General features: G+C 40.2%; 2 protein-coding genes across 3 annotated transcripts; one reads left to right on the top strand and one right to left on the bottom strand.

The window, feature by feature from the left end:
- Window positions 1-5,530: 5,530 nt before the first annotated feature.
- On the bottom strand, window positions 5,531-125,119 carry COL4A4 (collagen type IV alpha 4 chain). 2 transcript variants are annotated; one of them, XM_076005995.1, is made up of 48 exons: window positions 124,520-124,686; window positions 111,480-111,650; window positions 108,921-108,963; window positions 104,844-104,921; window positions 82,809-82,943; window positions 81,974-82,018; window positions 81,118-81,234; window positions 77,800-77,868; window positions 77,269-77,304; window positions 75,924-75,986; window positions 75,602-75,637; window positions 75,350-75,391; window positions 72,889-72,969; window positions 72,038-72,091; window positions 71,706-71,765; window positions 70,783-70,827; window positions 70,420-70,473; window positions 69,225-69,294; window positions 67,843-67,947; window positions 63,363-63,527; window positions 62,549-62,638; window positions 61,479-61,642; window positions 58,614-58,686; window positions 57,896-58,002; window positions 55,627-55,810; window positions 51,599-51,667; window positions 49,451-49,558; window positions 48,727-48,945; window positions 46,761-46,922; window positions 45,163-45,333; window positions 44,433-44,576; window positions 42,460-42,567; window positions 41,434-41,615; window positions 40,021-40,084; window positions 37,411-37,485; window positions 33,659-33,766; window positions 32,974-33,081; window positions 27,629-27,700; window positions 26,302-26,430; window positions 26,096-26,209; window positions 25,414-25,569; window positions 23,194-23,301; window positions 22,020-22,028; window positions 19,203-19,328; window positions 14,358-14,474; window positions 11,669-11,857; window positions 9,820-10,106; window positions 5,531-9,418 (listed from the first exon to the last, which is right to left on the bottom strand). In XM_076005995.1, the coding sequence occupies exons 2-48, from the start codon at window positions 111,533-111,535 to the stop codon at window positions 9,155-9,157; spliced, it is 5,061 nt and encodes a 1,686-aa protein (XP_075862110.1). In that variant the 5' UTR covers window positions 111,536-111,650; window positions 124,520-124,686; the 3' UTR covers window positions 5,531-9,154. The 2 variants fall into 2 exon arrangements, with proteins under 2 accessions (XP_075862110.1, XP_075862109.1); XM_076005994.1 differs by lacking the exons at window positions 5,531-9,418; window positions 9,820-10,106; window positions 11,669-11,857; ... (1 more) ...; window positions 19,203-19,328; window positions 124,520-124,686 and adding an exon at window positions 124,907-125,119 and having other exon boundaries at window positions 19,351-23,301.
- Window positions 125,120-191,004: 65,885 nt separating this feature from the next.
- Window positions 191,005-255,588, top strand: COL4A3 (collagen type IV alpha 3 chain). Its single transcript, XM_012749406.2, has 48 exons — window positions 191,005-191,183; window positions 191,835-191,897; window positions 192,562-192,615; window positions 193,650-193,676; window positions 194,237-194,314; window positions 195,972-196,034; window positions 196,162-196,197; window positions 197,483-197,524; window positions 197,744-197,821; window positions 199,510-199,572; window positions 200,204-200,263; window positions 201,449-201,493; window positions 201,730-201,783; window positions 202,999-203,040; window positions 205,421-205,505; window positions 206,748-206,783; window positions 209,126-209,290; window positions 210,603-210,695; window positions 211,192-211,287; window positions 214,178-214,248; window positions 215,055-215,237; window positions 217,132-217,309; window positions 219,500-219,592; window positions 220,260-220,364; window positions 222,059-222,156; window positions 222,732-222,882; window positions 223,239-223,352; window positions 224,409-224,576; window positions 225,807-225,896; window positions 226,240-226,374; window positions 230,000-230,098; window positions 230,768-230,857; window positions 231,201-231,340; window positions 233,285-233,411; window positions 234,536-234,616; window positions 234,983-235,081; window positions 235,292-235,339; window positions 237,606-237,791; window positions 238,343-238,473; window positions 245,583-245,655; window positions 248,207-248,278; window positions 248,368-248,493; window positions 249,200-249,298; window positions 252,197-252,409; window positions 253,049-253,226; window positions 253,354-253,468; window positions 254,253-254,425; window positions 255,416-255,588. Exons 7-48 carry the CDS (start codon window positions 196,177-196,179, stop codon window positions 255,498-255,500), a joined length of 4,401 nt encoding a protein of 1,466 aa, XP_012604860.2. The 5' UTR covers window positions 191,005-191,183; window positions 191,835-191,897; window positions 192,562-192,615; window positions 193,650-193,676; window positions 194,237-194,314; window positions 195,972-196,034; window positions 196,162-196,176; the 3' UTR covers window positions 255,501-255,588.
- Window positions 255,589-260,646: the final 5,058 nt, after the last annotated feature.

The following is a 260,646-nucleotide window of genomic DNA, read 5'->3' on the forward strand; positions in this document are numbered from 1 at the left end:
AGTGTTTGGGAAGGATGTGGCTAATGAACGCACACACAGTACACCAATGGTTTGAGAAGTTTTGTTCTGGTGATTTTAATCTTGGAAAATGAGCCATGTGGGCGACCTACAACCAAAGTGGATAATGATGAGCTGAAAACTAGTGGAAGTGAATCCATCTCAACCTACCTGTGAATTAGCAGCAAGGTTTGGTGTTACTATTCCAACAATATTGGATCATTTGAAAGAAATCATCAAGTAAGCAAGCTGGATAGATGGGTTCTTCATGAATTAAACAAGCGTCAGAAGAGAAATCATCTCGAAGCTAGCCTTTCTTTGCTGTCACAACACAAAGATGAACCATTTCTACACTGTATCGTGATGACAAATGGATTCTTTTTGACAATCGCAGGTGTTCAGCACGATGGCTGAATAAAGATGAAGTGCCAAAACACAGTCCAAAACTGAATATTTACCAAAAAGAAAAAGCTACTGGTGTGTGTTTATTGGCCCAGTGCTGTTATTCTCCACTATAGCTTCATAAAACCTCCTCAATCCATTACAGTGGTGTCTATTGCAATCACTTGGACGAAATGATGAATATGCTTGGATTAAGCAGCTGAGATTGGTCAATAGAGACAGGCCAGTCCTCTTGCAAGACAACACTCAACCACATATCACACACAAATAACACTACTCAGACTACAGACGCTGGACCTGGAAACTCTATCATCCACCATATTCACCAGACTTTGCACCTGACTACCACTTCTTCCAGGTTTTGGGCCACTTTTTGCAAGGAAGAATATTCAATTCTCAACAAGGTGTTGCAAACAGCTGTCAAGATTTCATCACCACACACTCTCCGGGCTTCTTTGCTGCTGGCATAAACAAGCTACCATTAAGATGGCAAAACTTTGTCCACAGTTTAGGCACATACTTTGGTTAATTGCACTGCTTCTTGTTTAAGATATAATAAACTACGCTTCTGATTCGAAATCATACATTTCATATTTAATGACCTAATGTGTGGCTTAAAGAGATTCTATCTGGGGCACACAAGCAAAACCTAAGAAAAAACACTTCTGCTGTGTGGCTCTCTGGATGCAAAGTGTAGGTCCTTCTCTAAGCATTGAAAAGTAAGCGCTGCTCTCCTGCTTCCAGGGAGGGTTTCTGCCAGGAGGCTGTGAATGATTGTTTCTTTCTCACTTTAGTTCCCCCTTAAATACCTTGTTTAGTGAGTGCCTGGAGGGACATGCTAAAAAGAAATATCAAACTGAAAAAATGTATGTAAAATAGAGTCTTTGTATTCATTTGAGATCCCTATAAGTTACTGTCTCATTTTGAGTTTGAGATGCTGTTTCTTTATAAGATCCTCTCCCTCAACAGTTTAAGTCTGTCTCGCATGTACTTGGTAGCAGACAATTATTAATGCAATCAAACAAGGTCTTCAGAATCTCATTACAGAGTAGCACCAAGGCCAGCCTCCCTGCTCTTCCAAGTGTGCACCCAGGCCCCAGCAGCACCTGAGAGCTTGCTACAAATTCAGACGTCTCCCCAGACCAGATGATGAGAATCTGCCTATTAACACCTATAGGCATAGTCTCAAAATCTCATGCCCAAGTGCTTCGCACTGTGTTAACAGGTTTTTGTATTGGGTGGTGCACCTAGAAAGGAAATCCCATCACACTAACAGCAGAGTTCTCAGCAGAAACCATCAAATCACAAGAGATTAGGGTCCTAGTTTCAGACTTCTTAAAAAACTGTCAACCCTGAATTTCGCATCCAGCTAGAATAAGCATCATAAATGGCAGAGGAATAAAGTCTTTCCCAGATAAACAATCACTGAGGGAAATCATCATCACTAGATAGAGCAGCCCTACAAGAAATGCCCAAGGGAATTCTAAATATGGAAATGAAAGTTTGATATTCCCTGTCATAAAAACACATGAAAGTATAAAACTCACAAGTATCACAAAACAGTTACACAAATGAGACTACAAAGCAACTAGATAACAATTAACATTATGATGGGAACAAAATCTCACATATTAACATTAACCCTGAATGTAAATGGATTTGATGCTCCACTTAAAAAATACTGATTGATGGAATGGCTAAAAAAAAAAATATGAGCCAACAACTATGTGCTGCTTAAAAGAAACCCACATTACTAGTAAAGACACTTAGAGACTGAAAGTAAAAGAGGTGGAAAAAGATATTCCATGCAAATGGAAACCAAAAGTGATCAGGAATTACTAATATCAGATAAAAGAGACTTTAAATCAACAGTAAAAAAAGACCATGAAAATCATTGTATAATGATAGAGGGATCAACTCAAAGAAGATATATGAATCTTAAATATATATGCACCCAACACTGGAGCACACAGATTCATAAAACAAATATTACTAGACCTAAGATGAGATAAACAACAATACAATAATAGTAGGGGACTCCAGCACCCCATTGACAACAACTGGATAGATCATCAAGATGGGAAATCAACAAAGAAACACTGAACTTAGTTTGAACTCTACACCAAATGGACCTAACACACATTTGCAGGACATTCTACCCAACAGCCTCAATATATATTCTTCTCATCATCACAGGGAGCATTCTCCAAGATAGACCATATGTTAGCCCCCAAAATAAGTCTTGATACATTTTAAAAAATCAAAATCATCAAGGATCTTCTTAGATCACAGTGGAGTAAAACTAGAAATCAGTTCCAATAGGAACTCTTGAAACTATACAAATACATGGAAATCAAACAACATGCTTCTGAATGCTCTTTGGGTCAACAATGAAATTAAGATGGAAATTTTTAAATTTTGAAATAAAAATGAGGACCAATGACAAAACATACCAAAAGTCTTTGAGATATAGTAACAGCAATGCTAAGGGGAAGTTTATAGCATTAAACATCAAAAAAAGAAACCCACAAATTAACAACATAACATTGTACCTCAAGGAATTGCCATGAACTGGTTGATACTGCTAGAAACTAGCTGAAACAGGTTGAAACTGATTTAAACCAGCTGAAAATAGTCTCAACTGGCTCAATCTGGCCACTATCAGCTGAAACCAGCTAAAACTGGTAGAAACTTAAAACTGATTAAAATCAGCTCAGACTGGCTGATATTGATCAATACCATCTAAAACTGGTCGAAAGCAGTTGAAACTGGCCAAAACCAGCTGAATTCTTCCTAAACCATTTGAAGCCAGCCAGAACCAATCACAGCTGTTTGCAACCAATTGAAGCCAGTCTTACCTGGTCAAAACCAGTCAAATCCAGTCATGGCTGGCCCAAACCAAGAGAAGCTAGTGTACATCAGGTGCAGCTGTATCAAAATCAGTCATGGCTGGCCAATACCAGTCTAAAAAAATTGTGGCTGGTTGTGGTCAGTTAAAACCAATCTAAACCAGTTGTAGCCAGTTTTGGTCACAACTGGTGGAAATTGTTCTAAAGCTGTCACAGCCAGTGGAAACCAGTCTAAACCAGTCATAGCTGGTCACAGCCAGTCATGGTTAGTCGAGGCTGGTCACTGCCAGTCCGGATCACCACAAACAAAACAGAAGGATGCACATCCTCATAGAATCTATAATCTCTTGTAAGCTTTCCAAAACACCGACAATACCATATGTTGGCAAGGATATAAAGCAACATTGCTGATGGGAATGCAAAATGGTACAGCCCATGGGGAAGGCAGTATGGTAGTTTCTTACAAAACTAAAAACACTTTTACCATACACAATCCACAATCACACTCCTTGGTATTTAATCCAATGAATGTAAAACTTATGTCCACACAAAAACCTACACACAAATATTTATAGCAGCTTTATTCATAATTGCTAAAATTTGAAAGCAACCAAGATGTCCTTGAGTAGGTAGATAGACACACCATGGTGCATTCAAACAATGAATTATTATTCATCTATAAAAAGAAATGAGCTATCAAGCCACAAAAAGACATTAAAGAGGGACTTTAAATGTACATTGCTGAGTGAAAGAATACAATCTGAAAAGGCTACATACTGTACAATTCCAACTACTTAACATTCTGGAAAAGGTAAAATTATGGAGACAGTAAAAAAATCAATGGGTTGCCAGGGGGTGGGGGCAGGGGTGGGGGCTGGGGTGGGAAGGAGGGATGAGTAGGTGGAGAAATGGGATTTTTAAGAGAATGAAACTACTCTATGATACTGTAATGGTGGATACATGTTATTATACATTTGTCAAAACCCATTGAATGTATAACAAAAAGTGGACCCTAGTTTTTACTTTAGTTAATAAACTTTAATAATTTTAAAAAGTCTTTAACTTTACAACCATACGTTAAAGAAAGGGATGCAATTTACTGGACATATTTCACATTTTTCCCATGAGTCATTAAATATTTAAGCACCATAAAATTCAAGCATTTTGCATGGATGTGGCAGCCAGCCTTGGTGGTTTAAAATGCATTATGCAGAGTTTCTAGCAGATAATAACAGTGACAGTGGCAAAGTACTGATTTTTAAATGTCAATTGTTTGTTCCCTGCAGGACTTAACGGATAATGTTACCGCAGGAAATTGTGATAATTTTTGTGGTACAGTAACTCTGAGAATTGAAATAAAACAGCATTCCAGAGACATTAAGAATTGGCCACACATAAATAATTCTAATCAGTAATTTATATACCCTGTGAGAATCATAATATAATTCTACTGTGTAAAACACCCAAGAAATATTTTTCATATTAAATAGTTTATTTTAAATAGATGTAACCATAATAAATGTACGATGACTCCTATGTTGTGGACAGATAATCTAACTTAATTTTCAATGCAAGAGTAGATGCTGTGTCCCATTTTATAAATGAGGGAAATGAAGCTCAGGGAGTTGGCAAAACTCACCCAAGGTAACACAGCTGGAGAGTGATAGAACCGGATTCAAACCTGCATTCAACCAACTCTCCAGTTATCAAATTATTTTAATGAGCTGCTAGAAACACAAATCTAATGTGATTTCCTGGAACACATAAAATGGTTTGCTGTATTATAATCTACATGAGGCTCAAAATAAAATCTTTTTTTTTTTTTTTTTTTTTTTTGAGACAAGATCTTACTCTGTTGCCCAGGCTGGAGTGCAGTAGTACTATCATAGCTCACTGCAGCCTTGAACTCCTGGGCTCAAGTGATCCTCCCACCTCTGCCTCCCAAGTAGCTGGAACTAGAAGCACACCCACCACCAAGCCTGGGTAATTTTTAAAAATTTTTTGTAGAGACAGGGTCTCGCTACATTATCCAGGCTGGTCAAAAATAAAATCTTTGATCAAATCCACTTATAGTGGACCATTCCATGTACTATTTTTCTAAGCACCAATAACATGTATACAAACTTTGTAGAGGTGATTTTTGTCCTAAGAAGCTCTTAAACCATGAGGAGATACAGATTACAGAATTACTTAAGTCATGTCACATTGCACCAAAGGATCTTATCAGTCAAATCTCTCGAATCTCATCATTTCTGAAGTTTCAGTTTATAGAAAAGAATCTATTATTTTTTTGGATGCGGGAGTGACAAACCAATTGAAAGTTTACCAATGCCCCTCCCCAGAGTAATTGTAGGTGTGCAGATATGTTAAACATTCAAATATTCTGATGTAAGAAATGGGTTATACTTTTTCCCATCTCACTAATGAGGACCTTACATGCAGAGCTGAACACCAAATGCCTCACGATGGTTACGGAATTGTCATTGAAAAAAAGAATTAAGTGTCCATGATGAGCTCAGCTTTGTAGTAGTCCTTGGGCATACAAAAGAAATGAGGAAATCATGGTCCCTGCCCTCAAGGGGCTTGCATTTTAGCAATGGAATGAAGGAACTGTGCTGAGACATTAGAGAAGCAATGGGGAACAGGGAGAGCGAGGAAAGACCCCTTCATTGAGGCAGGAGCAGCAGAAGGGAGTCCTGGTCTCCCTGGGGGAATTCACCCCCCAACTCAGTCTTAAAAGATAAGTAGGCATCTGCCAAGTAAAGGGACCTGAAGGAGGACACAGCTGGTAGAAAGAGCAGGGGCAAAGTCACAGAGGGACTGGGCGTGTTTGCGGAACTGTCCACAGTTCATCACGACAAGAGATACTCCCAGTGGTAAGCAGTTCCCGCTGAACCTTTCACCCCATGTGGAGTCACTGGGACTTCGCAGGCTGTGGAGTCATTGAAGGATTTTAATCCGAAGGATAACAAAATGAAGTCTGGGTGGATGTTAGGTGATGACTGGGACTGGAGGTGATGACTGGAGGCATCCGTGGGGACATGCCTACGGCAAGAGTACAGGTGGAAGACAAAGGCTGTATCGAGCAGGGGCACGAAACTAGAGAGGAAGGAGCAACCCACAGAAAGGGGGGTCTCAAGTTTCAATCTAGGGGGTGTGAGAGCAGAAGGAAAGGGCGGCTCGCAGCATGGAGGCCTGCCTGGATGAATGGGCTCCACTAACTGAGAATACAAACCCAGAAGGAGGCATCCCACTCCTCCGGCATGGGCCACAGAGCAATTCCCATTAGAGCAAGCTAGGTACGTTCCGGCCACCAAGGTCAGCGGAGATCCTTGGAAGGAGGAACTGATAAGGATCACCACCAGTAGCAGGTTGGGACAATAACTTCAAAACTTTGTTCATCACCTTCCCAGAGAAAAAGATATTTTCTGTTATTTTGAGACAGGGTCTGTCTCTGTTGCCCAGGCTAGAGTGCAGCCATGTCATCATAGCTCAATGCAGCCTCAAACTCCTGGCCTCAAGGGATCCATCCTCCCGCCTCAGCCTCCCAAAGTGCTAGGATTAGAGGTGTGAGCCACTGCACCCAGCCAAGAAAGGACATTTAAAGTGCATTTAAAGCACCAGGTGAAGAAAATAATGGCTTGAGATAATATGTTCCTCTATTCTAATAAGTTATTTTTTCTAATGTTTTGCCCTTTTGACCACTTAAAATACTTCTTCAAAATCAGAAGGTAGTGTTTGTGCTGCATTTAGAGAGAGCTCGTGTGATACCAGCACTTTCAACAGTCTGTTACTCAGTATCCCAGCTTCACTGTGGAGAAAAGTATCTACTTATAACTTACTAAAATAATATTCTAATACCAAAGTTAGAGTAACTTAAAACAATTCAGCAAGCAAGATACGTTTCTGATGTTCCATTTACCACCCTTATTGCTTCCCAGAAAATGTTCTCAGATGAGCAACATGAACCTTTCGGAGGCTTGACTTTTGGTGATAGACAAAACTCTTGGAAGCAAAACTAAAATTACAAATAAGGTTGAAATTGGCTTAAATTTCAGGTCCTCAAAAATATTTAACATGCCATAGCATGGTTTAGAAAATATCAAATGAACTAGGAAGTATTCTGCTACATCAAGAGAATATTTCATCTTAAAATGTACATTTTTCTTTTTACCAGAAAATACTCTTTTAAGATAAATTTCCATCCCGGGGGCAGCCCATAGCAAAATTCATTTGAAATGTGTTCTGCTCATTACTAATCAAAGTTTGGCAAGGAAAACATTTCTGATAAACACAATTTTAATTGAGCGTTTCTTCTCAATTATTGTTAAGTGCACTGAAACCAAACACTAATGTGAGTGTCACTCTCATGAGAAATTTCTTTAGTTTTCTCTAAAATGCTTTCTTCTTTGTAGATGAGGAAGGCAAGTTTCCTGAAAATCTTTTCCAACAAACCTTCTGATTTTTAGGATTAGACCTCTGAACCCAGCAAAATAGAAAAAGGATCGTTTGCTATTCAGAGAACGTATTCATTATAAATTGACATAGCTTTTAAACTTTTATAGAAAATACTAATGCCAGATGTCAAGCTGCTGCCTTGGTACAATACTGGTAGAAAAAAAACATGAGAATGTTTTTAAAATTGTCAAAATGGCATGCTCCCGATAAAACCAACCACAGGAGCATAAAATTCAAATTGTAGATTGTCTTTGTTGCGTTTAAAGATGGTGCCATGTCCTCCTGGTGGGCTGACCCTGACTTAAATCTTCTTACCTAAGTTTAATTAAGTTGCCCTTAATTTTCTCCCAAGTGCATAATGATAGCTCTGTCGTTCCCCCCGTGCGAGCTGCCATTATGTGCGTGGAGGAAAAGGGTCCATTGTGAGCCTCGAGGAAGCTCTGTGGGTTCTCCCCGGGAGGGGGGCGGGCGCTTTGCACAAACCATGCGCCCGCCTGAGTAAGCCCCATGTCGAGTCGCCCCATTAGCGCCAGGCACCGAGGACAGGCCGGACCCCGACTGGGGAAAAGCAGCCTGTGTGGAAGTTCGTTGGTGATGGGGAGTCGATTTTTGTGAATCACTACCTTCATATTCATTAACAGCTTTTAGGCTCTTAATCCCTTATTGAATATATTTTTTTCCGTAATTGCTACTTTTCAAAAGGGTTGCCAAAGTAGGCACTTCTATTCTCTGAAACACGCAGAAGGGAACATAATGTTTTATATTCATCTGCGATGTGTTTATGCTAATGTCGCATCTCCAGAATGCAGGGACCCTGGGCCTGTCTGCCACAATGATTCGTCCTGCTTTGAAATGAACCGTTAACACTAGCAGTGCGGATTTTTTTTTTTTTTTCGAATCTCTTTGTGTCATGGTTTGGCAATTATTTAAAGTGCATGGAAAAACAGATTACAGATGAAATCATGTTGAAATGTTGAAAATCTCCACTTTCTAGTTTCACTTGTTGGCCTATTTCTTTTTTTCCTGTGAAATCCATCCAGAAGCCCACTGTATTATGGAGTAATTGACTTCAATTGTTTGAGGTTCTGTGAACCAACAAATGAAGTTTTCAGTAATGTCATTTGTAATCTGGCCTTTATCATCTGCTTGTCTTCCTGTGAATTAGCATATTTGTAAATAAGGCCGGCTCTTCCATCATCCTCAATAAAATACTCAATAAAACAAGCGTATCTGGGTTCTGTCTGGGTTGGTAGGTCCAAATAGATCCATATGCGTTGCGTTTGCTTAATCTGTAAGGAACAGAGGACTGTGGGAATGCCCACGATGAACCCAAGGAACAGCTGCAAGGGAATCCAAAATGAGCACCGTTACATCTCTTAGCACGGCCTAGGAGGTCCTAGCTCCCTAGGGAGTTTCTCTTGGCCAGAGGCTGGCAAATTTCAAATTCTCTAGGTATCCTTCACGCAGACCTGGCACCTGCTGGTTTTCTGGCGCTGGGCCTGGCTTTCTTTTAAGGTGTCTGGTGACGGGGCAGAAGAAAACTGCAGGTCTGGTCTCACCGCGGTCAGCCAGAAGCTATACTCGTTTGCAAAAAAGTGGCAAGTTCCCTGCCGGCCTTGGCACTCAAGGAATGGTGCTGCTCTGAAATCTTCCAGGCAGCTTCCAGGTGACATGAGGGCCTGGCCTCCTCCTTGGTCCCCAGCTCCTGTGTGCTACCCAGACAACAAGAGAGAATTAGGGCTCAGACACACGGCAGATGACCCCAGACCCAATCTGAGGCACGCCCAGGCTTGGGCATGACTTTGACATTTTTCTTTCAATCATTCCATAAAGAACAGAATACAGTCTGCTGGGAAGGAGTAGTAGTAAGCAGGTTGGGTGTGCACACAAAACAGAGCTAATTTCACCGATGGCTGTAGCAAATCTACCAAAGCGATAAAGAAAAGATAACGGCCCTGCGTCCCAACAGGCTACAGTTTGCTGCAGCCTTCATGACCTAACGTCCTACGGCTGTTTGCAGAGTGTGCGGACTCCTGTCCAGCCCAGACAGGAAGGGCAGGAGAAGGTGTTGGGAGGCGGCGGGTGCGCCAGGGTTCGAGGGCAGGGGCCTCACCATCAGGAACGAGTACCCGATCCAGAGGCTCCTCCAGGTCTGCGGACAGGGGGGAATGGACTGGTCCTGGCTGTGCACTGCCACCGCCTGGGCGGGGGCCTCGCACACGGCGCAGCGGCTGACATGCGGGCGGATCTCCTCCTCTGAGAGTGGCCTCGCGGGGAGCGGCGCGGCGCTGGCCAGCCAGTAGGACCTGTCGTTTCTCCGGGCGTAGTGGCACACTTGGTGGATGTTGCAGTAGGCAAAGGGCAGGGTGCTAAACACGGGAAGGCAAGAACCTGCCAGACCTTGGGAGGGAAGAAAAGGCCACCAGTGTCTAAGCAGCCTGTGCAGGTTGCCCTTCCTCCGCCTGGCCCTGGCAGAACCAGACTCACATCCTGGAGGCCCTTGCCAAAGCCAACGTCTGTGGTGGTGAAGCCATTTCTGCCACCTCCCTGGTACCGCAGGTGCCAGCCCTCATCTGCTCATCCACTCATCCCTCATGCTTGAGCCAAGCAATGGGCCGGGCGCTGGAGGTGAGCACTGAGCACGTCTCTCATGGGCCCATCGGGGAGATGGATGAGTGAGCAAGCAACGCAAATACAGGACAAGCGCAGAACGGGAGGTGCAGGATACAGGGACCTCCAGGAAGGATAAGAAGAGTAAGTGATAAGTTAGGACTTGAAATATGAAGAGGATTTTGCCAGGTTTGGAGAGGGCAGTGGTGGTGACCCTTCGAAGGAGAAGAAACAGCAGGAGAGAGGGCCGGAGATAACAGGGCATGCAGCTCAAAGAGCTCAGACAAGTTCAGTGGGGGGCACGGTGGAGGGGAGGGTGTCTGTGTGTCTGTCTGTCTCAGGGGCATCCAGAGATAAATCAGGTCAGAGGATGTGGGCATTGTCAATCTTGTGAAGGAGTTTGGACTTTACCCCAAGGGTTCTGCAGAGCTTTAAGATACATGCTCTGGCTGGACGAGGGCCAGAGAAGCAAGACTGGTGGTCAGAGACTAGGCAGGAAAGAGACTGATAGAAGGAGGAGGAGAGAAGGAAACAGATCTAAGATAAAGAGAATTGCTTCTTCCTTTCTCCTGTGCTCAAAGAAACCAGGACCCTGCGGTGGGAAAGACCATGGCTGAAGCCAGGAGGAATGCAGATATGTACCAGCTGCCACCCCAGGCCTGCACCCTCTGCCCACCCTTACTAACAGCTGGGGTCACGGCCCAGCAGCGACAAGACTCCCCTCCCCATCAGCTGTGGCTGCTGGCATGTTCCCCCTGCAGCCACCACCCTAACCGCCATTGTCTCAGAAACACAGTGTTTGCCGGCACCCAGGCATGTGAGCCTTTGATTTAAAATCGGCCCCTGCATCTTGCAAATCCGCTGCTGAAAACTGACAAGGAGCACCCAAGGGATAACCCTCGAGATAAAGTTCTGAAATTTAAAAACAAATTGGAGGAGGGTGGGGACTTGGTGCCCGCAAGTGCCATGACATACAACCGTCAGGGCTCTGCGGACGCACCCTTCCACACAAACACGGGACCGACCACATCCTGATTAGATCGTTTACATTCGGAAGTAAGAAGGGCATTTTAGAACACAGTTACATTTAACTCGATGAGGAAGAATCAGTTTTCAGAAACTACTACTAAGTAGCCAGATGGTGATCGCTGTAGCCAGAATGAGTTTCTCTGGCACCTCATGGGATCATGTTAAATGATCAAGTTGCAAATTAGCATGGTGGTTTTTTAAAAAGAAAAAATAATTCCGTAGAAGATTAGTGATCATTTAAGATGTTAACGAATCAGTAAAATGAATGCCAAAGTATTGGCCTTTCCAGCGGTGACACGGGTGACCATGCGGCCTATCCTTACCAAGGTCTTGATTGTGAGCTCTCTCCTGGCCTTCCAGGTACAGCAGACTGTAGCCCGTCCAGAGCCGGGGCATGCCCGGGGGGCAGGCGGGCTCTCGGTCCGTCTGACTGTGGAGAACCAGGAGGAAGCCACTGACGTATCCAGGGCCGAACCCTTTGGGCCCAGGGTCCCCGATGGGCCCGGGAGGGCCTGGAGGAATAAAGGAAAAAAGTGAAGGCAGTTTAGGGGCTCAGCTTAACAAGCATTTCCAAGCACCTGTTCCGGAGCTGTGCTAATCCCTGAGGGAACAGAGGGGAGCATGGCACAGCCCTCTCCCCAGGAATGTGCCCCCCACAACTGCAGTAAACGCCAACGCAGCTCATTCAGCAAGCATTTGTTCCTGGTAACTTCTAGGTGCTTGGGCTACACTAGCATACAACATAAACATGAATCCCTGCCCACCTAGAGCCTGCATTCTGCTTGAGGAAGACAAATGACAATAGGCATAATGAAAAGGTAAATTATGAGATAAGTCAGGAAGAACAGAACTAGAACAGTGGAATGACACACCCCGAATGTGGCCTCCCTGCTGGCTCAGGCTGGACTGCTGAGCAGATGACACTCCCCGCCTGTCTTCCTTACACCTCCCAGGCCCCTCTCATGGTTCAGCATGTTGTCAGCCCTCTTGGGTTCCACATGTACGACTTTATATCTCTTCTTTTGTAAGGAAGGGAGGAGGCAGGAAGACCTTATCCTAAGGTTCTTACTGGCAGGTGGAAGATGAACAGTCCTACATAGCAGGTCAGCCTCCTTTGGCACCTCTTTGGGGCTGACCTACTGAAGAAGGCCCAGGGCAATTTCTAATTGCCAAGAGCAAAAGGTGAAGTTAGATTTTGTTTATTGATTTATTTTTGAGACAGAGTCTCCTCTGTTGCCCCAGCTAGAGTGCAGTGGCATCATCGTAGCTCACTGCAACCTCAAACTCCTGGCCTCAAGTGATCCTTCTGCCTCAGCCTCCCAAGTGACTGGGACTACAGGTGCACACCACCATACCTAGCTAATTTTTCTATTTTTTTTGTAGAGACGGGGTCTTGCTCTTGCTCAGGCTGGTCTCAAACTCCTGACCTCAAGTGATCCTTCTGCCTCGGCCTCCCAGAGTGCTAGGATTACAGGTACAAGCCACCGCGCCCGGCCTGAAGTATGAGTTTAACATATTGACTGCCACACTAGAAAAAAATTTTGTTTCCTCGGGGCCTAGGTATTTTATTACAAAAATAGAATATAAACTTTGAAAACAAAACAATTTTTTCTCATTTAAGGAAAAATTTGTTATTTTTCATTTATTAAATACAATTCACATGGCAGTTAATGTGTTAAAACCAAAAGGCGTTTGGTTTTTTTCTCAACTTCTTTCTGCAAGCCTGACAGGCTCTCCCCATCTACAGCTTTAACCAGAGGTTACAAAGCGGCAGCTTGTGGACCGAGTCGGGTCTGCTCATGTGTTTTGTTTGACCTGTAAAGATTTTACAAGTTAAAGTTTTGAAGTAGAACAAAGCAGAGTGCAGGGGACATTGGCCCACATACCTGCAAGCAACAGTTGCCTGGAGCTGAGCTGCAGCTTTTAGACAAAGCTCCATTTTGAGGGAGACACTCTCAGTAGTAATGTGCCCAGCGGCCGCCAGGCCTTCTCTCTCATTTCCACTCCACTAACCTGGTCCGGGGTTTACGCCCCTTGCCAGACACTCTCAGAGATGGGACTGTGTCCTGGAGTCCTTGAGTCCTGGTGCCTACCATGCTACCTGGAGCTTTCCATTTCAAGTTTCTATTCTGAAGGGTCATACCTCCTCTTGCCCAATGCCTGTGCCCCAATTTTTTTCTTAAGAAAGTGCCACAAGCTGGGCACGGTGGCCACGCCTGTAATCCTAGCACTCTGGGAGGCCGAGTCAGGGGGATCGCTCAAGGTCAGGAGTTCGAAACCAGCCTGAGCAAGAGCGAGACCCCGTCTCTACCAAAAATAGAAAGAAGTTAATTGGACATCTAAAAATATATACAAAAAATTAGCCGGGCATGGTGGTGCATGAATGTAGTCCCAGATACTCGGGAGGCTGAAGCAGGAAGATCGCTTGAGCCCAGGAGTTTGAGGTTGCTGTGAGCCAGGCTGACGCCACGGCACTCTAACTCAGGCAAAGTAAGACTCTGTCTCAAAAAAAGAAAAGAAAAGAAAAGAAAGTGCCCTGCATTCTATATGATGCATTGCCGGCTGGATACGATGAAGTGAACTCAGAGAACCAAGGGCCACGTGACTCAGCTGATTGGAGAGCCTGAGAACACACCCACAGTCCTCATGGTCTTGGGCACAGCCTCTCAAGGGTGATCACACAGCAAGCCAGGCTGGCAGACCCTTCGTGACCTCGAAAACGGAACAGCTGAAAGGGCCGAGCCTTATGTGATGATGTCCAGCAGTTTGGGAAAATCTGGACTAGGACACGGGGCCGTGACTAGGTTTTACGATGGATCAGCATCAGTTAGAGCATGGGAGATGCATCCCGCTCTGTTCGCATTGCTTCTGTCTCCCTGATTTACCTGGGGAATTGGTATCTAAGGCACATGCTTTTAATAGAACCCAGTTTCGAAGCTTCTTGAGAGGTCAGAGATTTTGTGTACCGTTCTCGAATCTACAGTGTCAAAGAGGAGAAACCGAAACTCTTACCTGGTGGTCCAGGGAAGCCAGCTTCTCCCGTGTCACCTTTGCGTCCCGGTGGCCCAGGAGACCCAGGGACTCCATCCTCGCCCCTCCTGCCGTCCAGCCCGGGCTGTCCTTTGCACCCTGCACAAAAGTTCACGATGGTGTTGATGAAAACAGCCAGGGCGCCTGCCAGCACTCGCTGCCTGTGCCGTGCGCCGTGTGCCAGCCCCGGGCCTCCTGCCCATCTCGCTACGTCGCATCAGTTCGTTTGGTCTTCCCGGCCATGGGAAATTGGGATTATACTATCTATCTCCACTTTGCAGGTGGGGTAACTGAGGCTCTGAGAGGTCAAATAATTTGCTTAATTAAAGTCAACGAGCCAGTAAAGGGCTGGGCCGGGATTTGAAGCCAAACAGGGAGATGTTGAAATAGAGGTTTTCACATTTTCTTTATATTCTTGTACATTGGACATCTTTTTAAAACATTGAACATGTGTAGCTTTTATAATGAACTATCCTTAATAGTGATTTTTAAGAAAGCCTGGATGGACAAGTGAATGAACTATAATAGGTTTCAGTTGGGGGTCAAGTTTAATCTGGAGCAAGATAAAAACAGCAATTTTTAAAAATAGCTTTTTATTGAGCGTTTACCATGTGCGATGTTACCACGCTGATCCCGCTGCATGGATTATCCAATTCGGTCCTGGGGGGCCGAGTGCAGTGGCTGTGGAGTCGTCACTCACCAGCCCCTGCCCTTGGCGAGCTACACAGCTCTGTGTGCTCCTTGGAGGATATTGGCTGGCAACGTGGCAGCAGTCACACTAAGCCTTGAGGAGTTCCTTAAGTGTTGGTTACTTTTTGGTCAAGATGTCAGTTCATTACCAACAGTCTCCCTTTGGTCAGGGTAGCACACATGGTCATTGTCTTTGGGGGAGGTTTTGCCATCAGCCCAAATTACCTGAATTCCTTGCCCTCTCCAAGTTTCCAGTCTGCTTGCTATTCTTTCTCTTTCTCTCTCTCTTTCCCTCTCTCTCTTTCTTTCTCTTTCTTTTCTTTTCTTTCTTCTTTTCTTTTCTTTTCTTTTCTTTCTTTCTCCTCCTCCTCTTCTTCTTCTTCTTCTTCTTCTTCTTCTTCTTCTTCTTCTTCTTCTTCTTCTCCTTCTCCTTCTCCTTCTCCTTCTCCTTCTCCTTCTCCTTCTCCCTCTCCCTCTCCCTCTCCCTCTCCCTCTCCCTCTCCCTCTCCCTCTCTCTCTCTGCCACAAATTGGCCTGTTATGGGCTGATTTGTGTGCCCCCAAATTCACATGTTGAAGTCCCAATTCCAGCATCTCAGAATGTGACTATATTTGGAGATGGAGCCTTTAACGAGGTGATTAAGCTAAAAGGAGCCATTTGGTTGGGGCCTAATTCAATCTGAGTGGTGTGTCCTTATAAAAAGAGGAAACTTGGACACACAAAGGGACACCAGGGGTGCGTGTCCCTGACATGGCACGGAGGGGAGACATGCAAGGACACGGGAAGAAGGTGGCCATCTGCAAGCCAAGGAGAGGGGCCTTGATCTTGGACTTCTACATCCAGACTGTGAAAAAATAAATTTCTGTCATTTAAACCAGCCAGTCTGTGATACTTTGTTGTAACAGCCTGAGCAAACTGACACAGCCTGGAACCAGCTGTCACGTAAAAGGGGCTTGTTAGTGGCTTTTCTCATGCCTCTTGCCTTTCCCTCCCGGACTGTGCCTCAGTGACAAAGCAGAGGCCACCAGTTGACCAAGGGAATTCACAGAGCCACCCCACGCACCCACCCCATTTAAGGTTCCAGCCATCAAATGAATGTGTTCACAAAAGCCACTGACCAAACCCTGTCCGCTTAATGCACCAGCCCTGCATGAGAAGGATGCATGGAGGTTTAAGGAGGTTTGATTTGCTTTTGGCAAACCAGAAGAAATCAAAGACTTCTCACGCAGTTTCCTTGTCTTCACCGTTTCTCGGGGGGCCCTCCCTGCAACCCCCAGCCAGGCCCGGACTTGGCTCACACTTAGCACAGCAGCTAACTCGCCCACAGCGCTCCTGGACTCGAAACTTCCCCCTCTGACCGGCCTGAACGACATCAAGAGGAAACGCATGCCTACACGTCACAAGGACACGATTACTGCATGTAAGAGCAGAAGCCCCTAGAAGTCTGCCTCAGTAGGGCTGGGGCGGGCCGAGAATCTGCATTTCCATCACATCCCAGGTGCTACGACTGCTGCTGCTGGCCCCAGGAACCACACTTTGAGAATCACTGTTCTAGATGATTAAATTTTAAAACCGACAATGAGCCCGGAGGTCTATTTCAAAACTCCTACATTTCTGCCCATTCTTGACATCAGAATTCTACTCAGGGAATTGAAGGAAACAGCAAGAATAATCATAGCAAACACATGCACTGAAAATTCTGTGTCGGGCGGTGTTCTAAGAGCTTTCTACGTTAGTCCACGTTATTCTCACAATTGGCCTGTTTCACAGATGAGGAAACTGAGTCACAGAGAGGTTATGTGGTAGAGCCAGAGTTAGACACGTGGAGTCTAGTTCCAGAACTTCTGTTCTCAACCATTACGCTGTTTCTTCACGACGAAGAGGGATGCTTATGAGATATTCATTATGTAGAAGGATATTCATTACCAGTTGGGTATCAGAGTGGAGAGGTGGCCACAGCTTACATCAGCTTGGTTCCTCCAGGTGTAACCCCTGGACCAGCAGCCGCAGCCCCAGGGAACCTGTTAGAAATGAAGACTCTGCCCCATCTCCATCCCTAACAAATCAGAAAGTCTGAGGGTGGGGCCGGCAGTCTGCGTTTTAACAAGCTCTCGGGGGATTCGGTGCTCCATGAAGCTTGAGAACCAAGGCCTTGTAAGTTCCTGTGACTCGCCCTCCCTACATCCGGGCTAATTCCCCTGTCACAAATCTCTACATCACACTTGGTTAACACTCAACATATCTGTACCGATTTGGGCCAAGCCTTCATTTTCTGCTAGCCTGTGGCTCCAAAGGGCAGGACCTTGTTGGATTAATTTATTTCTAGCACAGCAACTGGCACCAAATCAATCAATAATTCATAAATGTGGTGGTTAAATAAACTGTGGCACAATCATATACAGCAATATTCCACAGCTACTACAGGTAACATTGTAGGAAATGTGTAATGGCACGGAAGTAACAGCACGTGGAGAAGAGCAGTTTGCAAAAGACCATGCAGATAGGGCTCTGCTCCAACGCCAGGGCTTGCGGGGTTCTTAGCGGCCCCGCAGTCCTCCACACCGCAATCTGCCTCTCCCTGCCCCATTCTCTCGGTGCCCTTCACTTGCAACTCTTCTAAAACATACATTGTAATCTACCATTATTTTAAGTTGCTTGTGTTCCACTGGCTATTTCTGCCATGGGATTGTGAGACCCTGGAGAGGAAAAGCCCATCTTACTCATCCTTGTGTCACCCACAACACCTAGTACCACACTTTGCAAAGAGCAGAGGGCATCTGGAAGTATTCACTAAATTGAATTTGCAAAACCCCATGATAGCTCGCATCTCCTAATTGAAAGTTATTTGTTTAAAAGTTGGGGGCACCCAACACTTGATATTGCAAATACATACATAGCAAGGCAGCTTGCCTTTAAAATGAGGTTGACAGACCAGTTATGCAGACTAACAGAACTGTATCTGTGCAGTGAGTGCTAACGAAAGGGAAGTTAAGTAACTACCAACCCAATTCCCAGTGCCCATGGGCCGTTAAAGGAAGTTGCCACAACCAGCACCCAATTAACTTTGTGCACAAACACAGATGCAGTGCAGCAAATACAAACAACAAAAAAACCCACATTCATTTCAGGAAGGCTCCAGAACTTTGGCCACCACTCAAGAACTACCCAAACTCCACTTGAGAGGAACATCTCCAGGGTGCTTAGATTCTTGGTTTTGGAGAACCATGGGAAAAACAAGTGGGACAAAATTCGGTTCTGCTTCCAATTCCTTTGGCTCTGAACCAAAAAGAGCCCAACTCCCAGCATGTCAGTGGGGGAAATGGGAGAGAGAATGTCTTGTGCCTTCTCTTCAAATAATTTGCACACAGGTTTTCTAGACTCACAGGCACTGCCAACTGGTCTGAAGAGACCAGTGACTTCTAGATGCCCAGCCCCACCCTCCCTAATGTCCTTGTAAATAAGCCAGTGCAGTGGGGACATATGGAAATAAAACAAACCATCTGGAGAACACTTTTTAACCCTTTGTACTCGGATGTCGAGTGTGGATAATGTCGAGTGGATAATGAGGAAAAAGCAAGCAAGTGCAAAGGGTTAGAAGAAGGGTGTGGCTCCAATACTTAAATAAGGTTCCTGCCGACCTGACAATGACTGAACAACACTCATGATTAAGTGAACAATGTGGTCACTGCCAAAATTTAGAGCAGCCCTCCTCCTTTGCTCTAGCCCTCCTCTAAGTGATAGACCTCCTTCTCCCTTCTCATGGCTCTGTTTCTGCTCTGCCAAGCCCAAATCCAATTGTTTTTAATTCAAAATCAACTCAACAGCTATTAATGACTGTTAATGGTGCCTATACTACGTTGTGCTAAGAGGTTTCAAAACCCCATGTCCAAAAGTCGGCCAAGTATAAAAGATTGAAGTAGGAGTTCAACATACACATAGAAGAGATGTGTGGTTCCAATTAGTACATGATTTTTGTACTTTGCATCAAGGCAAAAATGATGTATTAAGGGGATAGACATTTTCATTGCTTCTTCCTCACTAGTTGTTTAGGCTCCATACAAGAAGCAACAGCATAAGGCATGTGGAATTTCATTTCAGTAATATATGATGCAAAAATGAACAGAGTAAGGCTCATACCTGCTCCTGGGGGGCCTCTCATTCCGGGGAGCCCCATGCCTCCTTCTGGTCCTCTTGGTCCTGGCACCCCAGGAAGCCCTGGGATTCGGGGGCAGGCGTCTATATCTGCAGGTGGCCCAGGTTCTCCTGAAATTGGAATCACCATTTGCTTGATGGATTCACATGCTTATGAGCAAGCTCCTTCTCATTCTCTGGCTAAAGATGGATTTCTGACACTACACTGAAATGCTAGCAAGAGATTCAACAATCCAGTGTAAGTTCCATGAAGGCGAGAACTTATCCTGTTCACTGCAGAGTACGTAAAACACTTCCAGAAAGGATCTGTTGAACAAATGAATGACTGACTGAACACATGAGTGAGTGAAATATCAGAGGAAGCATGAAATAATGAAGCTTGAATGAGGCAGCAATCATTTGATGACCTTCACAGGTTTTCCAATCTTTGGACCATTTTATCCTGGGGAGCCAGCCACAGGTGGCATTGCAAGAGGGACCTGTGGGTTCCTAAAGCTCAGCTCACTGTGTCCCTGCCTCACTACATTGCAGCCAGGTGGGTTGCCCTCATGTCAATTACTCAAATAGAATTTCAGGATGCCTAGAAGTGCTGAAGCAGTGACTTTCAACCTGGCATGAACGTTGGACTTATCCAGGGGAGTTGTGAAAAAATGCTGATGCTTGGGTCCCACTTCTAGAAATACGGGTTTAGCTGATGACAGGATATGCCTGCACAGTGCCCTCAATGTTGGCTGCACAATAAACCCAGCTGGGGAGCTTTTTAAAAGTACTAACACTGGGACTCCATCTAGACTTATCAAATAGGAATTTCTGGGGATGGGACCCAGGCATCAGTATTTCTTTTAAACTCCCCAGGTGGTTCCAGCATCCAGCAGGGCTGAGAAGCACTGCTCAAACGCTGTATTTCTGATTTCAGCACATCAGAATCATCTGCCTAGTCTGTATGAAACCAGAGTTTCTGGGGCAGGAGGACTGAGGTGGGGCCCAATATGTACATTTCTAGCATGTTCCCAGGTGAGGTCAATGGTGTTGCTCTAGGAATCTCACTTTGAGAATCACTGTGCTAAAGCTTTGACATTTTTTTTCTTTTGGGTTGCATTCACTATTTTTAAGACCCTTTTTATAAAGCTTCATTCAACCACACACACACAAAGAAATCCCACAAGGGATAATAAATAATAACAATGAGCAACAAGGATAACAGCTCACACTTACTGAACGCTGTATCATGTATCAGGCCCAGTGCTAAGTGTTTCACTATTAAATCCTCCCTACAAGACTGTGTATGTGCTACGGTGATGACAATATTGCAGATAAGAAAACTCAGGCTCAGGTAAGTAAGTGGCATATCTTTGGTGACACAGCTAACACATGGCAAAGTCCAGATTAAAATCCAGGGTATTCCGGCTCCAGGCCCAGGCTCTTAAAACACCAAATTGTACTGCCTCAAGAACTCCTAATATCTAGGTGGGGAATTCCATGAAATAAAAACATGCTTTAAAACATACCATTTGATTAGTTATGATTTTCTTCGAAGATACACAAATGTGTAAAATAATTTTAGAACAGCAATGACAAAGGAGCAAGAAAATCCTAGAAAAATGTGGCCCTAATAACAAAGTTTTAGGCTACATCATGCTAATGTCCCTGTGCACAGTGGACTTGAACTCTATAAGCTGTTTGGAATTTAACCCTTTGTAAACTATGGTATGAAACCACAAGCAGCAACACAGGACCAGATTTATTTTTACAGTAGGTACAGTTTAATGAAAAATGTGGCTTTTCCACTATGGTGACTTGAGAGAGATGCATGGAACATTTCCTATCTTGCCTGAATAATCTGGGCCTTTCCCAGTAGCGGTGGTGGGGGTGGGGGTGGAAATGGGGACATTTGGCTGGTACTTTATATTTAGAATTTTGATGTTATCCTCAAATGCATTTATCCACGCAATCACAGAGAGATGGCATTGAAATGAACACATTAAATATATAACTTCAATTTTTAAATGCAAATATTTAAAATAGCAGGATTTTAAAAATATTTTGCTTTTGCTTTTCTTTACTTTCTAATAAACCAGAAGCTGAAAGAAAAGAGAAAGGCTAAGGCCTCTCCTGCCTTTCAAGGGTGCTAAAAATATATGGGGGTCTATATTCAGGGAAATTTTCATTAGGGCTAATAACAAATGCCTGGAAAGAAAAATGCAAGTGTTCACAATTTTCTTTTTTTCCTCTTGAGAAATGTTTCTTATTTTCTTTGAAAATGCCAGGCACAAAATAATATGTTGCTTTTGCATTTCAGGGCATGAAATGAACATTTTCTTTTTAACACACAAAGAAATGTGCTCCTTGCAAATGGACTTAACAGAGTGACAGGAGAGGCTTAGCACGGCCCCTTCCTGAGTGTTGAGGGCCCATCTTTTAATGTTGTTGATGCTATTGATTTTAGGGATGTTCTATGTGTTTATATTATAGAATTTATAAAAGGAACTTACGTTGATATGTACTACAGCATTTGACAGAGGAAGCCCTCACACTTCACGCCCAAATTGAAATTATATAGGCTGAGTATCTACATCGCCTTGACAATCTATAATAAGGCTCAGAGTGTCAGGGACACTCTAATAGGAGGTTACTATATCTGTAACAAGGAAGCAAAGGCATTAAAACCTAATATAATTACAGAACTCCACGTATAAAAATGTAACAAAGTTTAACTCACGCATAGAGATAGCAGAAAAGACAAGGACAGAAATGACTGGACACAGATTTAGGGGAAATGACCAATTTTACAGCCGCGCTTACCTCTGGAACCTGGGGAGATCCAAAGACAAAAACATGAGGCAGCATGATGATTTTCACAGGGTGGAAAGAGATTTTCAATTCGTGAATTAGGACAAAAATGGAATAGATTGTTTGAGAACATAAACAATAATTTGGGAAAGCATCAATGACAAACAGAATGACAGCATCTTATTTACATGAAAAACCCACAACACCCATCTGGGGGATGGTCATGATGGAGACTCAGACTTTTGGGGGGAGGGGGGGAAATGGGCATTTATTGAAACCTTAAAATCTGTACCCCCATAATATGCCAAAATAAAAAAAAATAAAAAAAAAAATAAAAAAAAAATAAAAAAACCCACAACACTATGACTGACAGTGATGATTTAGTCATGGAGTTTTCATCTCTAGAAAAACTTGGAATGAAACTCTTTGGGGCATTATGAAATTCTAGTTGATTTCTTATGGCAAGTATGCGCTAATTTAATGTATACAGGAATTCCATCCAGTTAAAGGCTTCTGGAAATTCCATACTAATTTGGCAAGTTTTATAGGTTATGCACAAAAAGGAAATATAAAATGAATCAAAATATAACCCTTTTTCCTGTTGTTCTATGATACATAATAAACCAGTGCTACTTATTTATCCTTTGGACTAGAGTGCTAATTTACAATTGCAAAATATTCCGAACTGACACCACACTACCATAATACTGATGATTCAGGATATTGAAAGATATTACTTCTGCCAATCTCAAATGCACATGTCCGTTTGCCCTTCCTCTCTCCAACACTTCCTTGGCTTATTTTGACCCTATGATTAAAAAGTGTTTTCTATAGAGTTAAATTGAATAGCCTTTTACCTTCATAGGAACTAATGTACTTTACAGAAAAAGTTAAATAGAACATCTAGGAAAATCAATGGAAATTCAGACATAGGCATATAAAATGCACCGCTAATTTGCAAACTGACTCATTTTGATACTGAATATTAGTTTACCAAACATAAGAGTGTGTGGTGCAGCCTGAAAGAAATATACTCTTTATATCAGAAAGGGCTTAAGTCATGAGAATGTGCTAGTAATTTCAGAATATTAACTTGTTTCTGAAAGATGACCATCATAAGTAAATGTTTAAACAAAATTCTGTGTGTAGGGTGCTTAGTGGAGATAAAAATGCATTTGCAGCTTACCTGGAGGACCCATGGGACCTTTACAGCCTGGAAGTCCAGGTAGACCCTTCTCTCCAGGTGACCCAGGAAGTCCATGTGGCCCCTGTGGCCCCGGGAATCCCATAGGTCCTGAAAGAAACATAACATGAGGCCACTGGAATGGAGCACTATAGAGACAATGATAGTTTGATTGACTGAATTCAGAGATTCACTCCAACAAAATGCAGAACAAAGCTGGCCTGAGGATCAAGAGTGGCCTCACTTTCTTCTGCAAGGCTAAGAAGGGCCGTGTCTGCCTGAAGAAAACACAATGACACAGTCCAAAGGACTAAGGAAAATGGTTCCATGATCAAAGCAAAACTAAATTAGAATGAAAAGCCCCATAATCCTGAACTGTCTCTGAGACAGTCTAAGGACTGGAACCAAAGGGAAAATAAGGAAATAATCTTCACTATCTGGGAACAACGTGCCTCCCCAGCCTGAGTTCATCCCACGCTCTTCCTCACTCTCCTAGTTTCAGGCACACCAACGGTTCAGTTCCTTGGACAAGTTCTTCCTTCCTTTCTTTCCATCCATTAAGTTCTCATTCTTTAGCATTCAGACCAAGTCTCACCCCTGCAGGGAAGCCCTCCCTGGAATCCCACCAAAGTCCGGTTGCTTTTTGATAAGTCTTCATTTCAAACACTTAGCTTGGTTTATATTGATGTGTGAATGTCTGTCCTCCTCTGTGAAATGCTAGGCTCAGTAAGAGCAGGGACCCTTTAAATTTGTTCACCTCTACATTCCTGTAGGTGCCTAGTAAATGTGAAAGCAATAAAATATTTCGCTTACCTATATAAGTTATGAAAGGTAAACCAAAGAAACTCCTTTACCCTTTTTCCAGTAAAGCACTATTTGGCCCTTATATTCTCTGGAATGGGAGTTAAGAAGCATGATTAGTGGTTCAACCAGTATCTCTAACTCCCTGTATATCCATGGGTAGATCATTGTTATTTACTTGGCATGCTATTTCTCCAGTGCTGAAGTTTATGTCCAGGTGGAGATTTATTCTCTAGAGTAACAACTAGGGAGGAAGAGTATCCGCCAGACCCTTCCTCCTTCCTCTTGGTGACTAGAGTGCTAGCATATCCGTCCAATTTTGAGGTTCAATAATTGGAAGCCCGCCTACCTGCAGATATAAGATATATTCTCTAAAACGGATTTCATTGCTAATAAAGGTGAAGAGCGTCACTCCATACTATTGTACAGGTTGCATCCTGCCCAATTCCAGAGATGCCATTTGCACTGTAGTCATGGCAGCCTCATAGCGATTTTGATCTCCCCCATTCCCTAATCTGTGGCCTTATTTCTCTTTTGGTGCAGAAGCCAGGCAGGGTGCTAGTTATTTGGCTCCTTGTGCAAATGTCAAAAGTTGTTTCTCTGATATCCAACTTCCTTATTTATGAAGTAAGGGAGTTAAAATGGACAATCATTATTGGCCTCTGCTCAACAAAAAAGGTTTTTGAATCTATTAATAATTCTCTGAAATTCTAGTGACCAAAAACTGACATCCCCAAATATTAGCAGTTGGATAAAAATTAATTTAAGTGAGTATTTTAGCCTTAAATAGTGGGGACCCTTGCATGAATATCAAAAAGCAAAGTCAGCAGTCTAAAACTGAGCTATTATCGAGGCTACTAACCACAGGGCTATTTAGCACTTGAAATATGGCCAGTTCAAACTGAATCATGTTGCAAGTATAGAACACATGCTGCATTTCCAAGGCCAGAGGAGGAGTGGCTTATTTGGGAAGGGAACCAGGTTTGCACAATCAGCCCAATTATCTCATTGATAATTTTACACTGATTGTATGTTAAAATAATAATATTTGAATATATTATGTTAAATGAAATAAAGTATGAAAGTGAACTTCACTTGTTTCTTTTTACATTTTAAAATGTAACTACTACATTTTTAAATTGCACATGCAGGTTGCATGATGTTTCTATCGTTCAGTTCTGGTCTGGAAGATTATCGAGAGTATTACTCAGAATGAAAGATGAACTTGTGTTTCTTCCTTTTATTTGTCCAACTTTTACGCCAACTTCAGAGCTCTCTGGGAAAGTCAGGACATTTGGGAAATCTAGTCACTGTTTGCATAGAAAATAGGAATTCCATCACGATGGTGCGACACCCCAGACACCCCAGGGGAAAATAACAAAAGTCTTTACGTGCTACCGGAGGGACAACTTGCATTCATACCTTTCTGGCCATCTTTTCCATCACATCCTGGAAAGCCTTTGCACCCTGGAGGGCCTGGCGGGCCGGGGGGACCTGGTAGCCCTGGTAGACCGTGGTCACCTGGCTCCCCTCTCAGAATGTCAATGCTCCCTGGGGGGCCGGGGGGCCCAGGTGCTCCTGACCACAAAGATGAGGCAAAAATATTCTTTTAGTCAAAGACAAATGTGCTTAAGAGCTTCTTAAGAAAAGCAATTTAATGATTCACAAGCAATGGATGGGGGAGTTAGAATAAGAGAGTCAGTAGTATCAGAAGTAAAACACAGCGGGGTCACAGGAAGCCCACGTTGAGAAATAGTGTAGATAATAAGTTAGCAACTATTAGACAAAATGAGCCTAAGCAAAACCTTCTGTCCCTTCAGAGCCATTCCTTTTGAAAGTATCATTTCATGGTTTTTGTTTGCATTACCACCTCACTGCTTTGTAAGATGGAAGTGATGCCCAGTTGAGTTTGGAGTGCAGAGAGTGGTGGGCCCCCAGGACCATATCAGGACCAGAACTTGGGTCCTCCTCACTTATCCATCTGCCAAATTGATGGGGCTGCTTAGGTGCTTCTACTCTGCCACTTTCCGATCCTACGTCCCCATGGAGCTGGCAGCACCTAGCAAAAGGAGTATGGCTATCACTGGCCGTGATGGTCTCCTACCTCTTGGGCCATCAGGGCCAGGAGGTCCCCAATCTCCAGGTGGACCTGGCTCAGGAACGACACCCTCAGGAGCTCTTCCTGTGGCACCTGCAGGGCCAGGTGGTCCTGGTCTCCCTGCAAATAAACATGCTCAGATGCCAGCCTCATTACATTCGGAAGGTTTTGATTTAGTTATTAAAAGAGAGGCAAAGCATGCTGCTTCTTACCTGGGGGGCCTGGGAGACCTTTTTCTCCAAAAGGGCCTGGAGGAGAGATTCCCGGGCTCCCAGGGTCTCCTGTCTCTCCTTTTAGCCCAGGTATTCCCATTGGACCAGGCGGGCCCATATCACACAAACCTTAATGGGGAAAAGAGCATTAATACTGTATCTCCTCCTTGCTTGTCCCTGTTATGGTGTCTGGAAAGGAACCACTTCCCAATAGTGGCAGAGAAGTGGCCAGTTCTGCAGAGACCGACCACTGGCTGCAATGGTGATCCAAATGGCCACATGCCAGTCCTGGGTCACCACTTCTCTCTTTCAACTCTCACACTGGTTAACCGTGGGTTTGATTTCTTTTATGATTATTTCCCAGATTAAAAAAAAAACAAAAAAAAAACCGCACAACAGCTTAGAGACAATCCCAACCCTCTGAGTTCTACAATGGATAGAGCAAAATCAAATGGCATACAACAATAAATAATTATAAATAAACTTCTTTGAAATTTGAGGTGGAAACTAGCATAATTAGAGCTATTGTGTAATTTCACACTGAAAAGGGAGAACATCAATGGTTTCTTGGAAGGGGCAAACATTTAATTGGACTATCTGGAAGAGCCACTAAATGAATCCTAAGCGACCGAAATTACTATGAAGAAATTTTTCCAAACTATAAAGATTTGGCCTCTCTCTGATAATAGATTCAAACCTCATATAGCACAGTTAACCTGTTCCCTGTGGCCACTCAAATCTGCATGTTGAGTTCCAGCTACTTCGATTATAAGCAATTTTTCTGAGAAAGTAACACAACAAGTGTGCATTATGTTAATGGAAGTAGCTAAAATGCAGTTATTGAAGATTAAACTAATTGCAATGTCAAAAATAACAGCAAATTGTTCAGGTAATTTGTTTTAGCAGTGGCTGTAAATGGGTGCTAACAGTACTAATTAGATTCATGGGGTTGTAGATGGCATTACTACACTTAAAACAATACAGGAATTTAAAAACCCCAACCATTTATTTGTTATTACAACATTTTGAAATCTAACTCCATTAATGCAATTATTCAGAATATTTTTAGCAGAGAGAGAGTCCCAAGTAATGCCAACAAAAGGCACTTTGAACCAACTATTCCTTCTTAAATAGGGTTTTCTCAAATGTCCTTTTTATATGTCATTGTCAGCACTAAAAATAGTTCCAACTCTGTGTCTCTAACCTAAGGCAGATTTTTAGTTTCACCCCTAAATGTCGTGAAGTGAGCAAACACCAGGGGAGGGTACTGCTTTATGGCACTGTCCAACGAGTGAAGCTCGGTCTGTCGCGAATGGTTTCATCTTACCTGAAGCACCTTTGGATCCTTTCTGACCCTTCAAACCGTGCAAGCCGTCCAGGCCGGGCAACCCAGAGGGACCTGAAATACACCACAGGCCTGTGACCCACAGGGAAGTCCAGCCGCTGGTACTCGCTCCGGCCACAACCCGTGGGCGCTACGGGCAGAGGGTGGCGGATGGGAAGGCGGGCGGATCCCGCCATCTGGACGGCATTATTGGAGGGGGAGGAATCCAGGCCCATGATCATTTAACACATTCATCTGATGGAGGTTTTCTGCCAAGACAGCTTAACACATACGTTTCTTTGCTTTTAAAGTACTGCTGTTGGTTTATGACAATATGGTGATCAGATAGGGTCTAGAATTACTGAATCGTGGCACAGTGACCTTGGATTTTATGGGAATAAAATCATCCCAGATGAGGAAAGAGACTGGATGGGAGCGAACCCAAGCCTCCGACCTCCCAGGCTTGGGGTCTTTGCCGCCCAGGGTCTCCAGGCTCTAATTTCCAGGATCTAGTCACAGAAATGCAGCGAGACAACAGGATTCCTGGTGCCCGAGGTGAGCTGAGCACCTGCCCTACCTAATCTTATCATGAGCACTGCCTCGGGAGCAACCGTGGCTGGAGCTCTTCTTTACAACTTTTTTCCAGAACCATTCTGATACCTTTTTACAGAAACTAAATTTATTTGGTTGTGATCACTGAAAATCTGGTCTCTGTCACTCAGCTAGGTTCCTGCCCACAGGTCTTGCCCGGTGACTGATGTGGGGATGAAGCTGCTCCTTAGCCCCGACCCAGCCTGGTAACCTTCCTGTCTCACTGGTGGATCTTCCACCAGTAGCTGTCCTTTCTCCTCCAAGGCTGAGAGCCTCATAGTGCACAGCCAGCCAGTCACTCAGTTTAGAGTCATACCTCTCAAATTGGGGATAACAATATGACTAAACACACAGAAAATGCCCCTCACCTACCCCCGAGACACCTGCACAGGGCTGTCCTGATCATTATGCCTGTCCCACACTGTACGACCATCATGTCTTTGGGTGACTGTCTCCTCCATGCGAGAATAAATCAGAATTCAAGCCTAGGTCCTATTAGTCTTTCTATCCCCACACTTTGCATAGCAGGTGTTCAACAAACGTTTGTTGAATGAATAAATGAGAAAATGTGAAGCGAGGGAGGTGAGGGAAAAAGCAATGAAAAGGAGTAGACTACAATTTCTACTCGTATGCCACATCTTTTTTTGGTAGATTCATAGAACAAATATGATTTAGAGGAATTAGAGGTATCCATTTACATATACAAAATTTAAGTGCTAATTATTATCTATTCATTAAAGCAAGTCCTCTGTGGACTTCTTATTAGAGGCTGTTACCGTAAGTTGATTCCATTCTGTTTATCATCAGCACTTGCAACAGACAGTTGTTATGTTCTTTGTACGATCAAAACTTTAGATTGGTTCAAATGAGCCGTATTCTCTTGCACCAGAAAAAAATGGGAAGGCATCTTTATTTTCCCTAAATCTTTTATTTCCTAACCACTTTTAACAGTTCTGGCTTAGTTTACTTTCCAATCCTCTTTCCTACTTTATGAGCCAACGTTTCAAGTTTGCACCAAAAGAACACACAGACCTTCTTCATCTGCCAAATCTGGATATTTATTGCAATCTATGTGAAATGATAATAAATTTTTTGAGGAACCACTCACTACTTCCATGTGTTTTGATCTCCAGCTTTAGTCCCCAAGATTGATGGCTTGGGGGACTTGGCTGGGGCGGAATGTCCCAGCTTCTGCCAACTCTCCACTGTCACATCAACACATCCAGATCCCGGGTTGTCACGGTCCCAGCCTCTCCCCATTGTTGAACTGGCCGACCCTTATCTGACCCAATGTTATCTTTCTAAATTGAATGCAGCTACATCTGAGCAGGGTTTTAAGGGTAATTTTTTCTTTTTACTGAAAGCTTTTTATCAGTCCCATCTCTAAATCAGAAAGTTGCTCATGCATAAAATATATACAGTGCAGATGAGAGGCAATTAGGCTAACAAAGCACATTTCTGGGTAATGAGGAATTTTTATTCACCTCTCTGGTCGTCCTCCTGCTTAACAACCATCATTTAAGGCTGCGTCGTGTCGCACTCTCGAGCCGGGATGCTCTCCCTCTGTCAGCGAATCTAATCTCCAGCCCAGCCATGACTGTGGCCGTCTTCTCCATCAGCCAGTGGCTCTCCGAGACTGGATTCCCACTCTCAGGCTGCATTTCGTTCTAAAGCCTGACAACACTAATCTACATCCCAGGCGCCTTTATACAGCTTTATACTTTTAACAGGATGACCAACACATCCCTGTTTGCCTGGGACTTTCCTGGTTTACCATCGAAAAGTTCCACATCCTGAGATGCCTGCTCAGGCAGGCCTGGGTGAAACAGGACAGCTGGTCATCGTCACTTTAAAGCTGATGGAGGAGAGAGAACTTTGTGACTATATGTAGCGGTTGAAAAACCTTGAAAGCGCTTGTCAGAAAAGATTCTGAAATAAGATTTAAATTTTTTAAAAAAATTCAGCAAATACATGAGTGCCTACTGAGAGCGTAAGATACGGTTTCCTAATGCACAGGGCATCAGTCCCCTAAATGCACCTCGTGACAGGTGCTGACAAGACAATGGGACATCCTGACTTGGCAGAACAGACAGGCAATGATACGGCGTGGTAAGTGCTGTGGGGGCAGGGTAGCAGGGGAACAATTTAGTTGTAAAAAGGGGAAAGAATGCATCTATGATTGTCATAGCTCTAAGGTGCATGGCATTTCTTTCCTGATAAGTCATCTCAAGGTCCTATTTTCTTACGAAATGTCTTAGGTGCCACCCGCCAAAATGTTCAATCCACGCTCTTAACAATTGCTGTCATGCTACAGATTAATTTCCATTAGGTTTCCATTATTCCGATCATATATTAATGCCCAACCACAACTTGGGTGTTTTCCTTTAAGAGGACATATGTACTTAAAAATTTAAATCTAGGAATCAAGCCATTTTTAGCATATGTTTAAGTTAAAGTTGAAATCTAATTGAACACAAGGCAGGACTCAAGATCCATATGGCTTGTTCTAGCAGAGCAAACAACTTTGAGTTCAGCAGCTGGTTTGTTCAAACAAGATAATCAGTCCCCCAGACTTATTTAGAACATACTTCAAATATTTAGTTTCTCAGTTCAAAGTGTTTCTGCTGGAGTGTGGTTCATTTTTATATCAGCATGATAAACTGCAACAATGGATTTATACTGTAGACACTTTAATTTTTAGGAATGTATTTAGTTGTTTTGTTTTTTTAAAGACTGGCTGTTCACTGGGCTGTCTGCAGTGAAACAGTGTCACTCTATGGCGAGGAAGCACAATTGCAACATCTGTCTGTAAGTGGTATGAAAATGTGGGTTGATACATTTATTTCTTCACCTTCTCTTTTTAACACACTCACTACTTCATAGCACAGAATTATTATGCAATTGGAGATTAATTTTTGAGTGGTTTTGTTACGGATCAAATTCATTAGCTAGTAGCTTGTTAATATCATGTCATAATGATATTATGTGATAAATGCAAACTGATTCAAGAGAAAGAAGAACCAATAAGAGCAAGAGCCTAGTCATTTTGTATACTGTTATGGCATCGACACCCTTGAAAATCCTTGCTGTTTTACTAAACAGGGAGGGTAGGAAGAAGTGGAAATGCAGTAGGAGTGATTAATAATGGCAGAGGTTTTCTTTGCTTCTTTACCAATTTTGTCTCCCAGAGACAAAAAAAGTATCAAAAGAATACCCCATGAGGGCTACAGAGATCGTCAGAGACAGGAAATGGCCACAATAATGAGAGAAACTTTTGATCATTTTGCTTGAAACTCTAAATTTATCATGAATCACTAGACTTCATATTACTTAAAATGTCAGTGAAAATGGAGAACAATACAAAGCTATCTCGTGTTGTGTTGGGAATTTTTCTTATCAAGTTTTCCGGCTGCATGGAAATACATGAGTGTACCAGCTCTTCAAAATAAATGGCTTCCCCCTCTGCCGAATTGCACCAAGTGATACACATCATACTACAACTTGATGAAAAACTGGAATTATTTCAAAGCTATTTGATGAGTGAAGAAGAGAAAGTGTGGGAAAATAGCACTTGGATTTTCAAAACAATAAAATGATTAATCCCAGAAGAAGGGGTTTCCAACTCTTCTGAGATGAGGTGCTTTTCATTTTACCAAAATTTAGTATATGCATGAGTCAATGAGCAAAGGCAGGCAGAAGGAGAATGGAGAAAAGAAGAGACAGAGAGAGCCTGGTTATAGGACTCTACCAAGTAAGGCTTGAACCATCAACTGTTGGTTGAGGTGAAGACCTCAACCTCTTAGCTACTAGCTCAGTTGTTCATGTTCTATTTGTCTATTCATTCACTTATTAATTTATTCATACCACCATCCAATACACTTTTTATGTATCTGCTGTGTGCTGAGGATATTTAAAAATTCCTTGCTTTTTAAAAAATCATATCCCAATACTTGGTGAGAAAGACCTCTAAACAAACGAATGTGATACAATATAGGTGCTATGCTAGAGGTATACACAGAGTACCCATGGAAAAAGTACTCTTTCTAAAGTGGAAGAAAAGGACTGAAGAGGGATAAATACCATAAATGAATAGGAGGGCATGAGGATGTGTTAATAATAAGTATTATATTATATTATATTATATTATATTATTATTATATCCAGACTTACAAACAATCCAATGTTACCTTTAAAGGCCAAGAAAGTCAACCAGAAAAACATTGTTCTTTATCTAGCAAAGATAATGAATGCTAATTACTATTATCTGTAGTATCTTATTCCTTTATCTTTCTTCCACTTATACCATTGTAAATATGTATTCATTTCCATATATATTTTTAATGTCTGTCTCTCCTATTAGATTGTGAGCTCCATGAGGGCAAGAATCATGTCTAGTTTCTTCAAACCTGTGCACCCTACTCCTACCACAGAATCTAGAACATAAAGGAAGCTTAACCATCTGTGAAGGGAATAAATGAATGGGCCTGAACATCACAGAAAGCACTGGATAAATGCCCTCAGAAAGGAGATGATAACACCACCATTCTGAATACTTCCCAGTGGAAGGCGGGTCAGGAGGTTAGAAGGGCACCCCCTGAGACCTGGGTGAGGAAGGGTAGGAAGAGGCCAGTGGCACCCCTGAGACAGCCATCGTGGCGTACCCAAGAGCAGTGCCACTCGCAGGTGCAAGACAGGCACCATGAATTTGCCCTTGTTGGGCTGGATCTGCTGATGGGGTGAGCTTCCTTTAGACTTACCTTTTGTTCCTGGAGGACCTGGCATCCCTGGGTCTCCCTGGAGGCCTCTTGGCCCAGGGTCCCCCATTTCTCCTGGATGTCCCTTCAGCCCAGGCATCCCCTGATCACCTGAGGATGACAGGGAGGTTTTTGAAGACACCCAGATGTTAAATGAGTTACATTCACTGGAAAAGACTCAGTATACTGTTCTCAATATATGAGTAACTGAGAACATTGCTTTATTACTTTTCCTTTCCACACCTCTTAACTCTAGGGAGAAAAACACACTTAAGGAGGAGAAGATACACTTCTGAATGAAGTTACCCATCATAATTTAAAACTTTCTCTTTTTTTCTAAATCAGCAGGAAAAGGATCCATTCAATCCTGTGCTGTAAGTATTGTATCTGTTTTACATCTAAACGAGAACAAAAATCCCAGCGTCCTGAATGGCAGGTGAAATGGAAAAGGCTACCCATGCAAGGCACTTTACGGGTGCTGTCTTAGTTTATTCCCAGTCACTCGTGACACCCAGTGAGACAGGACTAGCTTTACAGGTGAGGGGCAGGTAAGTTTAAGCAACCTGTCCAAAGTCACAGGAAAATGGCAGAGCCATATCTGAACCTAGATCTAAGTAAAGACTGGCTCTTTCTGATCCACCGAGAGAGAGGAGTGCTCAGGAAGTTTCCAGACTTCCTTTCAAGGTACCTGGACACCCCGGTGGTCCAGAGGAGCCAGGCAGTCCTGGCCTTCCGGGTGGTCCTCTGGGCCCTTGAACACCGGGCAGGCCCTGCTCTCCAGGGGCTCCAACGTGTCCTAAAGAAGGAAGGTCAAACATCTGAGTAGCTGCAGATTGCGCTTCCAGATGGAGAATCTGCAAAATCTCCAAATTCAGCCCTCACTATTCTCCATCCTTACTCTCTTATATTCAAATCGTTTCCATTGAAAAGGGAGAGAGCATTAAGGAACAATTAAATACAAAATGCCCATAATCCCACCACCTTAACACAATCTACCCTATGCACACACAGGCAAATAATACCCACGATTTTATATTCTGAGTGTTAAAATTAGTATTGTATCATAAGTAATTTTCCAAGTTTGTCATAGTTTTCCTATCATTTTTAGTTTACTGAGTCAATCTAAAATAAATTAATTCATCTAACTTTCTTCTACTATTGGCCCTTCAAATTATTTCTAACTCTTTGCTGTCATGCATCATGATCTTTACACATCTTTAATCAATTTTTTCTCCTATTAAATTATTTCATTAGGGAAAAATCCTAGGAATAGAATTTCTAGGTAAATAGTATACTTTGATTCTTTAATGCATTTTTAAATGTGAAGTATTTTAAAGTAAATCAGTCATCATGGAATTCCATTCCTAAATACTTCAGGAGGTAATTCTGAAAAATAACATTTTTCTGTGTTGCTGAAATAACATTATGACAGCCAAGAAAATGAATAGCAATCAGCCAATGTTCCTTCCATACTTGAATTCCCCTAAATGTCCCCTTAATGTCCTTTGCAGTTGGTTTGTCCACACTAGTTTCCATTCTAGAATCGCCTACTGCATCTAACGGATATGTTCCTTAAATTTTTAAAAATCTAAAACAGTCCCTTTCTCATGACAATGACTTGCTGAAGAGAACAGTTCGGATCTTCTCTCATCTTCTAGAACAGACCATTCAACATTTGGTTCTTGATACAGGTTGCAAATGGTTTGCAGTAAGTATGGCACCAACTCATAGCACCATATATGTAAGCCACCCATGGCTCCACTGCAAGAACAGACCAAGTTCTCCCTGAGGACTTCTTAGTTTGTTGGCTTGTTTTCTTACTAATTCAGTGAAGATAAATGATATTTCAAACCCTTTAAATTACATTTCTTTTACTACTAGAGAAGATTATTCCCTCATGTATTTACTTACAATTTATTTATTTATTTACAATTTATTCACATGAATTACGTACATGTATGTTATAGGATAAACCAATAGTCTGAAAATCACTGGTTGAATCTGCAAAAAGAATACATGGCTCTGGATTTGCAAAGCCATGGTAGGGACCTATAATCATTTATTATCGTACACAGGAAACCAGCCTATCTCTGCTATACCTCTTCCCCAATGGAATTTAACATCTATCAGCCTCACTAAGTATTATTTTATTTATTTATACTGAAAACCTTCCTGCAGTAAAGGTGAGACAGCATTATTCTCATCTCCAAATGGAAACATGGAAGCATTAAAAAATAAATAAATAAATAAATAAACCTGTCTCCCAAATGTGGGATTGTGTTAAGAACAGGACTTCTGAGTCAATCTGTCCTGCATTTTCCCTCTGAACTGACGGCAGAGTGGGCGGGACTAAGCCCAGCACAACTGTCTGTAATCCTAAAACAAGTTGCAGATCGGTGCCCTCCTGTGAGGCTCATTCTCATCCAATGCAGCTTTCTCCAGTCAATGAAAATACACATTTAAGTAAACTCTGTGCTGGTGAATAACATATAACATAATTTAAAAATGTCTATGCTGAAACCATGGCATATGGGAGAGGGAACAATTTCGATGGTGATAACCACAGGAAACCAGACAAATTAGGCAAATTTTCTGAAAAAGTCAGCTTGAGTGTAAAATAACTCAGGTTTATGATTTCTAACTTAAAATACTAGGCGACATCAAAGGCTCTCTCTTTGTACTCCTTTGAGCTTATGAAATCTTAGTATCTTTAGGGTCTACATAAAAGTGCCAATGAGTATAGAAAAATGTCTTCATGTTCTGCTGCTGCTGCTGATGACTGTACTTTACATTTGTATAGTAATTTTCAGTTTACAAATTCCTTTCAAGGTACCTCATTTGATCCTCAGAATAACCCTATAATATGCATAGGGCCAGTTTACGGGTGAGGAATCTGAGGTCAGAGGAGATACTCAACTTGCCAAGATCCCAAGCACAGTGACAACAGAGGTTGACTTTGAGCCACTGTGTTTTCCTTTCTGAGAATCCTCACTTTGGTATTTGGTATGAACTCCCATAAGGCTGACCTCAAAACTATTTTTCCCATCAAATGTACTCTTCAGTTATACATTCAGTTAAAATATTATACTATCTAAATATATTTGTCCATGTCAGAGGTAAAAGGCCCATAGGAAAGTGGTGGGAAAGGAAGTTTTTGCCACTGTACTAGCTTGTTGTTCTGTTAGACTTCCATTTTGGCAATCTTATGGTATAAAAACAAAGAAAATAAAATTTTCCTAATAGTTCCGCTCAGATATTCTTTCTGTTATATGAAATGAAACCTGGCTACTGCCAGAGGGAATTTTAAGGTAATATACAAAATCACTAATATGAGGTATTTTAATTTACAAGAGAGCCATCTAAATACAAACCTGGTTTCTAACCTGACACTATCAGCTGAATGCACTTGGGCATATCTAGTCATCTGTGCATGGACACTTGTTCTATCCATGCGATGGATGTCTCCCTGTGTCTGCATCTAGTACACTTGTCTGAGCAGAGGCTCTAGATAAATTTCTAGGAGTGGAATTCCCAAGTCAAAGGATATGCATATTTTAAACATTGATGCATGTTTCCCTGGGGTCCAGAAAGGGAGTACCAATTTATACTTCCAACATTCTTTGAAAGATAAACACATATCAGTGCAACCCAGCGCAGCAAAGAGTCCTTAGACTGTTTTCCCCTCTAGGGTCCTGTTCTGTAGGCTTCAACTCAGTGATTTCCCTTTTCCCAGGAAGCACAGAGCACCAGTGCCTCTCTTCTGCAGTAGATCACCTAATGTAGCCAGTGGTGGCCTCAACTGTTGGCAAGAACTCAATGGCACAGCACAATCCATTCTGAAGGATCCTACATTAACTGCTCTTGATAAACAAAATATTGTTGTTTTGAACAACTTAGCTTTCTTGTTGGTGATGAGGTATTATGTTTGCTTGGTTTGGTTTTTAGTAAATTAGAGTAAATTCAGTGAAAGCTCAACAATGGCATGCCTCACTTACATTCACATGTGCTTTTCTCAGTAGAAAGAAAGGGCTGGAATGACAGCTTGTGGCTGTATTCAGTGTGAGTGGTTATTGCTAATGCACCATTTTAAATTATAGACACTGCAGAATAGTCCAAATTTTAATTGCTTGCTATATTCCTTTTTGACTTTGTCTAAATCTGGGCATGCCTCAGGGAGTTTATTGTTGTGTCAACATCATCAGTTACATGAGCCATGATGGAAAAAATTGAGACTCTCTAGTGTATAATCCTAGTGTTCTTCTAGGCCAGGGATGCTATGACAGTGTTTATACATAATCCTTTGATATATATCTTAATGTGCAAAGGGGGGAGAAAATACTGAAAAAACCATTGCCAGCTAGAATGATAAAAGCAATTGCTCTATTCTTCAAACTAAATTATCCCTTTTTTTTCTTTAATAAGAAAAAGATGCAGCTATACCTTGACATCCAGGGCCACCTGGCTCACCCTTTGGACCAGGTGGACCAAATTGACTGGCAGGGTCACCTTTGTTTCCTGTAAGTGATAAAATGCATGTAACATTATTTAAGAAAATTTAATTTGGTATCATACGAGTTACTTAATAACTTTCATAATATCTGTCTTTATAGTCTTTCTTCAAACACTTCAGGAGAGTATTTTTTTAATCTTCTTTTTCCTAAACAAAGACAAATAGAAATATAGATGCAAGAAGTGATTTAAACATAATATGCATACCTATAACACACAATTTTATAGTTCATAACAATCATAGGAAATATAAATCCTGATAAGTTTGAGTCTTTAAGTCCCCCCCAAATTTTCAAATTTAGGTTTCTGTTTAGGAAATTCCTTGGCACTGAGTGACTACATCCTTATCGTATGTATTAGAAACAAAAAGCAGAAATTGTCACTGTTTGAGTTGCTGCAGTCACATTTCAAGCTCTCTTATAAGGAAGCTCAACTGGGTGTCCTTATAAAAATAAAATCACAAAGGCATACTTCATTGATCACTTGACAAGTGATACATTTGAGAGCCACTGTAGGCAGTGACTCCCACAAAGCTGTTGGACACTGCTGCATAATGCTTGAGACACGAGGACCCACGGTATAGTTGGGAGCCAGTTTCAAGTGAAAGACTCAAAGCGGAGTGGGAGGGGAGGACAAGACAGCTGATGGGGTTACAAGAGAATAGGAAAGGTGCATTAGGCCTGTCTTACAGCACCTGCCCACTAACACCTGCTTCTAAGGGGGTCCCACCTGCACCTTATAGAGGCACCTCTCCCACCTGATCCTACTCATAATCATGGTTAACTGATTGAGGGGTTGGAATCTGGTCCATTCCAGGACAGCCAGTCTTCCCTTGAGAAGTTGGAATAAAAAGTGAGAATCTGAGGTCCTTGGCTATTGGGGCAGAAATCAAAAGGATTATCATGAGTTGCCATGATGAAGAACATGTTGGAGTGCAACCCAACATCCAGAAATATTCAGAGAAGATAATGATTAGAGAGTGATGAAGCCAGTTGGTAGACAGGCAAGTGGAAAAGACCATGGGAGAAAGCAAGAAGCCATGGCTTGCCTAAGGGCTAGGTCGTTATGGTCTGGCAGAGCTGTCTCCTATCTGTGGGCTTCACAAGACATCTTTGACTCCAGGTACCTTGAGGTGCCTTTCAACTCCTTGAAAACATGGCCCAAGTACAAGTATGAAGGAAATGAGAAGAGGTGGTTTGTACTGTGAAAGAAAGGTAAACAGACTATAATAAATGTATAAGTAAGCGGAAGAGTGATTTCTGAACCTTGAAGCTATAAAATATCCAAATCAAATATTAAAACTTCTCTATTTGCAACCATTTCTGAAGAAGAAATCTAGATTCTTTCTGAATAAATGAGCATGCACAGTTCATGTTTCTTACAGCAATTATCATATTATTTATAGAATGTCTTTCAAAGTGGTGAGAGGATTTCAGGTGGTTCATTGATTAGTATCCTATATATTAAAGTTATTTATTTTAATTTATGTTAAAATAAAGTATAACTGCACATTAAACCTGTGAATTAACAGTAAGCAGAGTTAAGGCTAAGGTTTAAAAGGCAAATCATTTTAAATTAGATTTAAAGAAAAATATTAACCCAAGGGTATACCAAGATAGTAAAAATATTAAAAGTTTTATGCAAACATTGCAATTTAATATATTCTGATTTTTGTTTGCTTATTTGCCTGGATAAAGGGTTAATGAAACTTTTCTTTCTCTGAGGACTTTTTTGACCTCTGGTTAACTTTCTATTTCTATTTCCCTGAAAACTTGATAAGGGTATATCAGTTGTATTATAAGGCAACAACATTGTTTTTGGTACAAGACAGTCTGCAGCCTATTTTATAAATAAAGTGTTATTGGAATACAGCCACACTGGTTTGTTTATATTGCCTATGGTTGCTTTCATGTTACAACAACACAATTGAATAGTTGTGGCTGAGATGATATAGCCCACAAAGATGAAAATTTTTATGATCTGGCCCTTTGGAAAAAAAAATATTTTGCTGACTTTGGCTTATGGTAAAAATAAGGCAATTGCAAATGATATCTGGCTTTGGAATTCTTAACAGTAGGTGGGAAATCATGGCTCTGGCCTCCATGTCCCATGATTCTTGTAACTGGGGCTCTAAAAGCTGTACCTATGGAGTCCTTAGAAGTGCTACAGGCTCCTGTGGGACAGGGAGTTTATAAGCCAAGGTGGACACCACCCACCAATGTGGTTCAAGTCTCCTTGCACCAGAGCTGTTACTTGAGGGGCTGTGGTCACTCCATGGACAGCTGCTAGGACTTCTACAGAGAACGAAGACCTGATGAACCAGCAGGCATGCTGTTTTCTATCTTAAATCCCTGAATCTGAGTGACATATGTGGACCAAATGGCTTTTGAATGTTTGACTGTCTGGTAGAGTCTAAGAAGAGCCCCTTGGATGTCCAGTTTCTTTGCACTTTGCTTATCATGCAAAAGATGTGTGCTCACAATGTTACAAACACCCAGGACTATAAATTTGACAGATGGCTGCTATATTTCCAAACCATACCTTTAGGTCCTTTTGCTCCATCAATTCCTGAAAATCCAGGGGGGCCTGGAGAACCTGGATCACCCTGACAATTTAATGAAACAGAAGATGACTTTAATCTGATTTCAAGTACAAATGGCACATGCATGACACCATCCAGTTATAACTTTCTATAACCAAATTTGTTTTTAGAATTTGCAGTGGTAATGAAAATTGAATTACATTTCAAGCATCCTACTACACATGTCTAGTTTTTAAAAGTTGATAAAACCCCAGCATTAGAGCTATCAGTAGCAACAGGTAGCACCCCATTCTCCATATTTGGCTTCAAAACAGTAATTGCATTACATTACTTGAATTTAAAATCTTGAATGAACAAGTTGATACTAAATAAAATATTATTAGAAGTCACATCGTACTAAAGACTTTAGAAATCCATTTTATTCCAAAAGATGGATAGTATATTATCCATAAATATTATATATTTTCCAGAAGTATAATGTAGGCTACTACATTGGTTGTATTAATTATACCTCCTGGCTTCTGAAGGGGTATTTTACTCATGATTGTGAAGAGCAAATATATTTAAAGCAAAATCTGTGATATTTGTGGATGGACCTGGAGAACATTATGTTAAATGAAACAAACCAAGCACAGAAAGACAAATCTCACATGTTCTCCCTCATATGTGGGAGCTAAATATTAAAAACAATTGATCTCATGGAGACAGAGAATAGAATGATGGTTATCAGAGGTTGGGAAAGGTAATAGGTGGGATAAAGTGGAGATGGTTAATGGTTATAAAAATATAATTAGATAGCTAGAATGAACAAATTTGATAGCACAACAAAGTGACTATAATCAACAATTAAGTTAGGGTATACTTTAAAATAACTAAAAGAATGAAACTGGAATGTTCCTAACACAAAGAAATGATAAATGCCTGAGGTGATGGATACCCCAATTACACTGATTTGATTGAATTGTGTTGTATGCCTGCATCAAAACGTCACATGTATCCTATAAAGATATACAACTATTATGTACCCATAATAATTTTTTTAAACATATGTGATATCTGAAATTGGATAGGAAGGATTAGAAAACAGAATTTGAGTGATTTTTCAGGATTACTTTTCATGCCAGTAAAGCAGCCCACACAAAGCAAGTCTGTACCCGGTTGTTTGAGGCAGGCTGGGGTATGTGGATTAGGATGTAGTCATCCGTGTTAAGGGAACCGGGCACGAGCACTACTCAGACACTTAAGTCACAGCACGGCCTTCTAGAAGACTCCCTTCTTCCCTTGTGCCACCCCTTGCATTTTAACAGTCGGTGAAAGGGCGATGCTATACATACAAATTACGACACCTCGTGGACATCGTAAGAGCAGAAAGGTTTTATTATTTCTTCCCTCCCAAAGCAGTAGCCCCTTACCTGGTCACCTGGAAATCCCGGAAAACCAATGATCCCTCTTCTCCCAGGTGAGCCTGGGGGACCTGGGGGGCCGGGAGGCCCTGGCTGCCCGTGTCTGCCAGGTTCCCCCCTGTGGAATCCAGGTGGTCCAGGCCTTCCCAGCTCTCCTCTTCTTCCTGGCATCCCGGGACTTCCTTTATCACCTGATGAGGTTGGACGTGTTACTAAGCACACTTTGCTGAAATCTCCAGCTAGGCGATAGGCAGGCCGAGGAAATTGGTCCTACTTTTTTAGGAGATGAAATCAAAGGTACTGGCAATCCCGATCCCTGCTCTCAGCTGCTTCACAGCCGTCTCTGGCTTCAGCGACCTCACTGTGAAGGGAGCTGCCCACGAATACATTCGGAACTCCCAGTGGTCAGAGGGAGCAAATGGGAGCACTTGCTTCAACACATTCATTTTACAAATGAGGGAAACTTGCCCAGAGAAGTTAAAACATTTGTCCCCTAACAACTAATTAAGGGGAGAGCTGAGATAAGAACCCAGGCCGCCTGCAGATTGAGTCTGAACTTGGGGGAGAACATAAGTGTAGTGGTCAAAGTCCTTGCTACGCAATGTTGCCGTGGACCAGTGGCATGGCACGGGGGCACTTGTGGCTGCCCGGACCTGCTGCTTCACAAGACCCCGAGTGGATTCGCACCCACATTGAAGGTGGAGAGGCAGTGGTCAAAATGACCAGGACACTTACACTTACTGTGCTATTCACTTTAACTACCAAAAACAGATGCTTTAAACCTGGAGCCAGTATTTTATGTACAGCTCAGGTTGATCCTAGTTTGGAATATCCAAATCTATACATACATATAAACTTTGGCTAAGTTTTAGCATAGAAAAGCAAAATAATAATAATAATAATAATGTACCACAAGGTTTATCAATGGTTCATTTACATCTAAAAATGACCTTTCCTAATCTCGGAGTGTTGGAAAAATCACCTAATACATTCATGTGCTTGAATGATCTGAAAAGATATATCATAAATGCTTACCTCTTTCTCCTGGGAGCCCATCATCTCCAGGAGGTCCAGTTTCCCCAGGGTTCCCCTTTTTGGAAATGATGGCCATCTCTCCTTCATCTCCGGGAGGTCCTCTTGATCCTTTAGATATTAATTATGTGAGAACAAAACAAACGGCAGCTCCACACGTGGAATTCATCTGTTCTCACACTTCACTTCCAGTTTACAGATCCCCATTTGACCTCCTAAGCTGTGTTCGTGTTTATAGATCGCACAATGTCAAGATCATCGACTGATTTCCTAAAGGAAGGACCATGCCTTTTACATTCCTGTCCCCACCTGTCCAGCCACAAAGTCTGGGGTTCCGTGACTGCTTGGTGAATGTTTGCTACATTCAACCAAGCTGGGCAGAGTCTTCAGTGAGCTAAGATGGGTTTGAAAAGTTCCAGTCTATAAAAATGTCTTCTTCTCCTGTAAAACTTCAATTGCCCATCTCACATTTCCAGTTCCATACCTTCCCCTTCCTAACCACCCTCTTCTTCCTTTCCTTACACTTATCTCAACGTGGTTCCCCACACAGAGACTTCCAAAAGGTAGGAAGGGTGACTCTTTCTGCCAGATTTCATACACACTGTCCGGCTGTAGCAGTGTGTTGCAGTGGGCTCATTCCAGCTTGGCGAGAGCCAATTACTAACAATGCAAGAATTTTGTGAGCCAGTTACTAACCTTAAATTAGCCATGGTGGGGGTATTTATGCCATGGTAGGAGTATTTACACTACAGCAATCAGCAAACCTTACAAACCAGGGGTTTTTTTTCTTTTTTAGATTTTAAAGAACTGGTTTACTAGCACATCACTGGCATTAATCCAATGTTTAATTTTTAGTGGAATAATTGTCTAGTAGCATAATAATAGCAAACATCACTTATCTAAGCTAGCAAAGAGCGATTCTTTTATGCTTTGATTCTACATAAATAATTTACAAGCTAGTAAAACAAAAAATAATAGTAGAATCAATCAACTAAGAAGAAAAGGTAATTTGAATTAAATATGAGGCTATTTGCCCAAAAGGCTTTATGGGCAAAATCCTTGTTTGTAGAAATTGTCTAGCATTTCTTCTCAACACTGGAAATGAAATGTTACCTTCATCCACAGCAGCCTCAGGGCTAAGGGCTAAAAATGAGCATTTAGCAGGGATGGCCACGGAACATCTAAAGCAGTGGTCTTGAAACTCCTATTTTTTATGGTAATAAAAAGTCTTCCTTTAAATGAAGCTTGGGGGAAACTCAACTCACGGCCCAGATGGAAGTCGATTCCTTGTAGTTCAGAGGTTGGAAACTACAGCCCACAGGCCAGATCCCTCCTGCTGCCAGTTTTTGTGCAGCTCATGAGATATGAGCGGTTTTTACACTTTTAAATGGTTGGAGGGAAACTCAAAATCAGATAATATTTGGTTACATGAAAATTATATGGAATTCAAATCTTAGTATTCATAAATAAAATTTTGTTGAAATTTTTAATTGTATGTTTATTTATGAGTTGTCTATGGCTGCTTTCATGCTTCAAAAGCCAAGTTGACTAATTGTGACAGAGACCAGATGGCCTGCCAAACCTGAAACAGTTATTATCAGGCTTTTTACAGAAAAAGTTAACCAGCCCCTGTTCTAATTGAAACAGAGTTTGGGGGACAGAAGCTCTGCCTGTACCCCGTTCCTGACAGTAGAGAAAAGTTCTCTGAAACCCTAAAGCTATGAGTCAATGCATCAAGTACTGCTTGTTAATTTTTTTTCAATTAATAAAACAATTCATTTCCCATAGTTATATATAATAATATTGAGAGGTAAGGAAAATTAACTTTTTAAAAAATTCTAAACCAAACATCATATAACTAAAAGGAAAAGGAATCCATGCTGCAGAGTAGTCCCATTTCACTTCTGGGAGATATTTATAGGTTCCGACCAAATACTGAAAACCAACGCGTGTTGGATCGCTGCGCTGTTACTTACCTTTGGCACCCCTCAGTCCCTGGTCTCCCGGGAGGCCAGGACAGCCCTTCTCTCCGAGTTCTCCCTTTCTGCCAGCTTGTCCCTCCGCACCAGGCTTTCCTCTCTCTCCTGGAAAACCCTGGAAACCAGGCAGCCCCTGGTGTCCTGGTGAAATGGGAACATGAATTTTTAGGAAAACATTTTAAGGGCTAGTGTGGTTTTTGTATCTGCGATGGCCCTTGTAATTCATTAAAAGAGGGAAACTGCCGCCTAACTCTGAGTTTGTATTGAAAGTAAACAACAACTGTCAACCTCACTGCATTTAGTAGCTGTGCTCTGCTGCCCAGCCCTCAGTTTCCTACCCTACAGACCTGAAGTGAGGCATTGATGTGTCTGGGTTCTGATCCCAAATGATTTAAGAGGACAAGAGTGGGGCTGGGGGGGGGGTGGCACCCAAAGTGAAATGGGTTACCCCAGACTCAAGGACTTTATCGGTGCTACCTGGTCCTTTGGGCTGGAGTGTTTATGGGTTCTGAGGACCTAACACCCTCAACTCCCTTTTCCTACTAATCTACACCAAAACATTCCGCCACCGGAAACAGCAATATAGAGGAAGAGAAGAAGAGAGATGTTGTTAAGGGAAGGACAAAGTCAGACAACAGTAATCTCTGTTAGTATGGTCATGGCAACAAGCTTCACTTGGATTCCAAGTTTATAAAATGGGAGGAAATAATGGAAAAGCACTACCTACCCTTCGGGCCCGGAAGACCAGGGAGTCCGTCATCCCCAAAGGGGCCTGGGATTCCTGGGGGTCCCGGAAGTCCACCTGCACCTCTCAGTCCTGGGAGTCCGGGGAGACCCTTCATTCCAGCTGGTCCTGGGGGTCCCATGTCTCCTGGCTGTCCTTTCCAACCCGGGGCACCTGAGACAAACCACAGTGACAATGGTGCGTGGAAGCTCAACACCAGCTTCACACACAGGCAGGAAAAGAGCACTCACGGTAGCTTCAGTGATGTGTGCAACAAAATAAAACAGCATTTGCCAGCTAAAATAACAGTAGCAACTTTCCATCAGCCTAAGAATACATTTTTCTGGATGCTATAAAAAGAAGGGCAGATCAGTTGAATAAATATTTCTCAGTAGGGATGAATGAAGATTCTGAAGATTTTTTTTTTCTGTGTTCTTGAGTTGTTTTTCAAGAATTATGGAGAACTTTTAAGTGGAAAATAGGGATGAATATATTTGTTTTTACTCTTGCTGGGGGAGGGATGGAGGGACTAATAGAAGAAAACTTTCCAGGTGCTTCCTGAAGCTCTGGCCCAGTGAACTTCAGTCAGGCCATCACGTGTAATAAGAGAATTGTAGTAACTAGAGCAACATTATCTGGTATCATTGGTGTTGAAAATATGGCTGTAGGGGCAAGTTTTGCCCCAAACTTGCTCTAATTTTTCAAGTGGGCGTATTCCTACATTTGAATAAAAGAAATAAAATTTAAACAACAGAGTCAACTATCTGAATAGTGGAATGAAGATCATACTGGAAATAGACCCTACAGTCTGAAGTATCCCCTTGAAATTCATATATTGCAACTTAATCGCCAATGTGGTAGTATTAAGAGGTGGGGCCTTTTATAAGAGAGATTATGAATAAGATGAATGACCTTATAAAAGAAGGATGAAAGAGCTGTTTGCCCCTTCTGCCACGTGAGAACAGAAGGTGCCATTTATAAGGAACAAGTCCTCACCAGACACCAAATCTGCTCCCATCTTGATCTTGGACTTCCCAGCCTCCTAACTGTGTGAAAAAAAAAATTTCTGTTGCTTATGAATTACCCAGTGTAAGGTATCTTGTTATAGCAGCCCAAATAGACTAAGACAGCCCCCTCAGCACCTGTGTCGGGAGACATGCCTTCATGGGCCTCTCATGATCCTATGTCTTGCTGAGTATGCCAAGAATGCAAAGTCCTGATGCTCTTTACCTGGGCAATTTCTCAAAGTTGTGTTGGTAGCAAGCAAACTTGACAGATGATATAGAATTTCCCCCAACACAAAAAAGCAGGCTTTCTCGCAGGCTAAAGTGGTAGCTCCCAGGCTCAGGGATCCTCTCGGATGATGCAACCCACTGTGTGTGTGGTGTCCAGCTAGCTCCACTTACATGGCCCCACCAGACTTGGGTGACATGAGGAAATGATGCAAACCAGCATGAAACTCATGAGTAATAAATTTCTTTTTCTCTGACCTAGGACTCTTGCTTCTTCCAACATCCATAAAAGAGCAAGAGGTGAGCTTATTGATTTGTAAGTAGGGTAGACCCCAGGGCTTTTATGGTTAGATACCTGCTGACACTTACCTGGACTACCTTGAGCCCCAGGGTGTCCTGGTTGCCCTGGTGTCCCTGGAGCGCCTCTTTCACAGGCATGGCCGGGTGGACCTGGGATACCTGGAAACCCAGGACTCCCCTCTCTGCCTGTGGGGCCTTTGAGACCTGGGAATCCAGGAACACCAGCTGCTCCTGAAATGATACAATGCATCCATGACATTCATGGCATGAAACTATACAGATGGCCTACAACAAATTGTTCATGCATCTCAATACTAGAAGTTAACATTTTGATCCTGAATAGTGCTCATATGGGTTAAGTCTCTGAATGGATTTTCTTGTCATAGATGTAGTGAGCACCAAATGAGTGGAAAAGCCACACATTGCTAAGTGAGTTACTGGCTAAGGATATATGGACTACAGAGAAGTTGCCTATGCAAATAAGAAACCACTTGGCTCTTCCTGATTTTAATTAACCTCTAACTTTGCAGCAGGCTTTATGCCAAATTTCTACAATACTTACAAGCCAGTTCACACTGTATGAATTTGCATTTTATAAGAGATTTTATCACTTGCACTCTCAAATTTCTATTTATTGGAGAGACAGTGTCATCATCTTCAGAAAGAAAAACAAATCAGCCATAATTTCACACCCTAACCCAAAAGTTGATTTTATTTTCCTATGTTTTCTTTGTATTTTGGTCCATATGTTTACATTTAAAAAATAGCAATCACAGCGCACATTTAGATGTTGGGTTACTTCAGATTGCAAATTAATCCACAAATGTTTTCCATTTTGCTGTAGTCTTTACAAATATGATGTTAATTGCTAATAGTTGAATAAGTATTCTTTTGAGTGTGTGTGTGTGTGTGTGTGTGTGTGTGTGTGTTATTTAACTCTCTTTGCTGTTTCCAATTATTACCTCTACTGTGGATAATACTACAAGAGTATTTTCATATCTGTAACCTTCTTTGGTTAAACACTTCCCTTAGATACATTTTTCACAAGTGAGATAGTGGGTTTACTAGGTCAAAATTATTTTTAATGACTCACATAATGTATTATCTTGTTGCTTTCCAACTAATTGTTTCTTTGTACATGAATATTTTGACCTAAAAACTACCATGCAATCTCCTTGAGAGCAAAGATATGGCTAATTCCCCTCCTTCCCTCCATGTCCCCTGCAACTAATGTACTCCAGCCAATACCTAATAAACACTAGTTTGCCCACCATTAACAAAGAGCCAGGACAATGTTTGCAAACATCGGTCTGTGGTCACATCTTGATTACCATCACCCAGGGGCTCATTGACATTCATAATGCTGGCCCCACCGCAGATGTAAAGAATCACAATTCCTGAGACTAGGGTCCCAAAGACTATCATTTTAATGATACCCTTCCCACAGCCCCAGGGTTATTTTTAAGTACATTAAAATCTGAAAAACTCCACTGTGCTCCCAAAGAACCCTTAGTGATTTCAGGAAAGGGCACGAATCAGTGTCGGTGCCCAGCCATCTTCCCATCTTGAGTTGCTGCTACCCTGCCTGCGACCCCAGATGGAATGAAAATCTCTCTACCCTGTCACCTGTCCAAAGACAGCTTGCCCACCAGGGCTCAGCTTGTGCCCAGCTCTCCCATCGAGCCTCCCCGGACCCCAGCCCACACTGCCCTAACCGCCGAGCTGCACTGCTCTCCCTCCTAAAATCTGACCTCTCCATTTTCAACCTGGCTGGCGACAGCAGTGAACAGGTCATATGGTCCCTGCTCTTGGCGTTTTGTGGCACTAACACAAAAGCAGACAGACCAATAAATGCGAAGGCAACACGGGGGATTCAGATTATTTGAAATGTAACAAGGGTCCCTATATGAGGGAAATTTCACTTGGGTGAAATTTCTATATTCTATACACCTAAAACAAGATAGTGTAAACATTCAGTGTTTAGTGACCTGTTCTAAAACTGAGCTGGCTTTATGGACCAAAAGAGCCTCCATACCTTCAGCCCCTGGGCATCCTAGATCACCTTTGGATCCTTTTGTCCCTGGCACTCCTGGAAGACCCCTCCTTCCAGGGGGTCCTGGGTGACCGAATGCAGGGTCTCCTGGGATTCCTTTCTGGCCATTCATTCCAGGTGACCCGGGAGGGCCTGGGGGCCCCCTAGGGGAGGACCCCTTTTCACCTCCAAACCCTGGATCTCCTATGTCACCATGAAAACCTATTTAACAACAAAAAATGTTTTTAATTATTATATGTACAAGTATAGAAGCAATGTATTTGACTACTACTTTGATAAAAACACATTTCCAAAAAATACAGGGGTACTTACTAAAATTAAGAGCAGCTTAATAGGTAATGTTTTTTATCTACCTTTTGTAGAGAGATAAATTGTAACTTTCTGTTTCCTATAAGCCAATAATGTTCCCCTAATTGTTTTCATTCTCTGGCAAACATTCTAGCTGGACTGATCAGTTTCAACAACACAATAGACAAATAACAGCGTATAATTCATGCTTCAAGCTGGAAGGAACCCTGGCATCTTATAAAATTATCATAATCTAAAAGTTATCACAATATAGCTAAAGGTCTAATGTATCAGGAAAAACCATTTCCCCATTAGGTAGAGATCCTTAGGCCATTGCCTTACTAAAGTCATCATTTTTAGAAATATTCAAAAGTTTTTACCAGACACTCCCAAAACAGGAAAAACACACTTCATTTACCAGGTGGACCCGTTATCTCTGACATTCCTGGTTTGCCACGACACCCTTTGTGCCCATCCGAACCCCTCGGCCCAGGAGCACCCCAGGGTCCTGGAAATCCCTTTGGACCTAAACGATAGCAACAACAAAACACAGACTCAATAAAACACACATCAAATAACAAAATGAGATTTTTTTAAAAAAAATCTATTTAAGTCCTTTTAGGATATTTCTACTTTATGGAAGTAGAGATGTTGCCTATCCTGGCTTACAAAATCGTTTCATGAGTCATATGCTCTAAAGTTTTATACAGTGTGGTTTTGTTAAGCAACCATACTGTAAAGGATTGTTCCTGACAGCCTTTGGAACTTACACCACCATTCAGATGACTTTTTTGGTATCTTCCCATGCTAGGTCTCAAACACAAATATGCAAGCATAGTCCATCCTTATGGGAGGACAGTGGTAGTGGCCAGTGTCTACTCTGATGAGAAGGCAACAGATTAAAGACCAAAATCTATTTCCCTGTTTCTTACTGAATTTGCTTTTAAATGAAGTATTGGCAAAAAAACACCTGCAAAAGGAATTGGGATTTTTAAACCTTCTGTGATTTCCTATTAGGTGCTATCTCAGCTAAAATATATAAATCAGGGACTTTGAATAAGATACAACTGCCAACTTAAAGTTTGAGTATTCACCTCTCTCAAGGTTACAGCTACTGAAAATAATCAATTTTTTTTTTAAATTCATCTATGACCAGGTCCCAGTAAAAGTGAAAATGAACATTCAGTTAGTCAACCAGCAATTCTTCACTCTGCTGATACAGAATTATGCTTCCACACTCTTGCCATTGTCTTGCGCTGCAATGAATGTCCACCCCTGCCCTTTGACCTGGTCATGTGATTTGCCTTGGCCAATGGGATACTGATGACCATGATGCAATCAGAGTATGAAAGAGCCTGAGAGCTGAACCTGCCCTCTTGCATCTCTGCAATCCCACGAGAAGAACCCTGCAATGAGATGCATGCTACAGCCCTGACCTAACGTGCAGCCAGGGACCAAGCCAATAAGTGGAAAACATATTAGATCAGCTTAAACCCAACCAACCTGCAGACTCATGTGAGGGAAAATAAATATTTGCTGTTGTAGCCCACTGACTGCTTGAGGTTGTTTACCCAACATTATTGCTATGAAATTTAATGGTTAGAGAAGATAATGGAGAGCAGTTTGTCATTCAACCTTTAAATATTTTTTTTGTAGCTATGTGAGACAAGAAAGGTCACCTTTAATAGCCATCCCAGTGCTTAATGAGTCAATTTAAGTGAACTCTGAAGAAATAAAAAAATAATTAGGCAAAAATTCCTTATATAGATTTTGACTTTAATTCATCTAAAAACAAGTGATTGATTCAAATGAAGCTGTTGCATGGAAGTATGGGCATTTTGGGGGAATATTTCTGGTTATAAGTTGGTTATCTTGCAAGGTAGAATGGAATAAAACTTACGATAATTAAGTAAATGATCATTTTTCACTCTCAGGGCACAGGAAAAGAAAGAACACATAATTTTAAAACTTTTAAGGAGCATGCTGGACATAGTGGCCCATGCCTGTAATCCTAACACCATGGGAGGCCGAGGCAAGGATCACTTGAGATCAGGAGTTCAAGAATAGCCTGAACAAGATCGAGATCCTGTCTCCACCAAAATTAAAAAATTAGCCGGGTGAGGTGGAGCACACCTGTAGTCCCAGCTACTCGGCAGCTAAGGCAGGAGGATTGCTTGAGCCCTGGAGTTTGAGGTTGCTATGAACTAGGATAATGCCACTGCATTTTAGGTGGGGTGACACAGTGAGACTCTGTCTCAAACAAAACAAAAAGAATTTCAAGAAGCAAACATTTTAATTGATATTGGATCATATCAAGGTAAATCTTGTTACACAAAGATTGTAAAAGCATATCTGGAGTGTACTCAAACCAGTAGACTAGAGGCCCAATTCTGAATTGCTACAGAGGCTATTTTCCCCTAATCCCATAGTCCCTCAAAACATTGTAATAACTTTGAAAATACCCTAACTATTAATAGTTGTCGGAGGATTTGCTATTGGTTTATCTGTCTTGCCAGTTCTTTTACCCTGGGAAGTATAGAAGACGGTAACTTTTCATTGGTAATACCTGGAGGTCCATCAAAACCTGGTGGGCCTGGCCTTCCGGGATAGGTTACATTACAAGAAATTATGTCACCTGCAATGGAAAAAAAAAAATAAGAGGCATTCACATAACTGATAGCCCAGTGCAATGTGTGACTCAATAACAACTTGCTCAAGATATTTTTCCATATAGTATATGCAGAATTCAAAGGATAAGAAGACTCCCAAGTATCATTAGATCACTTAAACTGCTTTTATGCTGAATTTCTAGATTTGTCTTTAAATCTTACTTTCAACTGTCAGAGGAGTTATAAACATAAGAAAAATATATTTTTATTTATTTATTTATTTATTTCATCATATTATGGAGGTACAAATATTGTTAGGGTTACAAATATTGCCCCTGCCCCCCCTTTCTCCCCCCGATGTGTCCAATCCCCCGGTGGTGTGCATATAAGAAAAATATTGATTCCAAAAAGTATCAGTTCCAATAACCTAGAAAAAAACAATGTATCTGCAGGCCCATAGAGATCTATTACATGCATATCGAACATAGTAGAATCAGAAGCTTTGATAAATCATAAAATAGCAACAAGTGGCCAGTACTGAGTTCAGAAGATTTGGCTCCTGGTTTGGACATGGGGGAATTATGCAAATGAAGAGACGGGGCCAAATATTAATAGCAGCTACCATTTCTTGAGGGCCTGCCCTGGGTCAGGTGCTTTAAATCTACTGTCTCTTATTGTTCTAATGACTCAGTAATGTATTTATTGTCATTCCTCATTTTAATGGGTGAGGAAAATAAGACTCCCAAGTTTGTGCCTCTGAGTTGCCATCCTCTTTTAAAATTGAATGTTCCTCTTTTATAAATAGAAATAATATCTCATAATATATATAACTTTATATGCTCTCAAATCAAAGACGTATGAGATAAATAAAAATTGATGTTAGATTTTGTTGGGTTCTAAACCATGAAGTTATACCTTATCAAATACCAAGGTATTTGCTTTTTTGTGTTGTCAAAACAAGAACCAAAGATATTATTTTATTCTAGAACTTCACAATTAATAATGTAGCCCAAGGTATATGTACATATCATAAAAGAAAAAACTTAAAACTGTTTTTGCCACATTCATAAAAATTTTCATCTATAATCCCAAAAGTCATTTATTGTTCAAAATGCATATCTGTCAAATATATTTACAATACCTTCTTTTTTCTCTCTAGAATGATTACAAATGGTTTTTTTATGGACAATGACATTTTAAATGGAACACTAGGATTTTTAAATTAAAATACAATTCATTACCTCCAAAGATCATAAAAAATCAATATGTGCTTTAAATACATATATATTATGTATACATGTATTTAATTTTAATACAGTAAGATTGTATAAGTGCATGCTGAGAAACGAATGAGATGCAATTTTGATATGCCAAACAAATAAAGCAACAAAGATATCTTAGCATTTTAAGGATTGTTTAAAAATATTGATTGTGCTGTAATGTCGCGCCCGCCTCGCCAGCAAGGAAGACGCGGCAACTGGAGTTCTTCTGACAGTGCTTTAATGGGGTTCCCTTTAGACTTACATGATGCGGAAGACCCTGAGCACAAGCTCTCACACACTTATATACTCTAAGGAAGGAGGGAAGTGATGGGGATAGGTTAAAAGCGCGCGAGGGTTATTACTGATAGGCCAAGCTAAGATCCTTCATATACATACTTATAGAACGGGCCAGGACTTACTCTGCGCATGCGCTGAACTTGTTTACTACAGGCGGGCCACCGGAAATCGGCGCCATCTTGTAATGGCGTTGTCACCGCGCCCCACATCTCCCCCTGTTTTATTAATTTAAGGAGAGCTGAGCAACCGTTCAGCACCGTCCTTCGACCGTGCGATCAAGGTTGCAGAGCCTCACTTTCACCAGCAACCACCTTACCTCGTGCAATGAGCAAAACTCGGAGGTGTGCGAAGGCTGGCTGTGGGATAGGAGACATGCCTTATCTGGTGCAATGGGAGAAATCCCTCAGAGTGCAAAGGCCATGTCTGCCAAAATACCTGGGGGTAGGAGCGCGTGCAACCCAAAACTAGGCTAACCCTTAAGCATGGTCAACCACACCTGTGTAGGCTGTCCCAGTTCAAGTGCAGCAAATGCCTGTGCCAATACCACATGGTCCCTCTGTCTCTGGGCCTGCAGCCTACAGATGGCCCACAGCCCGCTGCCAGCCGCAGCAAGCAGCAAGATGGCCGTGGCTGCAAGACCGAAACAGAGTCATAGAGCTAGGAGCTTTAACAGAAACAGGAATGTATCTAGGCAAGCGGGTAACAATGGCAGAGGGGTGAGACGTGGCATTCTAACACAATGTATAATTGCACGTATTAGAGGAACAGTTCACATGTGTACCAGAGGGTTTTTCCGTGGATACCACCCAGATAAACGGGGGCCAAACACAGACAGGTGTAGGGGCAAAGGTCGAGTTTCGCCCTCCCGCAATCACCCTCACAGAACCTTCAAAAGAGTCGCTAAGATTCCATGCGAAACTAGCATTCCCTGCCATACCCCCAGCCACCAATGGACAGGGGGGCCAAGTCCGTGCAGCTTCCGTTAACCCCACACAAAACACAAAGTCCCCTTCAAGGAGAAGGATAAGCAGGGGAAAACTGATGCGTCATGTGTCACAGGCAACGGCAGGGGAAGCACTGACAGGATCCCCCAGCGTGGCTCCGCTGCCATCCTCGCGATCATCCATACTGTCGTCAGGAGGAGTAGCCACTGGGTCCCCATGCTGCTCTGGAGGCTGCTGCACCGTTCTAGTCAGCCGCGTGGGCACCCAGATGGGATTGTCCTGGTCCAGTAGTCAAGCAGGCCCTTGTTGTATTACTCCAGTCATCAGGGGTCATAGCTAAGTTACCAAGCCTCTCAAACGAGCTCCCGCTGACTTGCTTTGGTCTGGCTCCTCCCTATCATTACTCTGAGTATCCTCAGCTGAACAACATCTACCGCTTCATTTATTCCTACCACATTACTTGTATCGCTAATCACATCTTTTTGAATTTTGTCATCTTTTCCCAATTTCTCTTGGCTGTCTTCCTTTTTAAGTCCAACTTCACTATCAACTGCCTAAATATCTGCCTCATTTTCTCCAGTCTCTTGAGAAACTAAATCTATTGTTTGAATAGCAGTATCTTTAATTTCTTCAGATTTTACATTTCTTTCTCTCCCTTTTCTTCTTTCTCTCCCTTTTCTTCTTTGCTCTGACTCTCGCTCCGGCGCTCTGGCTCTGGCTCTGGCTCTGGCTCTGGCTCTGGCTCTGGCTCTGGCTCTGGCTCTGGCTCTCACGCCTACCTTGGTCAGCAAAGGTCCGAATTCGATTCCGTCCCACGCGTCAGTTCTGAACTCTCCTTTATCGAGGTCGTCTCCGCTGGTGCCTCAAAGTTCGGTTCCCGGGTTTCGGCACCACTTGGTGCCTCAAAGTTGTTTCCCGGGTTTCGGCACCACTTGGTGCCTCAAAGTTGTTTCGGTTCCCGGGTTTCGGTTCGGTTCCCGGGTTTCGGCACCACTTGTCGCGCCCGCCTCGCCAGCAAGGAAGACGCGGCAACTGGAGTTCTTCTGACAGTGCTTTAATGGGGTTCCCTTTAGACTTACATGATGCGGAAGACCCTGAGCACAAGCTCTCACACACTTATATACTCTAAGGAAGGAGGGAAGTGATGGGGATAGGTTAAAAGCGCGCGAGGGTTATTACTGATAGGCCAAGCTAAGATCCTTCATATACATACTTATAGAACAGGCCAGGACTTACTCTGCGCATGCGCTGAACTTGTTTACTACAGGCGGGCCACCGGAAATCGGCGCCATCTTGTAATGGTGTTGTCACCGCGCCCCACACTGTAAGGCTTTTGTTTTATAAGCTTGGAGGTTTCAACAGCACCTACGTGGAATTTTATTTAGCTGCTGTACCATACCTGTAACAACTCTCCCCAGAAGAGACTCACTTTAGCTTCCATGATTCTACTTGACATTCTGCTACAAAAACATTCAAAATTACCTTTCTGACCCTTCAAGCCGTCAGGGCCCCTCACACCTGGGCGGCCTGGAGCTCCTGGTTGACCCCTCTCTCCTGGTGGCCCAGGAAATCCCAGTCCTGGGGGCCCCACAGGTCCTGCTTTCCCTGGGGGGCCTGGAGGTCCAGGAGGTCCTTTACTGCCTGGAGCTGCTTCTTCACGGTCCCCCTGGGAATGTTTATGTCATGAGTCCATTATCAATGTTTGAAAGTCTATGAATTCAAAACAGTCATTGTAGGTTACAGATATATGCAAAAAGTCCACAATTCCAGGAGACAGGTACTCAGTGGGAAATGTAATTTAAAATAATTAACTTAGATTATCTCTTTATATTTTACATACATATTTTACATCTTTATAAACATATATTTGATATGGGTATATGTGTTAGGCCTCAAATACAGAAAGTGTGTGTGTTATGCCTTAAATACAGAATAAGAAATTTTATGTACAACTATTCTGTAGTATAAAATATAGAAATAAGTAAATCTAGGGAGGTGGTGGGCTTATAAATTTTGAGTAAGTTCTTATGTATTTGGAATTATTTTCCTGCATTTTTATGAGAAGGTACAGGGATGGACTCTTACCACCGTCCACATCTGTGGGTAAATGGCTAACAAATCCTTCCCCCTCCTGCATAAGAATTTGACCTTAACTGTCTAATTCATTCCTCTAGAAACTTGATAAAAATTAGATCATCAACTACATTGCTAGGCACCATTGCTTATGGTAAAGTTGATCCCTAGATGCAAAATTTGCATTTGGTGTGGAAGGACTTTGAAGGCCTGTGGGAAGCGCTCATGAGAGCTTCCCTGAGTGGTGGCTCCTATAACTGGCAGGTCCCTTGGAGGGTCCCCAAAAGCTGTGCTGTGGAGATGACAGCTCCTGTGGGGAATGAGGCTTTCAAGTCAGGGCTGGTCCCACCTCTGCTATATGTGAGTCTAGTCTTCTTGGACCCTGGCTGAATGAACGAACAGCTGCAAGGACCCTCGTATGCAAGGAGCACCCGATACTGCCCTGCTGGCAAGTGGAGGGTCCTGTCTGCTGTCCTTCTGAGTGGCCTGGTCCCAAATGTGGTCTATGACAGTCTCATGGATCTGGACTGTTTCAGTGAATCTCAGAAGACCTCAAGTGGGTGCTATAGAAATTCCCCAATTTGATTTATAGCGCACGTTGGTTTTTCACAGTTAGATGAGTACATTAGGATAATTATCACTCCGTGCCATTGGTTTCTAAATAGTGAAAGAATTAGTTAAGCAAAGATTACCATGCCTAAAGCAGAGACCATTCTCATACTTAACACCAGCAGAAAGAACGGAAAGCTATAAACACCATCTAACCCAATTTCCAAACCTCTCTCTTTTATTCACTTGGATTCTGTCTGAAGGGTGTTCGCATACAATCAGGACATGGTCCCTCCCGATCACAACCCTCTCAATGACTCCCCATTGCCTGTGGCAGGCAGCACAGGGTGGTGGGAATAGCGTGCACTTTGGAATAAGACAGAATCCCACTTAGCCTTCTTGATAGATGGGTAACCTTCATTTCCTTATTGTAAAATTGGAAAGATAAGATGACGACTGTTATGAGTAAAAAAGAAAACATCCAGCCCAGTTTCTGTGACCTTGTAAGCATTCAAAAATACCTCAAAAGCCCAAGATATTTTAAGTTCCTAAGCACTGGGCCGTGTCAACTCTTTTCTTATGACCTTCATTTCCTACACATGGTGTCCACCCAAAACATGTTTGATATATGCAGAAACATCATCTATTGGTAGGATTTTCCATCAGCTAATATGCCGATTTGGTGGATTTGCACTAGTTCATCCTGTCTTGCTACTTCTCCTCATGTGCACCAGGAAACAGAACTGAAGCTAATTATCAGGGCCTAATCAGGAGCTAATTATCTATCTTTACCTTACAGAGTCAATCAAATAGACCGAAAACCAGTGAGGGCTTTGTAAGATACAAGGGTCCCAGAAGAAAATTAACACCGGAGAGTGATACAAAGGCTCAGGACAGAAAGTCTTGCTGTGACTCAGCTGCCAATGAGGATGTCAGACCACCTCTGATTATGCCATCCATACCTTTTTGAACAATTATCTTCTGGTGGCAGGGGGCCAAAGGTGATTCTAATTTACAGCATGTTGGCATTTACTGAGTTGCACGTTGGTAAATGAAGAAGGGGGAAAGAGATGCTTGTGTGATCATATAGGAAAGTGAAATTCTGTCGCAGGAGAAGAATTACACATACCGGAGGCCCTGGGTCCCCCTTTTCTCCAGCATGTCCATCCCGACCATGCCGTCCCGGCTGCCCTGGAAATCCTGGGGGCCCATCAGGACCTCTTTCTCCTTTGTGCCCTGGGAATAGAGACCAAAAGATATTCAAGCTGTTATCAGCAGACGGTGAAGTAGAAGGAGACAGAGGACAAAAGACCAAGACAATGTCCTTGACTCTGGGCTGGCAGACTTTTCTCTGAGTATAGATCAGTTGCCCAAAGTCACACAAACCATGCCAAAGCCAGAGGGGAGAATGACAATTGCCAAACCCATTGAGCCTCTTTATTGGGGAAATGCTCCTTTGCCCATTCCAACAAGGAAGCAGTGTGGGGAGGCGCCAATCACAGACTCTCCCTCCGCCTGTGTGATGTTGAACACGGCACTCTAACACCTGACCATAGTCAATGGCAGAATGGTCCATGGTTGGGCAATGCCCTAAACTCATCGCTTCAAATCCGAGTTCACGTCAATGAAGATTTAAATATGTGACTAAAGGAATATTTCAGATAAGAAACAAGGGATTTCCTCAACAGTCATACGACTCTATATAGGGTGGAGAGTATTTTTTTAATCAGTCTCAACAATCCTAAATTATAAAGAATTGATCTGTGGCCACAGGGGAAATTAGTGCAAGAGGATGGTCCATATATCGCTCATAAACTGCAGGGGGCTAAGTGATTGGTTACGCTGACCTTTAACTCTGGGTACAACTGTGTCACCCTTTGCTCCTTTGTTGCCAGGTGATCCCGAGGCACCAGGTTTTCCCTTGTTGAAAAATAAGAGCAAAAAATTAGATTAATTGTGAGGGGTCGAAAGTTATTCACATTTGTGTATATCTAATCTCTCTCTTCTTCCCTCCTAAATCTCTTATTAAAGATTCTGGCTTAGCATTCTTGGTCTTTTCCCCTTCCCTGCCTTTTAAGGTGGTCCTACCTTACGAAATCATGAAAAAGCTGGTGAAATCTGAATAAGGTCTGTGCCTGAGTTAACAGAAATGTCCCAATGTCAGTCTCCTGGTTTTGATAATGTCCCATGGTCATGTAAGTTATCACTGGTGCAAGCTGGGTGGGTAGAAGGGAACTCTGTATTATCGTGCAACCTTTTGTAAGTCTTCAACCATCTCAAATAAAAATTTGTAATTAAAATTTTTTTCTTTTATCCTGGGCTCTGTAATGTAGAATTCAGAAGAAAGAGGAGAGTGGGTCAACTCTTCAGCCATGAGAGCTGAAGTAGAGGTTTAGGGCTAAGTCTGTGATGCAAAAAGCATGGAAGGCTGGGTGCAGTGGCTCACATTTATAATCCCAGCACTTTAGGAAGCCAAGGTGGGAGGGTCACTTGAGGCCAGGAGTTTAAGACCAACCTGGGCAGTATAGCGAGACCTCATCCCTACCAAAAAAAAAAATTAGCTGGGCAGGATGGTGCCCACCTGTAGTCCCAGCTGCTTGGGGAGCTGAGGCAGGAGGATGGATTGAGCCCTGGAGTTTGAGATTACAGTGAGCTGTGATGGTGTACACTATACTCCAGCCTGGATGAGACAGTGAAACCCTATCTCAGAAAAACAGTAATAATAAAAATAAAAATAGAATAGCTTGAAAATAATGTGATGTTAAGGAAAGTTGATGAGCAAGAGAATGGAACATAAGGGCCTTTGCTGTAGTCAATGTATTTCCTTTGCATAGCAAGTAAACAACGAATTTTGGCTAATGGGTGTATCATCTTTCTGCCTCAACATTGCTCTGAGACTGGACTATTTGACTCATGCTTTCTAAGTGTTACTTATTATTGAATATCAAACAAAGTCAAAAATATAAAAATTTGTCAGGACATAGGGTGGCCAAGCATCACATCAAATACCATGACAGACACACCATGCACACCCTGAGGTTACTTATCTGGTGGCATCAGTAATCAAAGGCACAGACAAGAAACTGGAAGGAGGCAAAAATGACTGGGCAGCCCATTTGCTTTTTCACACAAATGCTGCTTCCTTGTCTCACTTTCTTATAACCTAACAATGTGTCCAAACAAGCTGAACTGTTTTTGTCACTGGTCTCTAACTGACGAGCCGTGAGCTATGAAGGGGAGGAGAGGACCAGTAGGGATAAGTGCAATGGCAGTGCCGGGCAGCAACAGCGAAGCCAAAAATGTATGCAATAGGCATAAAAACTCAAATGCACAAAAGGGTTGGGAGCCATTTAGTGTAAAGAAAATATAGCTAGCTCCTCACACAGCTCAACATTCCTGAAACCATCGCTCTGGTACAGCGATGTCGCTCATGGTCACTCTGTTTGTGACCATGTGAGACATCTAGAAGGTGGGTGGAACAAATTTCTTAGTAGAAATCAATAAATTAGACAGAAGAACTTTGGAAATTATAAAGTGCTTACACGGGTTGAGTGTTGTTTTAATTCTCATTTTCACTCTATATGCTAAGTCTTAAGTGACAATGGGACCCGGCCAAGGAGCATGGCACACAGTATCCCATCTAAGAGATGGATGAAGAAAATGTCCTTCTGATGGGTAAACTGTCAGGACAGAAACTGTTCACACAGCATTTGAACCAAGTTCTCTCCAGAAGGAGAATACCGTCATGTGCTTAATGAACAGGACCCTGGTCCCCTGGAAGAATGAACCCACCCTGGGAGTCTGAGCAGTTTCTTACGCAGCACACTGCAGACTTGGAATGTACTCTGAATTGCTCTAATGCTCTGTAGATGTGGAATTTAAAGTATTAGAATAAGACCACAGGCTTATTCCAGCTGGTATGAAAAAAAAATTATCAGTGCTGTCACTGGGTTTCGTTAGAGAAACACTTATTGAAAACATTATGGAACGTTTCTGGAAACCGCACCTTACTTGGCATTACTCTGAGTATTAAGGACACAGCAGTTCGCAAGACCATTTTGCCTTCGCAGTACTTAGGCTCTGGTGAGATAAATGTTTAACCTAAGAGATTCCTGGGGCAGAAGATCTCAGCAGCTTTGGGATCGAGAGCAACTTCTCACAGTCCTAAAACCTGAGATCAGCAAACACTTGTGTTGATATAACCACAAAATCCCAGCAGCAGCAACAGTCCCTCTCTGCCAGGAATGTCCCAATTGTCTTATGCAAGGTCTAGCGCAGGGGCTTCAACCACAGGTGCCCACAGGGGCGTGCCTGTCCTGACCCAGGGAAGTTGGTGGGTGGGCGAGGTGGGGGCAGGACCCCCCAGGCCTCCCCTGACAGGCACAGCCACAACAGCAGTGGGAATGCAAATAACCTTGCATTCACGAACTTCCAGTTTCTCAAAGGGAGCCACAGACCTCATATGAAGAATACAAGAACATCCTGAGGACACAACAAATACTCCAGCAGGTCAGATATAGCCCGTGACAGTTTGTGACCTTTATAAATAAATAGTAGAGAAAAAATGTAGAGGGCTTTTAGCCATGAATATGATGTTTATGGGCTCAAGACATAAACCACTGATCACACTATAAATTAGAGGCACACTGATTGTTGGAATGTGAATGTGTGTCTTTTAACTGGAAAAACTATGACTGTTAAGAGTTACTCACTGATAGCCCCGGAGAGCCTTCAGCACCAGGAGGGCCTGGGTCACCTTTTTCTCCAAGCCGGCCAGGGAGCCCCAAGTCCCCTTTACTCCCTGGCCTTCCGGGAAGTCCTGGAGAGCCAGGGTGGCCCACGGGACCAGGCTTGCAGGCACAGGCTCCTTTGTTTCCTAGACAGAAGATAAAAGGCAGATTTGTCATATTTCCCAGATAAAATCCCCAATAAGGGCTTGATTATACAAGAACAATAGCACGAATAAAGAGCAAAAAGAGTCTGATGTGGACAATCGTTGAGCAGACGGCGAATGCTAACATGCAGTGTGGGGGCTGGGGCCCTGCACGGGGCACCGCAGGCCACGTGGGGTGCGTGGGTCATTTCTAAACACATGGAGGGTTTCATTCCCTAATGCACTCATCCTGACAAATTCCAGGGGAATAGCTGATATCCGATTCTACTGAAGAAACTTTAAATATAAGAACATTTTTACTTTTAAAAGTTTTAATGTCTCTTGTTTGGTTCCTGCCGAGGAAACTAAAAAACTAATCGGTTAGAGCATAAACCTGGAACAGTGTTGATCGCATTGCATATTACAATTGATAATTCACCACATTTTCTAATCGTCAGGGCTCTTAGTTGTAAAAAGGCAGTCAGACTCCTCATCTGCGCGGACGCTCTCATACCCACCCCGATTGGGTTGTGCAGAAAGGCTTCGAACAATTTAGAGGGGAGAAACAGAGTGATAGGCATTTGATAAGTCTGGGCCCCACAGAAATAAAGTATCAATCCTGTCCTATCTTTGTCACACTCAAGGAATCAAGAGGACCTTGTGCGCTGAGTCACCACTTTGAGGCAAATTTCATGGCAGCTAAGTGTTTTCTTTATATTCTAAGACACAGGATTTGCCTTTTCGGTGACTTTAATCACATCACAACACATAATGAAATGAGTGCTCATAGAGGGTGATTAAGGTGAGTAAGAAATCTGGATGAAATGCCACATTGTACGTCTCAGAAACGCCCCCCAACCCTCCTGATGTGGTTTTCTTCTGGAAATTCCACCTTGGATGCGTACTTGCCTTTTTCTCCTTTGGAGCCTCTTCTTCCTGGAGGACCCACTTTGCCTTTCATTCCCTCAGGTCCCGGTTGCCCAGCGCTACAGTACATCACTGTACAATGGGACAGGGAGGGAGGAGAGAATCACGTAATTTTTGTGACTGTCTTGTATAGAACATGCGTCTCTTGCAATCACTTAACTGCTGGTTATTAGTAAGTTCAGTGTAAACACTGAATAGTTATGTAAACCAAAATCATGGCAAATGTTGTGTTGTAGGTTGTGGGAGTGGAAAACGTGCACGTGTGTGGGTAGGGTGGTGGTGAGCCCAACTCGTCTTCTGTAATGGAAAGTGAAAAGATAGTGCACAAACTGAAAAATAAGAAACAACAATGCAAGGACATCGAATGGTAGTATAGAGGCAAAGAACAAAAGAGCCAACAAAATGAGTTGAAATAATTGCCCCTGGAAAGGAATGATTAGGAAAAGGGTTTGCCTGGGAATTCAGTTCTTCATAACAGGCCCCATAGAACAGTTTGACTTATAAACCAGGTCCATATATAACTCTGATAAAAATTAAAACTACATTTAAAAAATTAAAAATTGCATTAATTTACAAAATTCTGTCATTTACACTTAAACTCCCAAATGATCACACATACTTTCATTAATGTGACAGTCCAACCTTTGTTTATTTATTATAAGAGTTTTCATATTATTAGCTCCTTATGAAATACTACATAACTGTTTAAGTATTTAGAAAGTTACGCTTTCTGAATGACACTGCAAATATCAAATGCAGCATAAATGCTTGCGAATGTGAATGAGAAGTTCTTTACCATCTGATCCTGGGAGTCCCGGCAGCCCTGGTGTTCCAGGCGGGCCAGGTGGTCCCGGCTCCCCTGGTTTTCCTGGAGCAGAATCGGGTCTCCCAGGAATCCCGGCGGCCCCTGGAGCCCCTGGATGACCAGGAATCCCCTGTGGCCCAGGGGGCCCTATCATGCCTGCAAGAGAAATCAGGAATAAAAACCACATGTACTCTCAAAATAAACGTTTCTGTAGAAAAAGTCAAAATCAGTACATTCTTCCTTCAGGTCATGGAATTTTTTTTAAAGGAAAAATGGATGGAGTTGGAGTATGTTATGCTAAGTGAAATAAGCCAGACACAGAAAGAGAAACACTGTATGATCTCACTCATATGCGGGATCCAAAATAGTCAAACTCATAGAAGCAAATGGTAGAATTGTGGTTGGCGGGGCTGGAGGACCAGGGCAATGGGCTGATGTTGGTCAAATGGTACAAAGTCTCAGTTACGCAAGATGAACAAGTTCCAGAGATCTGATGTACAGCATGAGGGTGATAGTTAACAATACTGTATTGTATATTTGAAACTTGCTAAGAGGATAGATCTAAAATTAAACCTTTGGTGAGAATTCAACAAGTGAAAAAAAAAATAATAAAAAAAAGAAAAAAATAAAATAAAATAAAATTAAACCTTTCACCACACATATACATACACATGCAAATGATAACTATGCAGATGAGAGATAATTAGCTGGAATATGGTGATCGTTTCACAATGTCACTTATATCAGAATATCGAGTTGTATACCTTAAAGATAAACAATTTTAACATGTCAATGATATCTTAATAAAGTTACCTTTTAAAAAAAAATCTGCTCTAGATGGTAGTGCTCAGAAGAAGTAGAAAGAAATATGAAAAGCTTTCTTTCCCACAAAGCATATTACTGGCTAGAAAGCAGAAGTTATATCATCATAATAAAATGCATTAAAAGAAAAAAAATGTAGCTCAAAAATAATCGAACATCCCAGCCATTAAAATATCTTGCCTCTTTTGAAACAAGCACACACATGGAAACAAATGGGTTTGGGGAATCAGGTTTTTTTTTTTACCTTTTCCCTGTTCTTTAGGGTTATTGGGAAAGAAATTTTTTTCATTTAATTAAAATCATTATTTTTTTAATCTTTCCACTTTCACCTTGAAAACTTGGTAAAAATAAACTGAATAAACATATTTACACACTTAATGGATAAAAATATAGACTCACATAAATTATCTATACAGGACATAAGATGATTTCATAGCAACCCAAGTTAGTGGGGAAGGATACAGGTGCCAGGTTTGAGCCTGGCCTCTCCCTCCATAGCAGGGGACCTTAAGTAGGTTATTTAACTTATTGAATTCTCTGTAGATACCTCAGAGGCCTACTATGAGAATTAAATAAAATAATCCAAGTAAGGAGCTTAGTGTGATATCCAGCAACAGCACATGCTCCGTGAATGTTCAGATGTTCAGCATGTTCAGGTGAGGTCAAAATGAGTGATGCAACAGCTGGTAAATACCGCTTCCCCTGACATCCTACTCCCCTTGCTGGTGTCTTTGGCTTGAAGACAGCTAGAAGCCTTCCCATGAGAGTGACCACTTCTCAAAGCTGCTTCCTCCTAAGTATGCCTGGTTCCCAGACCCTCTCTGTGGAAGATTGTATTTTTTCAAAGATGGCTGCCAGGTAATGTGTTCCCTCCCTTTGAACGTGGCCATTAGAAATGAGACATTTGAGACTGGAGCCCTCACCTATGTGAGCAATCTCACTACTCTGAAGCCACCGTGTTGTAAGGAAGCCTAAATTAAGTACAGAGCCCTCGCAGGGAGGCTCTAAGACTCTACGAAAACTCTTAGAGATGCCCAGCCAGGCCTCCTCTTCCAGTTCCAGGCCCTGTGTGGCTACCACTTTAATAAAATCCCTGCACCACAGCTGCTCAATCTAGCCCCTCCTGAACTCCTGAACTGCAGCAAAAGTGAGGGGCAACACACTGATTGCTGTTGTTTCAAACCACTGGGTTTTAGGAAATTGGTTTGGCAAGAGATAACTGAAAGCCTATTAGTAATCAGTAATGTATCATGCTCATTAAATTAATGGCTGTCATTATTGTGTCCATATGTGCTGGGGCTTCACATATATTTACAGACATTATCTTTACTCCTCAGCCCTGCAAAGTTTATACCTTATGGATAAGGCACAGAAAGTTTAGGCCAAAGACTGGTAATAATAATGATAATGGCTAACACATTGAGCTTTTATTATATGCAGGCTGTGGTCTAAGGACTGTACACATACAACTTTTTTCAACCCTAACAAGACTTCATTTTATCGATGAGAAAACTGAGGCAGAGAGAGGTTAAATAAATGCTCACACAGCCTGCAAGCAGCAGAAACTGAAGTGTTTCTGGTTCATAATGTGAACTCCTAAGTGTTTCACTAACCTACACTATACTATGTGGCCTCCACCAAGTGACAGGGTAAGATTCAATTACAAGTGCCTGACTCTGAAACCCTGCTTATCCCATGGTAAATAGTATAGATAATTACCAAATAAAACATGTATAATAAGGATTATATACACTAGTATACTTAGAACAAAAGGAAAATGTGCCCCTGTGGATTTGGCTGTCACCTTGTCTTCATGCCATTCCTAAGACCTGACTTGGATTTTCTACAATTGGTCGTTGCATGGACTTGGCTGCTGCCTTGTCCCACTGCCAGGGAGAACGCTTCCCCATGTTCCAACAAGGAGAATGCGTTGCAATGGATGGCATATTGCAGTACTGACCACCCAATAGTAGAGCATGAAATCAAGGGAGCAAGTTGTGGCCAGCATTTAAATTTTTTTTTTTCCAAAAGAAATGAATGGAATAGAAAATAAGCACATCATATACCAAAAAAGTATTATTTTGTGGAATTGGTATCTCAATAATCTGTATCTGTGGATGCATATATATGTTTGTGTAATGTAATATAAATGTAATACAAAATAAAATGCTTTTCTTACTGCAGCTCATTGTCAAGATTTAAAAGCCACTGGGTCAATTCACTTTTAAAAAACGTGTGGAACTAAAAAGTAAAAAAAAAAAAAAGAAAGCTTGTGGAACCAAGAGGCTTCCTGGGTTTGAATCTACTAGAGAAACTTGTTACTCACTTTCACTTGGTTTTGATTTTAACCTGCTGGAGATACTCTTTTATCATAAATAAGCCCAAAAGGAAACATCTAAGACCAGAACTCAGTGCTTTCTGACCAACAGAATACTCCATATGATTTCTATAATATTGGGTCAGCGAAGCTAAGGTTTTACTATCTCAAGATTAAATTAATTAAACAAAGCTTTACTACCTTTATGGTCATCAGATTCTGAAGTGGAAAATAGATTCCTGGAAGATTACACATGAATTTTGTAGTTAACAGTTGAATATCTCAGGAAACTTCTCATTCCTTCTCAATAAATATGACAAGAGACACAGACTGGATAAAATTATATTTATTCCAGACTTTTCTCCTCACAGGTTTAATCAGTTCTCCTGGATTCACTGATGGCAAATATCCTCCACAATTTTCATTCCTAATCTTGCTAGGAATATCACCCAGCACAGCACTTGAAGTGGTGCAAAGTCCTTATGCCAAGAGGACTCTTTCCCAGTTTTTTTTAAATAAAATCTCACTGTGACCTATAGTTTTCCTGTTTTTGTTTTTATTTTGTGTGTGTGAGGGGTAGAGTCTTTTTTTTTTTTTTTTTTTTTTTTTTGTAAGTCAGGCTGAATCAAAGTTTTTTTTAAATCATAATTTTCATTTCCACACTTCATGTAGGAAATTTAAATTCAAGCCTAAAGATGAGGGAGATGAGATAAATTTTACAAGTAAATTATCAACAGGAAGAGCTCTCCAGGAGGGTGGAAAAACATGGGGAAACACTCTAATCCCAGTGGCGGTTTCCAAACCCTATCTTCATGTAATAATTTTGTGGAAGGCCTGTTACACATACATATTCCTAACAACACTCCTGCAATATTGATTGAATATTTCTGAGGTGCAGCTGAGAAATCTGCATTCCTTCCAAATAAGTGATTGATTGCTTTGAGTTCAGTGGTTCATAACCCTGGCTCTGTATTAGAAATATAGTACCATGTTGCAGTTGGGAAAGAAAGATGAAAGAAGAGGAGAGGGGAGGGGAGGGGAGGGGAGGGGAGGGGAGGAAGAAAGAAAAAAAGAAAAGAAAGAGATAAAAGAGAGGAAGGGAGGGAGGGAGGGAAGAAAAAGGAAAAGAAAGATTTTAAATACAGGAGAGTTTTCACAATAGCAGATGCCTGGGCCCATCAGCCACAGGCTCCAGCATTCTTGGTCTGGGTGAGCACAGGCATCAGCATTTTTTTAAGAACACTCCTAAGGTGATTTCAGTAACACCTACAGTTGAGAACGGCTGGAAGATGCTGCAGGAAATCCAGCACATAAAAGCCATCGCATCCCTACCTGCACAGGCTTCCCCTGGTCTGCCCGAGGGACCTGGGGGGCCAGGTGGTCCAACATCCCCCATTTCTCCATAGGGGCCAGGGAACCCGGGGTCCCCTGGGGGACCTGCCAAAGATAACGACACATGTGAATAAACAAATGTATACACACATTTTAAAATTCAGACACAAGTACTTTTTTTTCAGCATATTACGGGGATACAAATGTTTATCAGGCATCCTCAAACTCTGGCCCGCGAGCCACATGCAGGTGTTTTTGCCCATTTGCTTTTTATTTCAAAATAAGATATGTGCAGTGTGCATAGGAATTTGTTCATAGTTTTTTTTTTGTTTTTTTTTTTTGAGAAAGAGTCTCACTCAGTTGCCCAGGCTAGAGTGCCGTGGTGTCAGCCTAGCTCGCAGCAACCTCAATATCCTGGGCTCAAGCAATCCTACTGCCTCGGCCTCCTGAGTAGCTGGGACTACAGGCATGCGCCACCATGCCTGGCTAATTTTTTTTTCTATATATTTTTAGTTGGCCAATTCATTTCGTTCTATTTTTTTGTAGAGACGGGGTCTCGCTCTTGCTCAGGCTGGTTTCGAACTCCTAACCTTGAGCGATCCTGCCTTGGCCTCCCAGAGTGCTAGGATTACAGGTGTGAGCCACCGCGCCCGGCCTGATCATAGTTTTTTTTAAACTATCGTCAGGCCTTCCAACGGTCTGAGGGACAGTGAACTGGCCCCCTGTTTAAACAGTTTGAGGACCCCTGGTTTAGGTGATGTATGTTGCCTTGCCCCCCCCCCCGTCAGAGCTTCAAGCATGTCCAACTCCCAGATGGTGCACATCGCACTCATTATGTGTGTATATACCTATCTCCTCCTCCCCCCAGATATTGCACCTCCTGTATTTTCCTGGATAGAGCTGGAATTACTCTCTGTGAGTAATTCCACACACAATTACTTTCTGTGAGGCTCGGGAAAGTGTAATCAGGAAACTCTTCAGCGGTTTCCCACCACATTTAAAATGGTGTTTCTTAGATTTGAACCCTTTCGGCTGCCTCTCCTCTGCAGTGTAGCACTTTGCTCCACTTGAATTGGGACACTCTTTTCTTTGTGGCAGTATCTTGGTAGGTGTTAGTCAAGTAGTTTTATGTATTTTATAACAATAAAAAAAAACTACTTTCTGAAAAGCCCAGCATACAGTTTACGTACCGAAAGAAAATTTGATGTCTTGTGCTGATAGTGATGAACTAAGATTAGTCTCTATCTACACGTGTCCAGTAAGTTCGTGAATTTAGCCTGCCTGGTGTGTGAGCTATGGAAACACTGGACTATTCTCTTCTGTGTGGGCCACTCAAATCCCATTTCCACACAAGTCATGGAGAAACGGAAGGGAACACAAACCTTTGCGTGGAAAAGGAGGAGTTACCAAAACACCGGGGGGTCCTGGGTGCCCGCGGTCTCCTGGGTCCCCCTGAAATCAGGCATTCATTCACTTTTTGAAGAAATATTAATATTTTATCCATGTTTTCTGACATTAAACATAGTAGAAGGACCATGTTCACATTTATATAAGAAGCAAAGATTACAGGCTGACCAGAGACAAGAATAGTTTATGGAATTCTAGGGGGAATGAAGATGCATCCAATTGCCTAACCACAAGTAGCAGAAATCAACAGCCAACTCCAACAAAATTACCCAATGCACATAAATTAGATAACTCTGAAGTCATCAAGTTTCTTAGATACACTACAAGCACTAATGTCTAACTTGGCACTCTACAACAAACAGCTTATTCACCTAGCAAGGTCTGAATTTACATTTTATTTTAGCAGCAAATATTGTCCCCTTTAGTTGTGTCCCCTTAATGCTACCATGGTTTGTCCTGAGCAATTGCCAGGTGTGAGGTCACAGAGGTTACAAAGGAAAGAAAAAAAGTGCAGTGGTGTTGAAAGTAGACAGCTCTTGAAGACCCCCTCTGTTTTTAATCTCAATACTATGTGAGCCCAGGGAATTTCTGAAACTTTCATTATTATTCACCTTCAAAAGTATTGTTTCTCAAATGTAAAACATAATTATGCTTAATAGGATATTGATATGATAATATAATCATGCATAATAATCACAACATGCATTAAAATAATATACAGTCAGTCTTTCGAGGATTCTACATTTGTAGATTCAACAAACTGCAGGTATAAAATATTATTAAAAAATAAAAAATAAAAATACAACAATAAAAATAATATGAATTTGAAAACGACACATTGTGACAACTATTTACATAGCATTTCACATTGTATCAGATATTATAAGTACATAGAGCTGATGTAAAGTATAGGGTAGAATGTATGTAAGTTATTTGCAAAAACTATTTCATTTTATATAAGAGACATGAGCATCTGCAGAATCTGGTATACTGGGGTTTCTGAAACCAATCTCTGTGGACACTGAGGGACAACTGTATACAAAGTTGACTCTGTCTCTTTTGAAAAATTACTTCTTCGATGATTGTTTGAAATACTTTAAAAAGTAAATTAAATAACTTCAGGTATATAAAACTTTATTAGGATATACTCAAATAGGCTCATAATTTTACCTTTGGCCCGAGAAATCCAAATAGCCCAGGATCCCCCACCAGTCCTGGTTCTCCCTACAAACAAGCACAAACATGCCTTTAAAAAAAAAAATGTGATTGGGTGACAAACTACCTCATTTTCATTTAGCTTGAACAACACATGTTCACGGAGACTCTGTGCAAAGTCCTAGCACTGTTGTTGGGTTGCATTAGATAGTTTTGTGCTTCAGGTTTTGCAATTGCTGCTAAATCCTGCAATCCATAAAATGGATATGTCTGCCTTTCCAATTATTGTGTCTGCACGCAATAGTACTTCTGAATGATTCAAATATTGCATTTACTAATGAAAATGTATTTATTACCTCTATAATGGTGTACATTTACCTTTAATCCTGGAAAACCTGGAGATCCATAGGAACCAGGGTCACCCTGATAAATTCACAAAAATCAGCACAAGCAGAATTAAATCAAAATGCATAAACCAGCTCAACACATCATTTTTCACCTTATCGGATTGTTCCACGGATATTTAGTTTTGTTTGCAAAGGTGGCTGAATAAATAGGAAATAAATATAAAATAGATTCCATTTCTTTACATTTGCTACTTGAAGTGATCTTTATTCTTATTCAAAAAGTTCATGTCATTGCCAGTGTTTTAATGAAGAACGTATTTTTGTTGTTGCTGCTCTTCCAAATTTAATTTACTTAACTTAATGCTTTTACTGGGCCAACTATCTTTGAAATCAAGACAATATAATTTGTCTAGAAATTAATAGTTGTTCTGTGCATCAACAGCAATGAAAATGACCATGGAAGACAACATTGCTCCAATGTACTAAATCTAGAGCCAAATAAGCTCAATGCGTATGCCAGCTGGGGTCTGGCCTCCATGGAGACTCTATAAATGGGCAGCCCATCAGTGACATGTGTGGTGATGTTTGCACTTGACACTGTGTTTTTTTCCTAGTTACTGTCCCTAGATCAACATATTATTTTATCAAATAGGATTAAATTAACTATTCCAAGACACTGTCATGCTGACATTGACCTGGATAAGGAGATGCCACAGTCCTGTTACTTGTTCCCAATTCTTCTATCCTCTGCTTGCCTGTTTTATCTAAATGGTGTCAACAGAAGGGATGCTCTTGGACATTCATCTATTACACAACTCTTGTCCAAAATATCTTAATCTTAAAAGTAAAGATATTCTCCACTTCTGAGCTCTCAAAAATACTGATCTAGTCTTCTAAAACTGTGAAAGAGAAAAGCCTCCAAATTCACTGAAGTTAATGACAAAGGATCCTTACCCGAGGCCCTGGGAATCCAGGAATACCTTTCTCTCCTTTTGCTCCAATACCAGGTTCTCCCTTTAAGAGATGACAACAATCACAGGTGTTCAAGCAACCATATTTCAGCAAGAGGGAAAGCAAAAACAAAATGAGAAAGAAAGATTTTTGCCAGCAGCTTAAAGAAAGCAACTACTTTAGAATAGTGGCCTCATCAGATTATGACAAGAGTGAAAAACTACTGTAATATATAGTAGAATTTAAGGAAATGATAAAGACCACGTGAAATAACATTTTAAAATCAGATAGCACATCACACAAATCAAGAAAAAAGAGGTACTTAAATAAACTACCTTGGGTCCTGGTGGTCCTGGCAATCCAATCACTCCAGGACTTCCTTTTATACCCTAAAAATCACAATGAATATAATCTGATTTATTCTTATTATTTAATATATTGGATTCTGTCTCTTTCAGAAATCATCTATTTTGATAATCTGTTTTACTTGTTTTTAAATAAAGGATTACTCTTCAAGTGTCCTGATTAGCAACTAAGGGCTAAGCACACATATACACCTGACACTATCTGGCCAGCTCTCTGCATGAGAGGTGCAGGGGCACAGGTGTGCACCACCATGGAGCCAGGGCAGCAGGTGCACATTGGGAATGCAGCCATTGAAACACGTGGCTCATTTTGAGCAAGGTAGAGAAATTTAACCTGGTAATTAAAAAGTGACAACAGAATCTGCATGTGACATCAGTAATAGCACTGGAGGCTGACAGAGGGATTAATACTTGCCAAGAGTCCATTAAGTGCCCAGCTCAATGCATTTGTTAGCTTTTCGGTGACCAAAACATCAAACCCATCTATAACATCTAAAGGACAACCAGGCTTCCAGTGGGCTTTTCAGTCCACACAGCAAAACCTTACCGGGGCACTATAGTATGGACGACATGTCACAGTTTAGCAGCCTGAGCTAGGTCTGCCACTCAGCAGCCGGGTAAACTTGAGAACACTGGTAGCTTTCCAAGCCTCATTTTTCAACTCTGTACAATGGGGCTAATCACAGGACTGACTGTTAAGGTAGGTTTCAGACTAGTGCAGAGATGCGTATAAAGACCTTAGCACTTCGCTGCCATAGGTGCATGTTCAGAAAATGTTTTCTACTGCTACTTTACCAAGATAACATGGATTTGGATATTACCTTTTCTCCTTTATAGAGAGAAAAATCAGGTGGCTCTATCAACAGGGTGGGTCCAGGAGAACCTTGCTGGCCAATTTCGCCCTTTTAAAAAAAGAAAGGTAATAGGAATTTCATATTAATTTATGTTTTGAATATTTTTACCCATGTATTGTGGTGCAATGCTTCCCATCCTGTGTGTCATGGATTTAAAATATAAGTCACGGCAAGTACATCATGTAATTTGAAATATTTATAGTTTTTCTTATTAAAATGTAACACATACTTAGTGTTGAAAATAAATTTAAAAACTAAAAATGATCCTTAATCCTATCATCCAGAGATAATTTGTATTAAAGCTTTGGTATAGTTCTTTGTGATATGTGTGTTCATATGTGTACATGTATGTATACATATGTATGTATATGTGCATATATGTGAATAAATGGTTTGTTAAATGTATTTGAAAATATACTATAATGAGAATACTATATGATAAATGTATAAACAATTAAAAATCCATATCATATCTTATTAAAATTTTAAATTTTAAAATAATTTTATATTTTTTAACCATATTTTATGAGTATCTTCCTATTATACTATTAATAAAAATGCTTTAAAATCTTGATTTTTAATGCTGATATAATAATCTATCATAAGAATGTGCTATGATTTACTCTACTCTGGTTAGATTTGGATTATTTCTATTTACTGTCAAAAAGATTTAGGTTATTTCTAATGTATTTTTAATAATATTTTAAAACTGTATATAAAATAATTAGTCAAAAGTTTTTATGTATGTCATTATAGATGTTATTCTTCTGGAGAAAAGAATGTTCCTTGAATGGATCTTGTCATAATATAACCATAAATTATTACCCTTAATTAGAAGGTAATTTTTTATACTTTTCTGAATATTACTATTATTCTACACTTAAAATTATCTTTCCTCTTTGTCATAGTTAAGAACAGGCTGCAGGGCAGGCCACCTGTGTTTGCAAACCAGGCCCTCATTGGCTCTTTCACTTTGGGCAAATTCCTTAAAATTTCTCTAGGCCTTGGTTTCCTTAACTTCTCTAAACTTCACTTTTCTTCTTTGTGAAAAGGAGATTATAATATTCTCTACCTCAAGACATGGATTTTATTGAATAGATAATGCACATAAAATGCTTCCTACATTGAGCAGAACAAAGTAAATTCTCAAATATGCAATTATTAAAACCACCAATGTTTTTAATAGATGGGGTTTTTGGAAAAAGAATACTATTTCAAGTTTAAATGAAAAAATAAAATCAAGAATTCAATTTCTACCTAGACCTGGGAAACTGCAGAATAGTTAGGAGGTTAGGAACATTGTATGGTTTTTTTCTTGATGTATCCCAGTACTTGACACAGTGTTGGTGTAGTAGCTGTTCTAAAAATATCTGTTGCATGAATAAACCATTGAACAAGCACATAAACAACACACGAGTAAATGCATAACATGTATTGTTTAAATAACCACTCTTATTCTTGCAGTTGAGATAAACCTGAACAAAACCCATAAAGGGTGACAAGCAGGAGGCTTCTTCAAAATATTGGTCATATTACTATTTTTAAATATTATAAAAGATATTCAGTGTAGTCAAAAGTACAAGGAAGGAAAACTATGAAGAATTAAATGTAAAAAGTCCATAATTATATCACTTAGGAATGATTAGTAACAACTATTTGGGGCAATGTTTCTTCAAGAGGGTAGGCAAACAAATTCTGAAACATTTGACAGTTCTCCATCAAAATTTCAAAACTATGTTTTAATTCACCAGACAATCTAAAAGAATTAACATAAACACATTTCGGATCATTTGGATGGCCACTGCATAGCCAAATACTTCCAAGTTATTGAGTAGGTGCTCAATATCTATTTGTTCACAGTTGTTGAAAGAGCCATTCGCCTACTGTTGGACATTGAGATTGTTTCCATGTGAGCTTCCACCTTAAATCATTTTTCTAGAGCTTATCCTCACTAAGTGTAATGCTTTAGAAGAGAAGACTTGTGGGTGTTTTGTGGGGGATGGGAGATCATGCGTTGCTAAATGCTCTTGGTTCCTGCTATTTATATTTGCCTTTGTGTTCATATTTATGGGTGGAGTTTACAATTCTCGTGAAATTTGTGAAATGAAGCCAAACAAATCAGCAATTTAACAAAACTGTTACTCTGAACGTAATACATTCTCAAAAAATGTTCGATCTCTATTTACTGGAATGAAATGTGTTACAAAAATTAACTTGGGTTTACTTTTAAATTTTGTCAAAACTGCCATTTTACAGTCAAGGGTAATAGTGCCATAACAATTCAGGAAAGAAAAGTTCTAGCTGTAAAATCGGACAGTGACTATTAATAGGTAATGAACCCAAGTTCAATAACCGGCAGAACAGCCTCCACCACTGGGCGGTGCACACACTTTACCACCTGCTCCTCCAGGCAAGAGGGGATTCTTACCGGGTCGCCCATCTGCCCTTTTACTCCCATACCAGGATTACCCTGAGAAAGAAAAGAAAAGAAATCTAATTGCTTTTGAATTTTAAGAAAAGTAATAAAAGCAATTAAGACTTCTGACTATGAAATTAATCGAAGTTTACCTAATACTTTGGGAAGTCTGATAAGAAGAAAGACACAATACCAACAAACGTCAGTGGGCAGTTATATCACTGTGCAGGGCTCTATTTATGAATCTTACTCATAGCTACCTACCTTCAAACCTGGACTCCCAGGATGGCCCGGAGGTCCCTAAATCAATGGCAAGAAAAAACATAAATCAATCATCAGTCTCAAAAATCAGAATGTTCCTTCTTTGGTTGCCCCCAAGTTCCTATTTAGGAAACCATTAATTTTAAACCATGCATGATAGACTTTCTATCACAGATGACCTGTTGCCATGCATGAGATGATGCCAGTGGCTTATCTCTAGGGACCTTTGCTTCATGGAGTCCCCTGACAAAGGTGGGTGGGTTTTTTCTGGTTCAACATCAACTCTGGGTTTTTAAAGGAACCACATCAACAGTGCTGTACTTACCGCTAACCCTGGCTCTCCGGGATATCCCACAGGGCCCGCCGGTCCTCTTGTACCCCAAGATCCCTAAACATGAAAAAAAATCAGTGCATCCATTACCAAAAGTCATAATCATCTTTTACAGGAAGAGTTGCATGTAATCCCAGATGGATAAAAACTTCTAAAGGCATCAAAGTCTCTGACACATCTACCCTGTTGGAGCATTTTTGACAGCAGCCCTTAAAATGGCATAGAGCTAGAGGCAATGGCACTCTGGCAGGTGAGACAAGTTCCTAGAAATCAATCTGCCTGTTTACAAATAAATCTTATTATAGCAAAAGTATAAAGAAAACTCGTTCCTAGCTACTGCTAAATTTCATATGTTATAATTTTGATATACATCAGGATGCTTTAAAAATATTAATACTAATTAACATTAAGCTATTCGCGTATTTATACTCTTTAATGTATTTTTGAAAGGTGGTCTACGAGATCAATGTGAATAGAAATGTTGTCCTCACTTCGGGATCAAGATGAGTCAGCCACAGACGATTTTCTGCAACAGGTAAGTTGTGGCAAACACACACAAATTGGCAAGAAAAGCTGGCAGCCAGCCAGGCAATCCTGGAAGTGTGCAGAGAGGCCTCCGAGCTCCCCCTGACTCTGCCCACATCAAATGATCTGTGAGTGTGTAATGAAATTGCTTTCTTTAGGGGGATAAACTGGTATTTATTTTAACAGTGACATTGAGGTATCACTTTTTTTTACATGGAATTAAGCTTCAGTAATAGTAAGGAAACCAACCCCGGGAAAATAATTCTGTCACTAGCCAGAAGTGACAAAGCAAAATTATAGGTTAGCGATTAGGTGCAAAATTCCTTTCAATTTTAATCTTGTAAACATTGATAAATTGGAAAGACTAATGTAATCACTGATTTACAAATTTTAGGGAAATAAATATGGAAAGAAGCAAATCATTAACTATAACGCACAAGTACCGATTTGGCAGCCAGAGAGGCAATGCAAAATCATCCCACTTGGCAAATACTATATATGTAGCTGCTAAACAGATGACTTTCCTGAATATTAAGTGGCTGTATGCATACACATGAGTAATGCTGAAATCTCATTAGAAGACTGAAGAGGAAGGTAAAAGGAAGCTTGCTGAGCTTCAAGGACAGCTTTCTGGGCATGAGCTGTAGCATCTTGAAATTCTTAGTAATTTTTGAAAAAGGAACATGCAGTCATTTGCGCTGGGTGAGCCCCACAAATTATGTAGCTGGTCCTGCTGGGACTAACTAAAATCTGCTGTGGCTAGTAGCCTATTTGAAGAGGAAACAGAAGCGCACAACCTGCTCAGGAGACTTACCGGTAAGCCAGGTGGTCCCGGGTCCCCTCTGTCTCCCTGCAATAAATAAGATGCATGGCTTTATAAGGACAATGTTCCTGAAACACAGATTATGTAAAAATAAAAATACACACCAGAATTATTTGGACTTGTCTAACCATGCAGTTTGTTCCATTTTGGGGGTTGAGAAGACACTTGAAGAAAGGGTATATGGAGGTGACTTTCTTTCACTATTCTCATGCTCTGAATTCCCTTTCTACTCAACATAGAAAGATTGCTAGGGTCATGACAACATAGAATCAAGGTGAGATTTTATCTTTCAGTTGAAATTGGTCAAAATTCTCAATCCAGTGGTCCCAATTCCTCACAGTTTACCTGTCTCTGGTCTCGTTGCCATACCTTGCCTTGAGCCCCTTTTGACCACCTTATAGTGTACAAAAAGGGAATTCAGGTGGGAATTCCCTGACACCTGCCTCTGTGTGTTTCCTGCATGGATTTACCTATTTGGAAAAAATAATAATTTTTTAAACCTATCATGATCATATTGCTTACCTGAATACCTTTAATGGCACCTAAAATGAACACTGAATTTCCTTTTTCTCCTTTTTCTCCAGGAAGGCCCTAAAAATAAAATGTTTACTTCAGAGGAAAATAATATATGACAATTTCAATATTCACTGTTCTATATGAAATATTACTCACCAGTAAAATTACCATTATAGTCATACTTAACTAACAGAAGTTTCTTTACCTTCGTCACTATTATTATCCTCCTAAGGTTCTTATATATATTTACTCAATATTCAGTTAAGATCTGGTAAGGAATCTCCTAAGACAGAGTATGTACTAATATATAGTTATTTACTAATTATTCAGCAGTAAACTTGCATTTTCCATCATCATATAAAGCACATGCATTGTTCTTAGAAATAATCAATTTTTCAATTATTAATTTATGCCCTAGAAATAGTAAAATAATAATTTTTATCCATTTCAATACTTATATTCAAAATAGAGCCTATGTATCCTTTGTAACAATACTAACTTCTAAAAACTATAACATGTTCCTTTTGGAAGGTTATTGTATACAGCTGCTAGTTTGCTTAGGGTATTTTTAAAAAATGAATGAAATACTTCAATATATTCTCCTTTCCCCCCATTTTCCTACTTAACATCTTAATATCCTACTTAATATTTTAATATATCTTAACTTGGTTACCACATAAAAATTCTATCATCTTCCTATATCAAGCTCCTATGAAAGACATGCAAATTTCAAAGTTAATCCCTCTTAACGGAGTGCCTGACCTCACTTCTAATGGGAGATACTTAATGATTTTATGGTAAGTTACATCAACAGTTTACTTGAGAAATCAGATTTGCCTATGCAGACAGTCCCGGCTTTGCACAGATCCAATCTGCATAAATTTCAGTACCACAGTTGATTTCAACAACACCAGTGCTCCAACAACATGGTTGAAATTTCAGTTACCGTTATATATTAACTGAGTAACTGCATAACGTGCAACCTTCACTGCTAGCTCTTCAGTCCACAAATCACTACCTAAATAACAGATGTGAATCGTGATCACTGACTGATCACATCTCTTCCGTAGAAGCCTGTTGTCATTGGTTCCTGCGTATTTATTATTCAGAGCACATGCAAACATGCACACACGCACAGCAGAGCTTGTGGTCCTGTTGTTTCCTTATTTCTCAGTGATAAACCCAAATGGCATCTTACAAAAACGAAATGTTGAAAGAGGAAATTGGCCAACAAAACCAAAAATGAAGCAAAGAAATGAAAAAAATGGCAATGCTGGAAGTGAAATTCAAATAGAACATAAATGGAGTTGTAGAGGAAACAGCTGAACATGGGAATACCGACACTGCTGTCATTTGAAAGACGGCAAATATGCAGCCAGAGGAAATTAGAAAAGATGAACACATCAACATAAAACAGCTAACCAGCTGTGATCAAAAGGATGACAATGTCCTGGAGGAAGTGACACGGGAAAAAACTTCACGTTCAAGGAACCCTTAGAGATATTTCACAACACTGGAAATGGTTCCAGGCTTAGAAAGGAGCATGACACTTCACCAAGGCATAGAACACATGTTCACTTAGTCTCATAAGTCATACAATGATAAAGGAAACACTACTGAAACTACTCTTGATAAGTTTTTACAAAGAAATACAACACTTGAGCTCTCAGTATTTCAAATTTCAGTGTACTAAATAAATAGTTTGTTTTCATTACCCTATATGTTTATAACTGACAGTTAGGAAGTGTTCAATGTTTTAACAAAACATTTTAAAGGTCACAGAACAATAGTAATTTTTCTCAATGGTTGATAAGGTTGCTTTGTGTGGTTTCAGCTTACATGGTCATTCTTACATCCTCACATTACTGCGCAAAGTGAGGACTGCCTGTGTATCAAGTGAGTCAAGGGGCAGTAAGTTCCTTTGCAAAAAGACCATTATGACAAGCTTCAGTATCGTGGTCTGTCAGTATGGCATGCTGTGTTAAAACTAATATTAAGAATGCTTGCTCTCTTGAATGTTCATGAATCCAATTTGATGAGCTTAGAAAATGTATATTTGCCAGGCTGCACTTGAGCCTTCAAATGGCCAAGTTGAAGAGCAAAAGGTGGTTGAGAAACTTAACAATGAAAGATGGTGGTTGTTCTTCCTTGGTACCACAATAAAGAGGCGAGTATGGAAATTCTTTCTGAGTTCTGTATTCAGATCAGTTCCTTTAGGACCTGGAGCAAAAGGAAGACTTGTAAGAGACAGCGGGGTGCCTATGGTCATGATGCTAAGAAAGCCTTTTAGAAGGAAACTTAAGAAGTGATATTCAATCAGAGAAGGGGAAATACTAGATAATAGTCATAGAAAAACAATTTTGACAGGCCAAATTATCTCTGATCTTTATTTAAGTGAGAAAAGGAAAAAGAAAAAAGGAGGAAAGGAATATAAGGTGAGTAGTTCTTGCTTAAGTCGTGTTTAAATGAAAGTCCAAAGTTCTGAAGGGAAAAAAAGCCAAGAGCAGCAAAGTTTTCCTCAAGTGCTAGATATTTTCAACTGTTTCTGGACATCAATTCCAAATCTTTTCTAATTTATTTTCTTGAACTACAGGAGCTAGAAAAATAAAAACTACATTACCCAGCCTCCTTTGTAGCTGGGTTTAAATTAGGTTCCACGTACAATGTGGAAGGAAGAAGTGTTGAAGAGATTCTTTTCCTAGTCTGTTGCTGCCAAGCAGGAAAATTTAAGTGTCTGTTCACTATTGTCTAGCCATGGGGGTGAGAGGCAGTGGTTACAGTGCAAGAACAGCTGCCTGACTCTGCATCTCAGCTAAGAGTGAGCCCTTGAAATCAGTAGTCCCATGGTGGCCCCTAAGTTCCACTCCTTCAATTGTTATGATAAGTGCCAAACCCCCTATATCAAAATCCTTTCTGTTTGAAATACCTAGACGGGTTTGTGTTTCTGCAGTGAACTCTAAGTGATAAACAACATAAGTTCTGCTAACTGGTCTCTCAAGTCCTTTATCCCTACTATCCATTCTCTGTACAGCAGCCAGAGATGCCTTAATGAAACATCAATCAGATCATGTTGCTTCTTTCCTTAAAACCCTCCAATGCCTTCACATAACATGGAAGAGAATATCTAGCCTCTTTCCACAGTCTACTAGATCCCACATGTTCTAGGTCCTGTCCGCCTTTCTGTCTTCACCCCCCAGATACCCCTACTTGTTCACAATGCTCCAGGCACACTTGTACTAATTCTGTTTCTTGAACACACCCAGCCTGTTCCCGTGGGGCCTTTTCACTTAAGATTCCTGTCAGGTTGAGCTGTGGGTGTCTTACTGGGAGGCCTCCTGGGCCAGGAGCTCCTCTTCCTCCCGGAAACCCTGGGTCACCTCTTGAGCCATTGTAGCCATCCATGCCAGGCTTGCCTCTGGGTCCAGGAGGCCCTGGGTGCCCCTGCAGAAAACAAAATTGTAAGTGAAGCATTTTTGTAAAAATATCATAACATGAAGATTGTGTAAGATGAATATCCAAATTATGGCAATTATAACTCACAAAGTAAATTGTTTAATTTTGTTAAACTTCATTCTCCACCCAAAAGTGCTACATACCATAGTAAAAATAAAAATTACATTTTTAAAACATATCCAAATTTAAATTAATTTAGTTTGGAATATTCTGGGAGATTTGGGAGGAAACCTTTCTTTAAATCCTTAGAAAGACTCTAATGTATGGTAAAGTCCCCAAATTACTTCTTCCTTCTTCCATTCGATTTTCATATTAGAAATGAGAATATTAAGCTCACTTCCAATGATAGGACTCACCAGCAAATAAAAACTTTCCTATGAGGAATCATGTGTTTCCAAAATATTATACTTTACATAACAAGTATATCTGGATCATATTTTGGAAATTTTTCTCAAACCTGTTTGAAAACCATGCCCTTCAAGTAAAGTGTTTTGCTCTAGGAGTTATTGTACAAAATTGAAATACCAGCACCTTTCTGTGCAGTAAAATGAGAAAACAAAAAAGAGTTTGCCATAAATATGTATATTGCATTATAGTCAGTATATATTATATATAAGCCTATATATAATATCTATTAATACATATATGTTAAAATGTGATTTTAAGGGTTTTGATGAGCACTTCTCATCCCTGTTTTAAAAAATGGAGAAAATTTAGGGATACTTACAGGTATGCCATCCAAACCTGGAAATCCAGGAACACCAGTTGGACCCTAAAATTCCAGAAAATAAAACACACACATAAAAATTACTAAATTATTTCCTCAACTAGCTGATTTACTTGAAAAATTAGGAATTAATGACTCATATTTAAACACCCTTAACAGTCATTGTCACCTATTTTTACATCGATGAGTTTAAAAGCCAACAGTGAGGAATCAACTTTTTGTACTTTTTTTTTATACTTTGGAAGGTAATTTAGCAGTACTGATTGAAATAAAACATACAACATGCTGTAAGCCAGAAATTCAACTTCTCAGAATCTATCCTAGAGTAACAAACTCTTAAATGTAAACACAGGCAATTTATAGTATTTTTTTTTTTTTGCACACCTGCACTACATAAAGTTGGGGTAGAATCTCAAATTTTTATCAATAGGGAATAAACTATACTTTTATCCATACTATGGCATAGTATGGCTATATAATATTTTGAAAGGAATAAGTTCAATCTATATAAACTGATAAGGAACGAATTCTAAGACATATTGTTGAGTGAAAAAAAAAAGATTCAGCGTGATACATATAATATAGTCTCATACAGGTTTTTTTTAAAAGCCACATAACAATATGATTCCTCACTGGGTACAACATGTATTAATATTTAAGTGCATAGGAAAGGTCTAAAAGGTCTTGCTCCTCTGGAAAGGGGCTAGGAATGAGCATGGATTGTTGCAGAGGAGTTCAGATTTAATTTATTATAAGGTACAAGTATGTTCTACTTGTGATTATAAAACCCCAGAGCAGCAGTGCTGGTGAGTGGTTAATGTGAATCTCCACTTACCTTATCTCCTTGGTCCCCTGCTGCTCCAGGAGGGCCACTGTCCCCTCTCATTCCTTTCTCTCCTGGAATCCCGATGGGTCCTGGGGGTCCCAGGGGCCCAATTGGACCCTGTGGCCCTGGGGGTCCTGGCTGACCCTGAGAAGGAACATTAAAAAGAAGGGGAGCATGCCAGATGATTGCAGTCACTTAAATTAAAAAAAAAAAAAGAAGGGGAGCAATTCTCAACCAGTGTCTTTAACACAAATATACAGTTACTCGGGCCTCCAGAAGACTGGAAAATTGGATTTGAGCAAACTTTAATAATAGAAACACAAATGATTGATTTAATACAAAAATAAGAAACCGTGACACTGCCCTTTTCAATCTGAATTTAAGCCATGTGATATATTTTAATTACTGCATGTGCATACATATATACATATATATAGTATGTGTATAGTGTGTGTATGTACACAGAAACACATATATAAACTGATTATAGTTATCTTACTATTTTTCATTCTGTCAGTGACATTTGTAGATCTTGGGCTATTTAGTGAAGCAAGGAACTAAGAAAAATGAAAGTCTTATTATCGTTATGTTAGTGAAACAAGTTAGAGTGGGGAAACTGCCAGATCTTTTATTTACTCCAAACAGCTAATGATTTGTCTGCCTTTTAGGGGAAACATTTCCTTTTTGGCTGCTTTTATCAAATTCCTTGGTCATAATTTGGCATCAGGCTCCCCATGTCACATGATATCTCTGCAGTCTGACTTCCTATGAATGAAAAAGTCACCTCCTGTTTTGGTGAAGGAAGCTTCATGAGCTCAGTGCTTCCCCCGGAACCCAAAGTGGAACATTTTTGGCACCAAAGCATTTTCAGTCTGCTCCCATCCTGCCTTGGTCTCCATCGCATTTGGACGAACTGGCCCACTGAATTAACGTCCAGCCATTGCCTGGTACCAACGGCTACAAATCTCACAGCTCGTTCTACTCTGAAGTGAGGGAATCGAGGTCTGAGGAGTGCCCCGCCTGGGCTCCCCAACAGTGCTCTCTTCTCTGTCCCAGGCTCCTTCCTCTCTGTCTCTCTCTTTCTGTCTCTCTCCCTTCTCGCCCCATTCCCACCCCCCCGGAATCCCTACACACACACAATTCCTTCCAGGACTGCCATTTCAAACGCCGTGGCTTCTAACACCCCCACATGTATGTCTCGGCTCAGACTTCTCTAACTTCCAGATCATGTGCAGCTGCCTCCTTGACATCTGTTTGGATTCAGTGGTACCTCCAGAAGGAGAAGACGATTATTCCAAAATGAGCTTGGTTTTCCCCCCAAATCAATCTGATGCTCCAAAGACCTTCCTCATCCACCCGGTTCCTCAAGCACAAATCCTGGGAGTCAGCCTAGATATTCTTCTTTCTGTTATATTTAAATTTAATCCATGATCAACTCTTATTATTTCTACTTCTGAAGTAGATCTAACACTTGCCCACGTCTCTGTCTCCCCCGTCACTGTCCTGGCCCAGGTGAGCACGTGGGACCACATCACTGTCCTGGCCCAGGTGAGCATGGTGGGACCATGTCACTGTCCTGGCACAGGTGAGCACGGTGGGACCGCGTCACTGTCCTGGCCCAGGTGAGCACATGGGACCACATCACTGTCCTGGCACAGGTGAGCATGGTGGGACCGCGTCACTGTCCTGGCACAGGTGAGCACGGTGGGACCCCGTCACTGTCCTGGCACAGGTGAGCACGTGGGACCACATCACTGTCCTGGAGCAGGCGAGCACGGTGGGACTGTGTCACTGTCCTGGCCCAGGTGAGCGTGGGGGGGGGGGCGCGGGACTATCAGCCCCAGCTTCCTGAGGGCCTCCTAGCTTCCCTTCACTATCCCAGCTTTCTCCACAGAGCCACCAGAGTGGTGTTAAAACAAATCAGATCACAGCATTTTCCTGCTTTCTAAAACCCTTCCTTGTCTTCCCACTGCGTTTAGAGTAGACTGCAGGACACTCCTTTCCCGGCCGCAGATCCCTTCACCCAGCTGCTCACGTTCACCACCTCCCAGCCACGCGGCTCCTCCCATCTCAGACGTTAGCACGCACTTTCCCTCCGGGCTGCTGTCCCCCTCGACCTCAGGCGACTTGGATCTCAGCTCAGGTGCCCTCTCCCCACAGGCCTCTGCTCCACACCCAGGGTGCCGCTGGCCTTGGCCAGGCCAGACACCAGGAGGGGAGAGGGTGTGTCCCTGAGCTTTGGCGTCTGGGGCAGGAGCCCCATAACAACAGCGTAAGAATGTTCACCACACTATTACTTGTAATAGCAGGAAGAACTGGAAATCCTGTGAAAATCCACCGACCTGAGCCTGAGTGAGAAAATTATGGTTCCTCCATCCAGCGAAACACCACACTGCACGCCTGAGTCTGGGTGCCCCAGAAGCAACCCATGGGACAACGGGGCAATGCAGAGTTCATTTGAGAAGCAAAGGGGGAACAGGTAAGGGATGGAGGGTGAGACTCTGGGAGGGGAAGGTGGCTAAGAAAGGTGCAGCGCCAAGTCAGTTACTCCCACCTGGAGCTTCACGTGGGGGGACGAGAGAGTCAGCGTGGAGCACCCATCTCCGCCCCCCATGGGCTGCGGACCCCGTGGTGGGCAGGGAGCGCCTGCTGCCATGTGTGCTTCTAGGGCTTTCCCAAAAGGCCTCAGACAAAGAGATGCAGATGCTGGCAGCCGAGGTCCCCAGAATAGAAGCACTGAAGCAACAGGTGTGAGGGGAACGGGTAGGGCACCAACAGCACGTGCACGCAGCCACTGGAGGGCGCAAATCTATCTGTCTGGGCTGATAAAGCACCCTCGTGATGCTTGTAAGGAAGAAACAGAGTGACTGAGTGCCCAGGCTCCGAGGTCAGCTCCATACTGACTCGCTGTGTGACTTTGGGCAGTTTCTTAACCTCTCTGTTGCTCAGCATCGTCATCTGTCAATGGCTTATAGGCATAAAAAGAATAATGCATGTAAAGGGGGTTATCACAGTACTTGGCACAATAAATGCTATTGTTATTGTGTACTATTATAAATGGATGATTGTTAAATGCAAAAAATAAGCCATAGAATAGTATGTCATATGATCACACCTGTAGGGAAACAAAAAGACAGACATTTTCTCTAAACATATGTTTTTGTTTTTGTTTTTGTTTTGAGACACATACTCATTCTGTTGCCTGGGGTAGAGTGCCATGGCGTCAGCCTAGCTCACAGCAACCTCAAACTCCTGGGCTCAAGCAATCCTCCTGCCTCAGCCTCCTGAGTAGCTGGGACTACAGGCATGCACCACCATGCCCTACTAATTTTTTTTCTATATATTTTTAGTTGGCCAATTAATTTCTTTCTATTTTTAGTAGAGACATGGCGTCACTCTTGCTCAGGCTGGTCTCGAACTCCTGACCTTGAGCAATCCTCCTGCGTTGGCCTCCCAGAATGCTAGGATTACAGGCATGACCCACCGAGCCCAGCCTAAACATATGTTTATAAATGAACATTTCTAGAAGAATATACATACAGGAAACGGCATGTCTCAGAAATGAAAATGCAAGCCAGTGCTATTCATTTTCTACTTTGTGTATGTATTACCATCAGCAAATGTGACCTTTATAATAAAGAATAATTACCATTTCTTTTTCACCATTAGGTCATTGACTCCACAAACATTACTGACAACCTTTAATATATGCCTAAATTTCACAAATCAAAACTGTAATTTATATATATTTTTCCTTTTCTTTGTGCTTTATCATCATCATCAAATAGTTACTATTTATTAGGTATCCATAAAAATACTAAAAGCTTAGATTTTTAAAGGAAACAAATACAGAAAAGACAACAATAAAATATAAAGTATAATTATACTGGCAAACCATTTAGGGGCATCATGAGAGCATAAAACTTAACAATATATATTGCACAAATTCTAAACTATAACCTAAAAGCAAAACTAAATAATGACTTCAGATAACCTTTAACAAAACAGAATGTAAATTAATCATATTTCTAAGTAAGATTAATTAACATAAGTTTAAAAGCTCCCATTTTTTTCTAAATACAAGGTTCAGGAAATAACTGCTTCTTTATTAAGTTTAGAAATTATCTTCATTTTGATTGTAACTTATATATAAACTCCCTAAATTATCTTTTGTGAATCCAGTACTTTACAACAACATATTATTTAGATACATAACAAAATGCATGCTTGACTATAAAAGGGTAACTGAGAAAGACACAACCAATTAATTGGCTATAAATCTCTTTAATGTGTTTCATCTTAGACGTGCAATACCGAACCCAGTGAGCTAATGGAAGTTTGCAGAGAAAAAAAAAAGGGAGTGGAAATGTTTAACACAATGGTAAGAATAATAAAACTCCATTTAGTATAGAAATGTGTCCTGATTTGAGAAAGTGCCATATAAAATATTTCCCCCAAAAAGTAAAGCAGAAGATGGTTATTTGCATTGTTGAAGAACGCTGATCCCTCTGCTTTGTCCCATCTCCTCCCTCCCCAACATCCCGCCCCCACACCACCCCCACGCCACCCCACCAGCCACACGGACTTCCTTGTGCCTGATTTGTGAATAAGCTCTGTTCTTTCCCAGCTTTTGTACATGCTATCCTGTCCCAGAAGTGCACCCCTCCCTCGCCTTGGCTGACTCATCTCTCAGTGCTCCTATGGAGAGACCCCCTGCTCCCCTGCCCCTGCCCTGGAGAATGAGATGTCTCTCCAAGAGGCTTCTAGAGTCATCCATCTCACCTGTTACCAGCAAACTTTCTTTATCTGTGTGTGCCCCCCAACCCCACACCCACCAGACCATGTGCTCCTGGAGAGTACTGTCCAGGTGCCCAAGGTCATGTTGGTAAAGAAGGGCAGAGAACAACAAATGCTTAACAAAATAGTAAGATCAGCCCTGCCCCTACTCCAAGTGAATAGAGTCAGCCCTTCATATCCCTGGGTTCTACATTTGGAGATTCAACCAACCCAGATTGAAAATATTAAAAATAAATAAAGAATAACAATACAACAGTGAAAAACTACAAATAAAAATACAGTATAACAATTATATACATAGCATTTACATTGCACTGGGTATCATAAATAACCTAGAGATGATTTAAAGTATTCAGGAGGATGTGTGTAGGTTATACGCAACTGCTATGCTTATCTTATAACCACAGATTTTCGTATCCACAGGTGTCCTGGAACCAATCCCCCATGGATACCAAGGGACTAGTGCAAATGTTTTCTTACGTTTCTGAACGGCCATCCCCAGAACACTGGTTTACAGTAGTTATGCAAAACGGCAATGATCACACACCAAAGTCTGCAGAGCACAACTCCACACTGTGAGCAATGACCCTGAATGCAGCCATGTTGGTGTCTTTCTGTTGTTGAGATATAACATAGGTGTCGTTATGCCTTCATTTTAACCATTTTAAACAGCAAATGGAAAAACTAACATAAAACACTAAATGTCTCCTTTTTTATAGCCATAAAGGCTTTGTGATTTTATATTCAATGCTGTTTTTTATATTAATAGGTATTTTGTTATAGGATACATTTTTAAAGGAAATACATTAAACCTTGGATAACACTAGAAAACCTGTCAAAAAGCTGAGAATTTCCCAAATACCCATCTTTGAAATAGTCATTTGTTAGTTTACCCAATTTGAGTGAATAATTTATCCACAGCAATGTAGAGAATATTTCTGTTTTCGTTAAATTGTTTCATATAAAAGAAAGGGTCAGATTGGGGGAAAAAATGGTGGATTAGTGGTGACCTCCTGGCTCTCTGCTCCCAGAGAAGGAGGTGAGGGACTCAGAGGGCTACACACAAGTGGATTGCTGGTGAAACAACATGGGACATGGAGCAAAGAGAAAAAAAAGGTGAACGGGAGATACAATGGCAAAGACTGGAGAGTGCGAGATGCACAACAGGGAATAGAGTGTGGGGCGGCCACGCCCGCCCGGTCAGCCATCGCAGCGTGACCTGAGCACCCACAGGAGGATGCTGGGCTCCTCCACTGACCCCCCACCCACTGAGACAGGGATGCACCTGAAGTCGGTACAAAGTCATGGCAACAGATGACAGGCTCTGTGGAGAGGAGACAAGAGCAGGAAACATTCTGAACTCCCCAGCGCTCTATACTGGAACCGCACTGGGCAGGGAAGGGACTGGTCTGAGTGGTTACTTCCCACAACCATGGGAGGGAGTTCAGAGACAGATATCTCACCTCTGGTGCTCAGCGGGCCCAGAACAAAGGAGATCAATGCTGAAAAGGGGGCTCTGCCCCTGGAAACCACTGATGGTTCGGCTGTCTCAAGGCAAGACAGAAACAGCAGGACCCCATGCTAGGCAGACATGAGACTACAGGCTGTGATGCAGAGGGGACATCTGGCGGCCTGCTGATTCAGCCCCTCAAACCGGCATTGGCCAACTCCTGAGCGGTCACCCCAGCATTAGCTCTCCAGGGGCGGGTGGCCGCCATTTGGGGGGTCTACAGCCCGGAGACACTGCAGTGCACTGTGGTTTCCCAGCACCCCTCCCCCAATGGGGGGACTTTCATGCTGGACACGGCGGGCTCCGCTCTTGTAGGAGGGGAGAAGCAAGAAAAGCCGCTCTCTCTGTGTGACTGGCATGCCAGGCTTACATATTAGGGGCTCCCCCTAGTGGCAGATCAAGCAACCATAGAGGCACACACAACCAAGCTTGCAGGCACCAGCTACAATCTTACCCCCACCTTAAAGAACAGGGTCCAAGTAAACCTCAGGAATGGCAAGACCCTTCCCAAAGCTCAGGGCATTTGTGTACACCATCCGGGGGAACACAGCCTAAAACAGAGCCATCAGATTATCTTGATATCTGGCTCCTCCACACAAACTACAATCAACAGCACAGAGGGTAACCCAGCAGCTTAATACAGTGCCCTCCACTTCGAGCTATTAGAGGGCAGTGGAGTCAAACACACAAGTGCGATCTACCACCTGGGAGTTTAAGCTCGGGGACCAAACTCACTAATCTCCATTAGCAAGAGGCAAAGACAACAGGTTACATAGGAAACCCAATTTGCTAAAATACCTCTAAGGCAATAAAGGACCAGAGCACTTCTCCCCAGCACTGCCAAGGAATGATCCTTGGGGACTTGGAGATAGGGCCATAAATCAGTCCTAGCATCCCCAGTTCTCAACCAAGTAGTCTGATGAGAAAGAAACAGTGAAAGAACACAGGAAACATGAAAGATCAGAGAGAAAAATCACTCTCAAAAGAAATCATTAGATCCTCAACAATGGATGACAATTTAAACAAAATGATTAAAATGACAGAGGAAGCCTTCCAAATATGGATCGTAAGAAAACTCAATGGAATTGAAGAGAAAATAGAAACCCAACACAAAGAAACCACAAGGACAATACAGTAAATGAATGAAAAATTCTCTAAATAAATTGAAATTTTATAAAAGAACCAAACAGAAATATGGAAATGAAAGAGATATTCAAGGAACTACAAAACATAGTGGAAAGCCATAAGAATAGGATGAATCATACATAGGAAAAATCTCAGAGTTTGAAGATAATACATATGTGCTAAACAAATCAGATGAAGAAAAAGAACACAGAAGCAAGAGATAAGAACAAAACATACAAGAATTATGGGATTATGTAAAGAAACCAAATATAAGAAGTACAGGTATCTTGGAGAGAAAAGATGCTTTCAGACTCAAGGTTCAGAGTTAGAAAACAAACTTCCAGCCAAATGGAAACCAAAAGAAAGTGGGGGTAGTAATTCTTATATCAGATAACATAAACTTTAAAATAGTAAAAGTAAATAAAGGCAAAGATGGTCACTACATAATGGTAAAAGGAAAATCCAACACAAAGACTTAATAATTCTTAATATTTATGCACCCATCAAAGGAGTACCCACATACATAAAGCAAACCCTGTTTGACCTAAATAGCATGATAAACAGTAATGCCATAGTAGCTGGGGATTTCTACACCCCACTGACTGAACTAGACAGATCCTCCAAGCACAAAATAAGCAAAGAAACAATGGACTTAAACAGAACTCTAGAACAAATAGGTCTAACAGGCATCTATAGAACATTTCACCCAAAGAAAGCCAAATATACATTCTTCTCATCAGCTTATGGAACTTTCTCTAAAATCAATCATATCCTAGGCCACAAATCAGATCTCAACAAATTAAAAAAAAAATAGAAATTATTCTATGTATCTTCTCATACCACGGTGTAAATTAGAGATCAGTTCCAACAAAAACACTCACCACTTCACAAAGTCATGGAAATTAAACAATCGATTGCTGAGTGACTGTTGGACCAGGGAGGAGATCCAGACAGAAATCAAAAGAGTCTTTGAACTAAATGATAACAGGGACAAAAGTTATCAAAATCTGTAGGATATAGCAAAAACATTCCTGAGAGGAAAACTAATAGCATTAAATGCTCACATCCAAAAGACAGAAAGCTAACAAATCAACAAACTAATAAACCATCTCAAAGAACTGGAAAAGGAAGAGCATATTAATTCTAAACCTACCAGAAGAAAAGAGATCAGAGCAAAACTAAATGAAATTAAGAACAAAAGAACTATACAGGAGATTAATAAAACCAAAAGTTGGTTTTTCGAAAAGATAAATCAAATTGACAGCCCTCTTGCTAGATTGACAAGAACTAGAAAGGAAAGGACTCTAATAAACTCAATTGGAAAGGAAAAAGGAGAGGTCATTATAGACATCACAAAAATACAAAACATTATCTTTGAATACTATAAAAATCTATATGTCCCCAAACTACAAACACAGAGGAAATGAACAAATGCTTAGAAACACACAACCTTCCTAAGGTCAATCAGGAAGAAATAGAATTACTGAACAGACCAATATCAAGCACAGAAATTGAAGCAGCAATTAAAAATATTCTGACAAAAACAGATGTAGACCTGGACCAGATGTGTTCACACCTGAATTTTACCAAACTTACAAAGAAGAATTCATACCTATACTGCAGAAATTGTTCCACAACATTGAGAAGGATGGTGTCCTCCCCAACTCATTCAACAAAGCCAATATTACCTTGACACCAAAGCTAGGAAAGGACACAACAAAAAAGAAAACTACAGACCAATATCCCTCATGAATATAGATTCAAAAATCCTCAATAAAATCTCAGTAAACCGAATCAAACAGCATATCAAAAAAATAATACATGATGACCAGGTGGACTTTATCCCAGAGATTCAAGTTTGGTTCAACATACGCAAATCTATAAATGCAATTCACCACATAGATAAAAGCAAGAACAAAGATCATTTGATTCTCTCAATAGACACAGAAAAATCATTTGACAAAATCCAGCACACTTCTATGATAAAAATTCTTAACAAAATAGGTATAGATGGGCATACATTAAAATTATTAAAGCCATATATGATAAACCCACACCCAATATCATACTGAATGAGGAAAATTGAAAGCATTCCCGCTTAGAACTTGGAACCAGACAAGGTTACCTACTATTCCACTTCTATTCAACATAGAGCTGGAAGTCCTTGCCAGAGCAATCAGATGAGAGGGGAGCTAAGGGTATCCCCCCAAATGAGGGCAGAAGAGGTCAAACTTTCCCTCTATGCTGACAATATGATGTTATATCTAGAAAATCCCAAAGATTCAACCAAGAGACTCCTGGAATTGATAAATGAATTTATGAATGTCACAAATCAGTGACATTCATATACACTAATAATAGTCAAGCCAAAAATCAAATCAAAGACTCAATACCTTTCATAATAAGCATCAAAAATTAAATATTTAGGAATATATTTAATGAAGGAGGTGAGAGACAAAAATAGCAAAGGGACAAAAATAACAAAAACAGCATGGTATTGGCACAAGAACAGAGATGTAGACCTTTGCCACAGGCCTGAGAACCCAGATATAAAACCATCCTCATATTGTCATCTAATCTTGGACAAAGCAGACAAAAATATACATTGAGGAAAAGAATCTCTATTCAATAAATGGTGCTGGGAAAATTGGATAACCACATGCAGAAGACTGAAATTGGATCCCCAACTTTCACCTCTCATAAAACTCATGATGGATAACGGACTTAAACCTAAGGTGTGAAACCTTAAGAATTCTGGAAGAAAATGTTGGAAAAACTCTTACAGACATCGACCTCAGCAAATAATTTATGAAGAAGACCCCCAAAGCAATCACTGCAGCAACAAAAATAAATAAATGGGGCCTGATTAAATTAAAAAGCTTCTGCACAGCCAAGAGAACTATCATTAGAGTGAACAGACAACCTACAGAATGGGAAAAAAATATCTGCATTCTTCACATCCGATAAAGGGCTGATAACAAGAATCTATATAGAACTTAAGAAAATTAACAAGAAAAAAATCAAATAACCCCATCATTAAATGGGCAAAGGATTTGAACAGAAAATTTTCAAAAAAAGACAGAATAATGGCCAGGAAATATATAAAACAGTGCTCAACATCTCTAATCATTAGGGAAATACAAATCAAAACCACAATGAGATATTACCTAACTCCAATGAGAATGGCTTTTAGCAAAAAGCCCCCAAACGACAAATGCTGGTAAGGATGTGGAAAGATTGGAACACTCTTACACTGCTGGAGGGACTGCAAATTAGTATAACCCCTGTTGAATGTAATTTGGAGATATCTCAAAGAGCTAAAAATAGAAATACTATTTGATCCAGCAATTCCACTACTAGGCATCTACTCAAAGGAAAAAAAAAACATTCTATAATAAAGATATCTGCACTCAAATGTGTATAGCAGCGCAATTCACAATTGCAAAGATGTGGGAACAACTCAAGTGGCCATCAGTACATCAGTGGATTAATAAAATGTGGTATATGTATACCATGGAATACTCCTCAACTACAAAAAACTACAGTGAACCAGCACCTCTTACATTATGCTGGATAGAGCTTGAGCCCATCCTTCAAAGTGAGGTATCACAAGAATGGAGCTTACAAGTAAATATTCAGGCTTACTTTTCTATAGGGCTACAACAGAATTAACTTTGGGATGAACAGACATAAACAGCAGCCCTATAAAAGACATTTTCATAACTAGAAAATTATTAAATAATCACAGGAATTTTACATCATTTTAAAAAGATCTTTAAAGAAATAGCTCATCCACTCCTAAGCCTGTGCTCTCCACTCATGTATAATAACATGATATTAAATATGGCAGATTCAGTTTAGCAAAAAGAAAAACTGTCCAATGAAATGACTCACTTTCACATGCAGTATCCCTGATTTTTTTTTTTTTTTTTGGCTACTTTATGCACAGAATTGCCTCTATGGCTTATGGCTTTCAGTTTTTGAGACGGTGAAGTCAAAAAACAGATCCACTGAATCCAGAAACGACAATCAGCTTGACAGCTGAGGACACTCTGGCACGCCATGTGAAGCCACTAGATCATCTCTTTCTTTCTACTCAAAGGCCAAATTGACACGTGTCATCAGACCTGTTATTTGTGCCTCCCTACTGCTGCAGCGGGCTCCCAGGCCAGCTGTACAAATAAAGGATGAAGGAGATCAGAGTGGACACAGAATTGCACGCCTCCCTACCCTCTGAGGCCAGGGCATTCCTTTAGGATTTTGTCCCTTGTTGACTGTCTAAGTCAGGAGCATCTCTTGAGCAGGGCTAAGATCAAATTACTTTTACTTCACAACAACTTAGTAGAAGAGACCAGAACATAAGAGGATATGTACAGAAGATTTTAAAACCAAAATCTTCAAATCAGCCTTTTTGGCTACAACTGATCCGCTTGCACCTGGAGACCAAACCCTGTGAGGAATGACAAAAATCTAAGAAATCCTCCATCATTTTAGCAGTATGAAGACTGGGAGAAATAACTACAAACAGACAACTACAAATTCATGTACAGCCACACTTTTTATGCAACTACTTTATGCTCTTTCCCAGCTAGAAGCTGAACCAGTGTCAAAAATATACACATAAATGAATAAATGATGACTAAATGAACAAGAAAGATACGTTTGTTATACTAATGATACAGAATGTTCCATATCACCCTTGCACTCTAAGACCATGACACTACCCATCAAAATTGTTCCAGGAAAGGGAAAGAATTTACGTGTTAGGCTTGACTAGGTACAGACCTTGCACTTCTTAATGCAAGCAGAAGCACTGAGAAATGTGGATTATTATCCCCATATAGATGGGGACAAAAGCTTACTCAGGAGGTATAACTTATTCAAACTCAGACACCTAGTAAGCTCAAATTCACACCCAGACTGGTCAATCTCTCTCCAAAACCTCTCCTCTTCCCACCCCAGCCTGGCACGATGGAGGGCCCTCTGACCAGACCACAGTCACCACGCTTCTGGAGTGACATCTCAATTTCTTCAAGCTTCATCTTATTTTTACACTTTAAAAAAAATGTATCTGCACGTATTCTATGTTCTTTTATGAAGTTTCTTCAGAAATCATGATTGGTAAATTAATCAAAGACCTTTATTTTTATAGTTCTCAAATCTAATTTTCTAGTCCCATCCCATATCTTCAACTGTTTTCTAGAAACTTTCTCGGCTCTTCTTCCCCTGTTCATTCACACGCATCATGTCAAAGCTGAGCTCATCCCTCCCACCTCCTCCTTCCCTGTCTCTGCGGATGGTGACTGTTCTTTCCATCAACAAGGCTCGCCACCCAGCCATCAGCTTTTCCTCATTCTCCAAGCCCTTCCCACGACGAAGTCTGTCACATCTTGCTGTGAACCAAAGCTCACGTGCCTGTCTTACTGTCATCCCACTGCTGGACGCCTGGGTCTTGGTCTTGCCGCCTCTTGCATGGGTTACCCCAGCACCAGCCTCCCTTGCTTCCCTAACCCCGATCTGCTCTCCCCTCCCCCACACCACTGTCTACTAATTGTCCTCAGTCTCCCTATCCTTGCATCCTTGCATTCATCAAAACCTCCAGTGGGCACAACCTCCCTTCCATCACCCCAGCCAACCTTACCTGTGCAGTTTCCACTCCCACACCCTCGGCTCCACTCACACGTTACCCTGAGGCGAGAATAGCCCTTTTTCACCTGCAGCTCAAATGCTACCATCCTCCCACCAAAAATAGGATAATAATCACAGTAACAATAATAACTGCTACCAGGCCCGGGGCACTTAGTCTGTCCTAGGCATGACATAGTGCTGTACTTTCTTCTCATGCAATGCTGGCCACCCTATAAAGCGGAAAGTCATCCCTGAATCTACTTACTCATCCCCCAAAGAGGAAGGTGAGGCTCAGAGTGTGGCTCTGACTTCAAATTGCTGCTTCCCCTTTTTATCCCCATCCTGATCAATCTTATGCTCTTCCAGACCCTCATATGTACCCTAATATAATTAACACCTGAAGACTCTCACCCCCTATTTCCCACTATTGTCATGTGTATGCTACTTTACTTAATATCTGCTTGGGATGATGTCTTCAGGTAAGCATTTTGAGGCCAGGGATCCGTGTACACTTTTATTTCTGCCCCAGCACCTTGGCCACTGTCTTGTACAGTATAAATTCTAAACACATACCCACGGATTGCTTAATAGATTAAAACTTCTGTAGTTAATGAAAGAGCATTCTTTTTACTGCATCCATCCTTTGTCTGTTTCCCTTGTTGTTCTTATTCCATTGTTACTATTATTATTCTCTTATTACTTTTTAATTCTTCCCTCCTCTTTAATGCTCAATTGTAATTCAACCAGTAAGACACCAGGTGTCAGTATAACATCACTTAAGCCCCTAAACAGGCCTCCACGTGCAGTGCTAGTTCTTTTGACAATGCCTCCAGGGTCCTCCCATCACAGGAAAAGGTCTGTTGGGTACCAGGAAGAGTCATAAACGTACATAATGAAAAGGTGTTACTCAAATAGTAGACAGTCCAAGGCGACTGGACTGCAGAGTCCAGCAGCAGAGTATTTTCTTATCCCTATTAATAATGAGATAGGGATGAACTGATGATTCTAGCCTGGAGTAACACTAACTGGGGGTGTTTAGCTGTGTTAGGAGGCAGCATCGTGCAGGGGAAAGAAGCCAGCACTGAGACCCAGAACACATGGCTTTGAGGCTGAACAGTAAGGTCACCCTTGGGCCAGGTCACCGAAGAATGGTTTTCCCACTTTAAAACATGGCAGTTACTCAGTTAATACCAGTTTGCTGGAGAATATATCTGGTGCTTGTTTTTCCATTCTTGGGATACTTAACTGAGTAGCACCTAAGTGGACACATAGGTGCTACAGTAATAGGGTATTGGGCAGGTGGGAGGGGGGAGGGGGGCGGGTATATACATACATAATGAGTGAGATGTGCACCATCTGGGGGATGGTCATGATGGAGACTCAGACTTTTGGGGGGAGGGGGGGAAATGGGCATTTATTGAAACCTTAAAATCTGTACCCCCATAATATGCCAAAATAAAAAAAAAATTAAAAAAAAAATAAATAAAATAAAACATGGCAGTTGTATCATCCAACACCTGCACTGCTGTAGGAACTGAGTAAGGCAGTGCGAGGGCTCCAGCTAAGCCCTTTGTTGAGCTATAAAGCAGCTGACTCCTTTTCCTTCTTCCTGCTCTGTTCTCGTGGCCTCCCTGCCCCTCGGCCTTCCCTGGCCTCCTCTTCCTCCTGGTTGTAGACCCCTCTGGATCCCCCCAGGGTTTTCTGGCCTCCTCTCACTTTCTCTTGGGCAAACTCTTTGGAACCTGTGGCTATTGCCTTAGATGGCGAAAGACGTGATAAAGGACCTTGAGTGGAGGTGGTTTGGTCATCCTGGGCTACCCAGGCAGGCCCTAAACACCATCACACGTATGCTTGCAAGGAGCACGCAGGGGGAGAACTCTCACAGACACGGAGAGGAAGGCGACGTGAACGGGGCGAAGACTGGAGTGAGCAGGCCGGAGCCAAGGAAGCCACACAGCGCCGACAGCCACCAGAGGCTAGAGGAGGAGGGGACAGAGTCTCCCCAGAGCCTACGGAGGGACCCCTGCAGTGCCAATGCCTTGCTTTTTGGACTTCAGGCTTCTAGAACTTGTAAGAGAATACATTTCTGTTGTATTAGGCCACCAAGTACATAAAATTTGTTCCGATAGCCACAGGAACTGATACGATGCTCTTCCTGCAGGCTGTGGCCTGGTGACCTCTATTTCCGCTGGGCCCAAGCTCACGTGTTAACCCACAGCCCCCTGTCTCTCTGCAGCCCCCCATATGCTCCTGCAAAACCAAGTTAGGGCACCAAATTATCCGCACAGGGAGGGTGCAAGGGTCTTTGCTCTGATGCATACCAAGCCTGGCCCTCACTGGGCAGGGAGAAGTAATTGCTGGAGAGGATCTTGTTTGTCTGTCTTGCTGGGCCCTGAGCTCCAGGCTTTGGGGGGACTTTCTTCTTTACCACTGAGGCCTCATGGCCCAGCACGTGGCAAGTGCTCAGCTTTTATTTGCTGAATAAATAGAACTGTCATTGCTGAATTATCATCATTCATTGCAGTTAAGATTGTATGATAGAGAAGTGAAAAAAACAAGCCATCTTGGAGACATCGTTGTCTCCATGTGGATTTCTTGGCAAGTTATTTAAAATGATGTTTGAAAGGAGAAGCTTGCTTTCTTTCCTAAAACCTTTATGATTCCACACCTTAGCTAATTTAGTCAGATGCTACCCTTGCACCAGAAGAGGTGTTCTTATATTCAGTGCTGTACATTTTCCTATACAGACTATTTCCCCCTAAAATGTGCCCTGCTCTTGGGTGCACCTGCATCGCTAGCCCGTATTTCTTGCCAATAACAAGGCTGCCTCAGCATCGGCAGTGACCCTGCTCCTCCCGAGGTCAGTGTGGCCCCGTATTTGCTGAGCTCTGCACCGGGCCAGGCTGGCCCGGGTTCACACTGGGTCGCGCAGCTCGGCAGTTGTTGCTATGGAACTGAACTCCACGGAGGATACCACAGGCCCGGCTGCAAATCACTGACAACTGAATGAGGTGACAGACCAGGGAAGGTACTCTAAAACCTGCCCTCAGGCCCAAACAGCAACTAGGATTCCAAAAGGAGGTTCTGTTATATTAGCTCTATACCTACACTTACCCTGTTTGGAAAATAAATAATACATTCTACGGTATAGTAGGCAAATGTAAGCTTGCTCTCTCCCCTTTCTCACACACAAATGCTAGATTTAAAGACAGAGGATTGTCAGCATACTGAAAGCAAGGTCAGCTGGAGTTATTCTCTGAAACAGGTATCAGTGACTGCTGCTGCTTCTCCCACTATGATTACTAATAGGCTAAATAATAGAAAATGATAGGCAGGGATCCTTCCTCTATCTCCCCAGGCCTTCTGAACCCTTTTTGAAAATACTTCCTTAAGCACCTATATAGGATATCCTGCAGCTGAAGATTCGTCCTTTAACTTTTGCAAGTTTTCCATTCTTCAAAAATCAAGGTTACTACTCATGACAAGGGGGAACGCTTTAACAAGCTGAGCCAGAGTTGTAAACTAGAAGCTGGTAGCTAAATTCCACTAGGAAACTGGTTTAATTGTTAAGCACTAATAATTTTCGGATTTAGGTTTCAGAAAAAGTATGAATTCTGATGCTTTTGCATGACAAATACCTCGTCCAGCTCCCTGCAGCCCCCTGTGCGATGGCCTCATCCTGGGCCAAAAACTCAGGTTTCCTGCTGTCTCCTAAAGGCTTCTGATCTGCCCCTCAGACAGGGACTTCATTTATCAGGGAATTCTCCATCAGCCACGCAACAAGCCAGAGAGTTCTTGGAGAAGAAAGATGTGGCAGGAAAAACAAAAAGGCTGAAACCGAAAGCTCAAGGGTTGGGGACAGACCAACTTTGCCAATTTTCAGTTGTCACTGGAACTTGTTTACATCAAAATAGAACACAATCAACTTACGTGAACTTTGGGCCACACAAATTATTGCTCTGAACCATTTATCCAGCTACAGTGAGAAAGTGTCCTAAAACACAGCTGTGTGAGTGATAAAGAGATTGAGTTCTAGAACTCTGAGTGCAAATAATTTAATGAAATGAAAACCTGAATAATTAAAATTTCCCAAGTAAATTCCATTTTTATCATTGAATGCAGGGACGAGTGAAGGAGATTGCAGGAAAAATACTTCAAATTTTTTTAGTGATTTGAAATTCCCAAAAGGAAGAGTGACTCCCTAATGTTTGATTTTGGTTTTCCACCCAAAAACTATAAGATAATTCTTGAATTTTAAGCCATTTGACCTCCTTGTTTATAAAACCACCACATCACAAGGTTTTGTTGATTTCACCATTGCTGAACTCCCTTAAATGAAAAACAATATGGGTCTATTTTATTCTGGGAAAAAACTATAGAAGGTGTCTTTATTATTATCCTAGTTAGTAAAACTTATAAAAGGCCCTCATCCTAGTTTGTAAGGACATGTCATTTTCCCTGCAAGGAGAAAACCATTAAATACATAGGAGCTTCCTCCCCTGAAACTGACAAAGAATAATATCAAATCCTGCCCAATGCCACCTCATTCATACCCTTAGAGAGGGACTAAGAGGTTCAGGGAAATGTTAGGGCCTAGGCACAAGACATTTTGGAAACCAATTGAATAGATATATGTGAACATCCCGTTTCAGAGAACCACAGGATACCAGAGCTGAGAGGCACAGACCAGCCCCTGTAGCACAAATCCTTGTTTCACAGGTGAGGGCCCTGAACCCCCAAAAGGTCAAAGGGTTAGTCCTGTCTCCTACCCTCAGCAGAGCTCTTTCCAAGTCACCATTGTGGCTTTAAGACACCTGAACTTAGCAACAGTCTTATTTGTTGCTGCTGCTCAAAGTGTTTATTTCTGACCCTACCTGAAATTCACAAGGGAATGTGAACTATGTGAGATTACTCCATTTCATAGCAGGCTTAAATGCTAGTGTGGGGGGAGAGAGACCTTTTCTTGGGTACAGCAGGCACCCCTACGGGTCCCCTGCATGCTGGCCTGGCCACCAGCTCAGGCTCCCAAATTCTGTCCAGGCTGGAGCTTGAATTTTAATTTATTGATTTATGTGTACTAACCGCCTATTATGTGCTATCTACTGTGATAATCTCAAAGAAGTACAAACAAAAATAAAAGGATGCCCTAGTTCCCAGAGGGGAGAGAGAAAGGTAGGCAAATTCCATTTCTAGGTTGTCCACTATGGGTCAGGCGTCAGGATTAACTTCTTACTCATGTTCTCGAGACACCCTTTGAGGAGTGTGTGCTTGCAATCACTCGCGCCCAACCAGAGCTACAGGACAGGGCAGGAGAGTGCAATGGAAGAGAGCCCGGGGACAGCCTGTAAGGGTTCCCACGAGGGAAACCTCAGCACTGGCTGGGCGAGCAGGAAGCTCTGTAGGTGCATCTCCACCGAGCTCCTTTGGGAAGGGAAGGAGATACAGAGGCTGAGTGGAAGTGGGATAGCATTCAGAGAGAGCAGAAGAATGAGAATACTCAGACTATGTTGCAGAGGGAAGGAGCAGCCCACCTGCTGTAGCAGGAGAGGTCAAAGGGACAGTAACAAGGATAACAGATAAAAACACAAGCAGAGACCTGTGGGCCTCCAAACAGTACATTGATGAGGCTGGACTTTATTCTCCATGGTACAGAGCCAGCCTTGCCTGTCCACAATTGCTTTTAGACATAGCAGTTTTGGTGTAGGGTCTTGATCAAATTACCCACTTGGGCATTAACCCAAAGGAAAGAAATAATTTCCTTCTTAGGAATGCCCAGCTATGCTATGAATGGGCTGCACAGCCTCAGGGAGCTTCCTCAAGCCTCTGGAATTCGATGTGTTCTTATGTTTATATTCCACTTGGAGCTGCCACTGCAGCGTGGAAGGTTGGCTGGCTGCTGAGGACTTGAGAGTGTCGTCCTCTCAAACCACCTCCCAACTATGCACAGGCCACGCTCCCAAATTCTTAGCTGGAAAATGTGCTCGGTCTCGCAGCCTCTCCATGGGGGAAGCCATCCATCTCTGGAAGGGCAGAGGTTCCCTGGTGTTGCACACACAGCTCTCTCTGACCACCCAGAAACGGACACACACACAGCGGAGCCCAGCCCAGCCCTGGAGCCTTCATCTCGTGCAGAGACTGCTTCAACACGCAAAGGCTTGTGCCTGCTTAGCAGCCCAAGGAAATAGAAGAGAAGGGCCAATGGGGTAAATATGAGGAAACTGAGGCTTGGTCAGATTGAAGTGCCTACCCGAGTTCACAAAGCGATGCTAAAACCCAGCTGTTGGAACCTTAGTGTAATGGTCTTTCCGTGATGGTGGAGCAAATGAGGCTGCTGAAGCCAGACACTGGGGTGTGGTTCTTGGCTCTTCTACATCCTGGCAAGATGTTTAGAGCTCTTGGGAATTCAGGATTGCTGTGCTGGCAGATGGAAATAATAATAATACCTTCCTCGTAGAGCTGTTGTGGGATTAAACCAGGGCTTCTTGGCCCTGGCACAGTTGGTGTTTGGGGGTGGATAATTCTTTGGTGTGCGGGCTGTCCTGTGCATTGTAAGACGTAGAACAGCACCCTTGGCCTCTGTCCACTAGAAACCAGTAGCACCCTCTGAACCCAGCTGTGAAAGCGAAAAATAATCTCTGGATATTGCCAGGTGTCTCCCGGGGAAGAGGCAAAATTATCCCACCTGGAAACCACTGCATTAGAGGGACTGAGGTTTGTAAAGGCCCACAGCAGGGGTCCTCAAACTACAGCCTGCGGACCACATGTGGCCTGCCAAGGACATTTATTCGCATGGTCTTTTTGCCACCGCTGCCTGTCCTGCTTAGCAGCCGACTCGTCCTGGCCCCACAGTGCGCATGTGTGGAATGTGCGCCGCACTCTCCAAAGGCTCTCCAATTGTCTGAGGGACAGTGAACTGGCCCCCTCTTTAAAAAGTTTGAGGACCCCTGACCCACAGCACTGCTGTTAAACAACTCTCAGCCTCATTTAAATTGGAAGACCAACCAAGCTGGCCTTATCAAAGCAACTGGTCCTTTTAGTTTTGTGGTCTCCCATTCTCTTCCCACTAGAGAGCTGATCAAATGTGTTCCTCTTGGGCCTCAAGCTCAAAGGTCTTAAAGTTTAGATACACTGAGTTGCTTTTCTTTTTTTCTTTCTGCATTTGTATAGTCTTGGTATGTTTATATTAATAACCTCACAAGAAGGCCAGGATTTTTTTTCTAAATAATTTGTACATTTACATGGAAAAGCTAAAGCACTTCTTAGATCACTAGGTTTTACTGTCCTAACTTTGTTTCCTTACAGCTTCACTTTTACATTATGTTGTGAAGGTGGATTGAAAAAAGCTCAAGAGAAATTCTGATGACCGAAATGTTTGATGTATTGAAGAAGAAACAAAGCAGTTTAAGCATTAAGGGGTTTGTACTCTGTACTCAGTAAGGTAGCCTCTTACAGTAAAACAGCTCTACAAAGGAACCCCACACATATCACACACCTCCTGTGTGAGGATAAATCAATACAGTGGGGAAAATACATGATCCCTTCTTTCAGGAAGGCAATGTTTTGCATCCTCCTAGACTGCTCTTTACTGACCTGTGCTTTTCGAATGTCAGGCACAACCCTGTAGGATTGATGTGGACACTGTTATGGATTAAACATTTGTGCCCCCCCCCACCAAAGCTGATATGTTGAATTCCTAACCGATTGATTTGGACACTGTTATGGATTAAACATTTGTGCCCCCCCCCCAAAGCTGATATGTTGAATTCCTAACCTCCAGTGTCATAGTATTAGGAACTGGGGTCTTTGGGAGGTAATTATGTCATCAGAGTAGAGGTCTCAGGAATGGGGTTAGTGCCCCTAAAAATGGGACCCCGGAGAGTTCTTTCTCTCTACCATGAAAGAATACAATGAGGAGACAGCCACTTGCAAGCCAGGAAAAGGGCCCTCATCAAACACTAAATCTACTGGCACCTTGACCTTGGACTTCCTAGCCTCCAGAAATGTGTGAGAAATAAATTTCTGTTGTTTAAGCCACCCAGTCTATGATATTGTGTTATAGCAGCCTGAATGGATTAAGAGACATTTCAAAAGAATCATTGATCTGACTCAAAAATTGGCCAGACCTTCTAAAGCACACTCTTTTTTTTACAAAATTGTGGGAGTCATTTTAATTAAAGAATTGTTTGATCTAATACTTCATCATAAACGAATTGACGGGCTGCCAACTGCTTCTGTCAGAACATAGGGAAGATGTTAATAAATGTTCAAGAGACCTGATAGACGGTAACCAAGAGAGTTCTTGTGCTTTGCAGAATAGAGAATGTAGCATAGTTCTCAAGAGCTCTGTTCTGGGCAGACTTGAGCAAGACACTAACCTGCTCTATGCTTTGGTCTCCTGAGCTAAAAAAAAAAAGGTGATATGATAAGATAATTGTTGTGAGAAGTCAATGAGCTAAACCATTTTGAGTGCATAGAACAGTGCCTGGCACATAATAAGCATGCAATAAATATAGCTATTTCCTCAATTAGAACACTATTCCACATGTTTCAATAGGTACCATCCAAAAAAAAAAAAGTCCTGTGGTCAAATTCTGGAAAGACGAAACAAAGTTGTTTCCTCTGCCCCCCCCCCCCCTTACGGCAGTACTTCTCAGAGCCATTAAGGTGCTGATATATCAAGATGGTGACCCAGTATGCACCACTTGACATCAGGATCCTTTCTTCAGACAGCAATTTATAAGACTAGAGTCACGTATAAAACATTGCCATGAATCACTGCTCCCAAGACTGTCTTCTAAGCCTGACACACAGTCAACTATAATTGGGAATGCTTACAAGAATGTGAAAAACGTTGATTGTAAAAAAAATATATAAACATTACCAATGACCAAAACGTGCTAAAGGTCTGGGACTGCTTAATGTCAAATATTCACAATGGCTCAAAATTGAGGTGTGCTGCCCACGTGGGTGTTTACATCACTTACCCGAGACCCCTTCTGCGGAAAGCACTGGCAAGCAGAGCAATCTCTTCCTTCGCAAGGACCAATGTATTTCTTTCCACTCTGGAAAGTAAAACATCTTATTTAGTATATCAGTCACATCACTCACTTGGGTACATAATATACACGTTATGACAAGCACTCTTGGTCTATCTAACTCATGAGAATTCCAAGCATACAGTTACCTTTGAATTCATGAGAAGAACAGACTAATATTGACATGTAAAAAGGTGAAGAATTGACGCTGGGTCTTAATAAAAAGGAGGGTTGATTATATGAGCAAGAGACTTCCCAAACTGTGGACACTGGAGGGAAAAAAAAGCCTCCTTCTAAAGCCATTTTGCTTTAACTAGAATCTTCTATGATTTCTCTCTCCTGGTAAGACTTAATTTACTAAGTTGTGAACAATCTTACACTGTAAACTGTGTAGTTAGGCAAGCCGTGAGTATACAGTGAGTCTATTTTCAGTGAAAAGCTTGGCTTTGCTTTTTCAGCACCCCTTTGCTTTCCCTCCAAGATCAGCAAGGATATGTCTCCCTCATCAAATTGTCCTTCCTAGGAAAATTCTCTACTTACAGCCATGGCCCTCAGATTGGTCTTTCTATAACTTGCAGAGACTCCAAGATGGTTCCTCTAATGTGTTTCTCAACCAGAAAGCTCCTGAACTTGCATCATTTGGGCCCTTTCCCCACTTTTAGCTAACTTTTCTTCAACACTTTCTTTGAAGAGTCACCACCACCCTGAGACACACACACACACACACACACACACACACACACACACGTGTGCACACACACACATACACGTGTGTACATACACACACACACAAGTACCCTTAGGGAAGAATTGGCACTTGGTTCTCGTGAATCCGCATCACCTACACCCAGAGTCATCAGCCACTTCAGTGTAAAAGTACAGTCAGTCCCCAAGTAAGTACATCCATAAGTGGATCCCTCAATGACACACAGAGCCCTTGAGTCACCAGCATCAGTGCAACGTGATGAGCAATGAGTGCCCATTCACAGGTGGGGCTGCAGGCTGGGAAGGAGGGCTAGTTGAGGCCCCCACGTGGTGGTAAAAGCAGCTCTTGGTGGTAGGCCCTGAGAACATGGGTAGGAAGATCAAGAAGGCATCAGAAATAAACTTTGCCTGGTTCATGGTCTTGCCTAGTCCAGCCCTCACTGCACCACATATATATTAATCACACATTTTTATAAGTAATAGACATTTTCAAACTTAAGGCTGTGAACTTAAGCCTTTATTCCAATGTATAATGGGAAAACATAGAACAACTGAAACGCTATAGTTTATAGAACTTTATAGTTCTCATATATGCAAGACATATATATGTATACATATATACATATGTACCTGTGTGCATAGGTATGTGTGAATGAATATGAATATATGAATATACACATATAGATACATATATATGGCAAGGAGTCTACCCAGCACACATTTTTTTCTTTTCAATCACACAATTTAGACTTCTTTTTTGAAGAAAACTATGTTCAGACACAACCCAAAAGAAATAGTCTTTAAGCACTAATTTAAAAAAGACATCTTTATAAACAAAATTCTCATGAGTTATTAAAAGTATATAAGAATTTGAAGCTTGACAAGAGCCAAGCAATTAGATAATTTAAGATAAAAAAATGTATTTGGAGTTTCAGAAATACATGGCTCTTGAGTTCTGAGTAACATTGTTATCTACAAATGCAGAAATATTAAGTTCAAAACCCTGATAAGGTTAAAAAAAATTAAATTACATGGGGCCAGGTCAGGACAGCATGAAAGCACTTGAAGTAACCAGCCTGAATACTTGGGTTCATTTAGGGTTGGGCTTCATTACTATGTGTTCACTGAAATATCAAAGCAACCAGAGAGAAAAAGAAGGTCGGTTGATTAGATGGCTTGATAACAAGGGCAAGTTGGTTTTCTTTTTCTTTTTTTCTTTTTTTTTCTTTTTTTTTTTTTTTGGTGCTTATTTTTGCTAAGCATCCATGAGACGTTTGCAGCAAAATTACATTTCAGGGAAGAATCCGTTTAAAACAGATTAGCAGATTCTAGTAAAGAAACAGGAATAGTCACATATAAAGCTTTGAGTTAGGCCACTAAAAGAAAAAAGCAAGAGGTGATTTTAGCCTCTAAAAAGTTCTTCCACATTAACATTCCCCAATGAATTTATAGAGGAAGAGTCTGCACCTCAAAGATAGATTATATACACCCATTAAAAAAAGATAAAGACAATTTCTCAGATAACTACACATTCAAAGTATGAACCACATCCACAGGGCATACACTTAACACTCTCAAAAACTCATGTTACCCTTCTTCAAAGAGGAGAAAGGAAAAGTCACTACCTGCTTATCTCAAATATTTTTAAACAAATATTTGTCACATAGAAAATTCTAGAGAAGTAGTCCTAAATTTCTAGAAGATTAATAATCTGTACTACATTTGTGCCTCTATTTTCTTTTTTGAAAAACAAATAATACAGACATGTGCTTTTGAAAAGACATGTGCTTTTCAAAAATTTTAAATAGCACAAAAGAGTATAACAGAAGAAATTTTCTCTGCCAATCCTGGCCCTAAGTTCCCTCCCATATAGAGCCTTTTTCTCAAGGTTGTATTTGGTCATTAACATGCATAATTCACACAATGATCATACACATACACACACGGGAAGCAGGCACATGAGCACATGTGCACCAATGTGTACACACACACAGTTTTGGTGATTTTGAACTTGTTTTATTTTTACCCAAATGGCTTATTACTCTGTAATTTGCTGTTTCACATAATTTTAAGTCTTCAAAATCCTTCTGAAGTCATGCATGTCGCTATCCCTCAGATGGAGAACCATAACCTGTTTAGCCAGTCCCTATTGATGGCTCCCTTCTTTCGCTACCGAATGCTACCCTGCAACTAATATTCTTGTGCATATTTATCTTTGTACATAAGTCAAAATAAATATGTAAGATAAATTTCAAAAACACACATTCCTGTATCAATAAGTGTGTATTACACCAACTTGTATTGCTATCTTTAAAACTCAACTATAGCCATTCTCTTTGAAATCTCTAGAATCTCTACATACTCCTACCACAATCTGGTAGGAGGGTCCAGAATAGAACCACCTTTGGTTCAGGACTTACATTTACTCATACAGAACATAAGAAACAAAAGAAGTAAAATTTAAGACTCTGCAGACTTTTACAATAGAAAAAAAGAATAATGCCAAAATAAACTTAGAAAAATCAGGTAGGAGAAGTAGAGAAAATATACACATGTATATGTCACAGTGTGTTTCCACTCATTATTTCAGGTGATGGTCTCAAATGCATATGAACCATTGGGCAAGTCTTACCCCTACTTAGCAGAGGAGATAACTAAGTCTTGGATAGGTTAAGGGCTGTATCATCAGCAGAACCAAGGACCAAGGGCTCCTCATTCCTTGATTTAGGTATTTTCTGCTCCCAACTGGTTAACAAAACAAAAAAGAAGAAGGTAACATCCTAATTTGATTTGCTTAGAAAAGCCCTGTGATAACTTGAATTACTGAAACTGAAGCTAGAGAGTTCTGACAGATAGAGATGTATTCAATAGAGTGATTTAAACTAGTTCAATTATCTCAAGAGCAATCTGAGTTGCAGGTAGTCCATAACGAGGTTTCCCAGAAACACCTGAGGTTGGATTTAATAACTTTGATTCTTTCGAGGAACCAGAAGGAAGGGAGCTTATTACAGAATGTTCTAGGCTTATCTTTCTTCAGTACCAGAATGTTCAAATTTAATCTTATACCTCTTGATTTCATCTTGAAATAACTCAGCTGCCTCCTGCCTGTCTCCAAATACATTTTTAAGAAAGCATTAAATTCAGTAAGTAGTATTGGCTATAAAATATAAAAGATACCTCAGAGTTTCTTTAGTCCAACCCTACATTCTATAAATGAGAAAACTAAGTCCCAGAGAGTGACTTGTTTGGAATTATAACAGAAACCATGCATTCAATAAAGTGAATTTTCAACATGCAATCAGAGCTAATGAATGTACTTACCCCATAAACATGTTGTACAGAAAAAAGAATAAGTATAAGTGACCTACAGAAAAACAAAAATGCAGATTAATTGGAACTGTTCCTTTTCATGTGAAACCAATTAAAAAGAAAAAGAGCAGAAAGCATCTTTATTTCTAACAGGCTGCTGCTACCAGGTGATTTGTCATCAGTGACAAGTAAATGTTTCCCTCTCTTTTCATCATCATCTTTCCTCTTTTTAATTAGCTAAGAAATAGGTACTGAACCCCACTAGTGTGGTCCTCACTGTGCTGGAAACCATGGGGACACTTTGAAGGTGAGATGTGGATGGATACACAAGTGAAGGGAGATGAATCTTGGAATGAAAACTAAAGGGGACAGGGAAGGAGGCAGCTTTGCTCAGGGACACTGCCGAGACCAGTGCCTCCCAGATGCCATTCAGCAGAACCAACTAGAAGGAGGGAGGATGGAAGGAAACCTAACTGGACTGGGAGGATAGCTTGGAGGGGAAGGGACATAACATGGAACAGTTAGAGAAAAGTCAGGTAGTCCAGGGCCTTATAAGTGAGGCAGACATCTGACTGTGGTAACTTCATTATTACAAATATATTTTAACAGAGGAGAGATGCAATAAAAAAAAAAAAAAGAAGACCACTAAACATTTGCACACGTTTTCTAGGGTTTATATTTGTCAAAGAGTGTCCACATTCAACATCTTGCTGTGGTTGGAGCTTCAGGCCACATCATCCCCAAGGACAGTGGGAGAACCGGGGCTCAGTCCTGGGCTGTGATTTCTCTGCCGCCCTTGTCCCTGGTTCTGTGTAGAGCCTTCTCCTCTCTGAAACCTCACATCCTAACCGAGCCTTCATTCTCCACCCTCCAGTCCTTTCTCTTGTGCCGAGAGGCTGGTAAGCACTATAGAAATGTACAGAGCTATGTACCTCATTCCTGACTAGGAACGAGGGAATCGGGGGTGAGTTTGCCCATACTTATTGGCTCCCACACAAAAGTCCCTTCTCCCCAGACATTTTCATGATAATCCCAGTACTAGCCAGTCCACTGGCATTTCAGTGCAGTAGTTAGGTAAATTATGAGAAAAATAGGAAGGAGGTGTTAAACACTGGGAATAAATTGTTTTAAATCAAGTTGAACTTGTATTTACAACTACTGCTTGTTAAATGAGTTCTCAACACTTTGGACATTTGTAAATAGGATATGTTGCATTTTATGGCAGCTGTGGCCTCCATATATAGAACAGCACTAAAACTGTGGGCACAGTATGTTTTTTCCACCTTTTACAGAAGAGCAAAGTGACTCAGAATGTTGGCTAATGTGCTCCAAAGGGTGCAGGCCGAGTGGCCCCAAGGAGACTGGCTCAGGTCAGGTCTGAATCCCTGTCACCATCTCTCCTCCCTAGACTAGGCTATTCTTCCTACTGTACATACTAAAAAATAAGATCATTCCTTTTTTTCCTCTAAAAAATCATCTGCAATGAAGATTCTTTTGCAGTTTCCTTTACATACACTCTAAATAAGTAAGCCCGGATTGTATTTCTGAGATAAACTCTCTCCTTCCTACCGCCCTCTCTTCCTTCACTGCCTATATATACATGTTCATCGCCTTCAAAACTTTTCATATTTTTCACTATTTAACATTTCCCCGTCTTAACTCCCAACATCTTTTTTAGTCTCATTTGACAATCTCATACTGGTTTCCTATTGCTGCCGGAATGCATTACCACTAACTTGGTGGCTTAAGTAGCAACACATATTTATGACCACATAGTTGTGGAGGTCAGAAGTCTGATATGGGTCTCCCTGGTGAGAATCTAGGTGTTGGAAGGGCCGTATTCCTTCTGGAGGCTCCAGGGGAGAACCTGATTCCTTGTCTTCTCCACATTCTAGAGGCTGCCCATGTGCCTTTGCTCCGGGGTCCCTTCCAGCCTCAAAGCCAGCAATGGCCAGTTGCACCTCTCTTGCTGCAGCCCTCTGGCCCTGGCATCTATAGTCACATCTCCTCCTCTGACTCTGATCTCCTGCCTCTCTCTTTCACTTCTGAGGACGCTTATAATTATACTGCCCCCCCCAGATAATCCAGGGTTATCCCCCCACTCTCAAAGTCCACTGATTAGCAATCTCTATTCCATTTGTAAGTTTCATTCTCCCTTGCGCTGTAACATAACATACTCAAGGCTCCAGAGATTAAGACATGGACATCTTTGGGGATTGTTAACCTGTACTCGTGCAGTGCCTTGTCCTAACTCTACTAGTTATAGGGACCCTGAAGCTCTGGGCACATAAGGCCTTTGCTATTCAAACTTAGCAAGTAAGAGAAAAAGAATCTGGGGCCTTTAGTTGTATAGTTTCCCATTTTATGATTATGTGGGTGCATTTTAGGGAGAGTAGTGAGGGTTGGTGTTTAATAACACAAATGGATCACAAAATGGGAGGCATAATCCATAGCTTTCTGTAAGGATTTGCCTTTTTGACATATGAAACATTCAGATAATTTATACCTATTGGGCCAACATGGAGGAGAAACTATTAAATAAAAGCAGCTGATCATGCTGAGGATACTCACCAGAGATCGCTGGCCAAGGGCTGGGTCCATCTGAAGGAACACCTCATCAGTACCATGTAAGCAGATGACTTCACAGGCAAGGCTTGGTACTTAGAAACAATTCTGCCAGGCTTCTCTTCTCTTCCAGAAGATTCTTGTTGACAAGTGAGGTTTGGTGTCCTGGGTTAAAGTCTGTTCATGTCACACATAAATATATCTCTTAAAACACAGTATGCATTATAATGTTGAAATCATTACTTTCATTACTCATAGGAATGGGAATATTTTCTAAAGGAGAACTTCAATGGTTTTTGGACATAATCTTTCTTTAGTGATGGTTAAGCTGAATATATATCAATTTTTATCCTTAGAAATAAAAAATTCTCCATTCTTTATATATCATGAATATATTTTTTTGAGAAATGGAAAGATTTTATATACATATAAGCTGTAATATATATAACTTGTATGAAATAATTACTTCATTTTACTAAGTGAAATTTTCTTCTATTTAATTAGTTACTTTTTCCCCTTGAATAACCACATTAAACCTCCCTCAAGTGCTTTTTTTTTATTTTATGAAACTGGGAAAGGAAAATTCTAGTATAAAGTATATATTTTGCACATCAAATATTGTTATGTAAAATGTTACAACTGCTGTTGAAATATTTTAGCAGTTCCTCAAAAAGTGAACACAGAGTTACTGTATGATCCAACAATTCCACTTCTACATATGTGCCCAAAACTATTGAAAACACATGTTCACACATAAATTTGTACATGAATATTAATGGAAGCATTATTCATAACATCCAGAAAGTGGAAACAACCCAAATGTCCATAACAGATAAGCACAATGCTGTATATCCACATAATTGAATATTACTCAGGCATAAAAAGTAACGAAGTACTAATACTGCTACAACATGGATAAATCTTGAAAACATTATGCCAAGTGAAAACAGACATCTGTTTTATGATTCCAATGTATATGAAATGTCCAGAGTAGGCAAATTAATAGAGACAGAAAATAGATTAGTGGTTGCCAGGGATTGAGAGAGGAAAGAATTAGGAGGTACAGAGTTTCTTTTGGGGATGATGGAAATGTTCTGGAATTAAATGGTGATTATGATTTCACAACATTATAAATATACTAAAAAAACCACTGAATTATAAACTTTAAAAGAGTTAAAATCATGAAATTTATGTGAATTTTATCTCCATTAAAAAAAGAGAAAAAAATATTTTTAAACCTGACTCAATTCTTTATCCTGATCAAAGAGATCTTTGGCTCAAATAATTGAAATGGATCATTTAAAAAACTCTGGCTTCTTTTAAAGACCTGTCCCCCTGGAGAGAAGGAAACCATGAGTGTTGTATACTACATGCTATTTTTATGTTTCTGTATTAAATCTGGGTAAATTAATTTAATGCTGTATTTAGGGGAGACTAGTTTTCCAAGTAAGTGGTAGAACAACATTCCATGATATAGTTTCAAAAGGAAGGAGAACCAGAATCATTTTGAATATCCAGATCTTTATTCCTATCCCTAAATACTTAATTTTATATATTTTTAAGTTACATTCTGGAAGCAAGTCTCAATAAAAGGAATTATTGCTTTGGAAGGAAAACACAAATTGGCTTGAATCATTCAAATTGTATTTGATATTATAAGCAAATAGGAAACACAGTCAAAAATGAAAGAAAATCAGAGATACTTGCATTTTAATTCCAAAATAGATATATGATAACATTAATCTCCACATATATCATAATAAAGGTTGCACAGAGGAGGATTTTTTTCCAACAGAATGCTGCTGTGGTCACTTTCCAGATGAAGAATGCCTGATTAGGGTCCTAACACCTGGGAGTTTCTCAATACATTTTCATAGGATGGATGGATGGGTGGACGGACAGACAGACAGATAGGTGGATGGATAGACCAATCTGCAGAAACCTAACTGGTGTCCCATTAGCCAAAGACAGTAAAGGACACTGTAATGCTGAGAGCAGTCAATGCATTCTCATGACCATGTACTTGGTTACCATATAAATTCTGTGACAATAGGAATTTTGCCTTCTTTTATTCACAGATATATCCCCAGAGCCATCATGGTGCCTGGAATATAAGTGCTCAATATCTACTTGTTGGGTGAGTGGACTTCTAGAAGGTACTTTGGGGCCTTCTGAATGTAAATCTCGAGTATATTTAATAAGAGATGTAAAGGGAGGGTATCTTTGAATATACATGAAGGAGTGGAGGAAGGAAGAATGAGAGAGATGGAGAGGGGAATCACAATGGCCTTGGAGGAAGAGGAGAGAAACTAACAGTCACTACATATAGGACCTGCTATAGAGAGGGCCCACATCAAGTCACTTAATTCTCACCATGATTTAGTAAGGAAAGTATTAACTTTCATTTCTCAGGAAAATCAAAGTGGATCAGTTTAAGTAATTTGTGCAAAGTCACAGAACTAAAAAGTGGCAGAACCAGGGTTTGTTGACTCCAGTATATATTCCTTCTCCTTAGTGACACTCCAGCTTGGCAGCCTGCAGACTTCTCTGCTCTTAAACTCCTGTAAGAATTTTGAAACTATGTACCTCCCCTCTCTTTTATTTTTACATTAACATGTAAAAACTTCCCTCTTTTCTTTAAAGAATTACAAAGAATATAAAATCAAAACTGCTACAGCATTATTTTAGATGTATCCAATGGATCATAATACCACAGCAATCTAATTTTCACCATAAACAGCTTAAAATATATGCACACAAGCTCTTTAACAGGAATTTTATATCGCTTATTTTTCTTCATGCATTTATATTTTCATTCTATTCCCCTACATACATCCTAATGCAATATATTTTTATACTTGAATGATCATATGTTGATCATTCTATTATACTTCTCTGAAACAAAAATATGTATGTAAATTAAATATTTTTTATTTCCTATGATCGTAAGTCTCTAGGGCTTTAATTTTTTTCTCCTGGATCAGCTTTCATTATAATTATTAGAAATATCTAATTCATTAAAAAAATTCAAATCTTAATAAATAATCATTAAACATTAAAAGCAAAATTGTATTGGAAATGTAGTTGTAGGTGTATGAATTTCTCAATAAGTTTATTTAGCCCAAGATGAATAATCCTTCCTACTGAAATGAGACAGGTTCATCAACAGTCCTATTTCCAGTTTTATTTCCAAAGATGTAGGTTCGAATAAAACCTATTCAACATAAACAAGAAGTTGTGAATGGAAACAATTTGTTACACAAATGTTACTCAATTCTTCCCACTTCTCTTGAGTAGTATACTGCTCTGGTCTGAATGTTTGTGAACCCCTAAAATTCATAAGTTGAAACCCAACCTCCAATGTACTGGCATGCAAGGTATGGCATCTGGGAGGTGACTGGGTAATGAGGATTGAGGCCTCTGGAAGAGGGTTAGTGTCCTTACGGAAAAGGCCTGTGGGCGCTTATTTGCCTTTCCTTCTACTATATGACGATGCAGCAAAAAGGCACCATCCATGAAACAGAGAATGAGCCCTCACCAGACACCAGATCTGCTGGTGCTTTGCTCTTGGACTTCCCACCCTCCAGAGCCATGATAGATACATTTGTGTTGTTTATAAATCACCCAGTCTAAAGTATTTTGTTACAGCAGCCCAAATGAACTAAGGCATATACTAAGAGCAATATAGTAACTTATCATCAAGAATTATTTTGAACGATCTACCAGCTGATAAGTCTTCCTTCAATTGTGATAAAAGCAGAAAGTTGAAAACTCCCTGAGCCAGGGGATGTGGCGCTGGTAGGTGGAGCATGTCCTGTTCTCAATGCCAGCATTTGCACTGCCTTTGTCTGGCCCCCCAGACAGCACTCACACTTTGGGACAAAGCAGGGTGACAACATGTGGGATGGACAGGAGTGGGGAGAATGCTTTTCTTTTGAAAAGTAGGAGAAGGACAATTGTGAAAGAGGAGGTGAGAACCTTGACTAAAGACCCATGTTCAGATAGAGCAATTCTGTGAAAGAATATGCCTGGCAGCAGAGAACCTGGAAATTGATTGCTTTAATTAATTTTCCAAGTTGATCATATACGTCTTGAGAATCTTTTTGTCTCCCAATGGTCCACGTGCCTCAGTGTGAAGACTTCTGTCTTGAATGAGCTGTCAAAGGTTAAAAACTGCTTTGTTCACTGTTTTACCAGAAGCAGGCCTCAGATGACCATGTGCTTTATCCCATGCGTCCATCTAGCCTGCAAACAAGCCACGAAAGAGTTGCAGAGACTTTTATAACTTGTTCTCCTGCCTAAGATGCAACTGCTAGGACACAGTTGAGCAGAGCCCCCAACTCACTGTCAGCCCCACATGTTAACAGCAGTGTATACGGTGCTCTGTAGCTCATGAAATGCAGTCACAAGTATTATCCACAACCATCTATGAGGGTTTTCTTTGTTGCAACCACCTGTGTTAAGAACACAGAACCTTTTGTTTTAACTGATCTTCTGAATGCACCAAACAAAAATACCCCAACACTCAGAACAGCATCTCATTAACCTATCTTCTCAAAAATTAGTGGCTGTCATCATGTGGGAATAGATGGAGCAGTGTGTTTTTGTTGAAGTCTATCATTATTACAAAAACAAAACACACCAAAGCGCTATGCCACTAAAACATATGCACAGAACAACAGCTTTAGATTAACTACATGAGAGGCTTCTGCAGAGGTTCTGTGCCTTTCAAAGGGCATGCTTTATTTTGCCAACTGTTAATCTCAAGAAGGAAGAGATCTCTGTGGCTGCATCAGAGTGCTGCCTTCTTCCCAGCTGGCTAGGGGCAGGACCAGGTTTTCTATCACTTGATCCTGTTTCCCCAGGTACACAGGTAAAGCCACTGACCCAAGACAGCCCAACCCAGAGCTTGGCCAAGTGGCAGAAAATTCTGACTCTGGCCTGGAGATGGTACAAAGAAAGATTCTGGGTCAATCCTCCAGGAGAGGTGAAATTAGGAAACTGAGAGAAGAGGGAGAAAGGGAAGAAGAAAGAAGTATGTATCAAGAGATGCCCTGAGGTAGAGTTCAGAATTAGAAAGCTACCGTAGGCCAAGGTGAAGTGCAAGCCTGAAATCAGAGGAAACAGATGCTCTGAGTAAGCATTAAAAAAGCTGTTATCAAGAGAGGAAAGTGCAGAAAGAGAAAGACAGATGATTTCAGGAAAGAATAATAGATTACCTTATTCCTGAGAGCTGCCCCATGACTGCTGCAGTCTTATAGTCAATCCCTTTACTTGAGCAAACTGCCTTGTGCAGCCCCATTGGACAGAAGGCTCCACCCCTCACAGCTGCTTCCAAGGCTGCGCCACCCCTAGAAGGAGCTCCTTTCCCCCTCCACGAGGGAACCTGAGCATAAGCACCCTGGGTCTCTGACCTCCACCTTGTTCACTGACCCTAGGAAGGTCCACGGGCTCTTCCCCAGCAGCCTATACATGTTGGTACTTCCTAGCATGTGTGTTCAGCAAGTTATCATTCTGTTATCTTCCTCTAACTCCCTGGGGCTATTTTTTCTTCACTTTCTTTATGAGAATTCCTGGACTCCGATTCCCCCCCCCCCCCCCCCCCCCGGGATCCCTTATGAGTCTCTGCTCGATGTTTTCCAAATATGCTAGGTTTGGGAACAAGATCTGAGATCTTCCTAATCTTTATCTCTACCATGGGGAATTTGTTTTCTCTGCAATCCAATCTTGAAAATAAATACACCCTGTTGGGGTTCTCCTCAATTGAAGGGGGGCAGTGGCCAAGATCGGGGACCAGATAAACACGAGACTGGGTACTGGGCGCTTCCAATCTCAGAAAAGGTATCAGAAGTGTAATGTCTTTTGTCCCCAAGTAACTTTAAATCTCTGAGTTATGTTTAATAATAGTTTTTTGTTCCTTCAGTAAAATAATATCCTATGAACGCAATGACTACATGTACTTTCCTTTTGATCTTCTGACACTGAGCTATCTGAAGACTGTCTTTCCAAAGATAAATTGTTTCGATTGTCTGAGCACCTGTTTGTATATACATTTCTCTTTCAAACATAGAGTTCTTAAACCTTCAGTTTTTGCAGAGAAATAAACAAAGGACCTCAGAGGTCCCAGAAAATGTTTTCAAAAAGGAGTGGCATGCCTTATTCACCTTGGCCTACCTGGTCACCTCCTTTCAAGGCCTACACTTGACCTGTTAAGAGTTAATCTCACCATTTCCCAGCATACAAGCTGGTTACTTGGTTGGCTCTTCCTAAAATCCCATTTCTTTGGGTTAATTCTACCTTCAGAGTTTCTGAGAGTTCAGGTTGATTTGAGCTCTGTAGCAAAAACACTCAATCACATCCCACATCATGAGGTTTCTAAAGTGGGTCATGAGCCTGTGTGGTCCAGGGACCACTGGAACGTGGCTGGAGCTTCATGTTCTCTGAGAAACAACAAGGAAAACTTGACACCTACTCAAGCAAATTCTTGAGAACTACTCTGAGTTCCAACTTGACCGGACGGCTGCTGGACTACGGCCAAACCCACCCTCACCTCTTATTCCCTCCAGATTCAGTGAATTGTTGGAAAGGGCTGCAGAGTCCTTAGTTGACACTGGAGTTAAGTTGGCTAATCTGGGGTCAATTGGACCCTATCTCAGCTAACCCATCAGTCTGGCAATATAGGCTTTTTAAAATCATTTTTTTTTCCTGAGGTCTCTTCCCAACATCAACAGAGAATTTAACAGCAACCACGATAATGTCACCACTTGGGAACCACACGAAGGTGGCACTTGTTCCAAAAATACACAACTGATTTTCAAAACCAGAGGAGCCTTTTACCTCCAAGTTAAGAATGACATTCTCAATTCAGAATGTTCTCAAGTCTCTTGCCAAAAACACTAATTCCCTGAGTTTCTCTTGGTTTATGATTTTCCTCCCTGGGTAGGGCTGGAGACTCCATATGAATTCTCTGGGCCTTTCAGACCTCCCACACCTGGCCTTGGGGTGGGCTCCGGCAGTAACATGCAATAATTCCAACGGGCAGGGCCCCCCCTCAACTACCATATGAGTCTGGCATTTGCTTTGGATGACTTCTCTCCTCGGTTGTCACTTCCCCGCCCTCTGCCATTAAAAACCATGTGCTTTCCTCCCTGTGCTCTCATGGTTAACAGATGAAAGTTGGGCTTTGAAGTTAGAAAGGCTTGTCTTTAGATCTTGATTACTCCAATCGTGTAGTTGATTAATTATGTAATTAAAAATTACACCTAGCCATGGAATCCCGATAAAGTTTGTAATCCCTCTGAGCTCTCAGTATGTACAATTAATACCTGAGAAGTGTAAATGAGTCTCACTTAGACCCTAGGGCAGACTGGCATGTGGGAGCAGCTCCATAAACGTTTCTTTCCTTCCATTCTAATTTGTGATAGAGACAAAAAGAGCTTACGATATATCAGGAAAGGGCAATAAAAGTGAAAACTGAGGCACACTTACGCAGACCCCAGGAACGGGGCAAGACTTGATACAGAAAAAAGGAAGGAAGATCTGGCGAAATGGAAAAGAAGGAGCAAGCTATGATAGTACCTTATAAAGTACCTTTTCAACATGAGGAAAGAGAAATTATTGCAAGGGATGAATCTTTAGTGTGGAAGAAGAAGGTATACAGAAGGACAATTCACTGAGTTAACATAAGTCCACTCTAAGAGGACACGAGGAAAAGGTTGTCATTTGGGTTTTATCAACCAGTAAGCTGGTGGCAGTGTGGTGGCTGCTGTTTCTGTTTTTGCTGCTACTTCTCTCTCTCCTTCTTCTTCTTCTTCTTCCTCCTCCTCCTCCTCATTTCTACCTCTTCCTCCACTTCCTTGCTTTGCCCCTCCACCTCTCATCTTCCTCTCCTTTTTCTTCCTTCTCCTTCTCTTCTTCTCCATCATCATCAGTGTCATCATCCCCACCATAAGGAATGACACTGCCGGCATTTATAAGGGCTACTGATGTGCTCAACACTACGCTAAGGGCTTTACACAGATCTTCGATCTTCACCGTAGCCCTGTGAGGTAAGTTATGGGATTATCCTTCCTTCACAAATGAGGTACACAGTCAGTAAGCAACATTTTCAAGATTCAAACTCCAAAGCCTTCCTTATTAACCATGACACTACAGAGCTTCATAATTCGTAAAAATTCATGGGTGAATTTCAAGGAATTCATTTCTGAGAAGAACAACTTTAGCCTCCAATACAGGAGGAGCACAGAGTCGATTACAAATGCAAATAGTGCGTGGAATGGTTCTGCCTCTTTGGAACCCAAAAACAGATTCAAGATATCCTTCAAACCCAGATTTCAGAGCTATCCCATCCCATAGTGTACTATGGACCATGAAAACACATGTAGTGTAGACTCTAGACATAGGTAAGTAACTGAGCAAAGCCAAGGGGATGCTCTGTGCCTTACATGAGGGTCCCATGTGGACAGCGAGGCCAAAACAATTTGTAGTTGAACCTTTCACAAAAACATAAAAAGTTCCATGAAACTTCAGATATTTTAGACTTTAAAAGAAATCCATATTAAGTTTTTACAATAAAGCAGCAAGTGTGGGGGAATAAAATAAAGATTATAAAAATAATATATTATATAATTAATATATATCATATATAAATATATAATATTAATATATTATATTATATAATATAATAATATATTATATTATAAAAATAATAGATTCTAGTCTATACATGAAAATTATAAGAAAAAGATCTGTAAATTCAAATCATTAAAATTATAATAATGTTTAAAATTTGAAGTATTTCTCTGCTGACTAGCTTGACATTAACCAAAAAGTTTGTTTCTGGTATCATCTTCATATACCTTTAATGCAACATAAACATCTATAATTATTATTAAGAAATATGTATTGACCTCTCATTTTGTGCCAACTCTCATGCCAGGCACTGTGAACACACAAAAAAATTGGATTTACCTGAAGTAATTTAATATTAATTTTAAGTAGATTGGGAAAAGTTAAAGATGCATTGTATAATCCCTAATCACTAAAAAACAATGGAAAAAATATAACTAGAAAGTCAGTAGAAAGATTAAAATGGAATAATAAAATAATTAATACAAAAGAAGGCTGGAAAGAAGGAAAAGAACAAAAAACAGATGAGATAGCTAAAAAGTAAGTGACAAAATGGCAGATCTAAATGTAGTTTTCCATAGGAAAAGGCAAAAAGTATCAGATTGGAGTAAAAGACAAACAAACAAACAAAAAGAGCAAAAGCCAGCTATTTGCTGTCTACAAGATACACGTTTTAAATAAGAAGACATAAATGGAATGAATGTAGAAGGCTGGAAAATGATATACCACTCAGTCAGCATAAGAAAGCTATAACGGTTGTATTAACAGCACATAAAATAGACCTCAAGATGGGTAGCGACCTTGCTAATGACTTAAAAATTAATATAGCAGGAAACTATACCCATAAATATATTTGCTTAACATCGGAACTTCAAAATATATGAAACAAAAACTGCAAAACCAAAGAAAAAAACAGACAAATTCTGAAACATAATTGGGAGCTAACACTCCTCTCTTGGTTATTGATAGAACAAACCACAATATCAGACAAGACACAGAATATCTGAACACTATGGACCATATTGATCTAGTTAATACATATATAGAACACTATACCCAACAACTATAGAGTATATATTCTTTTCAAGTGGACATGGACTATTCACCGAGACAGACCATATGCAAGAGTATAAAACAAGTTTCAACAGATCTCAAAAGACTGAAATGCTCTACAGAATTAAATTAGAACTCAGTGATAAGCCATCTAGGAAAGTCCCAAATATTTAGAAATTAAACAACACATTTCCAAATAACTCACAGGTCAAAGAAGAAATTCGAAACTAGTTTGAGCTGAATGATTATGAAAACATAACATATCAAAATTTATGGGATGTAATTTACCTAGTACAGAAAAGAAACTTATAGGTACAAATGTTCACATTAGAAAAGAAAAAAATCTAAAATCAATGATCTGAGCTTCTATATTAGAAAACTAGGAAAAGAAGAACAAATTAAGGAAATAATAAGGAAGGAAGGAAAGGAAAGAAAATAGGAAGGAAATAATAAAAGGAAGGAAATAATAAAAGTTAAAAAGAAAATCAACACAGGAGAAAGCATTCAAACATTAGAGAAAAATCAATGAAACCCAAAGGTGGTTGTTTGGTTCTTTATAAAATTGATAAACCTGACAAATTGGGAATGTCAGAAATGACAAAGGGAATTAAAAAGATATCTATAGTACTTGTCAAAGGTAATAACCACTGATTTTGTTCAAAACTCCTGGATGGTATCAAAGTCAAAAATAGAGATCTTTGTGTCCTTTGAAGGTACAAAAAGAGGCATCCTCCTTTTCTTTTGCTTTTTCACATTTAAAGAAACGACTGTGAAAAAAATCAACTCTCTTGACCTCAAGACAGTTTTCTAAAAATCAATTATTCTGATCAATTAATACCACCTGGTGAGCATACCAAACATTGTACTAAAGAAGAGGGTGGGGGCTGTGGTGGGTAGATGGGAAATGGGTGGTTAAATCTGACTTTTAGATAAGCCACTTCTCAAAAATCTCAGGTGTGCCTGAATCACCTAGAGATCTTGGTGAATGTAGGCTCTGATTCAGAGGGCCCAGAGTGGGGCCTGAGTTTTGCATTTCTAACAAGGTCCCCAGGAGCCAAAGCTGCTGGTCCCAGGGATGCCTAGGCAAGGTTCTAGAAGCCTTGGAAGTGTATTAACCTCAAGGGAAGTGTATTAACCGAAAGTGTATTAACCTCAAGGAAGTGTATTAACCTCATGGGCTGGGCTTGCCTCTTGCCCCATTAGTACAGAGCGCAGAAGAGCATCTCTACCTTGTGCCACCATTTCTTATCAGCGCAACCTATTTTCCCTTGTACAATAAAAGAATCAAATTCCAATATGTGATTGTTATATAAAGACCCTAAACAAAAGTTTTTTGATGAATTATTAGATTCCTGCAACTCCCTAAAGGAGAGGTGGGTACCATGATTATTCCTATTTTACAAAAGGGAAGACTCTGGCCAAGAGAGGTTAGGTCACACACAAGTAAGCATGGAAATAATTAAAAAATCCAGAGTCTACTCTGAAGACCAAGTTCTCAACTGTTGCTTCCTCCTTACTGTCTTTATATCACAAGGTTCTTTCCTGCTTTGTCACTGCATCAGAAATGTCTTGCAGTTGACTGCTTTCTTCTATTCCCAAGTTGATAAAGCCAAGTCTGGTCTTCTCATTAAAATGACTTGGTTTCAGGAAAAGGCAACTAAAATTCAAATTAAGAAATCACCTGAAATTCAGCAAATAGAAGGAGTATTTAACATTAGCATTGATATTTTTTTTGTTTTTACTTTTTTTAAAGGAAGTAATTTCAGTTCATGAAAGATTATCATGTGCCTCTCAGCACTCTTGGACACTGTCACTTCATCAACAGAACACCTGCTATTTTATCCTGCAAGGATGGCAGGAGGCTCTACAAGAACCTTTCCGACCAATGGGGAGAAGCTACTACACACCACACCGCAACATCTGTGATCTGAGCACAAATTCCAGTGCCCTTAAGTCTAATAAAGAGTTTAAAGTATGTCCTTTTTATCATTCTACTAGGAGGAGACCCTAATTCGACGCAGCTAACCAACACGTACATGAAAACAGTGGCTCTCAAACTTGATTGCACTGGGGAATCCTCAGGGAACTCTAAAACACACGGATGCCTGACTCCCACTGCTACAGAGTTTGATATAATTGGCTTGGGATGGTCTTGATAGCAGATTTTTTAGATCCTACTAAGGAGATTCTAATGCACAGCCACAGCTGAAAAGCACTGGCATAAAAGGTCGAACAATGACTGTAAAATTCACTCTACAGCCAAAAAAAAAAAAGGGCGAGAAGGTATGTCTTCATTCACTGTTAGGGTTTCGCCTACCTACTTAGCCACAAAGGTCTAAGACACCAGTAGACTCCCCATTCTAACTGCAAGCAGTGGTTCCCCATAATCGGTGAGCAACTGCATAGTTTACATTTGGTGTTTAATAAATAACCAATTATCCCAGATATCAACAACATTGCTCCAAAGCAAGGGTTCTTAACGTGGCGATGGAATTCAATGATCTGTGAACTTGGATTAGATGAGGGAAAAAAAATCACACCTTTACATTTACGAATATTTCACAAAAGTTCCTCATGTCCTTCAGTTATGAGTTGGAGGCAACAGGTCACAGTTCTCGAGAGTTTGCACCCACTGATATTTTCATGTCACATTTTAATTTGGGCAATTATCTTTAAATCCCAACTGCAGTCACCACTACTCTGATATCACAGTTATTTAATAGACCTGCTGTTAGATTTATAATAAATAATATATATATATTCATGCAATAATGATGACGCACATATGTCACTATATCATGACTTAGTACGTTGATAACTGTATTCCGGTAAAACTGATTCTGATTTAATTGTATTTTACACATTCAGCAATATGACTCTGAGAAGGGGTCTAAATGCTTCACCTAGCCGAAGTAGTCCCTGGCACAAGAAAAGACAAGAGCCCGCTGGAAGACGGCCACCAAGGCCACCCACAGCAGGAAGAGCACTCTCCCTAGGGAGACACCCTGCCCGGAGTGGGTCTTGTTTTCCCCTGCATTTCCGCAGATAAGATTTAGCCTGAAAATCCAGTTCAACTCAGCGGAGAGAGGGCTTGCTTTCTCCTCAGCTGCCTCCTGCCCTTGGCATTTTCCAGTGCCCAGGCTGCCAGGCCGGTAACTCGAGCCTCCAAATTAATCAAAACACAGCGCCCAGTTCAAACCCAGGCGCACAAACTCTGGAGCCAGACGAGCTCTCCTCTCGTGACCCCCGGGCCACAGCTCTGGGCCCGGCCGCCACCCCTAGAACACCACACCTCCTCCACCGCCCTCTCCCAGGCAGGTGTCCGGGCCCTGGCGCAGCGGTGGCCCAGCCTGCGGGCGCCTTACCTCGGCGGGTCACCTCAGCGCCCGGAGCTGCCGCCTTGTCCGCCCGCGGGACGCGCCCCTCTCGGCTCCGCCTAGCCCAGACCCGCCCGGGACCCGCCGCCTCTTCTCCGCGCTCTCACGGCCAAACCCGCGACTGCAGGTCGGAGGCGGGGAGGCGAAGGGAAGAGCCCGAGAGGCGCGGCCGCGGGCGCAGGGAGCCAGCCGGGCCTCGCGAATGCAGACGCCCCGCGCGCCTCCCGCTTAATCTGGGCAGGGCCGCTGGCCACTCCCTCCACCCTGCGCGGCCACCTCCCCACAGCCACCCCCAAAGCCCCCACCTCCGACTTGCACCCCCCTACCCGGCCTGGGTCCCAGGACCTCGGGAGCTTCGCCTTCTTAGCCGCTTACCCTGGATCCGCGCCCACCTGCCCCACAGGAGCCCAGCCCTTTCTCGCCTCCTGGGCACGCTGCCCGGGTCGAAGGGACACTGCCTGGTAAGTCGGGAGGGAGGGGGGTACGAGGGCGGGACCTGAGCCACGTCTTCCCTCCCTTGGAGCCACAACCAAAAGCCTGGGTGGGGAGGGACGGGCCGCGCAGCTGAGCCCTTCAAAACCCGCCCTGGCCGGCTGGCGAGGCGAGCTCCACCGCCGGAGCTCCCCAACCCGCGCTGCGCAGGGGCCGCGGTGGCCCGAGAGCCTGCGGGTCCCCGGACGCGCTGGGGCTGCGAGCGGGCGCCCACCATGCGCCCCGGCGCGGCGCGCGGGCCGCCGGCGCTCCTGCTGCCGCTCCTGCTGGTGCTCCTGGCGGCGGCGCCCGCGGCCAGCAAGGTGAGTGCCCGCCGCGCGACCCCGCCCGCACTCGGGCCCCCACCCCGACCCCGGCCCGAACCACCAGCGCGCCGCCCCCGAGCCGCTGCCTGGCCGGTGGCGCGGCCGAGGGCTCCGCGCAGGTCCGGCACTGGCAGCCAGCGGGATGCCGGGGAACAGGTGGAACGCGCGGGCTGGGGGAACAGGCGAGAGGGGGCGTTATCAAGTTCCCTAGGAGTCAGGGATGGGGGGAGAGGCCTTCAAAGGCCAGTAAATAAATACAGAGACACACAGATAATCGCCAGGGGTGATAGGTGAGAACGCCGGATGTGGGGATGCGCGGTGTCACGTCGGGGACTCAGAGCCGCGGCTGGGGCTGGCTGAGAGCAGGGACTCTGAGGCTTCCCAGTTAGGACCTCGCGCTCAGCCCTCGCCTCTCCGGGGCTCAGTTTCCTCCGTGCCAAAACTGGTCCTCCGGTGTTCCATTGCTCTTGTTGGGAAAAGCAAATGCTATCGCTGAAAAATGAGGAGCACCTTAGAAATAGAACTCAGGTTAGGAGAAATGAAGCAATCTGTCACTTCGTTTTGATTTTGACTTGGAATTTTAGTGATCCTGGGTTCATTGGAATCCACTCTGTATTTCTTATGCTTTGCCGTTAAAGATGAGTGTCCCGGAAACTACTGTGCCTCCTAGAGTTGACTGACTTGATTTCAACTTGTGGAAGTGAAGTGTAACTTTTCAGATGCTTTGCGTTATTTTTAAACTTAAAAAAACTAAGTTGGGTGATAACGTGGGGTAGTACGTCTCATTTCCAAGGATGAGCAGATGTTTTACAAATTTTATGACTGAGACTTTGGTTGGAAATTAATAGTCACAGAAATATTTACGTGTTACATGAAAAGAGTTTTAGAACCTATGGGCACATATAATTCAGGTTTTTTCTATTTTATTTAAACTTTAAATGAAGACATAATAGACATTGTAGATGGAACTAAAGCCCTCATTGACTATCCCCAAACCTCTCACCACTTCCTTGTCTTCAAAGAGGTATCCCTTCTCACCACTTTCATGTTTTTCCAGATATTTTCCATGCATTTACATACACATTTATGTACCACAAACTTATAGGTCTTTCTGGTTTTTAACATAATTGATACCATGTTCTGTATCCTTTTGCAACCTACAGATCTGTCCATGTCAGTATTTCAGACCTACCTCTTTTTCTTTTTGCTCTCTTACATAGTTTTTCACAATATACTAAAGTTAATTGAACCTATCAATTTACATTTAGATTATTTTGCGTTTCACATTCTGAAGAATTTTTGTAATTTGTGTAATTGCTTTATGTAGCTTGTTCTAACAAAAATGCACTTACAAGCCCAGGTAGCTAAATACTTCTGGGCATGAATAAAACTCATGCAAATCAGTGTAAATTATCTATTAGTTTTAACCAGGAACAAATAAATCCATAAAAGCAACAATCCTAAAGGGAGTATATATTGTGGGAAGGCCTGAGAAAGAGTTCCAGAGCAGGCTTTGCACATTTGCTGGACTCAGAAGAAGAATGAGATTGGGAAGAGGTGGGGGAACTGTACCTGTGTAATGTTCAGCCTAAAAACATGATGCTCGGTGACTGTGCAACCTCCAATTATACCATTTTCAATTCTAGTCTTACACACCCTTATTATTTTTACATATAAATGTTTCTGCTTTGACTTTGGCCAAATCTTGGTGACTTCTTGCTGATACTACAACTAACCCACTTGTATTGTTTTTCTCATCACTTGAAATAAGTCTTTGTTTAAAGCTTTAAAGATTATCATTTTCATCGTACCTGCTGGATTAGACAGAAAACATGCCATTAAAATTATGAAATGTGCCTTCTTCTTATAGAGAAGAAGGATCACATGTTAACTGATGATCGGGTGACTTGTGCCACCATGGCTCCCTTCCCAGAGAAACTCTGATGTTGGGCAAGGCATTTGACCACTCTGAGTCTCAGTTTTCTCATCTGTAAAATGACAAAGTTGAAACCCCTATGAGACCAGCAGGTGAAGTGATGAGTGAGGCAATGCGGTAGGGACAATGTTCACACCCAGCCAGTTGTTGGCATTCTAGAATTCAGGCCCAATCACGCCAGAATCACTTCAGGAGAGACTTTGGGAATCCAGTTTTCATTAGAAACTTCTCAAATTCTAAATATTAGCCACCAAGTCAAGACTTTACAAAAGACATAGTCTGGACCAAACAATTACAAATGAGAGCTAAATTTAACCTCCGAGCCATTATATTTACCATCTTTGTGCTATACTAGTTAAGGGCACATTTTGCTCTACATTTCTCCAGTTTTACTTTAGCATTTCTCAAAACAGGGAGATAGCAAGGGTGCTGACCCTACATGCCAACTTTAGACAGGGTGGAACTGTCCGCCCACACGGTTTGTACAGGAAGCACCCAGAGTGAAATACCTCTGCTGCTTCCAGCAGTGCTCCAGTTCCAAGCAGGCTCAGGCTGTTGAGCAAATCCCCTGGGCCCAGTGCAACCACTTGGGCCTGGGAGACACTCTTGCTTCAGGCACTAGATCTGGGCCAGGAGGTGTAGAATGCCCTCTCTTTGATTTCTGGATAAGGTGAGGTTCACGAATTAAGATATCATGGTTTATCCTTCCTCTTTTTGCCTTAAAATTCCAGGCAGGGCAGAGATCTGAGAAGCAAATAGCAACAGCTGAGAAACAGCTGCATTTAGAGAAGGGTGATTTCTCACCTGATTTCATTTTTAAGTTTAAAAAAAATTCAGTGGAATTAGAAAACATTTCAAACAAACAAAAAATAATTAAGACACTAATGTATTTATCCAAGATTAAGCAAATGTTGATAAGCTTTGACTTGTTTACTCTCATATTTCTTCCTTTGGGAAAAAAATATATGAATAGAAGAAGTTATACACGCATTCTTTACTCCTTATTCCATCCCAAGAAGTTTACATATATCATCAAGTTACATATATCATTCTCCTACATAGTTTTATATTTATCTTCTGGGTGTGTGTAGCTTTCATAAAAAATAAATATTATTGTTTTGTGGTTTTTCAAGTGTAATAAATAGTTTCACATTATATATATTTCCTCTACATAGTTTTATATTTATCTTTTGGCTATGTGTAGCTTTCATACAAAATAAATATTATTGTTTTGTGGTTTTTCAAGTGTAATAGTTTCACATCATATATATATTGAATATATATATTGAAAAAATATATATATATATTGAATATATATATATTGAACCTCACCTTTTATCACTCAATATTGTTTTTAGATTTTATCCATTTTGGTACACAGAGATGTGATTTATTTGCAGTAACAGTTTCTGCATAATATTCAGTTATATAAATAAAGCATGTTTTTTCCCTCCCCCTAAACAGAATAAGCTTGTCTTCACATTTTTGTTTTACAAAGTTGCAATGCATATCTTTGTATATGTGTCATTGTGACAATTAGAATTAGAATTCCTAGGTATAATCATAGAGAAAATATATTTTAAATTTATATATGAATTGTCAAACTGATCTCCAAAAGGATTGCACCATCAGTGTACCGGAGTACCTGTTTCCCCATTTCTTTGGCAAAACTTGGCCTATTTAGATATTAATGGGTGTGAAGTGAGATCTATTTTGACTAATGAGTATGTAAACCTTTTCGTATTTTAATTGGTCATTTATATTTCCCTCAGTGTGAATTGCATGTAAAATTTTCTACCTATTTATCTATTGTGAACTTTGCCCTTTTGTTGCAAATTAATTAGAAGTTATTTATATATTTGGATACCAAGCTTTTGTCATTTAAATGTATAGCAAATCTTTCATTCCAATTTTTGGTTTATATTTTCATTTAGTTACTGGTACCTTAACTATAATATTTTTTTCACCATAATCTCAAACATCTAGGGGTTTTTTTGATATTTTATCTTTTGCAGTTTGTCAAAGAAATCCTTTCTTTTCCTGGTATTATAAAAATGTTCTCCTACTTACACAAAAGTTTTACAATTTAAATCTTTTACATTTAGATATCTTAATCCTGGAATTGTTTTCTATCTATGGGTTCTGATTTTATCTTTTTCAATATAGATGACAGTTTCCCAACATGATTTATTGAATAGTACATCCTTTCTTTCAATGTTTTGCAGTGTTTTATCTGCAAACATGTATAACAAGCACTCATTCATAGCAGGTCTATTTGTAAGCTTTCTATTCCATTAATCCAATTTTTTTTTTGTCTCTACACCAATACCACACTGTTTTTGATCACTGTATTTATATTAAAACTATGTCTGATAGGACAAGTACCAGATAGAACAGTTATCTCTATTGTTATTATTCTTTGAAACTGTCACTAGTATTCTTTCCTTTTTGCTCCTCTGGCTGAATTTTTAGCATCTGTTGGTCACAAGTTCATTAAAAAAATTCCTGTGGGTTGGTGATTGGTATTGCATTGAACATATATGTTAGCTGCTTATTTTTGGTGCATAAACACATGAATGGTGAATAGAAATACTACCGATCTTTACTTTTTGATCTTGGGTCAAGCAATCTTATTGAATTTTCTTATTATTTCTAAAAGATTGTAGATACTCTTAGATATTCTATGTAGCCAGTCATATTGTCAGCAAATAATTTTTCTTTCTTTCTAATCTTACATCTTTTATTTCCCTGTATTACTGTGCTGACCAGCACTTCTACTGCAAATAAAAGCCGTAATAACACATAAATCTATCTCATTATTGAAGTTAAAGGGAATACTTCTGACATTTTGTTAAGTACGATTTTTTTCTGTAGAGTTTTAATAGATTCTTCTTATCAGGTCAAGGAGTTTCTTTCTCTTCCTGATATTGTTGTTTTTGCTCTATTTAATGAGTAGATATTAATGTTATCCTTTATTTTTTTCTGCATCTGTTTTAAGAAAATCATATATTCTTTAGTCAGTCAATGTAGTAAATGAATGTATTTTTAAAATATTTACCATCTTTGTATTGCTGTAGGATAAATCCTATTTAGTCATAATGTCTCTTCTTAAAACATGTTCTTTTGTTAACTATAGCACAAATATGGAAAAGAGCATTAACAAATGGAGGGGTTAATGACTTATTAACTGAATACCCATGTGAATACCATTCAGGTCAAGGGACAGAGCATTGCCAGCATCCATAAGGTCACCCTTGCATCAGCCTCAGACACCATCCTCTTCCTCTTCCCTGAAAGAAACTAGAATCTAACTTCTAGTAATCACTTCCTTACTTTTCTTTATACTCTTATGATCTAAATGTTTATTCCAAGTGCTTTATTTTGGTTTTTCCTGTTCTGAGCTTTATATGGGTCAAGTCACACATTTAGAGATAATGTATGTAAACTTCCTAGTGCCATGCTCAGGGTGTAAGTGTTGCTAACATGGGAGATGGGCACCTGTGGGAGTCCACCTAAGACGTATATACAATGGCCATAGGTTTGCCAACACCTATAAATAGGAAATTTGAGATCTTAAATAACTGATGTGTATGATGGAGAAAAATCCACATGTGCAGTATTTTGTAGAATAAATTTGCTGGCATCTGTCTTAGACAGCTTGGGTTGCTATAACAAAATACCATAGATTGAGTAGCTTACATGGGCATTTATTTCTTACAGTTCTGGAGGCTGAGAAGTCCAAGATCAGGGTGCCAACAGGGTCAGGTGCTAGCAAGGGCCAGCAGACTTGCAGACTGACAACTTCTTGTAGTCGCCTCACATGGTAGAAAGAGAGAGCTAACTTTTGGTTTCTGCTTATAAGGGAACTAGAGCCATCATGAAGAGCTCACCCTCATACTCATCTAAGGTGCCATCTCTAATTACCTCCAAAGGCCCACCTCCAAATACCATCACATTAGAGGTTAGGGCTTCAATATAAAAGTTTGGGGGCACATAAATGCTTAGTTCATAACATTCTTCCCCTTGTCTCAAGGTTGATCACAAACAGAAAGAAGACCTTGAAGCCCTTTGACCAAAAAAAATGAATTAGAGCAAAGTTACCAATTGAAGCAGGCCAAGAAACTTGGAGGGTAAACCTAACTTTCTGTGACAATCAGTTTATAGCTTTAATTATAATATAGTTTCTATAATAAAAATCTTTAGTGTTATACATCAATAGGAATGAGGAACTATTAATAAAAACCTCTTGGTATAACAGAAAACTCTTTGCTTTTCTTAGCAAAAAAAAAAATTAGAAGCTTCATGTTACATTGACCAAGTATAAATCTGGTAAGAAAGCATCTTATTAACCAGGCATGGTGGCACATGCCTGTAGTCCCAGCTACTCGGGAGGCTGAGGCAGGAGGATCACTTGCGCCCAGGAGATTGAGGTTGCTGTGAGCTAGGCTGATGCCATGGCACTCACTCTAGCCTGGGCAACAAAGTGAGACTATGTCTAAAAAAAAAAAAAAGAAGAAAGCATCTTACTCCTGGTTCCATGTTGGCCTCCCAATATGTTGCCTTTGGCTCTTGTCTTCTCAAAGCACCCTTGTCAATCTTGCCATGTGTCCGGGAGCTCCTAATGGAACTCCTAAGGCCACTTGTGTCAGGTCCATTTTCTAGCCAAGACTGAAATATATCATACTGGTTCTGTAATATTCTTCTTCACACATTTTTAAAACTTTAGATAAATCAATATCTGTGTCCATACCATACAATAGAAATATAACATGAGCAGTAACTCCAAACCTCATATGTTGTTTTAAATTTTTTAGTAGCCATATTTAAAAATTAGATGAAATTCATTTTAATGTCTTATTTATATGAATACATCCCTAATATTGTTTCAACATATAATCACTATTAAAAATATTAATGAGATATTTTACAATCTTTCTTTCATATTACTTCTGCAAGACCTAGTGTGTGTTTTGTACTTCTGGAGCACCTCAGTTTGGACAAGCCACGTATTCACGTGTCCATAGCCACATGTGGCCATTGTCCTGGACAGCACAGGTCTATATAAACGGCATCCAAACGAGAAAGGTTGATACAGCCCATGAGGTCATATTTGTGCATGGAACAACAATTACTTTCCATTAGGAATAAAATCTTGTCAAGATGACAACCTTTAATTCAAGACAATAAATAGATAGGTTGTGCCTAAATATCTGTGCAACGTTTTCTTCAGAAAACCAAGACAGTTGGCCTTGGCTGCAGTGTTTAAAACTACCCAAATTTTCTTTGTAATTTGACCCTGTATTGATCCTATTATCAGAATATGGGTAATTTATGCACATGAAGAATTGAAGACACATCACAAAAACAGCAAACAATTGGGAAAAGGAATGGGAGCAAGGAAAAATATATTGAAAATCAGTTCACCACACTTCACCTTTCATCTTAAACTGTGAACCAAATAATCACTAGAATCCAGCCAGGTAACAGGTTTAGTATTACCTTGGCCAAGTCATTTCCAAAAAGGTCTCTATTTTTCTTACCTGAAAATGATGACAATATATCTATACCAGATAAAGTGCTTGATAGAGTGCCTGGTACAGAGTAAATATCCAACTTCTATATTCTAGCTTTATTATATTATTATCATTATTAAAATCCAGAAGCTAGGACACAAGACATAGGCCCTGGGCTAGGTGCTGGGGGTTCATTGGTAAATGAAACAAGCCAAATCCGCAGCTGTGTTGGCATTGGGAAACAAAAAACAACCCAGTAAACAGACAAATGTGTAGGAGAGGACAGGGTGTGGCTCTGGAGAAGGAGATGTTCTAACAGCAGGTGAGGTGTTCGGGAAGCCTCTCTCAAAATAGGCACGTAGTCTAAGGCTGGACATGGAGATAGCCTTGGAGAGCATGAGGGATGTGGTCCAGGCCAGGGCCTCTCAAAGGTGGGGAGAGGCCAGACACTTCCCATTTTATCACTCCTGGGTTGTCAAGGAATAAAACCAGTCCCTGTCGATTGATTCAGGGCAATGAATCTGGGAATCATTTATATAAACACAGAAGGGGACACACAGCCCATTTCTAATGCTCTATACATAAAATATCAGACCATCGAAAATATTTCCACATATTATGGTTGGTATTGTGTGTGTATGGGGTGTGTGTAAATTTGCACACACATTTATTTAAAGACTATTATATATTCTCAACACTTGGATATTAGTTATTATAGTGAGATGGTTTAAAAAATATGTAATCTCAGAGCTATTTGAAATATGGCCATAAAAATATTTTATTTTTCTGGTAGTAGTTTTGGGGTAAGTTAGGAATTTTCCATTTTTAATCTTTAAAATCCATGTTTGTTAATTAGATTGTCTCTCCAAATTGGTTTCTTAGAGAAGTGATCTCCATGTTTAAAAATGAGTTTGAGTGTATTTAGAAACATTAGAAGATGTGTCATTATGTAGACAAAACAGTCAGGTCACTGGATTTTTTTCCCACCAGGATATTTTTGTTGTTACATGAACTTCTCAAGGAAAAAGTTCCACAAGTGGGAAATTGAGAATTCTCCCTTCATATCAAATGACAAAGTATATCTGCACAGACCTAAGGCAACAAGGCAAGATATTTATTTTCTTTGCTTAACCAGAATGATAGGAGAGTTTTATTCTGTTTGCTTATTTATGTATGATAGTGGAAAAGCTGATGAGTTTGCATGCTCTCTTTTAAAAATATTTGTATGTGTTGCACAAAATTTTGAAAATGTTTAAAAGTACAAAAAAATATAAAAATTTAACTATAATCCGATTACCCAAAGATGATTACTGTTAACATTTTGATCTATTCCCTTCCAGACTTTTTTTTTTTCACTCTGCTTTTTTCACTTAACAATAGACTGATGAAAATGTTTGTGTGATTCATTATTCTAAATATAATTTTTAAATGTCTATAGAGGACTTTTTTTCAGGTTGGTACCATAACTTAATTAATGGCCTTCTGTTGAATATTTTGGTCATTTCCAATTATGTATTTAGAGATACAGTAGTCCCCACCTTTTCTGCCGTTTTGCTCTCTGAGGTTTCAGTTATCTGCAGTCAATGGGTCTGAAAATATTCCATGGAAAATTCCGGAAATAAACCATTCATAAGTTTTTAATTGCATGCTGTTCTGGGTAGCGTGATGAATCTCGTGCCATTCTGCTCCATCCTGCCAGGGATGTGAACCCTCCCTTTGTTCAGTGGATCCACATTCTCTATGGTCCCCACCCATGAGTCACTTAGTAGCTATCTGGGTTATCAGACTAAATAGTGTGCTATCACAGTGCTTGTGTTCAAATAGCCCTTATTTTACTTAATAATGGTCCTAAGGTGCAAGAGTTGTAACATTGGCAATTTGGATGTGCCAAAGAGAAGCCATCGTGTACTTCTTTTAAGTGAAAAGGTGAAAGTTCTTAACTTAATAAGGAAAGAAAAAAAATCATATGCTGAGGTTGCTAAGATCTACGGTAAGAACAAATCTTCTGCCCGTGAAATTGTGAAGAAGGGAAAAGAAATTCATGCATAGTATATACAGTGTTCAGTACTATCCAAGGTTTCAGACGTTCACTGGGAGTCCTGGAACATATCCCTCTTGAATAAGGAGGGACTACTGTAACACTAAAATAGAATTCTTTGAAGATAAATGTTTACTAACATCACATGTTTAACGATTATCTATGCAGAAGACTTCTTACTAAATGTCTGACTTTGTGCATTTCTGAGGGTTAGCTCACAAAGTAACATCATTCCCGACATGCAGAGGAGAGTCTGATCCAAAAGTATGCATCAGGTTAGTAGAGGAAGTGGGCTTATAATTGGGAGTTATTTAGGAATATTTGGTAGGGCTCTTTCCAACCCAAAACTTCTCGGGTAATTGAAAAGGACTTTCAGATGCCTCTATATTTATCACTTCAGTAACATCTGAGATAAGATCGATGTTTAAAATGCTTTGGTTATTCAAAGATGAATGAGTTCTAACACTCTTAATCCTTTTGCAATCAAAAGCACCAATTAATTACTTTTGTGTACTGAAGTATTATTTGTCTCTGCAATGTGGAAATAGTTTAACCTATCTCCATGTTGCTTCCCCTATCAACTCCTTGAGGACAATTGTCACGTCTCATCCTTCTTTGTGCTTCCAACTCTCAGCAGCACATTTGGTATTGCTGGTCCTCAGTGAATGTTTGTACAGTTAGACCAACATTTTACTAAACATTAAAACTAAAAAAAAGCAATAAAGAATCAGTAGATTCTTTAATCCTTTGGCCTAAGAAGAAAGCATCATTTTTGGATAAAATATTGACTGCTTTGCTCATTAATTCAACACATACTTTTCCACGTCTTACCAGGTGATGGTACAATGGTACAGTCTGGAAACGAAGGGAGTTAAAACCAGTCTGGTCCCTTCTGTCCTCATGGAGTATGCAGCCAAGTGCGGGGCTGAGATAAGTACACAGACAATAACAATAACTCTATACATGTTATAACAGGGTAAATATGGAAGCAAACTTTGAGTGGAGTTGAGAAGGAGGAATAAAGATTGGTAAATCTACAGAACAGTGATCTTGCAGGCATTATATTAAGCAAAAGTGTAAGTGCAGTAGAGCCAGACAGTAGTAAAATTTCAGTGGCTTAAAAACATAGTTTATCTTCAAAGTAAAAGTGCTTAAAAATGTTGGCAAGGAGTTCAGAAAGCAACAAGCAGGGTTCCTGGGCAGTGCTTTTACCTTCTTCTAGCTCATGCCCCAGTTCCAGCCCTTGCCTGTGATTAGTTAGCTGTGCTTCAGGGGTTACACACGTGGCCTGGATTCCCATTTTGCCATCTTAGGCAAAAGCAGATTTGCAATGCCTTCCAAAAAGCGATAAAAACCGAGAACAATGCGATATCTGAAATCTCATGAGATAAGGTTCGTACTGACTGAAAGCCAGACTGTGTGTCCCGCAGGTGCCAGCTCTCTCTAATTGCTGCAGAAAAGGCAGAAGACCAAGAGGTGGGTTTACTGAGTACTGTCTGTGCCTGGGTCTGTGCCCACGGAACTGTTCCGAGTTCCTACTCACTGTGACCCGCTCAGCCCTTTCAGAGATGGAACATTCAGAGCCCATGTGACCTGAATGAGCAGCATCCCCAGACCCGACGAGGGCAGTCATGCAGGCAGGGACATCTGAGGCACCCTGTGATCCAAGAGGGGCACTGTCCAGCCGCAGTAAGAGCCCTTCATCGTGGGCCAGAAGAAGGACACTGTTGTGACAGTTTGGGGCAAGTCACTAAAACCACAAGGCCACTCCAATTCAAATTCATGTCCTCAGTTACGAAATGTGGCAGATAAAATCTTTCCCTCCTATCTCCTGAAATAATACAATTGCACATTTTGCACACAGCCGAGCATTCCACAAATGCCAAGTATTACTGAGACAGGAATGAGTTTCAATATCAGAAAAGCAATAGTCTCCAAATATGTTTCTTATACTCATTTAATTCTCCTTTTATTTTGTGACCTAGTATCAACTTCCTGGAATGTATTAAGGAGTTTCTTGTTTTCAAAAATATTATTCAGTGCATTCTTTACTGCTGGTATTTTCTAATAACATTATTTGAAACATCAGCAGAAATGACATCCTCCCTTAGCACTGTCCCCATTAAAAAATGAACAGTTTATTTACCTTTCCCTGTCCCTTGTAAGGACTGATGCTAAAGCTCAGCCAATGATTTCATCACTTTTATGGTGACTTTACCAAATATCTTAACTAAAATACTGTTAATTATAGAGATAATCCTGGGTAACATTTAATATTAATGGTTTCTTCCTTTCTTATTTTTAAAATATAGGGTTCTTTGACATACAGTTAGAAGAGAACCCACTTTGGTATAGTCTCCTTCAAATTCCATTAATGTGCAATTGGCCACAACAGTGTCGACAGTGTGAATTCATTTAGTACACGTTTACTGAGCACCTTCAGTGCAATGCTCTGTGCTGAGGAAACTCTTGACATGGGCTGAATCCTTGTGAAGTTTCAAAATGAAGCCCCTGGAATTAATTACCAGATTGGCCATAACTGTTTTTTATACATTGACCATTTTTTTCTAACAATCACGTAACACATGCTATTTGTGAATATTTGAGATATATAGATAAATGTAAAAACAAAGAAAATTAAAATTTCTCCTAATATAGGAACCTACAGGTAACCAGTGTTAATGTTTTGGTATGTTTGTATAAAAATGAGATCATATTACATATTTTGTATTTTTTATCCTGTGTTTTGGGACATTATTTTGTTAGTATGTCTTCACATCATTAAATATCCCTTAAAAATGAATGCTAACTACTCCATATTATATACTATAATCTAATTTTTTCATATTTTTAACAATTCTGTCATGATATTTTTGCCTAGATATCTGATTTTTTGTGATAGACTTGTATGTTAATAGTAAGATTATTAATTAGAGCAATGGCTACAAATTTTTCTTTTTTTATTCTACAAGTTCTACTTGTCAAATAATAGACACATCTGTAATACTGATAAGCAAAAAGAAAATGAAATCACCCCATATTCTATCTTATAAAATTAATATTTTTATATAAATTTTATCTTCTTTTCTTATTTAATCCAAAATATGGTTTGCTATGAGGTGAAGATCTAAGTTTTAAAATATTCTCCCAAATATCCAATTTCCCCAACATTACTTCTTAGAATAATAAACCCATCCCCCATTGACTTGTCTCAGCTCTGCCCAAAAATGAACCAAAGGAATATTTTAGATGGAGCCAGGATTTTCTTAGAACATAGATCTGATGATGAGGTACAGAGTTAATGGCCACAAATAAAATATGGAGTTTACCAGTTATTTGCCTTGTTATGGGCCCTGAGTCAGCCAAGTGTTGGGTAGTTTAAAGACGCTGGCTTCAGTCAGCCCACCATTTCTCAGCGCTCCTCCCCTGCTGGTGACTGCTATGAAGCTGGAATGATGTAGGTTCAGACACCTGGCATTTGCCATCACCATAGGACATGTGAATTGGTTCAAGACCATCCCAATCATTGGAAGAGAATTTTCAATCAATACATCAAAGCAATTTTCTCTTTTCCTATAGCGTGCCAGTCATCCTGGTCTCCTCCTGATTCTCTCACTCATTTTTAATGACCTCCCAGCATGAGACATTTGCATATAGAATCTAATAGATTCTAGACTTTTTTCTAGGTGTTTGGTTTTTTTTAAGGATGATCTGGCTTATTCTATCTAAATTAAAACTAAACTGACTTCCTTATATGAAGTTGAGCAGTAACTTGGTAAACATTACAGTGCATTATTATCTCAGAAGCAAATATAGTGCAGAAAAAAAAAAAAAAACAGATTTGAAATAAACACCCTAAGATCCAAGATTTTATACTGGAGAAAATGTTGGAAATTTTGACCTGCCTCTGTTGACACAAAATATCAGTCAGATGCCTCTTGAACTATTACACATACAATTCAAGAACTTTTTATTTAAGCAAATTAGCATTTGCAATGTGTTTAACATTTTCTGGTATAAAACCAGAAGAGTAATACCAATTACTCTAACAATACAATTACTCTAACGTCAACCACCTGACATACTGTAAATGATTTACTTGGGAGTCTGTTTTGATGATGTTCACCTTCACAAACCAGCAGAGAAGCTTCCCTAAAGCCTGGCTTGTTTTCACACGTGAGACTGCTGTGCTTTTTCAGTGGACAAATCACTGAATTGGTCTAAGTAGAGTGGGCTCTGTGTTGGTAGTATAAGCTCTTTTTGGCTTCTGATTTTCCTGTTCATTCAATATGAAGAAGGACGGTACTTTTCGTTTCTAAAGTTGGAATGGTGGGTCCTAACTCTTTCAGCAAACTGAAGATGATCATGTTCATGACAGCCACCGTAGCAAACAGGGCCCTCCAAGACATGATGGTCCCCATATTCTCGCGCCCGGGCCTCCTGGAGGAGTGCTGGTGTGCACAGCTGTGTGTTAGAATAGACTGAAAGGATGGTTAATTCCAATCATATTTTCCACCCTGAGCTTTAAATCCATCATTTCTCATCATTTTTAACATGAGGACCCTTTATTCATGCAAAACTTTTTCACAGACCCAAACTCGTCTTAGATGATACTTAGAAAGTTCATTATTACGTGACCCACTCCACCAAGAACCAGATGCATGGCCTTGGCTAAATTGTTGAGCTCGTTTTTGTTTTGTTTTTTAAATCAGTAAAATGGGGATAATAATATGAACCTAAAGGATTGCTGTGATGATTAAAGGTGATAATGCCCATGAATGCTTAGCGCTGTGCCCGGCATGTCTTAGGAGCTCAGTAAGTGCTCACGGTGGTAGGCAGTGTATTTGGCAGTTTGTGATCAAATCATTTTCCGGTTTTTACCTTCTAGAGCCCAAGAGTCAACAAAAGTCTTTCAGTTTACTGCATAATCTTTCATTACCACAAGCAATAACAATAAGTGATTTCTATGTCAGCATATTGAGAAAATAGTTGAACTACTCATTTTTAAAAAGGAGATTCTGATTATATCACAGGGTATTTGTTTTAATTTTAAAATTTTGATTTACCAATAGGGATAAATGTGAATAAAATTAGAATTGTTCCTAATGACATTGTATTCACTGACCTTAGATTTATGAAAAATTTGACTTTGAAACAAATATGAAGTAATTTTTAAGTGAATAGCTTCTTAAGGATTGTACATTTCCACAGGGAGTAGAGTGGTTCTATTTACTTGCTTGTTTTGCCATTTTTGAAAAATTTGGAACTATATGGGTAAATATCTTGAATTGTTCCACTTAAAAAATAAGCATTTGGGGCAAAAGAACTTAGGATAACAGTGACCAGCATAAGAACAAGGTGAATCTGGAAAATTTTTCAGAAAATGGTGGAATTGTACAGGAATGTACAACAGGAATTGTACAACAATGTGACAATGACATGTTAATAGGAACATTAATGTAGTCTTGAAAAATGCTAAGAGAATAGGTTTTCACGTGTTTTCACCTCAAAAATGACAACTTTGTGAGGTGATGCACACAAATGAGCTTGATTTAGCCATTCCACATGTATATATATTTCAAAACAGCATATTGTTCATCATAAATATATGTAATTTTATCTTTCAATTTAAAGAAAGAGAAAAAAAGAAAAAAAAATGGTGCCCAGGAATATCTAAAATTCTTAAGGAGCAGTGCAGAGTTTGAGCAAACCAGGAAGCAGAGGGCAGGCCGAGGCAGTGGGCGGAAACAAAGGAAACACAAATCACAGGGCTCACTGGACTTGTATTTGACTTAAGACTTCAGGTCAAACCAGGAATTGGGAAGCACGCAGGCAGAAGGTCGACTCGGACTTGGTGGTTATCAGGCTTGGCCAGAAGGACCACAAGCTAGGATGAGACAGTACATCCAAGGCCAATAGGCAGGCAGATGGAAACCAAGGACACCAGAGACCAGTATGCTGTGGACAGCTGCTATTTTTTCCCTGACAATTACTCTTTCCTACTTCTGGTGGTAGCACATCGATTTTACTTTAGGGAACTATACTCCCCTCCTTGCTTGTCAGTCCCTTAGTCAACAGATTGGGCACAGGACCTAAGCCAAGCCAGGCAAGTGTCTTCTTCCAGGGATTTGAATCTTCAACTGAAAGCACAGGGAGCTTATTCATCCTGACAGCAGTGCCCTGCAGAAAACTTTCTGTTAGTTCTCATACCTTAATTCTCACAACAGCCCTGGGGCTGGTCTTTTCTGAGGCTTGTTTATTTAACTTTTCTTCAATTTCTGTGTGCTGCCACATGTCATTCCAACAAATTCCTTTTGTATCATTGTGTTAGCCTAGACCATTTCTGTTGCTCGCCACCTAAAAGCCCTGGCAAGGTATCAGAAATCCAGACAATAGTCTGGCCAGCAGAATTGGTGGGTCAGCAACCCGCTACCCCAGCCAAGAAGCCGCTTATGCTAACAAGTGAGGAGAGAAGTACCCTCAGCACCAACAAATTCAGACTAGCAAGTGCACATGGCTGAACCCTTGTGAGGAAGCTCAGTGATGGACTGGGAAATGTGAGAACTAACTTACTAATCATTGCTTATCACCAAATGGTGAGGCACTTTCAGCTTTGTGTACATATGCGTGTCAGCCCTGGTAAAATCAAGATCGACTCAATCAACCTAGAAAAGAAATAGTAATGAGTGAAATAGCAATTCCTTCCAAGGTGACCTTGAGTGCCAGCTTGGTATTAGCCTCCGCCTTGCTCTTCGATGCTTTTCGTGAAGTTATGATCCTTACTTTTTGTACTAAGAAGGACCCAGTTAATATTTTTGCTACACAACTATATTTTTGTGCTTATTTGCAAATCTGTTTGCATTAATATATCCTTTTACTTTATTGAGCTTGCCTTTCCTTTTCCACCAGCAATAATTTATTTAGCTGCTTTAAATAACTTCAAATGAGAAATAGTGATACATCAAATTAATAAGACACAACAACAAAATTCAAACATACACCCAGAACCAGAGAAACCAAATAAAGCATTTTAAGTATCTAAAAAGACCAGTCTTTTTCTTTTTTTTTTATTAGGCATATTTGGAAAAATTCTCTCTAAACTTGTATACACATTCTTGACCCCTGCTTGGCATAGCTGCCTCATTCAACTTTTGACATTAGGCTGAATTTTTATTTTTATAAAGTAAATTCACTCAACCAATTTGAAAAAAATAAAAAGCTTCTGGCTCAGGGCAAGGTTTAGCGGCTTGTTGATCAAATGAAGGGTGGGTGGTTTGAGGTGCTTTGACTCTGGGCTGTTTCTAGGTGTGGTGCTAACAGCCAGTGTGCCAAAGTCAGATAAAGTCTCCACAGGGACGTGGTGACTTCAAGCCATGCAAGAAAAAGAATGATCTTATAAGTTTTTCTTGCTCTTGAGTATGATGCAAACCATTCCTTACGACTGGAAAAGCAATGCCAAATGTAGGCTTAAGGTAGTGTGTTCCTCTTCAAATATAAAGGCAGTACGTATTTCATTTAGATTGTTATACAGTGTGCCCATTTCCCCCCACTCCCTTCACCATGTAGCTACTCAAATCTTTTATAAAGATTCAGCCCTGTTGAGAACAGAGAATGAGGCCCTACCCCATGAGTAATTGTGATCCCTACAGAAGATAGCGAATATTCCCTGTCAATAAACAGAGAGGAAGTAAAAAGAGAACTGAATTTCAGAAGAAAATCCTTAAGACCAGTGATTCTCAAACGTCAGTGTATATGATTGATAGTCCTTTAGGGAGCTTATTTGAAAATGCAGGTTTTCCAGGAAAAGTCACCAGGGATTCTGTTTCAGAAAGTCTATGGTGTGGCCTGGAAATCTGCACTTGTAACATCCCAGTTGAATCTGGTACAAATGATCCTTGGAACTTTCTTGTAGAAACGCTGTCTCAAACTGAAGGAGGAGATGTAACACCTGCCCTTCTCTGGGCATCGACCTCTAGGGCCTGGAATTCCAGACCTGTGGGCCACTGGAAGAGTTTCCAGATATTAAAGGAGTCAGCAACACCTACAGGGAATCTGCTCAGAGATGGGCCGGGAGAACTTGGCAGAATAGAAGCGGACTGTAGTTGTTAACCAGAATGGCTGGTTATATGCTAGTTACTCCTTCTATTTCTAAAGGTTTTTTTCCCCCTGTTGGTGGGAGGGAGGAGTGGAGAACAGAAAGCTATTTGATTTAGTGTGATTTTTACTCTATGTTCAAGCTTCTTTCGTAGGCTCTATCGTAGCACTGTTGTGAGAATTGAATGAGGTAAGGCACGTTCCATAATGAGAGGTCAAAGAGACCAAGACAACAAGTCGAACAATGCCATCTCTTTTGATGGTGAGATTGGTGATGAGTACCCAACAATGATGGTCGTGATGACACCACTGTCTTGGCTGTCCTAGCGGGAATGGGGGGAGAATGAGATGCCACCCCCACTCACAAGGCTAGTGTGAATGGTGGCATCAGTGCCTCTGTGGTCCTGCAGCCAGGCTAGTGCAGCTGGCAGCTAATAGTGAGACCCCCCCAAAGGAGAGTTTGAATTTGGTTGACCCAAAATCAGAGTTACAAAGTTCAGCCAGTCCTCCTCACAATGACGTTCTTCCTCTATGCCAACCTAGAAGGACCCTGCGTTTGTTATTATGAAGGGAGTAAGTAGGCTCCATGGTCTGTAGATCTTAGTAGGATTGGCATACCATGGGGGAAAGGGTAGACCATCCATTTTTGAGGGGTATTCTATCAGATGAAATGTTCTTGCTTTCGGACACAGCTAAGAATGCAAAAGGTTCTTGTTATAGTTCTTCTGGGCTGCTATATCAAAATACCACAGACTAGGTAGCTTAGAAAACAGCAGAAATTTATTTCTCACAGTTCTGGAAGCTGGGAATTACAATATCAAGGCAATGGCAGATTCAGTGTCTGGTGAGGGCCTGCTTCCTGGTTCATGGATGATACCGTCTCACTGTGTCCTCAAATGGTAGGAGGGCCAAAGATGCTTCCTTGGGACTGTTTTGTAATGGTACAAATCTTCTTTCTGGAACAACTAGTCAGAAACTAGTTAGCTGGAATAATTCCTCTCATTGGTGTTCTCTTCAGTTATCAGAGATTTCCCAGGTGTCTTAGTGCACCTGGTGAAATAGAAGGTGCATAGCAATTCTTTTCTTCTGTCCCTGTGATCAAAACAACACGCTGTTGGGCCAGGTGTGGTGACTCACACCTGTAACCCCAGCACTCTGGGAGGCCGAGGAGGGAGGATGGCTTGAGTCAGGAATCTGAGGTTGCTGTGAGGTAGGCTGACGCCATGGCACTCTAGCCCGGACAACAGAGTGAGACTCTGTCTCCAAAAAAAAAAAAAAAAAAAGACATGCTACCTTTAAAAGTTTAGAGCACCCAACTCAGGATAATCTTCCCCAACTCAGAGTAATCTTCCATCTTCTTCATGAATCTAGATTCCAGCAATGTTTCAGATAGTGCCTGCCGAGTTGCTGAATCGGATCTTTTGCAAACTGAGAACACTGGAGGGAGGATGAGAAAGAGGAAGGGGGGATGATGATGGCACTGCTCTGTCTGCAAGGGGACTGGTAGCTCTGGAGGGCCTGTCAGTAAGAATGGGCTTGACAGGGTGGCCCTAGCAGGAAAGACGTACAGCAGCCTGGAAGAGCTGTGTGGACTCAAAGGGTCTGCGTGCCAGTCTGCACATATACATCTGGATGAACTTTCTCTGGTGGGAGAAGCAAAGACCCTGTACCTCACAAAATCAAGTTTCCTGACACACTTTAGACACACTCAGCAACAGGAGAAACAGGAATCTATGTCTGAGGCAGATCTCATGGATAAGGGAAGTTATGCTGGGAATATGCTGGTTTAGTCACCTCATTACCCCATTGTCTCTTCAACAGCAGGAATTATGGCAACTCAGTAGAGGGTTCTGCCTCTACTATTCCTGCCCCAGACAACCAAGCCCCCCCTAACCCCGTGTTTGTTCCATCCAATGATTTCTGCAGACTCAATCTCCATTGCATCATGGTTTCTGCTCAGTCACACCTCCTGCCAGAGTGGCTGTCCTCTGCCTTCTCCCTGTTTGTGTCAGCTCCTACCCTATTACCAAGCACCAATTCCCCATATTTCCAGAGAGAATCGGATTGGTCCAGCTAATCATTTCATTGTTGCTTTGACAGGCCCCTTGAGTCAGGGCGTATCACAACATGGCGGTCTCACCTACCTTGGTCTGGTCAGCTGTGCCCAAGGATGTGGTCCATAATCAACACTCAAACAGTATCTATGGCTTTGTTTTCATGAGGTTTATAGAAACAATATCCACAAACTACTCCTTTTTAAAAATTAAAGTCAATGTTAGTAACTCCAGATATTATCTGATTGTCTATCTGCTCCAGTAGAAAAGTTATGTTAATCCCAAATCTGGCTACTCTTCTGAAATTAGCTGGACAAGTAAAAATATATAGAAAAAATTAGCCAGGGCATGGTGGTGCATGCCTGTAGTCCCAGCTACTCGGGAGGCTGAGGTAGGAGGATCGCTTGAGCCCAGGAGTTTGAGGTTGCTGTGAGCTAGGCTGACACCATGGCACTCTAGCCTGGGCAACAGAGTGAGATTCAGTCTCAAAAAAAAAAAAAAAAAAAAATTCTAGCTACTCTTCTTCGTAGGAATCCTGGCTTCTTTACTAAGTTGTTAGAGGACTTTGTAAAAAAAAAAAAAAAAAATCACTTTGTGTATTAACTTAGGAATTTTTAAGTATCTAAAGTTAGAAAGTGATAACTGTTTGGACATTGTATCCTTTTCTCTAGGAGATTTTTGGTCTGATCCCATTTATAAGCAGATATTTAACACTGAAAAAGGACCCCAAATAGCCTTTTCAAAGCTCAGCGGTCCATTGTGAGGCATTGGCTTAACACAAAATTCTTTTACATAACCCACGCCACTGAGAGGGATATCCGGTCAGCTATTTTTAAAGCGCTTCTCCCCCACTCCATCTCACGTAACAGAGTTACAGCAGTGAGCCTAGAAAATTGGCACAGGTTCTGTGATTCATGGAATCAAAACCCAAATGCAATGTTTTTAACTGGTTTAAAACCAGAACCATTTTCACTTGAAAGTGCTGCAGTACGAAAGAAGTAATTTTCTGATTTAGACACACATGTATGTACACAGAATATCATTTTTACATTGATATGTATATGACATTATGTGTTGGCTTAGCCATATGAATGATTTCCTAATTAATTAACACATTCAACAAATATTTACGAGAGCACTTATCGTGTGCCAGGCGCTGTGTTACAGCTGGAAACACGAGAGTGAGAAAGGCAGGCCTGTCCTCGCAGAGCCTCCAGTCTAGTGAGAGTGAGGGGCCAATAAACAGGCAATTGTAATGTCCCACAGCAGGACAGTGACGTGGTCATGGAAAATGCCTGCCGAAGGAGCACATAGAGGGGTGTCAGCAAACCCTTTCCAGAGGCCATAAATGCTGAGAACTGAAAGCCAACCAGGAAGAATGGGAGGAGAGAATGTTCCAGGTAGAGAAAACAGCCCAGGCTGGACTGGGCTTCCTGTTTGGGTTCCAGAGAGAAGACCAGAGTGTCTGGAGCTACGGAACTGGGGCAGGAAGGAGCAAGGAGGCTGGGGAGGCAGGCAGGACTTCGGCAAGCAGGGTCATATTAAGGAGCTTGGACTGGATCCTTAGAGGAATGGGGGGCACAGAAGGGTCTTGAGAAGGACAGAAACATGGTCAGATTTGGGCTTAGGAAGGAGCCCCCTGGCTGTGGGGTGTGGGATATGGACTAGAGGTGAGCCACAGGGGTGGCGGGGAGAACAGGGAGAAGCAGAGGTGTGTGTGGTGGTGATCCAGTTGAGAGAGGGAGGTGGTCTGAAGGAGGATAGTGACCAAGAAGGTAGAGAGAAGCAGGCAGACCTGTGAGTTCTTTCAGTCTGATCCACATGGTGTGGTTATGATAGATGCCTCTTCCCAGATCGAGCATCAAAGTACTGCCCTCAGCTAGGGACTTGTGATATCCTTAAATTAAGAATTACTATCAGTAGAGAGTTTGTGTATTTTACTGTATTAGTATGCATTCCTTTTTTATAAGAAAGAATTAAATACTCCAGAGTTCTACTTTTCAGGGTGGTAATTGTAAGTAATCTAAAACTCTCTATTCAACATGGAGTAAACTGTAAAAAAATTTATCTGCTCCCATGACTTAAAAGTTCAGACATCATGAGGGTTGCAGGTGAGGCTGGATCCAGTGTTTCAGTGACATCAAAGACTGGGTTTACATGATGTCTACTCCATCCTAAGGTTGCTTTCCCCCATGGTCTCAACATATACTTGGTCTCAACTATACTTCTGCATTTGTGTTACATATACCATAGAGAAGCCATGCCCACCAGTAATTCTCCCCCCCAAAATCAGGAAATTTCATTTCCCAGAAATCCTCAGAAAAAATTCTGGAGTCACTTGTTCCAAAGCAATCACAGTGACCAGGCAGATGGATATGTTCCTACCAAGAGGAAGGAAGAAAGATGTCAAGTGGAAAAACAAAACAAAAACAGCAAATATCCCCTGCATTCATCAGATCTCCTTTTTGCGTCTTAATTACAGCAAGGCACATACAGGTCCCTCAAGATCTGGAAGCAACTCGAGAGAGCAATGCTTCTCCTGTATTGCCAGCCTGGCCCGCCTGCTCCCTGACACCCTCTTACTCTCTCTATTGACTGTGCAGACAGGCCTTGAACCTCATCTTTTGCAGATCCTGATGCCCTTTTAAAACATGGGCACAAAATGATGCTTCCCATGACAGTCTGTACCCGTCCCTAAAAAACTGAGATAGAAATACTTCTGCAATCTAAAACAAACACATAGATAAATGTGTTACATCTATTACCTACAAACATATACAGGGTTATTATTTCAGATCAAAATATATAACAGATGATGGACTTTGTGTACTCTTTGAGTTGCATGACCATTAGTTAAAATGTATTGATTTTCAATTATAAAAATAATGTGTGCTAATTAAAGAAAACATACAAAATTCTAAAAAGTTAAAAGGAAAAAAAATCAATCATAGCTTTACTACTTAAGGAAAATATCAATGTTTTTAGTATTTTCCTCTAATACTTTTATTATGTATAGGATTTTTAAAAATACAGGCATAAATATATTATATAATTTTATGTCTTTCTCTTATAAAAACAGACCATATAAATAATATTTATTTATTATGGTCATTTAAACAATTTTTAACATTTGTGCTTTCTCAACCACTTTGCTCTTCTTGGACATTTAGGTTATCCAAACTTTATTGGACATTTCACTCTCATTGAACATTTAGAGCATTTCAAATTTTTTCTTTAAGGTAAGAAAGTTTCTGCTTTTATTGAAAATTTATATGACTCAGTATTGTAATAAATAAACAACCATTTTCACACAAAAAAATGACAGTGTTATGCTAGAGAAGAAAATATTAAAGGGGGTTTACTTGTCGTGGCAAGTCAGACTATTATCAATACAGAATAAATATTAACAGCAGCCAATGTTGAGACACAACAAAATAACACAACATTATTATTATTAATGTTATAAATTATGCTGCTAAGATCATGTTTATATATGACACTCCTCTCCAGATTTAGAATTATATTCATTGTACACATTCCCGGATATGGAATTCCTGTGTGGAAGTATACAGAAGTTTAAGGCTCTTGGTATACACAAAAGATACATTTTCTGAATTCAGATTATGCACACAAAAAAATTTAAGTGGGTGAAAGGGCAGGAAATACACTCAGCTAAGAAATGCTTTTTAAAGCAGTCCACAAAATCACTCCGCATCAGCCGTATAAAAATGTTGAATGGCTCCATCCAAGATGCATTTATGGAGCTCCCCTGGTGGCCATGCTTTGTATGGAGGATTCCAAGAACATGCCAACAGGCTGCAATAGATTGCAGTGACTCAGCAAATCAGAATTATCAGACTTCAAGGTCTGCCAAAGAACTCATCTTGGAGACAGATGTAGCTAAAATTTTACTCTATTGCCTTCAACTTCAAGAAATTTCAGTGTAATTCTAATAGAAATTAACTGTGTTTACAACTTCTAGTGAAATCTCAATGGATTTCACTTTGAATGGAAATCACTTTCTTATTTTGATAATTACAAGGACTAAAAATAAAGATTTTTTTTTTTGTAATTAATTTCTGGAGCACTAATAATAGTAAGAATGCAGAATATTACAGATGCTCTTACAAAACCCAATGACCTAGGAATAAATTTGGCAATTTCTTTAAGGTCAGCGCCTTTACCAAAAACAGACTAATGAGAGTCATGAAGAGTTTTCCAAAAAAATCATTGAAGGAAAAAAAGAAATTTGTGCTTGCTTAAATTTTTCTAGCTATGAAGGCATAACACTTAATTTCTTCATTCTCTAAAGCAAGTATTTTAAAAGGAAGAATTTGTTTGGTCTAAATTCAAGTATTCATTTTTATTTCTCTGGTTATAGGATGAAATGCAAAGCATACTTTTATCACAGAGTATAAATGTTAAGATACATTATACCATTTAGATGGCAAAATGTACTTATAAAACAGAGGGTAAATTAATCCCAAACAATTGTTACTCTAGGTGCTGACTACCTATTTCACCTTGAACAGCTTGTCCAAACCTGGTTATAGAATTGTGAAAAGGGCTAAGTTTATGTCTGGTTATTATCTTTCTCCCTTGTCATTTTGCTTAATTTTTTCATGCATGCACAATGCTTTGAAATGTTAAATGTAATTTTTGGCATAAACTATCATATTCGACTTGCACATTTCGTTTTCCCCAGAACCTGACCAGGGCAGGATGAAAACTAACCCCAGGCCTCAGATTTCTGCTCTCCCCTCTTTACATCTCAGTTCCTTGTGGGATCAGTTGATGTAGTATAAATAAACATAATCCCTTGTCGCAGGGTTGGTATCAGGACTTTGAAAATCTTCAAAACCAACAGCAATAGTCCTTGGAGAGAGACTGCAAGACAGTCTCGTGTGCCCCAAATCCTCCAACTCTGCAAGTGTCCCTTTTCCTGGGACTTTGCTCAGTGAGTGCTCATGGTAGTTGTGGCAGTGGAGAAGGTTAGGGCTGGGCTGAGGGCAGAGAGAGAGGTTTACTATGTCCTCTGTGTGATGAGAGTGAATAATGAGTAAAATAATCCTTGACAAATTAAGTTGACCAAAAGAAGAGTTTGGAGCAGTATTTCTCAAGCTTTCTATAGTCAAGGAAGTTTTGTTTTGTTTTGGAAATTTCCATTCTATTGTGGGCTAACACTTTTGTAAAAGATAATAAAAAATGAATTATAGGAAAATAGAATTAAAAATACAAAATATAAGCCCGAATATTTTATTTTAAATTCAATCAGTATACAATTGCTCTGAACTTTCTAAATGCTTACTCTTAACAGCTGTACTCACTTTGTCATAAGCAGGTGAGAAACTGAGACCCTTGCGTTGAGTTGCACTAGTTTAGAGGATGTGAATAATGCAATTAACAAGCTACACCTGCTATGTCTCTATCACCTACATACAAAGACACATGTTCTTTTCCAGTGCTCATTGAATATTTATAAAAATTGACTGTATTTTTCACCACAAATAAATGATGAAGGAATTCTACAGATTAGATAAATTTGTGTAATGAAAGACTCAAAATCAGTTTACAATGCAATCAAATTAGAAACAATAATAATTAATAATAAATTTTAAAAATAGAAAAAAGCTTATAGAATAAGGATATAAAGAAAGAAAATATTTTGTACAGCTATACAATGCATTTTAAACTGTTATTACAAAAAGAATTATAAAGTTAAAAAAATTAAAAAGTTTATAAAGCAAAAAAGTTATGGTAAGCTAAATTTATTATTGAAGAAAGAAATTTTTAATAAATTTAGTGTAGCCTATATATACAGTGTTTAAGAAGTCTATAGTCGTGTATAATAATGTCCTAGGCCTTCATATTCACTCACTACTCACTCACTGACTCACCCAGAGCAACTTCAGTCCTGCAAGCCCTATTCACAATAAGTGCCCTACATATTTATCTTTTATGCCATATTTTTACTGTATCTTTTCTTTTTAGGTCTATAAACACTTACCATTGTGCTACAGTTGCCTACAGTATTCAGTACAGTAACATGCTGTACAGGTTTGTAGCCTAGGAGCAATTGGCTATACCATATAGGCTAGGTGTGCAGTAAGCTGTGCATCTAGGTTTGTGTAAGTACACTCTGTGATATTCACACAATGACAAAATTGCCTAACAACACATTTCTGAATATATCTTCATTGGCATATAAATGACTATATATTATTAATAAAAGAATAAGTCACCAAGACCAAGTAGTACCATTTCAGAAATGCAAAGTTATTTAACACTTTAATTTATAAGATTGACCATGTTTAGGTCAAAAGAGAAAAACATAACCTTATCCATAAAGTTACTAGAAAGCATTTGGGGAAACGTCCAGTCATTTCTCACAACACACACACACACACACACACACACACACACACACACACACCTCGGAAAAGCAGAAACAAGATGGCAATCATGTTAGTTAATACTTGCTGAGCCCACGGACTCTGGGCCAGGCATGGTGGTGAGCATTTCATGTGTGTTAATTAGCATGCCCCCAACACTCTCATGAGGAAGGTTACAATGATAATCTCATTTTACTAATGGGGGAAATGGCAGAGAGAGAAGTAATATGCGGTGTGGTCTCGGGGTTGGTGGGACCAGCAGTCTCTCGGTTGGAATAGATTTAATTCCATTCTTAGCTATCTATGTGGGTCATCTTCTGTAAGTGATAGTGGAGGCAGCTACATTCATTATCGTAACCACTTGTGGCACTGAAACCAGAGTCTGGAGCTGAGATGTTTGTTTCCTGCATCAAGATTTAATCAGGTTTGGATTTGTGAATGGCCATCAGAGTCTGACTGGAACTAGGTTCTTAATCTCAAAAGTTGATTTTTTAAATCATCACAATGCTTGTTTAAAAATGCAAATATAATGTATCATTTATGAAAAGCATACACCATCATACCAACTAAGCACTAAACTATGTTTCAGTGAACCAAATAAAGTTGAATATATTGTTACAAATACATTATTTATGCTAGGGCTTCAAATGAAGCACATGAGTTATGTCTCTTTTTGTAGACAATCATGTCAAATAATAATTTCTTCATTCATCCATTCTTTTTTTTTTTTAAGTATTTATTTAACAAATACTCCAGGCCATGTGTTAGTGCTGGAGATATGACAATGAATGAGAAAAAAACCAATTTCTAACCTCAAGGAATTCCTGTCATGGTGGTAGATAAAGCTTGAAAATGAGATGTAAAGCTGTTACAATGAGACAGGTTTTATAAGATGGGAGGGAAGCGCCTATAAAGAGAGGAAGAGATATTCCATATCTATGAAAGCCCCCCTTTTATTTATTTAAGTTCTTTGGCAATTTAAAAGCATTTCAATTTTGTATTAAAGGCAATGAGGAGCCAGGGAAGGATTTTTTTGGTTTTTGGGGGTTTTTTTGAACAGGGAATCAACAGAGATTTGCATTTTAGAAAGAACCTCTCAGCGGCAGTATGAAGTGAAAGATGGCTGGAAAGGGAAATAAATGGACTAGAAATGGCGAAAACCAAGATGGCCTACTGAGTCACAGGAGTCAAGGCAGGGGGGCTAGGACTTTAGAACCCAACCACTCCATCATCCCGTCGTTGCATGCAGGTTGGTCCAGAGCAGGGACGTGACCTTGGCCAGGGGACCTCCCTCTCTAAAAATGTAAGAATGTTCACAGAGGACTCAAAATAGTGCTTACAACACTTGAAAATAATGTGACAAAGCTGACGAACTATTTTAATATTTTCCATGTAGATAAAAGATTTTCATCTGTTTGTTGATGTATTTTCCAGTGGAGAGCAAACAGCTGTTTTCATTCCTAAAGATGAAACAGGAGCAAACTGAATTAAGGAATGAAACATTCAGGTTAGGCGCAGAGCAGCACATGACTATGGAGCGGAGATTGTAAGCGTGGCAGTGAGCCGCTGAATGAGATGTTTATCCCGAGAAAAATTCCACGTTCCTCTGTAGGATTTACCTGTGTAATTGCAAACTCAGTAGTTTCATAGCAGAGTTAGTTACCAATTTCCTTGTCTATTCCATCCCAACCCCCACCCCAGGATGGGGTTGTTTCCACCACTGTAACCACTTGGAGATCTTTACCTCTGGGAATTCTTGCCCCTGCCATACTATCATTCTAGAAAAGAAGTATTTTAGAAACTTAAATATAACCAGGTAGTCAATGCCCTGTTGTAGTACATTTTGGCTCCTTCAGCTTGCACCTGTGACTGGATCAAACAGACCTAAGGGATTTGTCTCTAATCTGAAGCATTCCAAAGAGATTGATTTGAAATTTCTCTAAAGTCCCTCAAAGTCCTCAGCTTGAGAAGTGACCCTGGGTCAGGATTAATCCCTCACTTCAGTGTCCCTGAATTGTCCTCAATGACCCACAGGCATTAGAATCACCTGCAAGAACTTCTTAAAGATTCATATTCCTGGGCCCAGCCCAGACTAAACATTCAAGTCTGTGGCCCCAGCCCACATTCAGCCAATGGGAATGAGGACAGGTTGTAGGAGGGAGGGGAAGTTCAGAAGGGCTTGTGCTTTTAACATGCTCCCTGAGTAATTCATGTGCACAGAAAAATGTTAGAAAACTGGTCTGAAGGATGGGTCCTGGCTTCAGTGATTTTTTTTTAAAGACTAGGAAGGTTTAACAAGTGCTTGTCTTTATATTTTATATATTCATTCATAAATTATATTGCATGTGGTTTGAACTCATCACAGAATGCTATTATAGAAGCAGAAGAAACCATAGAGATAGTCTTGCCCAATCTAAGAAAGCTGAAGAGCAAAGAAATTAAAACCTTTCCTGGTGCACACAGCTAAATTCTGGCAGAGGCCAACTGTCTATTTATTGCCTCACCATCTTAAGATATTTCTTTTTGTAATCTGGATGTGAGTTGACAGAAAAGAACAGAAATAAAATTTCTATCCTTACATAATGTGTATTTGTATATATAGTTCTAAGCAGGGGCATTTTTCTTTAATCCACAGTTATTTTCCGATAGAACATTCTTCAAGCCACACTGTATTCACAAAGTCTTTCCTGGATGCTAGCAGCCCAAAGCACCTCACTCTTCCCCATCATCCCAAATAATGCTGGTTCTACACAGGGTTTTACCTCTTGATTGTTTAATTATTGAGTCTCATCTCACTTCTGTTCTGCACAGGCCAGCCCACACTGAGAGTGTTCTTCGTCCTAAGCACAGACATTGCACAGAGTTGGTGTCTAAAGAATGCATGTAGATTGAATAGGTGCTGTATTTTAGAATATAAAGAAGGTGCTGGTGGAAGTTTCTAGTATGCACTAAAGCTATAACTCGCAAAACTGCTCAGACTCACAAAACCATTCATAGCTAACTCTTTGGCAGCACAAGCAGGGCTAAAATGTTTTCGGTTTCAATTGTAAATTCTAGAAACTTATGAACAGATTCTGAAGCAGCCATCTTAGTTCTCTGTAATGTGTACTTGTAAACTAGTCTCTGTCATGAGTTATGTGATGTGAATTCACAGTAAAAGTTATGATTTCATTGTTTGATTACAAATGCCAAATCTCCTCAACTCTCTGCTTATTTTTTGTTTGGTTTTATTTTTCATTTATCCCAAAATGTTGTTATGAAAATGGTTAAACATTCAAAAAATTTGGAAGAATTGTTCTTCTTAAATTTAGTTTAGATATTACATTTTTCACATTTAATTTTAATCTAAAAAATAATGAAGTACCTTGAATATCTTTAAAAATAGTTTTGCTTTAACAAATACATCTATTCTAATTAGACTTAGATGTTACCTTGATAAATCTTGTTTTTAGAGCCAATCAGCCCAAGAAGAAATAACTAAGAAAGTAAAAGTTGAACATTGTTTACTTAGCATCTGTGTGAAGAGCAAGAGAATATTTTCTTTGAGAAAAATGCTCTTATTTACGAGTTCATGAATAGTTTTAGGACATGGAACTTTTCCACCAAAGAGGAAATAAAAAATTCCTTTGTTAGTAAAATTTTAACAGTAGTTTAATAGGCATTGACATAGTTAAGTACAATCAAAAGCAAAATCCAAAAATCCCAACATATTTTGGTTTGAAAAGGCAAATCTGTTGCATCCCAGGCTTACACTGTATTTGGGGCTGTCCTCTCAGCCAAATGGTTTTAGTTGAAGTCTGGAGGCACAAAAAGAACAAGGGAAGCAGTATATTAGTTTCCAGTTGACCTTGATTTCAATAGACTGTGAAACCCAAGGTGTGGGGTTGTGTGTTTATAGACACAAATAGCTCATTCTAAAATCTGAGAAATACCTGCTGTTACTGCAGACACCAATCAGAAACTACCAACTCCTTTTCAACTGTAAAATAGAAAAGATCCTGAATAGAATGAGAGATTTATGGGTAAATTCACACCTAATGTGTACAATGCACGCTATCTTGGTGATGAGCATACATATACTTTAGACTCAAAGTGCACAAAAGCAAATCATGTAACCAAAACATTTGTACCTCCACAATATTCTGAAATTTAAAAAATAATAATAAAACCATCTATGGGACTCAAGCATTCCAATTATATGTGTTTCTCCTATTAAAATTAATTGCCTTTGTCTACTGGAAATGAATAGCCAGATTTATTTTGTCCTAAGCACCTCCTAATCCCAAATGAGGCATTGGTCTAGTTTGCCATTATTTGTTTTGACATATTTTTCAGACACAGTGGAATGATGTATTATTAACTAAAGTACTGAATGGAAACTATAGCACACTTTAAATACCATTCTTTAACCATTAACCTGAATGCTGGTAAAAAAAAAAAAAAAGACTTCAAATGATTTGCCAGTGCACTAAGCCCTGTTTAGCAGTTTGATTGCAAGGTTGGTTAGCAAAAATCCATGTGCAGAATTCTTTTCCAGAATTATTGTTGTCCTTATACACTTTTAAATAAAGATCCATTGGCACTTGGTGTTTCAAATGTGTTGTAACATTGTAAGGTGTCAATTCTAGGGCACTACCAGTTCTAACTTGTCTGGTATATTGTTCACCTGTTTGCAGAGAGCTGTGTAATTTGTACTTGTGGCTGTTATTTTATATTTTCCTTGTGGCTGTTGTCGTGTCTTTTTTCCTGTTTCATTCTATCCTTACCATCAAATGTTACCATTTCCTACTATATGAGATTCTTGAAGCCCTAACTTCTGTAATTATGCCTATCTTTCTTTGGCACCAAAAGTTTGCTGTCTGTAGTGAACTGATGATGCTGGTATGCTGGTATAATTTGTAAGTGACATACTACAGAAGCAATGTCAGTTTTCATCTCCTAGTTCATTTTATTTTCAGCAACAACAGTCCACAAATATTTACCAGATATCAAGCACATTCCCCTACTATATGCCTCTTAAGCATGGGAATTTTGTCCATTGTTCATTGCTGGATCCTCAGCATCTAGACCAGTAGCAGGGCCTAATAAATATTCATTGACTAGCATTCATTCAAACCAGAACCTGAGGATGCAGGAGTGGAAAAAAATAATAAGAACCTTGGCAGTATGGAGCTTACATTCAATTTACAGCTAATATCAAGTGGCATCTTAATAGTTCACAGTAGATCTAAACTACTTAGATCAATCACTTATTAGCTGGGCAACTTTAAAAAAATTACTTAGTCTCTCTGTGCCTCAGTTTTCTCATCTGTAATATGTTGTAAGGATTAAATGAGTTATGAGAAACATCGTACCTAGAACAATGCCTGTCACATGAGTGCTTGATAAATTTATTACTTTTAGTACTACCTCTATTGCTCTCTTTTCTTCTCTTCCTTCTTTTTCTCTCTCTCCCTCTGATGTTTTCATTTTCTTCTTCTCTGTTTATACTTTCCCCTTCTCCTTTACTACCGTCCTGCCAGGGACTCTCATAAGCATTACTTTGTTTCTGGTGATACTCAGAGTTTGCCCCCATCATACATGAGGGACCCATGCAAATGATGGCTCAGAAAATACAGAAATTGGGAGATTCTAAAAACAGGCTAACAGAATTCCTTGTTGGCATTTTCCTTCTGAAGGCCTCCTTCTTAGTTTAATCCTGTTACCCAACAATTGCCTTGCTAGACACAGGACTTGGTAGCCAGGGATTTTCTAATTCTGTTCCCAGATTTCTCACAACTACACTTTATCTCTTAAGCTGTTCATGTGTATCTTCTGTATTTAATCAGGGAGACCTAGAATGTTCCTTTACTGTGTATCTGGATACTCCGAGCAAAAACTTGTAATGTCAAGTGTGTTTGTGAATGTGCATGTACAGTCACAAATCTTCAAAATCAAACAAGTTTTCGATATTTCCAGTGCACTAGACTAACGGCTGGTGGTGTGCATGGATATAAACACAGTGCATCAAGTTGAGCGCAGGTGCAACAGCAGTGATGAAAAACATGATTTAAATGTCCTTTTGGTTCATTTTTTATAATGTGCAAGTGAAAATTATGAAACATCCAATTATATTCCAAATAAAAGACAGAAATGTAAATTTGGTTGCTTTACAAAAAAATAGCATACTTCCACATGCTATCCTGAAATTCAAAGGACTGATATATTTTCTTTTATTTCACAGTTCTAAATAACCTTACCTATATGTTAAAGATAAAGATTACAAAAAAATGACGTGAGGCATGCATATGTTATTTAGCTCAATTTAGCCATTTTACAATGTATACATATTTCAAAACACCATACTGTACATGACAAATACTGTATACACAATTTTTGTCAATTAAAAAAGATCAATTTTTTGAGACAGAGTCTTGCTCTGTCACCCCAAGTAGAGTGCTGTGGTATCACATAGCTCACAGCAACTTATATCTTCTGGGCTCAACTGAGCCTCCTGCCTCAGCCTCCTGAGTAGCTGGGAACTATAGGGGCATACCACCACACTGGGATAATTTTTCTATTTGTAGTAAAGATGGGGTCTCAGCCTTGCTCAGGCTGGTCTTGAAGCCCTGAGCTCAAGCTATCTTCCCACCTTGGCCTCCCAGAGTGCTAGGATTACAGGCATGAGCTGCTGTGCCCAGCCAAAAAAATCAGTTTTAAAAAGTAAAATAAAGATCAATAACAATCTATTGTTCTAGATTGATAATCTTTTCAAAGCCCAACCATTATGGTATTTCCTTATAACATGAGAGAATTTGTTTTCAATGTCCTGGGACATATAATGATTTTATTGTATCTCATAGTTATAGATTTATTAATATTTTTACATTGGATAAATATAATGACCTATAATATATTTATTGGAAATTATTTTCATAGTTGTAATCATCCCAGACATATACATTTTCTTGACAATATTTATTTATAACTGAAATTATTGTCAATTAAAATTTAAAATAACATGGAAACAAGTAAATTATTTCAAAAACATTTATCAAAGATAGTACTATATTCCCTCCCACAATGCTTAAAACTCTTGCAAGTATACAACTCAATTCAACAAATATTATTTGAAATCTAAGTTTAAAATTCTCTGTTAAGAGTTTCATGAATTTTAAATATTATTAAGACACAGTCTCTACTGTCAAGGAACTTGCAATTTCTTAGGCTTAAAAAGTCAAAATTATGTCACTAAATCAGACAGTGTGATGCCAAATGTCATAAGAGAAGTGTCTTGGTGAGTCAATACATCATATGTGAGGAGATCAGAAACCGCTTACCTGAGGCTTTAGGGCAATGGTTCTCACCCTGGATTCTACCATGCAAGTCATCTCCTTTAAAAAATACTGATGACTGAGTCCGGTCCCCAGAGATTTCCATTCTGCAGGTCTGGGGTGTAGCCTGGGGCACCAGGTGTTTTAAAGTTGCCCCAGGTGATCATAATGTGCAATCAAGGTTTTAGAAAAATTGCAAAGTGGTTTTAGACTTTGGTTCTGAAGACTGAGTGAGACTTTGATAGGCTGGATGGGACTGAGGAGAGGGCAGGGGGCACAGCAAGAAGACAGGCAGGTGAGCAACCAAAGTGACTTATTGTGAGAACTTCAAGGAGGTGGAGGTCATCACTAGATCCTTCACATTGTGTCTGTGGACTCATACCATGGGAACTTGGATCCACTGGGAATTTGTAAGAAATGCAGACTCCCAGGCCCTGCCCCAGACCTACTGAGTCAGAGTCTGCATTTTAACAAGGTCCATTCCATGGGTTATCTGTATGCACATCAAGGTTTGAGAAGCTTGTGGCTTGATCACAGGATATTAATAATATTGATGGCAATCACTGACATTTTGCCATTTACACACAAGTACGCAGTTTTGCAAGTCATCTCAGCTAAGCCTCATACCAACCCAGAAGGCTGTACTCCTTATCGTCACTTCATTTTCCGGATGAAGAAACTGCAACTTACAGGTGTGTCTGCCCAGCTAGTGAGTAGTGGAGCAAAGAGTCATACCCGAGGCTCCTAACTACTACAAAGCCCTTGCACTGCGTTCTTATATTACGTCACCACTTCTGTGGTCAGGAGAAAGCCTGGAGACACCCTGGAGGAGGAGGGCCTTGACATATCCCCCAATGGGAAACCAAAGCCCAGAAGAGGGCCAGGGGCTTCCTGCCTGTGCCCCAACCCTTTCCGTTCTTGCTCTTGTCATCTCTTGTCTCTCACTCTGGTTTCTAAACCAAAAGAACTTCTTGGTGCCTCAGAAAAACAGTTCTAAAAGAAACAAAGAAAGATAACCCCATAAAAACATAATGCCTAATCACCTGATTAAAAATAAGAATCAAGCACACAATAAAAAATGTGCATTTTAGTATAACATAAAAGTAAATATATCCTCCAAGTGTTTTTCTCTCTCTTCACGTCTTGCTTTCCTACATCTTCACTCCTCTCCGACACACACACACTGGCATGTATAGAAGGAGGGGTAAGCACAGGGTTCTAGAAAAAAGAGCAAGAAACAAAAGCAAAGAAAGAAATAGGGCACAGGTGGGAACCAAAAGAACCCGGTGCTTTGTGCAAATATTTCCGATACATTAAAATTAAATTTTACCTGAAGTGTTCATGAAATTTCTCTCTAAAATGGCAAGAGAAGGAAAGGAAGAGGATAAGAAGTGGAAGAATTCCCAAAGAAAAGCAGCAGGGAAGGGAGGCATCACAAGCAATTTAGGAACCTGATCTTTTGCCTCAGCCAGCTGTTTTTAAGCATCACAAAACGTGACTTGAGAAGAAGCGGTTCTGCCAACCACTGTCGCGTGTCACCACACAGTGCTAATGCCTGGTGCGTGCTGGGGTACTTGGAAGGTTATCCCAGCATAATCCTGGGGGTTCCCCAGGGCGTGCGGTCTAGGCTGTGTCCGGCTGTGCCCGGGTGGTCCGATGCAGATGCCAGGCAGCCAGGCATCTGCTTCTCCAATGGACCCTCTAGCACTTCCCTTCTTGCCCCCTGCCAGTGCCCCAAGACTGCTCCAATGGCGTCAGGTCCTCAACACGTTCACGCCTTTCACCTCTGGCCTTTGTCGTCACGCCCCATAGATTCCTTGTTTTGAATCCTTCATCTTTATAACACAGCTCTTGCCCCACCTGTTTTGAGAAGCCTCTGCTACACAATCTTCTGGGAACTCCACTTCCTCTGAGTTGGAACAGTAAAAGGCTGTTCCTTACTCTTGTTCTGTACAGCTTCTTTTCATGTGAGTATGTCCTGACCTGTCCTCAAAGGCCCGGTGGAATAAAGTTGGGTAACTAGGGTGTTAGGCAAGTTATTTAATCTTTTTTGCCTCAGTTTTTTTTTTTTTGTTTTTTTTTGGTCTGTAATTGGGAACAATAATACTGTCTACTCAAAATGTTGTAAGGATCTAATGGTATAATATAAGTAAGGTGTTTAATACAATGCCAGGCACCTAGTAAAAGCTATGTGAGTTATCTATGAGTCTAACTACCTTTGGGACATTGCTAAACCAAACTCTGAGCCATGTTAATGTTGCAGAAACAGGACGGGGCTCCAAAGTATCTTTCTAGGTCTCTTTAACAAGCATTGCAAAGCTTGCCCGCATTATAAAGTGCAACATACATACGAAAGAGTGTTGTATATGCACAGAATGAAGAATACAAAATAGGCACCCAGGAATACACACACACACACACACACACACACACACGCCTTAACATACAGAACATGAGCAATAAAACTACAGTGTGATCTACCACAACTACATTCTCTTCTCAGAGCCTCCCTACCACCAAATGCAATCCAGAATTTTATGTTGATTATTCCTATTTTTCTTTGTAGTTTCACCCTGCATGGATTTATTTCCAAACAAATATATATTTATATAAAGTTTCACCTATTTTTGAATTCTATGTAAATGGAATCATACTGTATGCATTTGTTGTAACTTGCTTTTTTACTCTACGTGTGTTGTTTTCATCATCCATGTTATTAATAGCAAACTGTAATTTATTCATTTTCACTGCTTAATAATGTCCTATTCTATGAATGTGTCAAAATTTAGTTTTCCATTCTACCATTGAGGCATATGTGGGGGTTTTTAAATTTTTACTATTATAAACAATGCTGCTGTAAACACATTTGCACATTTGTCCTAGTTCAGGCGTGTCAGGATCTCTCTAGGGAACCTAGTAGGTGTGGAACTGCAGTGGGGTATGGGATGCACACGTTTGTCTTTATTAGTAAATGTTACATTCATGTTGGAAAACTGTTCATGGTCTCACCTGAAAAAGATGAGTTCCAGTTTCTCCTCATCTTCACCAACATTTGCTGCTGTCAGACTTAATTTTTGCCAGTCTGGAACTCATTTTTAATTTTTCCCAAAATGAGGTCACACCTGAGTATAGATTGAATGTGCAGTTTTTTGGATTATTCATGACATTGAGCATCTTTTTGTGTTTATGGATTATTTGTATATCTGCTTCTGTAAAATGACGGCTCCTGTCTTTTGTCCATTGTTTTGTCTTTTTCTTACTGATCCCTCAGGTACCAATTCTTCGCTGGTTATGTGTGCTGTGCATTCCCCATCACAGTTTGGGACCTAGCTCTTCATCCTCTTACGATATCTTTTGAGAAACAATTTTTTAACTTTTAACATAGTATAATTTATCAATCATTTACTTTATATTTTTACATCTTGTTTGTGATATCCTTGCCTACCCCAAGGAACCCTCTTAAAATTTTCTCTAAAAGTTTAAAAATTTTGCCTTTTCCATTGAGTCCTTAATCCATTTGTCGTTGATCTTTTACAAGTATGAGTGAGAGAAACTTCGCATTGTTTTCCATATGGATGGCAAGCTGACTTGGGCCCATTTATTGAATAATCTGTCCTTCCCCAGGGATCTGTAGTGCTGCCTCTGCCATAGATGAGGTCTATCCCTAGGTTAGGGATATATGGAAGGTCTATCCCTAGGTTCTCAGTGCTGCTCCATTGGCATATTTGTCCATCTCTTCACCAGCTCCACAGTGTCTCGATTACTATCGTTTTATATAATAAGTGCTGACATCTAGAATGGCAAACTTCCTTCCTAGTCCTTAACCTCAGGTATGCTTTGATATTATGGGCCCATTATACTTCCATACACATTTTAAAATGGTGCATTACATTTTTTGTGGCTCTTGGTTACCCTCAGTACATATTATTATCGCTCTTGTCTTACTGCAGAAAGAACATCCTCAGTTGTCACTCTGAGCCCATAATGTAGGGTGAACACCCATGATTTAATGAAAGTAGTTGAGAGGTTTCAAAGTCAAGACACAACATTGCCTTCATTGTCTGATTGGAGACTATAAACCTGTTAAAGTAAAACTCAAGACCCTTGCACTAGATGTGGTTCTTGACTCAGTCAGACTAGGCTTGGCCATTCATAAACAAACTGGTTTGGGTCAAACTTTTCGGTTTGACATTTAGAAATTTGTAAACACCATTTTTACTTCCTTTCATCCTGCTCCAACTTGGCTTCCTCCAAAGCAAATCAAGGTCATGGTGCTATTTTAGGTGCAGTAAGAATTAAGTTTCTTAGGATTTCTTGAATAGCTTAAGTGTAGGCTGAAACACAAACTAGAATTAAATTAAGAGACCACATGCATGAGTGTGGAGATCCAGAGAGGGTACTTAACCAGCCCAAGGTCACACAGCCTGAAGAGCAACTCAAGCCTCTTTGCTCTCCGTCCAGTTCCAATTCTTTATATCCTATACTAGGGTTCGACAACCTTTTTCTGGAGAGCCAGATAGTAAATATCTTAGACTTTGTGAGCCAAGAGGCAATTTCCTCAATTCTTCTGGCAAGGGTTGTCCTATAAAGATTGAATATTCAATATTGTTTTTCCATCTAGAGAGGTAAAACCATTCTTAGCTCGAGGGTCATACAAAGATAAGTGAGTGGATTCGATTTCCCCTGCAGGCTGTAGTTTTCAACCCAGGCTCTAAACCACAAGTAAGAGATGTAAATTCTTGTTTCTGCCTTTTGAGTGATAAAAGTTACATGAAAATAAAGTTAGAGCCCCAATATAACAATGATTCTGATTGCATATTAGAAACAACCAGAGAGTTGTTCTTTCTAATTCCTTCTTCTAGAAAGAAACTAAAAATAATAAATAAATAAATAGAAAGAAACTAACACTGTTTTGGTATATATTCAGTTCTGAAGATGGCTTAAGTAAATTGGAGTCTGGTTCATTTTATCCTTCACATATTGAGAAGTCTGTAATGCCTCAGGGAGTTTTTGGTACCAAATCATGAAATTAAGAATGGTAACTGATGGTGAGAACTCTTAATAATCTGATAAAATGCCATGTCTGTGAAGAGTCCGTTAAATATGCACTCTGGGAAAACAGGATTATTAATATATATGAGATACTTCTTCTCCATTTAAAGATTAAAAAGGGCTGCATGTGGTGGCTTACTCCTGTAATCCTAGTACTTTGGGAGACCAAGGTGGGAGGATCACTTGAGGCCAGGAATTGAGACTGGCCTAAGCAACACAGTGAGACACAGGAAAAATTAGCCAGGCATGGTGGCATGCACCCATAGTCTCAGCTACTTGGGAGGCTGAGGCAGGAGGATCACTTGAGCCCAGGAGTTTGAGGTTGCAGTGAGCTATGCTGATGCCACTGCACTCTAGCCCTGGCAACAGAGAGAGATCCTGTCTCAAAAAACTTCTTCAAACCTAAATATAACTGTGAGTATATCCAACATGCCAGTAATTTTTCCAGTTTTCTGTTAGAGAAGTCTTCTTTGATGTGGATTTTTGTCCTTGCATATTCTCTGATTCAGACATGCATTGTCTGCCTCTTAAACATTTTAAATGAAGTTGCATTTTCATGAAAGCTTGGCGCCGTGACCTTTTCTCTATTTTCTCTATTTAATGCTTTAAATCCAAATCACTATAGAGTTGTATCTTTTTTTCATTTTTTTATCCCTTAAGCCAGAGCCTATTAAAGCACTTCACAATCCTAATGCTATCTCTAGGCATACAACTGGCTTTCCATTCTTTAAATACCTGTTCAGTATGAATTATAGGCACTGGCTACATAAAGTGAAAAATATTTCAAAGATTTATATGTGGAGAACTTGAGAATTGCTACCCATTCCTTTGAAATACAGTCAGCTAAATATTGTTACCCTCCTTCTCATTTGTTTTGTGTCCCATACTCTGAAGAGCCTTCTTGTAAACTCCTAGGGCTCTGTAGTCTGGGTGTCTGGTTTAAGAACTTTCTTATCACATCATTACCTAAAGGCTACCAAGGGAATTATTTACTAACTCCACAGAAGTGAAAAATGTACCTGAAAATATTTGTCTTCAGACCTACTCATTCTCAAATGTCTGAAACTTATATTGGATTTAATTGGCTTAGAATATAGGATAAAAAGTGAGTAAGCAACATAAACTAAACCTAAAACATCAACTTCTCTCAGTAATGCATTTTTATTTTGCATTTTTGCAAATAGGTCAACAGCCTACCATTCCTTCATTACCATCATTTCTTTTATTAAAAATGAAAAAATGTTATTGTTAGTTATTATTGTTTTCCCTGATTATGAAATAATATATGTTCAAAAATTTTTAAATAATTCAAAAGTATAAGGTCAAATACCCACAGAAGTCATAATCCCACCCCTAGAATAACTATTTTTAACCATTCTATGTATATACTTCCAGAATTTCTATGCATATACATGTTTCTTACAAATATATGATCATATAGATCTGCCTCGTCTTTTTATGTGTTGCCATAATATTCCACTGTATTGATATGCCATAATGTATGTACCTGATTTCTTAATCAGTAGCACATATGAAACAATTAGAAATATAGAAGAGGGGCAGGTCGCGATGGCTCACACCTGTAATCCTAGCACTCTTGAGAGGCCAAGGCGAGAGTATCGTTGAGCTCAGGAGTTCATGACCAGGCTAAGCAAGAGCTAGACCCCATTTCTACAAAAAAATGGAAAAATTAGCCAGTCATAGTGGTGTGCTCCTAAGTCCCAGCTACTTGGGAGCTGAGATGGGAGAATGTCTTTAGCCCAGATGTTTGAGGTTGCAGTAAGCTATGATGATGCCACTGCACTCTAGCCTGAGTGACAGAGTGAGACTCTATCTCAAAAAAAAAGAAAAAAGAAAAGAAAGAAATACAGAAGAGATACAGACAGCTATCAGCAAGAAACCAACAGTAGAAAAAAAGGGAAGGTAGAATGCATAATACTACAAAAAGATCCCACCCCTAAAAAAGCATATGCATATATAACAATCAACACCATATATCATCCTGAAATCAAATTAAGTGGATGTAAATATCTCTATATATGCAATAGCATCACTCAAAAAATATTTCTTGGCCAGGCGCGGTGGCTCACGCCTGTAATCCTAGCACTTTGGGAGGCCGAGGCGGGCAGATTGCTCAAGGTCAGGAGTTCGAAACCAGCCTGAGCGAGACCCCGTCTCTACCAAAAATAGAAAGAAATTAATTGACCAACTAAAAATATATATACAAAAAATTGGCCTGGCATGGTGGCACATGCCTGTAGTCCCAGCTACTCGGGAGGCTGAGGCAGGAGGATTGCTTGAGTCCAGGAGATTGAGGTTGCTGTGAGCGAGGCTGACACCACGGCACTCACTCTAGCCTGGGCAACAAAGTGAGACTCTGTCTCAAAAAAAAAAAAAAAAAAAAAATATTTCTTAAGCATCACTTATGTGACTGGACTCCATTAGGGCATAAAAGTGTTCACAGTGACAGCAACACTGTTGAGAAAAGAAGGATTATGTCACTGTCAATCTATTCATAAGGCAAAGGAGCATGTAATACAATGACAAATGGTCTAAGTTTGGACACTTTCGGTGGTAAACTTCAGTTCTCTAGAAATTGTACTTCCATAGGATGTCTCATGTTTCCCAAAGTCTTGGATCCAAATGAGATTCCTATTTAAGAATTGTACATGGTTTAGTGAACTTACCTGTGAACGTGGACCTCAACCGCGTTACTCCTTTTGTAATCGAGCAATTTTTAAGCACATTATTTACCAAGCAGCAGTGTATGCTTGTTATAAAGGGATATTTGCTGGTTTTAAACATATGCAATAGCTCATCTTGATTTTAGCCATAATATTTTCCTGTCTGTAGTCCTGTTTTATTTGGATATTTATGCCAATAGCCACAGTTTATAAACTTGGGCTATAGAAAAAGCTGATATAGAACATTAAAAAAAAAATGCTTGCTGTACCATGACTACATCACGGTGGATTGTTTATCTCACTCCCTTTTTCCAGGCAAACTGTAAATTTTGAAAATTATCAGTATGCCATCTAGCAGCTTATGTATCATGTGAAGGTTCAGAAATGACATTTGTGGTTTCATCAACCAAATTCAATAGTAAAGACAATTGTTCAAGAAAAATGTGCTCATGCAGAATCCTTGATTACCATCAGCTGTGAGGGGACCTAAATATTTTTCTCTGGAGATAAAGTAATAAAATTTGGAGGCCTTAAAGTTCAAGCGTCATTTTGGACATTCCTGGTTTTGGACATTCCTGGTTGCACAGAACATTTCTGCAAACAAGATTGTGCTTGTCGAGGGCAGAAGACACTCTCGGCACGGCTGAAATAGTCACACTCATCCATTGAAATACACATTCGGACTCCAAGAGTTAATATAACTTTTGAAATACCTGAGATGACTGCATATTAGCACTTGTAATGACTACAGCACAGCCCACAACAGAGTGGCTCTCATAAGCTGCCCTGGCTGCCAAACCCTAATTAAAGGACAGCTGCACCATTTACAGGTCCACACTTCTATATAATTATTTTGAATTTGCCTTAATAGCTAAATCCCCTTTTAAGGTTTTCCAAATACAACTGCACATTTGAAAAGATGTCATGTAAAAATACCGCATTTTTTATTAGGATATGATACTGATCCCATCTCTGTCTTAAGAAAACTAATTTAAATGCACTTTTGTTGTTGTTTCTGTAGTCTTCCTTCCAAAACTAACAGTGAAGCCAGCTATCTCCGTGCCCGCTCTGTTGATCCAACTTGAATAATCAGACTCTATTTTAGCAACAACAACAACAAAAATATTTTTAATCATAAAAGCAAAGCAAAGCAAATATTAAGAAAGGTGAAAATATAATCATCTTAGATAGCTCCAAAAGATATCTGATGCTTAAAGTCTGGAACTCTAGTGACCTAAATTTCAATTGCATTGCTTTCTAAGTTATTTTATATTTTCCTACTTATATTTTTGGTTCTAAAATTCAGAATTAATAAGAATTCTTTTTTAATATCTTTCTGTATTCCTACAAAACAGATGTTACCATTGTGCAGAATTTCTCGTCTTTGGATCTGCAGTAAAATAGCATAAGACAAAATCTCTGTCCTGTGATCCACGCTTTCTACCTCATTTTTGTCTTTTCCACTTACTGCGCTTTCAAACTCCTGCTCTTACTCTTCCCTTAGAAGCCTTCCTATTTATAATGCTACATTGCGCCAGCTGGTAGATTGTTTTTCCCAGTGCCAATCCGAAGGACTTTGGATAATTCTCCCCTGGCTTTCCTGTCTACCTGCTTCTAAGATTTTATTTACTTGGTATTAGTCATGAGGATGAGAAGAAAAATTCAATCAATCATCAAAATGTCTAAAATAACCAAATGTTTGTTTTTCCAGAGACATAGCTTACTTTCTCCTATTTATTTTTGTATGACGTCTCCCTCCAGCTGTCCTCACTATATTTACACGCTATCTCTCCATAGTCTGTTTTCAGGGCCATGAAGCACTCTGTTCTTCTTGACATTTCCCCAGTTTTATTTTTAATTTTCTTTTATTGCTTTGATAATAGTTGTATATTTTATATGGCTAAATAGTTTGCACCTATGACCTACATCATATATTGTTTAGCACCCTGTAACCTATTTTTTCATATAGTCAATATTTATTGAGCCTTATCTATTTGTGATTGTAACCCCAGTGCTATGTAGGGGTATCCTATCCTTTAAGGTTGAAAACTACTTGAAATTCCCTGAATACCATCTCAAATCTGTGGGAAATCCACATTCTGCCCCAAGACTTGTGCACATTGCCTGGGGCCTGCATTTTCTTGGTAGCTTCTCCTTCTGATTTCCTGAACTTGCTGAAGACTGAATCTTACCAACATTTCAATTTCCACAACTATTCTTCCATTAATGAACCAGAAAGGCACAGAGTGCTTCTTCTCAATTTCTCAGGAATGAGGTAATTTTATGTAACAAACTTAACTGAAGATTCAGAGACAGCAAAGGGCACTTCAACTGTATTGGGAGTGTGCTATTTCTGAAGCTGGGTAGTAGGTGCGGGAGTATTAGTTACATTATTCTTGATACCTTTCCCTAAGTGTGAAGAATAGTTTAACATTTTTTATGCATCATAGAGAGTCCTATAATTCAGCATAAATAATAACCTTATCTCCACGTCATCAGAAAAGTTGTCAGATGCTTTGAGGAGCTGGTTGCCTTGTCCAAATGAGTTGTGGATGGACGTTATTGCTGATATTTTTCATTGAGCACATTTTAAAGTTATCACCTTCTCACTTTCACCTGGCCTACCACAAGGAATTATCAACACCTGCACCTGTCTTGAAATTACCATTGCAATAGTCTCTTCTACTTGACCTCTGTCCCCAGTTTCCCTCCATGACATTACCGTTGACCTTGGCATTATCTTTGACCTTGACATTACCAATCACAGTGCCTCTCTGAGCATCCCCTCTTATTTCCATCTCTGTCCTTTTAAGACCCCAAATCCAACAATCCTGCGACCTCACTGGTACCTGCAATCCCTTTATCTATCACCTTGTCTCCCCATGCTCTTGCTGTCCCCTCCTGCCCTCCTTGTAGATCTTTATCCCATGGTCAAAGAGTCTACATAACCACCCCTTTGCATACACCCTCAGCTCTCTTGCTTGTTCAAACTCCTCTAGCAAAACCACAGACCTTCTGAAATCCCACAGCATCTATGCAGCTAAATGTGGCTGCCTCCCTCCCTTTTCTTCTTCAGGTCTTCACTCCAAATATTACCCAGTCATGTAAACAAATAATTACAGTGCAATTAGGTATGTGTTATAAGAGCAGTTATGCATAAAACAGGTGTGGGAGCAACGAACCACCTCGAGGATCTAGGGAAGTCATCTTCCAGAAAGAGGTAACCTTTGAACTGCTCTGGAATGAGCAAAACTTAGGCAAGCAAAGTGAGGCATAATGAGAAGAGGGCATTTCAGGTAAAAAAAAAAAACCATGTGGAAAAGCCCAGGAATGTGAGAGTGCAGTGTCACTGGGCAGTGATAGCACGGCAGCTCTGTGGAGACTGGTGGCCGCTTGGCTGGGGACATTAGGCACAAGAAAGCAAAGAGCCTCCTGCATCATGCCAGTGAGCTTAGGCTTGACACTGGTGGCCAAAGGCAATGGGCAAATACTTTTAATCAAAACAGTGACATAATCCAATTGGGAGAATTTATTTAGGGCTGATAATTAATCCCAACTATCCTATATTTTTAGAGTTCAATGCTGTTTTGTTATTTCATAAATACCAAAGAGGTTAGTATAATAGTTGTTGAGATGAATCTGAGTTCCCTTTTAATACTTGACATGCTAACGAAGTTCTAAAGGGTGGTCTAGGGCAGCAGTCCCCAACCTTTTTGGCACCAGGGACTGGTTTCATGGAAGACAAATTTTCCATGGACTGAGACTTGGAGGGTAGGGTGTCATGGGGGGGTCATGGAGCTCAGGCTGTGATGCACAGCCTGTTTCCTAACAGGCCATAGACTGGTACTGGGTGTGGCTTGGGGTTTGGGGGCCACAGGTATAAGGAACCTCTGCAAGTGAATTCTCCTCGAGTTACTTGTTTGACGTGCAGATTCTAGGCCAGGCTGCCCACCTCAGGCCTACTCCCTGGGGATGGGATCCCAGGAAAAAGCACCAGATAATGTACATATACTAAAAGTTGCAAACTGCCATCCTAAGTTTCTGTTGGAATACTGTGAAACTATCTGGAAAGATTTTTAATCACAACTTGGATGTGAATTTGTGCTATCGTCAAAGTATGTTACTAATAACAACAACAAAAATCCCACACATCCATATCATACATTTTTAAAAGAAAATTCAGGGTACCAGACTCTCTTCTTATGCTTTATAAAGAGTTATAGTTGTGATTGATTGTCTTATATCCAGCCCAAATCAAAATGCTAATTATATAGTACCTACTGTCCTCCACTTTTAGGGAGAAGATATTTTGCACAGTAGTGAGCACCCTAAGCCAGGAATCCAGCCAAAGCCCAATTTAGCCATAATGAGTTATTGTTCTCTATGGGTACGCTCCCCCAAAACAAAGTCCAAAGACACGAACTCCAAGCAGGCCAGAGCTCTGGGCAGAAGAGTTAACAGGCAGCAGAGCCTCTAAACTTTGCAGTTTGCACACAATCTCCCCAAAATGCAGTCCGCTCATCTGCCCAAGGGAAAATTAGAAGGTCTAGGCTTTAAAGAAGATCTGGACTGAGTTTGGAATGGGTATGAGGCAGATGAACTTGAAGGCCTCTTGTGATCTTGATATTCTATAATTTATAACAGTGGAGAGCGTAGGGCTCCCACCACCAGTGAACAGTGGCTCAGGTAACCTCCGGGATTCACCTGTGTCTGCAGAGAATTGTCACCTCTAAGCTTTCTTCATCAAATTTCTGAACCATTGATCGTTAAAATTTTCCCATGTTTACTCTTACTGTATTTTTTTTCTACCAGGAAGTCAAAACTAGGTTAGTAGTTTTCCAAATTGGAAAAAAACAAAACAAAAAACAACTATCACTTTAAATGAATGCTTATCAGTTTGAGAAAACAATGAATAAAAGGATAGGACTTTAAATGTAAAGTAATAGAATTTTTTTTTTATTTTTGAGATGAACTTCCTTTTTTATCGTTCTGGATGAACTTTCTTTTTTGCTGTTAATTTTTATTTTTAGAGAAATTATTCTAGGTGGACTGTCTTTTCATTGTTGATTTTGAGCGAAGTCAAACATGCACATAAAACAAATAATAAAATACTTGCAGTATTAAAAGCTGAAAACAAAAACAAAATCCTTCTCCTGGCTGCTCTCCCCCAAATTCCTCTCCATAGAGGTGACCGATTTCAACTCCTGTCACTGTTAATATTTCTTCCATTGATTTATTTACCTCCTCATTTCTGAAAAACAGGCTTATAGAGCTATTTTCAGTTTGCCAATGTCAGCATCATCTATTGCTCGCAGTCTGATAGAGGAGGACTCTGACGTGACTCACCTTCCTCCTTCCCCTCGAATCTTCCCAACATGCTGACCTGGTAATTTCCGGTTAAGTCAGTAGTGTATGAGTATGGAAATTTCGTTTACTCCTGAGCCACTACTTTTCATGTTTATAAACTGTCCTGGACACTTTGCTATTTTCTACTGTCACACTCACACTTATCATACAACCAACCGGTCCCTTTGTTTGCTTATTGTCCCCCCCACACACTCCTACCCCAGCACAGGCCCCACCCTCTGGTCCCAGGGTGAGCTGTCCCATGGTCATCTCACTATCCTGGGACAGTCACTCTGAGTTAGACCCTGTCTCCTGGGTCCCATGTCCTTCCTTTTCTTGACCTAATCCCTTACTTTTGGTAGCACACGTCCTCCAGTAGTTTACTGTGAAAGTGTGCCTGGAAAGTTAGCTTTTTGATTTATTACATATTTGAAAATATGTCTGTGTGTTTCCTCAAACTTGGTGTACCATTTGGCAGCCTGTGAAGCCTGGGAGGTGAGTCTGTGTCCTGTAGAATTCTGACGGCCCCTGCCGTGTCTCCCTTGCGGTATTGCTGTGGGCACATTCAATGCCATTTCGATTCCAAATCCTTTTTGTGTCGTTGTTGGTGGTGTTTACTTCTAGGTTCTTCTCTTTGTCCCCAGTGTGCGGTAATGTTACCATAGAGCCCCTTGGGTGCGTGTGCTTATAAAAGGAGGATATTTACTGGGCTCTATCAACCCCCCCAAATTTATTTTCTTCACTTCAGAAAATTGTTCCTTGTATTATTTCTGTGATACTCTCCTCCCCTGTGTTTCCTTTCTCTTCTTTCTGAAAGTCCTATGGGTCAGACACTGCACACCCTGGACTGGACCTCAAACCTTTGTAGTTTTTTGTTTTTTCTCATTGTTTACCTCTTTTCCTTTTTGTTCTATTTCCTGAGAAGACTTCATGGATTTATCTTCCACTATATCCATCAAGGTTTTAATTTTAGTTGGGCCCTTGTATTATTTATTGCTGCCTAACAAAGTGTCCCAAAATTTTGCTGCTTAAAACAGCAAACGTTAACTGACAGGGTTTCGGAAGGTTGGGCATGAGGGAGCAGCTTAGCTGGGTGGCGCCGGCTCAGGGTGTCTCGTGGGGCTGCAGTCAAGCTGGTGGCCAGGTCCTCTGAGGTTGAAGGGGTCAGAGGATTGGCTCGCAAGGTCGCCCACATGGAGGACCGCTGCCAGGGGCCCCAGCATCTCCGCAGGGGGGGCTCTCCACGAAGCTGCGTGGCGTGGCCACTGGCTGCCCCCAGAGCAAGTAATCTGGGATCGAGAGAGCAGAAGCCACATGACTTTCTGTGCCTTAGTCTCAGGAGTGGCATATCGTCTCATCTGCCCCATTCTATTGGTCACACAGACCAGCCCCGATCCCACGCGGAAGGGACGACACAAGGGCATGAATACGGGATGTGGGATTTTGGAAGCCGCTACCACAACCCCATATCCCAGCTTTTGTTGTTTGTTTTCTCTTGTTCTGCTCTGTGTGTGCTCACCTTTCCAGGGTCACTTCGATTGGGAACCTCCTGTACCCCAGTTCAGGTGGCGTTAAGTGGCGCTCCTGGCTCATGCTCCATCTTACACACTGGGTACCACAGTCCAGTGGCCTGTGGCGTCAGCCCTCCCCACTCTGCTGTGTTTCCCTTCCATTTTGCTCATTTATCTTGATTCTGGGTTTGTGTCTTTTTAATTTTCTGTTTTTGCATTTTATCTTTTATTAGAGCAGAAGAAATGGGCCAAAGCATTCACAGACTTACTGTTCCAGTTGACTCAAAGCTTCCGCTTGCCCATCCGTCTTCCAAAAATTAATCGACCCTTTTCATTTGCTGCTTCTTCTTTTTTTTAACCTATTTTCCTTCTTTTGCAGGTTGGTACTTTTTTATTCTTTATCATATTATTCTGGTTTTCAAAAGCAGAGGACACATATAAAAGTATTTAGTCAACCATCTGGATTAGCTCATACATAAGGGAGCTTTTTCCTGCTTATTATTCATAACAATATTGCCGCTCCACGGTGTCCATGTTCTCAGCTGACCTGACATCAGAGTCTGCCCTAGACTCCAAAGAAGGCGTCCGTTCGGAAAGTGGTCTTGTCTTATGGGCAACCCTCAGCATCTTGGCACATTTTTCCTACTTATAGATTAACAGATAAAAATGGAGGTTTCCTGAAACATCTTCTATTTCTGTGATTAAAAACCAGGTTTCCAAAAAACTCCTAGCAACTCTCCCAGACCCCAAAACCGAAAAATAGAAAACTTTTAAAGACACTTCAGCATTTGCTCTTGACCCTGGGTGCAGTTGGCCAAGGACCAGCTCGTGGAAGCAGTGGACCCGTGGTCAGCCTCCACACAGGCAAGTTCTAGGAGTGGCCCTGCCCAGTGTGTCCTCCCATCTGAAGGAGCAAACTCTGACGCTGACGAGAACCACAGGACCTGCTTCAGTTGTCGCTTAACATGTGAAATCCCATCAAGCGCTTCTTCACTTATTCTCGGATGAAAAAGGGACAGTTTGTATACAAACTAAACTTTTTGTTAAAAAAAAAATGTTTAGAGACACGGTCTCACTTTGTCGCCCAGGCTGGAGTACAATGACGTGATCATAGTTTTCGAGATAACCTCAAATTCCTGAGCTCCTGCAATCCTCCCACTTCAGCCTCCTGAGCAGCTAGGACTACAGACACACACCACCACACCTGGTTCGTTTTCTTAAGATTGTTTTAGAGACAGGGTCTTGCTATGTTGCCCAGGCTGGTCTCGAACTCCTGGTCTCCAGCGATCCTCCCAAAGTGCTGGGATCATAGGCATGAGCCACTGTGCCCGGCCTAAACTTTATTTATTTATTTTTTTAAATAACACTTTCAAAGATGTTTTCTGAAAAAGATGGTCACATACTGGGCATGTGACCTCAGGGGTCCTGTCTGCCTCCATATGTCTCCACCTGCCTGCCTGGAGTTTGGATTGTCCACCATTTGTGGCATTGGTGGCAGTTTTTTGTGATATGAAGTATTGGTTCCTGTGTCGGTTTCAGGGCATATTTTTTATAAAACTAACTTATTAGCATGCATGCCACTGTGTGAGATCAGCTCGCTTTCACCTCTCAAAGAGAAGACCCTGTGGCAGTAGGTGGCAAAGCAAATAGTGGCCCACGAGAGTCCACAGAGGCAGCTGTGGCTAATTTAGTGTTTCCCCCAATTATTTCCCTAAATTGTCACACCTGTGTTGGCCAGGGCAGGGTTCCACCAGACCAAAGCAAATGAGAAAAACAAGAATAGGGTAGAGATTTTTTTTTATCAAGTAAAAGCTATTTATTTCCACTCTGAAGGAGCATCTTTTACAGTATCTTAATTTTCTCTTCTTCTGGAATGTGGTGATAGTAAATGATAGCTTTGCTGTTGACTGGTGGGTGGGAGAGTGGGTTTGTTTGTTTGTGTTTGGAGGTGGCCATTGTCCTCACATAGAAGAATATAAATAAGACAATCCTACGTTGGTCTTCATCTGAAGAAATACTGATTTTAATGCACTGTGAAGTGCAAAACCTTGGGAACTTTTTTGTTTTTTTGAAACAGAGTCTTGCTTTGTTGTCCAGGCTAGAGTGAGTGCCGTGGTGTCAGCCTAGCTCACAGCAACCTCAAACTCCTGGGCTCAAGCAATCCTTCTGCCTCAGCCTCCCGAGTAGCTGGGACTACAGGCATGCGCCACCATGCCCAGCTTATTTTTTCTCTATATATTAGTTGGCCAATTAATTTCTTTCTATTTATAGTAGAGACGGGGTCTCGCTCTTGCTCAGGCTGGTTTCAAACCCCTGACCTCGAGTAATCTGCCTGCCTTGGCCTCCCAGAGTGCTAGGATTACAGGCGTGAGCCACTGCATCCGGCCCCTTGGGAACTTTCAAACTTGATTGATCTGCTGGGTTCTTCCAGTCCCCTGATTGCATTACCTGTGCACTTCAACTCGTGGACAAAAGTTTTAGTGGAGTGGGAAGGAAAGTGGTGGATCAGATGAAGAGAGCAATTTGTCCAACATTCCAAGGTGGGAGACCACCTCTCACTGGAACTCAGAGCTGATCTCTTTATGTTTCTATCTTAATTTTTTAAATGCAATTTTTATACTGCTACAGAAAAAATGTAATTAAGACCATTTATACCAGGGATCACCAAGCTTTTTCTGTAAGGGGTCAGATAGTAAATATTTTAGGCTTTGCAAGCCAAAAGGCAAAATCAAAGATATTGCACAGATACCTATACATTATATTTAATAACAAGAGAGAAAACAAATATCTACAACATTTTTATTGATGAAATATAAACTTTATTGATGAAATACAAGTATCCACAACTTTTTATCGATGAAATACAAATATTGAAATTTGAAGTGTATATAACTTTCACGTGTTAGAAAATATTACTTTTCTTTTGATTTTTTTTTTTTCCCAACCATGTCAAATATAAAAACCAATCTTAGCTCACAGGCCATGCAGAAAAGGGCAGAGGACTGGATTTGGCTCACGGGCTGTTGCTTGCCAACTCCTGACTTACACAGCTAATTTCAGGAGCTACAGAGTTTTGTTTATCACTGGGATTTTACAGCCCATCCAGGGGAGCACAGTGACAGGGTGGTGGCCTGCAGAGCCTGTCAGCGATGGGCACCGCACTGTGCTGGGAACGTGGCCCCGGGTCAGCTGTCCTCGTCTGGGTTCAGATCCCCAGCTCCGTTCCTTACCCCCTCCAGCCTCTTGAAATCCCAGTTTGCTCATCTGTCAGTGGAGCTCATGATAGTACCTCCCTCCCAGAATTGTTACAGAATCCACATGAGCAAGGCAGCAAGCACAGACAGTGAGTGCTCAGAACATTCTGGTATGACTATGGTGCTGATGGAAGTTCATCTCCACCGGCATTCTGATCAAGGGACCCTGTAGAGTCTCTCTTGTGTGAATGGCGAAGGCCTCTGAGTCCTGTGTTCAAAACCCGCTAAGGAAAAGGGATAAGAAAGAACCCGGCATTAATGATTACGGGTGCACATACCACTCACTGCATTGCGCAAGACAGGGAAAACTTCCTTACCATACTGTTTACCCCCAAGTGGCCCAGAGAACTCTGACTGCACTTTCTTTGTCAGAGCCAGTGCTCTGCATGCTTGATGTCATCCAGAAAATCAAAACGGGTGGCTGGTTCGGATGTCTAGACGAGCACTGCGGCTCTGGGCGGGAGTTGAGAGATGGGAAGTGGCAGCTGCAGTAAGATGTCTGTGATGCCCGAGTGTGGTGACAGCAGCTCCTGGGTGTCATTCTCCTTCCCTGGGGGGGCATGCCGCCAGGGCGCACGGTGGTCGGCTGCTTAAGGCAGATGCAGGGCGGAGGTGGCCTGCAGAGGACAGCTCCTGGCGTCTGTCTGGCACGGTGTGGCCTGTACTTGGTCAGCTCTTCTTTTCACACACAAAAACGTTCGCCTCAGGCTATTGGCTGGGCAGAGGGATTGGCAAGGTCAATAATCATAATGCAAAATCAACAGACCTGCTCAGCGGGGTGTTAACCAGCTGCAAATGGTGCCAACTCCCCTCCTGCTAACCCAGGCCGGCTGGGTGTGGGGGAGGAGGAAGGGACAGAGGGCAGGGCACACCAGGTTCTCAGAGCAGAAAGAGGGAATCACCAAGATTGCTCGGAAATAGTTTTCTGGCCTATTAATGAAAAATAAAAATGCATGTGCATATTTCCTAGTGTTTTTAATGCACGATAAAAATACATGTGCTTAATTAGATCTTTTATTAGTTTTAAGAGTAAAAAAATTAACTTTTTACTGCCTGCTAGCGCTGGGGGGATTAAAGAACTGAGAGAGACAGTTCCCACTTGCAGTTCAGGGAAAGTGATAAGCCCTCCCTCAACTTGTGAGCATCTAAGGAGCAAGAGTAAGCTGATACATTGGTAATAGCCCACAGTAATGGCCCTCAGGAAGCGTCCTGTGGACTATTCTAAGAGCTTCACCTATGTCACACTGGTGATCTGGTGCTGGGATGTAGACCCAGAAAGTCTGCCTCTGGAACTGGGGTCTCCCTCTGGCAGGTGGCCCTGCAGCAGAAGGCAACGTGCAGGGAGGCACGGGTGACACACGGGCGCCATGAGAGTGAAGACAGAGAGGAGAGTGTGCGAGCAGACTGACCGGCATCCCTGGAAGTGCTTGCTGCCTTTGTATAATTTATTTCATTTGGCACCTTTCATTTATAAGCATCAAGTACCGTTGGGGTCTCCAACCAATATTTTATGAAATAAAACAAATTGCAGTGTGTCTGTACTCTTGTACAAATACTAGTTGGTTAATCAACTCATATGCTCTGTGTATTCCTATAATGCTAGTAACAGCTACCAGTTAATTCATTTGTAGTTGAACAAAAATAATTGGAGTCTCTCACCCTTGCTCTTAGCATGAGCACCAGTCCTTTGGCCCTGGACAGTCCACTTCAAGAGGAAATGTCTGGGGGGCTGGGGGGAAGGTGAACAGTTCAGACTGACAGATAAAAGGATCAGAGAGTAGAATGGATAGATGCCCTTTGGCATGAGATCTTGTAGCAAATTGGGAGGGAGAGGAGACCTCCATTGCCTAAGTCCTTACTGAGCGCACCGTGCTCTGCAGGCATCCTATTGCCAGCGTCTCAGCTCCTCAAAAACCCTGCGAGACAGATCTTAGTATCTTCCTTTACAGATGTGGTTAATTTGGAAGGGTTAAGTCATTTCACAAAGTTCCAGTGAGTCACTACGAAGCTGGGAGTAGGTCCTACATAGACGGATCCTACATGCAGGGTAGGTCTGTACACACATGGCCGTGACTTCCAGACTTCTAAACATTTTTAGATTATCTACAATGAAAGTTTACTTTGCATTTTAAGTGAGGCTATAAAAAATGAATGTGACTGTGAAAAGAATGATTCTCATAAGGTGAACTATTTCATATTCATAAGTGCTACAACATCATGTAAGCTTGGATCACTTCCTGATGGTGGAGGTGGAAAAGCCATAATATCCTTATTAAGAGCTTCCTGCTCATGACAAATGATTTCTTACTCCATTAAGGTATGAAGAAACTACGAGGTAATTTATTTTTGGAAGAGGAAAAATCATAAAAATATTGCTTAAGAAATATCCATCAATTATGCTTTCTTAATAGTTAGCCTTTGGCCATGCTGGTTTTTGAGTGATTTAGCACTTGACTAGTAATTAATGGGTTATATTCCATTAAAGTAATCATGGTGTTTCAAAAAATGGATCCAAAAAGGGTGGATCAAAATCAATGAGAATGAAAAGATGGCTCCTGTATCTTTTAGTCAAATAATCTATTTGAATTTTTGAGTTATTTAAATGTATTTGTAAATTGAAAGATTTTTTTTTTTTAGGAAAAGTAGCATTATTAAGAGAAAATAATGTATTGAGTTTGGGCTACTGTCATCACCATCCAAAAGTATTGAAGGGCCACCGGCATTTCACGTGACTCGGTGCCAGGCCCTCTGCAGTATCACACAGGCTTGTTTCTAGAGCAGCAGCTGCACAACTGCCACAGAGCCACCCTGACTATGATTTTAGTTCAGTCAGGTGCAGCATCTACGCATCAGCAAAATTGTCGCATACGCTGAACTTCTAGTCAGCCCAATTGTGCAGATGCACGGGCAGGCCATGCTTTGCCAATTTCACTGAAAATTAAAGCCGGGACAATTTTGGAGCAGTTTTACCAACTCAAGCATAGAAACACAGCTCTATAGACCTGGCTCTGGAGCCTGGTCAATGGGGAAGACCACACTATTAGAGAGTACAGTAGACCCTCTTGCAAGGACTTTCTGTTTAATTGACTGCCAGATGGACCAGGGCTCTCTAAACACTGTATACAGCAGGCCAGTGGAGACCTGTCGGCTTCTCTTGGGAGCACTGGCACATGCCTGCTCCACCAATAATTGGTTTTATGTTGGCCAAGAGTCAGTTGTTTCCACTCTAATTTCTGCCAGTTGAACTTGTGATTGTAACAAAGTAATTTAGTTAAATATTAAATAACAAATTAATTAAATATGAATGCATAAAAACGCATCTGTTTCTGTGAAAATAAGGTTGGAAGATTTGATAAAATAAAATTGATAGGAAAACTACTATTCAGTTAGGTGTGGCTGAGATAGTATTTTAAAAGTTAGAGAAAGATGATGTGGATTAATATCTAGAAGGATTCTGCACTCAGATTGTCCCACAGCCATCTTTAAGCAACTGGCCTGTATCACAGAAACTAAAACTGCAATTTGTTGATGGTGCATTGTGAGTATGATTTAACAAGAATGATGCCATCAAACTCTAAACAGCAGACCGATTCCCAAAGAAAAAAGCTAGACCCTATCTCACAAGATGGAAGAATTAGTGTGCATTTATATATTTTATGTTAAAATAAAATGTCTGCTGTTCATGTATCTGTTTGGTTTTGATTCTTTAAATTTTTTAATTAAACAAACAGCTGGTCCTAAACTGTCAAATAGGAATTCTACTTTAATATGAAAACAAACCAAATATAAAGAAAAAACTAAATATGTATCCCCTAAAAGCTTGAGATCCAAACTGAGGTACAATAATGAAAAAAACATCAAGAATTATGGTTTTGATGCCAAAATTGCTGCAGATAGTGATGGCAAGCAAGACCCTAGGCAGGAGGGAGCTCACGGGAACAAGGAGCTCACATACAGAACACAGAGCCCACGTCTGACCTCTGGAGCCACCTGTGTGGATCCCGAGGTTCTTGCAACTGTGAGAGCCACTTGTTGAGATCAAACCTCATGTATTGATCACAGGCAAAAGTATTGATTGAGACAAAATCTTCGGCAAAAAAAAAAAAATGAAAGATTTGTTAAAAATCAAATAGCTTTTCATTTTCTATGGTCATAGTGGACCTTGTATAAGGCTGAAGATCTTCTTTAAAAACTAGTAACCGAGGTATGACCTCAAGGTGTGACGTCATTGCATCAGTGTTGATTTCTTAGTTCGGGGAATAATGTAATTGGATAAGAATTTACTCTTATTTTGAGCAGATGGATACAGAAGTATTAGGGGTACAGTATTATGTTGTGTGCAGTCTACTTTTGAATGGTTTGGCAAAAAAAAGTGTGTGTGTATCTGTGGAGAGAGAGAGATGAAGTGGGTGGAACAACATGTCAACAGTTAGTGAACCCAGATTAGAGAGGGTATAGGTGTTTGCTGTACTGGTTTTCAGAGTCCAGAGTGTTAACCATTACACGGGGGAGCCCCCATATTGCATTGTTTTTCAACTCTTCTGAGGGTTTAAAAATTCTCCAAAAGAATTTCTTTTAATCTCAGTAACTAACAAATATTTGTTAATTAACAAATAATTAACTTGCATTAATTTGAACACGGGTTTAAATAGCCAAAGCCTTTCGTTCCATTCTTTGCCATTTCCATCGTAGTTGTTCATAATTCACGCATGTAGAAAATATCTTCATCACGGCAGCCCAACAATAGCCATATAATTCATATGCCTTAAAATCCCTGGTCCAAATGGGATGTAAATAAATTACCAACTGTCCATCTACTCAGTGACTCACCCAATCAGTCCATAAGCATTTGTTTAGGAGATGGTATCTTCCAAGGACACTGGTGGTCACAGGACTGTACAATTCCTTCTCTCCTGGGACCTACAGTCATCATGGAAAATATGTACTAGATATCTAACTTGGAATATTCCATGGGAATGTGTAGAAAAGAGGCCTGACCTAGTCTGGAGATCAGCAAACACTTATTTGCCTAAGCTAAGACGGAAAGATTTCCAGTAGTGTGTGGTGCATGTGATTCTTACTCCAAGAAGTAAAATTAAGCCTGTCTCATGGTCCCAACACACCTTGGTTAGAGAATTGCCAATCTGCCCCTCCTCACTCGGGCCCAGAGATGCTCAGAATCCAGGTGTTCTGTGGCATCGGGGAGGCGGAACAATCAGAGATGCTCATTGTCCATTTGAAAACAACGAGCAGCTACTTCCATGTTCACTTGGGGGCCCAAGGTCCTTGCCCAGCGTCTGCTGCCCCCAGAGGCAGGATTCAGGCTTTCCTTTCTTAGACTGCTGCCTCCTCTGGATGTTCTGTGGGAACAACGTGCTGGTCCCTTGACCCCTGAACCAGCCATCAGGGAGCACTTACCCTTACAGAAACAAAAGCCCGGAGCATCCCCAAGGTGAGGGAGCACACCCTGGAATGACTGAAAAAAAGATGTCTCACATACACACACAAAATGCAAATTTCTTTCTCAAATGATATAGTGTTCAGAAATCTTTAGTGAATTAGCTGTATCCTTTGGATACCGGGATTTGAGCCGTTGAACTTTAGAGCAGTGGTTCCCAACCTTGGGCAGAACCCCCCAGGGGGCTTGTTAAAACTGATGCAGAGACCCCCCTAGAGTTTCTGACTCAGCAGGTGGGGAGGGGCCCAGAATTTGCATTTCTGGGAGGTTTCCAGGGGACGTTGATGCTGGTCTGGAAATCCACACTTGGAGAGCCACTGTTTTAGTATGGTAAACTTAAATAGGTGATTGCGTGTGAAATGAACATTAAAAATCCAGAAAGACAAGACTAAAATAATTAAATCAAGGTATGACTTGATGACCCCAAACATCTGGGAAGAAAATTGGAAAGATTCAGTCTTCCAAAATACCAAATATCCAACCTTCTGGGAGACTAGATTTTCCTTCTCAAGCAGTTACTTTTCATTCATATAAATTACAACGTATACAAATATGATGAGGATCAATGATGAGTATCTGAAAATTACTAGGCACACCCCTTCCTTGAGTAGCAGCAAAGCCTATAGCCCAGGCTAAGAAAATATATTCAATTAAAGATATTAGTTTTGTTTTATTTGTTATTTATTTGTTTGCATGGGCTTGTTAGTTTAGATTGCACAAATAGAATTCTCCACATTGGGAATATCTGAGGCAATTTCTTTTAGACTTGCCAAGACCTGCCTTGCCTCTGCTATCAATATTTTTTTTTCTGGGAAAAGCCAACTAATTTTCAGTTAATATTAACTTGAAGAAAAAATAATAAAGAAAAAGATTAATATATAACCATAGCACGTACATCATGTGTGTCAAAACACATTTTAAATACACTATTTAAAACTATTTTCCTGTTGGTTCCTCTGTTGCCAGGGAACATTTTTAAAAACTGACACCTCTCAGAGTTGATGTGAGCATTAAGTGTGAGGGCTGGGGTTGTAGGTGTGTCAAAGTGACTAATGAAGATAGGGTAAGTCTTGCTAAGCTCACAGCTACATTTTTAATTTTTGTTTTATAAGAAAGAACATTTTGATATTAGTTTTAATGGATTACTTTGTTTTCTTTAAAGCTACATAGTGGGTATTCATCATTTTATCTCAGTCTTGAACATCATTTCAGGAAAAGAAAACCTTATAATCACCTATAGGATACATTAAACATTAATAAACACAAACATTGTATATATACATTCTTCTGTATACATAAGATACATATACACGTATACACATATATGAACATTATGTTGAACGTAAGAATTTGTCAACATTTGACCACGTTCTACCTACAACAGTAGCAATTTCTTGTGGTTCAACTATATATTATTCTGAGAAAAGGATGGCTGACTTTGTTTTCCCATAAACAAATTACTTCAAGTTCCTAAATACAATAAAAAATGCTGTCTACTCATCTGACATTTCTCCTTATATGCGACATCTCACTTTTCTGCTGTTTCTATTGATGCTACAGTGTCAGGTGGCTCCTAATAAATAGTGACCAATACTCAAAGGACAGAAAAATATGTTTGCTTTTACCCTGGCCATTTGGGATTGGTTAAGCTGTGTTTTAAACAAAACTCTTTTTCTTCCCTCTTCCTAGGGCTGCGTCTGCAAAGACAAAGGCCGGTGCTTCTGTGATGGGGCCAAAGGACAGAAGGTAAAAACTAAACCTCATGCTGCTGCTTTTCCCTAAAAAGCTCATCAAGTAATTCACACTTTTCTTTCATCAGCAGCAGAAAGATTGGCAGTATGTTTTTTCATTTCCCAAATCCAATTATAAAAAAAAAAAAAAGTAATTATATGTAAACATTAACCTTAAAAAAAAAGTCTTCTAGGAAGCTTCAGATACTGTCAATTAAATTATAGCTGTCTTGGTCTGCAAAGAATAAGTATCAAGTTAAGCAAAAAGAAAGTTTATGAGAAGCCTCCATATGTATACACTATTTACAATGTTGCTAAACATAAGAGATGAATTGGAAACAACCTGATTCATTCACTTTGACGGAAACATTAAAACCCACAGGTTTTTGTCCTGTGGTATTGGTGCAAGCGCGCCTCCTGGTGGGGGAATCCTGAAGCAGCACCCTAGTTGAGGGGAACATTTAGCAGAGGGAAGTAGAAAGTAGCTCCATTGCAGAATTCAAGAAAAAAAAGAACACCGTGAAATCTCATTAATTCGCTCCATTAACTTGCAATTTGTGATAATTAAGACAGAGGCAGAACTAAGTTTTTTTTTTTTTTGCTTTGCTTACAAAACCCTTTCCTCAGAGACACTAATTAATTGTTTAACAATATTGAAGGGTGACTATTTATTAATGAAAATATTTTTGAGACCATATTTTAAGCTCTTTATACAAAACAACTTACATATGCTTCATATGTTAACTATAACAACTATTATCATATTTATTTTAAATTATTTTATAATTCACGTATAGTTCGATTTAGGTTTTTTCCTGAAGCTATGAATATAGAATTCAAACCCCCATTGGGAAGTACCATCTCCGTGATTCATCTTGCATTCAAGAAGGATTGATTGAGTCCCTATTGTTTGTAAGATGCTATTTTCTAGGATGTACGAGCATGCTCTCACTGAGTAGTAAGATGGGCTCTAGCAAATTCTTTTATTTCTCTTCTTTTTGAGTGTGTGCACATACACAATGCGAAACGGCTGACTTGATCTTTTTTGTTTGTTTATTTTTAATTTGCCAATTGTGTAACTAAATTGCCCAAATTGCCCAAATCAACCAGTGGCCTTTACTGTTGAAGAGTATAGTCAGCCCTCCATAGCCATGGGTTCCGAATCCTCAGATTCAACCAACTGTGGGTTAAAAATATTCATGAAAGAAACAATAAAAATAACACTACCTAATAAATGATAACACAAATGAAAAAAAAACAATATAGTAAAACAATTATTTGCATAGCATTTACACTGAATTAGGTATTATAAACCATCTAGACATGATTTAAAGTATACAGGAGGATGTACATAGGTTATATACAAATACTGTACCATTTTATTTTATTTTATTATTTTTGAGTCAATAAGTAAATAGAAAAAAAATATTTTTGAGACAGAATTTTTCTCTATTTCCAAGGCTAGAATGCAGTGCCATCATCATCGTAGCTCTCTACAACCTCAAACTCTTGGGCTTAAGCAATCCTCCTGCCTCAGCCCCCTGAGTAGCTGGAACTACAGGCATGTGCTGCCATGCCTGGCTAATATTTTAATTTTATTTTTAATAAAGGCAGGGTCTTGATATGTTGCTCAGGTTGGTCTTGAACTCCTGGCCTCCAGTGATCCTTCCACCTCAGCCTCCCAAAGTGCTGGCATTTATATGCATGAGCCACTGCACCCAGACTTACACCATTTTATATAAGGGACTTGAGCCATCTGTAGATTTTAGTTTGGGAGGGATCCTGGAACCAATCCCTGACAGATACCAAGGGGTATATGTAATCCCAGGATCCATATCCAGGAAGATTATTTGATGGTAGAACCATGTCAAGCATTGGGCTGAAAATACTTTGGCTTACTTTTACTAGGTACTTTCCCATAGTATCATCTGACTCCTTCTAAAAAATTATTTAGCTCACACTTTTGGTTATGCCATCCTTGATATCTCTCCTGCATCTCCTACACAAATAGTGGATTAAATTACTAATTCTTGTGTAATCAAGAAAGGACTAAAACTCATAACCTGCATGGTGTTGTTCTTTTCAAGCTACATAGTAATTATGCACACTCCCCAAACACATTCTTGTGCCTTACTCTCACTCTCTCCCCATCCCTCAGCAAACATTCCACTAGCACTGATGTTTCTATTTGGGCTTTCTCCTCAATTTTTGATTCCTTTTGCTTGAGCTCTGCTCTGCATAGCCCTACCATTTGGAGAAGAGAAAATTTCTACAACACCAAGAGCCAGTGCTTTCAAGCCTATAGACCAATACTAACAACTGGTAACTTTCCAGTATACTAGTAGTGTACTAACTGCTGAGTGCTAATTATTATTGTTTATTTTTTTGACATCAAAATGCTCTTTTTTTCAGCATATTATGGGGGTACAAATGTTAAGGTTATGTATATTGCCCTTGCCCCCCGTACCCCTCAAGTCAGAGCTTCAAGCATGTCCATCCCCCAGTTGGTGCACATCACACTCATTATGTATGTATATACCCATCCCCTCCCCCAACCTGCTCGACACCTGATAAATGTTATTCCTATATGTCCACTTAGGTGTTGATCCGTTAATGCCAATTTGCTGGTGAGTACGTGTGGTGCTTGTTTTTCCATTCTTGGGATACTTCACTTTATAGAATGGGTTCCAGCTCTATCCAGGAAAATACAAGAGGTGCTATATCACCGTTGTTTCTTACAGTATTATTATTTTTAATCCAAAGAAAAAAATGCAAAATGTTATCGTGAAGTCATAAAGAAGAGAACACAATGCTTATGAGTGTGTTTGTCGTTGGGTAGCTGCTATTCTAAATGTGTCTCGTCTTGTGGTTTTAACAGGGGGAAAGAGGTTTTCCTGGACCCCCAGGTTCTCCTGGCCAGAAAGGATTCCCAGGTCCTGAAGGCTTCCCTGGACCACAGGGACCCAAGGTAGGCCATCCTGTACTTGGAAAATTCCCAACCCACCTAACTCTCTTCATGCCTCCTCCCTGGGCTGCTAAGAACCTGGAGAGAATCCCCATCTTAGCCAACCGATGGGTACCTGACAAGTTCCTGGTCTCCAGTATTAGCTGGGCACTCAGAACAGCATCCTATCCCAAGACCATTGCAAATGCTCACCATTAGCTTCAAGTCTGCTACTCACCTCCCTTCCCATCCACACAGTTTCTTACGTCTCTAACTGTCTCTACCGGTTTTTCCTCCTCCATGAAAGGATGAGCTCGTTTCGCTTCCATTCAAGACCCAGCCCTCCACCTGTACCCTGGTCACTGGGATTCCTGCTGAGACTTTGTTCCATGAGGTGTCTCCTCCCTCTCGTACATTCTAACTTTCCTTTGGATGTTGGCTTTTATCTTTGAGCCCTTCAACATGCAAATATTTTCCCACATTAAAACACAACTTCCTCTCCATCTTCTTAGGTCATGTTACCAAAGGGTCGCCATCTCTCCCTGTCTCTCCTTTCTCTGGGAAGCTTCTCAAAATAACAGCTAAATGTGCTGCCCTTAGTTCACCTCCTAGTCACTCGTTAGCCAGCGATAATTCACCTTCTGCCCCCTCCTCTGAACACACTCCTGCAAAGATCACCGATGACCTTCAAATGGCCAGTGACAAGAAGTGATTTTGTGTCTTTATCTGACCTGAACCCTTCTGCTTTGTTTTGGATACGATGAATCACTCTCTTCTCCTTGAGACGTGTCCGTCTTTGTTTCGGGTTCTCCTTTCCCTGATTCTCTTCCTGTCTCCCCAGCCTCCCTTTCCTTTACTGGCTCCTCTTTTATCCCCTGGTCCCTTGAACGTGGGGCTTGCAGGGCTCTTCCCAGAGCCCGCTGCCCTTCACATTCAACACACATTTTTATCCTAAAGTCTGTGATACAGCAAAGGGCTTTGTTTCCATAAATACCCTAGAGGATTTGCTACATAACTGCATAACCGCTGGATTTGCTGATTGCTCTTTCCTGCTGCGGACATTAGCTAGACTTAAGCCCAGCTTCTCACGCACCCACGCACGCATTCCCCCGCTACTGACCTCCAGCAAGCCGTAAACTAACTGATGCGCCATGGGAGATAATTGTAATTGATCTATATGGAGTCTTTTAAATTAAAACACGTATTAGAATACTATATAGAATATTCAAATGATAATCGAAGGCAACAAGGCTGCATATTTACTCTGTGCCAGGCCCTGAGTCATGTTTTCGTCACTGAATGTCACTTACTCCTCACATCGATCCCATGCATCACGACTGTGGTGACACATAGCATAGTTCCCATTATTATCTCATTTTCAGGGATAAGGAAACTGACCCTCGGAGCACATAAGTCATTTGTCCTGGGTCACGCGGCCAACAGGTGGCAAAATCAGAGCTCAAACCCAGTTTTGTATTTTGTGTGGGTTTCTCCTCACACAAGACCATTCTCCAACTCTCTGGACACCAGCTGAGTGTCCTACAATTCAAATATGACACCAACTACCTGGAGTTCATGCAGACCCCACAGGTTCAGGGCTAAGTCCCACAAGACTGCCCCCACTTCAGATGCCAATCACAAGCAGGGAATCCCTAGGTTACCCACACTTCTGTCCAACTCGGCTACAAATCAGGGATTCCTGTGACCTCCCACTCAGGTTTGATAATTTGTTACTCTAGCTCATATAACTAAGGGAAACACTTATACTTATTGGTTTCTTATGAAGGATGTGATAAAGGATACAGATGAACAGCCTGGTGAAGAGGTATTAATACATAGGGTGAGGTCCAGAAGAGTCTCAAGTGTGGAAGTTTCTCTCCCCAAGGACAGAAGCTACCAGTGCAGGGTCCGAACACCCATTGACTTCCTCTGGGCAGGGGCTCAGGTTTTCCTCCATTGCACTGGTAGCTTCTGTCCCACCCTCCCGGCACGTGGATGTTCACCAACTGGGAAGCTCTCTGAACTCCATACTTTAGGCATTCTTCTGGAGGCTTCAACACATAGGCACAAGCTATTATTAATTCAATCTTCAGCTCCTCTCCTCTCGCAGGAGGATGGCACCAGAGCTGAAAATTCCAAGCTTCTAATCACAGCTTGGTTTCACTGGTGACCATCCCCCATTTGGGAACCCACCAAGAGATGCCTCATTAGAACAAAAGACAGTCCTATCACCCTGGAATTTCCAAGAGATTTGGGAGCTCTGTGTTCTGAACCAAGGTCAAAGGCTAAATATTAGAACAAAAGATGATCTTCTGTTCCCCTATCACTCAGAAAATTAGAAGGATTTTGAGAGTTCTGTGCACGTATTTATGTCACATATATGATGCCAGAATCAAACACTTAGAACCAGAGAAACTGAATCCACTCCTATAGTTTATAAGTAAAAATGCAAAAGCTTGCTGTTTCCCAGGAATTCTGTCATTTCCATGTCTATCATATTCATTCATGTGTTCTCTTGGTCCATGTCTCCTTCTTCTGACCCTAATTTTGAAAAAGCCATTCAGACTCTGGGCAGGGACTGAACATTCATTGACTCCTCTGGGCATGGGCTCAGGTTTTCCTCCACTGCACTGGTACAATGAGTTTGCTGCTTCAATCCTGGACGCAGATCAGCCTAATGCCAACTGCTTCCTTTTCATCTTGTTCTCTATGCCCTCCTCTGCTTGCTTCTGCCCAACATTTCTTTAGAGATGCAGCAATACATTAAAATAATAGTTTAAACACACGGTGCTTAGTGTGGGCTACATGACGTGTAGGTATTCCATAAAATTAATCCAGAAACTCTGAGTGCCATGTTGCTTTAGATCATCTCATAAAGCATAGCTTATAGATATAGCTACAAAAGATAATTTGAGCAAAGGAAGATAATTAGAGGATATTAAAACCCGACCAAAAAGATTTTGCAGATTTCTAAGCTTCCTATCTTAATTTTAAATAGTTTCTGCATGAACAGATGTACAATGGGGAAGTAAAACCTTCAAGGTACTCATTTGCTTTCTGCGAAACACAGATAGCATCCTACAGAGAAGGGGAGCGGCCTTGAACATGGCCATGCACCCAGGAATTCCATCTCAGACTCAGAAGGCTGACTTTGACCTCGACAGCCCAATCTCAGAAGACTCTGTAACAACATTTTTCTCAAATAATCAAAAATACCAAAACATACTGAAACTCTCTGGAATGATGAATATAACTTTCGGACAATGGACCTTTCATACCAAGTGATCTAGCTAAGACGGTCTCCATGTAAGGGTTATTCTCCAGTGTATTCATTATGTGCCTGAAGCAAGTTTATCTCTGGTTCAGGCAGTTCTTACTCGGCTATCTGTGTACTTGTGCGCGTCAGGCACATTTTGTTAATAAAGTGTTTCTCGTGCACAGAAAAATTGGCTGCCATTCCCATCCGCCATTGTAATTGTGTCATTCATTCTTATCAGACGTCAACAGCTGTCTGGCTAATGTGGGACTTTTACAGCGGCGCTTTGCAGACTTTAATGTGCACAAGCAATGCCTCATTAGAACAAAACAGGTCTGGGAGGTGAGGGAGATCTGAGATTCTGCATTTCTAACAAGCTTCCAGGTGGTGCTAAGGGGCAGACCCCAATCCTCACTTTGAGTAGCAAGGGTTTGAATGAATTGTTTGTCTTTTCTGAAAACATTTTAGCTCCAATGAAATAAGCAAGCACCTGAACCTTATGAATAGTGAAATAATCACAAGAGCAAAACAGCCTGACATGTGAATAAGACTAGGATCTTTAATGTATGGGTTTCTTAGTGCCAAGTAATTTTCACAGTGTTTATTTACCTTTTCTTTTTTTCACTTGGATCTAGGGCTCTCCAGGACTTCCAGGACTCACTGGTTCCAAAGGTGTAAGGGTTAGTAGTCCATCCAGTCCATCCTGATTTCTTGGTGAACATTCTTATTCTTTTAAAAAAAGATCAACTTTGCACAAATTATACAAATGTCAGAAAGGAGAAAATTGTGTATGGTTCTATAGATGAAGTTTAAGAACAAATAAAACTAATCTGTCATGGTAGAAGTCAAAATAGTGGTTACCACTTTAAGGGCAGTGAGAACGTACCAAGAAAGGGCAGGAGGAAATGTTCTGGAATGACAGAGATACACTGTGTCTAATGGGACGTGCACATAAGTAAATGTTAGGCTGTTCACAAGAGACTGGAACACTTTACTCTGTGCAAATTGTAGCTTAGGAATCTATACAAAAATCCAGAAACAAAAATGATCTCTTTTTAAAAGTCTTATAAATGTGAGATTTATGAAGTTTTCTTAAACCCTGTTTTTTGTTTATTTTGTCTTTCCAATCATTTAGAGCTATTCCCAGTTACAGTTGCAGGAAGAGATTATTGCAATGGCAAATTTGTATTTACAAGTTGAACATTTTTAAACTGTCTTGCCTTTTCTGTCTTCAGGGAGTAACTGGATTACCAGGATTTTCTGGTCCTCCTGGACTTCCAGTAAGTAATGGGAAATATATGTAGCTGGAAAAATTAAAAGTAAGAGCATTTTAATAGAGATGTTAAAACAGTAGCAATGTCTTGGTATAAATGTGTTCTGATACATTTGTTATATGAAGAAATTGGTACCATAAAATTACATATTATATTATAGTGTGGATTTATATGAAATATGAGTTAAACCATATTTCCTGAAATATAAGCATAAGAGAATAGAAGAGGATAAAACAGAACACAACAGAATGCAATAGAATAGAATAGAATAGAATAGAATAGAATAGAATAGAATGATTCTGCTTAACAGCATAGAATAATAAAATAATTACCTCTGTGCACACTTCCCACTTCTTTTTCCCTTCCTTTCACCTCAGTTTAAAGCAGCATGTTCAAGTACTTCATTTTATGTAGAAGGGCTTTTTGTTTTAGCTGAAATATCCACATCTCACTTGATAAGTCTTCATTTTAATCAGCCTGTTTTGTTTGCTATATGCTATTGAAATTATATCGAAAACAAGGATTTAAATTTACTACTAAACTGTTTAAACAGCCATTTCTATTTCAGTAGCTATTGAAATTAGCCCATCTGTTCCTGTGGGTTCTGTTCTGTTCCTTGTGATAATGTCTCCTAACTGGGACTTGTTCTCCTTTCAGGGCATCCCGGGCCATGCTGGGCCTTATGGACTTCCCGGGTTGCCAGGATGCAATGGTTCTAAGGTATGTAGTTTTTGCACAGAAGATGATTAATAAGTGCTTTGCTGAATGAATGAATCAAGGTGAAATAGCAATGAGATGGAGATAGACTCTACTTGAAACATTCCTTTAACCAGAGCCAGCAGTATGATTTGGAACCAGGAACCTTCCCATTTTCTTTCTTCTTATTCCATGCTCTCTAATTGTCTTTTAAGAAAGTTCTCCCACAGAAAGATAACTGGGGGCTCAACTGGTTATTTTCATCTGAGGTTGTGTGTATAAATCAGACACTAAAGCCTTGAGTGTGAAATTAGTCTTTGGAAAGCAATGACTGATGTTTTCAATGTTCACTCCCAGCCTTTTGTTCTCTAACTGAGCTCTCCTTTTCCCCAGAATGGTGGCTATGAATGAACTAATTACTAAAGTTTGAAAGAAAAAGCAATTAAAAAGTTCTTGGCATAATTAGACTTTGCCATTTATGCACAATTTGAGAAACAGTATTCTAATCCTGTTTTTAATTAAGATAATGGTTTTGTGGTCTTCAGCCTCATGACCCAGTAGCCATAAGGAATTTAGATTACTTTGTCTAGATTTACCACTGCAAGGTTGGAAGAGAGGAACAAGGAAAATATCTGAATAGGCTATTCTAGAACAACTAAGAATAATGACAAACTTTTATGTCTTCCAGGGTGAGCAAGGGTTTCCAGGACTTCCAGGGACACCAGGCTACCCAGGGATCCCGGTAGGTTTGCATTTTGAACTCCTCATCATAACGCGTAAGTAAGAGTTGTCTACTCCATATGGCCATGTACACAAATCGGTCATAACTTTGGGGAAGTCTGAGTCAGCCAATGGTAGACATTCAACTACTGGTTAGGGAGTGGGGGAACACAGCCATTGTGAGTTCAGGTTTAGACTTTGAGACTTTGACCCATTGGCATACACAACTTGGATTTGCCCAGAGGACAGGCCAGAACTGGTGTTGACTCGAGGAGTGAGAGTGAGGAGAAAAGGGGCTTAGAACTGGGACACAGCACCAGGGGTAACGTCTAGATCCAGGGTCCTCAAACTACAGCCATTGGGCCACATGCAGCCCGCCAAGGACATTTATCCGGCCCCACCGGGTGTTTTTGCCACCGCTGCCTGTTCTGCTTAGCAGCCGACTCGTCCCCGGCCCACAGTGCGCATGTGTGGAATGTGCCCCACACTCTCCAGTGGCCCTCCAATGGTCTGAGGGACAGTGAACTGGCCCCCTGTTTAAAAAGTTTGAGGACCCCTGGAAGGAGAATGAGTCTGTAAGGGAGGAGCTCCCCTGGTGGTAGAAAGCCAAGAAGGGTACATTATTTCCTGGAAATCCAGGAAAGATCCATTTCATTAGAGGGGAGGAAGACAGCTATCTGATGCTACTGAGAAGTCACGTATGATGAAGACTGACATGTTGACATTGGTTTTAGCAACATCAAAGTCATTTCTGACGTTAGCAAGGGATACTTCTATGGCAGGATGAAGCCAGGAGGCAGATTTGGAAGTGAGGAACGAGTGGGAGAGGAACAAAATGGAAAGTTTGCTGGGAAGATGAAGGAGATACAGGGTGGTACTGGGAAGGAGATAAAAGATTGGGGGGGGCTTTATTTAAATGGGAGAGACTTGAGTTTGAACGGCAGTTTGAAAGGCAGTGGGAAATGTATGGCAGGGATGCAGAACAGCAGAGAGGACAGGGTAGAAGAGTATGCATTTGAGTTGCCTCCAGTTGTTAATATGCTGCTGTTTTCCCAGGGTGCTGCTGGTTTGAAAGGACAAAAGGTAAGTCACTGGTGGAATATTGTGATTGAAAATCTCTATACATATGCAAAGAACTTCTATCAAATAATGAGATGTCAGTCATTACAAATTGGATCTCATAATCTTCTAGACCTTATTCGTTCAGAAACTAATAATTGGGCCATGATATTTATTCCTATTGAAGAGCTCCCTCTTGCTCTTGTCATAAATGAGTCTTAAGGATACAGGTTTTGTATCAGCATTTAAGGAAACAAGGTTGAAAAGAAGGGAACTGACCGCATGCTCAGGACCCCACATTCTAGGTCAGGGATTGCCACTAATTTTGGTGTCTTGGGAAATGGTTTATTATCCCTGCATCTTTCTTGTCTTGAAATTTTTTCACAGTAAAATTTCAACTTTAGAAAATATGAAAATGCTTTGAATTCTTTGTAACGGAATAGCTACGGAATCCTAAATCATTTCTATAAGTATATATCCCAGAAAGCACTTTTATGCTTGAAGCAGTATGACCTTGAATAAGCATTTAAAGGGTGTTGATAATATAACAGTGATTTTATTTGATAAACTTCTTCATTTTCAAGGGCACTCCTGCTAAAGGACAAGAAGTAGAACTTAATGCAAAAGGTGACCCCGGGTTGCCAGGGACACCAGGATCCCAGGTATGAAACTTCAGAGAAGAGCCCTGTCCCTCTCAATCTCTCTCCCTCTTTCTATCTTCCCATCTTTCTTTCCTCCGTATGTTTTCCTCATTCTTTGGAGAACATTTTATTATATTTACAAATGAGCATTCACCTTATTATAAGAAACTATGTGATGCTGATATATAAAGATGATTTTGTGTATGTCTTTTATTCTTGACTCTCAGTTACTCAAGCTTTCCTGAATCTCAGGAGGATGCAGGGAATAGTTATGTTGCGATTAATCTGTACTTGTTAAAATTAAGGATGGGTTTGTATGACACATTGACTATCATTTAAAATTGTAGTGTTAAATAACAGCTCCATTTTTAAATTTGCATGATAGTAAATTAAAGGGTTTTATTTAAATGCAACTTTCTCCTGTTGAATGGTTATGCATGCCACCTTAGGGTAATTCAGAATGAATACCAAGAAACACAACTACTTTGGGGGCTGTGTGTGCTCTACATCATAATTTAAAAGGACCCTTTGGTAGACCTAAGCCACAAGTGTAGATTAATTAATTAGAAATCCTTTAATTTAGTTCAGAATTATATGGGGAAGTTCCAGCGTAGAGATGGGATATTTGCCTAAATGAGTCAGAGTTCAAGTTGAGGTTGCTAGACTCCGGCATGGTGAACTATGTCCATACTGACCATGAGCTGCAAAGACCAGACTAGGAGCTACACAAGTGCAGAATGATGCAATTAGGAGCCATTGTAGGCTTCTGAGAAAAGACACAGGATATGATGGCTCTTGATTTTTTGCTTAGGAAACATTTACAAGTTCAGATGCTGAAGGCAGGGGATCCAGGAAGAGGGGTTAGTAGTGGGTAGTTAGTATTGATTGCCGTCTATGTACTAGTCATTGTGATAGCGCTGAAGACATAATGCTGGGACATTCATTCATACAAGAAATATTGTTTACATGCCAATTATGGACCAGGAGCTATTTCTAGGCTCTGGGTATACAGCAGGGCACAAATCAGCCAAAAAATTATTTTCAATATTCCTGGCCTCATAGAGCTTACAATCTAGTGGACGAAACAGAGAAAAAGTGTAAATTAGTAACTCTATGGTATGTTAGATAATAACCAATGCTAAGGATAAAAACAATGCAGGGAATGCAGAATAGGAAGTGCCTGGGTTGGAAGGTGGGTTACAACTTGGGGTAAGCAGGAATGGCCTGTGGAAAGGGTGACAATTGCGCATAGATAAGAAAAGGGAGAGGAAGGGAGTCGTACAGATATCTGGGGAGCTCGGACACCTGCAGAGGGAGAGCAGGTGGAAAGCCCTAAGGTAGGAACATGCTTGGCCAAAGAGAGAGAGAGAAAGAGAGAGGGAGAATGAGAGAGGAAGAAAGAGAGAGAAAAACAAAATTTTGAAAACTTCTAAAGTAAAGCCACTAAGCAACTGCTCTGGTCATTTTCCTGGAAACAGTGTCGTCAGGATGGTCCTGGCAGCCTGTTAAACATAGCAACACGCTTTTTGGCATTTATTGTAATTAACTGCAGCCAGTTAAAAGGGAGCATTGTGCTTTTCTGATTTTATTAAAATATTTGGATGCACTTAATTAATGGACATTGTTCTTAGGTGAGACGTAAATTTAAACTCACTCTTATCCATCTCTTAATTTAAAGGGTCTGCCAGGCCCCCGAGGTTTCCCCGGGCCCATCGGCCCACCTGGCCCCCCAGGATCCACTGTGAGTATGAAGCCACCACTGCTATAGACTCTGTAAACTAATGGATTAATTACAGAAAAATGTTTTAAAAAGAGTTTTGTGGCTGGGCACATTTCCTGCTGTAATGTTAATTTGTGGGTTTTTCTAGGGCTTTCCAGGAGCCATGGGACCTACAGGACCTAAGGTAGATTACTGTTCCTATGTTGTATCAGCTAGAACACCCTAACCAATCTCAAGAGCCAAACCTGGTCTGATGCCTCCTGTGGGTCACTGTCCGGCACCTCTGCAGAACTCACACGGTTCCCAGCAGGAGGGGAGCGTGGCTGGCGGCTCTTAGGTCTTCTCCCTGCATTTCACTAACTCGATCTCTGATAACGAAGAGTCTTAGTTTAATTATAAGGAGCTCCTTATCCAGAAAAACCCCTCAGGGATTCTTAACCCATAGGTTTTCCATTTCTGATAATCCTACTGATCACCCAATACTTATCCTATGAGTTTTTTTAGTGGGCTGCATCGCAGAACCAACCTGATTTTACGTATTAAATAAAAGATGATTATTTACGTGCTCATCAAGTGGGGTCCTGTATGTATTTCTATTAAAAAGACCGATTGTGAGTTTAAGTATGAAAATGTCGAGTGAGGCTGAGCCCCACCAGAAAATTGGTGCTAACCACAGTATCGATGACAGTTCCACGTGGTGTCATATGCAGGGTACTTTCCAAGGTGCTTTCACTTGTATTTCATTAATGCTTGTGCGTGGTGCCACACACACACACACACACTGAGAGGTGGAGAGGTTCAGGTTGAGTGAATGGTCCATAAACAGTCAAAGGCAGAGCTTAGGTTTAAAGTGTTTTGATTCCTCTACAGCTTTCTGGCTAATGAGGGGAAGATCCCCATACTCAAGAGCAAGAAAGCAAGAAGATATTGGCTGAAATGATAGATTGGCCATCATTAGTGAAGACAAGCTATTCACATTAGACTTATCTCATGTCACTAAATTCCTAGTGAAGTCAGGTAGCTTGAATTCTGTTATTAGACTCTCTATTAAGTTTTGAATTTCAGAATCCTGAAGTCTGGTTACCCATCCTTCTTATTTTTAAGATCACAAAACGGGAGCATTAGGAAGTTCAGCACAACCAGCCAGTAGGACCAAAACCAGCCACTGGTTAAGCAAAAAAAAAAAAAAAATGCACTCCGAGCTAGGCCCCTTTTCCTACCCCACCCCACCTTGTGCCATCATTCACCACCTTAAGTAAATCCCTTAAACTTTCTGCACCTCAAGATCTCCTCCTTTAAAAGAAACATATTGATGTTCTGCTCTAAGAAATAGCTCAAATAACTTTTGTGATTCTAAAATTAAGATTAAAATGTAAATGCTCGATTATATATTTTGGAACATCAATGGGTTTAGACTTTTCACTCATATTTATTTTTCAAGAATAATTTGGCTTTGTGTTTTCTTACAGGGCCACATGGGTGACAACATGATAGGACGAAAAGGAGAGCGGGTAATTTGAATACTGTGGTTTATCAGGAGGCAAAACACTTTAAGTTCTAGGGCGTGTCAGCTTAGACCATATGTTCACTAGCCAAGTTCAAATTAATGTGTTTACGTCTGCTGTAGCTTCTTGCATAAGAGCTAAAGGGGGAAAATAGATCTTTTGAACACAGTAAAGTTGAAATTTTGATGATGTTTAGTTTCTCCTTCCTGTGTATTTTGTCTTAAGGGTGTGAAAGGATTAACAGGACCCCCTGGACCACCAGGAACAGTTATTGTGACCTTTACTGGACCAGAAAACAGAACGGTAACTGTCATTTTCTTGTTAGGGCCACACCTTCCCATTTCTAGGATAAAAGCCCAGCTCAGCCCAGCCCCTCTGCCAGCCTGAACTTCCGGGATTCATTCCTTCCCCATCCTTCACTAGTAAACCTGCAAATATCAGATGGGAAAGATCTGTGGCAAGTGACTTCTAAGATTCTTGGAGGCCGAGCCTGCACCTGACTTTGTTCTCCCTCAGATCCCTGTCTCCCCATTGTCCCTAATCCAGAGTACTTAGTGAGTAATTTTGAATAAATGATAACATAGTGGTATGTGGGTCTGATCCAGTTGGATGGCAGCGACATAAATATATGGCTGGAGGGGCACCGTGATCACAGGGGACATTTTCACCCTGCCCTTGTAACCCCATGAATGCTGCAGCCTCCACTTCTCACCAAGGACACTATGGCCCTGTCAACGTAGACATTAACATTTGTTTTTTGCTCCCATGTTGGGGTAGCCGGGAGGACCAGGGTGTGGGACTGAACCGAAAGCTCAGAAGAAGCGAATGAACACACCATATGATGTACAGTCCTAGACACGAGATTGATCCTGATATGTCTGGGAGGGGGAATGAGGAAGTGAAGAAGAAGTTAACAATTTCCATGTGGATGAACTAAGAAATAAACACAAATCGTCCTTCTTGTTTAAACTTATAATTAATTCCTCCAAATAACAGCTTGATTGAGACATAATTCACAAATCATAAAGTGTACCCTTTTAAAATATACAGTTCATAGATCTTAGTTATAATTCATTCTCAACAGTTTTATTGAGATACAATACACATACCATAAAATTTAGTATGCTCATTTAGTATACAAAATTCAATGACCTTTATTAATAGCTTATTAACAGTTATGCAGCCATCATTGCAATTTTAGAGCACTTTCATCATGCCAAAAAGAAACCCCCTTAGCCATCACCCTCCAGTGTAATTAATGTTTAATGATACAAATGATCAAACAAAACTAATAAGAGTTAAAACAAAACATGGTAAAATTTGACATTGCCAAAAATAATAACTCAAATTGAAGATTGGAAAAAATTGACCTGAGGAAAATAACTGAACTTTCTGATGCAATCAATAAAAATAAAATTCATAAAGTCTGAAGCTTTATTGTCTGAAAAATGATAGAAAAAACTATATTGACAAAATCTGGCTCTGGACGATATGAGCCAGGAAACATAATTGAGTTTGAATAAAATGATGCCCTCAAGAGAAAACTCCCTTTGGGAAAAATGTAATCAATAAAATGTGATAAGGGTTCAAACAAACCCAATTAAGGAATCAAATCTCCGTTATAACACTTACCCAGAAAATAATTTATCCCAATGAAAATAATTTTAGTGTATTCAAAATGAAAGTAAAATACATGAGAAATGATCTGGTTGTACTTACAGACAACTGATTCAGGAGTGAAATTAGTTTAGTGTAGTTTAATCCGCAAGATACAGTCTTTAAAAAAAAGTCAGCCTGTTGTTTCAGAGGGTTCATAGGTATAAAATTTGAAATGTGAAAAACAGGAACATCTATTGGGTTGTGTTAACACAGGGCACATTAATAGTTTGTAAATCCAGCTTATTGACCAGAGAGGGGCCTTTTCCAAGTATCATCTTTGAAATCTCATTGGATACATTGATAACAATGTTGAATTATTTTCTTTTTGGCAGGACCTCAAGGGGGAGAAGGGAGACAAAGGAGCAATGGGCAAACCTGGACATCCTGGACCCCCAGTAGGTCATTCAGAGTCACATTATTCCTGCAACACCCAAAGCAGAACCTTACTGTTCATTCTCATGTATGTTTTACCTCTAAATCTTGACATTGGCTAAAACACGGTAACATTTGACCACAGATGTCATGAATATGCTAGAATTATCTTATGGCCACTTCTAGCCAAATCCTTGCACTGTTGTACATACAGCCAGTGCTGCTCAATTTATGGCATCTCCAGCATCTGCTTTTTTAGCATCTGCTCTGTAATCAATGTGCATAACTAAGATTTCCCTCCTAGATGCCCCATCATTTAAACATTTTTTTTAAATTGCAGAATAATCAGAAGGGACAAATTAGGCCAGGCATGGTGGCTCACGAGTGTAATCCTAGCACTCTGGAAGGTGGGGGCGGGAGGATTGCTTGAGGCCAGGAGTTCAAGACCAGCCTGCACCTATATAGTCCCAGCTACTCAGGAGACTGAGGGAGGAGGATCGCTTGAGCTCAAGACTTTGAGGTTTCAGTGAGCTATGATGACACCACTGCACTCTAGCCAGGGTGACAGACTGAAATTCTGTCTCTAAAAAAAGCAGGCATAAATTAATAAAAATCAACACTCCATAAAACTTGACATAGCTCTAATTGATACAGGGACCGCCTGGAGAATCGTACGGATCTGAAAAGGGTGCTCCCGGAGAACCTGGCCCACAGGTAAATTTGGAAATTCAGTGTCATGTGCAGGCTTTATTAGTCAGGACTCTTTAGGTTGCAAGACTAAGATGCCCAACTCAAACTAGCTTAGATTTTTAAAAAATATATTTTTAAAGGTGGGATTGGGGGTGGGATTATTTGGGAGGTAGGATTGATTTGTTCTGAGAAGTTCAAGGCTAAAACAGGCTTTAAGGACTTCAGAGCTGTAAATATGGGCAGGACTGTCTCTCCATCCAGCTTCTGCTTCTCTCTGTGCATCAGCCTCATTGTCTCTCTTGGCAGATGTCGGGGGAGGGAGGGAGAAAGAGCAAAGTGTAGCAGCAGACAACTCCGGGTTAATGGCATCCAAGGACAAAGCCATCATCCACATATAAAATCCCAAGGAATTAATCTGAGTGGCCCAGCTTGGGTCATGTGTCTCACTCCAGAAAAACTGTGGCCACAGGGAAAAAGTACTATGACTGGCCAGGCCAGTGGGGCCGTGGCTGTGATTGACAGCCCCACCAGAACCACCCACGGTGGGGGAAGAGCAGCTCCCCCCAAAAAATGGGGCCTTGTGCAGAAGACAGAAGCAACAGGGGCCTATTACCCAACCCAGATCCATTTTGGAAAGATTTAGACACATACAAAATTGTGTAAAAACTCTAAAAATTGTACATTGCGAAAAAGTGTGAGGTTTTTTCCTAAGAAAAAATGTTTAAGGAACATGATTTTTAACTCTCTCAGGAAAACACCATAATTGTTAATCCAAAAGCCGTCTGTTTAGATACCACAGTATTTCTTTTATAGTTATATTTAAATATAAAAGGGTTCAGGGAATTACCAACATTTCAAATAAATAAGTTTGTCTGTGAACACCTCCCTCTTACTAGGCTTCCTCATTCACTTCTCAGCTCAGTGCCTCCTTGACTTTCCTTCCAAATTTCAGATTAGGAGCATCAACTCTAGTTTAGGGTTAGCTGTTAATTTCTTTGCTTCTTTCCTTTGACTCTCTAGTTTCCTGTTCTGAATGGCTTCTGCCTTCCCTAGGAAGGGAGCGTCATTGCCAGTTCTGTGATTAATAGTTTTTCCTTCCAACGCCTGGTAGGGGAGCCACACTCAGTGTTTCTTGCCTGAGGTCAAGAGGAGATGATTGCATCATGTAAGTGTTCCATGTTTGTAAAATTATCCATGTTTTTGTTTTAGGGAAAACCTGGAAAAGATGGTGCCCCTGGCTTCCCTGGCAGTGAGGTAAAGACTTGATTTGGCCCATGCGCGCAGGGAAAGTGTCAGTCCCCCTAGACGAAGGTGGATTTTTTGAGAGTTGCTACGTAGTTATAAACAAACAAAAAGCTACAGCTTTTGAAAAGTACACTCTAGAATCATAGCGTCACACCTTCACTACAAAGAGAGGTCATCTGAGCACATCGTTTTTTATTATTGATTAGCATGCCTTCTGACCTGTTTCCTTTTGTTCCTTTCTTTAGGGAGCCAAGGGCAACAGGGGCCTCCCTGGGTTAACGGGTGAAGATGGCATTAAGGTAATCCCCTCCCGAACATCCCACCTGCAGCCTTTTTAATAGGTCAGATTTTGCCTGTCCTTGTCCTTTCCCTTACATCCTGGACCTAGGTACGAGGGACTGCAATCATAGACTTCATTTAAATACCAGTATATGTGTCAAAAAGAAAAGAGAGATGTGGCGACTTTACATACACATTTGGAAGGTGTTCTCGAGGGACCAATATTAAACTGGTTCTGTGTAGTTGAAGCTGGTTGACTTAAGCCCAGTGAGATTGCAGCTTGCCATGAGGAAGAGATGAAGAAGGCCTAAAATTGTAGGAAGCATCTGGTCATTTGAGATCAGGTATAGGTTAGATGCCATGGGATCTCAACCCGAGTCATGACACACTGAAAGGTTGTGATCTATTAGTTGTGAACTGTTTTCTGCATTTCTGACAATACACTGCAGACATTTTCAAACAACCTGTACAGGCATGTGTTGCTTAGCCACAAGGACATGTCCCGAGAAATGCATGGTTAGGTGAGTTTGTCATTGTGTAAACATCCTTACCCACACCTAGGTAGTCTAGCCTACTACACACTTGGGCTGTGTGGTGTAGCCTATTGCTCCTACGGTATGAACCTGTACAGCATGTCGCTGTACCGAATACTGCAGGCAACTGTAACATAATGGTAAGTATTTGTGCATCTAAACATATCTAAGCATATAAAAAATACAGTAAAAATGTGGTGTGAATCTTATGGGCCCACCATTGACCAAAATGTCGTTATGTGGCACATGACCATGTATGTAGACATATGTGCAGAGTCAAAGTGTATCCTTTACTAGTTTTGCTTCCGGTAGAATTCTGAGATGCCCTCTTGAAAGAAAGGGAGTTGGTTACCACTTGAATACGGAATTACGTACGACTCACGGCCTGGTTTTCCTGTGTGAGAACACAGGAATGTGTGCTGCATATGAACATCCACAGAAGGTAGTGGCATGAAAGAAACCTGGAGAAGCACTAGAGCACTTCTTTACAACCTTGTAGATAGGATTCCTGACCCAGACACAGGCTCTCTGGGAGAAATTTAAAGTCAGTGTCTCATTAACTTTTATTTGGGTCATACATGACATCTAAAGAACATTACTTTTGGCATTAATTTATGGTTCAACTGTGCATTTTGCTTTTTAAGTATACCAACTGTGTAAATACCTCTGGTTAACATAATTTGTAACCATCTCTCCATGTAGGGATGGAAAGGCGACATTGGCCCTCCAGGATTTCGTGGTCCAGTAAGTGTGATTAAAGACAATATCAGTGCCATGTTTGATCAAGTGCTTTAACGTATGGAGGACATTTTGAATCAGTGTCTCTCATTACCTGTTGTGATACAGAGAGTGTAACATTTACCTTTTTATTAAACCAGGGCAAAAAGTGGCTGTTGTCATTATTTGTCCATTTGACAATGGGTAAAATATTTCAATTTGGTCCCTGGCATGCACTAGTAATGCCCATCCTGGGATAGGGAGGACAAGAAAAGTTTTGTCTAATCAGAGCTGGCCCCAGGTGATCCTGCGCCCTTTGGGTAGAGCAGGCCACTGGGGAGGACAGCTGGGAGCCAGCTCCCCCTCCCTCCACCCGGGCCTCAGTGTGACAACTCTAGAGCTTTCGCTCAGCAGAAGCTCACCATTGGCTCAATGCAGGGTCAGCAACAAGCAATCATTCCAGCCCAAGTGCCATTGCGGCAGGTAGTGGTCCTCCTCCCAGCGGGAGCATGGATTTGATGTCAGCTCCTGACTGCATATTCTGTGACTCTGAAGCTGAAGGAGAGGAAAAAAGGGGAGGGGACCCAGGCTCTGTGTGCTGGGATCTGTTCATCTCCTGCCTCAAAAGACATTGGTTCTCACGTGCAGCGGGCTGAGTAGCAATACCACGTATGACTGTGCAGGTTGAACAGAAGGGTCCGTGGTGCCAAAACTGTCCTAGGGGCGGGGGGTGTCCTGTTAAAAATGCAGTTCCCAGGCCCCCCAATCCTCAGTAAGTTAGCTCAGTCATTGGAGGGGGGCCTGGAAATCTGAATTTGTACATGGAAAAGCAAATGATTCAAATGCTTGCAGCCCTTGTTTTAGGATGTTTTGTGCTGCCACAACAGAATACCTGAGACTAATTTATTAATAAATAACAGAAATTTATTTCTCACAGTTCTGGAGGCTGAGAAATCCAAAATCAAGGTGCTGGCATTTGGTCTGGAGAGAGCTTTTTTTTTGGCCACACCCTCAGGGCAGAGGGCAGAAGGGCGGAAGGGCAAGCTAGCCTAAGGCTGCTCGGACCCTCTTTTAAAAAAGCCTTAATCTCACCAACAAGGGAGAAATCCTCATAGCTGAATCACCTCTTAAAGGTCCTAACCCTTAACACTATGACAGTGGCGCCACCTGAGTTTTGGAGGGGCTATATTCAAACCATAGCAGTCCCCAAATGCTTTAACAGAGTTGCAAGGAAGATTAAAGGGATCATTTTGTGAAAGCACTTAGCACGGTGCCAGCACTTGGCAGGTGTACACACATCATTACAGACTTTGTGGTGGAGATTATTATGTAATTTATCATTATTAATTTGTTGTGAGTTTATACATGTTGCTCAGTCACAAGGCTCTTGTTACCTCATCTTCAAACAAGTCAACAAAGTAATTGGCCCACGCAGCATATAAAAAAAAAAAAAAAAAAAAGGGTTTTGGCCAGGCACCGTGGCTCATGCCTGTAATCCTAGCACCCTGAGAGTCTGAAGCAGGAGGATTGTTTGATCTCGGCAGTTTGCGGGTACAGTGAGCTATGATGATGCCACTGCACTCTAGCCTGGGCGACAGAGCAAGACTCTGTCTCAAACAAAACAAAACAAAACAAAACACTAAGAGTTTTTAAAAACCTTTTATGTTCCCATCTTCATTCCTGCAAGATAAATATACTAAATGCTAAGTAAAATCTACTTGCACTGTAGAGGAACTAGCCTTCCTCACTTACTGTGTGTTTCCTTGTGCTCAATTCCATGTGACTCTGTTTGTAGCTACAACTAACTTCAAAAGAAATTCTGCTTAGGACGTAAATTGTCAAGGAGACCAGCAGTAGGTCCACTGAGCTGGAAACATTATTCCTTGATTCTTATGAGTCAATGAGGCCCTGGAATTTAAAGAAATAATAAATCCAGTATTTTTTGATGTGTGTATCCCACTATACTTGAAAATACCTTTAGTCCATCAGGACCAGTATTTTTAAAAAAGTGAAATAAAATAGAATAAAAAGTATCAGGGTTGATCCTATGGTATAATGGTAAGCCACTCTTCTGTGAAACTTTAATTTCTTTCACAGATAGGTACGTATTTCTGTGTGTGCATATATAAATGTGGGTGTGTGACCTGGGTCACATCATAAAATGTGTTTCTAATTGAAAGCCCATGGGATATATAATATCATGATACCAGAAAGGTCTACTTTTTCTTTAAATTTATTCATCTGCATATACGTGACTACCATATTCCTGTTCACATATAAACCTATAAATTCAGGAAAATAAAGAAGGTATCTTTTTGGCCAAAATGAAGAAATTGAAGTAATTGTATTTGATGAGCTGTCCATAAATAGCCATCTTTTCTCTTTATTCATTTCTTTCTCCTTTAAGACAGAATATTATGATGCCTATCAGGAAAAGGGAGACAAAGGAATTCCAGGCCCACCAGGGCCCAAAGGAGCTCGAGGCCCACAGGGTGAGAATAAAGCATTTGCTGGACATTTTTCTGGTTTTCTTTCAAGGGAATAAATAGCATGTGCTTGTAGACATAGGATCTGGGGGGTAGGGGAGAGGGTTAGCGTGAGGAGAGGAAGGGGAGATCTCAATTTTCCTAGAGGGTATTTTTTGATGTCTCTTGATTTCCATATTTTCATTTTGCAAGTGGTCTACCAAGACGAGAATTAAATGATCTGCATGTATTAATAGCAAAACATGAAGTTCAAGAGTGGCAAGAAAACACGTGGTGGGGGGGAGTGGAGAAGGGAGTGTCAGGAATTAGCAGTCTCAGTGGGATTAGAGAAAATGGAGACCCTGAAACGCTACAACTTGAACAAATCCATACAGATACTTACCAGGAGGGAACTGAAGTCCTGGTTTTCTGACTCCTGGGACAATAATCTGTCCTTGACACCATGAATTGACGTCACATTCACTTATATTGTATCACTTTTGAAAGACTCGAACTTTCTGGGCCAGTAGCGCTCATCTCTGGCTGCATATTAGAATCCCTGGGAACCTCTCAGTAATGACCTTGTCAAGGTCCCACCCTGTGATTCTGAGTTCATGGTCCAGATGAGGGCCCCGGTCACTGGTAAACCATAAAAAATTCCCGAGATTATTCCAATGTGCAGACAGGATTGAGGATCACTCTGATCTGGACAAATTATTGATATAAACAAGATTTTCAAAGAAGAATTTTACTTAAAAGAATAAAATATCCCAGTATATTTAAATAAAATGAGAGATAAATACAGCCATTGATAAAAATTTTTTAAAATATGGTATATTTACTATAAATCACACACACACACACACACATATCAGAGAATTCAAATGCAATGGAATGTTACATCCAGAAGTGATCCAAGATAGAACACCAGGCCAAACTACAGATCCTGGGTGTTTCCAGTAGTGTCTGATTTTATTGCATCTCTGAACTCCCAGAAAAATACTGAACACAGAGCAGGCTCTTAGTAAATCTCTGCTGAATTATGTGAAAATGATAAGGTTTACTTTTGGGCGTTAGACTTCTAAGATTAGTTTCCTCTTGGCAGTTTGTCTAAATAAATGAAGTTTTCTAATATCTATGTGAGAGGAAGAAAAAAGTAGGAAAACTCTGTATTATTAATTATTACGATGTTGTCATCCAAGATTTCAAAGGTGGATAGGGTAGCAATTATATCTTTGTGAGCAATTAATTAATGTTATGTATTCGCAGGTACTAGTGGTCCCCCCGGAGTTCCTGGAAGTCCTGGTATGTCCATATTTCTTGGGGTACAAATAGAAATGCAATTACAAAAGAAAATACACTGCTCTCTATGAAGTTTGCAATATTTACATAAGACAAATGTTTCTCTAATTGATCTAAAAGTGTTTCCAGCTTCTTAATTGTTATCTTTGCAACGTACAGTGGAAAAGGAAGTGGAATTGATACAAAGTAATATAGAAATGCTCTTTTTTACTTTTCAGCAGTTTTCACTAAGTGTAAATGCCTTATGCTCAGCGAATTTTCACAGTTTGACATGTGAGCAGGAGGCTTGAACTGGGAGGAGGCACAGAGGTGGAAAACAGTAACGTTGTGGTAATTAGGTTGGTTGAAAATGATAATTTTCATAACGTGTCAAAAGTTGCATAAGGATACCCAGGTTATATTTTGTCTGTAAAGTTTGAAACTTCTGTCCATAAATCATTAGAGTGCTTACCTTTTGAGAGAGGAAGAAGAAGAAGAGGACCAGGATGTCTCCACAGGGGCCCATCAGTTTTAACTGTTCTGGGCTCTTTTTAAAGGAAATAAGACTGAGACAAAAGAGCAAAGATCTGATAAACCAGTGTGGCAGGTGCTCTGCCATTGATTGTATTTTTCTCTGCACAGTGTTGTATATTAAACTACTTCATAAATTTGAAAATGAATTAAAATTAAGCAGATTGCAGAATCATATGTGTACTATTATTAATAATATAATCCTGCTGTAAACAAAATAGGTACAGAAATAGATAAATACCATATGTACCTGTATATGCTTGGAAAAAATAAACATCAAACTGGTAACAGTGGATTTTCTTGAAGTTGGAATGGGGCAAAAAGATATTTTAGAAGTCAAGGCAAAGATTAAGGAAGATCTTTCCCCTGTCAGGCCCCTAAGTAACAAATGAATAGGTTCCTTTAAGAAGCAAATGACTAAGAAAGTACCAAGCTCTGGTTCCATAAGAATTTTAGGATTTTTCTTCTATATTGAGGAAAAATAATATTGGTATTTTGGTAGAGATTGCATTGAACCTGTAGTTTGCCTTGGAGTAGTATGGTCATTTTAACAATATTGGTTCTTCCGATCCACATTGGATGTTTTTCCATTTGTTTGTGTCCTCTTCAATTTCTTTTATAAATGTTTTGTAGTTTTCCTGGTAGAGGTCTTTCACCTTCTTGGTTAACTTTATTCCTAGGTATTTTACTTTTGTCTGTGGCTATTGTAAACAAGATTGCCTTTTGGATTTCTTTTTCAGCTAGTTCATTATTGGCGTACAAAAATGCTACTGATTTTTGTATGTTGATTTTGTGTCTTGCAACTTTACTAAATTTGTTTATTGGTTCCGAGAGTATTTTTGGTGGAGTCAAGGGCAACAAGAGATAGTTAATGGGTACAAGCATACAGTTGGATAGGAGGAATAAGTTCTAACATTTGATAGCAGAGCAGAGTGACAATAGTTAACACCAATGTATTGTGTATTTCAAAATAACTGGAAGAGAGGACTTGAAATGTTCCCAACATGAAGAAATGATAAATACTTAGGTGATGGAGACCCTAAATATCCTGACTTGATCATTATACATTCTATGCATGTAACACAATTCCACATGTACCCCATAAATATGGATAAATATAATGTATCAAAATAAAATAAAATAAATTACAAAGCTCTGAAACAGATATCAATCAGAAGAATTTGCCTTTATACTCAAATAAGAAGCCATAATCAGGTATTACCCATGCTGATTTCTCAGCCCTTTGGTGGTGACACCTCCGTACTTAATAGTTAAACTCTCTGCAAGGCAGAGATCAGAGACTGCCCCCTCCTCACATACTTATCATTTTAGGAGTGGGGTGGGTTTTGTGCCACCTGGCCTGGCTTCTCCCAGGAGATGCCTCCTCCCCCAGCACGGCCTTTTATACCTAAGACATTAGCAGGGAAAAAAGTCCAATTACAACTTTCTCTCTTTCTCATTATGGGCACTGAAAGGTAGGCATCCTCTGGTCTCTAATAAAACGTATCTACCAAGCACCATGTAGCGAAGCATTCCTGGTGAATCCTTTTAATAAAAGGACTACTGTGCATCTCAAACTCTGTTTCAGTTCCTTGCAATAGTTACATAAATTATCTTGAGGGAATGGAGTGTTCTGTGCTTTGCTGTACTGTGACTATTTAACAAGGCCACAGATGAAGAAAACAAGGATATTCGCTTTTTATTTTATATGCTTGATGTGCCTTTCAATTGTATGTAACTTTTAAAAATAACAATAAATCACTTTGCCATTGAAAAATAAATATATATTTATCAGGAAAAAAGCTAGAATACAATAAATGATTATTTTCTCCAAGGACCATCAAGGCCTGGGCTCAGAGGAACCCCTGGGTGGCCAGGCTTGAAAGGAAGCAAAGGAGAACGAGGACCCCCCGGACAGAATGCAGTGGGGCCTCCGGGGTCCCCCGGGTGTCCTGGGTCACCAGGCCCTCCAGGATCGCCAGGACCTCCAGGCCCACCAGGTAAAGATGCGTACTGGGGCCTCTTTTGTGTTCAATGCCCAGGGACAGATGTGTGCAAATCAGGAGCAGTAAACTCTACTCACAGCTTGGCCACGAGTCTGTGGTCTTTATGAGTTACCTTTCCAGTGGCGTTTCATTTCACTAAAACTCTGTGTGAAAGAAAACTATGGTGGAATGACTGCTTTGCAAATGCAGCAAAGTCTTCGCCACGTTCTCCAGAGAACAGAGCAGGAGGGAGAGACGGAGGAAGGCCTTGTCTTTGTCAGTTTTCCCGATAAGAATGAAAGCTCTTTGAGGTCAAAGACCATGTCTTTTTTACTATTTTAAACCCAGTATGTAGCATGGGGGCTGGAACACTGTAGGAACTCAAATATTTGTTGAATTAAGCATGAAATGAGTGTGAAAACATACTGAGTATACACACAAATGTAGAAATGTATAAGTATTCATATGAGTCCACATTAAGTATTAAACTGCCATTTCACTATACTGTACTGTTCAGAGATGGCTATCCAGATATCTTAAAGACACAGAAAACTAGAACACAGAATGGTCATTCTTTTCATAGTCAAGCAGATACAGTATGACATTTACCACGTTCCGATTAAATTAAATAGTTCCACTGTTACTTAGTTGCTGTGTAATCTGGGGCCGCTATAGGCACTGTTTTTAAATATTTAGTTTTATCAGTATTGCCTTCAACCTAATATTTAAAATGGCAAGAGCAAACATTAGATCACAGAATACAACTTATCAGTGTAAGAGAATTAGCTACTCATTGCAATATTTCAGTAGCAGATAATGTGGAAGATTTCAGCTTTCTTAGAGAGCTGCTTTAAGAGTGACAAACTCAATTGATGTGGACAAGCAATGAGGAGAAAATAAATGATACCCTAAGTCAGAATCCATTTTTTTCACTTGGTATGTATTAAGCATCTACAATATATTGGGAAAATATGATGAATCCAAAACACACAGAAGAATAAGATTTGATTCTTTGCCTCGAGATGCTCAAGGGATTGTCTTGGAATAGCTGGAAACAACTGAATAAGATAACGTGTTGATTATGTGGCAAAAATATCATAAAATGAGATTTCAAAAGCAACTACTTCGGTCTCAGAGAGTAACTCATCTATGTAACATGAAGGGAAGAAGAGCTGGTCCACATGCATCAGCCTTCTCAGTTGCAAATAAACTTCTAAAGACTCGGCAAAGATGGAACAGATGCATGTAAAAAAATAATGCGTATGTTAAAACACTTAATAAATTGAAAACACAAATAAACATCGTCTTTGGTGTTGTGTTTTTATAGGTGACATCATTTTCCTCAGGGGTCCACCTGGAGATCATGGACCGCCAGGCTGCATAGGGGCTCCAGGAAACCCAGGAGTGGATGGGCCCAAAGGTTGGTTCGGTCAATAGTGGTGTTCTAGTAGAAAAAGCCATTCTCATCATCATTGCTGTCACTGTCTTTTCGCCCTGAGACAACAATGATCCCAAACAATAGACAGTCAGGGATGGCTTCTTTTCCCAAAAAATTATCTGAAAGTGTTCATTTATCTGTAAATGAATAATGTATTTAGCACCTATGCAGTAACTGTCAGTTATCCTTAGAATGTGAGTTTTAGCCTGTGTTCAAGGAGAGAAACACTGAAATAGATGTTTTATGTTAGACTCTTGGAATTTTCTCTCTCAGAACTCTACAGCTCAGTATAATAAAGTAAGTATATATATATATATATATATTAGATGAATTTTTATTAATATGCACAATATCCTAGATGATTCACACTACATAAAAAATGTTTAAATGTAACAAATGATTGTGTGGTTGGAAAATACCTGTCCTTTCTGAGGACTCATCGTGGGTTCATAAGTAATGCAAACGTGCTCTATTGCAGGAGACCCAGGCCTCCCATGCACACAGTGCCCTTACACCCCAGGACCTCCCGGCCTCCCAGGACTGCCGGGGCTACCTGGCGTAAAAGGAATCCCAGGTAGGGACAATTTACACACAAGTGTTTTTGTGAGCACAAAAGAGTCAATACACTGGGAGACTCTTTTAAAAAATAAAGGTATTAAATTGCTGGATGTCATAATGTGGTTTACATGAATCTGGAGAGAGCATTTCAAAAACATATATTCTGTTAACACAAAGTCATCCAAAATCCAATAAAAGCTGTTATTTCTCCCTGTTGCATTTTAGTTGCAGAACTCTAGCAAACTATTGTGTTAGCCAGGAATTGTCGACAGACGCAGATTCCTACAGGGAACCAGCAGGTAGCTGGAAGCAGGGAAGCAGCCCTACTAAACACACATCACTTTTTTCTTCCATAAAGAAATGAGCTCTCTCCCTTTTTTACTCAAAAGACATGACCCTTCCCAGTCCATTTTTATTATGTTCCCACTTTTAATAGAGTCATGGGAATAAGCAGTACTTCACTTTCTTCTTAAGGATACCAGTGCAATAAAAAATGACAACACCCTCAGTGCTGGGGACGACAGGTGAGCACTGCAATATGCAGAGAGCACAATAAAATCGACCGGCGGGAGGACTGTGGTTACTTGTCAGCATGTCAGGCCCTGTGTTAATGAATCTTCCAACTTTTCATGAGAAGAAAGAAATCCGAATTTTTATCTGAAATCTCATGATTTTTTTTTTATTAGGCGTTAACTCAATTTTTGAAGAGAAACAACATTTTATAGACAATGTTCTAGGGACTAAAGTAAGCAGGACTCTCAGGCCTTCTCTTGACATCTCTGTGCCAGAGCAGGACTCTCCACCCCCAGGCCCGTGCTCCTGGCTGTCACTGCCTCTGCTTGTCAACTGCCCCTTCCTTAGTCATGGGACTGGCCATGGGCTAAACCCTGAAATACAAAAAGTTTCTGTGTATTGGTTGGGTTCTGTGATGCCACACGCACTGTTGGTTCAGCCATCAGCACCTTGGGCTTGAGGCTCCATCATGGAGTTATTTATCATTAACCAACAAGAGTGCAAGTCACAGAGCCCTTGGCCAGTGTGCTGGGCACTAAGTGTCCTCTGTGCCTCCATTCCTTTAGTTCTCGCATCAACCCTAGAAGTAAGTGCATCATCACCCCCATTGCACAGATGAGGAAGTTGAGGCATGTAAGGTGACATAGCTCATGGATGGCAGAGCCCAGACTCAAATCCACACATTCTCCCCCAGAGGCATGCTCTTGCCCTCCACGCTGATGTCCATGGATTGCCGCACTGTCGCCTGTCTCCTTAGGGGCTGCTCTTTGGGGCGAGTTAATGCGAAAGTCTACCTGGCTACCCAGATGGGGGAGGTTATGTGTTATCACTATCTGGAAGATATTTGCATCAGCACAGGGTCTGCTGGGAGGCTGGACTCAGTCCAAAGAAGAAAGGCTAATGGTGGCGGCTGTGGGCACCATGGCCAGCCAAGGGAGGACATACACTTCGGCAGGGATCTTTTGTCCCCCTCAGATCTCACCTTCTTCTCCTTTATAAAGGCCTCTGCTACTTTGCAATGGCCACCACTGCTCTGATGCCCTGAAATAGGCCTGAGAGGGAAGGAGGGGCAGAGAGGTGGCTGCTCCTCATGTAGCTCCTTTTCAGTGCCCAAGTCTCTGGGGGAAATATTGTATTGAAACAAAAACTAAAAAGAAGGAAGGAAAGAAGTGAAAAAAGGAGAGAAAGAATAAAAGATAAGAAACCATTATTTTCCTACATTCCCTGAGTCTCACCTGTGGCCCATGGTGAGTAGCTCATGGATGAACCAGCTCAATAATTGAATTATTGTATTTTTCCTTCACTTTTCTACATTTGGCATATCCAGGTATGGCTCAAAGGAGATGTATAAGTAGTAAAATGGTTTGGATTACTATATCCTGGCTTAATATCTTGCAAAAATAGAATCCGAATAAACGTTTGTTGATGAACTGACATGAGACCCATCCAAGATTGTCTAAAGGGATTATCTTTACAGAGTTATTTAAATACCTATGGGAAGTAGTAATAAATGATGGCCCACTCACATGATAGGCTACTATGTAGCCATTTAAAATGAAGCTATAAATCTATACTTATTGACATATGTATAGTATGATTCCAAAATAGTGTGTATATGAGTCTTGTGCATTTATGGATATAGATTTATGACTAATATGCATTAAAATTTAGCAAACATTACCTTCTGGTAGTAGATTTATGGGTGATTTTTAGTATCTTCATTCGTATAATGTTCTTTAAAATTACTTTTAAATGTTCTGTAAAATTATCTTTACAAGTAATATATGCTCAGAAAAAAATAAATGTATAATTTTAAAATTACAAAGATGTGAATTTTAGAAAGCTAAAATCTAGGCTGGGTGCAGTGGCTCATGCCTGTAATCCTAGCACTCTGGGAGGCCAAGGCAGGCGGATAGCTCAAGGTCAGGAGTTCGAGACCAGCCTGAGCAAGAGTGAGACCCCGTCTCTACTATAAATAGAAATTAATTGGCCAACTAAAAATATATAGAAAAAATTAGCAGGGCATGGTGGTACATGCCTATAGTCCCAGCTACTTGGGAGGCTGAGGCAAGAGGATCGCTTGAGCCCAAGAGTTTGAGGTTGCTGTGAGCTAGGCTGACGCCATGGCACTCTAGCCTGGGCAACAGAGTAAGACTCTGTCTCAAAAAGAAAAAAAAAAAAAAAGCTAAGATCTAAGTTCTTTTTTACATTATCGCTTATTCCAGTTATTTACTCCCATTCTCTCTTTGCATTGTGTGTTTTATGATAGAAATCATCTTTCTTTCCTTATAAGAAAACACCCTATTTTCTCCATACGTTGCATTCCCCTGGCTACTGAGAGTCAGTATTCCATATATGGTGTCTACAAGTACTTAATCTTCATTGTTTTGCAGGAAGGCAAGGTGCAGCTGGTGTGAAAGGAAGCCGGGGGTCCCCAGGAAGTGCAGGTCTTCCAGGATTTCCAGTAAGATTTCATGGTTTTAAAGCTTTTAGCTTCAATTTGAAAAACTGTCCAATATGTTTGCACCACACTTAGGTGCCTGGCAAACAGTAGATGCTTAATAGATACTTGTTGATTAAATGAATAAATGAAGGATGTGTAAATGACTAAGCAAATGAATTAATGAATTTACAAATCATTTAAAATGATATCAGACAGATCAGTGGCTGCCTGGGGCTGAGGGTGGGAACAGGGAATCATTGTTCCCCAGATTTGAGGGGATTTGGGGGAACAATGGAAAAGCTTTAACACGAACTGTGGTGAGTGTGGCCTGATTCTACAAATGTACTACAAATCATTGAAATTTACTCTTACAAAGAATGAATTTTATGGTATGTAAATTATATGTCAATAAGCCTGTTAAAATCAAAATCTTGATTATCATGGTGATATGTTCTTAATTCAAATTATTCAGAGAGGCTTGTTAAAATTGATCAATATTCAAACATGATCTGAGCTGATGATTGTTGTATTGAATCATATTATGGGTGTGTATTGCACTGAATTGTACTAACTGAATTCTTTTCCAGTTCTGTAAGTAAAAACGAAGCAAAACAAACAAAATGCTTGAATATTTGTGAGCCAAAGAAAGTGTGTTTACAAAAATCCACATTTCTTAAAATTGAAAAGACCTTGTTGACACTGTTTCTAAGATTGATGAGGGACAACTCTATCAAAATTCAATCCATACTACTAAGTGAAGTATCCCAAGAATGGAAAAACAAGCACCACATATACTCAATGCAGAGTCTTTTTCTATACTCTCCTAGGGGTTCCCAGGTGTTCCGGGTGATCCAGGACTTAAAGGAGAAAAAGGTGAAACACCTTGGCCTGAGGGACAAGTTGGTGCCCCAGGGGAACCCGGGCTCAGAGGGCAACCCGGGAGAAAGGGCTTGGATGGAATTCCTGGAACTCCGGGAGTGAAAGGATTACCAGGACCTAAAGGAGAACCGGTTGGTATTTAGCAGCTTTTTTTCAAAATTACCCTCCCTGTAAATAAAGTTAAGTGCTCTGAAGTTAAGAGATAAAGTGATTTCCTTTCAAAAAATGGTTGGCCACTCAGCACAGTTCATCAGTCTACCTGCAGAATGAGGCATCTTCAAATTAGCAGGAACCGCGCAAGCAAATATTCATAAGTACTGTGACAAAATAAATAGGCAGCATTCAATGATTTAGCCCAGTTATAATTCGACATTGCTAATGACCCTGCCTTATACACAAGTTACAGTTGTATATTTGTATGAAATGAGTTTATGGAGAAATTCAGAAAACGACTACTAGTGGAATGTTTCAGTAAATATTTTGGGGACAGTGTCCATTCTTTTAAGTAAAAAATAAATACATGAAGACAGCATGCTTTGGGGTATGGTATTCAAATGAAGAGAGCAAATTTAAAATATATGAGCCTCTATGTAAAATCCAATCCCTTTTTACAGGATCGAATTTCTCACATGTTGGAGAGGTAACACCTACTGGGATCTGTCTTAACAGGCCCTGCAGTAGGAGTCACACACCTCTCATCATAATGTAGCTGTGAGAAGTTTGCAAGGCATGCTACCCAAACTATTCCACCAAATGCCAGTTTTTCTCAGGGTTAATCTGTTTTATCCAATATAAAGTGTCCCACCTCAAACAGGTTTGGGGAAGCTCGGTAAACAAATTTCAAGATTCATTTACAGACCCATTTAATATCAGAATCTGAATTGTGATATTAAAGAGGATCAACATGTAGACACAGTATGCAGTCTTCCCTAAACCCTACTGACTACAGAACACATTTTGGCTGGGAGCACCCGCAGGACCAGAGTTTCTCAGATCCTACTTTGGCAAACTCCCAGGCTGTTCACTTTGTGATAGTTATGCTTTAAAGGGACAGTGTTAGAATTCTGTTTCTACTATTAACAGAGATCGTATGATGCCCCCATTTGCATCTCACTAATTTTTCTTTATTAGTTTTTATAGAGATGCTCCAGATGGGGGATGGACATGCCTGAAGCTCTTACTCAAGGGGGGTGGGGGGCATGGGCAATATATGTAACCTTAACACTTGTACGCCCATAATATGCAAAAATAAAAATAAAAAAACAAACAGACAAACAAAAAGATGCTCCAGAAAGTAAATGAGAGGAAATCAAGAAGATGATTTGTTGAGCCTTACACTCTATCATTTTATATATATATATATATATATATATATATATATATATATATATATATATATATATGAGAAACACCACTTAGCCATGAAGATATTGAACAATGAATCAAAAGTCCTGGGGGACCATGTTGGGGAGAAGGTGCTTCAACTGAATTTATCAAATTCAACTTCTTTAAAAATACACAGCTCATTTTTGAAAGTTACAGTGTATACATTTTAAAAAAGAGAGACATTTTATGAGAAGACACTAACACAGGTGCAATACCTTCTTTGTAATGAAAATATCTGGTGAAAGCCACACAAATAAAGGTTTGCTGTCCTAGTTTTACTTTAGAAATGTAACATTAGCATGAATATCAGCTCTAAAGCCATTTGAACTGTTGGCCAATTTGACCTTAGCAACATCTTATGGACTTGGAACTGTCTTCAGTCCCACTTGAGCTATCCTACAATGACATGTCTCCCATAGGAGAATAGCCACTAAAACCTGAATTCAAATTCCAAAGGGCATAAAACAGCATAAAACCTTCAGTGCTCTTATTTTATTAATAATTCCCATCAAATGCCAACTGCTTTTTAATTTAAGATCTTCTCCATGACAGCCTAGCTAGTATTCATGCTTGGGGTATGATTAACCTGTTGTAAGAAGATACTGGAATGAAACACTATCCACATTCCTATTGTCACAGGCTCCACGTGGTGAGAAGAGAGACCAGGGTCCTCCAGGGGATCCTGGCTCCCCTGGGTCCCCAGGACCTGCAGGACCAGCTGGACCGGCTGGACCACCTGGCTATGGACCCCAGGGAGAGCCTGGTCCAAAGGGCACCCAAGGAGTTCCTGGAGCCCCTGGACCACCCGGAGAAGCCGGTTGGTTAGTTTTCTTTCCAGTCCTGTTTTCCTGTGGAGTGGGTTGGTGGTTCCTAGAGCTAAGGAAGCTCCTCCAAGATGAATGAAAATATAGAAACTTGCTTCTAACAAATGGAACATGTCAATTCATAGACACTGGGAAAGAACTTATAGGATATGGTGGAGAAAAACCATTTTTCCCAGTAACTGGGCAATTCAACTGACATTTCCTAGGATAGTCAATCTCTATTACGGATATAAGTACATAGAATGAACAGATCCTAAGTGATGAGTGGAAGGCAGTTATGATAAACATAATAAAGAAAGGGGAGGCAAAAACCTATGAAACTGGTCTTGGGAAGCCTCTTCCAGGCCTTCAGCGCCCACTAGTCTTGTTGCAAATTTGGTCTTTTTGGTCCATAACTCAATAGGCAGGTTTTAAATAAAACCTTAAAATATCTAAGATAAATGATGCAAAGTTGTCTGATAATAGTTTTAAAGAAAGTCCAAATAGCTTTTGAGATCCCCATAAACTGAACATGGCTCTGTATTCAAGAGGAATCAGATCCTTAATGTTTGTCTGTGGCCAAAAGTATGGCAGGAGATGAAAATAGCACAATACCAACAGGTTTAAATAAAGAATGCCACTATGATCATTTACTTCTCAAGTCATTTCAAAGGGTAATACCCAATAAATTTGTGGCATCCAAATCATTTTTTATCTTTTCCTTATTTTATCTTTTTTCCCTTTTTAAGAAAAATTTATACTCGCTCTGTTGCCCAGGCTAGAGTGCAGTGACATCATCATAGCTCACAGCAACCTGGAACTCCTGGGTTCAAGCCATCCTCCTGCGTCAGCCTCTTGAGTAGCTAGAGCTAAAGGCATGCACCACTGTAGCCTACTAATTTTTCTATTTTTTGTAGTGATGGGGTCTCGCTCTTGCTCCTGGCCTCAAGCAATCCTTCCGCTTCAGCCTCCCAGAATGCTGGGATTACACGCATGAACCAATCAATCATTTTTTAGTGTCTCCCTCATCAGTAAAACTGAGTGTACATCGCCATATTATTCATATTATAAGTTGTATGCATCATTTCTCTCTTTATGTAAATCTTATTTTATGTCTCTTTCTATGCATATAATAAATATGTATATTTATTTACTTTTCTCTGCACCTTACTTTGGAGGCTGCCGAGAAGAATAAGTCTAACTCAGGGATTAGCAAACTATGGTGGTCCATAGTCCAAGTCTAGCCCACAGACTGTTTTTGTGTAGCCTGCAAGCTACGAATAGTTTTTACACTTTTGAATAATTGAAAAAAAATGTTTAATAATAATTTGTAATATACAAAAATTATATGCAATTCAAATTACAGTGTTCATAAATAAAATCTACTGGAGCACAGCCACACTTACTTATTTATGTGTTGTCTCTGGCAGCTTTGGTGCTATGGTGGCAGAGTTGAGTAGTTGAATAGATGTGGACCACAAAACCTAAATTATTAAAGCTTATTGACTCCTGTTCTAATCCATCATCAAATGCTCTTCTATTCTTTGGAACCCATTGTCATGAAATATATTCTTAAATTTTTCCCATCACACACTGTAAACCTATTTTTTTCTATATGGACAACACTTACCACTAATATGTTTTTAATGTTGGCTACTGTTTTTCTGTTGGCCACCGTGGACAGAACATTATCTAAAATCCTTACCTGCTGGGGTAGATATTGTTCCCTCCAAGACAGAATGAGGAATTTATCAGAGATTAAGAAAAGTGTCCAAGCTCACAGATCTTATAGCAGAACCAAGATTCAAACACGCATGGTCTTTACCACATCAAAACTTACTGTTTTGTTCAATGGATCATGCTGACTTCCTGTGAAAACTAGTCACCTAATAAATAAATAGCCTATTCACTAACATTTAAATTTAATTCCATAGTACAAACTGTAGAATAGGCTTTCTTTCACTAGACCAGCATGTTGGACTATTAATTAAAACAAAACTTAGACAATAGCATATACTTATAACATTTGTTAATTGAATAAGAAACTTTCTATGTGCTGGTCTTCCTTATGCTAGCTTTGAAACCTGTAGAAGCAGGGACTATTTTCTGTTTCCCTTGGGATATGTTTATAATCAAATTTCCCCCTATCATCTAAGGAAATCTTCAGTGTGCACCTCGATCTTATAATCACAAATTTCCTTAAGGTCCTAGGGGAGAATTCAGTGTGTCAACACCAGTTCCAGGCCCCCCGGGACCCCCAGGACCCCCTGGCCATGCCGGCTCCCGAGGTCCACCCGGTGAGTAACCCCTTTGCCAAATCAGGTACATGGCATCAGGCAGTACCCTGACTCTCTGGAAAAATACTGTTCCCACTGTAAGTAAAAGCTCTGTTCATTGCCTTCAAAAGAGAGCGCAGGGCAGAGCCCTGTCAGATAACAAGCAAGCAGGCAGGGGCTTGCTGTCGTTCTCTGAGGTTCTCCAAATTATTCCTGCTGGTGCTTCTGCTATAAAAGTTCCAAAGTAGAACTGGTAAAATGACTTCAGAGGAATTCTAGAGAAGAACAATCTATGCGTAGTGTTAGGGGTAGGGGAGAAAGCAATGTTGGCCCTTTGGCAATGAATCATTATACTTCCTATAGCATCTTCATTGAAAAACTTAATCTCTTCGCCAGTGTGATCTAAAACTGAATTTTGCATGCATGGAAGGAGACTTACAAAGTTCAAGATGTCTGGAATACTTCCTTTTAGAAATTAAGTTATATTGTTAAAACTCTTTGCAGCTCCTCATGATTAGTTCATTGGATAGGGGGGTGGGGAGGAAGGGTATACAGTTGGGGTTATGTTAAAAATTATTCCTTAATTTTCCAAAAGGGCTGGGATGACACAGAGAAATTAGACATTTTCTTTTTAAACAAGACGCAGGCAAGTTGCTGATGTGGAGGGCTGTGTGTCTGTGTTTTTAAGGCATTCCTGGATCCATGGGAAAGTATGGTGATCCTGGTCTTCCCGGGCCTGATGGTGAACCGGGAATTTCAAGAATTGGATTTCCTGGGCCTCCTGGACCTAAGGGTAAATTAAAAAATTTTAAAACCTAAGGTTCATTGTTGATATTTAGAAGGTATAGGTATAAATAAATTGAATAAAATAGAATATAAAGATATAAATATACTATATGATATAAAGTGAATAAAATAAGAACTAGCCATAATGTCCTTTAAAATGTCAATATTTCCAAGTATTAAATAGGGGTCAAAAATCTTACAATGATGTTAGGTGAAAAGGCAGAATTCACATTGATTTATGCCGTCTCAGTTCAATTGTATGTTTAAAAATGCATAGAAAACTACTGGAAGGAACTTCACCAGAATGGTAAATAGTGATTCTTCTTCATTGTCAGATTATAAAGTTCTTTTGTTACTTCTTAATAAATGTCCACACTTTTTATATTTATACATTTCTCACTTTATACATTTCTTTTTTTTTTTAATATGAAAGGAACTACTAAATTACAGATAGCTGATTTCCTCATAGATTCTCAATAGATTATGGAAGTTATTTTCCTTTAGGAAAAAATGCTGTTTCCTCTCAAAGGGGAAACTCTCCCAAAAAATCCAGATGTTGAGAGCTAAGGCTCCCCTCTGGCGAGTATATCAGAGTCCCACCCAGGATGACATATGAATAACCTCAGTCCCTGGGTTGTCGCACAGAACTGAAGGTTTTATGATAATTTCATGTTTGTTTCAATATTATTTAGAATGCTTGTCAAAATATAAAACTTTTGGTGTTTCATCTCTTAAATTAATAAGTCATCAATGTTTAATATATATGAATTCTGCCAAAATATGAGAATACTGATTTTAATTTATGAGTATTTTAAATGGAAAACATAATCACATTTTTTATATGGTCTTTGAGTCCAATTTCTTGGATTTCTTCCTAATAATCTGAGAAGTAATGAAGCCTAGTTGATATTTTTACCTAGTTCTTCTTGGACCCTGCATTAATAAATGACTAGGTTTGAAACTCTATGCATTCACTCTCTGGAAGAAGACTGTAGACTATGGGAACAAGAACTAGCCTAAAAGCACCTTGAAAGTGGAGATTTACGATTTCACAATGGAATCCAATGAATCCCATGAACTAACTGTGAATTTAACAATGGTCAAATTAGGAACAGAAAGGAACTCTCTGAATATACCTTGCTTCGTGAGGGTTTCCCCGTCTGAACCACATAACATAGAATATGATGCGTGACTTCTTTCTCAATTATCCTATTATTAAGGTTAATATAAATGCATAAGAAGAAGTTAATTCATTACATACAATGGATGCATTAGGGCATTGGGACTTAATTCTCTTGAGCAACACTTATTGAGAACAGCTACCTGGGGTGCTGCAAAAGCTCCATATCTTGGTCTGGGTCATGAATACACACGTAAAAATCCATTTACCTATATACTCTATGTAAAATATGCTTCACAAACAAATCTAGTCAGATGGTCAATCAGCATCAGTGGTTTGAAGAATTGCTGAACCAAAATTGTAGCATACTAAACAACAAAAATAAAGAAAGTAATTTTTCTAAATTGGGAACCAATATAATATGACTTGGAACTGATTTTTTAAATTGCTAACTTATCAGTTGGTTTTCTCGTCATTCAAGCTTTTGTAAAAATATCTCTAGCTGATTAAGAGATAAAAGACTTAATGCTCAGGATCTTTCAATAAGACAAAACCTGCAACATTTGTTTTTTTCTCTGTAGGAGACCGAGGTTTTCCAGGAACAAAAGGATCACTGGGTTGTCCTGGAAAAATTGGAGAGCCAGGGTTACCTGGAGAGCCAGGACCCCCAGGACCCAAGGTCTGTAAGAATTAAAACTCAGACTGCCACAGGGGAGGGGAGGGGCGACCATAATTGGTCAGTTAGGATGCCCCCACCAGCAGGACACTCTGTGTGTAGAAATTATCTGTGTATTTGCAGTTGATGAAGATATTAAATACTTTTAAAAGCATCCTCCCTTTTAGAAAGAAAAATAGAAGGTGTTAGAAGGCAGGTTTCCATTTCTTTCTTCCTTAAAACCTTCATAAACAGTACTTAAAATGGGAGAACTCTAGAAAGAAATGTGGGTAGCCATGAGAAAAGCTATCAAAAGTAAAGACATCTAGATTTTTCTGTTTACACACAATCCTACAGTCTTCTGAAAAAAAAAATGGAGGCTCTGTATCCTGAAGCATTATTAAGCATAATTTTATAGAAAAGTCTGCAACTAGAGTTGAAAAAGGCAAGTCGATGGACTGGCGGTTTCCGTGCGAAAGGGACCAAGAGCCTCCGTAACAGAGAGGTTATTTTCAAGTAAATAGCCCTGAAGACGAGTCAGTATCAGTGAGGATTTGGAAGCATTATATAGTAAAACTAACACAATTTCTGTGCTATAGGGAGAACCAGCACTAGCCATGCCTGGAGAACCAGGAACACCAGGTTTTCCAGGAGAAAGAGGCAATTCTGGGGAAAATGGAGAAATTGGACTCCCTGGACTTCCAGGTCTCCCTGGAACTCCAGGAAATGAAGGGCTTGATGGACCACGAGGTACAATAGCAAGTGTGATTACTTTTCTCCACTGTGAGCTCGGCTAAAATGCAGCAAACTGAACGTGTAGGTGCTCTAGGGGCGAAGGATTCTTCTCAAATAATCTTCTAGTTCAATCAGTAGACTCTGTGGGACCTAATTTCCCATTCTATGTTACTGCTCTACCTTTCTTTCTTCTTTCTTTCTTCCTTCCTTTTTTCCTTTTTCACCAGTGCCCTCTACAATTAATAGTATTAAATATGGTATTCAATATAGGTCTGATTTAGGGGGGAAATGTTACAGAAGAATGATTGGTATGGCAATACCAGAACCTTTAGTTTGGGCAGCTGAATATGCTCTTGGACTCTCTTTTGCAGGAGATCCAGGGCAGCCTGGACCACCTGGAAAACCAGGACCCCCAGGAAGATGCATAGACGGTCCCAGGGGAGCTCCAGGACTTCCAGGATTAAATGGATTAAAGGGGCAAGAAGGTAGGAGGAGGGCCTTGATGCCAGTCACCAGCCGGGCAGGTGACGTGGGCCTCCTGCTCTGGACTTTGCTTCTCGCCATGGGAACTGTCCAGCAACAAGTCCTGACCACCATTCAGGGAGAAATGTTATTTCAGAAATGTAAACTTTGCTGTCATGGATTTGATGCACATGGCAGTGTGTGCCGCCTATAGAGGAAGTTAAGATAGTGAGTTGGTTTGTGTCTTTATGCAAGAAAGTGTGAACACTGAAGATAGATTAGATAGAGATATAGAGAGAGAGATAAAGAGAAAGATAGATGTGTATTTACATACATATAAACTTTCAGAAAACATTTTACCTTTCATATTCCATAAGTATATTAAGTGTCAATTTATCCTAATTATTAAAATAGAGTAAATGTAGAGCAAAGATACCAGTTTTAAAAATTACAGACTAAAATGTGTATTTGATGCTTTATACATGACATGAAAGAAAGGATGTGAAAGTAAATCTAAATGACAGAGGCTGGATGTTCCAGACAATGGGTAACTTGCTTTGTCATTTGGACCTTCTCAACCAGACCTAGTGAACTGTTTCTGGGAAAAATTAATGTCCGTGGGCTATCGCACTGCTTATACGTTCACAGATAAATTTTTGGCCAAGACCTTAATTGTTATAACAGTGCAATTATTGTTTCCAGAAGCATCCAGAGGCTCACCTCCAAGTGAGTGGCTCTGTATGCCTTCCGCAGGTTAAAGACTGAGCCACAGTCAAAAAGTGTAGTCCCAGAATGTGCCTGCAGGATTAGGAAACAGATATAAATACTACACTTTTACTACTGCATGAATCATTGAAACAGAGAGTGTGAAATCCAGAAGGAATCTCAAAAATTTTATGGAGGGGGACACTGAATCAATCAATCAATAAATAAATGGTGTGTGGGGGGGAGAGAGAGACAAGTGTGCAATTTACCCAAAATCACACAGTTAAATATCTACAGTGATAAAATATTTCTGGAGTTGGTGGAGAAAGCACTTGTGTGTTAATTCATTTATTTGTCCATTTATCCATATACAGGCAGGAGAGGTGAAACAGGGCCAAAGGGAGACCCGGGGATTCCAGGCTTGGATAGGTCAGGACTTCCTGGAGCACCTGGACCACCGGGAATGCCGGGTCATCGAGGCGAGATAGGACCACCTGGTCAAAAAGGATATTCAGGAAACCCAGGATTTGTAGGGCCACCAGGTATCCTTTTCTGTGTGTTAATTTTTTGTCTTACATCTTCTTCCACACTTTCCCCTTAAGGTGGCTCTGTAAACTGTATGGAGGCATAGGCTTTTGATGCTATGCTTTTCTTTCAGTTAGTGTGGGGTGGTGGGGGATGATCACACTTCACGATCACCCAGGATGTGGCTACTTTTGCTCTGTAAGCCCTTTTATATACTATAATACTACTAAATATGTTCGCTAGTATTTTGTTAAGAATTTTTGCATTTATATTCACAAGGGATATTGGTCTGTAGTTTTCTTTTCTTGTGATTTCTTTGTCTGGTTTTGGTATCAGGGTAATGCTGGCCTTACAGGACAAGTTGGGAAATGTTTCCTCCTGTTATATTTTCTGGAAGAGTTTGTGAAGAATTAATACTCTTTAAACATTTGGTAGAATTCACCAGGGAAGTCATTTGGTAGAATCCGTCATTTCTTTGTGGGAAGTCTCTAAATTACTAATTCAATCTTTTCACTTCTTATATGTATCTTCAGACTTTCTACTTCTTCTTGAGTCAGTTTTGGTAATCTGTGTTTCTCTAGGAATTTGTCCATTTGGTCTAAGTTATCCAATTTGTTGCCATGGAGTTTTTAATAATATTCCTTTATAATCCTTTTTATTTCATGGCTATTTTTGTAGTTTACATGTTTGGGAAGAATATTCTAACAATTTCCTCATAACCTAAGGACCTCACTGATCTCCCCTCCAGAGAAGAGCCCAGAACAACTTAATCAGCAAATTCTCCTTTCATTCATATTACTGAGCTGCTTTCATGTGCCAGCACTGTTCTAAGCTCCAGGGACACATCAGGGACAAGTGTCCCCTGCCCATAGTAGAGGAGGAATAGCAAATACATTTAAGAACCAAGGTCCACTTGAGACAAGTGCTATGAAGAAAATAAAATAAAGGGATATAATAGAAAGCCATTGGTCAGGGGTTGGGAGGATGGAATGCTCCAAAACTTTACCACAATCTAGTCTCATCCACACATGTGGCTTGCTACCCATGACATCCACATACATGAAGTAAAAAAGGCCATTTACTGATCCATCTCCTAGACAAATATGGTTATTTTCCTATTTACAGAAACCATTCTTTCAACTCCCAGTCTCACCTTCTAAGTATAATTTTTTTTATTTTATGGAATATTTTGCTTCTCTCATCCTTCTGTACAACACGTGCTGCTGGGTGTTCATTTGTTTCCACAGGTGAAAATGGAGTGGTCGGGATGGTGGGCTATCCTGGAGCCACTGGCCCCCCGGGGCCACCTGGGAACCCAGGCACCCCAGGTCAAAGGGGTAGGTGATGGAGCGTCTTTCCAGCTATCAGGAGGCATCGACAATGGCCATTTATTTAGCAGCAAAATAAGTTACATTTCATTCTTTGCAGAACAAATAGTTCTGAGAGAACAATGTATTTAATTTTCTGTATCCTTTTCCCATCTGAATGGAAGCCTATTTTCTCCTTGCAGGCTGATACCACTATACTTACAGGGCTGCCTGTTTGGGCAAACTATTTATCAAGTTCTCAATGCTGTTAGCCTTTTTTTGTTTGTTTGCTTTGCTCTGTTTTATTGTGATCACTGTTAAGTTTCGAGTCCCTATGAACCCAGGACCTGATGTTGTTACTCCTGTCTGTTAGGTAGCCCTGGAGTTCCAGGAGTAAAGGGCAAGAGAGGACACCCAGGAGCAAAAGGGGACCCAGGAGACAAAGGGAACCCGGGTCCGTCTCAGATAACCCTTTTAAAGGGGGACAAAGGAGAACCAGGTCAAAAAGGTAAAGAATTTCTTACATTTAGAATCAGAACACCAGGCTGGGCACAGTGGTTCACACCTGTAATCCCAGAACTTTGGGAGATTGATCGCTTGAGGCCAGGAGTACAAGCCTAGCCTGGGCAACAGGAGTAATATAATCATCTCTGAAAAATGAAAATAAAACAAAATAAAATAAACTTCTCCAGCTGAAATTAAAACCTCTACCCAAATTCAACTTTATCCTGTTAACTACCAGGATAAGTTTTTTGTGATTGTTATATAGTCAATATAATCAATCTAAAACCAGATTTTATGAAGGCCTCTCTTGCAGTCTTGTTGACCAAATTTAATCCCAAGTAACTTTAGAAAACAGAGAATTACTGGGTAAAATGTTACCTTTGCAGACTTTCATAGCAGGGAAGGAATACAAGAAAAATGTGTTTGCAATTGCAAAATCATATCAAGCTTTGAGAAATTTGTAATAAATTTTGAGAAATGAGATTGTGTTCAATAAATACTTATATCTTTACCACTTAAGGATTTGTAGTCTGAATGAAGATTTGCTTTAAAAATTCTGCACGGAGTGCTGCAGACCACGATGAAAAGACTAACCTAGAGAGTTAAAAAGGAAAAACTTTTGAGTAGTTCCTATTTAACCTGGTGTTGAAGACATAGTTTAGTTCTGGTGCAGACAGAGGATAGCAATAAAATAGAAAGTAATATGAATTTTATAAAACTTTCCTAGAACTGGTCTAAGCCAAGATATGAAAAACAAAATACTGACTCAAATTTCTAGTCCTTATAAACTGACTGCACAGACATCATCTCACTAGACTATTCTAGATTATTTAATCAGGGTTAGAAACATTTTGAAAAAACATATGCATAGTATATCTATGCCTATGTGAGCCAAAAATTTGGCTCTCACAGCATAAATGCACAGTGAATACTAATTTACAATTAAAGAATTTCTTTTGTAAAGTATAGAGGGACACATGCTATTTCTATGCTTCTAACAAAATTCTTTTACTCACTCAAAGTACAGTATGTATCGAGGCTGTTCTGTGTGTTCTCTTTTGGCTTTTCAAATGCATAGCCAAGGAGCATAGATTAAAACCAAATAAAAAGAGAGAGATAGAGAGACAACATATTGTCTAGGTCTCTCTAATTTCAGTATGATCCATTTTATATAAATCTGAATTTCTGACTTAAAGATCTTCACTGCAAATGTGGGAGAGATCTTGAGTGTCCAAATAAGCACAGTCATTGTCTTGACCTGAAGGAGTCTGCATGAGACTTAGGCATATATATGAAAAGATAATGAATAACACAAGGTGCAAATTAGTACTGTTACGTTATTTAACAAAGACCAATGTAGCACTTAACCACGTGGAGGAACTGTTGTAAGTTTTACAAAATATTAACCCATTCAGTCCTCGCTACAATCCTAGGAGTAGGTACTGCTGTTGCTGTCATCCCATTCTACAGATGGGGAATAGAGAGGTCAAGTTACTTACTCAATGTCGCTGTGATAGGAAGTAGGCGCTGGACCTCACAGTGACATGGTGGGTTCCCAAGCCCACACTTGGCCTCGTCACTGTGTTGCCAGGTACCACTGGCGGTGAGCCCCGTGGAAGCTGAGTCAGGAAGCAGAAGACGTAGTGCCTGGGGGAGTCAGAGAAACCTCCCTGAAAGAGGACTTAAATTATGAGTAGAATTCAGATAAGCAAATAAAACTTTTAGCTTAAAATCTTTCCAAGGCTCTCTTTGCTTTAAGAATTCAAACTTCTTAGGCTGGCATACAAGTTTCTTCACCACTTGTCCTTTGCTTAGCTCTCCAGCCACATCACATGACTGTACTCAACAATCCTTGTTTAGTACCTGTGAACTAGCATTTTACTACGTCCTGAATACAGAGGTGAACAAAGCAGACTTAGTCTCCTAATCATGATGAAACTTATAATTTGGTGGGTGGGGGAGACATTATGGATCTGTAAACATTTTCTTTTCTTTTCTTTTTTTCTTTTTTTGAGACAGAGTTTCACTCTGTCGCCTGGGCTAGAGTGCTGTGGCATCAGCCTAGCTCACATTAACCTCAAACTCCTGGGTTCAAGCAATCCTCCTGCCTCATCCTCCCAAGTAGCTGGGACTACAGGCATGCACCACCATGCCCGGCCAATTTTTTCTATGTATTTTTGGTTGTCTGGCTAATTTCTTTCTATTTTTTAGTAGAAACGGGGTCTTGCTCTTGCTCAGGCTGGTCTTGAACTCCTGACCTTGATCAGTCTGCCAGCCTCGGCCTCCCAGAGTGCTAGGATTACAGGCGTGAGCCACCACACCCAGCCTGTAAACATTTTCTATATAGGCCAGTTAGTAAATGTCTTAGGCTTTGTGGATCACATATGGCCTCTGTTGCATATTCTTCTTTGGGTTTTGTTTTGTTTTTATAACTTTTTAAAAATCTAAAAACCATCCTTAGCTCTCAAGCCATACAAAACCTAGCCAGATTGGGCCCAAAGGCTATATTTTGCCAATCCCTAAAAAAACAAAAAAACCTGAAGCAAATGAACATGTTAAACAATGTTTATTTTTAGATTGTGATAAATGGCTTAAATGGAAAAAACAAAGGTTGCAAAACAAAACAATCTAACCTCTGACACTCATTACTCCTTTGCACATGCTCTTTTCCTGCCTGGGAATCCTGCGCCATTCCATGTCTCCTCTACCCAATTAGCTCTCACCTGGTCAGCAAGACTGAGCTAAAAAATATCCCCTCTTCCAGAAATTCTTCCCTGGAGTATATTGTGCACAACTCTATTGCAGAACTCATCTCACTGGACAGTAGTTGTTTACTTGGCTGTCTCCACAATTAAACACTGGAAACTTGGGGAAAGAGGACATGATTTATTTATATCTTCAGTTCTCAACACAAGACCTGTATATTAATTAGATAATTAATCCATATGTGAATGAATGAATAAGAATATAAGCAGGAAAACAGCCAAAGGAAGTGAATCTGCTTGTGATAAGGCACAAAGCCCGGCTGCAGACAGATGGTAGAATGCTCATGCTACTCTGTAGGTAATAGATATTCGACAGAGATTTGTGAGCAGGAGAAAAATATGATCAAAATCCTGTTTTAGGGAGAGTAGAATGATGTCCTTGATGTTTATGAGCTTTCCAGCCATGCAGAACTGGATTCAAATCCCACTGTTATAGCTGATTGGCAGTGTGATTTTGGGTAAGGCCTTTGACTTACCTAATACTTAATAAATGATAATTTTAATACATGGATTGAGAAGGAAATAGCCTAGATGAAAATAGGGCAGTAAATAGTGCTCTGTCTTCACTATATAAAAAAAAGAAGAGGTATTTAGGCTGCTACTTCTTAAAATGTTTTAAAGAGTAAGTTTTACGAAAATTGCTAGTGTTCATTAGGACTAACTTATGGCAGGCACTGTGCTAATGCTTTGCACATATTATCCGATTTAATACTCCTCTTAAAAAGATAGAAGCCAACATTCCTCCGTGATCTTAAGAGATATGCTATGCTGTCTTATAATAATATCCCATCAGTTTAAACCAGGATGTGGATGAGTCTGATAAAATTCTAACCTGTATTTTTACTACCTGGTTTTCAACTTTAGGATTTGCAGGAAATCCAGGTGAGAAAGGAAACAGAGGCATTCCAGGGTTACCAGGTTTAAAAGGCCTCAAAGGACTACATGGGCCACCAGGACCACCAGGTATAGCTGATTCTTGAATATAAATGGCATGTCTCAAGTTTTCCTAGATGTAAATGTAATAAAAAGAATTAAACTAAAATGAAGGTGTTTATAGTAGGCATGTATTAACTAAAAATTATTAACTTACACATAGTTTCCTTTTTTCCTTAACATTTTATTCTGGAATTATGGGTATATGTTTAAATTATAATTTATCACAGTATCACATATCAGAGATAAAAATTAGATAATACTTTAGACGTTTTTAGATTTGCCTCTTTCTTTTTTTACACAAGTTATTGAGTTTGTAAAATAATTTTTAAATAATTAAAGTAGCCCACTATTCCCATAACCACTTCAGTAACAAAATATGGCAATAAAACTTCAGTGTGCAGTTGAAAATATATTACTATATGGTCACAGGAGCCTGGTCTTTCCTGCTGGTGTTGATCCTATGATGATTTCCATGTCTAAAATCCAGGCCTGCTGACAGGAATCTAACTTGCTCTAGGTTTATGTGTTCCAAATCCCCACTTCCCTCCTTATCTGAAGGCAAAAGGGAAGCTAAACAAGTACCTGAACCAGCTGGTTTGTCTGTTCTGGATTTATTCATTCATGCATGCAACAAATATTTTTTGTTGCTGTGCCTAGCACCTATATAGGACATATGACTATTTATTTCTTCTCAAGGCCCCAGAGGAGATCTTGGCAGTATTGGGAGTCCTGGAGAACCTGGGCCACGTGGCATGCCAGGAAGCGTGGGGAACATGGGTGTACCAGGTAATGTATAAGGTCCTGTTGTGAGCCTCTACAAGCTCATGATGGGGTTGCAACATTAGATATTCTGTGTTGTATATTGTTTTAGTTTTCCACCTGGTAGAAAGTTTATGTAAAACAACTAGATTTGCTTTTGGGCAAATGCACTGTGTGCATCTAGAATATGAGTAAGAACAAAATATATACTGATGCTATATAAAAATCATCCATTGTAATTACCTGATGCATTTGTGATTCTGAAAAAACAACTTCTTGAGAGAAGGGTGGTTTACCCAAAGGTCAAAAGTGGAACACTTCAAGATCCCCATGTTTACTTGTTTTACCTGATTTTCCCCCCTAATTTCAGGTTCTAAAGGAAAAAAGGGAACTTTGGGATTCCCCGGACAAGCTGGAAGACCAGGCCTCCCAGGTATTCACGGTCTCCAAGGAGATAAGGGAGAGCCAGGTTATTCAGAAGGTACAAGGCCAGGACCACCAGGACCAACGGTATATATAGGCCACTGAAATATTTATGTTTTGGTGGTAGATTGAGCACCTGAAATATCAACAAGTATCCAGATTCAATGTGTGCAGAGAAAATTGAAGCTATTACTGTACTTTCAGGCAGTTATTTGGATTTTTTAATACTATCTCCACAACTGAGGATGCCTATCACACAGATATCAACTTCTGAAAGCCTCTTTCAGCCACCAAGAAATTTCTCACACTGTCCCTGCAATTTAAGTGTGCTGCCAGAAGGGGGCAGTGATTACAGGCCCACACACTTTGACAGAGCAGTGAGTGTTTTTCTTGTGATACAAAGTGGCCAGTCTCTGGTGTGGACTCATCCCACACAGACTTAGAAAAATAAATTTCCAAATCTTATAATCAAAAATACTTGTGTTATTAAAACATAACAAAGATACAAAATAAAATAACTTAAGAGCATCATTAGAAAGTGAATAAAGTCTGAAGGTAAATACATTTTTCTTTCTTAAATGTTTTAGAACTTTAAGTATTTTCATTCCATTCCATAAAATATTTTTATCTTGTCTCAATGTTCTTGGTGTTTATGCTCTGTCAAGTTGAGGTTATATGTTAAAGCCCTTGCTAATGTGTTATATAAAGCATCAACCAAATGTTTCAGTGGGGCTTGGTTGCCTTTTTAGGTTTCTTTTTTTTCCAGCCTTTCTATATATAACACTTACAGTAAAAGGCAGAGATAGACCATTAGAGAATAATTAATAGAAATTCCTATAAGCAGAGGTTGTTAATCTGGGATTCCATGGACCCCTAGCAAAATCTATGGGATCCCAAGAAACCCACCAACCTCTTGAAATTAAATGTAAAATATTTGAAAGATTTTTGTAGAGGAGAGTCTACATTTTCCATCAGATTTTCAAGAGCATATGATCCCAAAACATAAAAATTGTTACTTAGGGAACCTTCTCCCTCTCTTTTGAGCCAATAAAATACCACCTTTCCTAAAGATTTTCACCAACTATCTCTTCCAGTGTAATTGCTAAAACAAGAAAGAAAAAATTGTAGACACCACACAGACACAAGAAAGTAACCATTTATTACTTGGAGCACAATTCCTTTTCTCTTTATATTTAGATTAAGTTCTCAGAAACTTAAGAATCTCAGGAAGAGATTCCTTGCACTGAGATATTTTCTTGATGAAGAATCCTATTTGAGTTCATTCACATCTAGTTAATTAATAGTTCCATTGAGATGTAGGGGTTTTCATAGGCAACCACCAGAAAAAATTTTTAGAACCATGCGTTGAACAGATCAGAGTAAGAGTAGTGCATTTTAATTGGCTACAATAGAAATTTTCTCAGTCTCCATAAAACTCATATGTTCTGGTTTATCATAAAACTAAAGTACAGATTTAATAAATATTAAATCATTGAAAGTTTTTTTATCATGTGATTGACACACATTTATCTGGATGCACAGCATTTGTAGGACACATATCCATTGAGTCTATGTCTTTCTTACCCCCAGTCATCAAAATTTATAATTATACATCTATGTGATTATTTAATGTCTATCTCCCTACTGTATCTGAAGCTCCATGAAGGCAGGGGCTGTATATATCCTATATCTGTATATGGTGGTCATTACATCCTGGTAAGAGCTAGCTTCATGGGTATGCAACCTGTGCAGTCACAGAGGTCCCATGCTAAGAAGAACCCCATGCTTGGTTTAATGCTTTGCTATTCCTATCTTGAAATTCTTAAAGAAAATTTTAAGAGCAAACCATATTTTCATTTTGTGCAGGGCCCCACGAACCGTGGAGCCATCATGTTCCCAGCACCTCTCATGATGCTGGCAGATAGCAGACACTAAATATGAATTGATGAATGAATGAATGAAGTTTATACTTAATTCTAATTGCATATCTTGCTTATATGAGAATTTTAAAGGTCTCTGACTAAATTTAAGGGGGATCCAGGATTGCCAGGTGACATGGGAAAGAAAGGAGAAAGAGGGCCACCTGGCCCACCTGGACATTCGGGGCCTGCTGGACCTGAGGGATCCCCTGGAAGTCCTGGAAGTCCTGGCCACCCAGGTGAGCCCTGGCTTTACAAGCTGAAAGCATTCATTACTCATAGTAGGTCCTTCACCTCCTGCAATCATCTCAGTAAATAGAAAGCTATTTATGCTTTTATTCTTCAGTTGCTTTTATTCAACTTTGAACTTCAAATTCAAAGACACTAAGAAACAGGGAATTAGTCAGCAGGAGCCTGGTTTTGTGATCAGCCTACTTGGTGGACTGAAACGTCAAAATTTGCTCCCATAAACAAAACTTTTAAAGTATTGCCTCAAGAAATTCAGCCTAAAGACATGAAATGGTTCATTGTACAATTGTACAATGTTCGTATTAGTTTGCTAGAGCTTCCATAACAAACACCACAGACCAGTGGCTTACACTGCAGACATTTATCTTCTGGTAGTTCTGGAAGGTTAAGGTATTAGCACCGTGGGTTTCTTCTGAGCTCCCTCTCCTTCTCCCTGTGCCTTCCCTCTTGTGTCTGTGTCTCATTCTCTTCTTATGAAGCCACCACTCATATTGGATTAAGTCTCACCCTACTGACCTCATTTTAATTTTTAATTATCTCTTTAACAACTCTGTCTCCAAATACAGAGACATTCTGAGATGCTCAGAATGGACATGCTCAGTTAGGACTTCAACAAATGAATTTGAGGTGGGGACAAAACTCAACCTATAACCATGTGTTCTGTACCTTTTTTTCCTGACATATTTCCGGATTAAGCTTTGGCTTTCTTACTTATTAGCTTCCAATTTGGGTTTAAGTTTTTGTATTGTTTTATTTAAAACAACTGCTGAACTATTGGGTTGCAGCTTCAGATCTTATTCAAAGACAATATTTAAACTGTTCAAAACACTGTAAGGGTCAATAAATTTGCAGTTAACTCACAATTAAGATAATAAATTGGCTATTTAGTGGTCCATGTGGTTAGTGTACACACACCTTTGAAAATGATTCAATGTATCTCTGCCGTAGTTGCCTGGGGAGACAGAGGCAAGGTCCAGAGCCCAGGGTGACTTGCAAAAGAGATCTCCTTAAGGCCAACTTGAGCACAAGTGTCTGTAAGAATTGATGATTTCTGGCATTGTAATCATTTATCTTTCGGTGTTCTTTCTTCCTCCTCCTCTCTCTTCATTTCTAGGAAAGCCGGGTTTTGATGGTGATTTGGGTAATAAAGGAATCAAAGGCTTCCCAGGCCTTCCAGGAATAAAAGGCCTCCCAGGTTTCATTTTTTTAATTTCTCTGTGTTGTTTTCATGAGGGAGGCATGTTTCTGCTGAGGTTAGAATTCCTGTACTGCTCTGTAGAAGGCAGCTCCCAGTTACTCAGTACCCAGACAAAAATGCAGAAAAATGAGGTTAGATATTTCTACCTAATTCAAATATCTGCCAAACTAAACATTCCGAAGTGATGATTCCCATGATAGTATCAATCTGTGCATACATTTCACTGGGCCTTTAGCATCACATAACTATAGTTCTAAAAAATTAGCACCTTTAATAAAATCCCACAAATCTCCCTGGTATTCACATTAAGCCATTGGTAGGAAATAAATCCTCTTTGTATGCCGTGGTGTTTGCTGTTTTCAGGCCTTCCGGGATTCCCTGGATCTCCTGGACCAGTGGGTATGAGAGGTAACCAAGGACATGATGGAATTCCTGGTCCGCCTGGAGAAAAGGGGGAAACAGGTACAACTTGCTCCTTATCTTTGATCCACCACTTTTATTTTGGATAGAATCATTAGTGACATTGTAATCCTTCCCTGCTCTAAAGATTCTTCTCTGATAGAACTGATTCTCTTTAACGTGTCCTTGGTGTGTGACAACTAAACTTCCTTCGCATATATGTAATGTAATGAAATTAGCCAAATATTACTTTACCAAGATTATCTCTTTCAGGTTTACTGAGGGCACACCCAGGCCCAAGAGGGAGCCCTGGTGCTCGAGGTAAGCAGTCCTTCCCTGACTTGATGATACACAGTTTCATATGCTTGATATATAAAATAAACTTAACCTAGTGAATTAAAGAACTCCTGATGGTGATATAGGATATTTACCATTTTAGTAATCGATTTTAAATGTTTGATTATTACCATCACAACAAAGGAAACTAATTAGAAACTGTGATCCAATTTTGGAATTTCTTTCTATGAAATCTTTAAACATAAAAAGGATTCTTGTATATTTACTTTGTTGCTGTTAGCATGGTTCAAATCTATCACCTCCTGAAAGGAGAGAGGATGTGATTGATGGCTTCCCAGTGAGCATCCCTTCCCGCTGACCTGCACACAGGAGGAATCCTTTCCCACCTTGCTATCTTCATAGGTCTGCCCAAGTCCCAGCCCCAGGCTGTGGTTCATGCTGTCGTTTATTAAGGGCCACCCAGTGACTCTCTCAATATCTCAGACATGGCAATGTACTGAGCATGTCATTCAATGTGTAGGCAAGTGTTTTGTTTCAAAGCCTGCAAGCCTGCACTTCTCATGTCAGTATTTCACAACACAAGTAGAAATGTCAGAATGTTTGCACCTTTTCTTGGCCCCTCTCAGCCTTGGGTCCCAGGCATGGGAGTGTTTCATTAGCAAAGAGGCCTAGACCTGGTGAAGGCCTCCAGTTACTGAGATGCTGCTAAGAGACTCAGCTGGATGGGAATGTCTCTTGACTAAACAGCAAAAGTGTGAAAGTAGACAAGAGCTGTTCTCTTCCACTCATTTCTTAATGATCTGATTGTCCTTTTGGCTGAGTGCAGAGTTCACGCATCTCCCACACCCTCCTCCCTAGTGAGCACAAAGGCTTGTCCTGTTCCGCAATCTGGTTTTAGAACCGTGGTCAAAAGGAGAGTAGTTGCTGTTCATGTTCCGAGGCTAGGCTCGCAGTTTAACCATTTGGAATGGGAACGGTAGCTTTTAACATAAAATAAAATGTGATATAAAAATGGTCATATCTTAGGTAATAAAGCCTCAAAAATAACAAATAGCCTAATTATGTAAGGAAATGATTATGCACCTCAATCCCTTCAGGATAACTAAATATGGAGAAGAGTTCATTGAGACTTGGAAGGTATGAATCCTTTAAATGAGTTCATTCTCCCAAATCCTAAAAAGAAATCATATTGCAGAGCAAGCAATCATTTGAATGAACATGGAATATATAACCCAAGACATGGTGACACTTCTTCAGGTCATTGTCATACAAAGACAGCATTACAGATCTTGGACTGAGCTGAAGTCATCTAAACACTTTCTTTTAAAAGCATAAATTGCAGGCATTAAAAAGCTAAAGAATGTGAATAGACATAGGGCTAGATAGTCAATATTCATCAATTTTATTTTCATCATCACCCTAAGTAAACCACATAGTAACTTCCCAAGCCCTTCCCTGAGCCATCAACCTCATTCTCACGGCTCCTTGTCTTTCCTCACATCTGCCTCCTATTTTCATGCCACTTACTATTTCCAGAGTGACACAGAGATAGGAGAAAGAAGGGAGAGATTGTTTTCAATTCCTACAACATTTTTCATTGATGAGTGTCAAAGCACAATTTCTTGAAGTTTTTTTTAGATTAAAACTTTTAGTATTAAGTTACGCTCTTTTGGGGGTCTTCTTTGGTAAATCCAAACTTTCTGCCACATTTGTCCCTCCCAGACTAGTGTTCCTGTTGTGGGAGAGAATTAACCACAGGACAGAATAAGGGTTGCAATTTTGTTGCTTCTTTGTCTGGGTTTGGCTAGATCACGCTGCAAATGCACACATCAGTGCTATGCAATTTAGCTTTTTATGCTCTATTGAATTATCTGAGACTAAATAATGTTACTGTATTTAAAGCTCTTCAGATGATAATAATTGTGGTTTATATTCATAGAACATGTTAGATCTCAGACCATACTTTTCAGACTGTATGTTATCTCACTTGATCTTTTTAGAACTGAGAGAAGATAGGCATTACCTTCACTTTTAAAATAAGAAAACCAACACTTGAAATAGTATGTGAATCTGAAGTGACTTTGCCAAGATCAGATGACTAGTTGGAGGCAGACTGAGTCTCAACTCAGTTTTTATAGACCTATATTTCATTTACCGGCCTCTTTTAAAAATATATATTCTGATTCTTAACACTCTTAAGTAAAGGTGCCTACCTTATTAAAGATAACCACAAACTATAACTCCAAATGTAGGGGCAGTAAAGAAACTTACCAAACCTTCTTCTTCGCAGGAGCCAAAGGAGACAGGGGAGTCCCCGGCTTGCCCGGCCCCCCGGGCAGGAAAGGGCCAGAGGGGGATGTGGGGCCTCCAGGGCCCATTGGCATCCAAGGACTCCCAGGGCCACCAGGTTTGCCTGGTGCAATCATCCCTGGCCAAAAAGGAAATCGAGGTCCACCGGGCTCAAGAGGAAACCCAGGTAGAAGGCTTACTTGTAAATAATATAAAAGAATGAAAATCATGTTTCACCTTGGAAGTTCTCAACCTCCTCCTCACGCTACCTCCTTCCTTCTTTTTTCCCTCTGATTTCCTCCATTCCTCTCACGGACAGCTGCTCTCTCACACAGTGCAGTGACTCTTGGTGGTGTTGAGACACAGGGCCTGTTTGAGAGATGAGTGGTCACCAAATTGACAAGCCTAAAAGAGATTTGCATCCATTCAACCTGTATTTACCACTGAGCTCCCACCCTGCGGAGGGACCAGGCTGGGCTCTAGGCAGTGGGCACAGCCCTGCCCTAACAGACCCTCATCAGAGAGAAGCGGTTCCCGCTTGGGCCAGGTGCCTGACTGGCCTCACCTCACTCTGGCTATACCACAATCCCATCACATGCCCCAAGGGAAGGGGACAGGGAATTAATATTCTCGGTAATGATAAGGTGCAGGGTTTGCACTTGTTAGATAGAAAGAATCACGGATAGAAACTTCTACGCTCCCTTACTAACAATACTGACAGGCTTTTTGTGAATTCAGGTGAGCCAGGTCCTCCTGGCCCTCCGGGGAGTCATGTAAAAGGCATAAAAGGAGAAAAAGGGTTTATGGGCCAGCCTGGCCGAAACGGTCTACCTGGAACTGTAGGAGACATAGGGCCACCAGGTCATCCGGTGAGTATGGAAAATTATCGACTTATTATGAATACAATATTGACTTACTATAATTGTTCTTAAATTGTATATTGTTAATATAATAATATTGATTTATTATTATTTATGCAAGAATACTATACTTTTATAGACCAATTGCTGGGATCAGATGTACCTTGAGGCAGCAAAAATTTATAATTTTTGATGCATCTGTGCAGTGTGCTTAAACAGTCCAGAGGGTTCGGGAAGTCAAAGAGTCTTACAAGTTAGAAAAAGGTCTGGCCTCGCCTTTAAAACTTTGGTCTATGTGGGACTCACCTCTATAGCTTTTCTGACCCTTGCTTGTTTAGATTCTGAACAATTCCAGTGATGGAACCTTCAAAAAGCAGCTAGGCCGGGCGAGGTGACTCAAGCCTGTAATCCTAGCACTCTGGGAGGCCGAGGCGGGCGGATTGCTCGAGGTCAGGAGTTCGAAACCAGCCTGAGCAAGAGCAAGACCCCGTCTCTACTATAAATAGAAAGAAATTAATTGGTCAACAAATATATATATATAAAAAAATTAGCCGGGCATGGTGGTGCATGCCTGTAGTCCCAGCTACTTGGGAGGCTGAGGCAGAAGGATTGCTTGAGCCCAGGAGATTGAGGTTGCTGTGAGCTAGGCTGACGCCACGGCACTCACTCTAGCCTGGGCAACAAAGCGAGACTCTGTCTCAAAAAAATAAATTAATTAATTAATTAAAAAAAAAAGCAGCTAGGAGTTTAGAATCATTCTAAATGATGGTGTCATTTTCCCTCTCCATTACCATCCTGTAAATGTCTATTTATTTTCTCTCCACCTTCCAATGTTTCTAAATAGCTGCCATTTATTTCCAGTTATTTTCTTCCTGGATAAATATAAAATTCAGTTTTGTTTTTTTTTTCCAATTATATATGAGTTTTATTCATTCATTTTTTTTTAATTTTTTTTATTTTGGCATATTATGGGGGTACAGATTTTAAGGTTTCAATAAATGCCCATTTTCCCCCCTCCCCCCAAAAGTCTGAGTCTCCATCATGACCATCCCCCAGATGGTGCAATCTCACTCACTATGTATGTATATACCCGCCCCCCTCCCCCCTCCCACCTGCCCAATACCCTATTACTGTAGCACCTATGTGTCCACTTAGGTGCTACTCAGTTAATACCAGTTTGCTGGAGAATATATCTGGTGCTTGTTTTTCCATTCTTGGGATACTTCACTTAGTAGTATGGGTTCCAGCTCTAACCAGGAAAATATAAGATGTGCTATATCACCATTGTTTCTTAGAGCTGAGTAGTACTCCATGGTATACATATACCACATTTTATTAATCCATTCTTGGATTGATGGACACTTGGGCTGTTTCCACAGCCTTGCAATTATGAATTGTGCTGCTATAAACATTCGAGTGCAGGTGTCTTTTTTGTAGAGTGTCACTGGATCATTTGGGTAGATGCCCAGCAATGGGATTGCTGGATCAAATGGTAGATTCACTTGTATCGCTTTAAGGTATCTCCATATTGCTTTCCACAGAGGTTGAACTAGTTTGCAGTCCCACCAGCAGTGTAGGAGTGTTCCTCTCTCTTCGCAACCACGCCAGCATTTATTGTTTGGAGATTTTTTGATAAAGGCCATTCTCACTGGGGTTAAGTGATATCTCATTGTGGTTTTGATTTGCATTTCCCTGATGCTTAGAGATGTTGAGCATTTCTTCATATGTTTGTTGGCCATTCTTCTGTCTTCTTTAGAAAAATTTCTGTTCAAGTCCTTTGCCCACTTTTTAATGGGGTTATTTGATTTTTTCTTCCTAATTTTCGTGAGTTCTAAGTATATTCTAGTTATCAGTCCCTTATAGGATGCAAAAATTTTCTCCCATTCTGTAGGTTGTCTGTTTACTTTCATGACTATTTCTTTGGCTGTGCAGAAGCTTTGTAGTTTGATCATGTCCCATTTATTTATTTTTGTTGCTGCTGTGATTGCCTTTGGGGACTTCTTCATAAACTCTTTGCCCAGGCCGATGTCTAGGAGAGTGTTTCCAACTTTTTCCTCTAGAGTTCTAATAGTTTCATATCTTAGGTTTAAGTCTGTTATCCAGCGTGAGTTGGTTTTTGTGAGAGGTGAAAGGTGTGGGTCCTGTTTTAGCCTTCTACAGGTGGCTATCCAGTTTTCCCAGCACCATTTATTGAAGAGAGATTCTTTTCCCCAGCGTATGTTTTTGTCTGCTTTGTCAAAGATGAGATGGCTATATGAGGATGGTTTTATATCAGGATTCTCACATCTGTTCCACTGGTCAATATTCCTGTTTTTGTGCCAATACAATATTGTTTTAATTACTACAGCTTTGTAGTATAGTTTGATATCTGGCATATTAATGCCTCCCATTTTGTTTTTGTTGCCTAGAATTGCTCTTGATATCCGGGGTCTTCTTTGGTTCCATACGAAGCGTAAAATTATTTTTTCTACATCTGTGAAGAATGCTGATGGGATTTTAATAGGTATTGCATTGAATCTGTAGATCAGTTTGGGTAGTATAGACATTTTGATGATATTGAGTCTGCCGATCCACGAGCATGGTATGGATTTCCATCTGTTTACATCCTCTGCTATTTCCTTCCTCAGTGTTTCATAGTTCTCCCTGTAGAGGTCTTTTACCTCTTTGGTTAAATATATTCCTAGGTACTTTAATTTCTTTGTTGCTATTGTGAAGGGAATTGAGTCTTTGATTTGGTTCTCAATTAGATTGTTGTTGGCGTATATGAATGCCTCTGATTTCTGTGTATTAATTTTGTATCCTGAGATTTTACTAAATTCATTGATCAGTTCCAGGAGTTTCTTGGTTGAATCCTTGGGGTTTTCTAGATACAATATCATATCATCAGCAAACAGTGAAAGTTTGATCTCTTCTGCCCCTATTTGGATACCTTTGATTCCATTTTCCTGTCTGATTGCTGTAGCCAAGACTTCCAGCACTATGTTGAACAGAAGTGGAGATAGTGGGCAGCCTTGTCTGGTTCCAGTTCTAAGTGGGAATGATTTCAGTCTTTCCCCATTCAGTATGATGTTGGCTATGGGTCTGTCATATATGGCTTGTATCATTTTTAGGTATGTCCCTTCTATGCCTATTTTCTTAAGTGTTCGTATCATGAAAGGGTGTTGAATTTTGTCAAAAGCTTTTTCTGCATCTATTGAAAGAATCATGTGGTCTTTTTTTTTGCTTCTGTTTATGTGGTGAATTGCATTTATAGATTTACGTATGTTGAACCATCCCTGCATCCCTGGGATGAAGCCCACTTGGTCGTGGTGGATTATTTTTTTGATAAGTGTCTGGATTCGGTTAGCTAAGATTTTGTTGAAAATTTTTGCATCTATATTCATTAGGGATATTGGTCTGTAGTTTTCTTTTTTTGTTGCATCCTTTCCTGGTTTTGGTATCAGAGTAATATTCGCTTCATAAAAGGTGTCGGGGAGGTTTCCGTTCTTCTCGATGTTGTGGAATAGTTTCTGCAAGATAGGTACTAGTTCTTCTTTGTAAGTATGGTAAAATTCAGGTGTGAAGCCATCTGGACCGGGACTTTTCTTTTTAGGGAGATTTTTAATTGCTGTTTCTATTTCAGCTGTTGAGATTGGTCTGTTCAGGGAATCTATTTCTTCCTGGTTGAGCCTAGGGAGGCTGTGTGTTTCTAGAAATTTGTCCATTTCCTCCACATTTTCCAGTTTGTGTGCATAAAGATTTTTGTAGTATTCATAAATTGTATCTTGTATCTCTTTGGGATCAGTTGTGATATCTCCTTTTTTATTCCTGATGGAGCTTATTAGAGATTTCTCTTTTCTGCTTTTCGTTAGCTTAGCCAATGGCGTGTCAATCTTGTTTATTTTTTCAAAGAACCAACTTTTTGTTTTATTAATCTCCTGAATAGCTTTCCTGTTTTCAATTTCGTTTAGTTCTGATTTGATCTTGTTGATTTCACTTCTTCTGCTGGGTTTGGGGTTGGTCTGTTCTTCTTTTTCCAGCTCTTTGAGTCGTTTCATTAGATTGTCTATTTGTGATCTTCTTGTCTTTTGGTTATAGGCATTTATGGAGATAAACTTTCCTCTCAGAACTGCTTTAGCTGTGTCCCAGAGGAGTTGATAACTTGTCTCTCCATTGTCGTTTTCTTCATAGAACTTTTTTATTTCCGTCTTGATTTCTTCATTTACGAAGTAATCATTTAGTAGGAGGTTGTTTAATTTCCACGTTTTTGTGTAGAAATGTGAGTTTCTGTTAGGGTTGATTTCTAGTTTTATTCCACTGTGTAAAATTCAGTTTAACCATTCATCAGCCTTGCTTCTACCCTGAATACACCCTAGTTTGTCCATATCTCCCTTAAAAATGTAACCCCTGGGACGAACACCCTCCAGGAGTAAGAACTCAGTACTCCAGTGAGTGGCTAGAGGAGGGAAGAGTCTACTGCCTGAACATGACCATTTTAGAAATCCCACCTAAAATTCCACTGGGGCCATCCGGCCACCCTGCCTGTCTCCACACTGAGCTTACAGTCAACTAACGCCCATTGCCTTTTCCTCATGAACAGCTACTAAGTTTTCTCCAGTACTTCTTATCTAGCTTTTCGTTGGTGGTGTTTGTTTATGTTTGATGTAAGGGCAGAGCTTTCACATTTATCTTTCTTAGACAACATCTTGTTCCTTTAGGCCCATGCGCCCAGCGTGAGATCTCTCAGGGCCTACTCTCCCCCTCGGCACGTTGGCCGTCTTCCCTAGCTCTCTCTTAGCGGTGTGTTCACAGAGCCGATTCCCCTGTTTACATCAAATTCTTGGAGACAGATGTTAAAGAGATGAGTGTGGTCACTACTGAGGTCTACTCCGTGCCAATGGATAGAAGAATAAAAAGGCACAGTCCTTTGCCCCGGAGGAGCCTATGATAAGGTGAAGGAGATAGACACGGAGACAAGCTTCTTTCCATGCTGTGGGGAGAGGAATGGTGAGGGCTGTGGCTACACACAGGAAGAGTATTTGGTCCAGTCTGCAGAGGGAAGGTGCCCAGGAAAGGCTTCTCCTGGAGGAGATGGTGCCCGGCTGGAGTCTTGAAAGATGCACAGGGGTTACCCAGAAAAACAAGGAAAGTAGGGGTGGGGGAGCCCAAAGGAGAGGAGCCTTCTGATGAGTGTGTGTGAGTGACACGACACACAGCTCCGTTACTGGAGGTGAGCAGGGAACAAGCACATATCAGCTGGTGACTGGAGGGCTAAGCAGGGTTCAAGCCACGGAGGTCTGGTTTTCTAGACTAAGAAGCAGGACATCATTTATTTATTTGGGAAACATTTACAAAGCAGCTGTGTGTGCTCAGAGTTCTCTGGAAGTTGGAATTAATCCTCTAATGAACTGCCTTTTGATCTGGCCATTCACCAAGCTTTAAATCCATCCCGGCTGCCCTATGCAGCAGCCATGCTGTCCACAAAGACAAGGTGGAGAGATCTGTGCTGTGACGGTTCATACGTAAATACAGAACATCTATGATGTTACTCTGATTTCCTCCTCTACTGACCTCATTAGCAATGGGTAATGAAGTACTTTGCATGACTTATTGTTAAAAATCATGTTAAGTCCCCAAGCTCTCTTGGTATTTGGTTCCAGAATCTACCTTTTTAAAAAAATTTGTTTTGAAAAATGACATATTTGCCCATCTCCAGTCTGTACATGCTTCTCTTGTTCTCCACGGTTCTTTGAAAAGTGCTGACACTGATCCATGAGCACGTCTAAAGTCCTTCCAAGGACATGGATGTGGAAAGTCTGGGTTGGAAACATGAACCTATTTAAATTCTCAGGTGCTTTCATGGTCATTCATAGACTTCTGCGTTTGCATTGGAAAGAAAATTCTTGATGGATATCTCAACTGGCCCTGTGCCCGTCCTTAACAGCTCTCTCCTTGCATGGAATACCTCCCTCCTAGTGCCAGGGTGGGGCTTGGCACCAGGTCCTCCTCCACATTTACCTTTGCCTCAAGAGAACAGGCAGATGCCAGAAGCCAGAGTTGTGTGTGTGTGTGTGTGTGTGTGTGTGTGTGTGTGTGTGTGTTATGGGGGAGGGGGTGTCTCACTCTGTCACTCAGGCTGGTCTTGAACTCCTGGCCTCAAGCCATCTTCCCACCTTAGCCTCCCAAGTCTCTCGGATCACAGGTGCAAGCCCCCCATGCCTGACTCTCTCTCCTTGTTAACTTCATACCGCCTTATCCAAACAATAGGACTGTTTCTTCTTTGGTCTTCTTGCTCCAAAGACAGCTAGTTCAAAGGCTAGTTTTGTTCTTGGCATCTTTCATGACCTTCAGCTCATTGTTTTCAAATAATAGCACTGCCTCAGTTCATACGGATTGTATAAGAAGAGATGAGAAGATTTAACATACATTTTGACATATAGTTTCCTCCCTTCTCCTCCTATGGCTTTGCTTGAACATCTCATGGCTACAAGAGCAATCCATGTGAGCTTCACAAGAAGGGAGCACCTTCTTCTGGCTCAGATTATTACATCTGCTCCAAATGTACCTGTCAAAAACTCTTCTGATGACCCCCTACCCTCCCATTCCTGGACATTTTACTTTTCCCACCACCCTGATCAAGAATAATTTATAGCTCTGCCAGCTTAGTGAGAACAATGCTTGGGTGCTACAACTCAACAACAACTCTGTTGCTTTTGTAAGAATTACAAATACAAAGTAGAATTTTTATTCTGGCACTGTGGTGCCTATTCTTGAAAAATCTCCAAATACTGGGCAGTTCCATTTAGGATACAGAATATCCAATTACATCCAATACTAAAACAACATATACTAACATTAGGAGGGATGTTTGCTTTTGGGCTTAAGGAGAGTTTATTATTATTTTTTTATTAAATATTTCATTTTATTTTATTTATGATAGTCCTAAGGAGAAGTTTAAATTGCCAGAGGAGTTATAGATAACTGAAACACTTGATTGAAGGTAAAAATGATGTCTGTCAACTTTAACTCATTCTCACCCAACAAAATATTATATCCTATTTGCTTTCAAATAAACTGCTATGAATATTGTGATTTTTAAAATCTGTCTGTGGTTCTGTTCCTTTTTATCTGAAATACAGGGAGCACCAGGTACCCCAGGTCTTCCAGGGCTCAGAGGTGATCCTGGATTCTATGGGTTTCCAGGCGTGAAAGGTACTGTTTTTGTGCACTGTTCTTTACATGCAAAGAAGCATGATTCATATTTTAGGGCACACAAATGTTTATTGAACTCCTACAGTCACCATAGACGGGGTTAGTGCAAAGAGGACCTCAAAATGAGCGAAGAAGGAAGACTCCACCAACACCCAATCCCATGTGGCTTAAAAATTAAAACCCTAATTTAAGAATATAAACCACAGAAAAACTAAAAACAGAAACAAATTAATCAGTGGTAAAGTGGTTACCTTTGAGAATATTGATATGTGTTGGGGTGGGGGATGGGAAACAACATTAATATTAATAGCATTGTTTTGAGTTGTTTATTTTACCATGTGCATGTATTACTTTCATACTTGTTAAAAGGCTGAAAAGTCTAAAACATCATTCACCAAACTGTTCATGGGGGGAGAGTAATTAACCACTTCGGTACCAGCGTCGATGATTGTCGACAGCCACAGATGAACGCGCGCAGTGGCTTTAGCCGACAGCCATGATATGACTTTTCTAATTTTTCATTTATCAAAATAAAATTGTGAACATTTAAAAATAACGTAGTGAAAACATATATGTCTATGTTACCTATTCTGATTTACATTACAAGTAAAGCTGCCTGTAAAGTAAAACAAGCTTTCAGTGCTTTAAAGTTTTCCTCATCACACAAGAGCAAAACAGATTCGTGGTCAATGCACAGCACACACTGTCGTGCGGACTGTGAGTGCTGGCTGTGGGCAAGGTTTCGCGGCCGGTGAGTGCCGGACCAAAGTGGTTAAATCTTTATACACAGAAATAAAAATGTATAAGCATTTTTATTTTTATGGGGCATCTGTATTATATTTTTAATCCAAAAGAAAACTCATATAATTTTCGGGAGGTTTTAAGGTAAAATATTCACACACATAAATTCAAACTTCAGGTTTCAGCACATAGTTCTCAAGTCTCCCCTGAGTGTGCTATGACTTTAAAGTTTTGAATATTTGATTCATTGTCTTAGCTTGTTAATTACTCTGGTATTATTTTTGTGTTGCCTGGAGTTTATCATCAAAGACTACAGAGATGCTAAATAACAAGTATAACCAATGTGAACAAAGCCACATTTTCATGAAGAAAACCTTTTTCCAGGTTCCAGGGACAACAAGGTGTACTTAAAAGAGGTCATTTTGAATGCTTTCAACTGCTGACTCTTTAAGAAGCAAATTAAGAATAAATCAAAGAACTGATTCCTAGGAGTCTCATGAGACATGGGGGGGGGGAATTCTGACTGGCAGGCTGCCCAGGAAAAATGTATAATGCCCATCACTTGCTCAAGTCTCAGAATGTGAATATCTAAGCTATGAAAACTATATAAGGGTTCACTAAAGAAAGAAACATTCTAGTAAAATATTTAGAAGTATTTAGAGGGGAAATTCTTAAAATCAGGTTTTTTTACATATGTTCCAAGGAACATATTCAGTTATGCTCTTAGATTTCAAATAACACCATGAGCTGGCACTACTGACAAGTTTGTACTTCTTTATTTGGAAATTTTAAAACCTGGAAAGCAAAAACATTTAGGTTTCTTCTGGTGTATATAAGTAAATATTAAATACCTTCCTCAAGTTCTGCTATCGAGTGGGTAATTTACAGTGTAGTAGCCTGTTACTTTTTGGTACTATAATTATTTTATTGTATTTCTACTATTCATATCATATTTGGTATTAAAGTCTTTCTAAGTAAGCAGATAACATATCTACAACATTTCAAGATTCTTTAAAAGACAGTATTTCTCCAAATAAATGGCTCTTGGTAATTTTATTTGTGTCAAAGACTATGATTGAGAAAGAAATCTTACCACTTTATTAGTTTACATCAAAGCAGATATTCTATATGTGTTTAAGAGAATTCCTGACAATAACCTGAGAAAGGGAATAACGATAACCAAGCAATATGTTTCACCAGGAGGTGCTGAAATAGGTTTTAATGTGAGCTTGTATTTTACCTAAAATAGTAAATGGTTTCTGAACTCAAAAAGTGAACTCTTAGAAACCCTTCCCCTTCAATGCTAAATACAAATTCTTAGTACAGTAACGCTACATTTAGACTGATTAAACATGATAGATTGGGTCCAAATGAAATGTCAAAATCCACAGGAACATAATTAAGTTGTAGCCATTGTCACAGACTTCATAACTTCCAGTATTTATCCTTAGAGTTGATCATCAATCCGAAGAGGTCAGGAGTTCAAAACCAGGATGAGCGAGACTCCGTCTCTACTAAAAATAGAAAGAAACTAATTGACCAACTAAAAATATATGTACAAAAAATTAGCTGGGCATGGTGGCACATGCCTGTAGTTCCAGCTACTCGGGAGGCTGAGGCAGTAGGATCGCTTTAGCCCCGGAGATTGAGGTTGCTGTGAGCTAGGCTGACGCCACGGCATTCACTCTAGCCTGAGCAACAAAGTGAGACTCTGTCTCAGAAAAAAAAAACAAAAAAAAAATCCAAAGAGCTAGGAAACCTATTGTTTTAAGTGGAATCACACTGTTTTTCTTTTCTTTTCATTTTTAAGGAGAGAAGGGTAATCCAGGATTTCCAGGATTAATTGGGCCTCCAGGGCCAATTGGACCAAAAGGACCACCTGGTAAATATATTTCTTTACTATTGCTCTCCATGAAGAAAGGGTAACTCATCAGTGAAGCTGTCTTCTTCTTCTTTTGTTTATGTCAATAGGTGTACGTGGAGACCCTGGCACACTTAAGATCATCTCCCTTCCAGGAAGTCCTGGGCCACCTGGCCCACCTGGAGAACCAGGGATGCAAGGAGAACCTGGGCCACCAGGGCCACCTGGATACCTAGGTGTGGGACTGGCAGCATTAACTTGGATCACTAGGAAGTGGTTGAAAAAAAATGCCTGCAAAGTGCTTTGGAAGCACATGATACAACCTCAAAATGTTAAATATTATAGTGTTTTTCACAATCAGTTTTAGGATTAAGCTCATTTTACTTTACTTTATCAGCAAATAAAAGACCTTTTATTTAAAACTATTTCTAAATGATTTCCTGAATATGCCTGAGTTCTGTGAATTTATACTTTTTTTAATACTTTGTACAGCAAAGTATTAGAAAAAATGATTTTGAAATCTTTTCAAAATATTGATGTTTAGAAATGGAACCTCTCTATATAGGCTTAGCATATTGTAAAAAATTTTTGAATGATTATGCTCTAAGTTTGTCTGAATCACCTGGGAGATAGGAAAGATATTACTTATTAGTTTGATCAATATATGGGCATAGTGAATCCCGGAAGAACATAAATCAAAATGGCAGTATAAAATTTTAAACTGCTGTATTTAATATAAGTGTAGTTCATTTTTGAGAGTCTTTGTTTCTGGGAAGTAGGGGTAACGAGTTGGGTGACCAATCATCCCGGCTTGCCCAGGTCTTCCTGGGATGCAGGACTTACTTTGGTGAAACTGGAAAAGTCACATGTTAACGGATGGTTTGGCTACCTTACCTGTCATCCAATATGATGATATGCAATGCAGTGTTGGTGTTTGCCTAGGACCTTGTGGGCCAAGAGGTAAACCAGGCAAGGATGGAAAACCAGGAACCCCTGGACAAGTTGGAGAAAAAGGCAACAAAGGTTCTAAAGGAGAGCAAGGTAAACGAAGAGCCAGCTTATTTCCTTCACTGAAGAAATGCTGTTTCGATATACTGAGAAGTTTTCTTTGAGGGGGTGACTGCATAAGTAATCTAGGCCTTTCAGTTTGTGTTGTTCACATTAGAGCAAAGGCCAGGGACCAAATGTTTATTTGGAAGAAGATGTAAAGTCAACAATTATGGGAATACACTGTTCTTCCTACCTTTTAGCTGGGCAGATGTGCTCCAAATCTTTAGCTTATGCACAGTTTAGCCAGAGGACAAATAGAACTAGTGGGGGTTCTATTTTTAGAAAGGCTAATACTATTTTAAGAACTTATAGGAGTTGTTAGTGATGATGAGAAGAAAATACATAATCTTTTCTCAATTCTCATAAGGTTGTATTTGAGACACTGTCCCGAAACATATGACTAACAAGAGAAAAACAAATTAATTTTAACAAATGCAGCGCACATCACAAGAGAGAAACCTCAGTTTAAAAGTATCTCCCAAGGCAGTAGTTTGGAGTTCTGCTTTACATAGTATTTCAACAAAGGACAATAAATCTTAGCACAGTGACAAAAAAAAAAAGGAACAAGCAGCTTCAGGCTCCTAAATGTGGGAAAACTGTGGGACAGTCATAAAGTTTGCTCTCAGATTCCTCTGGCCCAGTTGGCAGTGTGTCTGTGAGCTGATAAGCAGCATGAATATATATTTCTGTCTTTGCAGAAAAGGGGGGGCAAGAAGAGAGCCCCCCCACATTTTCAGTGTCTTTAACTCAACAATCCTAGATATTTAAGGGAGAAATATTTTAATTTTCTTCAGTTAATAACTACTTAATCAGAGTCAGAAAAATATTACCTTGATATGCATACAAAAGCAAATTAGTATCTTCACTTAGGAAAGCCATCTTTTAACTATACCATTCTTGAACACAAGTCAACAATTCATGTGTGTCCCGAAAAGGGGCCACTTAAAATATGTTTCATCTTGAATATAAGCTATATGTGTCAGTTTGATACCTGGATCAAAATCTACCTTCTGCAAAAAGTTTCAAAGTGTCCTTCTGGAAAATACCTACATGTCCAAATCTTACATTTTTAGGACTGCTTACTTAAAATTGTAAATGTGATTTCCCAATTTATTGACATAGATATGTTTAGATCTACTATAATGAAACTGTAAGGACTAGAGACTTAAGTTTTTGAAAATTCAAATACGATGCTCACCTTATGAATTATAATATTAATTGCATAATTACTTATGATTTAGTATTGTCATGAGTGCATATTAGAGTACTAGCAATCATTCAACTTTCTTTAAAATGTTTTTCAAAATGGTAAAAGAGAAAAGTCTTATTAATACTGCTATTAACTTAAAAATTGCAATGGCCAAGGCTAGGTTTCAAAATGGGGCAGCAGCAAAAGCAAGTGTACTACAAAACAAATTATGTTGAGAATTATTAGCCAGTAGTCAGAGTTAGCCCAATGCTATGGAGGCTTAATAAGAATGATAAAGGGATGCAGGAGTCAAGTTGCACTGGCATAAACTGATAGCCTTGGCCCCTTTCCTGGAGATGCAGAATAGCCTTGGATATCACATATTTGCACAGAAGCTCACCTCTAGTTCCTGTCCAGCTCAGCTTATCACTGTACAATTCCTGTGCAAAGGTCCAGAGGCATCTTTTGCTCAGGCCAATTATAGCCCCCTGTGACTGAGGGCAGGGGTTAAGAAAAGTGAAGAATGAGTGAGTGTCTCCCCTATGTATTAAAACTATGGCAATTTTGGACTTTTCAAGTAAGACATGAGACTTTGAAGAATTTGGATGTGGCCAATTTTTAATTTCAAAAAACAGGTCAAGGTCCCTGGAGAAGACTAGGGTGGGCAGAATTCAGAGAAGACTGAAAAAAATATATAATGTTGTGACTTTTACAAATTTTTGTGAAAAGTATTCACTTCTGAGTCAGGACTTGTGACTGCCTGACTCTCTCACTACTTGACTCCCATGGCATGGCTGTTTGTGGGTGAGAACAATATCTCCCTTGACACTGTAGGCCAAAGGTTTAACAGGGTCTGCCTTCTCTGTTCTTCCTTAGGAAATGAAAGGACCATGGCCCAAGTCAGTTGGGGAAGGGAGGGGTCAGGGTGTACTGGCCGCAGAAATGGATGGGGGTAGGGAGGTGGTAGCCAATGCCAATATCATAAATAATACCTATTGGATAAAGAAAAAGAGAGGAAAGGTCAGGTGGAAGGGACAAAGGATAGCTCACTGATCTTCCTCTAGAGAGTGACAAATGTGGATTAGCCTATTCCAACTGCAAAGAAAAAAAACAAAGTATATAAATCACTTTGTTTTTAACTCATATAAATAAAAGAAACTAATCTTACAGTAAAAAAAAAATCTTTTCTCATTTGCCTTACAAGTTGATCAAAAACTTTCTTGAAGTTTACACCTTTAAAAAGAACTTTAAATGTTTTCTGTGATTGTTTTCGAAAATGTCAAAAGCATAAGTAAATTTTTATTATCCACTTGAATAGACTTTCAGGTTTTAGAGATTTGACTTGATTTACTTTTCCCTTATATTATAGGAGGAGCCATTCACTTATCTATAAAAGATGTATATAAGACCTACCAGATGAGGCCACTGTGTTAGGCATTATAGGGAAATTCAAAAACCTCATAAGATACAAACAAATATCTATAATAAGAAGCACTGTGTGTTAAACTGCTTAACACTTAATAATATTGTTTGGCCATTTTATAAGCCACTCTTCTCTAGGATTCCTTTCTATATTTGGAGCTATATATGTATATGTGTGTGTGTATATATATATACTATATATATATTAAATTAGTACTTTGGAAAAACAAGTTTCGTATTTTGTTTGTTTTGTAACATTTATAATGTGTTTTTTGAAGGACCACCTGGATTAGATGGATTGCCAGGTTTGAAAGGAAAACCTGGAGACATTGGATCACCTGCAACCAGAACAACAAGGAGAGGCTTTGTCTTCACCCGACATAGTCAAACAACAGTGATTCCTTCATGTCCAGAAGGGACAGAGCCACTATACAGTGGGTTTTCCCTTCTTTTTGTACAAGGAAATGAAAGAGCACATGGACAAGACCTTGGTAATGTCCCAGTCCTAGTGTCCAGTTGTAGTGTTCCATATGCAGGTTGTAAATATTAATAGCAGGGGGTGCTTCCCTCTGAAGTTAAGTATAAACAACCTTGAGTAACTTCCAGCATGTTTTAAAGAGAGTAAATAAAATGACACTGGCCTAATGTCTTAATTTTTATTCTGGAATGAAAAAGGCTGGAAGGAGCCTAGCTCGTGAATGCCAGCCTACCTCATCCTGTTCAATGGGAACAATTTTCACTTCAACCACCTATCTGCTTTTTAATCTTACAAGTAACATCTTTTCTAAAGCTCTATGTGGTTATCAGCTATTATGTTCATATTATAACTGGGAATATTTTGAAGCAAAAACATTGTCTCAACTGACCTAGACCAGCCCCTAAGTTCTAGACTGATTAGAGAGAGCCACAGGAAGTATGAAGGGTGGGGGGAGAAAGAGGATTTGTTTGCCTATTGGATCTTTGATTTCTATCTGTATGAAAACTTTTCAATACTACATTTTGCAAATAACTCTTTTGTGTTGTCTTTGTCCAGTTTTTGCCAAAGATTATGTTTTAATTAGCCTCTGTCTAGCAATGATCTTGAAAATAACTTTAACTCACTGAAAGTGATACTCAGTCTGTTTTATTAGGAACTCTTGGCAGCTGCCTGCAGCGATTTACCACAATGCCATTCTTATTCTGTAACATCAACAATGTATGCAGTTTCGCATCTCGAAATGATTATTCATACTGGCTGTCAACACCAGCTCTGATGCCAATGGACATGGCTCCGATTACTGGCAGGGCCCTTGAGCCTTATATTAGCAGGTAAAAATCTAATCCCTTAGTTTTGCAATAGGATCAAGGGAATCACTTCACTTGGAATGGAATGTAAGGCAGCACATCATGTTGTAGAAAGTGGTGAGGCTGCCACAGTCTTTGTTTCATGTTACAGATGCACTGTCTGTGAAGGTCCTGCAATCGCCATAGCCGTTCACAGCCAAACCACTGATATTCCTCCATGTCCCCAAGGCTGGATTTCTCTCTGGAAAGGATTTTCTTTCATCATGGTAAGAAGAAAAGGGAATAAGGGATTTATAGTAAAGATTACCTGTAGAGTCTTACTGGGTAAAATGTGGCCCCCAGGATTGATGCTGCCCGATGTCAGTGTATATAATATGCTGTAGGCACTTGCTTGAAAATCTGCAACTACTTGTTTCATTTTTTTACTTTTAGTTCCTTTTGGTAAACAATAGAGCATTTTAAAAAATCGATATCTCCAGAGGAGATTATCTACAAATTCTAAAGCATGACATTTATTATAGGTGAATAGTAGCTAATCTTTACCATGTGCCATGACTCTTCTAGGAGCTAGGATACCAGGAACAAAGGGTCCTGTTCTCATCGCACTTACATCCTAGTGAGGAAGATGGACAAGCAGCAGGGAGACAAAACAACAATAGCAATTACGAGATTTCAGGTGGTGAAGGGTACTGGGAAGGAAGGAAGGCAAAATAAGGGGAGAAACTGTGACAGGGATAAGGCCACGGAAAGCCTTTCTGAGGTTACGTTGACGCAGATCCCAGCACAGGATAGCCAGTCAGATATGGGGCAAGGAGTACGCCAACCAGAAGCAGCAGCTTTTACTTTCTTTTGGGTGATTATCCCTCAACCTAGAAGAGACCTGGAGTATTAGCAAATCTCGTTAATGAAGGATAAGAAGTTTAATTTATGCTTTCTGGGATTTTAAAATGTTCTTATTGTCTTACATTACAAAAAAAAAAAAACTAGAGAATTGAAAATGTGAACCCCAAATGGACAGAATTTTTATTCAGATATTTTTTACTGTGATAGTTCACAAGTGCAGGCTCTGAAGGCGCTGGGCAAGCACTGTCATCCCCTGGCTCCTGCTTAGAAGAATTCCGAGCCAGTCCATTTCTAGAATGTCACGGAAGAGGAACATGCAACTACTATTCAAATTCCTACAGTTTCTGGCTAGCCTCATTAAACCCAGAGAGAATGTTCAGGTAACTATTCAATGTCAAGTTTAATGTGATGATTCAGTTGCAGAACTATTCCAAGTCTGCCTATGTTAGCTTTTCTTTACCTATGTGTTGATGTACTCACATTTTAAAAAAATCCCCCATGCCCATAAAATCCTGTTTACCTTGGCACTCCCAGTTTACAAGTGTTCTTGAATTTAATGGGTAGCCATGATTTAATACTACTGCACCGATAAGGAAAAAAATGTGTTTTGTCATCACTAAACATTTAATATTTATATATAAATTTACAGTAAATTACTGAATAAAACCATGAAATGATCTGCTAAACTTTTTTGTTTGTTTTTAATAAGAAGAGGGGTTCAATTTCCTTTTTTTTTTTTTTTTTTTTTTTTGAGACAGAGTCTCATTCTGCTGCCCTGGCTAGAGTGCCATGGTGTCATCATAGCTCACAGCAACCTCAAACTCCTAGGCTCAAGCGATCCTACTGCCTCAGCTTTCCAAGTAGCTAAGACTATCGGCGTGCACCACGACACCTAGCTAATTTTTCTATATTTAGTAGAGACAGGGTCTCGCTCTTGCTCAGGCTGGTCTCGAACTTTTGCACTCGATTCTCCCACCTCAGCCTCACAGAGTGCTAGGATTACAGGTGTGAGCCACTGTGCCTGGCCTGCTAATTTTAATTTACTGTATTTACTTGTGTGTATTAATAATTTACTTATGAATAATGCAAATTATTTAAATTATTCAAAGGGTGGGGATAGTCTTTATTACAAAAAAGATGATATGTTTTCATCAAAGCCTATGTTTCTTTAGTGCTACTGAAATATGAGTAAAATTATAAAATGCCAACATATATACTATTTCAGAGATACTCCCCTTCCATAAAGGGTGATATTGCTGTAATAAATTTTAGGATAGCTATCATATTGATTAGTAAAACTCAAACCCAGCAAGTATTCCCTTTTTATCTATAAATCAATGATATTTTTTTTTGGTTTGTTTTTATTTCAGAAAGCCTATTCCATCAACTGTGAAAGCTGGGGAATTAGAAAACATAATAAGTCGCTGTCAGGTGTGCATGAAGAAAAGACATTGAAGAAATCCAAGAAAACTGTACTATTTTTCATCCTAAAAGAACAAAGTAATGACTTGGAACATGCTTTTATTTAGATATTTTTCTCTAACCAAACAACACTGCTCTATGATGGCTTAGTACAAATTTTCAATTTGTTTCCCCATATAACAAAGCATTTCTTTTAAGTTAGTTCTGTGCTCTTGGTCTCTAAATCTGTGCTATTTCAAAGTTCCCTGTAGCAAGGCAGCAACTTTTCACAAAATATTATTGAAAGTGTATTCTTCTTGTATCCAATGCACTATCAAAATGGTGACTATATAAAATCTGAATGCTGCAAGTTAAGAAATATTTGGTTCACTGGATTCCCAACATTTGTCCTCTTCTCTATTCTAGTCTTTGAGACTCAGGGAGACTAAATTAGTCTTAGATCGCCACCCAGCCACCCCTTCCTGAAACATTAGACCCTGGGTAGAGAAGGAAATGGGGGCATAAGGAATACTAAGGCATCATGAATAGAACTGGACTTTCACACCTGTTGAGTAACCTAACAGTTAGCCTTAGGGAACACAGAATTGACTTGAGGTTCACGGATTTTCCAGGACTCTTTCAAACATACCCAAGACTAAAGGCAAAAGTGGAGGTCCCTGAATGGAACCATAATAGCCTTAGAAATACTGTATGGTTTTGTTTTGTATTTTTTAAAGAAATTTTTGTTTGTTTATTGAATTCATTTCACTGCAGCTATAAAGCCTGCTTGTATTCAAAGTAGATAAAATTTTCCCCTACTGAATTAATTTTAACAGGCTGTTGTTTCACACATACTATGAAATGTATCCAACTTTAACTTCTCTTTTACAAGCACACTCATATGAATAACAAGGACATTACTCCTGAAATGTGCACTTTATCCCCATCCCTATAAATGTTGGTGCATGCATACCTTATATAATTGAATAGTTCAATACTCCATGAACAAAACTTCAGGCATTTTTTGGCATATCGGGCTCAGAACATTTTTTCTTTGCTCTAAATATTTCATTACTCTGGGTTTCATAGATTTATATTCCTTTGTTACTTCTCTAATTCTTCCTTTATAAAGAACATGTTTTTATGTTATGTATTCTTACAAGCATTATTGAAAGAGTCCACTGTTTAAAAATCTTAATGTACAAATTGTATAACTTGGCAGCTGTATGTCTTAAAACTTGATTTTGAGTGTGTTCATGCATTCTCAAGGTTACTAAATCCAATTTAACAAGAATTTTATTCAGCATCAAGCCATGTCCCAGGCACTGTGCTAAATTCTAAATCTAGAGAGAGAGAGAGAGAGAGAGAGAGAGAGAGAGAGAGAGAGAGAAAGAAAAGAGACCTGTTTCTGATCTACTAACCCAGAAAAGGTAACTTATTGTTCTAAGACTCTCACATATGTAAGTTGCTCCCCTCCTCCCCTTTTTTCTTCCTTTGTCACTGTTTTTATATTTTATCATCACAAATCAGCAGGCCTGAGTCAAAGTTTAAAAATAAGATCTATGCCCAGGGAAAACCCAGGACTTCAAGCTTCTCTTAGTTATCCAAGAAGCTAGGGTCTGGACAATGTTAAGAAAACAAAGAACTACAAAACATTAAATACCATTTATACTTGATGATAGCACTATTTGATGAGTCTTAGAGGCCAGGCATCATGAAACAAAGCCTTGAAGATGCTTCTTGATCCACCTAGGTGGAGTTGGTGGTGCTGATATTTAAATTCAGGCTATTGCTTCAATCTCAATTGCTTTGTAAGTGAATACATGATGCCAGAAGACAGCACAGACTGTGACCATGGTTTACATTCTTCACTGCTCACGTGATTGCTGTCAAGTCATTTTTACATCTAAACTAACATGTGCAGCATTTTACTTAGACTCATCTAATATTAAAACTTTTCTGCTGTAAAAATGTTCTACTGTCCCAATTGTACTGTAGTGGCATATAGGGAGAGCTAATCTCTGCACACCTTCTGCAGGCCAGTAGTTCTCAAAATGTCTGGGAACTTGTTATAAATGCAAATTCCACAGTCTACTCCAGAACCACAGAATCAGCAACTCTGAGTGTAGGACCCCCAAACTGTGTTTTAACAAGCCTTCCATGTGATTCTGACGCTTTCTAGAGACTGAGAATAACTGCTCTAGGCAAACACCCAAGAAATGCTACGGGCAGTTCCCAGGCAGGGCTGGCTACACTTGCTCCACCTTTGCCTCTTTTTAAAGTCCAGAATCACAGATGACCTGAAGATAATCTGCTTTTACTCATGAGTAAAAGCCCAAGATTGGTGCTAATGCCAAATGACTGGCCTCCGCTAGTCCCCAGGCTTCCTTCTTCTCTTGCCCTCTCATCAGTATTTACCTTCTGAGGAAGACAAGTGACGCTAATGCCTTAAATTCCAATGAAGCTATACGAACAGTTGTTCAGTCATACTTCTAAGACTTCACTTAGAAGTACTTCGGCATTAAAATATCACTCATGTGCATTATTTTAGAGATAATTATGAATAGCTTATAAAAATTATGAAGATGTAACATTACAGACAAAATGTAAGAAACTTGTTTTTTTTAAATTTGAGGCTTCAACCTTGGAATTTCACAGTGTGCTAAAATAATGGATTTCTCAGAGGTCTTTCTGCAAGATAAACATTATTAAGTAACTTATTTATAAAAGTATTAAAGTAATGCTTAAATTTGAATTTTATTGCTAACTTACAAAGATTTTCTATGTATCAAATGTAACTGCTACTAAACTTAATTTAATATTTACTCTATAACCAAATGAAATGTATTTAAAATATATTGAATATTTTATATTGTTATATCCTGACAAGATTATATTTTAATGTACTAATATTTCTGTAATTATACCTAAAATACTATTTTATTGTATTGCCTAAGAATAAAATTGAAAAAATTGTTATCTGGTATTCTTTTTTCAAAATGAAGATAATTTGTTTTTGGACTGTAAAAATAATAGATGTTCACTGTAAAAACATTAGACAATACAGAAGTTATGAAGAACAATATAAAAATTGCCATGATCTAGTATTCGCCCTCACCCAAGAAAATTGTTAAATTAAGATATATTCCCTTTCAGATTTTTTTCCCAATAAATCTACTTTTAAACAAAAATGAGATAAAAGCATGCTGTTTGTCACCAGATTTTTTTTAAACTTAATACATTGTGGACATATCTTCACATCAATAGCCCAGAATAAACCATCATCCATTGAATAGGTTTGTAACATAAGTCAGTGAATCCTCAATAACCATTCCTATGTCATTTCACATTTGCTCAATTATTTTTTCAGGATAAATCTCTAGAAAGAAAACAGTAGAATCGAAGTATTCATACAATCTTAGGCTTTTGATATACTGTATACACAAAAATGCTCTCCAGAAAGGTTGTTAGAATGTTCAGCTACATCAACAATGTAATGAAAACACTTATTTCCTTATGCCTTTACCAATAATGAATATTGCTGTTCTTTTGCATCTTTGCCTATCTCATTGTTTTAATTTACATTTTGTTCATTATCAGTGAAGCCCAACATTTGCCACTTTTAAATAGTACTTTTTTAAGTAGTATTTTTTTTTATGAGTGCTTGTTTTTGCTTTCCTGTGAAGGGTTTAATTGTGTATCTTCACTCATTTTCTATTGAGGTGTTGAAGGAGTTTTTACAAATCAGTAAGGAAAGCATATGGATTAGAGAAATTATGGGTTATATATTTTGATAAATGTTTCCCATTTATAATACAGATACTCCTTATTCAAAGAAAATAATTCATAAAATTTCAAATGTAGATAACTGGTAAAGAAGAATGCTTTTAATATACAAAATATGAAAAAAATACATGCAAAATATGAAATCTCATAGGAAAGCAAATTTCAGGCTGTATTAAATGGCAAAAAAGATAAAATCATGGGAAGAAATGGAATGAATAAACAGTGATCCTGGGTAATAATTCTAGAAGACCAAGAAAACTGTTGCTTACACAAATATTTTAGAAGCATGCTCATAATTGGGCCAACATAATCTAATTTGAAAACACTTCAAGTAAAATGCATTTTAATGAATTTATTTTAATGAACTTATTTTTACTGCAGGTAAGTAGGAGAATGAGTGCTGTGTTTGAGCATATTCTCTTTCTCTCTACTTATAAGCTTGCTTGGAGAGAAAAATTTTGATCAGTCTCTAATGGATTCTTAGCAACCTATTGGCAGAGCACTGACAGAAGAGTGAGTGCCTCATTCAGTTTGTGTCCTAAGCACCATCCTAACTCATTTCACCCTAATCCCAGCTCTCCCTATTGGAAATTAACACCCAAGCAGAGGAAAAGGTAACTGATTATCAATAACCAGGCTAAATTTAAACATTCTGATACATGTGTTGTGTTTGCTTTGGCAGCACACATGCATTCAGATAAATGTGATCCTTCCTAGGATTTTGCATACTATATGATTTTTCTAAAAACATTGGCATTGCTCAAAAGCTTTTTAGAACTATTGCTTTGGAATTATTTTCAATTCCAATATATGAGTTGAACAAGGAAATGGTTTCATTACTTTATATTCAAGATCTACGACACGCTCAATATGTTTGGCTTCACAGCACATACTCAGATGAGTGAGACATGTGAAGGTATACATATTGACTTGGTAAACATGAAGTTTACAATCTGGTATGGGAAAATAAGACAAATACATGGATAATTGTAATACTGGAAAGAGCATGGTAAGTGTCATAAGAGACAATAAATAGTGGTCCAAAAGTTTGAGGCCTCAGAAAATAATTCATAAAAGGGGACACTTTAAGTGGTCCTTTAAGGACACTTAGGATTTCAAGAAGCAGAAGACCGTCAGAGGCAGGGTGGTATTCCAGGTGGCAGGAATGGCATGGATAAAGGTGAGTAGTTAGGAAAGAATAAAGCAATCTCATGGAAAAATTAATGGTCAAGAATATATGATATATATTTATTCACACACATATACACACAGAGTGGTAAATAAAGTGGCATTGTAGGAGGTTAGAGCTATGTTAGGGAGAGTTTAGAATACCAGGTTGAGCTTGTGCTTCATTGATTGCTATTACAGATTCAGTAAAGATCTGAAAAAAACAGTGGAATTATCATATAAATGG

This window comes from Microcebus murinus, chromosome 8, assembly GCF_040939455.1.
Source record: "Microcebus murinus isolate Inina chromosome 8, M.murinus_Inina_mat1.0, whole genome shotgun sequence".
Taxonomy (NCBI): Eukaryota; Metazoa; Chordata; class Mammalia; order Primates; family Cheirogaleidae; genus Microcebus; species Microcebus murinus.

Bases quoted from the DNA above. Each gene is read 5' to 3' on its own strand.
- COL4A3 (XM_012749406.2), top strand. From the start codon at position 196,177: ATGGGACCTACAGGACCTAAG. The intron at 209,291-210,602 runs GTAAAGATGCGT...GTGTTTTTATAG, and splicing joins AGGACCTCCAGGCCCACCAG to GTGACATCATTTTCCTCAGG. The intron at 235,082-235,291 runs GTACAACTTGCT...TATCTCTTTCAG, and splicing joins TGGAGAAAAGGGGGAAACAG to GTTTACTGAGGGCACACCCA.
- COL4A4 (XM_076005995.1), bottom strand. From the start codon at position 111,535: ATGGTACTGATGAGGTGTTCCTTCAGATGGACCCAGCCCTTGGCCAGC. The intron at 37,486-40,020 runs GTATGGTTTGGA...TATCACTTACAG, and splicing joins TGGAGCAAAAGGACCTAAAG to GAAACAAAGGTGACCCTGCC. The intron at 26,210-26,301 runs GTAAGAAGCAGC...GTTTATTTGCAG, and splicing joins AGGTCTCCCAGGCCCCCCAG to GGAGACCAGGACCACCTGGC.